Below are 288358 nucleotides of genomic sequence, written 5' to 3'. Positions count from 1 at the left end.
AGGCCTCTGGGAGCCCGGGACTCCACTCACGCGGCCTACTCTATGTTGTGGACACCTCTATTCTTATGTGCACCACAGTGGTCCAGGGGCCTTAGGTGACACTGGGCTCCTTTGGCTTCCACCAAACAGACTACTCACCCAGAGCATGTTAGCACAGTTACAGATGGCTTCAGAGGGGAGACAAGAGAGGTTCGTGTTGAGGCCACACAGTGTCATCACCTTTCTTAAAAGTCGTTTGCCCTTTCTTTCTTTTTTTTTTTTTAAGATTTTTATTTATTTATTCATGAGAGACACACAGAGAGAGAAGCAGGGACACAGGTAGAGGAAGAGGCAGGCTCCATGCAGGGATCCCAACATGGGACTCGATTCCGGGACTCTGGGATCACGCCCTGAGCCAAAGGCAGATGCCCAACCACTGAGCCACCCAGGCATCTCTCCTTTGCCCTTTCTTTTTTTTTTTTTTTTTCTTTCTTTTTTTTTCTTCTTTTCTTTCTTCTTTTCTTCTTTTTCTTTTTCTTTTTTTTTTTTTTCTTTTTTCTTCCTTTGCCCTTTCTTACTAGTCCTGGCTTCCCACCACCACCTCTCTGGCTCTTCATGTCTGCGCCGATGAGTCCCCTTGACTCTTCTCTGCCGACTAGTCCCCTCTCAGCAGGAGCCAAGGCAGGAGTTCCTCCCTCTGCTTCGTGCAGAACCGCATGCCCTCCTCTCACTGCCAACTCCCTTCCCACAGGTCACACCAACCCCCAGGAGATTCGGCAAAGGTTTTCACCTCAAAAGACACCTTCTTTCTTAAGAGGAATTCTAGCAACAACTGTTCAGGAGGGGAAAAAATTTTTTTTAACTTTTTACATTTTCAATCATCTGAGGCCAGCTTACCCAGAAAACAGTCTGAAACAGAGATCTGTGTGCAAAGGTTTCATGGGAATGCTCTTAAAACAACCCCTTCGGGAACGGGGGAAACAGGACTGGCTAGAGGAGAAGTTAAGCTTCCATGCAATTGCAATGAGTTGTTAGCTGGTCCCACAGAAAATTCTGGAGCTAGAATGGCCCCTTGGAGTTATGCCATTGAGGCAAGGGGGGCAGGCCTTCATCTTCTGCTTTCCACACAATTGACTGGCTATTCAATGTATGTCAGGCAGCCCACTCAGCTGAGGACTAGTCCAGGTGGGGACACAGCAGGCCAACTCCCAGCAGCTAGCGGTATGAGCACCTCCCTCCTAAAGGTGGGATGTGGATGGCACACCACAACAGCCACTGCAGTGATAGTAAGTTTTAAAAGTGTGAAACAGGGGCACCTGGGTGGCTCAGAGGTTGAGCATCTGCCTTTGGCCCAGACCATGATCCCAGCGTCTGCATTGGCCTCCCCGCAGGGAACCTGCTTCTCCCTCTGCCTGTGTCTCTGCCTCCCTCTCTGTGTGTCTCACGAATAAAAAAATACTTTCTGTAAGAAAGAATAAAATAAAATAAAAAGTGTGAAGCAATTTCAGTGCCTCTCTATTGGGGATTTGATAAATCAATAATAGTACATCCACACCAAAGAATACTATGCAGTTGTTAAAACTTTGTTTACGAACATAGAGTGGGGGGATCCTGGGGTGGCTCAGTGGTTTAGTGCCTGCCTTCCGCCCAGGGCCTGATCCTGGAGTCCACGGACCAAGTCCCACATCAGGCTCCTTGCATGGAGCCTACTTCTCACTCTGCCTGTGCCTCTGGCTCTCTCTCTCTCTCTGTCTCCCATGAATAAATAAATAACATCTTTAAAAAAAAATGAACGTAGAGTAGTATTCAGGATATATTCTTAAGTGAAAAAAGTGAGTTGCAAAACAGTACTGCCTCATGACTCCTTTTTTATGCTTAATAAATAGATAAGTAGTCTAAAAGTAGTCCAGACTTTTAATATTGACTACCTTTGGAGAAGTGCTTATGCCAAAAAATTAACAATAAACGTTTATTATTATAACCTTGAGAGTAAAACTTTTTAAAAAAGATTTTGGCTTTTTATATTGATTTGAGGGGGGAGGAGGGGCAGAGAGAGAGGGAGAGAGAACCCCAAGCAGATTCCCCACTGAGTGCAGATCCCACAACCCCGAGATCATGACTTGAGCCAAAATCAAGAGTCGGCTGCCCAACTAACAGCACCACCCGGGCACTCCGGAAAGATTTTCAAGTAATCTCCACACCCAGGGTAAGGCTCGAACTCACAACCCCAAGAGTCACATCCTCCACTACTGAGCCAGCCAGGCGCCCTGTAAAACTTTTCTGGAAAAAAAAAAATCCTAGCCAATTGAAACCAGGTAGCTGTTGATGAAATATAAGTCAAGGAAGTGACTTTTCTCGCTGCTGACTTGAATTTCTCTCCCCATCAGCGGTCTGTAAGAAATGGCATTTCTCCCCACTTCCTGCCTTAATTTGTGCTGCAGCCTGTGCAGCTGTGGAGCAGCTGTCATGTCCCCTTCTGACGCCGAGGTGGCTGCAAGCACCTAATGAGGAAGCTGCTGGTTTCACGTCCCATGTGGGAGGAACAGGAGCAGTGGGAGCTGCCCAAATTCCACAGAGCCATGCGAGAAATTCCCAGGCTGCAGCTGCTGCCAGTGTCCCTCGTAGCAGTGTCCCTCTTCACCCGTCACCCTCATCATCATCATCATCACAATAATGAAGAGCACTATCGTCATCGTCACAATAATGAAGAGCACTTTATTGAGACTTTCCCCTGTCCGGGCAGTGTGCTTTATATTCGTGATCTCATGCCTTCCTCATGACAATCTTATATATGATTATCTTGGTTTGCAAACAAGACACTGAAGTCTTTGCCCAAATCTGTGAGCATACGACAAACCACTGAACTGTGCAACTTAAGTGGGTGACTTTTATGGTATGTGAACACTACACCAATAAAACTTAAAAAAAAAAAAAAAGAGAGAGAGAGAGAGAGAAAACTGAGGGTGCCTGGGTGGCTCAGTCAGTGGAGCATCTGACTCTTGGTTTCAGCTCAGGTCATGAGCTCAGGGTTGCAGGATCGAGCCCCACATCAGGCTCCATGCTGGGCATGGAGTCTGCTTGAGATTCTCCCTCCCTCTCCCTCTGCCCCTTCCCCACTTGCCTCTCTAAAATAAATAATTAGAGAGAAGGCTAAAGTCCGTAGAGGTTAGATAACTTGCCCGAGGTATAAAGTGGTGGGACAGGGTTAGCGAGAAGAAAGCTGGCAATGGAATCTGTGCGGTGGCTGCTAGACCAGAGCCTCCTGCCTGCCTGAGGCCGACCGTGGGTGCTCAGTGTCACTACTTCCGTCCATGGGAAGATGGGCCTGCTGTAGGCAAGCCATCGGGGCAGTCCTTCCTGCCGTGAGCAGCAGCATGTCATCTCCTCAGAGTGGCTTTAACAGTGGGGGGGAGTGTTGGCATGGGAGAGAAAAATGAGTGACATCCATCACCCGATGCCCCATGCCAAAAATGCCCCAGCTCTGCATGAGGTGGAGCAGGGGCCCCACAAGCTGCTGGGGGTTCTGTCCTTAGTGTCCTGGGAACCCGGCGTTCAGCTAAGGGGATGGAGAATGGGATGCGGGAGGAGGCGGCTGCTGGAGGGGCTGCATCGGGCTGGGTCCCACACTGGAATCTGTCCTTCTGCCGCCCGCGTGCCTTTGGAGCAGTATCCAAGCCAGGGACGTGGGGATTGCTCGAACGACACATGCACGTGCATGTTCTGCTAAGTAGACCATCAGCATTATCTTGAAATAGTTGGTGTGAAAAAGTTGATGGGTTTGAAATCCTTTGCCTATCACAAGAAATTTCCATAAGAGCTGTTAAACTCTTTAAAGATAATTTCAACTGCTGTAAAAATTTGAAGGGTGATAAAAACACTTTAAATTTTTTATCTCCTACTTGGGCAAAATTTCTCATTGATGGTGATTACCAAAAACTTGAATAGATCATTATTTTAAAATCTCCACTGGCAATTATTTATTGCCATTGTGAGGCATATAAAAAAGGTTTAAAAGAATTATGCCTCTACTATATTTACTATCCTCATTACAGAGCAGCGCTGTGCAGTCAGGCAGCCACTGGCCAGTGGTCAGAACCGTGCCTGGTCCAAATGGAGACTTGTTGTGTTTCACTTATAAGTGAAAATACATACTAGACTTAGTAAGAAAACAAGAATGTAAAATATCTCATTATTAATGCAATTATTATTTAATAAAGTATCTCATTTAATTTTACATTGATGACATTTGAAATAATAATATTGGGGATATATTAAGTTAGAGGAATATAGTATAAAATTTTTTTAAAGTATGTTCATGGAAACAAGCTCAAGTTTCTCATTAAAAATTTGAAAATATTTTATTTGGAAAATTTTATACAAATTCAGTATTTAATATGTTCCCTAATGACTTTATATTTTATTTTTATGCTTCTTTAATATAAAGAAAACATAATTACTTTTTCCATCAAGCCCCACACAGATGTACCCAAATCCCCTCCAGTTCACTTGGGTGTGCCATAATAAGGTGGATGTTTCCTGCGAGTGTGATGACATGAAATTTTTTCAAAGAAGGTATTTTTGAGGATCTATATTGTTCAGAAAGATATTTTTTAGTATCTTTAAGGTTTGTAAAAGGCATTTTTGTGCATCTCTCCATGCCAGGCACCATGCTAGATTCTGGGGATACACAGCTGTACATATGGTACGATGTGTTGATATATATATATATATATATATATATATATATATATATATATATCTCAACACTGATGGGAGGGAATCTTTGCCACCCCACTAAGGAAAGAAACACCTGGCAGAAAACTCCTAGCAACCTGCTCTGTTGGTTGTAGAATTCGTGGACATCTTAGTGAGGCCCAGACCAGCCACAAAGCAGTGGGCCAGGAGGCCTCGGTCTGAACAGAGTAACAAGGAAGGGTAGGCCTTTTTACTTTTTTGAGCTTTACGTTTCAGTGGAGCTCCTGGCAGGGCTCCTTACGGCATGTTTCCACTGCATGGGGCTTTCTCTCTGTCTCTCCTGTCAACTCCAGAAGCCCTGCCTCACCTGCAGAGCATCTGTGTGCAGGTTTCCTAAAATTATCTGCCTGAGGCGAGGCATGTCCCGAAGTCAGAGGCCAGGCTACCCGGGTGCTTGTAAACTCAGTTATTTTTTACATGTGTGACTTTGGCAACCCATTTAGTTCTTGTTATGGGCTAGCCTAATGCCAGAGCTGACTTTCTGTTTCCAACTTCGCCCCCCTGGGTGGAATCCTGCATTTGCCATAAATGGCCTTTGCAAAGCAGGAAGCCACCCACATGCCCTCACTTGCATAATTTGAGATGCTAGCATTTTCTCAGTTCTTCCGAAGTGGAGGAGATTATCCATTTGAAAAATCATCAGAGAGCACTGAAGGTGACAGAAATCAACATTAGATCCCAGACTATGGAGTCACTTCCTGGAAATGCAAAGAAACAATATGGCATCTATTCAGATGAATATTACTTTTCAAATGCTGTGTGGCCTTTTGCCTGCTCTGTGATGTAACTTTGTCATGACTTTCTCCATCTGTGCCCTGAACACCTGTGTAACTGTGCCTAAAGCAATTGATATACAAGTGATTGATATAAAGATTGATATAAAAACTAGGCATATGTATGGATATACAGTGGCAGCAATGCGCTTTATTATAAGAAGTGTTGTATATTATCCATGTTTAAAAAGGAAGGAATTTGTTCAAAGGCAAGCCATCTAATGTAACTAACCAAGGACAAAGGTTTCAGGACTTTCAGACTTTTTTTATTTTTATTTTTTTATTTTTTATTTTAGCTTTCAGGACTTTCAAATGGTAACTGTTTCTCCTGTCTAGGAAACACCATAAAGGTCAAGTTAGTTAGGGATGACTTATACATTTTTTGTTTCTAACATCTAAGAGATGCTTTTCAGACATTTGTATTGCCATATTCTTTTATTTTTTTAGATTTTATTTTTAAGTAATGTCTATACCCAACATGAGGCTCAAACACATAGCTCTGAGATCAAGAGTCATATGCTCCTGGGATGCCTGCGTGGCTCAGTGGTTGAACATCTGCCTTTGGCTCAGGTCTTGATCTCAGGGTCTTGGGATTGAGTCTCACATCAGGGTCCTGGGTTTGAGTCTTGAATCGGGCTTTCCACAGGGAGCCTGCTTCTCCCTCTGCCTGTGTCTCTGCCTCTCTCTCTGTGTCTCTCATGAATACATAAATAAACTCTTTAAAAAAAAAAAAGTCACATGCTCCACTGACTGAGCCACTCAGGTGCCCCCATATTGCCATATTCTTCTTCCTTTTTTTTTTTTTTTGAGAGATTGAGAGAGAGAGAGAGAGAGAGAGAGAGAGTGAATGAGAGGAGGCAGAAGGAGAAGGACAAAGAATCTTTTTTTTTTTAAGATTTTATTTATTTATTCATGAGACACACACACACACACACACACACACAGAGAGAGGCAGAGACAGAGAAGCAGAGTCATAGATTAGAGAGAGAAGCAAGCTCCACACAGGGAACCCAACGTGGGACTCGATCCTGGGTCTCCAGGATCACACTCTGGGCCAAAGGCGGCACTAAACCTCTAAGCCACCAGGGCTGCCCAGGACAAAGAATCTTAAGCAGGCTCCATGCTCAGCATGGGGCCTGACGTGGAGCTCAATCTCTGACCCTGAGATCATGACCTGAGCTGAAATCAAGAGTCGGACACCTAACTGACTGAGCCATCCAGGTCCCCTGTCATATTCTTAATTGAATGCTTTGAATGACTACATCCAATTCTGCACCTATACCCTCTGATATCTTTTTAACCTTCCTGATATCATTTTCTAAAAAATAAAGACACATTCAGATCTGAAAAAAAGAAAAATGGGTTGTATTGAGATGACAGAGGTCATGGGTGTTACTCACTATTGGGTGGTTTAAATATATATATTTTTATATTTTCTCTTTTTAAGTAATCTGTACACCCAACGTGGGGCTCAAACTCACAACCCAGAGATCAAGACTCACGTGGTCTTCTGAGTGACCCAACTAGGCACCCCAGGTTTTTTAAAATATTAAACAAAGTTTTAAACTTTAAAGAACTGTCCAATTAAAGGAAAAAACCGATAGAGCCATTTGAAGAAAGCCTATTAAAAGAATTTCAGCCATTTAAATGTCCAACGATAGGGGAATGATTAAATCACGGTAATAATGTACACTTACTGTACACTTTATTCTATACCAGGTACTATATGCTAAGTGCTTTATATGAGTTATTTCATTTTTTAAAAATGCCCTAAATAACTCAGCAGGAGAGGACTATTATCATAATTTTCATTTTATCGATGAGAAAACTATAGTATAAAGACATTAAGCCACTCAGCAAAGACCACATGGCTAGTTATCAGCAGAGCTGGGATTTGAACACAAGACTGTGGGTCCTACAGCCAAGTGCCAAAACACACTATCACACAATCATGGGAAATTTTCACAGCCAAGCACAATCTTGGTGGAGCTATCATGGTTAGAACCTTCTAAAAGGAAGGCTATTTTGCAGCATCTCTCACAGTGTTAAGATGTACATACTGTTTGTCACACAATTGTATTTCTATGATACCATCCAAAGGAAATGTTCTCATATGTACATAAAGACTATTGTACAAGTGATTATACCATCATAGATGTTAGTCAACGGGAATGGCAAAGGAAATGATGACACTTCTATAAATGAGCTATTTGGGTAGCTTTCTTAAAATGCAGCAGATCCCTATTTACCAGTAAGGAAATGTCTCCAAGTTATGCTGTGACATGACAAAGCTAGTTGTGGGGCCACTAGTTTAAAAAGCTGTTTTGTATGAGTGTAGAGAAAAATCTGCAAGGATAAGAACTAAACTGTTAACAGTGGCTTACCTCTGAGGCATGGTGCAGAGAAAGGAGAAGGGAAGGGAAAATTTTACCTTTTCATTTATATATTTCTGAATTGTTTTAACTTTTTACAATGAATGTGTATTACTTCTGTAATTAAAAAAATAATATGGAAAAAATGTTAATGTTTTCAACCAAGTTTTAATGATATGGGAAAATATTGTAACAAGTGAAAAAAATCGGAGCATGAAATTATGTATACAAGTATGATCTCAGCTGCAGAAAAATGCATTTAAAATCTAGAAAGGAAATATATCAAAATGTTAATAGGCACTGCCTCTGGGTGGCAGGATTATAAGTGGATTTTTTTCTCTGCTTTACTTTTCTATACTTTCTAAATGTGCCTTATTATTTTTACAATTAGAAAAAAAAATTAAGCAGGTCTGCCAAAGGTCTGTGGCAGGCTGTAAAACACGAGCAGCCGCTGCCCATACGGTCAGGCTAGACGGTCCAAGATTCCTGACCACCAGAGGAAAATATCCTAATTGCAAGAGGACAGAGGAGGACCAAAGATGGGTTTTCTTCATGTTGATTTTCTGATTAAATTGCAGGAGGAGGGATGCCTGAGTGGCTCAGCGGTTGGGCGCCTGCCTTTGGCTCGGGGGTGATCCCGGAGTCCCGGGTTCGGGTCCGCATTGGGCTCCCCGCATGGGGCCTGCTTCTCCCTCTGCCTGGGTCTCTGCCTCTCTCTCTGTGTCTCTCATGAATAAATAAATAAAATATTTTTTAAAAAATTGCAGGAGGGAAAGGGAGAGTCTCCCGGCAGAGAGGGCGAGATTTCCGATCCCCAAGGTCAGTGATGGGCTTTGCGGGGCACCGGGAATCACCGGGGCTTGTGGAGCGTGTGCGTCCAGAGCCCAGGGACTGGGCGCTGAGGGCTGCTGTGGCCCGGCCACACGGCAGCGGTGGAGGGCAGGCGGGCACCACACCGAAAGGCCTTGTGTGGTTCCCGAAGGCCGCCCCAAGTGCTGCCAGGCCACAGCGTCGAGGGTGGGGTCACAGTGGTGTGGCTGCAAGGAAAGCAACTCTGTCACTTGACCTATATGACCCACTTCTTGAAATATCTGAGACTGCCTGGCGCCATCATGATGGTCTGGGACTTCTCGGAAAGTATCCTGGAAGAGTAACTCTTTTAAAAGTAATTCTCTCTCTCTCTTTTTTTTTTTTAAGATTTTATTTATTCATGATAGACATAGAGAGAGGCAGGTTCCATGTAGGGAGCCCGACGTGGGACTCGATCCCGGGTCTCCAGGATCGCGCCCTGGGCCAAAGGCAGGCGCCAAACCGCTGAGCCACCCAGGGATCCCCTTAAAAGTACTTCTTTTGGTAAAGAGCTCTCGGCCTGTGAGTACCAGTTCCGGGCCTGTCATGCCTTTCTTGCTCCGCTCCTCTCGCTCTGTGCTACAGAAGGGCTGCTTCCTGAAGGCTGTGTTTCCACGCCTCCCACGTCCGAATTCGAATTCTGCCTCCGTTTGGCCAATGGGAGACACTGTCAAGAGGTCTGGAAGACAGGAGAGGGGGAAGTTGAGGTATTTCTCCTCCTCCCTCCCTGCTTCGGGTGAGCCTCTGGCAGCAAATGAGCCTCCTCACATCAGCTTCCACTGAGTAATCTTGAGTTCCAGGTACCCGACCTCCTCTCTCTGTCCCCTCGAGGGTGGGGTGGGTGTCCTTCCTGTTCGCTGCTGACCTCCGCTTATTTGGCTTCCCACCAAGTCCCCTGTCACACTTATCAACAAGTCCTTGCATTAAATTCTCTCTCTTCGAAGTACTTTAGGTGGTTTCTGTTTCCCTGGCTAAATCCTGAACTAATACCTTCTTGGTCTAGGCCAGTCCCAGTGAAGAGAACCTCAAGATGGCAAATACCGGGGGATGCCCCGGGTGGCTCAGCGGTTTAGCACCTGCCTTTGGTGCAGGATGTGATCCTGGAGACCTGGGATCGAGTCCCACATTGGGCTTCCTGCATGCAGCCTGCTCCTCCCTCTGCCTGTGTCTGTGCCTCTGTGTGTGTGTGTGTGTGTGTGTGTGTGTGTGTGTGTGTGTGTCATGAATGAATAGGTAAAATCTAAGAAAGAAAGAAAGAAAGAAAGAAAGAAAGAAAGAAAGAAAGAAAGAAAGAAAGAAAGAAAGAGAAAGAAAGAAAGAAAGAAAGAAAGAAAGAAAGAAAGAAAGAAAGAAAGAAAGAAAGAAAGAAAGATGGCCCCACCCCCCAGGAGTGTGAGTGCTTCTCTGCCTTTACTTTATATGTATATAACCCGAGGATCTCATTCAAATGTAGATGTGAATTCAGCAATGGTGAGAATCTGTATTTCTAACATGCTCCCCCATCGTGCTGGTACTGTGGTGGAAGCCTGCGGGGGCAGCCAGGCACCAAGGCATCTAGACCTGGGTCGGGGAGGGAAACACCAGCGCCCTGGAATGGCTCAGTGGCCTCCTCTACAGCACTACCACTAGGGGACACAACACGCGGTGAAACGCTGCATCTCTTAGAAGCAGCAGAACCCCACAGTTGAATAGGCTGTCCTGACATATTTACTGAGTGGGAGGTGGAAGGTGGGAAGCCAGCTGCCCGAGAGCAGATTGACTATATTCGTGTAGCAGCAAGCATCTGACTCCTTTATTGTGACATCTAAGATATGTTTGTGCCTGGATATTTACTTATTTAAATAAATTTTACTTTTTGTAAGTTACTTATGTCCCCTATACTACGCAGTACAGGAGATTTTACCTCAGAATTTCATTTCCAGGGTAATCAAGGGGATGTTACAAAATATTTGTCTTACAGAGAGCCCTTGGGGTGGAAGAAGGTCATGAACTACTGGGTTAGAGGATCCAGAGGAGGGTGGCCACTACCCAGAAATCCTGGGCCAGAAGTGGAAGTAGGCACTGATAAGACTCTGGGTTGTTTCCCCTCCTGGGGGGGGGGGTGAGAATGGGGGGAGTGTTGCACACACTCTTGATTATACAAGTAGTGTCATGGTGTCATTGTGTCACAGGGCAGCATTTTCATTTTCAGTTTTCATTTTCAAAATACAAGAATGAGGAGAATTGCTTATATTGTTGCCAAGCAGCCAGAGACGTGGGCTCTGGTGGGCATCTATCATTCCTCTCAGCTGCCCAGCCTCTGAATACCCTTTCTCTGGGTGGGGGGGGGTTTCCTTGTTTTATGTGTCCTCGACAGCAGGCAAAGCCTGCCTCCCACTACAGAAGCTAAACAGACACTCCCTCTCTGGGGCTCCCCTGCAGTTGGGTGTGCACGTGTTCTAGGCACACATGGAGCAGGTACACCTGACCTAGACTTTGAATGAACACAGGATTGCTTTTCCCTGAGTAAGGAGGAAAGCATTACCATGGAGGTGAGGTTTAAACTACGTTTTGAGGAATAAGTAGAATTTCCACAGGTTGGGAGGAACGAGCAGTGGGCAGATCAGAGGGTTGGGTAAGCAGGTAGGCATTCCAGGTATGGCAAAGGTGTAAGCATGAAGATACTTTAAGATAAGTAAAATGCCATTAACCTTACTCATGCATGTTGGAGTCAAGGGCATTGAAAAGGGGCCAGAAGACCTAAATTCAAATATGGATCCTGCCTTGTATGACTTTGGACAAGTCCCCAGCCCTCTGGGCCCACTTCCCTTACTTGGAAAAAAGGTAGTACTACCACTACTGATTTACCATCCTCACATAGTTTTTGTAGGATACGTGAAGATGAACATAAACTGCTTTAAGTGGATAAGTCTAAATGGAAATTATTAATTATGAATAATGTGTGTAGGGAGTGGGATAGACAAAATGATGAGAGAGCACTGGTCCAGCCTGAGAGAGATCAGAAGAAAATCAAGTCTGGGGGGGGAGTGTCTGATCAAAGACCAACTCTTCCTCAAGCGTAGGGCTGGGGAGGTAGGTCCCCTGGATAGCTGGCAGGTGTCAGGAGGAGCGCAGATACTCAGCTAGAAAAGGGGCTTCTGGGGCAAGGCTAGTCCCGTGTCTCCCTGAGGTTCTGGTCTGACCACGTCACCTGTTTTGTGGCTGTTTCCAGTCTTTCAGCCACCCTGTTACAAATGCCTTGCTATTTGCTTTCTCTAGCTGGCCAATGTCTTGTCACATTTTGATTCTTAATTTTCACCCTAGAAAGTAATTCTAATTTCATTTTGGAGGAGCTTTGCCGACTCCCTCATGTTCCCTCATGTAGAGCATGAGGCATGGAAGTAAATAACCCGCCAGCCTTGTGCAGAAGAGCAGAGAGGCTATTGTACTAGAGGCTTCTTGTCAGTCCTGTCCACGTATCACGTGAGAGGTGCTCATAGCTGGCGAGGTCGAGCCTCTACCCTCCTAGCTACCTGGGCTGAAAATCAGCAGTAGATCGACACCACCTTCCAGTTTGCATCCCAGATCATCGGGAAATCTCGATACCACAGGAGGCCTTTGGGGATTCACAAATTAAGTCGTCAAGTGTGTGACTATTTGGGAGCAACTCCAACGTCCCTGACCCAGCCATTTGGTTCTAGGAGTTTCCTAGAAGGTTCTGCAAAGCCCCAGCAGGAGTTGAAACTACAGCAGTTAGCGGTGAGAGCAGGGAGCCTGCAGCCTGTCGCCCCCTCAGCCCAGTGAGTGATGCTTTTAAAACCAGGGATTCCCGAAGGTCTGCAAACGCAGACCCTTCTGTAACGTCCGCGGGGTTCCTCTCCTTTCACTGCCCCGCGGCGCCCCGGAGCCCATCTCCACCTACACCCGCCGCACCTCCCCGCCCGGGTTTCCTCCTCCCGCCTGGGTCCACGCCTCCAGCCAGGCCCCGCCCCGCAGAGGACGGTCGGACCCCCCAACCCCGCTCGCAAGCCCGCACCGCCTCCACCCAACCCTGTACCCCCACCCTCGCGCCGCCGCTCCCGCTCCAGCCAAAGTCCTCTGTGCGGCGCGGCCACCACTGAAAACCTGGCCCGCATCACGTGCTCGTCGGTTGGGTCGCGTGTTGGCGGCATCCTGGATGTGTGGTCAGGTTTAGTCTGACGTACATTCGGAACTGCAGGTGGTCAGCTCAGAGAAACGGACCAGAAGAGCCGACGGTCGGAGTGGCATAAACTAACTGTACAGGGGACAGGAAGGCAGGACACAGGACTGGTGCCCCAGGGGCTCTGGGTGGGAGGCTGCCCGCTGGTTCCTCAGGGCCTGGAGAGCTAGGGAGGAGCTCAGGAGCCTCGTGTTCCTGGGCCTCAGGCAAGTCATCCCCCAGTCCCCCTTCTGCACCACCCCCCCAGCCTCCCAAATACACAGCCTCAGGGAATTCAGCTTCACTGGAAGGAGTTTCACACCCTGTGGTTGGAAAAAGTTCTGGAGGCAAATGGGTTCTCCCCAGAGCCTTGGTAGATCCCAGCCAGGGCCTCAGTGAGGTCAAGGCCCTCCTGTCCTTGATCTGGTCCAAGCCTGGCCTCTGCCTGCACCCAGGCCTGGCCCTGGGCTTGGGGGTGGGGGTGGGGGTGGAAGAGGCAGGAACCAGAGGCAGGAGGTAGGAGGCTAAGCTCCGGATGCCTTCCTGCAAAGGAACCCAAGATTTTTGTTTCATTCAGGCCAACAGCTCAGGAGATGACTGCCACACCAAGAATACCCAGGGCCGGTCACCCAGCTCAGGGCTCCCGCAGCCTCGCCGGAGGGCATCGCTCCAGAGGGTCACGTCGCGCTCCTGACGAGGACAGCGCAGAGGACCAGGCTGCCGCGGCCGGGGTGGAGCAGAGGCTCTGACCGCCCGGGGAGGAGGCGGCTGCTCGCTTGGAGGTCAAGTCCGTGGATCCCCGGCCGGTGCTGGCAAAGTCCGGGGCGACTCCCAAGGCGGCCAAACAGGAGACAAAGAAGACAGGCTGACCAAGCAGTGGGGGCGGACAGCGCTTTGTCAACGTGGGGCCCACCTTTGGCAAGAAGTCCCCAGTGCCAACTCAAGTCCTTTGTTGTTCTGGCTTTCCCCCAAACAGTCAACAACAACAACAACTGAACACATTTGTTACTCACAGTTCCTAAGAGGAGGGCACAGTGCCACTCAGGCCTCACACAGGAACCACAGCGTCAGGAGGGGAAAGCAGCGGCTGCCGTTTAGTGGGGTTTTTGCTGGAAGGAATAGAGGAGGCAGGGTAGGCAAGCTGAGCAGGCTTAGGAGGGGATAGTCAGGGTAATAATCTCAGTGGGCTCTAGCTCCAGGGGCATCCCTAGTTGTCTTGCATCTGGCCCTGGGATGACTTAAGGTAAGGGGATAGAGTCCTGACTGTAGGAACCTGATAATAGGAGGTGAATGGGGGAGAGAGGGGCGGGTCAGTTGGTTTCCATATCAAAGCTAGGCTCAGGGGCAAATTGTTTGCTACTTCTAGAAAGCAGCTCACCATGGGAGGGGCAGTCCCTCTGCGCCTGCAACGCCTGGGGGACATCAAAACTCTCAAAATACAAATATAGAGCAGACTGTCAGAATGTGCATCAGGGAGTCTTCGAGAGGCTGCAACCTCGCTGTGAACCCCACGCAGTGAGGTAGAGCGTGAAAAATGAGCACCATGTGAAAGCAGGAGGCTCCCAGGTTCTGGCAACAGCTCCCTTGGACGATCAGCTGGTGTGGTGCAAACACGCTCTCACTCTCCCAGAGGGCGCAGCTTGGGGTGGACGCAAGCTTTGGCTTTGGAGTCAGACCTGGTTGGGTCCCGCCGTATGACCAGGGGTAAATAACTTCACCCTCTGAGCCCCAGAGGATCATTGGGAGAATTAAAGAAATTTGAGGACAGAGGCTTCTCCATGTAGGCTAGTCCGAGTCGCACAACTGCTTAAGAGACCTCTCTGGAACTGGTTTAAAATAATGCTGATTGCCTGGCTCCACCTAGACCTTCATGGGACTCAAGCCACACTCAGTAAATTGGGGATAGCAAGACCAAGAGAAGTGAGTATGTCCCCGCAACAGCAAGGAGACACCGGGACAGTGCTGAGTGGCTCCAGGTAGGCGGAGACCAAGGCCACCAACCTGGGAGAGCTGGCTAGGCTGGGTGGACTGTCACCAGGCTGGGTGGGCTGTCACCACCAAGGATATAGGTGACCAGGGTCCTAGGACATGAATACCAGCCCCAGGGCCTGGGGAGCTCCTTCTGGTGCCACACACAGAGGTCCACAGACTGTAGCTCCAATACCGAAGTTGGAGGTGTTCAACTTCACACGACAGAGACATGATTTTCAGCTCTGTGAGGCCCAGAGTGAGAATTAAATTCACATCCACAGGAGAGAATGGAAATGTCATCTCCTTTTCAAGTTCCTAGTAGTACCCATACATTCCAAACTGTGGAGAATGAACTGTTTGCTTCTTTATTTTGATATAAACTTTTTAAAAAAGATTTTATTTATTTATTCATGAGAGACACAGGGAGAGAGAGAGAGGCAGAGACACAGGCAGAGGGAGAAGCAGGCTCCATGCAGGGAGCCGGACGTGGGACTCGATCCCAGGTCTCCAGGATCACGCCCTGGGCTGAAGGTGGCGCTAAACCGCTGAGCCACCCGGGCTGCCCAAACTTTTTTTTTTTTTTTTTTTTAAAGCAAGTCGATTTTTTTCCCCTGGTTATCTCCAATCTGCAAATTCCACGAAGGCTCAAAATCATGAGTTCTCTTGTAACACTCGCTCCTTAATCCTGCCCACTCCTGACTCAGCCACATCTTTGTATGATCTCTGATGGAGCAACATTCTGCTGAGGTGATTTCACAGACTTCCGGAGCCGACACTTGTCACCCAGCTTCTGGCCGGCGCTGTGACCACGTGAGCCCCCATCTTGGACCCCAGGGCACCCCTGTTTTCTGAAATGCATGACTCATCCTACCCAGGCTTTCTTGAAGAAAGTGAAATTAAGCCCTCCCACACGCCTTTAAAAATGTATACTCTAAATTCCAGTTGTCGTAGTAACATCTTCATGCTGCCCGCTGCCTTTTATATATCTTGGTGCTGATGGACCATCAGTTACCATGAGAACGGCAACGTCTTTGAGCAGCGAGAATCTTGTGGAACTTAGTTTTGTGTCGTGTGCAAAACAAAACCCACGTCCACAGAAGCAGCCTTAACAGAGCGCCGATAGTTTAACAACGGCATGGGACCTGGAAGCCACCAGAATTTTACTTGGTTCCCTGAATTTTGTTTTGGAAAAAAGGTGTATTTTTTTTAAAGATTCAGTTTTATTAATTGTCACTCTTAAGTGATTGCATTAGTTTTAAATATTTATTTTTTATTTATTTTAGAGAGAGCAAGAGAGAGAGAGCATGGGGGAGGTGGTAGGAGGAGGAGGGTCAGAAGGAGAGGGAGAGAGAGAATCCTAAGCAGACTCCATTCTCCATAAGAGTCCCAAGCGGAGCTCGATCTCACGACCCCTGAGATCATGACCTGAGCTGAACCCAAGAGTTGGATTCTTTTTTTTTAATTATTTTTTTAAAGATTTTATTTATTTATTAATGAGAGACACAGACAGAGAGAGAGAGAGGCAGAGACACAGGCAGAGGGAGAAGCAGGCTCCATGCAGGGAGCCCGACATGGGACTCGATCCGGGGTCTCCAGGATCACGCCCCAGGCTGAATGCGGCGCTAAACCGCTGAGCCACCCGGGCTGCCCACAAGAGTCGGATTCTTTTTTTTTTTTTTTTTTAAGATTTATTTATGTATTCATCATAGACAGAGAGAGAGAGAGAGAGAGAGGCAGAGACACAGGCAGAGGGAGAAGCAGGCTCCATGCCGGGAGCCCGACGCGGGACTCGATCCCGGGACTCCAGGATCGCTCCCTGGGCCAAAGGCAGGCGCCAAACCGCTGAGCCACCCAGGGATCCCCCAAGAGTCGGATTCTTAACTGCCACCACCCAGGCCCCCCAGTACATTAGTTTTAAATACATATTCTTTCCTTCCGACTTGAAGATAGATTTGTTCACACCTGCCATACAACTGTAATCACTTCCTGAGCTATGCTTCGCTCCACTTCCCCAGCCCGGCCCACTGGTGACAGGGCAGTGCCAACTGATCAGGCGTTGCCTGCTATTGCAGAGCCAAGGTCTGTGCATTAATTCTTTCTTTCAAAAAGTGAATGTTTGAAAAATGTAAGCTCTTTGAGTTCAAGGACATAACACATGCTTCTTCAGAACTCTCTGCATAGTCCTTTTTGTTATTTGATTTGGCTTTAAGCTTTCCATTCCGATGTACAAAATGAGGTTTTGGCTGAGAATTTAAAATAGTCAATTTCAGAGGGTTTGTGTGTGGGAACAAACTTGAAGGTAGGAAGAAACCAGCCCCACAGTCTGAATAGCAGGCTGCGTCAAAGACACACTCTTTAATGAGTCCTGTTGACCTAACTACGTAGTGTGTATTGTGTGTCTACCATGTGCTGGGCACTGAGCTGCACATGTGACGTGTATTACCTCATTTCATGCTCACAATATAAGCCCTGTTTTAAGCTTTCATTTTACAAATGGGAAAACAGAGCTGTGGATATGGGGCAACTTGACCCAAAGTCACACACCTAATTACCCAGTGGGACTGGGATTTGATTACGAGCATCTTGTTCCACAACCCAAGCACTTGTAAAGCAAGTAAACCTACATTTTACAAAGACATCCTAAATCCAGGGCCAATGGGATGGGCTTTGTACATCTGTGCAAACTCTAGCAGCAGATGGCAATGTGGAGAGCGTGTTTTAACTGGTCACTCCCTGAGTTCTGTCCTTGAGCAGTAGCACTGTGCTGTGCCCTCTCCTGCAGATGCAAGCTAGATTCAAGGGCAGGGGTGAGAATCAAGTCTTTGCCAGTGTCCCCGTACATTGGTTCCTGGTCTTCCGGAAAACAGCATGCCCCATAAAAGAATTTCATTTTTTGACCCAGTAACCCCACTCATGGCAATTTGTTCTAAGAAAAGAATTCAAGTCTATACACAAAGAGGCATTTATCCAGCACTATACCTAACAGCAAAAATTGGCAGCAATATAAACTGATCCGCTCTAATGGATCCTCAGGTAAATTACAATTCATCAATCGAAAGGAATACTACACAGCTATTAACAGACAGCTGTGAAGGCAATGAAACTACACATTAAAAAGATTCTGATTCTGCAAACATTCAGTTCAGCATCTGAAAATTACCCTTCACTAAGACTATGACCACGCTTTTTTTTTTAAGTTTATAATAAGATGGCCAAAAGACACAAAAAAGATGCTCAACAGCACTCAACATCAAGAAATTCAATTCAAAACTACAATGAAGTATCACCTCACACCAGTTAGAATGGCTAATATCAGAATGGCAAGGAAAGAACAAGTGTTGGCCAGGATGTGGAGAAAAAGGAACCATCACGCCATGTTGGTAGAAAAGTAAATTGGTACAGCCACTGTAGAAAACAATATGGAAGTTCAACAAGAAATTAAAAATAGAAATTCCATATGATCTAATAATTTCACTAATGGGTACTTACCCAAAGAAAATGAAAATGCTAATTTGAAAAGATATATGCACTCTTATGGTTATGGCAGCATTACTTACAACAGCCAAAGTATGGAAGCAACCTAAGCATCAATCAGTAAACAAATGGATAAGGAAAATGTACACACACACACACACACATGCACGCACAGCCTAGCTGTCCTGCAGCAACCGGCTGCCACCCCTGGCAGATCCTTGGAGTGTGACCTCAGCAGTGTGGATGGTGCTCAGCAATCTCACAGAACAGAAGCTCATGGGCTGCACACACCTGGGCACAGAGTGCCAAAGAAGTCAAGGCTAAGGACACCTGGAGACAGAGAAGGGACCAAATGGCACTGGGCAATTCAACTCCCGTAGCCAACAGGTGGGCCCAGATGGGTGGACACTGCTGTTCATCGCTCTCCCACTGACTCTGTGTGGCAAATAGGACTATGGTCAGTATGATGGTGACAGGTGCCCCAGAAGCCAGGGACCAAGAGGGTCTGAGGGTCACCTGCTGGCCAGGGACCTGGAGCTGACGAGCGGGCAGGCGAGTCCACCCAGCCTCCAGATTCCTGCACGCTCTCCTTGTGCTGAGCCTGCCGTGAGCCTCACCTCTCACTCACAGCTTCTCTGCCTCATTTATCATTAATGCCTTTTACATCCTCACACAGGAGAGGAAACACGAGGTTGACATAACTGGGGGAGGCTGTTCACAGAGTAACAACAGATCCAAGGTGCAAATTAGCGCTAGGAAGTGCAGATTCGGAACCGGAGAGTGTCAAGCAAGGTGGGGATGAGGTGTTTTCTGTAGGAAGTAGGTTGAGGCAGGTGGAGGGTCAAGGTGTAGGTGCTCCAGTGGGCAGTGAAATGTGTTGTGGTTCAGGGGCTTGGAGTTGTATAGGGGGCCAGAAAGAGTACCCTGGTTTCTCTGAGTCACAAGGAAAAGAGGAGAAATGAGGCTTTGTGCAGAGCGGAGTGAAGGAGTCCTGCGCGCAATCACATCTGCCTCCCACCCCTCACCACTGCTCCGTTGCAGAGAGAAAGCCTCTTGTGGGAAGTCCGTGCTGCATAAGCTGTCCCTTCCCTCCCACCTCTGCGGGAGATCAAGAACAAAGAGCCTTGGTTGATTTGTTTCTGTATTGTGGTAAAATATATGGAACAAAAAATTTATCCATTTATACTTTAACTATTTGTAAGTAACTGGTTTAGTGGCATTAGGTACATTTACAATGTTGTATAACCATCACCACTGTTTGTTTGTTTGTTTATTTTTAGAGAGGTGGGTAGGGGCAGCTGGAGAGGGAGCATCCCAAGCAAGCTGCATGCCCAGCCAGACCGTGATGGAGGCTCAGTCTCAAGACCGTGAGATCCAGACCTGAGCTGAAACTGAGTCAGATACCCAATCAACTGAGCCACCCAGGCACCCCCATCACTGCCCATTTAAATTTTTTTCATCATCTCAAACAGAAACTTACTAAACAACAGCTTCCCATCTGCCCTCCCCTCAGCCCCTGGTAATGCTGTTCTATATTCCATTCCCATGAATTTACCTATTTGAGAGAACTCATATGAGGGAATCATACCATATTTGTCCCTTTGAATCTGGCTTAGTTCACATAGCATAACATTTTCAGGGTTCATCCATGTTGTAGCCTATATCAGAATCTCCTTCTTTTTTCAGGCTGAACACTATTCCATTGTCTGTATAGACCACATTTTGTTTATCCATTCACTTGTGATTGGACGCCTAGTTTGCTTCCACCTTTTGGCTGTTGTGAATAATGCTGCTATGAACGTTGGTGTACAAGTATCTTGTTTGGGTCCCTACCTTCATTTCTTTTGTGTATATACCTTAGTGGAATTGCTGGATTGTATGGTGACTCTTACATTTAACTCTTTGAGGAACCTTCAAACTATTTTCCACAATTGGCCACACTGAGCTAACTTATTTTTCTAATGATTTTATTTATCATTTATGAGAGACACAGAAAGAGAGAAGCAGAGACACAGGCAGGGAGAAGCAGGCTCCATGCAGGAAGCCTGATGCGGGACCCGATCCCGGACGCTCAACCACTGAGCTGCCCAGGTGTTCCTAACTTAAGCTATTTTAATGAAAAATGAATCTATTCCAAAAGCCTCATGTCAGCCTGGACTGGAAAGATTGGTCTAAAGGCCAGAGCCTCACTGGGATGTAAAATGTGGGTGCCCCATCGTAGCTACAGGAGAAATGACACACTGGATGCATCCAGAATAGGGTGACCAAGAGGAGTCACATTAAGTAAAAAGTGGTTGAATAGACTGGAGTGTTTGGCCTGGGGCAGAACAGGTGTCGTCTCCACATAGAATGGTCTCCAGGAGTGTGTAAGGCTGCCATGGGGCAGAGTGGATGGCTGTTTTTGTAGCCACGGAGGTAGAAGGGGAGAGCCGGGTGAAATTCTCCAGGAGACCCTCTTTGGTGAGATGCTGCTCTGAGAGCAGCAGTACCAACTGAGTCCCTAACAACCTCCTTCCCCCGGGGCAATGACAGCAGGCTGTGGAGAGGGTTCCTGTGATGGGTCATGTGATGGGTCATCACTAAGGCTCCACGACCCAGGGAGGTCACCAAGGAGACAGCACAGAGCAGGGACTCATGCTTCACGGGATGCTCTCATTGTTGTTCTGTCTTGAACAGATGGGAAGGTTGAGCTCAGATTTTTCTTTTTCTTTTTTTTTTTTTTTTTTTTTGGCAGTTGACAAAATCTTAGGTTTCCTTTTTTATGTGGGGAATCAGGAAGCATACAGTCTCAATACAAATAGTGTAATTGCTGGATTATGAGTTTCATTTTGATAAATTTAAACATCAATCACAGTGAAATATTTAAGAACAGTCATTTTAGGGGATCCCTGGGTGGCACAGCAGTTTAGCACCTGCCTGCCTTTGGCCCAGGGCGCAATCCTGGAGACCAGGGATCGAATCCCACGTCGGGCTCCCAGTGCATGGAGCCTGCTTCTCCCTCTGCTTGTGTCTCTGCCTCTCTCTCTCTCTCTCTCTGTGACTATCATAAATAAATAATTAAAAAAAATTTTTTTAAAGAACAGTCATTTTATTTGAATGGTTTCTCTAGAAGTTGGAAAAGAAAATGTGATCAGAGGTAAGAAGAGTTTTGAGACTTAAAACTCTGCTTTGCTCAGGTATCCTAACACCTTTGGGTTCCTCTATGGGGGGGGGGCTCAATAAACAGAACACAAGAGCATAGACGCAGCATCTGGAAGGTACGTTTCTTTTTTTTTTTAAGATTTTATTTATTCATAAGAGGCACAGAAAGAGGCAGAGGGAGAAGCAGGCTTCATGCAGGAAGCCTGATGCAGGACTCAATCCAGGAACCCCAGGACCATGCCCCAACCCGAAGGCAGATGCTCAGCCACCCAGGTATCCAAGCAGGGTGCATTTCTTCTTGAATCTGCCTCTCTGTACCGCTTATTTCTCAGCCTTTTTATTGTGTTTCCTTTTTGTTTTCTGAGTCTTGTTTATTACAAAAGCAATGCATGCTTCAGATAGGTATTGCACTGAGCAGCAAATATTTCTGGTTCCCTTGTGGGGCATGTGTGGCATTACATTTCTCTACTCCCTTAAAGTTAGGTGGGGCCATAAGACTTGTTTGGGCCAATAAAATGGGAAGTGATCTGTTACTTTCAGATGGAAACTTTAAGAACCTGTGTGCAATTAACATGTCTTTCTTTTCTTCTCTCTGCCTGGCAACCTACAACACCCCAAATGGTGGCTGTTCTGTAAGCCTGGGTCCCTGAGTGAGGATGACACCCGGCAGGCCCCAGCCCGCCCTCAATGGACATGGAGCCTGAAGGAGAAATAAACCTTTGGGTCAGCCTTCCATGAACTGTAGCTTTCATAAGAAATAAACGTTGTCGTTTTAAGCCGCTGAGATTTTGGGAGTGTCGCTATAGCAAATAGCTTGTCAGAAAAATCCTTCAACAAATATTTATAGGGCAGCCCCGGTGGCTCAGCGGTTTAGCGCCACCTTCAGTCCGGGCCTGAGCCTGGACACCCGGGATCGAGTCCCGCCTCGAGCTCCCTGCATGGAGCCTGCTTCTCCGTCTGCCTGTGTCGCTGCCTCTCTCTCTGTGTCTCTCATGACTAAATAAATAAAATCTTTAAAAATATATGTTTATATGCCAGGCTTCTGGCAATGTAACGGGGCACAAGAAAGCCTTCAACAAGCTGCCAAGCCCTACTATCAGAGAACTACATTCTAGCAGGGACGATAACCGCTATACAATTAGCCATTTAATCGTTAAAATATGGAGAAGTCCGGAGCCCTGCAGAGTGCATCGGGCCCATGACCTGCTATGGCCCCGGGTCAGGGAGACGTCTCCTGGAAGATATGAAGCTGGGATCCAAAGGACGGCTGGGAGTGGGCCGGGGGAAAGGGAGGATAGTGTCCCACGCAGAGGGAACAATAGGAGCAAAACATCTGAGGCAGAAGGGAGCGGGAGTGGCTGGAATGCCGAGAGCAGGGCACAGTCGTGCTGGGAGGCAGGGAGGACGCAGCGCCCTGGCCGCTCTGCGTGCGGACCTTGGTAGGACGTTTGGTCTCGTCCCGGGAGCAGTGGGTCACCATGTCTGGGTCAGAGGGGCCAGGAGACATTTTTTTAGAGGGAAACAAGCAACACAGGATTATCAAGGTAAGGAGTGTCAAGCGAGGGAAAAAAATCCATCTCGAGTTGGCTTTGGCCGCGACAGAACGTGATGCAGCCCCAAAGCCAACCGCAGGTGGCTCCGCCTGCACGTGCGGCCACCCCCGGCGAGCCGGGCCGCTGCGCTCAGACCCGGCGGGCGCGCGCTGCAGCCTCCCACCGCCAGGGGGAGACGGGCCGCCCCGGCCGGGCCTGGGGGCTCCGGGCCGCCCGGATTCCGGCCCGCAGGTTTGGGTCTGTGCACCCGCTGGAGCCGCGCGTTCCCCCCGCCCACGTCTACGCTCACGCCCCGCTCTAGAGGAGCAGACGCGGGGACCCGCCACCCACCAGGTCGTGAGTCCTGTTCCCACCCCTCCGCCCGCGGCCCCACAGACCCCCCCGTATCTCCAGGTTCCGTTCCTCTCCCTCCTCCTCTTCCTTCCGCCCCCGCGAGAGGAGACTGTCCGCAGGGCTCCTGCCCCAGCCGACCCGGCCTAGGTTCCAACCCCGAGCTCGCCCGGCGCCTGCGGGCCCTCTCCCTGGGCCTCCCGCGGCCCCCGCACGTCCCCGGGCCAAGGTCGGCCGCTGGCCGGCGCCCAGGCCGGTGCGGTCGCCCGGGGGGAGAGATGGGGTGCGGAGCGCGGCCGCCCCGCGCAGCGCCCTGGGCCGTCCGAGGCCGCTCGCTGTAGCCTCCCGGCGGCCCAGCAGGCTCCGGCCGCGGCCTCCGCTCTTCCTAGGCCTCCTTCCAGCGGCAGCGGCAGCGGCAGCGGCCCGCCCGCCTCGCTCTGCGGGTCTAACCACGGCGGAGACTGCGGGACCCACCCGGCCTCACAGCGGGCCGTCGCCGTCGCCGTCGCCGTCGCCAGCGGGTGAGCGGTCGGGCCTCAGGCGCCTCCCGCTGGTCCAACCAGCCGGCCCGAGGGACAGGACAGGCTGCTATTACCCGACAGGCAGTACTAAGCTTGACATCCTCCTGGGATAATTCTTCCTGGGACGGGAGTGCTTTCTTCCCCCTCGCTGTAATTCTTCCCCTTACAGACAAGATCCTGGAAAGAATTTGCTTCTGCTTTTTTTTTTTTTCTCACTTCCTCACCTTTCTGTCACACACTTTTTCTCTCTCATTTTTTTTAAACACCACTTTTCTGTTTTTTAAAAATCTCGAGCCTATAGAAAGGTTGAAAGAAAGTACAATGAACACACAGACCCTTTACCTAGACGGGGTTCTCACCCTCCACCCCATAACATTTGGGGCTGGGGAATTTGTCGTTGTGGGAGCCTGTCCAGTGCATTGTGGGATGTTAAGCAGCATTCCTGACCTCTACCCACTAGATGCTGGTGGTATCCCCTCAACTGAGACAACCGAAAATATTTCAGACATCACCAAATGTCCTTTGGGAGGCAAAATAGCCACCAGTTGAGAGCCACTGACCTAGATTCAGGAACTAACATTTTGTCATATTTACACCTGTACACACTGTGTATATGCATGTATCCATATGTAAACATGCACGTATGTATGTATATATTTCCTATAGACCTATAATCATAGTGAGCAAAAGTGGCAAAATGTTTATTTGTGGATCTCTATGATACATATGCATGTTATGAAAGTATTTGTTATATACGCATAGATGTGTATTTTACAGACATATAGAGTGCAAATGTGGCAACATGTTAAAAAATATATTTTATTTACACACACACACTTTTTTCCTGAAACATTTCAAAGTAAGTTGCATACATCATTCCCTTCTCTCTAAATACTTTAGCTCCTGAGGACAAAAATGTTCTGGTATATAACCACAACAAAATTACCATGGTCAAGAAATTTACATCAATACAATATTGTTTTGAAGGCTATATACATTTTCTCTTCACTTTCTCAATTATGTTCTTTGTGGATTTTGGTTCACCAAGTCCCTGTCATAACTGTGTCATGATAACACAGCAGACACACCATTGAAGGTGAAACAAAAATTAACTGCTGTCATGATGGGGCCTGCGCGTCAGCCTCCTTCGCTCAGTGTGAATGAACCGTTCCCGGGTTAGTACTTCCTCTATTCCAGTGCTTACTAGCCTTTCTGCTCTTCATTTAACCATCTCAAGAGGAGAAAGCATTTCTACTTCCAGATAATCTCCTTAGCCTTTAAAGGTCTGCGGGCCTGGCATGTGTCTATATCCCCTAACTGATGTCATATGTGCTGAGGACAACATCAGGAAGAAGCTTTGCAAATGCCACCTCCCCAACATTCCGATAAACCTTACTGCTAGGATTCAAGCTCCTGAACCAAGTGAGGCAGAGAAGGGCATTAGACATCCTACGAGTTGAAGGACTCAACAAGCCTGTAGCACCTGGTGAGGCAGCATTAGCTGGAGCAGCCCTTCTCCATGGGTGTGGTCCCACAGCTGCACATCTGGGCGGTTAGCTGGAATGCAAACTCCTGAACCCCACCCTTCTGTGTTGTGACACATCCTCCAGGTGGCCATGCTGCACGCTCAAGTTTGAGAAGGACTGACCTGGAGTTAGTGTGTTCACAAACAGAAGCCATCTGCATCCGTCCCAGCAGCATCTAGCAGAGTGGGAAAGGGTTTCCCTTCCAAAGCCTGTCAACAGATGACGGAGAGGGCCCCCCCTTCAGGTTAAGAGCAGCACCAACCTTCACCTGAGCGAGTGAGGGCTCCTCTGGCAACTAGTCAAGGTCTCACATGGAGTCTGCACAGATGGGACAGCTAGAGGAATGTCATTCCCAGCAAACCCACGTGCAGTGTGAGCACCCCACTTCTCTAGCACAAGGATTCATGTGATTTCCTTTTCTCTGTGAGATTTACGAAATCCGAGTCCTAGGTGGCAGCCTTCCTTAGCAGACTTCATGAATCTTTGAGATCCTCACGAGGTAACTGATGGCATCATCATAAGTAGTTCAGACAGAAGATATCATCCCTGAACAGGTGCTGCCTAGAGGAATCAGCTTCTGGCTCACAGCTGCGACTGGGGACCACAGTACAGGTGTCAGTGTTGGGAAGGAAAGTGGTGCGACATGCCAGGAAGACAGAGCAGAAGCTAAGTGATTCAGAGATGGTGTTTATACTTCAAAATGCCTTTCCTTCCAAGTTTCACATTTGGGGCTTCTAGGCCTTTTGGACTGAAGAGAAAGAACTGCAGTTTTCTCTTAAGTGTTCCGCACAGACTGGGGAGGTTGGGGAATAGCAGCAGAATGCCCATGGCGACTTTCTAGCACCAGTTCCATAACTCAGGGTCAGCCCAGTTTAACAGGAAGCCTGCAGAAGGTGGAAGGAAGATGGGAATGTGGAGGAAGAGTGTGGAGAAGAGTCCAGTGAGGTGGAAAGAAGGGAGACAAGTGTGCTGATCTGCTCTCTTCCCCTGCACAGGGACACGGTCCGCTGTCACTCCCAAGTCGTGTTTATATGCCCTAGCAAGGTCAGAGCAGGAATGACGATCTTAGCCTCCTCTGGCGTCCTGGCTAATTAAAATCAACCAAGAGTCAGACTGCTGAGAAGAAAATTATAGCAACAAAGTTTTCATTATTTTTCCTGAAAAAAAGATCAGAAAAGGAAACAGGGCCCAAGAGAAAGATGTTCATAGGCAAATCCAGTGCTTTTTGCTATTTTTTTTAAGTAGGCTACATGTTCTGCATGGAGCCCAACACAGGCTTGAGCTCACGACCCTGAGATCAAGACCTGAGCTGAAATGCAGAGTCGGGTGCTTAGCCGACTGAGCCACCCAGGTGCCCCAGCCATGCCTTTTCTATGTAACCCCTTTTTGCAAAAGAAAATCATCCATGCAGGCTAGAACTACCTTTTGAGAACAAAGTTTATTCTGACCCGGAATTATAATAATTTTTAAAGTCCTATCAATTACACCACGCAGGGTAGGAATTACTCAGACTTTTTCCCTCCTCGACTTCTTCTGAAAAACCAAATTGGCTAGCTATAGCTGAATTTAGCTGGGAAGTAACATGCATTTCTTTATCATTAACTACCATAGAAAAGCACACTTAGCTTGCATCTCAAATGGTCTCCAGTAAAGTCTATTTTGCTTGCAGTAGTTGGGTTATCCTGATTTCTCTTCCCCAAGTTCTGCTCGCTCTCTGGGGAATGCTATTAAGTCTTGTTTTTCCCCTTTTTTGATTTGGGGGCACCTGGCCAGCGGAAGCCTCGCAGGTGCAGGCAGTCGGCAACGTTGTGGGCAATGTAGTAGAGGTTCAGCATGGCCGCGGGGCTGAGGATGTCCACCTCCGGCTTCTTCTGCTTCTTCCCGCCAGACTTGCCTCGGCTTTTTCCTTGTTTCCCTTTACCTGGCTTTCAAAGACAAGTATGTATGGGGCATAAGTTAGTTTTTCTGACCTTGAAATAATTTTCAGCATTTCCTATTGAACATTAGAAACAAAAACTCTTGAAAAAATTGTAATGATAACAAAAATTTTTGCATGGAGTGGGAGCAGTCACGTGCAATCTAATTCAACAAATGTGTATTTTTTTTAATTTTTTTTTAATTTATGATAGTCACAGAGAGAGAGAGAGAGAGAGAGAGAAAGAGGCAGAGACACAGGCAGAGGGAGAAGCAGGCTCCATGCACTGGAAGCCTGACGTGGGATTCGATCCCGGGTCCCCAGGATCGTGCCCTGGGCCAAAGGCAGGCGCCAAACCGCTGCAGCACCCAGGGATCCCAACAAATGTGTATTAAACACCCAGATTAAAAGAGACCAAACCTGAGGGATCCCTGGGTGTCTCAGTGGTTTAGCATCTGCCTTCAGCCCAGGGTGTGATGCTGGGATCCTGGGATCGAGTCCCATGTCCGGCCCCCTGCATGGAGCCTGCTTTTCCCTCTGTGTGTCTCTCATGAATAAATAAATGAAAATCTTTAAAAAAAATTTTTTTTTAAATAAAAGAGAAACCTAATCTAATGATCATATGGACTTTGTTTGCATTGATTTGAATGAAATGAAAAAGATATTTTTAGCCAATCAGGGACATTTGGTAATATCAAGGAATTATTAATTCTGTTAGGTGTGGGCAGCCCTGGTGGCTCAGCGGTTTAGCGCCGCCTTCGGCCCAGGGCGTGATCCTGGAGACCCAGGATTGAGTCCCGTGTCGGGTTCCCTGCATGGAGCCTGCTTCTCCCTCTGTCTGTGTCTCTGCCTCTCTCTGTGTGTCTCTCATGAATAAATAAATAAAATGTTTTTTAAAAAAAATCTGTTAGGTGTGATAGTGGTATTGGGTCATGGAAGAAAATGTTTATGCATTTCAGAAATGCACATTATGATCTGTGGAAATGGAAATGAAAGAAGGCTGCTTTAAAATAGTGCAGCTCCCCCAAAAGACAGATGAAGAAAATGTGGCAAAATCCTGACAACTTCTGAGTCTGAGAAATGGATATATAAGAATTCATTTTACTATTCTATTTTTGTTATGTATAGAAACTTTCATAATAAAGATTAGTTAAAAACATTAGATAATCAGGATGCAAACACATATTTTGGCATTTGTTATGTTGTAGTCACTACCTCGTTAAGCAGTCATGAGGGTTGAGATGGATATAAGACACTTAGCATAGACTCTGACATGAAGGAAACAATAAATGGTTGTCCCCATCACTTTATCACTCCTCCAAGCTGTGTTTTGAGGCAGAGAGGCATTATTCCTGTCTTAAGAATGGAAAAATGGAGGCAGAGCAAGGTCACAGTGCAAACCAGTGTCCACTAGGCTCAGCGCCTGTGCTCTTGCCATGACCTTGCTGCCAGGCCAGGGCCTTTTAGGAAAAAGCATGGATATTATCCTAATGTGGTAATAAACTATCTGAAGTTTTGCTAGAGCCACACAAAGCTGAATTGACATCTCTATGTCCTGTGACCCACCCGTACATAAAATAACAGATGGGGATGTATTATATGGAAAGTGTCTCCAAGAAAGAAGAGGAATGTGTAAGTTATCAAGAATACCTGCTAGGGCTAAATATTTGTATAGAATAGACGCCATGTTGATAGCATCTCATTTTAAAAATGTCCCAGGCAAAAAAATAAAAATAAAAAATAAAAATGTCCAGGCTAAATAAAGAGAAATAGAGTCCATGTGTTAAAAACACTAAAACAAACAAACAAACAAACAAAAACACTAAAATACATTTTTGTTAAGTGAAATGGAATACACTTCTAGATACAAAACCCAGGAATGAAGTTGAGAATTATCTTGCAACACAGCGGCCTGGCTTTAATGTGGAAATTCAAATTAAAAAAAAAGAAAAAGAAAAAGAAAAAAAAAAAGGGCAGCCCAATTGGCTCAGCGGTTTAGCATCACCTTCAGCCCAGGGCGTGGTCCTGGAGACCTGGGATCGAGTCCCACATCGGGCTCCCTGCATGGAGCCTGCTTCTCCCTCTGCCTGTGTCTCTGCCTCTCTCTCTCTGTGTGTCTCTCATGAATGAGTAAATAAAATCTTAAAAAAAAAAAACAATATGAAAACTCATGTTAACTGTACCTCCTGAGAAAATATCCCCTTGGGGTGTAGGATGTACACTGCCATAGCTCTTAAAATTTGGGGGTCCTGGGATCCCTGGGTGGCGCAGCGGTTTGGCGCCTGCCTTTGGCCCAGGGCGCGATCCTGGAGACCTGGGATCGAATCCCACATCGGGCTCCCGGTGCTTGGAGCCTGCTTCTCCCTCTGCCTGTGTCTCTGCCTCTCTCTTTCTCTCCATGTGACTATCATGAATAAATAAATTTAAAAAGAAAAAAAAATTGGGGGTCCTTTATTTATGATTTTATACTTTTTTGCATGGCAACCATATGACTTACCTGGAGTAACTGCCCCCCCCCCCAAAAAAAGTGTTTTCATCTCTAAGACAGTTTGATAACTAACACTCACACAAAGATTTGATATTTTTATTCAAAGTTTTCATCTTTTTGTAGAAATTGGCAAAATGACTCTCTAAAATTCATATGGAAATGCAAAGGGCTTTGAAAAGGAACAAAGTTGAATGACTAATGCTACCTTATTTTAAGAATTATTATAAAACTACAGTATCTAGACAGTATGGTATTGGTGTCAAGATAGACAAATAGATCAATGGAAGAGAATAAAAGTCCAAGAATTGGTCCACCCGTATACAAACAACTGCTTTTCCACAAAATTGCAAAAGCAATTCAATAGAGCAATGATAACTGATGAGGGAGGAGCAGAGGCAGAAAAATGTTCTTTGGCCCAGAAGGCCAACCCGTAGCCTGCATAGTTCAGATGAGGATCAAATATGTGCTGGTTGCTACATCCTGAAAGGGTTTCGTGACCGTCTGCACTTCACACCAATAGTTAATACTGAGCTGAATAACAAGTGCCAGAGAAATCTTGCCAAAGTGTTTTCTGAGTAGAAATTCAAAGAAAACATGTATGATCTAATACTCTCTGCATGTCGCCTCCCCCTTGAGCACTAAGCATATAACCACCAGCTTCGTACAACAAACGTGCAGCTCTTTCTGCCCAAGGATCTCATCCTCATGCTACTTAAATAAACTTACTAAATTGCACCTAAAATGCCTCAGGAATTCTTTCCTGATCATCGTGCTCAACAATCGAGCAACTTTTTCAAAAAAAATGGGGCTAGAACAATGCATATCCATTTACAAAAAGACGAACCTCAATTCATGCTTGTATCATATACAAAGTTTAACTCAAAATGGCTCAGATACCTAAATATAAAACCAAAAAGTATAAAAGTCCTAGAAGAAAATAGAGGACCTTAGGCTTGGCAAAGATTTCTTGGATTTGACACCAAACAAAGCACAATCCATCAAAGAACAAATTAACAAATTCACCATCAAAACTAAAAACCTGTGTTCTTCCGGGACACCTGGGTGGCTCAGTTGGTCAAGCGTCTGTCTGCCTTTGGCTCAGGTCGTGATTCCGGGGTCCTGGGATCGAGCCCCATGTAGGGCTCCCTGCTCAACAGGAAGCCTGCCTCTCCCTCTGCCTGCTGCTCCCCCTGCTTGTGTGCTCTCTCTCGCTCTGTCAAATAAATAAATAAAATCTTTAAAAACAAACTTGTGTTCTTCAAAAGATATTGCTAAGAAAATGAAAAGCTCAGGCAGCCTGGGTGGCTCAGTGGTTTAGCGCCGCCTTCAGCCCAGAGCCTGATCCTGGAGACCCAGGATCAAGTCCCACGTCAGGCTCCCAGCATGGAGCCTGCTTCTCCCTCTGTCTGTGTCTCTGCCTCTTTTTCTCTCTGTTTCTCTCATGAATAAATAAATAAAATCTTAAAAAAGAAAATGAAAAAAGCTAAGCCACAGTCTGGGAGAAAATGTTTCCAAATTGTATATCTGATAAAGCCCTTATATTCAGAATGGATAAAGGACTCTCAAAACACAATAAAAAATAACCAAACAACAACAAACACCCAGGCGTCCTGAACAAATACTTTCTCAAAGAAGATATACAAATGGCCAAAAGGCACACGAAAAGATACTCAATATCAAATCATTAGGGAAATGCAATTAAAACCACAATGAGGGATGCCTGGGTGGCTTAGCGGTTGAGCGTCTGCCTTGGCTCAGGGTGTGATCCTGGGGTCCTGGGATCGAGTCCCACATCAGGCTTCCCGCATGGAGCCTGTTTCTCCCTCTGCCTGTGTCTCTGCTTCCCTCTCTGTGTGTCTCGTGAATAAATAAAATATATATATTTAAAAAACAGCAATGAGATACCAGCACACACTCATTAGAATGGCTCAGGTTACCAAGAGTGACCATACCAAGTGCTGATGAAGATGTAGAAGATCTGGAACTCTCTGCTGCTGAGAACCTAACATGAAAGAGGCACTCTGGAAAACAGTATGGCAGTTTCTTTAAAAGGTTAAACACATACCTACCATATGATCCGCCATTCCACTGCTAGGTATTTACCAAGAGAAATGAAAGTGTATATCCTTTCTAAGACTTGTACATGCAATGTTGGTAGTAACTTTGTGGTAGTCTAAAGCCTGGAAACAGCCCACAAGTCCATCAGTGAGTGAATGAATGAACAAACTGTGGTATAACCATACACTAGGATATCACTAAGCAATAAAAAGAACTAGTGATGCATGCTACAACTACAACATGGGTTTTTAAATATTTAAAAATAATTTTAAAATAATTTAAACATCTTATTTTTTTTAAAGATTTTATTTATTTATTCATAGAGACAGAGAGAGAGAGAGAGAGAGAGAGGCAGAGACACAGGCAGAGGGGGAAGCAGGCTCCATGCAGAGAGCCCGACGTGGGACTCAATCCAGGGTCTCCAGGATCACACCCTGGGCTGCAGGCGGTGCTAAACTGCTGCGCCACCGGATTAAACATCTTAAATATAATTTAAAAATAATTTAAAATTTAAAAAATAATTTTAAAGTAATTTAAAATAATTTAAAATTTAATTTAAAAATAATTCTACAAGTGAGGGACACCTGGCTGGCTCAGTCAGTGGAGTGTGCGAGTCTTGATCTCAGGGTTGTGGGTTCAAGCTCCATGTTGGGTGTAGAGATGACTTAAAAATAAAATCTTAAAAAATTATTATTATTATTATTATACAAGTGAAAGAAGCCAGACCAACCCCCCCCCCATTAATACTGTATAATTCCATATGTTAAAAATCCTACAAATTACAAACTGATCTATAGTCAGGGCAGATCAGCAGCTGCCTGGGGTGGGAGGTGGCGGGGGTGGTACACGGAGAAGCAAGAGAAAAGAGCTGATTACAAAGAAGCACATGAGACTCCCAGGGGTGATCCACATGTCTGTTATCTTAATTGCGGTGATGGCTTAATGGGAGCATACAGATGCCAAAGTTATCAAATTGTACATTAAAATACATGCAACTTATTGTACATCACTTATACCTCAATCAATCTGTGAAGACATTTTTGTGAGTGAAAACTTTCAGTGACTCGGCCGGTTGGGTTGGTTCAATACAACTCCATGGCCCTTGGCTGTTTCAGGTCCCAGAACACATAGCTCCTGCCTTAGACTCTCAAACTCCTTACTGAAGACCACACTGGCATTGCTTCTAGTTCCCAAACCTGCCCAGCTGCTCCCCACTCCCACTTCTTCCTGCTGACCCTCCCAGGGGAATATGTTACTTCTCTTTGGGCAGGGCTCCGCTCAAATATCACCTCTTTAGAAAACACCTCTCAGATACTGTGTCGATATTCTATCTATAACTAGAGAGACCATATAGTTTATTATCCAAACCAAGACACTTCAACAGACATAAACTGGACTGTCCCAGGCAAGGAGGGAGGCGGGTACGGATGGTTTCCCAACAACCCTCTCAGCCCTGTCATTTTCTAGCTCCTGACCCCAGGCACACTCCACTCTTTAATAGTGCTATTTTGTTCGTCTATTTAATAGTGCTGTTTTGTTCGTGTGTTTCCTAGCCAGAGATTTGTCTATGAAGTCACCACTGAATTCCTAGGGCCTAAACCAATGTCTGGCATGTTTGTATGAAGAGATATTTGCTGAATGAATACATTGCAACTCAAATGCCATGCAACCCCAGGATTTAGAAAGCAAATGTAGAGATCTGCTTTTCTGGATTTTAAGATGGCTTCTTCCTTCATTCAACAAATACTTAACAAATATCTACTGAGCACCAGAACCTGCAATTCAGGGCTACTGTCTTCATGAGGCTTACAGTTGGTGAAGGAGAATTTACAAATGCATTTAGTCACCAACATTAACTCACACTCCTGTGAGCAAGAACCCAGGGTGCCTGGCATTATGATGACACAGAATGGGCAGGGAGTGACCACAACTGGGACAGGAAGGAAGAAGGGTTTACTGAAGACCAGCCTGTGGGCCGAGGGGCAGGGAATTCCCAGGCAAACAGCTTGTGCAAAGGGTCTGAGGTGGAAGGGAATATGCCAAATTGAAGGGACCTCTCAAAAAAGGTCAGTGTGGCTGGCCTATAAGCAACTGTGGTGGGGGTGCAGAGTGAGGGGAGCTTAGGCTGGGAAGGTATGCAGTGTACATCTCTGGCTTACAGGGCTGGGAAGCTCAGGAGTTTGACTTTTATCCAAGGAGCAGTGGGAATCCATTAACTTCAATGGCTTTATTAAACTGTTTTGCTTCAGCTCCCTGGGCTCTGAAAGAAAATGACAGTACCAACCATGCACAGCACCCCGGGCAATGACACAATTTAAATCAAGAGACATCTATTCAGTGCTTTTGCAAGGAACAAAGTAGAAGGGACACAGATTTGCCAAACACATTTCTACACTAGAGTCAAATGGGGGTGAAGAGTGAGGCTTTCCAAGGTGAAATAGTTGAAGCTCTGTAAGTGAGGTGTAGAAGGTCATGGGGGCTGGGGGAGCAATGTGGCAGTGGGAGGTGCTTCGGAGCTGGGCCTATCTTGAAGAAAAGTAGATAAGTAGCTTCAGATGGGGCAGCTGCAGGAGGCTTGGAGAAGAATGTGGGTCTAGTGTGGTGTGTGTTTTTGTTTGTTTGTTCATTCTGTTTAAAGTAGAGAAGTTAATACGGTGAGACACCCGGGTGGCTTAGTGGTTGAGGGTCTGGCTTGGGCTCAGGTCATGATCCCCAGGTCCTGGGATCGAGTTGTGAATCAGACTCCTCTCAGGGAGCCCGCTTCTCCATCTGCCTATGTCTCTAGCCTCTTTCTGTGTCTCCCGTGATAAATAAAATCTTTAAAAAGAAGTTAATGTGGTAAATAAAGCTCAAGGTGAGGAATAGTAGTGCTTATGAGTTTGAGGCCAGGAGAATGAACATGCCATTGGAAAGTGCAGAGAAGGTAGTGGTGAAAAGACCTGGATTGTGAACACAGTTGGGAAATGCTCTGGGGTGGAGAGACCCAATGGAACGCTGCAGTGGTTTGGCTTCAGATGGAGTTCCGTGAGCCAACGACTTGGAGGTGGGATGGACGTTTAAGGATGTTGCAAGCCTTCCTGGGCATAAAATTCAAGAAGTCCCTGCGCAAAAGGTTTCCTCCAGAGCCCTTCCAAAAGCTAGGGTTGGAAGAGACCATCACCGCGAGGATCCCTCGCACCACGGCTCACTTTCTGCTTCTCAATCCGCAGAGGCGAGTCCTGCGCAGGACCCAGGACAGCGGCAGCAGGCGGCGGGCGCCGGGGCCAGGCGGGGCTGGGGCTGACCCGTCCCGGCTCCCCGGGCTCTCGCGCCCCTGTGCCGGCCTCTCTTTATTTCTCCCGCGTGTGGCTGTGAAGGTGGCGCGACGGGACCAAGGAGCGGACACTGACCGACCGCAGGAGAGGGCTCCGCCCGACTGTGCTCGCTGTGCCCTTGCGCCCCCCGCCCCCGTCTCCCCCGTCCTCCTTCTACCCCAAGCGTTCAGGTCTCTAGGCTGGACACCACCCACGACGGCAGCGGACGGAGGTGCCGACCTCGTGGCGTGGGTCACACGCCTTGGTAGGGCGTGCCTCGGCGAGGCGCGACGCTGTTAGACCCACTGAGCGGAAGCCGCGGATCTCAGGCCTAACTAAGGCTATTACCATGGTGATCCTCAGTCGAGCAGCCGAGCGCCGCTTGGGTCCCCAGTCCTGAAACCGACAGAGCGAGCCCAGTTCTCCGCCTCGCCTGCGGGCGGCGCCCCCGCGCCCATCCCTGCCGCCGACCCCGCTGCTCCGCACTCGCCAGCGACCCGCCGCCCCGGACGCTCAGGGGAGCCCGGCGGGGTGAGGGGGCGGCCGGACCCCCAGCCGCCGCCACGCGGAGCCTGGGCACCCGCCGCACGGAGGCCGCGCGCCCCGGGGACTGGGGGCTCCGGGGGCTCCGGGGGCTCCGGGGGCTCCGGGGCACGGGGGGCTCCGGGGCGCAGGGCTCGCGGGGGCGCGGGCGGGCCGCGCGCACAAGGCCGGGCGGCGCGCGCCGCGGGGGACGGGGCCGCGCGGTGTTTACCTGTTGCCGGGATACCGGGGCCGCGCGCGCAGCCGTTGGGCCCCGCGGGCGGCCGGTCCGCAGGCCCCGCCCGCCTCGCCGCGCAGGCTGGGCCGCTTCACCCGGCGCCGGGCGCGGGCGGCGGGGGCCCGGGGGCCGACGCGGAGGTGCGCTCCGGACCTCGCAGCGGGCGGCGTGCGCCGTGGCGCTCGGACCCCCACGGGCTGACCGTGCAGAAGTCATCGGAGACGCCGTGACCTTTTTTGGAAAATGACAAACGGCCTGTGAAGGTTGCAGTGAGAAAACCATGGGAAAAGGTTCATAAAGAGCCTGGTACACGCCCCAGAAGAGTCAACTCCTGCCAAAAAGGTTCTTAGGCCCCAAATGGGAGTAAGGGAGGCTGTAGGGCAGGAGCAGCTCCCTTCCGGCCTCGGGAGTCCGTCTCGGTGCCCGAGACTTGTGCTCTCCACGGGAGCAGCCTTTGTAGACTCGTGTTTTTGCGCGCGGCGGCAGTCGCAGAGGCTGGGCGAATTGCCGTGATCCAGGGAAGCCCCCCCCCCCCCCCCCCCCACCAAGCCCGGCGCTTCTTCGTTCTCACTGATGTCCGAGCCTCAGTTAACGTTGCTGCCTCTCCCGGGCCGCCTCCTCACCTGCTTCTGTTCTGTGCCTTAGCCCCTGGCTCACCGGTACCTCACTGGGTACCCACGTCTGTCTGCCTCCTGCTGCCCTCCCCAGGGTTGGCTGACCTCAAAGTCCGGTCCTGAGCCCTCTGCTGTTGTGTGTCAGTGTCTCCTCCCGTGGCGACTCGACTCATCTGATAACGTCAGTGACTACCTCTGTGGGGGTGACACAGCCCCCAGCCGAAAGAAGGGCCTCCGTCTGAGCTCCAGTCTTGAGGCCGCACTCTTCTCTGGCCTTAGGGCATCTCTCCTTCTGTTGGCCTCTCCGTTTCCGTTGTCACTGGCAACACTGCTCTTGCAGTCTCTTGCCCTCTGTTATCTCTAACTCCTCTCTCCAATGAGGAGTCCAGGCCTGAGCATCCTTTGTAAATTCTTTTATGGGTCCTCCCCTTGACATTTTCATCATTCTAAACTAGACCTTCATTTCGTATTGCAAATAATAGTTAACACTGAAGGAGCGCTAATGTCCAGCCCCTTGCTAAGGACTTTGCACACACCATGGCATCATGTCCCCGCAACTAGTGTGGTCGGTTCCATTATGTTCTCCAGTTTGCTTGAGGTCAGAGTAAGTTGCCCAAGTTCGCACAAGCGGAATCAAAGCCGGCTCTGTCCATCTGTCCAGCTGGTGCTGTTAAACGCTAGTATTATTCAGGAAGGCACACTGGGCTTGAGGCCAGAAGATGTGGGTTCAAAACTTGGCCTTACTACATACGAGTTTTGCAATTTTGAGCAATTCTCTGAGCTTCACTTTCTTGCTCTGGGTTGATGTGAAGGTAGTATGATGGGATGAATGTGAAAATGCTATATGAATTCAAAGTATCTTCAGTAAGCATTGCTTTTAAAAGATATATTTGTGAGTTAGGGAAAATGGAATGGGGAGAAGCTAGTAAAAAGTACAAACTTTCAATTATAAGACGAATGAGGTCTAATGTATCACATGGTGATTATAGTTGATAATACTGTATTGTATAAATTGAAAATCGCTGAGTGGGACATAAGTGTTCTCACACATAAAAAACTGTGAGGTGCTGAATGTGTTAATTGTGGTAATCCTTTCATAATGTGTGTATGTGTGTCAAACCATCAGGTGTACACTTTAAATATATTACAGTTTTGTCAGTTATACCCCAATAAAGCTGGGGGAAAAAAAGCTATAACGCATAAGAAAGAATGCTTTGGGGGCACCTGGGTGGCTCAGTTGGTTAGGCATCTGCCTTCAGCTCAGGTCATGATCTCAGGTTCGTGAGATCGAGCCCCCTGTCCAGCTCCCTGCTCAGCGGGCTTCTCCCTCTCCTCCTGCTTGTGTTTTCTGCCTGTCTCTCTCAAATAAAATATTTAAAAGAAAAATAGAGCATGCTTTGTCAGTAGACAGGTGGGACATAAAAATGATGATCTAGTGACAATCAGCACAACTTCAATGGCAGCACCATTTCCCACTGACCAAGTGGATCTTAAGCCTTGAGGGCTTTGCACTGACCTGCAGGGAGGGGAAGAGGGCTGCCGAGGTGTGTGGCTGAAAGACAGACTGTTAAATAACACAATGAGCGTTGCTATTAGAATTAAAAAAAAAAAAAGTCATTGACAACACACGCATTTTTCTTAAATACCAGTCCACTTAAGAATCATTTAATACTTAGGACTTAAGATAGATCTGTTTATTCTATAAGAACTGAACAAATCTTCCTGGGTAAACTGGAAGATGAGTTAATTTAGATAACTATTCAAATTCACATCAGAATTGCACTGGTAGAGGGGCAGCCCGGGTGGCTCAGTGGCTTAGTGCCTGCCTTCAACCCAGGGTGTGATCCTGGAGACCCGGGATCGAGTCCCATGTCGGGTTCCCTGCATGGAGCCTCTTCTCCCTCTGCCAGTGTCTCTGCCTCTCTCTGTGTCTCTCATGAATAAATAAATAAAATCTTAAAAAAAAAAAAAAAGAATAGCACTGGTAAGGATCCTGGCTGGCTCACTGGGAAGAGCATGTGACTGTTGATCTTGGGGTCATGAGTTCGAGCCCCACGTTGGCTATAGAGATTGCTAAAAATAAATAAATAGGGGATCCCTGGGTGGTGCAGCGGTTTGGCGCCTGCCTTTGGCCCAGGGCGCGATCCTGGAGACCCGGGATCGAATCCCACATCGGGCTCCCGGTGCGTGGAGCCTGCTTCTCCCTCTGCCTGTGTCTCTGCCTCTCTCTCTTTCTCTCTGTGTGACTATCATAAATAAATAAAAATAAATAAATAGTACTACTAATTTTATCTGTTTATGATTATACATCCTTATGTCTTCTTTATAAATAGTAATACAAACTGTGCTGTTCTTTTAAAAAAAATAACATTGCCAGAATTGAGGCATGCATTCTTAGAACATCCAAACTTAGAATATTCTATCATTATCTTTCTTAGAAGTTACATCTAAAAATTCCTATTTCCTCTTTTCTACTCTGGTCACTCCTTTTCCTCCTTTTCATCTCATTAAGTTCAACATCATAGCACTGCACTCACTTCATCCTTTATAGCTCTAATATTGTAAGGAAGTTACAGAAAAAAATAAAATGTTCTTTGTAGGTAATTTCCTCTGGCCAGCCACTAGGGTCCCAGCAGTGAGAACCATGGGGTACAGTAAAAACCAGCTGGAGTAGATAGGAGACAAAATTATCTAGAGCAGGGGTCGGCAAACTCAGTAACTCTTTTAGGTTTTACAGGACTTATGTCCTCTTTTACGACTACTCTGCTGATGTAGAATGAAAGCATTTATAGACAACCTGTAAACAAGTGAGCATGGCTGTGTTCTAATAAAACTATCATGGAAACTGAAATTTGAATTTTATAGAATTTTCATGTGTCATAAAATATTTTTCTTCCATGGATTTTTTTTTTCCCTAACCATTTAAATGGTTAAAACCATTCTTAGGTCATGGACTGTTATGTATAAAACCTGTCAGTGGGCTAGATTTGGCCCCTGGGCTATAGTTTGCTGATTCCTGGTCTAGAGTATTAAAATGCTATTAATTATTCATTATTCTTGCTGGGGTATTCTTTGACAGGGAGGGGAATGAAATGAGTAATCAGCAATTACTGAACACTCACGTTTAGCAAGAATTATTCTAAGCACTATATGCACATCGACTCATTTAATCCTTATAATTCTATAGGGTAGGTAATAAGTATTAACCCTATTTTACAGATGGGGAATCTGAGGCAGAGAGGAAAGAACTTGTCGTTCTTTACAGCTAAATAGATGCAGAGTCTGCATGTATCTCACCAAGTTGGGTTGAGCCTTTATGCTGTATAGCCTTTCTGGGTAAAATATCTTGCATCTTACCCTGAAGACATATTTTCACAGGCGTCCACATGGAGGTTCTTTGTCCTGCCAGCTCCATTAAGCATTTGAACAAAAAGTTACAGAATGTTCAAACTAATGTTTCCATTTGGAGGCAAGGGGACAGATGGTATTGTCATATTTAGTAAGGAAGTCACTGTCACCAAAGGTGTTTGAGCAGAGATGGAATGACTTTTGTATTCTTGTAGCTCCTTAGAAAGACTTTGGTTATTTTCTATAAAATATGTAAAAGAAAAACTTAAAGTCCTTGCTTTTTGAAAGTTAAATCTGGCCAATTACTAAAGGAACAGACAGCCTGAAAACCTCCCCTGGCCCACTCAGGCACAATCTCATTACATTTACAGGATCTGGGAGTCTGAATTGCCAGAACTGCTGGTAGGAAATTATATTTCAAATTGTTTGGCCTATTGCTATGAGAACTGAGTAAATCTCCCTTGACCTTGTCTCCACCACCACACTCACATATGTATGCATGTGTGTGTACACACACCATTCTTCCCATTTATACCCTTTCTTCTTACCTAGAATGATTGTTAAATATATTTAAGTTATACTTATTCAAGAAAATATTAACATGGAAAGATAGGTCTCTGGGATAAGTATGATAAAAACAAGTATAGGACAGACTATGTTGGGCTCTCATGTGTTAAGAAAAAATATTGGTGGGAAAGGGATGGGTATTATCACAGGAACTTTCTGAAAGGACATGAAATATTTAGTGATTACTTCTGGGGAATGAGATAAGGATCTGGGGTGAGAAGTTTTATTTGTCAGTGTGTGCTCTGAAAAATTACTTGAATTTTTTACATGTATCTTCTTATCAAAAACACCAATACCTAAATGTATTCTTCAGTTTTACACCACTTTCTTATGTCCTATCCTCTACCTAAGCCTGAAACTTTCTTAACCTGAATCTTCTTTGACTACATCAATAGCTGCAAGCATTTTTCAAATAAAAATAACTTGCTTCAGTTCTTGCCTTACACCTCAAATAATAGAAAGGAAGAGTAATTAATTAGTTTTGTTACTACGTGTCTGATGTAGTGGGACAGTGAGTTGAATGGTGGCCTCCCAAAAGATACGTCCCTGTCCTTATCCTTGAAAACTGTGACTACTACCTTATAGCAAAAGAGTGAATATTACTTTATATGGCAAAGATATAATAAAGGATCTTGAGAAAAGAAGCTTATCCTGGATTATCCTGATGGGCCTTAAATCCAATCAGAGGTATCCTTAGAAGAGAGAAGCGGAGGGACTCTTGAGAGAGAAGAGGAGGAAGCAATGTGACTACAGAGGCAGAAGCTGGAGTGACATGAAGCTAGAAGCTTCCAGAAGCTAGAAGAGGCAAGGTAATGATTAAGGACTTTAGGGAGTGAGTCCTACTGACACCTTGATTTCAGACTTCTGGACCCTGGAACTGCGAGAGAATAAACATTTGTTTTAAGCCGCTCAGTTTCTGGTAACTTGTTACAGCAGCCCTGGGAAACTAATAATGATGGGGAAGAAAGTACAATTAATAGCTAATATTAGTTATTTGGATTCCATAAATGTATTATTTCTTCTGGCTCAAATAACACCGTAAGTTGATTGTATTGAGGTAGTTAATACTTTTGTACTCATTTCAGTTACTACTACTGAAACTATGATGTAGTGAGATTCTTATCAGTGAAAGGATTAGAGGCTAAACACATAGGTGATACTAATTAAAGGAATTCTTGCATTGGATGGAGACAGTCCTAGATGATCTCTGATCCCTTCAACTCAAGAATACATTTCCGTGAAAAATCTTCCAAATACTGAGGTTTAACATTTTACAATTAACATTAGAATAGCCAAACATTTAGAAAATGCATTCATCTGGAAAAGGTGTTTGAAAGTGTAAGGTACTCAGGACTTATATTTTATGAACTTTCCATAGCAGGACTTCTGAAGGAATACCAGATGCTACTGAAAATTCATTAATGGAAAAAATAGGTAAAATATAATTCATGAACTCTCCCCCAAATCACCAATTAGGACTTACCCATGCCAATATTTCCAAAATCATTTGCATGTTGCTCCAAAAGCTCTAATATAGACAGAGCTTTGATCTCTCCCTTTGTTCTGCCCTATTTTAGAGATTACACATTTCCACCATGTAAATAGCTCATTGTTGAGTAGTGAGATTATATGGAAGGTAATTTTCTTCACTATCACGATACTCTTCTTTGTTTTATGGTTTAGAGAAAACAAGAAAGCAGGAGGCCCAGAGGCAGACAAGTTTTATTTAGTATAGTTGATAAAATCATGATGTAGACATTTTTACTCTAAAATGTATTTTATGTGTTTATGTATATATTTGATGTCTCATGTTGAAAAGCATCATATAAAATATCCATTGAAATATGTACTAGTATTAAATACATGTAAGAATAGCAGTAGGGGCTCTAAAAGCTACTGGGTGTTTTATAAAAGTTGTTTATAAATCCCATAACATTTTATTATCTACAGAAAACATTTTATTGTGCCATTACTGAAAAGTCTGTACTGGAATTATATATTATAGGTAGAGCAGATGTTAATAGGCCATGTCCAATATTTCTGAGATAGTGGCAAGACTCTCTGCCTCTGAAAAGCTAGACTTAGCATCTAGCTTTACAGAGTGCCAGAGAGTTGCAAAGTTCAAACCTGACCTTGCCTGGATATTAAGGTGGTGTTACTTAGCTCAACAATAGCATCGATGAGACCAACATCACAAGTCTGATTGTTGTATGAACCAATGTCATTTTTGTTTCAGAAGTACAGCTGCATTTTGAGCCTCAACTTGTTTTATTGTAAATATAGGTCATCTCAAGAAGCCCTAGAGGAAAGAATTCAAACTCATCACAACTACTTGTGGGAGAAAAAGAAATCATCAAAACACCTGTTCGTTTATAGAACTGTCTTTATATAATAAAGATTCTTGTTAGGTGGAAGTGCTAGGGGAACTATGGACACAAAAGGTCAAGAAAATCTCAACTGAAAATATCAGCATAAAGCACTGCAATGGGTGGTTTCAAATGCTCACTGGAAAGCTGTGGAAATTCTCAAGAATCTCTACGAAAGCCCTGCCACCAATCTTAAAAGCTCACTGAGAAGCTGCTGTGACTCACTGTCTACCCATATGTCTGGTTGCAACTGTCTTCCTGTAGGTAGAATATACTTCTCTGGCCCAATGTTAGGCTTGCCCCATGTGAACTGTTTTTTGCCAGTGGAACATGAGCAATTTGACTTATGATACATCCAAGCAGGAGCTTGAAGCACCCTCAGGTGCTTGCATGGTATGGTTTGGTGCTTGCTCCTGCCCTTTACCATGACAACAGTATGTCCCAGGCAGGAGCTATTCCATCAGCCTTGTGCCAGAATAAGATGATGTGTGAGCAGAGCTAAATCTAGCAAGTTAACCTGAGTAGAATAGAGCTGCAGCTCATCCCCAGAAACAAGAAATAAAGATATGTCATAAGCCACTGGGATTTTTGCAGCTGTTTGTATTAGTCTACCCCAGGGAATACTTTCTGTATCTGTTTTTTAAGATTCTTTTGTGTTGAAGAATTAAGTACTAAATTTCTAACTCCAGTTCAATTTCTTTTTATTAAAGTGCTTTCAGTAGATAAACAGTGTCATCAACAATCAACACAGATTTTACTGAAATATTCACAAATAAAATCCTCTATAAATCACTCAAATGATGTTCTTCTAAGTAGTAACAGTAAGTCTTTGGAGGTTGGTTAATCTGAATTTATTCCTAACCACGTGGGTTCTCAGATTGGAAGATTCAGATCAGTTGCTTTAACATATGGGGCTGGCTGTCATTACCTGAATACTATCCCAGCAAGTCAGCGAAAAAATGTTGTGATTTGAAACTAATCACTTTTCTTGGTATCTCAGTTTCTCCATCTGCACTGAGAATATTCCCTTAAACAAGATTTGTAAAAAAAGTATGAAATGTTAAAGCTTAGCATACGTCTTGCCTCTGAAAGCATTCATGTGCATATTTTTAAAAGGGCAACTTATTTGTTCTTGACACAAATTAAATACTATATGGTTTTAAGAGAAATAGATTGATGACTGCTCTTTCCTTGAAAATTGTCTTTTCAGTTAAACCACATTAAAATAAATTAATAGGATTTGCAGATGATATGCTCAGTGAATTACTTTGATTGCAGCGAGGACAGCTGTCCTACTCAGGTAAAATTTACCAATTATTTCAAGAAGTGTCATCCATTACATATATTCTTCATGACCTTTCCATAAAAATAGAAATCCTGCTACCCTAAAGCTCAAAGAGGTGAAATCCAAGCTTTAGTTAGAGTTCTGGTCTAGCTCCTTTGGATATGGTTAATAACTGTATCATGACTTCCAAATCAAACTGTAGTTGACAAAGTAAATAAGCCATTTTTTACTAGACTTCCTGTCACAAATTGACCTGATGCTATCATAAAAACAATGCAGTAGTGTCTCTGTCGGGGGGAGGGCATTTAAAATAAAAAAGCTTGAAAATATAGATGACATAACTGTGGGGACAGAAGAGAAATAAAATGATCCTGACTGAATCAGAAGCTTTTCTAAAAACTTTGTTTCTGTCAAGAAGTATGTGATTTTTTTTTAAAGACTTATTTATTTATATGAGAGAGAGTGCGTGGAGTGGGGGAGGGACAGAGGAAGAGAGAGAATCTCAGGCAGACTCCCTGCTGAGTGCTCCAGCACGATCTCACGATCTAGAGATCATGACCTGAGCCAAAATCAAGAGTCAGACACTTAACTGACTGAGCCACCCAGGTGCCCCAATAAATATGTGATTCTGCTGTAAAAGAAATTTAGAGGTTGGTACATCAATCCCTGTATTTTCAAATAAACGTGCAATATTTTTAGGTAGGAACAATATTGCTAAATCTCCACATGACACTTTGAAAGCACTTGCAGTAAAAAGGAAAAAAAATATCATTAATCGACATAGAAGAAAAATGGTAAGCTGTGATGCTCTTGCTACTCTATCCAATTAAAAAATAAATCGATCATGAGCAGAAATGGACATGCCATCCCAATAAATAAAACCTCCTGCAGTTACTTGTCATTTAAAAAATGAATTGGATGAAAAGGATGACTTTTTACAGTGTACTCAGTCATTTGAAGACTGAAGTAGATTAAGAAAAACATGAAACATCCTTAGAGGAGGCCTATTTCAGACTGCCTATGGCAGAGCACTCCATGCCCTATACAGAATACACAGAGAATTTCAGATTGAACATACATCTCTTCAGGAGTAGAGGAAAAAACACTTTACACAATATACCTTACTGTAACATGCAGTCTTTAGGTAAGAGTAAATCATCATCCTTTACAGAGAAGATGCAGGTGCTCTAAAATCATCTTTGAGGTAATATTTTTTTTGAACTAATAATTTTAGAAAGAGGTGTCAAAATTTTAAATGTAAAATCTAGACTTAATTTCAAACTTGAAAGTCCTAGGAATCCAGAGTGAGCAAGAAGGAAATGTTCTCCCTATTTTATGACTTGCCTCTCTCATTATCTATGACGAATATCATGGGTCAAATGCTGTAATAAACTTGTTCTCACTCTTCGGGCCAGCAAAGGCTAGCCTAGTTCTGGGTAAGACTAAAGCAGGGAGCAGTCCCACAAAAGAGCCTGCAGGACTGATCCAGCAGATTTTCAAGGCCAGCTGGGTACCCAACTGACTCCAGGGCAAGTTGACCAATTTGTTTTGACTCAGGATCCTAGCCTTGCTCTATCTCCAGGCCCAAAGTCCCCAGGATGGCCCTGCACCACACTGGATGTCCTTGGGCTAGGCCAGCTCTCCCCTGGACAAGCATTCTCAGAGCTGGAAACAGAGGCTAAAAGGGCAGGGTAGGCAGAGCACCATTTATTGGAACCAAACCCCTTCTATCAGATGCTTTGTTCTTAAGAGCTCAGTCAGTGATTCTGGAGCAGCTCCTCCCAACAGATGGGCTGTGAAAACACCTCTCTCTCCAGCCACAGCTCATATGAATAGTGGAAGTCCTCAGGCAGATCCAACCTCTGCCCCAGCACACTCTGCAAGCAGTTATCCACAGGTGAAAATTCAGAGTCCTGGGGTTTGTCATACCGGCGGCTGTTAAAAGCCTCAATATTGGCCCTCAAGGTACATTCTTCTGCTTGGAAGTCCCATGGCCTGGCATCGATGTCTGTATTGGGAAGAGAGGAAGAAGAACATGTATATAACTCAGGACTCTGCTCCTCTTATCATAAAGCATGGCCTATGGGATAAGAACAATGAAACGGGGGCACCTGGGTGGCTCAGTGGTTGAGTATCTGCCTTTGGCTCGGGTCGTGATCCCGGCATCTTGGGATTGAGTCCCACATCAGGCTCCTCGCAGGGAGCCTGCCTCTCTCTGTATCTCTCATGGATAAATAAAATCTTAAAAAAAAAAAAAAACAACAAAGAATGGACTGCTCAGAATTCCCTTTTTGTGGAGGGCAACATACAAAGTAAGTGCATAATATACTGCCACTCCAGGTTAAAAAATATACTTGTATATGCAGAGACTATCTGTTTGTTTTTTTTTTTAGATTTTATTTATTCATGAGAGACAAAGAGAGGGCAAAGGGAGAAGCAGGCTCCCTGTGGGGAGCCTGATGCAGTACTTGATCCCAGGATGTGGGGTCACGACTCAAGGCAGATGCTCAACCACTGAGCCACGCCGGTGCCCTAGAGACTATCTTTGGAAGGGCAGTCTAGACACTGCTAACAGTGATTACCACTGAGAAGGAAACAGGTCCCCTGAGAGAGATTGACTTTTTTTTTTTTTACTGTATTTTCATTATTTTTTTTTAAGATTTTATTTATTTATTCATGAGACACACACACAGAGAGAGAGAGAGAGAGAGAGAGAGAGAGGCAGAGACACAGGCAGCGGGAGAAGCAGGCTCCATGCAGGGAGCCTGACATGGGACTCGATCCGGGGTCTCCAGGATCACACCCTGGGCTGAAGGCGGTGCTAAGCCGCTGAGCCACCTGGGCTGCCCTTCATTATTTTACTTTCTTACTAGTTATATGTATTATATTTTCAAAAGTGGCAACTCAATTCCCTTTACTGAGCTTTCCTAGGGGACAGGAGTTACCCATTTGAATGGAATCATCAGCTCTCAAGGAATGGAAAGAGGCAGGAAGGGGTACAACCAGGAGAATCAGAATGGATCAATTCTGAAGACTTTACTGATTCCCTGTGACCTCTCCCAGCATGTGATAAGTGTATGTGTCGGCTTATGTTAAAATTATTAGGTGAAAGCTTCTAGGAAGGTAAAAAGAGAAAACAGATAATCTGCTTTATTCTATTTATCCCACTCAGACACTTATTTCAGGGCTAGAGATCTGTCTTTCCCCGATCTCTTATGTCTCACACTCAATGGTATATATATATATATTTTTTAAAATTTTTATTTTAAATAGTCTCTAAACCCAACATGGGGCTCAAACTCAAGACCCCAAGATCAAGGGTACATGCTCTACTGACTAAGCCAGCCAGGCCCCCATAATGGTTTATCTTAAGGAAGTACAGATTGGGTTTGGACTCATGATAGCAGCAACAACAGACATGCCATTTGCAGGATAAAACATTTTCATGTTTTAAAAACCTACAAGAATTTAAATAGTTAATTGGCTTTATGTCTCATAGAAGTTGCTCCTGGCTTGTTATCGGCCAATCATATACTTCCCTTAGTTTTGTGGGTTCTTTACTGCAGCATTCTCTAAAATTCAGGCAGGTTACAAATCCCAGCAAAGACAAGTCATTAGTCATTTTACCAAAAATTCTTAAATACAATTATGCAAATAATGGTCAAATCCTACTATAGCAAATGTCAATACAATGAAAAAGCTCTCCAAACTAAATTCTTCCAAACTTTGGTGAATCTATCATACGTCAACCAGATATTATAATGTCTCCTAATGTTAGACAATACGCAGTTCCCAATGGTACCTCAAATGTACTATAGCTGAAAAGTTTAAACTGAATCCATCGAACCTTCAGATCTAACTTTCAGTTTAGGGACACCTGGGTGGCTCAGTGGTTGAGCTTTTGCCTGCTGCGCAGGATGTGATCCTGAGTCCCGGGATCCAGTCCCACATTGGGCTCCCTGCGTGGAGCCTGCTTCTCCCTCTGCCTGTGTCTCTGCTCTCTCTGTCTCTCATGAATAAATAAATAAAATCTTTATTAAAAAAATAACTTTCAGTTTTTAGGTAATATGAGAGATAGAGAAAAAAGGTAAATGATGCCACAAAGAAGCTAGAGATAAATCCAGAAGGTGGATATTCTGCAGGGTGACTGACCTAGTTCTTCAATTAGCATTATGGAAAAAAATGAAAACAAAACACTGCTAGATTTAACAAATAAAAGGATAGAACAGCCAGATGAATTTGTGGCCCTGGGCTGGATGATGACTTGGAAAAAACAGCTTTAAAAAACATTTTGGGGGGGTGCCTGGCTGGCTCAATCGGAAGAGCATGCGACTCTTGATCTTGGGGTCATGAATCTGAGCCCCACATTGGGTGTAGAGATTACTTAAATAAACAAAACTTTTAAAAAAAGAATATTTGGGGGCAACTGGGGAATTCTGAATATGGACTTATGATGTAGATAATGTTAACTGAAAAAAGGTGATGAAAAGGTATGTATAATTTTCTTAAAGTAAAAAGTATACATATGTAAAGAAAAAGATCTAGAAGAATATACAGTAAGATTTAACAGTAACAATCTTCAGGTGGTACAAAGGCATAAATATGGTGATATAGTAAGTTTCTGACTTGTATTTTCTATTTTTTTTTTGAAGTTTATTCAGGTAATATCTATATCCAACTTGGGGCTTGAACTCACAACCTTGAGATCAAGAGTCATGTCCTCTTCCAACTGAGTCACCCAGGAAGGCTGCTTTTTTTGCTTTATCTAATTGCTTTTTAATAATAAAAGGTTATTTTAATTTTAGAAACCTCTTGGAGAAATCTGTCTTTTAAAGGAATGTTTTCAAAAGGAGGTAATTATCTCAATTTGCTTGTTTTATAAAATGGGAAAAAATTTTTAAAGCAAACTCTATCTACAATGTGGGGCTCAAACTCTCAATCCTGAGATCACTAGTTGCATGTTCTACTGACTGAACCAACCAGCCAGGTGCCCCTAAAATGGATTTTTATAGTTAATATAGGACCAGAGCACATGCTAGAATTTGGGGCAGTAACCTTAAAGTTTGTTATATCAGTACCTGCCTATAATCACATATTTTCTCATCCAAACTAAACTGTGTAACAATTCATACCAAAAGAGTAGAGATAAATGTTTATTTAGTTTGTTTAAATAACTGGGCAACTCCTGGAGGTCAAGAGCTCTGACAATACTCACCATTCCCATAAGCCCAGTCATCATTCATGCGGTGGCGTACTTTCTGATAGATGGCTGACATGGTTTTCATGTTGCTTTTCCTCCACTGGCGCCCCAGATACTTGGTCTGTATTTTTAGCAGCTTCAGAACATAAAGTTGCAGCATGGCCTGTTTGACCTTGAGGGCTCGCTTTAAGATTGGAGCAGATTTGAATACTACCAGCATCTACCCATTTGAAGAGAGGTGGGAGTGAATAAAGGCAGATAAGTTTCTTGCAACTTCCAACTCACAGAAAAATTAAGCCAAACTTAACTGGTCTCAATACCCTGGGGGAGCTTTTGGGAATCTATGGTCCAGGTTCTATTCATATTTAGTCTTCAAGAACATAGAGGAACCACTCCATTTATATGTCACAATTCAAAGTTTCTAATATTCAAAGTACATGATATAAAGGCAAAATAATTGTTCAGCCACACATTCCATTTCTACTGTTACCAGCTTCTTATGTATCTCCTGGATACATAATTCTATGTACACATATATTATTTTTATTAACAAAACCCACAGCCAACTACATATCCTGTCACATTGTTCTATACCTTGCTTTTTATTTAACAATGTATCTTGAAAGTTACTCTGCATCAGTATAGAACTGCCTCATTCTTTTTTCCTGCCTCATTCCTTTTAATGGTTGTATAATATTCTATTATAAGGATGTACCAATATTATTTAACCAGTTGGTCCTGTATTAATAGGCTTTAGGTTGTTTCCAATCTTTCATGATTTGTACTGCAATGAATAATCTTAGACTTGCATTTGGGATGTGCTTATAATCCAAATAACAATGCTAACTTTCCAACCAGAGCTGCCCTGGGGGATAGTCCATTTTCAGCTCCTTGTAAAGAAATGGACTATGAATAATTATTTCATATAGAATAAGTGCCCAGAATTAGGTGCTCACCTTATGTAGCATTCAGAGCTCTATAGAGCTCACAAAGCAGGAAGTCCATAAATATTTAAGATTAAAAAAATTTAGTCAGATGGACACTACCACTATCTGAAGCCCCACTCACCATTGTTCTGGAATGCTTCCATTTGGTCAGTTTATTGAGTAGCCTCAGAAGGTTGATGCAGGAAAAGAGGTTCCTCCAACAGAACTGGTTGTTGTCTCCAGCTTCCTGTAATAAGGCAGGCCCACCATTACCTCAATACCTATAAGGCTTTCATTCCCACAGAAGCCTGAAATGCTACCTCCTCACCATTCTGCTCTTCACACACTAAGGCCTCAAAGCATGCAATACTCTTCATCTGAAAGCACACAGCTGACAATCCTGGAAGGCTTAACCTAGAGCAAGTACTGATTAGAAAGAGGATACATGAACATAGGAACCTCACTCAAGCAAGCCTTCTTGTGTTACTTTCTGCTTTAAAATCAGAAAAGAGATGATAAGGCAGCCCCGGTGGCGCAGCGGTTTAGCGCCGCCTGCAGCCCAGGGCATGATCTGGAGACCCTGGATCGAGTCCCACGTCAGGCTCTCTGCATGGAGCCTGCTTCTCCCTCTGCCTGTGTCTCTGCCTCTCTCTCTGCATTTCTATGAATAAATAAATAAAATCTTAAAAAAAAAAAAGAAAAGAGATGATAGAATTTAACCCCCTTATACCTTGTACTTATATAAACTGTTTACAACTGCTAGGAGTTATTCTGGTAGATTCCTTCCTTCCTCCTTTTCTTTCTTCCTTTCTTCCTTTTTTTAAGTAGGCTGTATGCCCAATGTGGGGCTAGAACTCATGACTCCAAGATCGAGTCATGCTCAATATACTGATTGAGCCAGCCAGGTGGCCCTATTCTGGTAGATTTCAAACTATGTTAAGATAGATCTGATATTCATTATGACTTAATTTTTAAAATCATCTTCCATCCTCCTTTATCAAACTCTATTGCAGTGAATTGCTTAATTCTCTAGCATGGAAGCAAAAATGGTAGATGGTAAATTCTAACCAGGCGTTTCTCTTGTATGTTTATTGATAGCTTGTGAACACCCAACCAGAGATAACAGATGGATGTCAGATTAGAAACAGGTATCTACTCACAGAAAATCTTTCAAGGGCAAAAATAAAGAGTCCTTCTGGATTTGGGGGTCTGGAAATATACTGGAATCAAAAGCTATGTAAATCAATGAGCATGCATGGTAGCCAAACTAACATCTTGGAAATTCCTCATGCCTACAATTTGATTGGAGAATGTAAGAGTAGGAGACAATATGTAGAAGTGAACTGTTGTCTGAAGAATGGAAAATTACCCCCTCCTTTACCAAATTTATCCAAAGCAAGCAAGACAGACATACATCTAATGTGGAATGAACATCCAAGATTATTAGGCTCTACTAAGAAATAAATAGGACTACTAAGGGTCAAAAAGTTCCAGGAAAACTTTTTGAAATAATATTATTATTATTATTTTTAATTTTTATTTATTTATGATAGTCACACAGAGAGAGAGAGGCAGAGACACAGGCAGAGGGAGAAGCAGGCTCCATGCACCGGGAGCCTGACATGGGATTCGATCCTGGGTCTCCAGGATCGCACCCTGGGCCAAAGGCAGGCGCCAAACCGCTGCGCCACCCAGGGATCCCTTTTTGAAATATTATTTAGAAAAAAAATGTTCTCCTTCCTGTAGTAAATGTTCAATATTGTGTTTAGAACTAGTTCCTAGAGAACCATCTATTTCCTTCTAAGAGAAACTTCCATGGGAGTTTCCACTCTAGTGCATCAGCTAGTAGGCTTGCCCAAAACAGGTAGGTTCTATAGATGTTCCATCTTGCGTGTCTAACAGAGGAATGAACTCTTAAATGTCTATTATTTTTTTTAAGCAGGGGAAACAGAGAACATATGGGAGAAGCTATGTATATCTCCACTATGAGCTTCCTTTATCCTGATTTCTAATATGATAGCAGCATAAAGAGCCTTGCATTCCTTAGCACTTCAAAACATAATATGGAAGAGGTGCTTGGCTGGCTCCATTGGTAGAGCATGAGACTCTTAATCTTGGGGTCTGAGTTCAAGGCACATGTTGGGTGTAGAGCTCACCTTAAAACAAAACAAAACAAAACAAAACAAAACAAAAAAAGGGGTGTGGCTTGTAGAAGCAGCCCTGGAGTAGATAGTAGACACCTGGATAATGGCTTTGACCATGGCTGTATGATGGTAGATAAGTCATTTCCTTGTTTCTTGTAAGAGGTTGAATTACACCATATTTCAGATCCTTTCACCTCTGATCATTTAATTTAGTACTGTGATTTACCTCCACTTTCTCCATTTGGTTCAAAAGTGAAGTTTTAAGTGAAAGTAAGCTGATTGTGGCTACCTTTTCATCAAAGGTCAGTCTCAAGAGTCCCAGGAAAGACACTCTAGTTCCTTCATGAAGATGGTCTCATCTGCCCAGGGCCTTACTCTCTTTTCTTTCTGATAATGCTGCCCCACCGACTAAAACTAGTCCCATTTCTTGCTTCATCAGATGTTGCCTGAAGTGGTCACTGAAAGAACACAGGTGCCTGGGTGGCTCTGTTGATTAAGCATCTACCTTCAGCTCAGGTCATGATCTTTTTATGTTTCCAAAGATTGATTGATTGATTGCTTGATTGATTTATGAGAGATGGAGAGAGAGAGAGACAGAGGGAGAGAGAGGAGCAGGCTCCCTGCAGAGCAGAGAGCCTGATGCAGGACTCCATTTCAGGACCCCAGGATCACAACCTGAAAGCAGATGCCTAATCTACCGAGTCACCCAGACACTCTCTTTTTTAAAAGATTTTGGGATCCCTGGGTGGCTCAGTGGTTTAGCGCCCGCCTTTGGCCTGGGCCGTGATCCTGGAGTCCCCAGATCGAGTCCCATGTTGGGGTCCCGGCATGGAGCCTGCTTCTCCCTCTGCCTGTGTCTCTGCCCCTCTCTCTCTATGTCTATCATGAATAAATAAATAAAATCTTAAAAAAAATAAATAAAAGATTTTATTTATTTACTTGACAGAGAGCACGAGCACAAGCAGGGGGAGTGGCAGATAGAGGGAGAAGCAGGCTCCCCAAGGAGCAGGGAGCCTGATCCCAGGACCCCAGGATCATGACCTAAGCCAAAGGCAGATGCTTAACTGACTGGGCCATTCAGGCTCCCCAATAAATAAAATCTTAAAAAAAGAAAGTAGGAAAGAAAGAAAGAAAAAAAAACACATGCTAGTCAATGTTCTCTCAGGATAATGCATCCCCAGGTTGTTGTCTGTTTGTAGCAATAAGCTCTGCATGGAGCCCTACTTAAGCCTTCTGCCTTTTTTCCAAACCAACAGATAATCCATTTTTCAGCAGACCTCTAGCTCCATGGGATGCCTTTTCAGATTTGCCAGACTTGAGGGGTTTTTGTTTTCTTGTTTATGTTAATTTAATTTTTCTCTTTTTTTGGGAGGGCAGAACTCAGCATACTGAGTAAAATGTAAACTTCTGTGGAGAGATAGATTTTATGAGCAGCAGCACTTGGCCATATTCTCTTGTTTCTGTTACTTCACACTATCTTTTTTTTTTTTTTTTTAAGATTTTATTTATTTATTCATGAGAGACACAGAGAGAGAGAGGCAGAGGGAGAGGCAGGCTCCATGCAGGGAGCCTGATGTGGGACTTGATCCCGGGTCTCCAGGATAACACCCTGGGCCAAAGGCAGGCACTAAACTGCTGAGCCACCCAGGCTGCCCTACTTCACACTATCTAAAGCAAGACCTTTACTCACTTTCTACTGGTGAAAGTTGAAAAAAGAAAATATTTGCCCATGTTTCACTTGTATAAACACTTGTTTACAAAAGCAATCCCAGGGATCCCTGGGTGGCGCAGCGGTTTGGCGCCTGCCTTTGGCCCAGGGCGCGATCCTGGAGACCCGGGATCGAATCCCACGTCGGGCTCCCGGTGCATGGAGCCTGCTTCTCCCTCTGCCTGTGTCTCTGTGCCTCTCTCTCTCTCTGTGACTATCATAAATAAATAAAAATTAAAAAAAAAACAAAACAAAACAAAAGCAATCCCATTTACAACTGCACCAAAAATAATAAAATACCTTGGAATAAACTTAACCAAAGAGATAAAGATTTATACTCTGAAAACTATAAAACACTGATAAAAGAAATTAAAGAGGATACAAAGAAATGGAAAGGCATTCCATGCTCATGGATTGAAAGAATGAGTATTATTAAAATGTCTATACTACTCAAAACAATGTATAGAGTTAATGCAATCTCTATCAAAATACCAACAGCATTTTTCACAGAACTAGAACAAACAATACCAAAATTTGCATGAAACAACAAAAGACCCTGAATAGTAAAGAAATCTTGAAAAAGAAAAACAAAACCAGAGGTATCACAATTCCAGACTTCAAGTTATATTACAAAGCTGTAGTAAGCAAAACAGAATGGTACTGCCACAAAATAGACATACAGAGCAATACAACAGAATAGAAAACCCAGAAATAAACCCACAATTAGGGCAGCCCTGGCAGTTCAGCGGTTTAGCACCGCCTTCAGCCTAGGGCCTGGGCCTGGAGACCCGGGATCGAGTCCCACGTCAGGCTCACTGCATGGAGCCTGCTTCTCTCTCTCTTTCTCAGGAATACATAAAATACATTAAAAAAACACACCCACAATTATATGTTCAATTAATTTTTGACAAAGTAGGAATGAATATACATAGGGAAAAAGTTTCTTCAACAAATGATGTTGGGAAAACTGGATAGCTATGTGCTTAAGAATGAAAATGGAACACTTTCTTTCAGCATACAAAAATAAACTCAAAGTGGATAAAAGATCTATGTGTGAGACCTGAAACCATAAAAACCTTAGAAGAGAGCACAGGCAGTAATTTCTCTGACATCAAACCATAGCAACATATTTCTAGATATGTCTCCTGAGGCAAGAGAAATAAAAGCCAAAATAAATTATTGGGACTACATCAAAATAAAAAGCTGCACAGCAAAGGAAACAAAACTAAAAGGCAAACTATGGAATGAGAAGATATTTGCAAATGACATATCACACAAAGGGTCAGTATCCAAAATATATAAAGAACTGATACAACACCCAAAAAACCAAATAAACCAATTAAAAATGGGCAGAAGGCATGAGCAGATATTTCTCCAAAGAAGACATCCCGATGACCAACAGACACATGAAAAGATATTCAGCGTCACTCATCACCAGGGAAATGCATAGCACAACTACAATGAGATGTCACCTCATAGTGGCCAGAATGGCTAAAATCAAAAACACAAGAAACAAAAAATGTTGGTGAGGATGTGGAGAAAAAGGAACTCTCTTGCACCATTAGTGGGAATGTAGACTGGTTCCTCAAAAAGTTAAAAATAGAACTACTCTATGATCTAGTGATTGTACTACTCAGTATTTAATCAAAAAAATACAAAAACCTTAATTCAAAGGGATATATGCATCCCTATGTTTATTGCAGCACCATTTACAATAGCCAAGATATGGAAGCAGCCCAAGTGTGCATTGATAGATAAATGGATAGAGAAGATGTGGTATATAAATACAATGGAATATTTTTCAGTCATATAAAAGAATGAAATCCTGCCATTTGGAACAACATGGATGGAGCTAGAGTATAATACTAAGTGAAATAAATAGAAAGATAAATACCATATGGTTTCCCTCATGTGTAGAATTTAAGAAACAAAACAAATGGGTAAGGGAAAAAAAAGAGAGAAAGACAAACCAAGAGACTCTTAACTATAAAGAGTACACTTATCATGATTAGCACTGAGTAATGTATAGAATTGTTTTTTTTCTTTAATGTATAGAATTGTTGAATCATTAGATTGTATACCTGAAACAAGTATAACACAGCAATTAACTATACTGGAATTAAAATTAAAAACTTAAAAAATTTGTTTACATACACTTTGTGTCTAAAAATTCAGTTCAGGAAAAAAATAAAAAAAAAAAAATAAAAATAAAAATTCAGTTCAGGGATCACATCCTACCCTTTCATAGCATCTCTAAGGCATTATGCGGGTTCTGTTCTCAAGATCCATCCTAACCCAGCTGAGTGAGCCAAGCCAAATAAAAACAGAGGCTTACACCAGTTATGTGGATAATTGACTCAAATGACTGCTGAAAGAACAGAGTGTTTCTTCTTTTTGTACTGAGGAAATCAGACTGGTTAGAATCTGAGCACTAGAGGAGACTTAGCTTTCAGACTTGCTAAGTCTAGTTCAATTCTGTCATCCACAGAAGCAAAACCTGAGGTTGAGGGAAGGAAGGGCTTACTTAAGATCACCTAAGTGCCCCAACCAGGCCCTGAACCTCTAACTCCATTTTAACATTCTTTTTTTTTTTTTTTAAGATTTTATTTATTCATGAGAGACACAGAGAGAGGCAGAAACACAAGCAGAGGGAGAAGCAGGCTCCATGCAGGTAACTCAATGTAGAACTTGATCCCAGGACTCCAAGATCATGATCTGAGTCAAAGTGAGATGCTCAACCACTGAGCACCCAGGTGTCCTGACATTCTGTCTTTATTTACTGTTCATCTTCTGTTGCACTTTTGGAATCCTAACAGAGAAGATGATTTCTGAGAGGAAATTTGATTTGATCCCCTGCTTTCTCAGTTTCTTCAAGACCTAATGGTAAAGAAGCTCTTTCTTTTTTTTTTTTTTTAATTTTTATTTATTTATGATAGTCACACAGAGAGAGAAGCAGAGACACAGGCAGAGAGAGAGAAGCAGGCTCCATGCACCGGGAGCCCGACGTGGGATTCGATCCTGGGTCTCCAGGATCGCGCCCTGGGCCAAAGGCAGGCGCCAAACCGCTGCGCCACCCAGGGATCCCAGAGAAGCTCTTTCTTATGTCATATTTTAATGGTTATTTCAAACAAGCAGAAGATAACAGTTTCCAGAAACAACAAAAAATAGTGAGGTTTCTTGGTTTAAAGCGGCTCCGCTTTAAAACTCTTCTGACTGAGTTTGGTCAGCCTATGATCAGGCTGAGCCTTTAAAGAAGTGCTACTAAGGGCACTTGGCTGATTCAGTTGGGAAAAGTGTGCGACTCTTGATCTTAGGGTCGTAAGTTCCAGCCCCATGTTGGGGGTAGAGATACGTAAACAAACAAATAACTCAAAACAAAACAAAGTGTTATTCGCTGTGGGCTTTTCATATATGGCTTTTATGATATTGAGGTTATGTTCCCCCTATTCCTACACTGTGAAGAAGAGTTTTAATCAAGAAAGGATGCTGTACTCTGTCAAATGCATAAAAACAGAGCTTTTCCCCTAGAGTCAGGAATGTCTGCTATTACCACTGTTTTCAAGATAGTACTAGAAGTCCTAGCCTCAGCAATCAAACAACCAAAAGAGATAAAAGGCATCTGTGACAGCAATGAAGTCAAACTATCCCTCTTTGCAGATGACATGATACTCTATGGAAAAGCCAAAAGACTCCACCCAAAATTGCTAGAACTCATACAAGGATTCAGCAAAGTGGCAGGATATAAAATCAATGCACAGAAATCAGTTGCATTTCTATACACTGACAGTGAGACAGAAGAAAGAGAAATTAAGGAGTCAATCCCATTTATAATTGTACCAAAAACCATAAGGCCTTGGAATAAACCTAACCAAAGAGGCAAAGGATCTGTACTCAGAAAACTATACAACATTCATTAAAGAAATTGAGGAACACAAAGAAACATTCCATGCTCCTGCCACTTTGCTAAATCCTTGTAGGAATAGAATATCAAGTGTAGCTATTAAAAATCATGTTCTCTGGGACGCCAGGTGGCTCAGCGGTTTAGCGCCGCCTTCAGCCCAGGGCCTGATCCTGGAGACCCGGGATCGAGTCCCGCGTCAGGCTCCCTGCATGGAGCCTGCTTCTCCCTCTGCCTGTGTCTCTCTCTCTCTCTCTCTGTCTCTGTCTCTCATGAATAAATAAATAAATAAATAAATAAATAAATAAGTAAATAAATAAATAAAACCTTAAAAAATAAATAAAAATAAAAATCATGTTCTCAAATATGTCCAAAGTCATATTATAAACACTTAAATTTTATTATGTAAATTGAAACACAAAGTCCTTATTTTCTTAAAAAAGTGTGTTATATATATGAATTAGTATGTACCTATATATATATATAGTAACTGAAGGAAAATATTAACAGTAGTTACATATAGGTAGTATAATTTTTTATTTTATTTTATTTTTTAAAAAAGATTTTATTTATTTAACTAAGAGAGAGAGAGAGAGAGAGGAAGAGGGAAAAAGAGCATGAGTGGTGAGAGGGAGAGGGAGCTGAGCATGGAGCCTGACTCAGGGCTAGACAGACCTGAGCTGAAGGCAGATGCTTTAACCAACTGAGCCACCCAGTCACCTCAACAAGTAGGTAGTATAATTAAGGTATTTTTGTTTTCTTGCCCATATTTTTCTGTATTTATCCAATTTTCTGCAATAGTATGTACTGATTTTGTAACCAGGGGAAAAAATTGAAATATTATTTAAAGAAAATCCTCCGCATCTATAAAAGCCAGTATATTTTCTGTTTACAATTAATTCACTGAGCCTGGAAAAGAGATAAATCTTAATCATATAAACACTAGTATGTCTGAGTATTTTTTTAGAGAAACAAACCATTATATTGAGGACCTATGTGGAGTAACTTGCTAGTTAAGCCCGTGATTAGGCTCAGGGGAAACATTAATACCCTAAATTTGAGCAAAAAAACCCCAAAAATTTGTGGTTACCAAATGAAACCACCAGGTGCCACTGTTGCTTCATAGAAAGGAGAGGGGAATACCTAGCATGAATTGGTTTATTTAGAATAGGTATGTGCTTTCACCTGCTTGTGGATAACAATAAAATCTTCTCAGAGGCATAACAATTATTTCAGTAATTTTATGCTCATTTCCCAAGAGGCCAATCAGAAGAGATTTTACAGTATAATTCACATCAATTTCCTACATATGGGATTTGGAAAAGAGAACATATTGTATCAAGAAATAGATTTCAGCCATAAAAGTGACTTTATGTTTTGAAATACCTAATACTAGCATTTTAATGCTGTTTACCATTGTTTTATGTGAGGAAGTGTATTCTTCATTCTACCTCTGAATGGCAGGGATGTTAAGTCTCCACCTTGGCTCTACTGCTTTCAACTGTAAGGTTTTGGCAGTTAACTTCTCTATGTATAAAACAGTAATACCAAGCTAATACAGTTATTTTAAAGATTGAATAACGTGCATAAACAGGGTTATTACATAATTTAATGCTTCTCTCTATAGGGATAAGAAGCTCCCTAAGTGAGACAGAAAATCTCTGCCCTGATGCTATAAAGTGTGCTAAATGAGATGCCTGGGTGGCTCAGCAGTTGAGCATCTGCCTTTGGCCCAGAGTGTGGTCCTGGAGTCCCGGGATTGAGTCCCATATTGGGTTCCCTGCATGGAGCCTGCTTCTCTTTCTGCCTATGTCTCTGCCTCTCTCTCTCTGTTTTCTCATGAATAAATAAAATCTTTTTCTTTTTTTAATAAAATCTTTTAAACAAAAATAAAATAAAATAAAAAGGGTGCTAGACTTATTATCTTAGAACATGGGTCTTTCTTTAATTCTAGATGTATCATTTATGAGGAGACCATGACAAATCATTCATTCACTGAGCCTTCTGGTTTTTCATCTTTGAAATAGAGGATTGGGCTAAATGGATCTCCAGCCAAGAATTCTATGGTTCTGTAAAACCTGTACCACAGAAGGTATCATTCTATCTGTGCATAATACAGTTTCCTGATGCAACATTTTGCAGGTATTAAAGTTGGGGGACAAAGGGTTGTGGGACACATGGGTGCTACCATCCAATCATTCAGCAGTTGAGTTCCTTTCATGTACCAAACATAGTGCTAGATTCCCGGGATATAAAAATGAAGAGGATAACATCTCTTCCTTCAAGTTTTCAGTCAAATGGAGAAACAGATATAAACCAAGTAAATGCAACAGGGTGAGGGTATGGACTTAGTATATCTGAGGAGGTATATCTACACAAGGCAGACAGTTAATCTTCTTCAATATGCTGTTTATCAGTTGGTTTCGTGAAATTCAAACTCTGAGGGACTTTTCTGACTTGCCTAAAGTTGTTTCCAGGATGAAGACATTTCTGGGTCATTCTGCTGAGGCTTTACCAACTTTTGGCTTAGAGAGACCTAGGCAAGGTATTTTCTGAAGTACACATTCCTGTTTTTTTTTTTCTTTTTAAGATTTTATTTATTTATTCATGAGAGACACAGAGAGAGAGCAGAGACATAGGCAGAGGGAGAAGCAGGCTTCCTGCAGGGAGCCTGATGTGGGACTTAATCCCTAGACCCTGGGATCATGCCATGAGCTGAAGGCAGATGCTCAATCACTTAAGCCACTCAGGCATCCCACACTCCTGGGTTTTATAATCTATATGAAAAAGGAAAGTGAGGGACGCCTGGGTGGCTCAGTGGTTGAGCATCTGCCTTTGGCTCAGAGCATGATTCCAGGATCCGAGATCAAGTCCCACATCGGGCTCCTTGCATGAAGCCTGCTTCTCCCTCTCCCTGTGTCTCTCATGAATAAATAAACAAAATCTTAAAAAAAAAAAAGAAAGAAAAGAAAAAGGAAAGTGAATAGCCTATTGCATAGTGGAAAGGAGACAGATTATTGTTTGGAATAGACTAGCAGAGTTTCCCATGCCATTTAGCACAGATGTTCACATTCAATTTCAGTCCCATTATCTTTCTAAATTCTCTCTTCTCCTTAGTGTTTGTCACTGACCCTTTTCTCTTCTCTGCAAATTGCCATGCTCAGTTTTTCCAAATTTTTCTCAGCTGGGTCAGCAGCTCTAAACCCCCACTGCCTCTGTGCTCTTGCCAATATTCCTTTACTGATCTGAAACTCCCAAACCAGGGCATTATGGGGCTGGAGAAGAAATGGAAGCGCAAATACCAGCCTCTGCCACCTGGCAGTTTCAAAAGCTACCAAATGCCCCTCTGCTTACCAGACTCTCTGTAGTAAGCTCCGGCAAATCCTGGATGGTACAGCAAGGATAATCCAGGACCGAGATGCTGCAAAATGGAGAGAAAGGGACAGGCTTTAGGGAAATAGCAATGGCAGAAAATGGCAGTATCTGAAATGGTAGGAATTCCTTCTCTCTAGCAGGCCCCATCTATCTCCCAGATTGCTTAGTGACCTCAGCTGAAACTGAGGGTTGTGTGCCAGGCAACTCCAGCTCTAGTCTCCTCTCCTCACAGTCATGAGAAGAACCTATTGAGTTCCTCCAGGCTAGGCCCTATCTGGCAGATGCAAAGAAAGCAGCAAGAAAGCCTCTGGTATAGCCACCTTTCTCCTCTCTTCTTTAAAGAGTAGGGACATGTGTGCATTTCTGTTTTTGCATTTAAGTGTATGCTTGTGTATATGTGTGAACTGTGTTCCCAGAGATGCTGCCCAAACTTAACCCACTTAGTAACAATCTGTGGACATGAGGATGAAATGAAGACCTCTCCTATATTCTTGACCAGATGCTTCTGAAAGCCAGGAACTCTGGGAAGTGATCATGGAAGGCATTCTTTTTTTTTTTTTTTTTTTAAAGATTTTATTTATTTATTAGAGAGAGAGAGAGAGAGAGGCAGAGACACAGGCAGAGGGAGAAGCAGGCTCCATGCAGGGAGCCCAATGCGGGACTCGATCCTGGGTCCTCAGGATTATGCCCTGGGCTGAAGGCAGCGCTAAACCGCTGAGCCACCCAGGCTGCCCCATGGAAGGCATTCTTGAAGGAAGCTTAAAACAGGCAGCTTCCTGCGGCAGGGCCAATCTAGTAGCTCAAGAATGGTGATAGCATTAGGGCACCTGGGTGGTTCAGTCAGTTAAGCATCCAACTTGATCTTGCCTCAGATCATGATCTCAGGATCATGAGATCCAGCCCCATGTCAGGATCTGCACTGGGCATGGAATCTGCTTAAGATATTCTCTTTCTCTCTTTGTCCGCCCCCCTCAACAACTTGTACTCATGTACGGTCTCTCTCTCTCTCAAAAAAAAAAAAAAAGATTGGTAATAGCATTTGCCCCCAGAAGTGACAGTGCAGGACTACAAGGGAGCTAGAGGCTCTGCAGTGAGCCCAGGGAAGCCGCATGAGTAGGTAGGGGAAATGAGGCACTGCATTATGACAAGCACATAGTTACTTAAAATTATAGTTCTTCCTTTCCTTTTCTCTCTTCTTCATTGTACAATGCAGAATTTAGCTAATATCTAATGCTCCTTCTGGTTCTGACATTCCATAAGTTTTATAACCAATCTATCTGAACTAGTACAGTTGGAAATGGATAAAGGATGTTGGCAAAGCAGGGGCCATGAAGAGGAGTATGGGGTTTCTTGGACCTGTCTCTACATTTCGAAAGTCAAAACTCTATCCAAGCAAAAGGCAACAATTTGTTTACCTAGAAATGTTTACCTTTGTCCAAGAAATCCACAATGATGACCTAGGGGAACCAAGGTAGGAGAAGCAAGGGCATTGGATATACCTATAACATTGCTCATCATCTTAATTCACTCTACTAGATTCTCCCAGGGTTGCCAGTTCTATACTTAACTGCTCCATTATGATAAACATTCCTGGCTGGCTTATTCACTTATCTACCCACCACCCACAGACAAAGCCCATGGCAAAGTAGGTGCTGGCACCAGGAAATGGGGGTGGAAAATCAAAGATGGATTTGTTCCATCCTCCGTGAACTGAATTCTAGCCTAAGGGGGCAAAAAATAAAGTTACATGTTTCTAGAATATCTATCTAGATTGTAAGAACCATGAGGAAAAGGTGCAATAAGGGGTGATGGGTGTTTCAAGTTCTCAGGGATCATGCAACAGTAAAGCTTATAAGCGGTACAGAAGATGACTATCTTATCTAGGCCAAACTTAGTAAATGATGTAGTCTGGCACTACCACTCTTCTAATTCCAAATGGAACCAGATGGACACCTATCAGATTCTTTGCCCCTCCCCTTCCAGGACCAGGGTGGAGGGTGGGTATTTATTTCCTGAACCCCAGCCATACTTGATTGATCCAGGGTGGATCTCTAACTGGAAATGTGGAATAGGACTCACGTATGTTTATCTTAACTGATACATATATAAAAACTCTGATATAATCAGGGAATGTATTATTTTAATTTTAAGATGAAAATATGGGCAGCCCTGGTGGCTCAGCAGTTTGGCACCACCTTCAGCCCAGGGCATGATCCTGGAGACCCAGGATTGAGTCCCATGGCAGGCTCCCTGAATGGGGCCTGCTCCTTCCTCTGCCTCTGTCTCTACTCAATCTCTCTCTCTGTCTCTCATTAATAAATAAAATCTTAAAAAAACACAAACATGAAAATACTGTGGCTCAAAAAAACCAAAGTTTCCTTACTTAAGATTACGTAACTAACAAATGGCAGGTCTCATAACTTCAGGTTCCATATGTGTATGTCTATTTTATTTTTTTAAGATTTATTTATTTAGGGACACCTAGGTGGCTCAGTTGGGTAAGCATCTGCCTTCAGCTCAGGTCATGATCCCAGGGTGCTGGGATCGAGCCTGACATGGGGTTCCCTGCTCAGCTGGGACTAGCTTCTCTCTCCCCTCTGCCCCTCCACCCTGCTTGTGCTCTCTCTCTCTCAAATAAGTAAATAAATCTTTAGACTTATTTATGTCCCTGGGGGACAGGGAGAGAGAGGAAGAGAAAGAATCTCCATCAGACTCCCCATTCAGTGAGGAACCTGATGCAGGGCTCGATGCCATGACCCTGAGCTCATGACGTGAGCTGAAATCAAGAGTTGGATGCTCAACCGAGCCACCCAAATGCCTCTGTATATTTTATTTTATTTGTTTTTAAATTTATTTTCCCCCCAACCCCTTTGTATTTTACTCAATTTTTAAAAAAGATTTTATTTATTTATTCATGAGAGACAGAGAGAGAGGCAGAAACATAGGCAGAGGGAGAAGCAGACCCCTCACAGGGAGCCCGATGTGGGACTCAATCCTGGAACCCCGGGATCATGCCCTGAGCCAAAGATAGACACTCAACTGTGAAGCCACCCAGGCATCCCACCTCTGTGTATTTTAAACTACATATAAGTAGGCTACCTCTCCATGGTGACTTTCAGGCAGTACTGACAAGACTGGTGAGGCATTATCCCCTGAGCCCCTCCAGTCACCCCAAGTACTCAGATCAGCCTTCTTACTTCTACTATAGGAACTCTGCCCCTGGTAAACTCTAATTAACATGCTTCTAATTCTTGTGGAAATAGCAAACTAAAGAATAAGGATTTACTTTGTAACCCCCCAAGTCCCCACTTGGCTGGAGGAGTGGAAAGTAATTTGTATTTATAGCAATTGTGACCAGAAAACCATCTGTGTTTTGATCCTGACTCTGCTGCTTACTTAAGTGGTCTCACTAGCATGTTAGTCTTGAGCAAGTCAATTAATCTCCCTGGATTTGTTTCCTAATTGGTGAAATGAGAATAAAATTTGTTGTAATACCTCTTACCACTACTAAAGTGATTAAATAAAATACCATATATTTGCTTTATTACAAATTGATCTAAGTAAGGATCTATTATTTACCTTTAGTTACAAATTTGGTATAACACTAGTTTACAAAGTAACATAATTGATTCAACTTATGATTTATACTAAGATCAGGGCTGGTCAGATAAGAGGGCTGTTTCACAAAAAAAAACATCTTCTGGATCCTTCTGCCATAGGGTTAAAATTTCATTGTTGCAGTTTATTTATTTGAGTTGTGAATTTTTCAGTTTTCAAAACCATTAAAATATAAATACCTCTGTGAAGAGACCAAACCACACATCCCATCAACTAACACTTCAAGGAAATGAAGTTTGACAGTGACAGCTCTAAGATAGAAGGGCCTAGGGACACAAGGAGATCTGAAAGTCTCAGAGATGATTTATATTTCTCAACCCATCCCAAAACAGATCTCTGAAATAAACCTGTCCAGAGTCCATACCTGTTTTTGGCAGTGATGTAAGACAAGATATTTTGATTGAAGAACTTCAGGATCAATGGAATGCAGTTGGCAAATACCAAATGTTGTGATACATATTCAAACTGAGTTAAAAGATAAAAGCAAAAAGGGCTGCTTATGTGGGGGAGAATGGAAGGTACATATGAAAAAAAAAAAAAAGGCAAGTACAACTCTAACATCCATTCCTAAGAATATCCACTGTCCACTAGTGTTATCAGTCCTCCTGTCTGAGAAGCGGGGAGAAACATCATCAGCCAGTCCATCCTGCATAGAGGAGGACAATCTGCAGTGTGTGTTATGTTGCAAGCACCTTACCAAAAGCACAAAACATAAACAAGTCAGAAATAAAATCCCACTCCAAATAAACAGAAGGAATTGCTGTGATATTTGTTCCTAAGCTCAACAAGAAAGGAAGGCTCCCTGAGAGAGTTGTCTTCCATACCAAACCTCTGGCTCATAGTGTTTCAACAATGATTGACATAGCAGGAACAGGTGCAGCTTACTCCCAGCAACTGCTGGCATCACTCAGTCAGGATGGATATGGCACATAGTAACCAAGTGAACTACTGGAATGTGGGCTCCAGCATAAGTCTGTCTGGTTCACTATATTATCCCTATACTTACAATATCAGTATTTTAATGAATGAATCAACAAGAGCCCTTCGGCCAACAGACACTGCACTGAGAATAAGTCCAAGATCTCTTTGATGGGCTAAACACTAGAAATAGAGGCTCCATTTTGTTCTTTTGAATTTGGATGGGGTTTTGTATCTGGGAAGACCTAGTGGATAGTATCCTAGAGTGGTATCACCTGGAATTTGCCTGTGATGCACTGAGGAGCATCAGAGAGTTTGCCTCCAGATCTGGAACCCAGGCTGCTGGGACAGTACAGAAACTGGGCTGAAAAAAGCAGAAAACTGTGCTGTTTTAAATCCCTTAGCTTTTCCTGATCACCAAGAAGTAGCCATGGCAGCCAGCCAAGCTGCCCTCTACCCCTGGGTGTATGGTTAGAGGGAAGGAGTCCGCTTGTGCTGCTCATTTCTCTCTGCTACTCAAATATTTTCTCCCTAGTAGCTGACCTGGCGTATTTTCCAAAGCTCCAGATGGAGCAGCCAATACATACCCACTACGGAGTTATAGAAAATGTTTTTCAATTTGAGATTGTCTGTAGCCTTGCTGGGATTCACTGACACTGACACACATTGGCAAGGCCCATCAAACCACCCACCTGTCTGGCTGTTGATCCACATACTGCCCACCAAGAGAAGCAGACAGAAAAACATATCCACGATTCTCTGTTCTTTCTACTAGAAACACTATCTCCCACTCACCTCTACTCCTCCCAGCCATGCTGTTGCTCAGCAAACACTGGCAGAAGAAGTGCGAGCACCCAGGACACCCATAACACACCCAAAGATGTCTCTGAATGTACTCCAGTGGAGAAATATCCTGATTATATAGTAAACCTGCATGGACACAGACCCTGCAGGAGCTTCTGTGTATTCTGAGAACCTGCTGTTCTAGCAGGAGGCTTTTTAGGAGGAATATGGAGCAAAGACACTGAGCAATCATGAAGAGCCTCCTGTCCTCCTCATGTTCTCACCACAGAGACCATCTATCCCCTGCCCCCAGGTTCCCCGATATCTTGGCAAGGCCCACAGTACCAAGTCCAAACTCCTGAGTATGGCAAACAGTGCCTTCGTGGAGAAACAGCTTCTTAACCTTTTTTTAGGCTCTGTTTCCTCATCTATAAAACAGACATAAAATAAGACCTATCTCATAGGGTTAAGAGAATTAAATGAGATCCCACGTGAACTTAACAGTAACGGGCACATTATAAGTACTCAATAACTGTGTGCTATCATATGTATTATGATCTGCTCTCTGCCTTCCTCTCTAGCTCCATGTATCACCAGGCCTTCCCCATCTCCCCCACCGCCCCCCCCTCCCCAGGGAGAACTCCAGGAACATTTAATCAGTTTCCAAAGGTACTTTACTCTCTCTTCTCTGGACTTTCACAAATTAATATTTCTGCTTGAAATGCTTCCTATCTTCCTTCCCTGATGACTCCCATATTCTGACTAACATGTTTCTTTAGGACTCAGGTTAGAAGTCACCTCATCTCCACAGCAAGTAGGATAACCAGCCAGTGCTTATCTGTATCACGCACTTATCATTCCACAGTTACCTATTTATATATCCATGTCCTTTATAAGACTTCAAAGCCCTTAAGAGCCCAAACTGTGCCTTATTCAGGATTATACCTCAAATGTTAGAAAAATTCTCAACATACTTTTCCCCCACTTTTGTGTGTGTGTGTGTGTGTGTGTGTGTGTGTGTGTGTAATGCTTGAATCCTATCTTGTGCTGTTTCAAAGCTGGCTGGCCACATTCCCAAGAAGCCAAGGATTCTTACTCATAACCCTTGGATAATGTTCAAAGGACACAGACATCTGTACCTGTCTAGAACAGTTCCTTACATCCCACTCCATAACCCCACTCAAGCTTGTGCAACAGGTATATGAATTCCCTGAGAAGAACCAAGAAAAGGCTGAAAGATATTCAACTGGACTACAAAGGCCCCATCACCCCCTCTTTGTGAGACAGGGCCTAGAAAACACCTGAGACCTGTGAAGAAATGCTGCTGGCTGCTCACCTGGTAGATATGGTTCAGTTTGAAGTGTTTGAGGAGGAGCAGGAGAAGGGCAGAGATACTCTTTACAATGATCTCCTTGTGCCTGTTCACATCGATGCCCAACTTCATGCTCTGGAGAACAGTAATGCTATAATGGGGAAGAGGAGGAGTCAGTGCAGAGCAGCCTTAGAGAGAAGCCTACAAGGACCCAAGTATTTGGGTCAGAGACAACATATACAGGAGAGCCAGAGCTTGGGAGATCTGAACTTCTGCGCTAGGGAAACTCCCAGAGTCCCTACTTCGAGTCTGTTTAGAAAAAAGCTCCTTTCTCTCTCTGTTTTCCTTTCTCCTTTGGCAAGCTCATCCCTTGGCAATGTCCACCCACATACCTATGCAACCTGTCTCTGGCACTGATGTTGCTCTGCAGACCCTCAGTTTAGAGCTAAAAAGAACCTAGCAGAGAGCACTGCAGTGCAAAGGAGCTACTGATGGGGGAGAGAAGATCTCTTTGGATACAATCCCTATGAGTGTTATCAAGGTGGGGTAGGGACTAGAGAGACACTGTAGACAAAACAGTGCATTCAGCAGCCAACTCAGTTGAAGCACTCACGGCATCTCCTCAGGCAGGACATCTGCCAGGATATTGATAGAGTCTGTCTTTGCTTTGGAGGTGGGGGCTGCGGCCAGCAGAATCTTAAGCAGAGCAATCTAGGAAGTAGAAAATGAGGAGATCCATCTCTGTCCATCCCATTCAACAAGGCGATTTTTCCACACCTCAACAGCCCTATAAGAAGTGTTTTAATGCCTTCTTCTATATTCATTCTCAATAATCAAATCTCCCCAGCCTCCAGAAGGGTAAACAGGTGCCCAGTCCTGAGAGGCCTGCCTGTGAGGCTAAGGAGCCAGAAGGAAGCTTACAGGCTATTCTGCTTCAAGATTGTTCTTTCTAGGGATCCCTGGGTGGCGCAGCAGTTTGGCGCCTGCCTTTGGCCCAGGGCACGATCCTGGAGACCTGGGATCGAATCCCACATCGGGCTCCCAGTGCATGGAGCCTGCTTCTCCCTCTGCCTATGTCTCTGCCTCTCTCTCTCTCTGTGTGACTATTATAAAAAAATAAATAAATAAATAAATAAATAAATAAATAAATAAATAAATAAAAGATTGTTCTTTCTAAAGAAGATGATGCAAAGAATAGAGGGGCAATGCCTAGAAATAAGGTGAGAGATACAAGCATGAACTCACTTTCTCTATCCCTTAGGGGAAACTCTAACCCTGACGATCAGCATCTTCACCATGCAGCCTGAGGCTATCTAGGACACCACAGACCATGGTCTCAGAGGGACGAGGGTACTTACTTAGAAGGAGGGCCCCCAGTACATCCTGCATGGACCCAACCTTATTCTCTGCCCCTCCCAAAGAAGGACTTGGGAGTACAGCTAAATCTTCCTTCTTCTTGGAGAAGCCCTGAGGAGTGCTCAGAATTCTAACGTGTTAGAGAATATTTTGCCTCATGGGAACAAGCTCAAATAATGGAAAGCTCAGTTTGAAATGGCTCTCAGCTGTCTGTTCCTTGGAGCAGAGAAGGGCAGCTCTGGCCCAGCTATTTCCTTACCATGTACTGAGGGAGGCTGTAGAGCATGCCCTGGTAGAGGATTTCACATGGTGTCTCTGGTACCACCTCTTCCCCCTATGACAGGAAACACACAGTTTGCCCAGGCCATTTTCCAGCTCACCAAAGACTATGTTTTCTTGGTTGTAAAGGGTGGCATGAAAAGAGCACTAAGCTAGGTTCCTATCCAGCTGTGTTAATGATTCGTTTTATCACCTTGGGTAAATTACTTTCCCTCTCTGGGTCTTAAGTTTCCTCTTCTTTAGGATTACTAGGCTAGTCTGATGTCCTCTGAGGGCTATTCCAGCTCTGACAATCTATGATTCTGGTTTTCCCATTACCTGAAATCAATCCAGAATTCTTCTTGCCCCATCACATGTTGGATCAGGAGTTAGAACACCTATCTCGGTGTTGGCACAAAACACTGCTTTTCTGGCCATGCACGGGCTTAAGTCAGGGTGCATGTATGCCTGGGATACTAGAACAGACACCCCACACAGAAGTACTTTCTGTGGTGTCAGTCTGAGGCCATCCAAGAGCTCTGAAATGCTCTGAAGTAAAAGGTAGGTAACTCAGTAGAGAAAGTTGAAAGGGAGTTGGGTAACCCATGGCCAAGAGAGGCAGGATGGAGTATTAGCAGGGAAACTTTTAGGTAGAAACTATTTTCTTTCTTTCTTCAATAGCCCCTACTACATCCCTTCCTCCTTTATGACCAGCACCCTCATCCACAACTCTCTTTGTCCTCTGATGACCCCATCTAAGCCTTTTATCAGAGTGAGGGGACCAGGACGTCTGGTGCTCAAGGGGCTACTCAGGCCATTGTCATCTTTGGCCAATTCAGTTCTTCTTCCCACAAGGTACTTCTATCCCTGGGCAAGGTCATTGCCTGCAGATCCTGAGGCAGAGAGAAAGAATCTGGCCTCTGCCATCCCACATAACTCAGTTGCTGCTTAAATGGGCATTCAATAAACTCAGGCAGTAGATCTCTGGGGGAGCAGGAAGGCAACCTGCTTCCCCAAAGATCTATTTCATACCTTCTCTTCTCCCCTGTCCTCAAACCAATCCCCGTACTCTGTGACCCTTCAATAGTTGCTAACCCAGCTTCATACTTCATGGAGAAAACAGAGGCAATCAGACACTTCATCTTCTCAACACCAAATCTACCAGGGTCTCTACTTTCCTTCTTGACATGAAGTATGCACCGCCTGTGCTCTGTTAAAGGCCAACCCTCCACTTGTGTTGGGGATCTCTCACCGTTTTGTTTTGTTGAATGCATCAGTTCTGTAATTGTCTCCTCTCTCCCAGATCATCTCTTTTAGGACACAAACGTACTCTAATATCTATATACATAAACATACTCTTCTATCTATAAAATTTTCCTTTGATCCCACATCCTCCTTTAGCTACCATCCCATTTTTATCCTCTCTACAATAAAACTATATATTGTCTGTGTTGACCACCTATCTCCTTTCTTTATGTTCTTTACATTCTTTTTTCAACACATTCCAACTTGGATGTTACCTGACCCAATGGGCACCTCAGGTCTTATCCATTTATCAGCAGCATTTGACACAGCTGATCACTCCCTCCTTGAAAATTTTCTTAGCTTTTATATTATCACAATCTCCCACATTCCCTCCTACCTCACTGAGTTTCCCTTACTCTTCTTTTCTGGCTCCTTTCCTGACTCATTCCACCCTCAACACAACTGCTGTGTCCCAAGGCTTTGTCCAGGGTTCCATCCTCTATTCTCTCCCTGGGTTATCTCAGCCAATTCTATGGCTTTTAACACTGTCCATTAAGTCAACAGCTCCCAAATTTATTTCTCTAGGCCAGTCCTCTCTTAGAACTCTAGACTTATATATTTCAATTGCATGACTGCTCATGTGCATGGCTGCCTAATGGATATGTAAAACTGAGTATGACCAAAATAGAACCCTTGATAAAACAGAACTCCCCATGTTGGCATATGACTCTTATTTTTGATTCTCCTCTGTGCCTCTCTATCCAAATCCAATTGACTAGTAAGTTGTGTCAGCTACACCTCCAAAATATAACCCAAATTCATTCAATTTTCCCTATTTCCGTAATTACTACCCCAGTCCATGTCACCATCATCTGTCACCTTGACTATTTTAAGAGCTCCCTAACTGATCACTCTGCTTCTACTCTTTTCTGGTAAAGTCATTACACAGCAGCCAATGGTTTTTGAAAATATAAATCAGATCCTGTCACTCCCCTGCTTAAAATCTCTAAGGGCTTACTTCTGTATTGTGAAACAACTTCACACTCCCTATCTTTGCTTACAGGTCCCGTGTAAAGTGGCCCCAGGCCACCATCCTGACTCCATCTCATACAACCCTATCCCTTATCCCTGTGCTCCAGCCACAGGCCTTCATTCACTATCCCTAATACTCTGAGCTTGCTCTTACTCTTGTTAAAACTATTCCCTCTGCCTAGAATGCTCTTTCCCCTGATATCATGGCCAGCTCCTTCCCATACCTAACATTTTAGCTTAACTGTCACCTTCTCAGAGGTCTACCTACCCAGACTGCCTAATCAAAAGTAGTCTATTATATGATAGATGCCTCTATCATATCATCCTATTTAACTTTTCTTCATTGTATCTCCCATTCTCAATAGTCTTCTTGTTTCCTTAATTATTTATTTTCTTTTTTCTCTAACTTTAAAGTATCATGAAAGTAGGGACCTTGCCTTGCTTGGCATACAGTAAGAGCCCAGCAGCATGCGAACATGCTCTGTGACAGCACTGCAGACAGATTTCCTTTTGCCTTTCTCCTGTGCAGGAGCCCCTTGACTCACCAAAGACATGGGGCACTTTTCCAGATCCTCCTCATTCTTGATTTGAACATCTGCAATGGAGATGTACTTGTGCTAAGGAAGAAAAGACATCAATTAAGAGGCTGAAGTTACTAAAAATATATATATATATTTTTAATTATAAAAAGGGGGGTTTTGGCTGGCTCAGTCTGAAGAATGTGTGACTCTTGATCTTGGGGTTTTGAGTTTGAGCCTCATGTTGGGTGTAGAGATTACTTTAAAAAAAGAAAAAGATACTGAGGGCCCCAATCACATATGTACCAGCCTCTTGCTTAACTTCCTCAATGATAAGGAAATGTGTTGTTTAGGTTGTCACGCCAAATTGAACATGAACCTTTTGAAGGAAGGAGTCTTATTTATCTTTGCACCCTTAACATTGAGCCCAGACTTCATATACAGTGTTTCTGTTTATTCTATGTTCCCATATTTGTTGAAAAGCAGAAAATACTTGAGTATTTATCTTCAACCAAAGGGCAAGGGGAAGTGAAGAACAGGCCCATGCCCCTGTAACCACTACCCTGAGACTTTTGTTGCATATGAGTATGCTTGCGTGCATGTGTATGGAGTGATGATGGAATGAGGGAGAGTTCCAGGCCTGTGCAAGAGATGATTATTACTCTTTGTGCTTATATATACTTTGGATACAGAGCAGACTGCTACTAATCCTGAGCCTCTGGAAGTTAGTGGCCCTATAGGGACAAAGAAGTGAGAGGAAAGGAAGTGAGGAAGAAGAGAGAAAGCAGGGTGGGAGAAGGAAAAAGGCATGAGAGGAAGAAAGGACAACTTTTTCATCTATCTGAATGTAGGAAAATGGTTAAGTAGGAAGAGATGTAATTTATTCCTCTTTGGTCAAAATGCCTGAAGGTGCAATATAGAATAATTGGTTAAAATTGTGTCTGGTAGAAGAGCCAACACCCAGGACTTTGGTAATCTAACTTGCCTTGATGGCTCCCTACTCCTGAAGACTGAGAGCCCACCCTGGTCACCTGCTTTAGAGTCTTCACACTTTCATGGATGGGCCTGGGTAATCCAACCAAGGTATCTGTGTCCCTGTGAAATGCGAGATATAACAGATCATAAGCATCAAAACTATAGAAAACTACTGATGAATCACTGACCTCTACCCCTGAAACTAATAATACACTATATATTAATTAATTGAATTTAAATAAAAACAACAACAACTATACAGAACTACTGATATCCTCTGGAGTTATATGGACCATGCCATTTTTTTTTTAAAGATTTTATTTATTTATTAAAAACAGAGAGAGAGAGCGAGGCAGAGACACAGGCAGAGGGAGAAGCAGGCTCCATGCAGGGAGCCTGACATGGGACTCGATCCCGGGCCTCCAGGATCACCCTGGGCTGAAGGTGGCACCAAACCGCTAAGCCATCGGGCTGCCCCATGCCATTTTTAATATACAGTATTTTGGATCTTTCTCTGCAAGCTTCTAGCCCCCCCCCCCCCCCCATTATTGCTTCAGGACACAAAAAGAACAATGCCACATAGAAGTGTTAGGATTAGGATTTTGTATAGTCTTTTGGGGATTTACTTTGTCAGGAGTAGGTTCCTTAAAAGGGCATGTACCCCAACCACAGTGAAACACCAGTAACAAGTAACATCTCAGTTTGTTTGTTTGTTTTTCTTTCTCAGTTTTATAGAGGCCAACCAGGGTGAGAATTCATGAGGTAGGAGAAATGGTGGAAGACTGGATCTGTTCTAACCATGTTGCTTCTTCATGGAATTCTGGCCCATTAAAACAGGAAGGACCCCTAAGGATCCCTGGGTGACTCAGCGGTTTAGCGCCTGCCTTTGGCCCAGGGTGTGATCCTAAAGTCCTGGAACCAAGTCCCACATCGGGCTCCCTGCATGGAGCCTGCTTTTCCTTCTGCCTGTGTCTCTGCCTCTCTGTGTGTGTGTGTCTCTCATGAATAAATAAATAAAATCTTAAACAAAACAAAACAAAACAAAACAGGAAGGACCCCTAGGGACTATCTAATCCAACACTCTCATGAGTAAATTGAAGCCCAAGAGGGAATTAACTTGTCACTCAAGTCATTTACCTGGCTAAGAACATGAGTTCTTCCAGGAAACTGGAAGGAAAAAAATTCCATAGTACCAGCACAAAGTCACTAGGAGATGCCCATAGTGGCTCTGGATTAGACTATGACTATCAGGCAACATCTCTCATTCCAACCACCCACTCCCCTGGCCCCCTAAGAATCGCTCTATAGCCAGTTCTGACCATTTAGTCACTTACTGCCCCAGAGTGAATCCGATGAATTTGTTCCTGCTCATCTCCAAGAAGTGCTCGATGTCCTTCTGTCTGAAAGGGCAGTGGAGAGACAATTCCCAGAAAAGGAAAAAAAAAAGCAAACCTTGAGAGACCGAACCTTTCTGGGCTCTTAATCCAATTGGAGGATTAGAACAGTGGGGGAAGACAGCAGCTAACAGAGGAAACTTCAAACCCAGGAGTTCTGACTTCTAGTCCAGCTTATTGAGAATTGAACACTTAGACCACAGCACCATGGGTCTTCAGTGATTCTAATCCCAAAGCTCAGGGTCTCCCGAGTTATCAAACCTACCTGACCTTTGGAGCCCAAGGCAGGCCCTTGGGAAAGGCCACCCGCTCAGCAGAAAGGGGTGTCTGTGAGGGTGGAGGTGGCACCAAAGGGTCTTGCTCTAGCAGGTCTAATTCTCCATCCAAGGTTCGTTCTCCATCGCCAGCAGACTCCTCTTCCTCCTCTGTGGCTGGTTCCTCAGTCTTAAAGAGATCTCTTTCATTGTAGATGTCCAGGCTGTCCTGCTTAGTGAGGAGTTGCTAGGAGGGTGTTGGAAGGGTGGAGAGAAAGTGTACAGAGATCTCACTCTAAGCATCCTTCTCTGAGGTCACCCTCTACCCATAAGTTACTAGACTTCAGGATATGGTGTAACAACCCAGCTCTTATAAGAATATCCCCTTCCCCACCTTCACCCTAGTATCTCCAGGAGACCAAATTCCAAGACAAGTACCTCTCAGGCAACCAAGCCAATAGCTGAGGAACAAAGCATAGATAATCCCAAAGTCAGTTACTTAGCTTTCAGACAGCATGGATGCCTTTTTCTTTCTTTCTTTCTTTTTTTTTTTTTTTTGCCAGCACTTTCCTTCCTAATTATGCTCTGTTTAGGTGAACATTCAAATAGTTTGCCTTCTGTGAGCATACACCAGCTGGCTGACTGAGGAAGAGGAGGACAGAGGCTTGCTACTAGGCAAAGAGAAGCAAGTTTGGAATTTTAAATTTTATTGAAGAAAAAAACATTGGACAGAAATAGGTCAAAAAGTTAACAGTGACTGCCTCTGGTTTGTTAAGCTTGTGGGTGATTTTCTTTTTTCCTCCCTTCTTCACATTTTTATATTTGTTCCAAATTTTGTACAACGAGTAAGCATTACTTTATAAAACAAAAAATAAAGGTTAAAAAAAATCACATTACAGATTATGTAGACTAGATTACCGAACATGATTGTCTGGTCTTATCACCTGTAATTGGTGAACTCAGGTATTTCAGAGAGGGGAGTTCGTGGGTACATGGTCAAGTCTTAGGGTAGCTTGTCATTCTGACCTTTCCAGGGATGCGGATTATACCTAGAACACTAATCAATCATCTCCTAAATGAAAGCTTCTGGTTCCAGGGCCAGACAAGAGCATGGCTAGCTCAAAGTAAACCTTCTTGCTGTCAATAAAGTGATAAAGCCTTACCCCAGGTGAGTGGATATGCTGGGAACCCTGTTCAGGTGATCTGGATCCCTATCTTCAGGATTATACCCTAACTGTTGTCCAGGATGCTAGGGAACTCCAGGCATACCAAGTCTAGGCCAATGACCCTGTAGCAAGATATGGATCTATGATGTGATATCACAGTGTTACATCATGATAACCCAGGAATCTGCTGGAGACAGAGGCCAAAGTACAGACTTAAAGGTTTCAGGTTGGTCACAGGGCCAACCAGAGGCAGATGAGTTAAATCCATTTACTGCCCTTTCCTACCACATCCAGATTAGCTCAGAAACTTAATTTTTGGCCAGCTAGTATCAAAACACCACTGTCTGCTTTAGTTCATACCCTTCGAGAACCACGGCGGCCTCGCAGCTTAGAAGGTGGTGGTGCCAGCTGAGACTCCCCCAGGTCGAGGGTGTAAGAGGGCGGGGAGGCAGCACGCATGCTCTTCACCACCTGGATACTATCTTCAGCCAGTGGAGGCAGCCCCAATTCTGCCCGCTTCTGTACTTTGAGAACCTGAAGATGCTCAAATCCACCGAGGGTAAACTACGATATGAACAGGAAAGGGGCAGAGAAAAGTAAAAGAGGAAAGTCAGGGGGAACAAAGTCAGGGACATGTAGATGGAGAAGAGCCACAATCTCTGGTCCCCCTGAGTCCCGTTCTTAACTAGGAAGTAATAAAATAAGATGCAGTTACTATCCCCAGTCTTAGGAGCTCAGGCATCAGGATAAAGCATTATTTACTGACTCAGCACTGGAAACATCACCAGAAATTAGGAAAGGGACTCCTGGGAGCTTCCACTGAAAAACAAAAAGAAAAAAAAAAAAAGAAAAGAAAGAAAAAGAAAGGAAAGCTGTATCCCCCCTTTTAAGGAGCACATCCAGATGCTATAACGCCTCAGTCACTCAATTTGTTCTGCAGTCAAAAGGTAGTTCCCCCCCTATGAAGCTTGCTCTGGAGGGTATGTCATTTAGCCAGTCCTGTGGGGTGAGAGCCAGAGATGAAGGATCAGATTTAATAATTAGGAACAAAGTGGTACCATACACTTATAAGGACTTCAGTTTTTAAAAGATTTATTTATTTATTTTAGAGAGAGAATGTGAGCAGGGGGAGGGGCAGAAGGAGAGAGAAAGAGGAAGAGAAGCAGACACTCTACTGAGCACAGAGCCCAACACAAGGCTCAATCCCACGACCCTGAGCTCATGACCTGAGTTGAAATTAAGAGTTGGACGCTTGGGGATCCCTGGGTGGCGCAGCGGTTTGGAGCCTGCCTTTGGCCCAGGGCGCGATCCTGGAGACCCGGGATCGAATCCCACATCGGGCTCCCGGTGCATGGAGCCTGCTTCTCCCTCTGCCTGTGTCTCTGCCTCTCTCTCTCTCTCTCTGTGTGACTATCATAAATAAATAAAAATTAAAAAAAAAAAATTTAAGAGTTGGACGCTTAACTGACTGAGCCACCCAGGTGCCCCAAGGACTTCATTTTTTTTAAAGCAAATCCTCAGTTTATCTAGATGGAAGGCAGGCAGTAAGCCCTACATTTTATAGCTAGAAAAATTGAGGCACAGACAGTTGTCCAAGGTTCCTCAGTATCAGCAGAGGCTAGATCTCTCAACTCTCAACCAGTATTCTTTCCATGAAATGTCAGTTCTATCATGAGAAAGCACAATGACACCCCAACTCATAGAGTGACATCTCCTGTTAGTCCAACAGAAATAGGTAACCTACTCTGACAAAGAACATTTTATTTCCCTCCATTGGCTAACAGCTGTCCTATTCTTCAGTCTTAGCTCCAGCCTTCTGGAATCAGACTAGAAGAAACTGAGGTGGTGAGGAGTGGGATGATCTGATCTGATGGGATGAGAGTGGAGAGGAGGGTAGATCAGCCACTCACCATTACCACCTTCCAGAGCAAAAGCAGGACCTTCTTTATAGGGAAGTGGGGAGCCAAGCCACTGCAGAATTTGGTAACCATGGAGAAAAGCAGAAGGGCAAAAGGTTCCTCATTATGCACAGAGAAGCCTGGGGAAGAGGAGAAAAGAAGTGAGAAAGTGAGGATGAGCGCTGAAACCCTACCCCTTTAACCCTACTTCTGGACACAGTGAGGAAGGCTCTCATGTCACCCAAAAAATGTGAGTACTTGTACCTTAGAAGGAGCCTTAGAGAGTCCCCAGAGGGAAAGGATAGGAAGTGAGGCCATGGAGGTGAATTGGTTAGCTCCCAAGCTTGAGGGTGGATACCAAACTACAAGTAATAGTAATAAAGATGTTGCTTTCTGGCTGAAGGACTTAATGCATCTCATGGATCACAACTCACTTTGCCACATCAATGGATTTATTTTAAAAATCCCATAGGCCTTCATATCTTATCCCTGTCTAATGACAATATCAACTAATATTTTCAAGGTGGTTCAACTCATTTTTTCATGTGAGATTGATGATGAACTGGGAGATGGACAGCTATCCCCATTTTATAACCAAGGAAACCAAGGCATAGAAATGACACATGATGGTACTAACTCAGACACAAGGGCAGTCAAGCCAGGTCCTCATGCCTGCCACACAGTAGCTCTGCCCTAAAAGAATAGATGCTAATTCTGAAAGATGAAGGAAGGAAAGAAGGAAGAGAGGAGGGAGGGAGCGAGAAAGGAAAGAAGTAAAGCTGTCTGTCTCTATGTGGAAGCACAGCATCTCATCCCTACCCTTCCTCAGGTTGCCACTTCTTACTCAATTCAGTGCGGAAGGTCTCCCGCACTGTCCTCCACCGGCAGGAGTCCGTCTCTCTCTCCAGGCGGATATTTTCCACCAATAGGTACATGACACTCAGCAGCACCCTGGAGTTATGGAAGGGTTACAAGAGATTCCCAAAGCAGCTCCCAACCTGTAGCCAGAAACCTCAGGGATGATCTCTGTGGGAGCCCAACCCAGTGGAATTAGCAACTATTAGCAGTCCAGGTGTATCTGGTAACCCACTGCTAACTATCCCCTGTCCAATCCCAGGGCCAGCTCCACTTACCTGAGCTCTGTACTATCAGCAATGGAGATGGCTGGTTTCCGAAGAGCACTGCTACAGGCCTGGCTGTTGCTGCCATGGGGACGAGGGAGAGAATAGGAACTTATAAAACCTCTGCTATTCCCTGGCTATGTAGCTAAAAGAAATTGGTCTAAGGTAAAGGAGCCCACCGAATTCCTCTGCCATCTCTGTTAACCCTTATCTGTGGTGAAGGGCAAAGGCAGGGTCTGTGATGATGCCTCCTCTTATAATCCACACTGTGCCTAGTACCATGCTGAACACAAAATAGATGCTAAGCAACACTTGTAATCTGCCCTATTTGAACTTCTGGATAATAGGCATGAGATAAAATGAGGGATCTCTACAGTGGTAGCAACAGATAAGGCCACCTCTAGAGCTGTGACCTATGAGGGAAAGAATTGGGTACAGCAACAGAAATTGATCCTGTCCCTCTTGGGTCATGTTTCCAGGTAAAACAATTTCCTTCATGGATTCCAGAGTTAGGCTGAATTGAGGTGTTTAGATAAAAAGGGAACCCATCTAGGGTAGGGCCCTAAGACCCAGGACTGAAGCTGTAAGTGGGGGCAGAAGCTGTTGATGTTGTCCTCCCAACCTCAGGGAGGACAAAATATCAGAGAGGATGGCTGGATAAAGGGAAACCATCAATAAGCTTTGGACTGAGGTGTGAATAGACACTGCTCCCATAGAGGTCTCTATAGTGAGGGAATCAGTATAGGACATGAAACACCCTTCAAGGAAGGGGTTTATCTAGGCCAGCCCTCCCCTAAGGCTTCTCACTCAATTTCCATGTGGAGTAGCTCCAAGAAGGTAGAGAAGGTCCCCATCTGATAGAGCAGGAAGCAGTTGTATCTGGACCAGTGTAGCACATCAACCTCCGAATCACATTCCCCAAAAGTACCTAAAGAACCAGACAGTTGCCATGTGGGGTTGAGGGTAAGAGGGGTATCCAGTTCTTTCCACTCTGCCCCATGATCTTAAGACTATTTTCCAACACCCTGACCAACAATTAGGCTGACAAAGGTAGGACAAGGGCCCCCAGAACTTCCTTGAATGAGGCAGGAAAGAGGAGAAATAGTCTCCAGAGTCAGGTCCAATGTGCTTATCACTGGCCTGTCTTAAGTTTGAGTTCCCTGAAAAGCAGATCCAGAGAGGATTCAAATATAAGTAGTTTATTTGGAAGATGATCCCAGGAACCATTAGTAGAGAAGTGGGGAAGTTAAGCTAGGGAAGAAAAGGCAGCCAAGAGCTGAAATCCAGGATGGAGGAAGCTCTGGGAAACAGCAGGTTTTTCAACCCTCAGAATCATCCCACCCAAGAGTGAAATAGTTGGGCTATTTATCCAATAACTCCTGTCATTCATTGATCAGTGCTACTGCACTAGGGGAGCACATTAATTTCCTAGCACTTCCTGGCTACCCTATATGGACTGCAGAGAAAGCCTTCAGGTAAAAAGTTAAAGGTACTAGCAGTTGGAAGTTGGCCGAACACTAGACCCAAGAGATGCAGTTAGGGCACTGCCTCGTTTGCTATTGTCTTTTCACCACTCTCTTTCTTGTCCATTTATTGTTTTCTTATAAAACTGCTCCCAGCTAGTTAGTTCTGCCAAAAGTCCTCTTGTTATGACCTCAGGGCCTATTTTTACTATTCCAGTTAGGTTATCTCATTTCTCTTTCCAACAAATGGTTAATAGGTCTCTTCTGGGAAGGCTTCCTTAATTAATCTCATTGAATTCTGATCATCTCCCAATTACCCACTGCATCCACTCCTGCTGCTATGCTGGCTTGAACCCTCTAAATGCCAAAGAGAAATAATACAGAGGGTCCATGTGTGAATCTGCAGGACCCCACTGTCTCCTCTTAGTAGAAGTCAGTGCCATAGCTGAGGAAAGAAGCCTTCATGCTCAGCTGGTGGTATATCATCAACTCTAGCCACACAGACTCTCTTGCTAAGTATTCTCCACATATGATTATAGCCCACATGAAGGAAAAAAGTACCTTATAAGAAATCTTGCCATGCCTGGTAAGATAAAAGCCAATTCCAAGGGATCCAGAATAGTACCCACCACTATCTCCTTAACTTGCTTATAAGCATCAGGTTACTTCTAGCACTTGATAAGATCTGTCCTTGAGAGGTAGGGACCTTGCTTTCTTAGCATGGCTTGCCTCATCCTAGTCCTGATGGCAATATTTCTTTTTTTTTCTTTATTATTATTATTTTTTTATGGCAATATTTCTTTCCCCAGTGTTTACCCATCTGAAGCTGGCAAAGGTGGACACTTGCCTTGGGCCAGGTATAGAACAGCCCGGGCCACCTTCAGTCGCCGTTCCCTACTGACCACCTCCAGTCGGTCCAGGAGTCCCATCACATAGGCCTTCTGGGCATCTTCCTCCAACTCCAGCCACTCCTTGCCTTGCACTGGAGACAGAAGGCCATACAGATCCAGGGTCAGCTTCTGCCTCCCCTTCCTGGAAAGGCTCCTGGTAACATGTCTACTTCTAATCCCAGCCTCCAAATTCTTCTCTTCAAAAGCTTTCCTTATTTAGATGAGAAGGAATAAGAGATTAGAAAAGTAAAGGACCCCCAAAGTTCTGGCTGAACCCACTCTAAATGAAGCCTCTTCTTCCATATTCCCTTGTTCTCTACACAGAGCCTATTCTGGCTTCTCTCTCTGCCTTTTCAAGGGGTTCCCTCTCTCCCTACATATCTAATTCCTATTTATCATTACAGGTCCTATACTAAATTACCTCTTTCCCACTAATGCTCCAGCCAGAAGCTCTGTCCCCCAAGATACTCCTCTGCCTCCAAACCCCCAAAGATACCTTTTACTTCTCTTATGATACTTACCACTTTCCTCTTGGCGTCAGTTTTGTGATGTACACACCTCCCCTCTGCCACTGGACTATAATCTCTTTGAAGATACTGCAAACTCACTTTCACTATTTTGAGCACAAAATAGTACTCACCACACATCTGTTGAGTTGCAAACTGAATTCACTGACCAAGTAAGGAAGTGGAGGTCTGAGAGGATCAGTGTGGGCACATGAAATATTATTAGATGCTATTAGGAGTGACACAGAGTTGGAGGCAGGGATTGAATGTTAAAAGTCAAGGACTACACTAGGTACAGGGTTCAACCAGACAGCAGGGCACCAGCCCAGTCCTCATCCCTCTTCTCTCTAGGCCCTTTATATCAATGAAAAGGACCCAGCTCAGGCTTCTCCTGCTTCCATTCCATGGCCTCTCCACTTGAGATGTAGGAAACTCTGTGTCCCATATACAGGGAGGGATAGAGAAGTGGTTACAGAGAGGATAAAGAAGAATCATACTTTGTTTTGGGCTTTTTCTAGATTGGACTGGGATATCATGGAGGGAAAAGCAGGTCTCTATGTATAAGATTCTGGGATCACCTTGAGTCTTGAAATCTTCTTCAAAGCACCTTCTGTTAGTGGTGAATTCCAGGTTTTCAGTGTAGCTATATAATTCTGTGGCAGGAAAGATAGGACAGAGTTACAAACACTTAGCAGACACTTATAGAAGGGGCCTGGGGTAGAGAGAGTGGCATGAAAGAGCTAAAGCTTCCAACACATTCTTGTGTCCAATTCAATCCAGAGCCAGCTTCCTCCCTATCGGAGCAGTTAAAAATAGCCACTTGCGTCCCTGGGTGATTAAACCATCAAACCTGTCCTCCTCCTGCCAGCTGGCTGCTACAGCAGAGAAGGCAGTCTTCAACACTTGGTGAGGGCCAGAAGGGTTGGAGCAGAGAGGGCTTACTGTCATCACTCCTGTTTCTTAGGGCTGCAGCACTTTCTGATTGTCAACCCAGACTGAGACTATCCTGTCTCTAGGGAAGAGATGGGCAACACAATGCCTGAAACTTAGAGGCAAGATCCTTGTGCTATTCAAGGAACCAGAGTATGTGTTAGAGGGACCTTTGGGGTTGAAGCCAGTTCATTCTCTCCCTGCTGAGTTTCCTCGAAGGGTATAGAAGTTTAGGTTCTTGCCCAAAGCCATCCAGGTAGATACAGCATCAAACCACAAAGAGGCAGCCATTGTTGCCAAAGGGCTGCTTATGCTCAAGAAAATCTAACTTTGTTAACAATAGTCTCTGAATACAAAATGCAGAGAGCTTATGAGAAATGAAAATGCCCTTTCCTCCACACACACATATAGACACACACTCTAGAACATTGTATCAGTAAGTATTCTTATCTTACAGAGGATGAAGAATTGAATTGAGAAGTCAATAGGTGACAGAACAGATTTCCTCAAACCTCTGTTCCCTGAGACCCTTCCTGGAAATTTAACTAGGTCACAGATAATTCACAAAGGGAAATTCACTTATGTTCCAGCCAGCTGTCTGATGGTTGAGAAACACCTTGTCTGGTAGCCAGGGCTTTTGAGTCTTGAGTTCCAAAATCCTGGACTGACCAGAAGCAAATCCCATCTTTGACTCTGATATTCTTCAGTGCTCAGTGGGTGGTGTGCATATGTTTTTTAAAAGCACAGTCAGAAAATGGAGCAAGGCTGTTAGGTACTAAACTTTTGTTCTTATTTTTAAATTTTAGTTAATGAACTTTCACATATAGATAAATATAGCATACATAAGATACCTATGTATCTTCTACCCAGATTAAACAAATGTTTACACTTGTTATATTTGCTTCAGACATCTAAAGTCCTCTTTTCCTTCTTAGTCTATCTTATTCCCCACTCTAGAGTTAAACATTTTAATGAAATTGGTGTGTATGCTTCACATGTCTATTTTTCTACTTTTACTACATATGTATATACCTGTGAACAACATGACGTTGTGTTGGAAGGTTTTTACCCAAATAGGATATTATATATATTATTTTTTCTTAGGAACACTTCTTAGTATGTCTTTCAATAGTTTTTTACATGACAGTGTAATGAGCACATCCATTTACTTAACTGACACTGTTCTCAATCAAGTGTGCAACTAGACTTTCCAGAAACATCTTTTAGATTTTGTGTGTTTAAGCAGTTTTTGGGAGGCATGAATAAATTACCTTGTCACTGCTTTTTTCCCCTCTGAACACTAGGTTTTTAACATTTATTGATACTGAAACATATTGATATAAATCAATTATTCCAACAGCTATGTGGTAGCCTATTATATTGATATTCTAGTTTATCGATTTCCCTAAATTGTTTTAAATTTTTCACAATGACCACAATAAACATCTTTTTTTTTTTTAAATAAAAACATCTTTATACATGTTTTCTTGTGCCCAACTGTTCTTTAAAGTATACATCTAGAATCACTGGGTCATATAATATGTATGCATCTTCAACTCCGCTAGATATGGCCAAATTGCAGTTTTATACTCTGCTCCCACATGCCAAGCAGTGTATAAAAGTACTAATTTCTCAGCACCCTCACAAACTTCAGGCTTTTAAGTTTTGCAGTCTGATGAATGTGAAATAATTATCTCATTATTTTAATTTTCTTTTCCTCATTTGCTAATGTAGTTGAACATCTTTTCATATATTTATTGACCATATGGTTTTCTATTCTCTGAATTCTTATTCATATTCTCTATTTATCTATTGTACATCTCTCTTCTCTCTCTACATACATAAATATACACATGCATATACATATATATGAAATATATTTATATTATTTGGAATTCTAATCCTTTGTTGGTTATTAAACTCAGTTCTCTATTTGTCACTCATCACAAAATTTATTCCTTGTGGTTATTCACAAGAACTTCTTTAAAAGTCCTTGTCTCTTTTCCCTGAAAAAGCATGTCTCAAAGTGTCACTTCCATGTGACAGAATATTTAATTTTCACACCATCTCCACCCAAAGCTCGTTTATTAATAACTGGCATTCATAGCACGTGTAACATGGAGGCTCTTAATGTGAGGAGATCACACTTAGCCTAAGCTAAAATCCAGACAGAGGGAGGGAAAGGGTGGCAGAAAGAAGGGGGCATGCATGCAGATACGAGTGAATATGAGAAAAGAAACAGAAGGAATGGGAAAAAGAAGGAAAGAAAACAGATTTGAGAGTGCACCAACGAGAATTAAGAAGGATGAGCATAAAAGAGTGATAGAAAAAAAGTAGAGAATACTGGAGCCAAAGGAGAATTCACAGAAAGAAATGTAAAAGCAAACAAATATTAACTGCTGGAGGTTGGAGAGAAGAGGGAATGTGGAGAACAAGCAAGCTGCCAGGGGAGATCACAGACCCCTGCCCTCTCCTCCTGGCTATTCTTGCACTCTCCACAGACCCATCTCTGTCTCACCTGACAGCTCTGCTGCGTGCCCATCTGCATCTCCATACTCAAATTCCAGAGTGGGGCAGTCCACAGAGCCCTGTAATGGAGAAGTCTTTGCAGTAACTTGGGGAAAAGGGTGAAAAAGGAGATCATACTTTCATTTATCTTCTCTTGGAGGCCAATGTTAGGTCAGGGAGGCAGCTTAAAGAGTCTCATCTGGGCCTTTAATCCAAAAGGTACCCTCCTCCTAGCCAAAATTGGAGGCTCAGTGCAGGGCAGGGCTGAAAATTCCTATATAAAATCCGAAAGTCTGAGTAAAGGGCTATGATTGTGAAGATATGAACGCTACACAATCTGTGCCTGTATCTGACCTACATAAACACAGATCAGAAGAGCATGTATCTGATTTCTAGAACAATGAGATGGACTTAAAACAAAATAAGGTGAGCCGGATTCTAATTTCAGCTATGTCATTAACCCAATGTATGAATTTGGGCAAATCTCATTCTTTGGATCATAGTTCCTCATTTATAAAAAAAGTCCCTCAGCTCTAGTGTTCCACGACTTTAGGATTGTCAAATAAGGAGTAGTTCTATCCCAAATTGTTTTATTTTTATTTATTTATTTTAAAAGATTTTATTAATTTATTCATGAGGTACACAGAGAGAGAGGCAGAGACATAGGCAGAGGGAGAAGAGGGTTCCTCGCAGGGAGCTCAATGCGGAACTTGATTCCAGGACCCTGGGACCGTGCCCTGAGCTGAAGGCAGATGCTTAACCACTGAGCCATCCAGGGGTCCCTACTCCAAATTGTTTTAAGGCTAGATTTTTCTATGATGCTTTTATGTATAAATTTATAATCCTATATAAAAATATTTTAATGTGATCCCACCTCTAAGCATTTTGGAGTTATTTCCTACCATAAATTTAAAAAATTTTGAATCTCAGCCATCACATATTGAGATCCTGAACAAGTTATTTAACCTCTCTGTGCCTCACTGTGGTATAAAAACTGTATTTGGTCTTTGCCCCCTGTTCCAGGCACAGAGCTCCAAACACCTTTGAAATTTCCTGATAGAAGTGTAATCCATAAGCCCCTGTCAATAATACTTGAGTTTATGTTAATGAGATGAATCCAGGTTAGCCTTTAAGAGTTTCAAAGAAGGGTCTGGCTGCACCTCCAGAGGGGAGGAGGCTGAAGATTGAGTTTAATCAGAGGTCAATGGTTTAATCAACCATGCCTAGGTAATGAAACTCCATTAAAGCCCTAAAATAATGAGGTTTGGGTACACTAAAGTGCTAGGAGGGTGAAAGCTAGAGGATGTGGAAGCTCTACACCATCCCACCCCCATACCTTCTCCTTTGCCTCTCTTCATTTGGCTATCCTTGAGTTATATCCTATATATTAAAATTGTAATCATAGAGGCAGCCCGGGTGGCTCAGCGGTTTAGTGCCGCCTTCAGCCCAGAGCGTGATCCTGGAGACCTGGGATTGAGTCCCACGTCAGGCTTCCTGCATGGAGACTGCTTCTCCCTCTGCCTGTGTCTCTGCCTCTCTCTCTCCGTGTCTCTCATGAATAAAAAAATAAAATCTTTAAAAAATAATAAAATAAAAATAAAATTGTAATCATAAGCAGAGCAGTTTTTCAAATTCTGTGAGTTACTGGAATCAGGGTGGTAGGGATGGTCATGGAACCTCTAAATTTACAGCTGGCCAGGTGGAAGTGCATGTACCCTGGAGGTCCCAGGTGTGGCTGGCATCTGAAGTGGGGACAGTCTTGTGGGACTGAGCCCTTAACTTGTGGGGTCTGTGCTAACTACAGATAGTGTCAGAACTGAGTTGGTGACAGGGAATTATTGGAAAATGAAGTGCTGGGGATCCCTGGGTGGCGCAGGGGTTTGGCGCCTGCCTTTGGCCCAGGGCGCGATCCTGAAGACCCAGGATCGAATCCCACATTGGGCTTCCGGTGCATGGAGCCTGCTTCTTCCTCTGCCTGTGTCTCTGCCTCTCTTTCTCTCTCTGTGACTATCATAAATAAATAAACATTTAAAAAAAAAAAAAAAAAGAAAATGAAGTGCTCAGTTTTCTTATCTGTAAAATGAAGATAATTCATGGGGTCATTGTAAGGACGAGATGAGTTAATAGAGGAAAAGCATTTAGCATACTACCCAGCAATTGGTACTGCTATGTAAATGGTTATATTACTTTGAATTTTACTTATTGTATTTGCAATTTTAACATTATATGATAAAGGCATATTTCTCATATTGTTATGACTATCATTTTAAACAGCTAAGTGTGCAGCGAAATGGACAGATAACTGGTTACTTAACCAGTTCTCTAGTGTTGAACATTTAAATTGTTTTTGATCTTTTTTTACTATATGCATGAAGCTGTAATACACTTAGCAATCTTTTCATATTTAGGATCTTTCCTAAAGATAGATTTTTTTTTAAGGTTTTATTTATTCATGAGAGACGGGGGTGGGGGTGGGGGGCAGAGGGAGAAGCAGGCTCTATGCAGGGAGCCTGATGCAGCACTCGATCCTGGGACTCCAGGATCACGCCCCGGGCTGAAGGCTGGACCTAAACCGCTGAGCCACCCAGGGATCTCTCGATTTTTTTTTTTTTTTTTAATTTAAGGATAGATTCTTGCAAGAGAAATGAATGCATCAAACTTTATGAATACTTGTTGTATGGTTCTTTGTATATGACAAGTTTTTTTCCAAAACCACTTTACCAATTTACACTGCCAACAATGCAAATCATATTTAAATCCACTATAGCAAAGATTTCCAAATACTTCTGATACTTCTGGGTTACAGAAAAAAAAAAAAGGTGGAGGGTGCAAATGACATTAGGTAGTTGAGATTTTATTCTGTTAAGTAGAGACTTAAAAACTTTTTAAAAATATTTATTTCAAAAAAGGATAGTTTAATACTCCCCAAACGAGGATGCAATATTAGAATAAAAGAGCCATCAATAGTAATGTTGACATATTGGAGTGACATATACACACATATACACACAAAACTGGAACAAAAGTTTAACAGTCTCACTATCACTATATGTGATTAGATATTTTCTATTCTTCTATTTCTTTAAAAAAATGTTGGTATCAACTCACAGAGTACCCCCTACAGTTTTAAAAACACCATTTTAATTTGCATGCATCCTGCAGCAAGACCAAGAACCAGCATCCCAGTGACAAGATGTCACATGTCCCCTGCTGTGATGTGACCAGAAAGACGGTCACCTCTGTGGTCTTCTACCTGAAAGCCCAGAATCTGGCCTTACGTCAGAAAGACCCTGAATGAGGCTCACTGAGAAACTCTCACAGCCCAGAGCAGGCTCAAAATAACTGGGGCCTGAGAAGGATGCCTGAGGGACACAGCCTTGCAACAGTCAACAGACCAATGTTGCTTCCATGGTTTGGACAAAGGCACTGTGGAAACCTGAGCAGCTGGCATCAGGGGAAACTGAGCAAGGGGTAAGAGAACTCTCTGTACCATCTCTGCAATGTCTCTATAAACCTAAAATCACTCCAAGTAAAAAGTTTAATAAAAAAAACTGCATAATACTATTTACTTATTTATTTATTAAGTAAGTAAGCGCTACATCCAATGTGGGACTTGAGCTAATGATGCGGAGATCAAGAGTTGCATGCTCTACCAACTAAGCCAGCCAGGTGCCCCAAATTGTATATATCCTTTAAATTTATTGTATTGAACTATATTTTATGAAAAATCAATGTCAAAGCCCTGAATTTTCCTCATTTTGCCACAAACAAGTAAAACTTTGTCAAGGACTTTTGGAACCAATTAAACCAGGGGACCTGGCTAAAGAGGCCTGAGGTGAATCGTTTAGTTAAGAGTCTTCTTATTAAGGGTTACTTGAGCGGTTCAATTGGTTTCCGCTCAGGTCATGATCTGAGTCCTGGGATATAGCCCTGGGGTGGGGCCCTGAGTCAGGCTCCAAGCTCAGTGGGAAGTCTGCTTGTGGATTCTCTCTCCCTCTGCCCCCCAGCCCAAATCATGTGCACTCGTTGGCATGTTTTCTCCCTCTCTCTCTCTCTCAAATAAATAAATGAACCCTTTTTTAAAAAGGATTAAATCCTTTTAAATTCTTATTAAGCAAATAATTATTCTCTAGCTTCCTCTTTTTCTTGGGAGGTTCATACACTAAGCCTTTTGGGGAGGGTAGTTCAACTAGTGTCCCCTACAAACACAATGATGGATGAGGAGGCTCCCTTGAATTGTGCCAACAGTCATTCTCTTCCCATAATCCTCTAGAAGCACAAAAGAAGGGGGAAAAAAAAAACCCAAACCAACAAAATCAAAACCCACCTCCCTTGAGGACTGTCTTCCACAGGAAAGTGAAAGGAGGGAAGGAAGGAAAGGCAGATAGTTATCTGAGTCTGGCACCTGAGTGATATGCTGATAGGGAATGTACTGACAGGTAAAAAGCAGCTTTCCTGCTGCAGTAGAAGGTGGAGAAAAGCTAATCTTTCCAGTCAGCCTTTTGGCAGGCAATGAGCCCAGATGGAGAGGATCACTGCAGTTGTCCATTTCCAAGCATAAAAAGTGCAGCTGCAGACAACCAGGAGGCAAAACTGTGGGGCAGGTGGAAAGCTCTGGGTCTCTGGATACTGAACTTATTGGCAAAAGGAAAACACTATCAGAGCCCTTTCCTGAAGGAAGACTTGATCGCAGGGAAAGGCCTCCTACATCAGTTTTAATTCCCCCAAAGAACATATCTTTCTGAAACTATCTTATTTTCTTACATATTGTCTGTCTCTCCACCCCAACTAGAATGTTTGCTCCACAGACCAAAGACCTTGTTTTGTTCACCACTGTATCCCTACCACTTAAACAGCACTGGGCATGTAGAAAGGAATCAATAATTTTAGAATTAATGAATGACCTATCCACTCTCCAAAAATACATTTAAGCAAGAGCAATGTCTCTATGGGAGAATGAGCACAGGGTGCCCTAAAAGGCCAGATTCAGGGGCACCTGGGTTGAGCATCCAACTCTTGGTTTCCACTCCAGTGGTGATCTTTATGTGTTGTATAGAGCCCTACTTAGGGCTCCACACTCAGCAAGGAGTCCGCTTGGGGATTCTTCCTTTCCCTATCCCTTACTCATTCTCTCTCTCAAAAATAAATAATCTTTAAAAATACATGAATAAAATAAAAGGCCAGGTTCACAGTGAGGCAGGGAGGGAGATGATATGGATAGAACACTGATCTAGCTAGCAAGACAGTAGGGCTGAGCTCTGCCTCTGAAAGGTGGTATGACTTTGGGCAGTCTTTTCATCTGCGCCTCTCCTCTTTTTTTAGAAAATAGGATGGATTCCTACTTGTAGCAAAATGAAAACATATATGAAATCCCTTTGGAAACTGATATAGGGGCACCTGGGTGGCTCAGTGGTTGAGCATCTGCCTTTGGCTCAGGTTGTAATTCTGGGGTCCTGGGATCAAGTTCTGCATCAGGCACCCTGAAGGGAGCCTGCTTTTCCCTCTGCCTGTGTCTCTGCCTCTCTCTCTCTCTCTGTGTCTCTCATGAATAAATAAGTAAAATCTTAAAAAAAAAAAAAAAAAAGAAATTGTGATATACTATTCAAATGGTAAACCCTTGCTGGGATAAGTAAAATCTGGCTTCTAGTACCAGCTCTGGCCCTATGATCTACTATGTACTGACCAATTACATGCTCTGTGCCTGAACTGAATTAAACATTTAACATTCAGTTATCTCATTTGGCTTTATCACAACCTTCTGAGGTAGGTAGTATTAACCTCATTTTATAGATGAAGAAATTGGAGCGCAGAGAATTTTGTCAATTTGCCAAAAGTCACACAGGGTAAAATAGTAGGGCTAGGGTTCAAAACCTGGTCTAACTGACCCCAAAGCCTAGTGCTCCTGGCCACTATGCCAGATGTATGATCTTGGGCAAGTTACTTCTGTCTCTTGCTTCTGTAAAAGAAAAAGCTAAAATAGATGATCTCTACAGATCCTTCCACATCTGACATTTTGTGGTCTATCGTGTGTGTGTGTGTGTGTGTGTGTGTGTGGTCCCAATTCTACTCTTGATTAAATTGATGGAAATTGGCTGGATGAGGGGGTGGGGGACTAATAATTCACTCCTTTGATCCTCCTAGTTAGCATCTCTTTTCAGAAGAAGAGGAAGTGACCCAGACATCCATATTCCTATCTGTGGGTTTGTATCTTGGACAGCTCCATCCACTCCCTCCCGTACAGTCCCTGCCCGAATCCTGTCTTTGGGACTTTCACTGGTAAGGGGTCCTGATGTCCACGGAAGGCACGCCCGAAGGAGGCTGCCAGCACTCGGAGTAAGGGGAAGCGCAGAAGTCCCTGGGCACATCTGGATCGGCTCGCCTGCCCGGGCTGGGGCGGGGAGGCGGCTGCCGCACACGCCGGTCCCACTCCACCGCGGCGGCGCTCTGGCCCCCACCCCTCAGGCCAGTCACTCAACCTCTCCGCTCCCGTTTCCTCCGTAAATCTAGAACACGAATCCCCCCCACTTCAAGGGGCTGCAGAGATGAAGGGAGATCGACGTTTGAAAAGTATCAGGTGTGCTCGCTATTGCGCTCCATCTTCGCGCCAGAGGAGAGCCAGACGGCTAAGAAGCCCCCGACCCGCGCAGGCGACGGGCAGAGGGGCCAGGGACTGCGGAGCCCCGAGTCCGGGATGCGGCGGACCCCGCAGGCGCCCGCTCCGGGGGGCGGCCCCGAGCGCACCGGGAGCTCCGGAAGGGGAGGAGGACAGGGCCGAGTCACCTCGGCCACCGCTTCCCGCCCGCAGGCGTCTCCCGGCCCCAACTGAAGCTCTCCGGTTCTCACCTCCGACTCCCGCCGCTGGCTTCTGAACGCTTCCCGGCCCTTGGGCGCCGCCTGCTTCCCTTTGCCGCCGCCGTTGCCGTTGCCATTGGCGGACGAGCTCCCGGCCCCGGGCGCCGCGGGGTCCTCCATGCAGCCCCAGCCGGCGGCTCCCCTCGGTCGCTCGGCGCTCTGTGCCCGGGGCGACCCCGCCGCCGCGCGCCGCGAGCCAGGCCCCGCCCCCTCCACAGCTATTGGCTGCCGTCGCGCCCCGCAGCCCCGCCCCCTCCACAGCTATTGGCTGCCGTCGCGCCCCGCAGCCCCGCCCCGCAGCGCAATTGGTCGTCCGAGCGGGACTTGGAGGAGGTGGGGGGGGCTCATTCACGGGATTTCCCCTCCCCCTTCCTTTTTAAAAAAATCCTGGGGTGGCGTTGCTAGCCTCAGGCTCCCCTCCCGGCTCCACCTTCCGAATTCTGGGCCTCTGGGCTCTGGCGGGTTATCCCTTTTCTTCTCACTCAGCACTCCTCCCCTCTCCCCCAAATAGTGACCTTTTTGGGGAGCTTTAGTCTCCGCCTCCTGCTCCACTGCCGTCTGCGTTCCCCGGTACCGCAGACCTCTCTACCCAGGCTCCCGCATTACGCCCCAAGTCCCGTTTCAGTCGCCGGGGAGCACGGCACCGCCGGGTGGCCAGGGACACCGCAGGAAACCGGGGACTCGCTCGCCCTCGGATTTCTCGAGAACTCCTCCCGCCCGGAGGGAGGGCTTGGGCTGGGAGGTAGTGGGTTGAGGGGTGGGGTGGGGCATTTTCACTTCAAGAAATTGCCGGTGCCCTTCAGGGCTGCTCCTGGTCATCTGTCTTTCTCCGCTGAAGTGGGGCACCTTCCTCAGGTGCGAGCTAGGGAGAAGTGTTGAATGGAGAGCGTGCCCCCACCTGTTCCCTCTCCAGTCCTTTCCTTCATTTCTCTAAGATCCTTCCTAAGGATCACAAACGAGGCTGTGTGATCTGCAGCTCCTGAATTTATCTAAAAAGCTGTTTACAGTAAATATTTAGGCTGTTTGGGTTGGTAGTTAGAAGTCCCAAACAAGCAGCCTGAGGGGAATGGGTGGGATTGGGGGAGTTGTTGAGCTGCCCCCTTCGTTCCAGGCATTACGTTAGACACTTTCCAGGTATCACATGGTACTTTCGACAGGTTGTTTTCACTAATCCTGTATTATTGTTGAGAAAACCAGCACTCACGGAGATTCCTCCTTGCAGTTCCCAAGGTATCATATTCTATCTTTTCTCAATGTCTTTGCAGTTCTTTCTCTCTGGAAAAAAAAAAATCTTTTTGCTCTTCTTGGCTAACTTATATTGTTCTGTGAAGATTCCATTTCATTATAACCCCTTCTTCCAGAAAACTTTCCTTTCACCCTTCTCAACTCACTCAGGCTGTGTTGGTGTCATACCAAGTCGGCTTGGATTCCAAATTCTTATATTTTCTACTCTATCCCCAAGGTAAGAGGCTCAAAGGAATTACTCCCCCTTCCTTATCTTAGGGACAATTCTCCTTTTTATTTGTATTTATTTTTAAAGATTTTATTTATTTATTCATGAGAGACACACAGAGAGAGGCAGAGACATAAGCAGGGGGAGAAGGCCCCCTGCAGGGAGCCTAAGGCAGACTCATCCCAGGACACCAGGATCATGACCAAAGGCAGATAGATGCTCAACCACTGAGCCACCCAGGTGCCCTTCCTCTCTTTTTTAAATCAATAATTCTTTTTTAAAAAAAGATTTTTAATTTATTTGAGAGAGAGCGCGAGAGCTTAAGTACACGCAGAGGGAGAGGGCAAGAGAAGTAGACTCCCCGCTGAGCAGTGAGCCCCAATGTGGAGCTCAATCCCAAGACCCTGGGATCATGACCTGAGCTGAAGGCAGATGCTTAACAACTGAGCCACCCAGGTGCCCCAATAATTCTTTAAAAAAAATTTATTAAGTAATCTCTACACCCAACTTGGAGCTCAAACTTATAACCCTGAGATCAGGAGTTGCAAGTGCCACCTACTGAGCCAGTGAGTACCCCACTGTTTCTTTCTTAACTATTTCTCTCCTTCACTCTTTGCTCTGCTGGTCAGTAGGTGACAGATCAGAACAGAGTTGAGAGAGAACTCCTTGGAGCTTTCTCAGTTCCTTTCTCTCCTATCCCCCAACATCTCCTTACTGTATCCACCCAATCATTTTCCCTTTCCTCTCCTATTCCCCCCAACCTGAATGTAAGTTCATTCAAAATAGGGCCAAATTTTGTTCATTTTGCATATCTCACATATGTATGTTTAACAGGGCTTTTGTAATACTGACTGAAAAATCATTTGTAGGGAACTGTCCTATGCATCGTAGGATGTTTAGCAGAATCCCTGACCTCTCCATACTAGATGCCAGTAGTAGTCCTCTCCCCTAAATTGTGACAACCAAAAGTGTCTCCAGATATTGTGAAATGTTTCCTGAGGGGCAAAATCTTCTGTAGTTGAGAACTACTAGTTTAACAGAATTGAATTAGTGTGAATTTCCAAGGAAGTCCATGGCTCAAGGCCTCAACTATTTGATTTTGGAATTATTTTCAGGGTATAATTTGTTAAACTCTAATATTCACACTCTGCTTTAAAATTCACAACCCGGGCAGCCCGGGTGGCTCAGTGGTTTAGCGCCGCCTTCAGCCCAGGGCATGATCCTGGAGACCTAGGATCAAGTCCCACGTCAGGCTCCCTGCATGGAGCCTGCTTCTTTCTCTGCCTCTCTCTCTCTCTCTCTCTCTCTCTCTGTGTCTGTCTCTTATGAAAAAAAATAAAATAAAATTCACAACCCATGCCTAGCTCATCACTGCTGGAGTGTGGTAAACCTGCACAGCCCATTGGGGTTTCTTTTCTTTTCTTTTCTTTTCTTTTCTTTTCTTTTCTTTTCTTTTCTTTTTTTTCTTTTCCTTTTCTTTTCTTTTTTTTTTTTTTTGAGGGGTTTCTTAATAAAAGAATTAATTATTCTGTCTTCCTCTTCCCAATTCCTATCCTAAGCAGAGTTGTAGGTTTGACAGGCCCAGAACTTCTTATTTCTTTTGTGAACCTAGTCAATCAGCAGGATCCCCAAACAGTGGTGGCAGGAAGGAGTGGCCAGTTTTGAGGCTTTGTTCCTTTTCCAGTCTATCCCTTGGGCAAAGGAACAAAGCTTCAAACTGGTTTCAGTTGAGAGTAGGACTGAGGACAGCTTTCAAGTCCCCTCTGGCCTCTAGGCAAAGCCAGTTGCTGAGCCTGGAGCTCCATCTGGCTTCACTTTCAGAGAAGGGGTTTGAAAAACTGGTGTTAGGGAGACTGCAAGAATCAACACAAGAGACCTCAACCCATTATCTTTTCCACACTCCAGTGGAATGGGAAACAGTTAAAATCAGACATCTGTCTGCTCGTTATAGGCCCAGAGTTTCAGAGCTTGTCAAAAGGAAGAAGATATCTGGAAACAATTCCTGGAAGAAGTAACAAGAAATCACAGATTAACTGAGAACTTTACTAGAGGCCATAGACTTGGTACACACTGAACTTTTTTTTTTTAGATTTTATTTATTTATTCATGAGAGACACACACACACACACAGAGAGAGAGAGAGAGAGAGAGAGAGAGAGAGAGAGAGAGAGGCAGAGACACAGAGAAGCAGGCTCCATCCAGGAAGCCTGATGTGGGCCTCCATCCCGGGACTCCAGGACCACGCCCTGGGCCAAAGGCAGGTGCCAAACTGCTGAGCCACCCAGGGATCCCCTACCTGAACTTTTTAGCTTATTTGTCAACAAGGATTGATACCCATCAATACTATTGACTATAGAGGCATCCATATGGATAGCTGGGAGCTAATTAGTCAGGGACTAGTCTATAAGTGTTTCCACCTTGCAGAGATGGCTCCAGTGCTGAGTTATTTTTAAATCAACACTACCACTTTTTCCTTGTCCCCAAACTCAGGAATTTGGGGGTTGCTGGAAGAAGGCTGGAGGTATAAATAGGTAGTTACAAGGACGGAACGTATCCTTTTCCCCGTGGAAGCTCTCAACTTTAATCCATGGAGGTTAGATACCAGATTAGATAGATAGCACCTGTTACAGAGAGTGCTTCAAAACAAGACACAGAAAGTCTTACAATACTTAATTTTTGAGGACACTGGGCAGCCAGGATGACGTAGTAGAAAAAGGTTAGAATTATCTTCCTCTCCCATCAATGGCACATTTGGGTGTAATGAGGCAACAGAGTCTGTGGGATCCTAGACTGAGATGAGAAATTGATGTGTATGTAGCACACAATGTGTGCTAGTTGTTTTTTTTTTTAAAGATTTTATTTATTTATTCATGATAGTCACACAGAGAGAGAGAGAGGCAGAGACATAGGCAGAGGGAGAAGCAGGCTCCATGCAGGGAGCCCGACGTGGGATTCGATCCCGGGTCTCCAGGATCGTGCCCCGGGCCAAAGGCAGGTGCCAAACCGCTGCACCACCCAGGGATCCCGTGTGCTAGGTTTTAAAGCAGTATTTAAAAAATTAAATCAGGTCTTTAAATCCTTACCCTAGCAGATAAGCACTAACCATTTCACAGGCAAGAAAACCAAGGCTCCAAACAAAACAAAACAACAAAACAAAAACAAGGCTCCAATGGTTATATAATACAATCAAATCATGCAACTTATAAATGGAGGAGTTGGTCATATGACCCTGACTCAAAGTCCAGTTCTTTCCACACAGACCACAAGCTAGAGAAACTGCACAGCAGTGGGTAGTCTGGGCTTATCCTGTGAGTTTGAAACTAAGACTCAGGTACCCAAGCTCCTATCTTTCACAGAAGAGGACTCAAGCCCTGCTCTGGGATATGTGTGTGTGTGTGTGTGTGTGTGTGTGTGTGTGTGTGTGTGTGAACTTGCCAGCTGGCTCCCAGGCTTCATTGCTAACTGTTGCATTCTCCTTTTCCTCAACTGGAGTGGCACCAGCTTTTAGCCATTACCAACTGCCCAGACTATTAGCCCTTAGTTTAGATAAACACATGTCAAAGTAGCAGAAGATTCTTAAAGGGCAGAAAAGATCTTGCATACAGGAAGAACTAGTTTTAGGTTGTCAACTAAGAAAGGTGGCTATCAGAAAGCTACTAAAAATGGCCACTCGGGATCCCTGGGTGGCGTGGTGGTTTAGCGCCTGCCTTTGGCCCAGGGCGCGATCCTGGAGACTCGGGATCGAATCCCACGTCGGGCTCCCGGTGCATGGAGCCTGCTTCTCCCTCTGCCTGTGTCTCTGCCTCTCTCTCTGTGTGACTATCATAAATAAATTAAAAAATAAAATTGGCCACTCTATTGGTAGTTGAGATTGGATTTAATCTTCTAGTTACTGATTTATTGAGGCAAAAGCTGACTTGGGAGATAAATCTCTGCCAGATTAATTTATTTCTTCCTTTTGGTTGGGTTTAGTCAGATTCTGGATGCCAGGGCCCTTTAATCCCAAACCATGGATGCTGGCTTCCTGTGATCTCCAGCTAAGGGCAGCACACAGAGGACTTGGGGGACCTAGAACCAGACATTAGTTTCTCTGCCTTAGGCCTACACTTCTCAACTCCCTAGGGTGATGGTTGTGAGAAAGCAGGTTCTTTACACATGTAACCAGGGGGTGGGTTGGGGGGAAAGATATTAATGGAATGGCCCACTATGGAAAAAGGGACCCAAGGCTAAGGCCATTCAAACATGCCTCTTGGTAGCTGCTTCAACTTTTTACATGCTTGCCCTACAGCAGGCTCTCCAGCCAGTTGCCCAGAAACATCTCTTACCTCTGAATTCGTAGTTCACAGAAGCAAGGAATACTCTCAAGACAAGAATCCATTTTAAGAATATTTTATTTATCTTTTGAGATTACATAGTCATTATTGCTGATCTAATACAATCACTTAGACATAAAGATTTCCAAGAGCCTCTCAGAAACGGCGATCCTTAGAGGTTTTATTTCCTTTCAGTAAGATGACAATGAGAACTAGATGATTATATATATATAATATATATATATATATTATATATATAGTTTAGTTTATTGTCTACATATAATTTGCTGGTGTTGCCTATTTTCTTTCCATAATTTTCCTTTATTAAAAAAGCTTAATGCAACAATGCATTTGATTTCTTTTTTTTTAAAACCATGACAAAGTTAATTTTGAGAAAACCACAGGAGCAGCAATTTCAGATCTCTTCAGAGAAAAGCCAAGCAGCAAAAAAGCTTTGCAGGAGTATGTGGCCATGGGGAGCCGTGCTCATATGGGAGGATAGGATGAGGAGGTAGGAGGGCAGACAGAAGGTAGACCTGATACCTTTTTTCTTTTTTAATAAGAAAACAAAACAAAAAACAAACCCTGAATTTCCATTAAGAAGGCAAAAAAAGACCTCGAAAACTAGCACGAATTCATTGTAGAGAAAATGGTAAGTATCCCCACCTGCCAGGGCCATATACAAGCAGATTAGTCTTCTTTCCCATGCTTCCAGATACCTAGGATGCATCTAAGGTGAGAGCTTGAGGGAAGAAGACACATTTGTCCTGGTTCCAAGGGTAGCGGGAATAAATGACCAGATTCCAACATTAAGGTAGAACCCAAATACTCAGGAGGCCTGGGCCTCCTACTTCTTAATGGTTGCTGACATGGGGTCCTCAGAGAGAAAGGAAAAGGAGGTCATCTGAAACTCAGAGGTAAGTATCTCACCAGGGGCAGCAACACTGACAACCTAATCTAGAGGTCTAGGGTGCTCTTTTTTTATTTGGAATGGGCCCCTTCACTATAGCAAGGCAGGGTATGCTCTGTCAGGATCAGTACATAGTAATAACTGCTCCCCGGAGAGCCAGGCTTTACTGAGAAACAGCAGGTTATGATTTTTGGCTTAGGAACATAATAGGCTAGAGTCCAGGTATCTGCCTAATGGAATCTCCCCTTGATATAAGATGAATTACAAAGATCTGTATCCAATTAATTAATACAAAAGAGATTAAATTAATTAATACAAAACTCAGAACTGGGTAGGCAAAAGGAAGAACTTTGTGGCCTAGTGGAATTTTCAGCATTTACGATCTTCCTCATGAAAGAATATAGCCATGTATGTGGCATTTTTCCAGTATGTGCTAAGATATACAGCCTCTGAGGAACCAGATGCTATGGGCTGAGGCTGTATACTATTTAATGAGGCAAGTAGCCATTTACCCAAAGCCCACCTCCGTACCTCCAAAAGGAAGGTCACTTCCCGACTAGCGCTGAAAGTATATGTGAAAACCAGGGGAAGTTGAAGAAGGTGGAGATAGGAGAGGAGAATCGGGGTTGGTAAGGTTATAGTGATCCTGGATGGTCTGGTGGCATTTCCTTGAGTCATCTTGGTCTTGAGACTATGAGGCAGACCAGGTTAGGAAAAAAAAAATGGGAAAAGAAACAAACAAACAGGCAGACAGACAGACAGATCTGAGAATGTTAAAGAAGGTTGTCGGGGGGGAAAGGGACACACTTCATCCAAGATTTCTAGGGCCACTCTGGACTAACTCTTAAAACCGGTCTGGTCCCGATGAAACCCTTAAGACCAACAAGTTAATCTCCAAAAGGTATCCAACTCTTATGTGGGACATAAAATTTCAGGCTGCTCACATTACTAATTTTTTGATGTTGGAGTTACTCAAGAGGCCACCTCTGAAATATAGAATCCTAAGATGGAAGAGGCAAGAATATAAAAATATATCCCAGGAGAGAAGAAAAACCATGGACTAAATCATAGAGACATCAGATCTCAGTTTGATCAATGGCAAAGGCCAAAGAAATGAATGTATGAGAAGGTTCGAACTAGTCAAACTAGCTTTAATCATCTGAATACGGCTTACAGTGTCATCTCTGTATAGCTTGGCTTGTTAAGCTGCAAAGCCCTTCCCAGGAGACAAACACATACATTCTGCTTCTTCAGAGTATCAAACTGTGGGCCTGAATGGCCTATACCACTTCCAAAGCCCACCCTCAAATCCATTGGAAAGTACATCTTTCCCTGCTCAGTTTCAAAAGCAGTTTTAGGCAATAAGAGGAAATTTCAGGAAGCAGAGTTTCATAACAAACTCTCCTTTTCTGAGCCAGTGCCAGTCTAGAAGGAACTTCCTGGGAAACTGTTCAGTTAAATGACAAGTAAAACTATGGGCCCCAGTAAGGCTGGCCCCCACTTCCTGAGCAAAGTTTAGTTGGGTTAGAAAGACGGTAACACAAATATCTGACAAACACCAGGGCTGCTGAGGAAATAATGGAGGCACATTCCTCTTGGAACCAGAAAGTGTTAAAACAGAGGTGAATATTCAAGGAAGAAAGGGGTCCTGGGTAAGGAAGGAGACACCTGATAAGCACTGGCGTAGCTAAGTTCTTGATGTAGCTTGCCGAAGTCATAACATTCCTTCCTTCCTAGTCATTTTATAAAGAAGGCAGTGATAGTGATGGTCAAGGCTGGGAACCCAGGCCATGTTAATTCAGTGGCTTCCAAAAGGCCTCACCTGGGGAAAAGCCAAAGCTGAAAAAGGCAACTGCTGAAAATTTATTCCAGAAAACCCCAGGGAACAAGGAGTCTGGAATTCCTGGACTAATTCCTGAACCTGGACAAGAGACAAATGACCATTGCTGAGGATTCCAAGTCAGTGGGGAATGATGCAGAAGATAGAGTGGGAAGGATTACCCCATATCTTTCCTTCCTCAGCCTGTCTTTCATGGCTCTCACAGCCCTCGGGGCAGTAACCACACTCTGGGCCAAGGCAACAGGCACAGGATTCTAGATTTTAATAAATAAATAGCCTAACATATAGGGTGAGCACGGCGGGCAGCTGATTGGAGAAGCAGCTTGCTGGGTTCTTTTCTGTATAGGAGTGGAGAAAAGACTTGGAGTTCTATTCCTTAAAATTTCTTCTGGCTTGAATTACAGGAACTTAATACCTAGAGGGAGAAAGAAAGATGAGAGGGTGATGTTATCGGCTTGTGAGGATGCTGGGACATGAAGAGCCCACCTAAGGTATATAGCAGCAGGGATGCAGGGAGTGTATGATAAGGGTAGATACTTGTGGTGTTTTTTCACATCAGTGAAAAAGACCGGTATTTTTTCCATAAAGAGGTAAAGATCGTATCAAGAAGATGAAATGGTGGGACACCTGGTTGGCTCAGCGGTTGGGCATCTGCCTTCAGTTCAGGGTGTGATCCCAGGTCTGGTGATTGAGTCCCCACATCAGGCTCCCCAGAAGGAGCCTGCTTCTCCTTCTACCTATGTCTCTGCTTCTCTCTCTGTGTCTCTCATGAATAAATAAATAAAATCTTAAAAAAAAGGAGGCAAATTCAGAAAGGGAACATTAATACTTGGAGAAGGCCTCAAAGAGTCCTTTGGAGGTGGCAGTGACGGGGAGTGGGTTTATTTTTTCTGAGTTCACATAAATATGAAAGATGCAAGGACAGTGCAGAAAGTTTTTTCTACCCAGGCTTTCCTGTCTTCAGGGGTGGAGTGGGGGCAAGGCACCTGTAGTAATTAGGCTTGAAGGGCCCATTCTTGTTGAGTCCCAGATACTTGGCCTGTTCATCTGTCAACTCTGTCAGGTGGGCATCAAAGGTGGGCAGGTGTAGGCTTGCCACATACTCATCTGGAACAGATCACAAAAACCCTGGTATAAACATTCATGCCTCTTGTCTGGCTGTTCTTTCCAGGCTAGGCCTTAAAAAGTTGGAAGACATCTTCTAATTCCCAAGGCTGAAAGAAAAATGCTCAACTGGCTCACTGGCCCAGAATTCTAAGGAGTTGTTGCTTGAGCTTCAAGCTGAGTGTTGTTCAAAGCCATAACGCTTCTTTCTTACTAGCTGTCTTGTCCTTAAAGCTTTCTTTCTCCCCAGAAAGTTAAGGGAGATATGAAAGAAGCAATAATCTTTAGCATCTAAAAAAAAAAAAAAAAAAAAAAAAAGATGGGATAGCAGGAGACTAAAAAATGAGAAACTTGAATTTTTCTTCTGTCTTAGACTCTAGACTTTGCGTTACTCTGGAAAACTAACACCTGAGGATATTAGAAAGGAATTAGAAAGGAATCTAATAATAATACCATACTGTTTGCTTTGCTTTTAGGATCCTTAGTTCTTATGGGTTTATTTTACATTCTATTACCTGAATACATATAATTCAGAATTTTATGTCATTTTCTAAGTATTTGTTTGGTCTTCTTAACTTCATTATACATTCGGTCAAAATATAGGCTGTTCTGTTTCTTTTATATCCTTCCAAAGGATATAGTAAAGAGAAAATATGTCAATTTCTAACAGTTGCTATGCATTTAGGGCTAAAGCAAAACAAAACCAGAAGCTGATTTATTCCCTGATCTTTGCCTCCAGAGTTCATAACATACAGTATCAGGTGCTTGAGGCAGTTTCTTTAAAAATTCAAGACAGTTTAATGTTTCTCTTATATGAAACACCCACATAACTAGTCTTAACAGAAGTTATTCAGTTTTTCCTTTGGCCTGGACAATGAGGTCAGAGTTAGAAGATGTAGTATGAAGAAGTCTTCTTGGTCTGAGGAAAGCCTGAAAGGGGCTATGTAGCAGCCTAGAAATGTAATAAGTCAGATGTCACAAAGTAGAAGAAGAGTCTTCTTTCTTAGAGGAAGATTTTTGCCTCCTTTGAGATTCTTGCATATAAGATACTTTAAGACAGAAAATCCTTAAAATTCACAGGCAGGTAAACCAAGTCATAGCAAAATGTAATGATTTCACTAGGGCAACTCATGGGGAAAATGTGATAAGCCAACTAGGAATGGAACCTAGGAATCTAAACTCCTACTTTGCAAGATACAGATATCTTTTTTTTCCCCTATCCATAAGAGATTTAGTGCCCCAAACTTCATCTAGCCTCTAACTCTGAACTACATTGGTAAGGATGGGAATGGAAGAGTACATGCTTACCCATTTTCTTGGGCAACAGGTAGACATCCTGCTTATAACGACCCTCGGGAGCATTGTAAAGCTCTATCAAGGCAAGTGCCTAGAAAAGTAGAGAAATGGATGCTGATGCATCAAGTGAGACCTCGATGGTCTAATGACCCTCCCCAGCCCACTGCCTTCCCGCTCTGGTGGCCCTACCTGAGTAGTAGCGGTGATTGAGAGCACAAAGGTAGGCACTGTGGAGCAGCTTAGGTTCAGCAGACGGCCCTAGAGAGCAAGGGTTGAGACACAGATGGGTTAGGACAAAGTCTCTAGCCTTTGAGGAGTGAGGGACGAGCATGGCTGCCATTTTCCAAACACATCCCAAATACCATTGCTGGACAGAAAGTGGGTGTTCAATACATAGGAATGAATTGATTGACATTTAAGTGGAATTAAAAGGTTCTGAAAAATTTGATGAGGTAATAGATAAAAGATCTCTGGGATTATGTAAAAAGGAATAGAGATGGTCACATGATACTGGGTTTATGCCAAGGAAGAGTATATTTCTCCTGAATTTTCTACTTACTGCAACAGAATATCCTCCCTCTGAGGTATTGGCATTCCTTTAAAAGATTGTTGTAAAACAAGGATGTAGTCAAATCCAAGGGCAACCTCTCCAGGTTGTAAGGGGAGATACTTTTGAATTTAGGAAGCTGTGATAATTTCTGTGCTTCTTCCTTAGTTTGGTACTGAATTTAAGGATAGCCTTTTCTACTGGGTGACTCAGAGAATACAAGGACTAGAGAGAGACGACTGGAGAATGTTTCCAAGAAAGCCTGACCACCTTTCTCCCCCCTCAAACTTAGTAGTCAAAAATAACTGGTGCTTGCTTTTATAATCAAAATTACTAGATGGGACCTCCCAGGGCAACTGGAAATAAGTAACCAGACAGCTGGCTAATATCAAAGCAATTAATGAATATTTAACAACCTGCCCATCCCTTCCCTGTACTTGTGAAGAAATAATCCAGTCCCTTTACAGTTGCCCTAGAGTATTTGAGAAGGTGAGATAAGGTGAAAAAAGGTAAAGAGAACAGTAAAGATACTTGAACATAAATTTAAGGGTCCCTAGGGGAAGATGGTATTACCTTTATATTTTCATATTCAATTTCTTTAATTAAAAATAAGGAAAGAAAACTGACTGAAAACCAAAACTTGAGAAAAGTATTATTATCCTTATTATTTTGGTACTTTCTCTGAAGAAGAGAAACTGTCAAAGTCAGAACAGGGGTGTATCAATATTGCTGTCAGGAATCTAAGGCTAGGGAAGAGAAGATTTCAAGAAAGGAAAAGTGGCCAAACATTGACATAGAAGGCTAAGTGGAATGAAAGTGAAGAGTAAGTCTGAGACAGAAGAAGCCAGGGCAGGGAAATATTAATTACACAACCAATATATAGCTAGGTACCATACTATACATCTGGCTCAATTCAGAGGAACGATCACTCAAAAACATGGAATCTATCAGCAAAGATATGACTTTCTCAGAGCTTGCCCAAGACAGTTTAGTAACTGTCAAGAATATCTGCTTTGTGCTTACTGATTAAGCCATCCCACAAATGACATTATCTCTTTGTAATAAGCATCACTCAAAGTGGCATTGGTTCTATCCGTTAATTCTTCCACAGTAATAGTCATTATCTGACTCAACCTGTAGAGTGACATAGAGAGACAAGATAATTGGTGAAAAGTAAGGAACCAAAATAGTTTCTAATTGCTGAATGAAAAGACCTTTCACAATTAGATGTAAAATCCACTGGTAAAGTAGTTAAGCTTGTGCTAAAGAGGAGTTGAAAATTTAAGAGAACATGCGGAGGAGGGGACCTGGTATTGCAGTCTCTGCCATCGGGGGTGAATTTTGCTTACCAATCTCAGGTCTTACCTCTGCCAGCAGTACTATCCTCTTGCCATCAGGCCATATTACATGGTCAACTTGGGATCTCACTCGCTCCCAGGTCAGTTCTGGTGTCCGCAGACTTGCCTGCAACACAGGTAGCAAGCACATGATCAGCCATGACTTGTCCCACTTTGTGGATGGAAAGATGTTGAAGGAGCCATTTCAAATAGCAAGTTGAAAGGAGCAACCAACATGCCAGATGGAGAATACCTGTCCTGGGTTGGTTAGGACTGTTCCATTTCAGGGAATTTAATCTTAGGCCCAGCCAGGGAGGGATCACTCAGGATGTCATTCCACAACATATAGTGTACGCCCACTCTCTGCTGAGCACAGTAAAAGGTGCTATGGGAAATACAAAAGAAACCACAGACATGGTTTCTGCCTTCAAAAAGCTCATAGTTTAGCTGGGAATACAAAACAATGCATATGTGAAGAGGAAAAAGCCTTTACAATACTAATAAAGCAACATGCAAACAAGTGCAAATTAATACAGAGCAAACGGAATACATAAGTGCTGAAGAGAAACAGAAAAAAAGAGTATCAAAGCTAAGAGGAATTTGTTAGAGAAGGCTGATTGTCCTAAATATAGCATGCTGGGGCCCAAAGGTTCTGCCTTCATGTCCTCATGTCCCAGGTTCCACCTTCTCAATGATGGTGGTTCACCCTAAAGTTACAGAAGCTTTGTGACCTAAGTGCAAATGTGAGGTAGCCTTTAGAGAAATGCTTAATGGTAAAGCTCCCAACAGCTCACCCTCCTTCCATTTCTGTATATTGTATATTCCGAGAACAAGAGAAGAAATGTTAAGTTTATTAACAGCAGCAATCAAGTAATGGTCACAGGGTTTAGATTTAAGATAACAACTTCCTTTTTCCAATAGGCTATGCCTAAAATAGAAAGGGAATCCATATTCTGAAACCATCCATTGGCTTAGTTGGTAAAATTGAGAAGTTCTGCCAAACAGTAGTTTTCAGACAAATAGAGAAACACCTTAGTTATACAATAATCATTTGCTGAATACATATGATCTTCTAGGCAATATAGTAAAGGACACTATTTTTTTTAAAAGATTTTACTTATTTATTTGACACACAGAGAGAGAGAGAGAAAGTACAAGTAAGCAGAGAGGAAGGCAGAGGGAGAGGGAGAAGCAGGCTCCCCGCTGAGCAGAGAGCCTGACACAGGGCTCAGTCCCAGGACCACACAATCATGACCCAAGCTGAAGACAGATACTTAACTGACTGAGACACATAGGTGCCCCAAAGGACGCTATTATAGATGAGACTGTGGACCATCCCTGTCCATAAATGGTAACACTGTGAGCTATTTACGGACAGGGATGGTATCATTTTTTCATTACCAATTTAGTGGAAAAGGCAGACATAATTATATTTCAGTATATTCAGGACTGTATTAATGATCTAGACCATTTTTTAGACCATTTATTAGGTAGATGGGAAATATAAAATGTTTTGAGATGTCAAGTTTCATAATTTAGTTCAACCTTACCTAAAGAGCAATTTGGTAGTAGCTAACAAAATTTTACATGTACCTAAACTCTGACCAATCAGTTTCACCTTTAGGGCTTCATCCTATAAGAACACTTGCTCAAGTTCAGAAATATAAGTGCCCCAAAATGTTCAATCCAGTGTTATTTATAACAGCAAAAAATGTAATTTAATAAGGGAATGGCTAAGTAAGTCTAGATAATCTCATACAATGGAATATTATGCAATTCTTTTTTTTTGTTTTTGTTTTTTTAATTTTTTATTTATTTATGATAGACACAGAGAGAGAGAGAGAGAGGCAGAGACATAGGCAGAGGGAGAAGCAGGCTCCATGCACCGGGAGCCTGATGTGGGATTCGATCCCGGGTCTCCAGGACCGCGCCCTGGGCCAAAGGCAGGCACCAAACTGCTGCACCACCCAGGGATCCCTTATGCAATTCTTATATTAAAAAAAAACGTAGATTGGGGACGCCTGGATGGCTCAGCAGTTTAGCTCTGCTTTTGGCTCAGGGCATGATCCTGGAGTTCAGGGATCAAGTCCCACATCCGGCTCCCCGAGGGGAGCCTGCTTCTCCCTTTGCCTATGTCTCTGCCATTCTCTCTGTGTGTCTCTCATGAATAAATAAATAAAATCTTAAAAAAAAAGAAAAGTAGATTGTGTTAACATGAAAACTATTCATTATTGTTAAGTGAAAAAATAAAGTTGCAGAATAATATACTATAATATCAATTTTGTAAATGTTTTACACTTCCTACTTTAAATATATTTATGTTGCTTGAATTTTTACACTAAGCAACTATTACCTTAAAATTAGAATTAAATTTTTAAAAATAAACAAACACTGTAAATAAAGTTAAAAAAGAATTTAAGCAAATAGACCACTTTGGGAAGTTAAGGATATAAGGTAAATCCCTTAGCCTTTAGAAATAACAACACAGGGATCCCTGGGTGGCGCAGCGGTTTGGCGCCTGCCTTTGGCCCAGGGTGCGATCCCGGAAACCCGGGATCGAATCCCACATCGGGCTCCTGGTGCATGGAGCCTGCTTCTCCCTCTGCCTGTGTCTCTGCCTCTCTCTCTCTCTGTAACTATCATAAATAAATAAAAATTAAAAAAAAAAAGAAATAACAACACAGAGGGCAATAACCATGTAGAGCCAAAAGATATTCCTTGGTGACACTGGTATTTTTTTATTGAGATGATAGAACTTTAAAGTAGTTCAAGTTCTCAGTATCTCACACTCTTAATCTTCCAGAGGACAAGCAATCTTGGTGATTGGAAGTAAAAACCATGATAAAAGGAGTCTCCTATCTTAGGAGGTCTTCCCTGGGAGAAAAAGATATGGTGGAATCAAGGAAGGGACACTTCTTATGAACATCACGAGTGTGCTAGAGCACTGCAATGGCTATGGTGCAAGTAAAAGACCTGAGGGCAGTTAAAACAAGGTTTCAAGAGAAACTAAGTTAAATTATCTCTGGCACTGTTCATGGAGCTCCCATAACCTAGTAAGTTTAAGGGACAGTTACACTCTTTGAGAGAAGGAGAAGGATTTCCCATGATCTGCACAGTTTTATAAGGGGGTGTCTCCTGGATGGCTCAGTCAATTAAGTGTGTGACACTTGATTTTGGCTCAGGTCATGATCTCAGGATCATGAGATCAAGCCCTGCAACTGGCTCCTTGCACAGTCTGCTTGAGATTCTTTCTCTTCCTCTCCCTTTGCCCCTCCCCTTGCATGCATATTCTCTCTCTCAAATAAATAAATATTTTAAAAATTTCTCTTAAAAGCATCCCAATGTCTTTTCTGTTGATTTATAATCACTAAGCAATCTATCAGGAAAAAGGTTCCTTACTAGGTTGCCAAACAAGTTGTATATCTCACTGTAAATTATTATGCTTGCACAAATTGATTTTGGACAGTGCGTATCAATTTTTTTCAGGGAGAACAACTGTGGTTCTAGTCCTGCGAAATGCAGAGTTAATAGCAAATCTCAGGTTCTAATTCTTTTGCTGGCATAAACTTTTAAAGTATGTATACATAATGGTTTAGCCACTTGAATTGTGAAGCTTACAATCACACAGGCCATCTATGTGATGCGTATGAGTAAGTAGGTCTGTTTTCAAGAGAAAAGGAAACAACCAAAGAGAGACATGGCCAAAATGCAGGTAAAAGCACAATCCCTATCACAGGTTCTCTAAGTATTCACAGCATTAATATCTGTCAGAAAAAAATGCAGTTTTCTAAGTGACCAACTATTTTGATGAGCTATTCCTTCCTAGAAAGGTAGCAGTCAACATCTCAAGGTTAGGTAAAATTCCTACAACACTCCCCCCCCCAAAAAAAAAACCTAAAAACCTTACATTTTTTATTGCTAAAAATATCTTGAAAAAAATAAAAAAAAAATCTGGAAAAATTTACTAGATCATTCTCCTTCACTGTTTCACTCAGATAACTTACAGAGACTTTCCTCTTTTTTCACTCCCTGCATCCAAGCCATTTAGCAAATCCCAATTGACCTACCTTCACAATACATCACCTCCACTGCTTACTCATGTCATCTATCACTGGAAATACTGAAAGAGCCTCCTATTGTCCCTATCACTACTCAAGCTCCAGAAGTGTTTTCTTTATACTTTCTTTCTTACACAGCCAGAGTAATCTGTTAAAACAAATCAGATTTTGTCAGTCACCTTGTCAAAACTTCCCCATTGGAATGGCTTCCTTTAAAAAAAAAAAAAAAGAAGAAGTAATCTCTATATATGCCCAACACGGGGCTTGAACTCATGACTCCAAGATCAAGAGTCGCATGCCCCACTGATTGAGCCAGCCAGGCACCCCTGGAATGGCTTCTAACAGCTTCCCTTGTACCTAGAATAAAATCTGAAGTCCTTATTGGGGCCCACAAAGACCTACATAACCCACTATCCTCCTTCAGCTGCCTTATTCTCATTCTCTTGCCCACCCTGTTCCTGCCTCAATAACCTCTTTTCTTTTCCTCCAACTTCAAGCCTATTTCTACCTCAGCGTCTTTTACCCACCATTCTCTCTGAATAGAATGCTCAGATGGTTTATTCCTTCAACTTATTCATGTTTTTGTTCAAATGTAATCTCCTCAAAGAGACCTTCCTTAATCACCTTAACTAAAATATCATCTTCAATGTCCCCACCTTGCTGTTTTTCTTCAATACTAGGCACTAACTGATGAAACTATCTATTTGTTTATTGTCTGTGTCCTGCACTAGAATATAAATACCACAAGAACAGGAATGCTTTTCGCTATTTCTTTAGCCCATAAATACTCAGCACAAAGCAGAGGAATTATTCAATACAGATTAAATAGTGAATGAACATTCTGGTTTAAGTTACTAGTAGAGTTTGCTATTTCCTTAAATTTCATTTTCTATGCCCTGTGACACTATCATCAAAGGTTGAGTAACTTAACTTTCCTGAAGCCCTTCTGAGTGAGCTTCTGCCTTTCTGGACCATTTAGTTTAGTCATATACCTTTTCCTAAGAAGAGCACAAAGAGAATTGAGACACAGCCCTCGGCTATCAGTGCCGGATACTGGGAGCTACCCAGCAATTCCTGCAAAACTAGGTCTAGTACCCACAGCAGTCAGATCCTTTTCCTTTTAAAATAAAAGTCATCCTTTTTTTTTTTTTTTAAAGTCATCTTTTTATAACAGAAGTCAGATTATTAGGAATCTGACAATTGCATCCTATTTCTCTCAGAATATAATCAGGAATTTATAATATATTATGAGACCGCATAAAATCTGGCCCATTCCTTCTCTAACCCCATCTTCCACTTTTTCCTGCCCCATGCTCATTCTGCTCCAACCACACTGGCCTCATTGTTGATCCTCAAACAGATTAGGCACACTCCTGCCTCAGGATATCTACTCTGGCTGTTCATGAAATGTTTTATTAATTAATTAATTAATTAATTTAAAAGGTTTTATTTATTCATGAGAGACACAGAGCCGAGAGACGCAGAGGCACAGGTAGAGGGAGAGGCAGACTCCATGCAGGGAGCCCAACATGGGACTTGATCCTGGGTCTCTAGAATCAGGCCCTGGGCTGAAGGCAGTGCTAAACCACTGAGCCACCCGGGCTGCCCTCATGAAATGTTCTTTACCTAAAAATCCATCCATGGCTAATTCCTTCAAGTCTGTTCAAACATCACCTTCTCAATGAGATTTATACCTTGATCCCACTACTTAAAATTATAACCTGACACTCTTGATTCCCCTTATCATGGTCTACTTTTTCTTTTTCCCATGTGCTTTTGCCTTCTAGCATACTATAAATTTTATTTATTATGTTTATTGTCTTTTTTCTCCTCAAAAATGTAAACTCTAGGACGGCAGGAATCTGTGCCTGTTTTGTTCACTGACTCCAAGCATCTAGAACAGCATTGGCATATGCAATCACACAATAAATATTTATGATTGAAGGTAGTCTCCTCGCCTTTATCCTAAGAGATTACTTATGTCTGGATTGCCATTAGAGGAGATTACCATCACAATTTGAAGCTTACCTAGAAATCATGAAGAGGTAATAGTACAATGTACAGGAAAACAAAACAAAACAAAAACTGGACTAGAAGTAAAAAAATCCTGATTTTTGTGGTCCAGTTTCATTTTTGGATCACTGTACACGACTGAACAATGGACTTTAAGTCTTTGTTTTCCAATTGAAAATCGAGAATAAGAATAATGCCTTGTGGGATACTCAAGAGGATGAAATGAGATAAAGTAAAAATATAAAAATTACATGATTACATTTGGAATTGTTTTATTTAAGAGCTGGAGGATTTAGCAGAGAAAATTCCTTCCCTCTTTCCTTACTGAGAAAATTTCTCTTTAGAGCTCAGAGATGACTACTTCCCTTAAGCTTTTCCCATTTGGGGGCTCTCTAAGCAGATTAATTCAGAAAAGGACAATCATGTGCTAGATAGTTTTAAAAATATTAATATCTTTGACTAGTAAAAAGGCAGTATGGCACATAAGTGAAACTTAATAAAAAAAAGGGGGAACCATTCAATATTTAAATTTCAGTATTGAAAAGATAAATTAATTATTATGAGCAAAATAACCTGATAAAACAGAATAATGGAGCCATGCCACTCAGAAACCTCAAGAGTAGAAATAGGCTTTGCTCAGTTGTTTTTCCAGCTATTTTTAATAACAGAAGAATATAGCAGAGTTAAAAAGAGAAACCATTTAAAATAGATATTATCCAAAAGACTCTCAATATATCAACTGATCCTTACCTGGCAATGCTGAAGCTCAATCAGAGCAGCCCTCAGGGCAGATGAAAGCATGCTTTGCTTGAGCCATATACCCAGAGAGAAATACAGTTGTGCCAGAAAAATGCCATAAAAATTTAAAACCAGAGTGAGAGTCACACTGAGAGATACTTTGGTAAGTCTGAAAAGAAATAAATAACACTTCTATTAACTATTACTTGGGCAACGTAGTAGGACCAAGTGTTATGTTGGATTGGATAATTTTAGGGTGAATATAATCAAATTAGAGAACCAAAGTGATAGATAAAATGGCTTACAGTGTAAGTAGATATCAAGCATGGGTGGAAGAAAAGACTCGTTTGAAATGACTGAGATGAAGAAGTTTTATGGTATCCACAAGCACAGGTCATAAGGGCTAGTAAGTGAATAGACTATGGACAGCTCTGCTAGGACAGTCATATTTAGGATGGCTTGATGACTCTTCTCTTTCCTTTTCCAGTTTATATTTCTTGGGAAGGAGAGAAAAAAGCCCCCAACAATGAATTACTTAATCTTACCACGTCAATCTCCGTGTTGGAATGTCCCATGTTACAAACGATGCAGCTATTCTTCATACGGTCCAAGTGCTCTCTGGTTACCACATTCTTGTTACCTTAAAAATAGAAGAGATATCCACATGAAAAGAAATGAAGTTGGACCCCTACCTCACATCATATGTGAAATTTAACTTGACCTAAATATAAGAGCTAAAACTATAAAACTCTTAGTAGAACACAGGAATAAATCTTTGTGGTCTTCTGTTAGGCAATGGTTTTTTAGATATAACACCTAAAGCGCAAGCAACCAAAGAAAAAACAGACTTGTGCTACAAATGATACCACCAAGAAAGTGAGAAGACAACCACGAATGGGACAAAATATTTGCAAATCATATAACTGATAAAGGATTTGAATCCAACATTTATAAAGAAGTCTTAGGGATCCTTGGGTGGCGCAGCGGTTTGGCGCCTGCCTTTGGCCCAGGGCGCGATCCTGGAGACCGGGATCGAATCCCACGTCAGGCTCCCGGTGCATGGAGCCTGCTTCTCCCTCTGCCTGTGTCTCTGCCTCTCTCTCTCTCTCACTGTGTGCCTATCATGAATAAATAAAAATTAAAATAAATAAATAAATAAATAAAAATAATAAAACCACCAACTTCCTTTCTAAAAGTCATGGGTGTTTTTTTTTTTTTTTTTAAAAAAAAAAGAAGTCTTATAACTCAATAATAAAAGGACAAATTACCCAATTTAAAAATGAGCAAAGGATCTGAAAAGACATTTCTCAAAAGAAGTACAAAAGATGTGTCAACGTGCACATGAGAAGATATTCAACATTATTAATCATTAGGGAAATGCAAATCAAAACTACAATGAGGGGTGCACTGGCTCAGTTGGTGGAGTGTGTGACTCTCCATCTTGGAGTTATGAGTTTGAGCCCCACATTGGGTGTAGAGATTATTTGACAATAAAATCTTAAAAAACAAAATCACAATGAAACACCATTTCACACCCCCTAGGACGGCTATAATAAAAACAACAGACAATAACAAGTGTTGGCAAGGATGTGGAGAAATTGTAACATCCATGCATTCTTGGTGGAATTGTAAAATGGTGCCGTCTATTTGGAAAAACTTGGCAATTCCTAAAAATATTAAAAGAGTTATCATCATATGATCCAGCAATTCTAAGGCATATATAGGCAGGTATATATTCACAAGGGTGGGAAACATGTTTGTAGAAAAACACTGTACACAATGTTTATAGCAACATTATTCAAAATAGCCAAGAAGTGAAAACAACTCAAGTGACCATCAACTAATGAATTGATAAACAAAATGTGGTATATCCTTAAAATGAAATATAATTCAGCAATAAGAAGGAATGAAATATCAACACATACTACCATATAGATGAACTATGAAAATACTATGCTAAGTAAAAAAAGCCAGTCACAAAAGACCACATACTGTGATTTCATTGGTAAGAAATAGGCAAACCTATAAAAACACAGAAATTTGTGGTTGCATAGGGCTGGAGAAAGGTAGAGTGAAAGAATGAGGACTGACTTCTAATGGTATGGGGTTTCTGGAGTGATGAAGTCTCTGAAATTAGACATTGTATGACTTCACTAAAAACCAATGAACTATATATTTAAAAGGGTAAATTTTATGATATGTGAATTATATCTCAATAAAAAAATTAGGTGATGGTGATGATTGTATGACCCTGTGAATTGGCTAGAAAATATTGAACTGTGCACTTAAAATGAATGAAATGTATAGTTTGTGAATCACATTCCAATAAAGCTATAAAAAAAAAAGACATGAAGGGAATGATGGGAAGCAAGAATAGCTTCTTATGGTCCTTCTTCTCTGCCCTCATCTCAGCCCGAAGCTACAAATATATTTTTATTCTCAAATATTCTGATTTTCCTCCTCTAAAATATAATTTTACAAATAAAAACTAGTGTTCTAGCAGTTTGTGGTCCCATCATCATAAAGACAAAGTATCTCAGTCCAAGGAAACTAGCCATTTCTGCATATTTCTCTCTAAAACTCCAATCTACTTCTTTGGGAATTAAAACAACTACCTTTCCCACTTTTGCTAACTATGAATTTTGCTCTAGGCCTGCTTTAATTGCAGAGACTAAGAAGAAATAGACATTATTTTTGGAGGCAAAATAAAAAAATCAAATGTACAAATATAAGATCTGGCTTCCCAAATAAAACTTATCTCTAGTCATCTCCTTGGTAGATGGATGGAAATATAGAACAGTTAAAGAGAAACTTTCCTCTAGGGATGACCTAGATGGTATACTTTTGGTCAGAGTTCTAAAGAGGTAGGAAGAATGTGAAAGATTGACTGGTTTTGTAGACATCTGTATGTGGCTTTTTTTTTTTTTAATTTTTATTTATTTATGATAGTCAGAGAGAGAGAGAGAGAGAGGCAGAGACACAGGCAGAGGGAGAAGCAGGCTCCATGCACCGGGAGCCCGATGTGGGATTCGATCCGGGGTCTCCAGGATCGCGCCCTGGGCCAAAGGCAGGCGCCGAACCGCTGCGCCACCCAGGGATCCCTGTATGTGGCTTTTCAAATTTGGTTTTATTCAGAATGTTTCCAGTAATTTTTCACTTGTTTCATGAAAGTATTCCCAAGTACCACCCCACTGTACAGGTCAAAATCATACCTGTACAGGTGATAACAATATCCACTTGCCGGATGACCTCATTTAATTTCACCAGTCGAAATCCATCCATACTGTAAAAAGAAAGCATCATGAATTAACCTGAAAATAGGCATTTGGAAGCCTTTTGCCACAGAACCTCAAAAGCTATAACCAAGTTCCTTCGATACCTACACTGTCACTGTCACTTCTTGATATAGCTATATTATTCTTAGCAGTGAAAAATTCAAACCATCCCTTAGTTCATACAGGACAGAAATAAAGGTTCCTTTGCATCACTGCAACTTAAATCTTCCTAAAAATAGGGAGCCAGAGGTTACCATTAGATTCCCAAACTGAGTTTCTAGAAAGTACAATTTAGCCACTGAATCTTATCCCATTGAAACTATTCTCCCCAAGATCATCAACAATCTCTTGGATACCAAGAACAAAGAACAAAGTCCATGACACTGTTCTCTCCTGGTTTTCCTCTTACTTTTCTGATTGTTCCTTTCAATCTTTCAAGACTGGGTGGGTTTTGGAGGCTACAGACATTGCAGCTCTGCAATAGTTTTTAGAAACTGGTATTTCCATTCTGCTGAGGATGGCAAGAAGCAATTTTAATAATATCTACCATTTAGTGAGCATTTATTATGTGACAGCAGTTCTATACTTTATGGAATTATATATTTATTATATTATATATAATCATATGTAACAATTATATAATTACTGAACTTTTGCAACTCTTTAAGGTAGGCATCATTAACTACATTTTATGGATGAGACAGGAACTATTTTTTAACCTTCTTTTTTTTTTAAAGATGTATTTATTCATGACGGAAAGAGAGAAAGAGAGAGAGGCAGAGACACAGGCAGAGGGAGAAGCAGGCTCCATGCAGGGAGCACGGTGTGGGACTTGATCCCGGGTCTCCAGGATCACACCCTGGGCTGAAGGCAGCGCTAAACCGCTGGGCCACTGGGGCTGCCCCTATTTTTAAACCTTTAATTTTGAAATAATTTCAAACTTAGGAATTACAAAAAATAGTACAAACTACCATATACCTTTCACTCAGAGACAGCAGATCTTATTTGGATATGCCTGATGTTTCCTCCTGATGCAAATCAGGTTATACATTTAGGGGAAGAATACCACAGAAGTGTTCTTTTTAGTGCATCACATCAGAAAGGATCTGATGCCAACTTATTTCTTTTTTGATCATTGTTTTCAAAGGGAGAAGGGTTGGGGTGCCTGGCTGGCTCAGATGGTGGAGCATGCAATTCTAGATCTTGGAGTCTGTGAGTTCAAGTCTCATACTGGGCATAGAGCATACTTCAAAAAAAAGGAGGATTATACATGGAGAAGATAAGGAGTTACTTGTTCTTTGGCTCAAGGCATCTCCTCTTATTATTTCCACAGGAATTCAAAATTTTAGCTTCTCTGATAGTTTCTGTTTCCTCAGAGCAAAGCTACTTGATCTTTAAAAGAGAGAAGCTTATAGTTAATAGCAGCATCTCTCAGGACCTGGGATCCCCAAGATAAAATGTGGCATTAACCAGGCCATTCTTTGGCGACAATTACAAGATCTCAGTAATGATGGCATAGAGGAAAAAGCAAGTCTCTTTTGCGTGCTTACCAGGCTTGAAGAGCACAGATGGGATCGATCTCCGTTACATACACAATAGAGCCCATGGCTTTTAGAGCAGCACAGCACCCTTTCCCCACCTGAAGAGGAGAGAAAGTACACATAATAAGGAAAGTCAGTGAGAAAACAACATCTCAAAGCTTCTGGTAAACGGTACCCCATTTTCCACCCCCAAAAGGAATTCCACTGAATAGATTTATGCTTGGGGAAAAACAAGAAAAAACAAATAAATGAATGCAGTTCATAAACAAACTCCTAGCCCCTGTTTAGCACATGCATGTACATAAGAACACCCACATTCACAGTTTATAATCAAAACACAAGCTAAGAGAACAACACTAACAGTGCACTGGAACAAGCCAGAAAATCAACTTAAGAAAAAATGGCAAAAATGCAAAGGGAAAAAGAAAGATTGTACTTTAACCAGAGGGCCTCTAAAGTTACCCTTTTCCCCACCTAGAGAGTGGTGAGTGAATGTATTCTCACATTCATTAAATTAAAAAGTCAAATATTAAAATATTTTACCAAAATAACATTTTATACACCTAGGAAGTGACAAAATTAAGCTTTACCTCTCCATAGCCACAGACCACCACCTGCTTTCCACCAAACATCATGTCTGTTGTCCTTTTAAGTCTAGGGGAAGAAAAACCATTAAGTCAGAAAAATCTTCTCGTTTCTCCTTTAAGGTTAGATTGGGTCCCTTTGTTTTTATGTATGTTTGCTCCATTTTGAAAGGAAGCCTGGTTTCTATGTTATCTAATAACTAGAAAGAAAGGTTGAATAAAATATGTATTTTCTCACTTCATGCTATCCAATCATTTCCATCTATATGGGAGGGCTCTTTCTCTTTTTTCCTCTTGTCTTGGGAGTGGTACAGAAGGGAAGAAGCTGTAGACTACAAAGTAACTTTTAAGTAAAAAGCAATATATATATACATTTGTTATATAGTTTTTGGAAATAATAGAAGAAAAAAACATTTTTTTTACTTAGGAGGCAAATCTCTAGCTTAATGGAAACATTATTCTACCTTATTGAATGAGACAGGAACATAAAAGAAAACCCTGATAAACGAGTGCTACATTTAGTAGTGTCAGAAGGGCCAACAGCTCCCTCATTAATTCCACACAGAAGGTAATGGGCAGCTAGATGGAGAAGAGCTCTGAAACCCACCAGTACTGACTACATGAGATAGTGAGCTTGCTGGGGCTGATTCTTTCTCAAACATGCTCTGCTTCTTTGTCTCTGATGCTCTATGAAGCTGGAAAAAAATGTCCTTACTGTTTTTAGAGTCTCTTGGAAGAACTTGTAGGAATAGGTTCTGGTTTCAGGAATAGGTTCTGGTTTCTCCTTGGGTTTAGCCAGTGTCCTTTCTCTAGGAATCATTCCTCATTAGGCAGAAGAAAGTTTTCAACTAAAACTAGCCTATTCTGAGATAGACAGTTCCTACAAATATTTGTGACTCTTTCTATTCACTTACCCTTACCTCTGCTGTTGAAAACATTCTATAAATGCCCCAAAGGCAAAGTAGGAATCCAGTCTTTTTAATGGTTTGACAACTCCTCGAAAGGAACTAGTACAATTCTATGAGCCCCAGTGCAACTAAAAAAATGTCAAACATTATTCAGCCAGAAAAAAAGAATGAAATCTTGCCATTTTCAATGACGTGGATGGAGCTGAAGAGCACATGCTTAGTGAAATAAGCCAGTCGGGAAAAGACAAATACCATATGCTTTCACTCATAAATGGTATTGAAAAAACAAAACAAATGAGTACAGGAAAAAGAGAAAGAGAGAGAGAGAGAGAGAGAGAGAAGAGAGAGAGAGAGAGAGAGAGAGAGAGAGAGAGAAGCCAAGAAACAGGCTTTTTTTTTTCTTTAAAGAAACAGACTCTTAACTATAAACAAATTGATAGTTGCCAGAGGGAAGGTAGGTGGGAAGATGGGTGAAACAGGTGATGGGAATTAAGGAGTGTACTTGTGATGAGCATCAAGTGATGGACAGAATTGCTGAATCACTATATTGTACACCTGAAACTAATGTAACAGTGGATCTTAACATAAATAAATATAAATAAACAAATTTTTAAAAATATATCAATTAAGGGCAGAAGCATTTCTTGTTGAGTGAAGAGAGTAAGTCTGGCTGGGCTATCATACTCAAAAGTCATGGTTTAGAATGGTCCTGGAATGGCTATTATAGCAAAGAAAACCAATAGATTATATTTATGAGCCTCCTTTGCTTTACTCTTGGGCTCTTCTGCCTCTCTTTCCAAAGGGATATCAGGTGCAAAGCTATTCATCAAAGCTATTCACGTAAGCTATAACTCTTTTATGTAGCCAGAACGAGGGACAGTCTATAAACACACTGATGGATTGAGAATTCACTTAAATGTCCAATCTATCTGATAATACTATTGGCTCTATAGAAGGATTCTAGAAAGAAGGGCAAGGGAACTAATGTTAAACACCAGGTTCTTACCTTATCTCATTTTAATTCTCACAATAACTCTATGATGTAGGTCTTATTGTCATCATTTTATAGATGAGGGAATAGGTGCAGAGAGGTTAAATAACTATTCCAAGACCTAAATGATACAGCCAACAGTTGAACAAAGCGAGGCCTTCTGGCTCTAACGCCTGTGGTGTTGCAAACTGCCTCGGGTCCAGACTGGTTAATAATGTGGCCCACAGGCCTTTTCTTAGCTTTTCCATTAACCTAAACATGATGGAAACCATTTGGCTTGGCAATATTCTAAACCAACTTAATGGTTTCACATAGGGTATTACTGAGTCTTCTGAACAAGGATGAAGGAATATCGAGACACAAGTGTAGAAACTGAAACTGGGCACTAGAAGAACACAGTATTTGGTATATACCTAAGTAGATTTTGTCAGATTTATAATCCCTACAGATTTGAAAAACTGGCTATGCCTCTGGGATTGACCCTTTGCTCACCTCAACTTTCCAGATGGCCAGAGAATTAAATGCTGGTTGGAATTTTAAAAGTGGTAACATGATCTAGAATAGGAATACCAGGAGCCCTTTCCCAAATCATCAAAAATACTTAGCTGTTTATGACTTTAAGTTACCGACTTGCAGTAACAAAGTAAAAACTTGGCCACCAATAGATAGAGGCTAGTCTGATTTTTTAAGTAAAATAGATGTGCTTGTCATAGGGATAGCAACAGCAGATCTGGGTTACAAAATATTGAGTTATGTTATTTTATTCATTCATTCATTCATTCATTCATTCATTCATTTTTGAGTTATGTTATAGTGGTAGATCCAGAGGTGCTACATGAATCATTTCCAGAAATAACCAAAACCCAAACTCAGAACCTCAATTCAATAACTCAAGTTCATTCCAAAGATAATAAAACATTACCCATCTAGAATTGATTCACGGCAACAATAGAGGTTGTCAAATTTCTGTTTAGTGACTGAGTCATTGACGTTCATGGCAGGAACACATAGCTTCCCAGCCTTGGATAGCTGGTACAACCTGAGGATGAGGGAAATCAAGAACACAAAACAGCGAGATACTGTAATCTACTGTCAGTTTCAGAACAAATTACAGAAATATGTTGAATGGGTAGGCATGAGAGCATGAGACATGCTAGTTTCATCCCATTAGGTGTATATAGAGAAATAAAAGCTGTCTACAGCTTAGAAATGAAGATCTTGGGGTGGCCCGGGTGGCTCAGCGGTTTAGCGCCACCTTCAGCCCAGGGTCTGGTCCTGGAGACCCGGAATCGAGTCCCACATCAAGCTCCCTGCATGGAGCCTGCTTCTCCTTCTGCCTGTGTCTCTGCCTTTGTCTCTCATTAATAAATAAATAAAGTCTTAAAAAAAAAAAAGAAATGAAGATCTTAGTTACAAGATATTTGGGGAAAATCTTCAAATCACCTTTAAATTTTAAGGATTAAAATGTAAAATTTTAAATTGCTTATTAATTTTATTCCCCTTTAAAATTATATAAAGAGTAATTTTATTTATTTATTATTATTTTTAAAGATTTTATTTATTCATGAGAGACACAGAAACAGAGAGAGGCAGAGACACAGGCAGAGGGAGAAGCAGGCTCCATGCAGGAAGCCCGATGTGGGACTCGATCCTTGGTCTCCAAGATCAGGCCCTGGGTATTTTAAGTGCTATTTTAATCCCATGACTAACAATTTTAACTTTCAAATAGTCTCAATTTTATAATCTCAATACATATACATCCTATAAATATGTATGTCTACATACAGGAGTTTCTTTTTTTTTTTTTAATTTTTATTTATTTATGATAGTCACAGAGAGAGAGAGAGAGGCGCAGAGACACAGGCAGAGGGAGAAGCAGGCTCCATGCACCAGGAGCCCGACGTGGGATTCGATCCTGGGTCTCCAGGATCGCACCCTGGGCCAAAGGCAGGCGCCAAACCGCTGCGCCACCCAGGGATCCCTACATACAGGAGTTTCATTTTAAGTTTAATCAATTGAAAATTAGGACCAAGTGTTTTATTCAAAATTCATCTCTTTCTAGAGTCTGAAGGTACAGTATATTAAAAAAGATCACGGGGCAGCCCAGGTGGCTTAGCGGTTTAGCGCTGCCTTCAGCCCAGGGCATGATCCTGGAGACCCGGGATCGAGTCCCACATCGGGCTCCCTGCATGGAGCCTGCTTCTCCCTCTGCCTGTGTCTCTGCCTCTCTCTCGCTCTCTGTCTCTCATGAATAAATAAATAAAATTAAAAAAAAAAAGATCACAATATATTGAAGCAGTGATGGTGGCTTATTCAGAATTTACTTCCCTAAAACTTCTATTTCATACTTTCAGTTCTTGATGAGAGAATAAAAATAATCAGAAATTATTTCAATTTTATCAAGGGAATTATTGCTCACCTGAGAAATAGAACCCTAAATTCTTGTTCTGTAAGTAAAAATATAAGCTCTACGAGGATCCAAGTTTTTGCTGTTTTGACCACTGCTAGAACCCTAGCACAGTTCCTAGAAGTTCCTGGCTCACTGTAGAAGTTAAATTAAGTTAAATTTATCTATGGAATAGATAAGTTAAATTTATCTATGGAATGAATGAATTCATCTAAAAAGGACAAGCAGTCATTTCATTACAATGGCTAGAAAACATGAGGACCACACTTCCGTACCTGTCCCCACTCTCAATTTTTGGTTTGTTATTTGCATTGTTAATTTATAAAAACTAAGTGTGCAGGGATGCCTGGGTGGCTTAGTAGTTGGGTGTCTGCCTTCAACTCAGGTTGTGATCCCGAAGGCCAGGGTGGAGTCCCACATCTGGCTCCTTGCAGGGAGTCTGCTTCTCCCTCTGCCTATGTCTCTCTCTCTCTTTCTGTGTCTCTCGTGAATAAATAAATAAAATCTTTAAAAAAACAAAAATAAGTGTGCAGACTCAAATCTCATCACCTCATGGCAGGTTCAATTTTTAACATAATGTATTCTATAGGAATGTGATTATCAGAATAAATATCTAGGCTGCATAAAACCAGGTGTGCACATGTCAAATCTTACCTATGGACTCCAGTAACACTCTCCTCTACTATGCCTTTGATTTTCTTGAACATATTAGGATACTTCTTATAAATCCAGTGAGTAAGATCCCCTCCATCATCCAATATCTGCAATAATAAGCATCAATAATATTGATTTTACTGAAGTCTCAGGGATTCCAGTGTTGCTCTGGGTCTTTTAACCCAATTTCTAACTGCCAATTTACAGATACTTCAACTTTCCCATATGGTTATGCAAAGTTACTGAAAGCCAATATAATGACCAGTCATTACTCTAAGTAAAAGACAATGGAGGGTGAAAAGCCAATTGTAATGCTTATTATAGCCAAATCACCTTCCCACATAACACACTTACTGTATCAAAATACATAGCAATGAAATGAGGATTTTTCTTATGAACTAATGGCTTCAGTGGTTATCTAGACAACCAGTTCTTGAATGCGCTATAGATATTCAGAAAGCCTGGCCTTGATATTAGCATATTTCTAACAGTTACATTCAGGACTTCAAATATATTCAGTCAAGGCTTAGTTTAAATAAAGCCAGATAATTAGTTTCCCTCCCAGAACAATGGGTTATAAAACTGTATTCGTTAATCCTTCTCCCAAAGCATAGGCACTCTCATACCAAAAATATCAGGCAGCACTGAAGGGTTTTGCCTAGCAAAATCTCACACTCTCTATAAACCAAATTAAAAATAACTGGGGAACTGTGCAGCATGTAGGTGTGCAAGCATGCCTCTGAACAGCTCATCACTATTTCAGGTTAGGATTAAAGATAAATACAATGCTGTGCCCACTGGAGCTTTCATCAGCAGAGGAAAGTTTCTGAATTATATATAAGCTAAAGACAGATCAGCTTAGAAAGCTCTTAGGCACTAGGCTGTGGCATTTTAACCTTTCACTTAGCTGTCATTTATGCTTAGCAGGATTTTCCAAATTATTATACCTGGGAAATTCCCATAGAACTGAGTTGTTCCCTACTGGCATGCGCCCATTTTGCAGTCTCATCAAATACCAACTCTACTCCAGGTGCCCAAAATGCTATTCTGGACCCCTGGGTACACAAAATCCCTCACCTCATGTCTACCACCTAATCTCTCTTTTGCTTCTACTCTTGCTCTTGATCTCTTCTCTGGTTCAACTACAGTTTATTTGAGAGCAAGGATCCAAGGCAAGACTCTCATTAAAATACATATGCTCCATTCTCTAAGTTAATGCTCCATTTTCTCCCAGTAGAGACTCTCAGAACAGATGCCCTGAGAAATGAAAAATCTTTCTGAGTTTCTCCCTCCCATTCTGTATGTATGGAGTCCTCATAGAGTTCTCTCTTGTAGCCTCTGATTCCTAGCCACACACAAAAAAATCAGAGATGAAAAAGCCTGAGCAATTGGAATTTCTCTTCTTAAGACCCACTATTCTTGTCCACTTTTCTCCTTTAACAGAGGCATCTAATACAGGCAGTATTAGTTGCTATCCCTAATATTTATTTAATGAATGTAAAACCCATAATTCTCACCATGTTATTCTATTACAGAAATTCTTGCTCTCAGGGAATCTTCCTGAAGTTGGAAAGCAAGTAAAAGTACTAGATCTTGACACGATCCCAAGACGAATTAGCTCTATTTTCTGGGATGACAATGTTTTTTTTTCCTCATCTTATTTTCTTCATCGGCTTTTCCAGCAGTTTCTGCTGACCCTATAGTCTGTAACTGCAATCCCATGTCTGCCCCATGTTCTCAACTCTAAAACTAAGGTTTTATTCCTCGTAGAAACTCCCTGGCATATCATCTCTTTAGGTCTATCAGTCATACTTTTTCTGGTCACTGTCAAACTCTGTGGGAACAGGCAACTCATCTCACAGCTGACTCCTCCCTCCCTTTCAGGTTATTAACCCTTCTTCCTCAAACAAGCACATGGTGCAATGTCACCTGAATCACACAATCCAAAAAGAGGCTTCTTCTTTCTTTCTATACCAAGTGAGGCCTACACTGCAAATTGTAGCAGCAAGCAATAGTTGGAATAGAGCTTCAAGGATTCTTTTTTCAGTTGACTCCCAAACTTCTCTCCTTCATAAGCAAAATGTTTGTAACATAGGGGTGCTTCACACTTTGTGCGGTGTTTTGCTTCTTTGTGAATCTAATGTGCTATCAGCCTTCAAAAATTTGATCTTTTCAAAAATCAAACAAATAAAATGAAGCAAAATAAAAAACCCCAAACTTGGGATGCCTGAGTGGCTAACAGTTGAGCGCCTGCCTTTGGCTCAGGGCATGATCCTGGATTCCTGGGTTCGAGTCCCACATTGGGCTCCTTGCGTGGAGCCTGCTTCTCCCTCTGCCTGTGGCTCTGCCTCTCTCTCACTCTCATGAATAAAGAAATAAAATCTTTAAAACAAAACGAAACTTTTTGCCTAGTCATCTTTTACAAAGTGCCTAGTCATCTTTTACAAAGAGAAGAAATTTGAACTCACAATCTTTTTAGGTTTACTGTAAATTTAGCATGTGATTCTAGAGAAAAGCTAAGTACCACAGGAACTGTGTGTGTGTGTGTGTGTGTGTGTGTGCACGTGTGCGTGTGTGCATCTTCATTATTGTGGTTGGAGGGGAAGGTCGTTAGGGGATGGACACTCATTAACCATGCTTTGAACCAACCATGCGTGAACTCTGAGCAGTATTTTAATGATGCTGATGAATATAAATGTTTCTTAAGATCAGCACCAACAATTTTAGCACTTTGAGGCTAAGTTCAATGTTCCTGGGGGTACACTAAACATAAGCATCCAGCTCCGTTGGAAGCCCAGATACATCAGATAGAAAAGGAAGCATTTTCCTGCCTTCCTGTTGGGACACTCTCTCCCAGGCCATAGCCCCCTACTCTGTCCCGAACAGATTCCTCCAGAATTGTGCTAGCAGAAATCTAACCCACCATGTTTGGCTGCCAGCCCTCCACATTCACACATCTATCAATGCACCACCAAAAGTCATCTTCTGACTCTCCTTTCCAGGCAAATACAGGAAATCCTGAGAAAAGGGAACAAAGAGCAACCATTAAAACCTGAAAGAAGGGCTGCCCCTAAATTTTGACAAGATACCGGTTTTTCCCCAATTCTGAATTTTCTCATTCTGCTCTACTTCTTGGATTGACTTTCTTCACTGATTAACACTGTCTTCAGACCTCTTGTCCACTCCTTTGTCTTTAGTGGTTGTTTTGCTTTTGATATACCAAAAAGGACAAACAAAAGGCCAAAGAGTATGATGGATGCTACAGATAGAACTGAAGGGAAAAAAGAGGAAATGAGAAATAAGTACTTCTTGATCCAGTCAAACTGTAAGTCTCATCATTTCCCAACTACACTTTGATCTTTGCTGGGTCTATACTTTGGTCATTCCACCTTCATCAGGAGAACCTGATATTAATCAACCCAAATATTAATCTGCCAGGCCAAGTCCTTTTTACTGCTGAAGTAGAAACACCAGACATTAAATCAGGGCAAATTGCTGAAAAATCAGGAGGACTACAAAATTATGCCTGAAGCACTTTCTTTTTTAATCCATATTACCTTAGACAATGAACAGTATTCACTGGTGCTCTAATATTAGCAAGACAAGGCAAAGCATTAACTAATAAGGGAATTTTAGACATGAGAAGATATTTGCTAACTGTAAAACAAAGTTACCTACATCATATTTAACAAGAGAAGCCCAGAAGGAGAGCAAACTCACAAGAATAGGGATCCATTTCCCCCAAGATGGCTCCTTTAATGTCAATTTCTCTTAAAGATTTATATTGAATCCATGGAACTTTTCAGAGACTTACTTTAGCCAAAGACACAGAAGACAATTAAAAGACCTTACCACTTTCTGCTAGAGCAGCAGCCACTTCATTGAGAGTGGAATAGATGTTGCAAGCTGCCCATCGGCACTGTGCCCCCAGTGCACCCAGAGTTTCCATAAGCACCTATATTAAACAGAAAACAGGAGATCAACAAGGCTGGCCAAACAATTGGTCAAGGAGATTAAGTCTATACATTTGACAATGAATAAGTTTATCAGGAATAACTGAGGCCAGTGACTTTCTTTCTTTCTTTTTTTTTTTTTAAAGATTTTATTTATTCATGAGAGACACCGGGAGAGAGAGAGAGAGAGAAAGAAAGAGAGAGAAAGAGAGAGGCAGAGATATAGGCAGAGGGAGAAGCAGGCTCCATGCAGGGAGCCCAACGTGGGACTCGATGCCAGGACTCCAGGATCACGCACTGGGCTGAAGGCAGGGGCTAAACCACTGAGCCACCCAGGGATCCCCAGCCAGTGACTTTCAAATTGTATAGAAATTTTGAACAGAGGGCAATGGTAGGGGTAGGCATGGGGAAAGCTCCAGCTGAGCTCTTTGCTTTTTTACCTATTTCATATATTTGGGCTTCCTTATAAGATTTAATTAAGCCAAGAATTTTATAGCCAGAACATTTTTGAAAAACCACCAATTTATAGTTCTGCTTCTTCTGAAGATGTAGAAGACTGCAAGAGAAGCTCCTATCCTAACAACAAAAGCCAGATAAGCTACAAAACCATAACTTTTCTTGAGCCCATCAAAAAGCTGAGGTTGTAAAGCAACCAAGTGAACTGAACTCCAAAGTGACAAAACTCTTTAAGGAGTGAGGGAACACTGCTTCACCTCTGACAGAGCACAGGAAGATGTGGGTGCCACATAAAGGAATAGGAAAAAATTAGCTAGAATTTCAATGAACTAGTAAAGGCTGAGTGGGGGAAAGTATATCAGTTTGGAATTTCTGTTAGCCCTTGGCAAAAGGAGATTGCACACTCACGTGCAATCTCTTTTCCAGGGGGCTTCCACCCAGTGCTCACAAGAAAGACTGGGGGCAAAGACCTGAACCAGCTGTGCTCAAAGACAGGCATGAAACCTGGACACTTTTGCCACACTCTTCTCTCATAAGAAGCAAAAGCCTTAAGCTATAGGAAGACAAGCAAAAATTACGCCTGCCACCTGCCACCAGGGACCAAGCAAAGATCCATTGCTTCTCGAGAAGAGTGGAAGGAAAAACTCCCTGCTCCTCGTAGAGAAGCAGGAAACCTCCTTGGGCTCAGGACCCTGCACTGATACAAAGTACAGGCACACACATCAGAGATACTGCAGGTTTGGTTGCAGACCACCACAATAAAATGAATATCACAATAAAGCAAGTCAAATGAGAGACACCTGGGAGGCTCAGCCATTGGGACTCTGCCTTTGGCTCAGGGTGTGATCCTGGTCTCAGGACTGAGTCCTGCATCAGGCTTCCTTTGGGGAGCCTGAATCTCCCTCTGCCTGTGTCTCTGGCTCTCTCTATGTGTCTCTCATGAATAAATAAATAAAATAAAATCTTTTAAAAAAAGCAAGTAAAATGAATTTTTTGGTTTCCCAGTACATATAAAAAGTTATGTTTACACTATACTGTAGTCTATTAAGTATACAATAGCATTATATCTAAACAAAAATGTGCATACCTTAATTTAAAAACTACTTTGTTGGGATCCCTGGGTGGCGCAGCGGTTTGGCGCCTGCCTTTGGCCCAGGGCGCGATCCTGGAGACCCAGGATCGAATCCCACATCGGGCTCCCGGTGCATGGAGCCTGCTTCTCCCTCTGCCTATGTCTCTGCCTCTCTCTCTCTCTCTCTCTGTGACTATCATAAATAAATAAAAATTGAAAAAAAAAAAAAAAACAAATATGGTTTATTCCACTGGTTTTAAAAAAAAATAAAAATAAAAAAAAAAAAATAAAAACTACTTTGTTGCTAAAAAATGCTATCACCTGAGCTTTTGCCAAGTAATAATCACTGATCTACAGATCACCATAACAAATAATAATGAAAAAGTCTGAAATATTTGTGAGAATTACCAAAATCGTGACACAGACCCATGAAATGAGCAAATGCTATTAGAACAATGGCGCTGATTGATGTACTTGATCCAGGGTTGCCACAAACCTTCAATTTGTTTAAAAAAAAAAAAAAGGCAATTATCTGTAAAGTGCACTAAAACAAGGTATGACTGAAAGATTTGCTACCTTTCTAGGAGAAGCAGGGAAAGGGAAATATCTCCTGCACAAGACCTATCCTATCACAGACAAAGCAAATTTGGCTGCTACAGAGAGAAGAGACAGGAATAAAGAAGAGGCCCTATCCTCACAGAGCTCTGCCTAAGACTGAGGCAGGATCAGGAGATCCAAGAACCTCACTTGCCCTCACCATGAGCCTAGCTCTAGGAAACAAAGAGTAACAGCCTAATGTAGCAGGTAAAGAGTGCATTTGAAGAGAGAGATGACACTCTGAACTCCTGTGGCAAGCATGTGTAGAAGCAACTAAAAGCTGAGCATGAAGCCAAAACGCCGAAGAGAGCCTTCTGGTAATCTCAAATCACAATGTAACAGCTGCCCACTACTGGAGGAATCTGAAGCCTATGGTGCAGAATAACAGAATTGAAATACAGCCCAATTTATGGCAATAATGAAAACTAACAAATCATCCATAATAAAATTTCAAGACACACAAAAAAGTGGAATAGGGATCCCTGGGTGGCGCAGCGGTTTGGCGCCTGCCTTTGGCCCAGGGCGCGATCCTGGAGACCTAGGATCGAATCCCACATCAGGCTCCCGGTGCATGGAGCCTGCTTCTCCCTCTGCCTGTGTCTCTGCCTCTCTCTCTCTCTCTGTGACTATCATAAAAAAAAAAAAAAAAAAAAAAAAAAAAAAAAAGTGGAATAAACCACCCTTTCCCCACACCATTGTTCAAGAAATCAAGTATTCAAGAGAACAAGGCTCTAAGATGAACTAGATGCTTGATCAGACAGGAACTTTAAATTAGCTACAATGAACAGGTTTACATTAAGGGGTCTAGTGAAAAGATGGACAACATCCATGAACAGATAGAGAATTTCAGCCGAGAATTGGAAACAATAAGTCAAACAGAAATGTCAGAAAAAAATTTCAAAGGTATTAAAGATTATGAATTCTTTCATCAGACTCACCATCAGATTAGGCATATTTGAAGATAGAATCAGTAAACTTGAAGACAGATCAATAAAAATCACCAAATTGAAATAAAGAAAAAAGAGTGTGGAATAGGAATCAGAACAGAGCATCCAAGATCTATGGAACATTATCAAATGGTTTAACACTCATGTAATTGGAGCCCTAGAAGGAGGAGGGCTCCAATACAAAGAGTTAGCAGGCAATTATTTTCCAAAATATGAAATTAAAGAGGACCCAGGAACAATGATATTCCAATAGCAAAGAACACAGTAGTGTCCAGATACATTAAAAGGAACCAGGCTCCTTGAGAAATGGCTAATTCCTGGGCTAGGGTAGAGAATGTACAACATAAGCTTAGATAATCATATACCAGAAGCAAAGAAGTGCTCAAAGAATGAGAAGGATATGTAAAAACAAAGAAGTCACAGAAGCCAGATTGAAGGGGCTCCCCCTGGACAAGTCTGGAACAATTTGAGCATCATAATAAATAATGATAGTAGTGGATTATACTCTATTAAATAAAATAGGAAACAATGATTCATACAAATAAAAATAAGTAAATAAATGAATAAATTGGAGGCTTGATGAAGAATGGGATGTTTGCATAGTTTCATATTACTCACAAAATACTTTTTAATTACAAAGACTTCTACTTTTCTAGTGGAAAAGTCTAGCAGACACTACTTCAAGCAAAGGATCAAAATGAACATCATTTTGGCAAATTATAAATCAAATCTGAATCAATGTGTCACCTGATAAGATTCAGTGAAAAAAATGTAGCATCATTTCCTACCAAAACTGCATGGCCTGAATTTAATAATAAGGCATCAGGAAAACCAGAATTAAGCACATTCTACAGAATAATTCATCTATAATTTTTAAAAGTGTCAAGGTCATGAAAGTCATAGAAAGACTAATGAACTGTTCCAGACTAAAGAAGACTAAAAGATGATGATTAATGAGGTATGTAACTATGGACTGGATCCTTTTGTTATAAAAAATATTATTGGGACAACTAGTAAAATACACATGAGGTCGGAGGATTAGATGGTAATATAAGTCAATGTTAATTTCCTAATTTTGAATAGTTGTACTGGTTGAATGAGAGAATGTCACTGTTTGTAGAAAATACACACTAAAGTATTTGTGGGTGAAGGAGCATCAGGTTGGCAACTTACTCTCAAATAGCTAAGAAAAAAGTGATCCGTACTTGCAACTTATCTATAAATCCACATTTATTTCAAATTTTAAAAATGTTTTATTATTTAATTTTTTTCTGTTTTTAAAGATCTTTTTATTTATTTGAGAGAGAGAGAGAGCATGGGGGAGGAAGGGGAGTGAGTGGGAGAGGGAGAAGAGAGCTGCCTGCTGAGCAGACAGCCCAATGTGGGGCTCCATCCCAGGATCCTGGGATCATGACCTGAGCCTAAGGTAGATGCTTAACTGACTGAACCACCCAGGTGCCCCTTAAAAACATATTTTAAAAAATTATTTTAAAAAATTTATTCCATCGATTTGATCCTGACTTACTTTTATTTTCAGTATATAAGATAGAGGTAGAGTTCTTTTAAAGAAGGTAGTATACCACCTACTGCTTTTCTTTTTTTAAAAAAGAATTTATTTATTTGAGAGAGAGCATGGGCAAGGGGAGGAGCAAAGGGACAAGTAGACTCCCTGCTGAGCAGAGAGCCCAACACAGGGCTTGATCATGACCTTAAGCCAAAGACAGAAGCTTAACAGACTGAGCCACCCAGATAGGTGCCCTTCATCTACTGCTTTGATTACAAACTATTTTAACAAGAATAAAGCTTTGATTAAAAAACTTGTTTTAAAATTTCCTGATTGTAGTTAACTCTGAGTACTGGTACTTTTCATGTTGTAAAACTCTTATTTTCTAATATTTCTATGCTAAAAGAATTCTAATTTTGCTCTAATTAAAAAAAAATTGCAAACAACTCCACTAATTTAGGCTGACCTCCTAAAGTAATTTGTCCAAGGTCACATAGTAAATTAATAGCAGAACTACTCATATGTCTTCATTTGTAGTCCATACTATGTTTCGATATTTGATCCCATTTTTTTCCCTTTCATTTTATTTTTCACCTTAAAGAATTTCTGAATTCCTATAGCTAGGATTCTTGAATTTGTTAAACAAAAGAGGGATACTGAGACTTACCAAAGTGATTAATCAAGGCCAAGAATATAAGAACTGTTCAAAGAATTCTAAATCAAGACTGCTGGCTGTTAGGGCTTAAGCAGGAATGAAGGCAGGCAGGAGTGGAAGGAGGACAGAGCTTAGAAGCTGTTTTTATTTTTTTAAGTTTTTTTTTTTATTCATAAGAGACGCAGAGAGAGAGAAGCAGAGACACAGGCAAAGGGAGAAGCAGGCTCCATGCAGGGAGCCCGATGCGGGACTCGATCCCAGGACTCCAGGATCATGCCCTGGACCAAAGGCAGGTGCTAAACTGCTGAGCCACCCAAGGAACCCCTAGAAGAAGCTGCTTTAACCAACTTTCAATCATGACTATAGACAGAGTAGCAAAGGAATCTGGTTATTAGAAGGAACTATGGAAACATGCCTAAAAAAATATAGATACAAGTCATTTAGAAACACGGATAGGAAACCACTAACTATGATGGTTATGTCTGGAACATGGGATTATAGGAGATTGCCTTTTACACTAACCATTGTGGTAATGATTGAGTATTATAAAATGAATATGAACTACTTTTGTAATTAGAAAAATAAAAATAGAGATTAAAAATAAAACAAAGTCCTTTGTAATTATTTTTTTTTAAAGATAAAAAATGTGTGTGTGTGTATGTGTGTGTGTGTAACAATGAAATAATATTAAAATTGGTAAACTAATTTTGATTACTCCATTCAAGGGAAAGTAAAAGAGAACATAGAATGGTGGTAATGTTTGGTAAACCAGGGGGTAAAAAAGAAACTAGATATAATTTAGCAACATGAGACAGTACAGAAGCACTTACTATTTTAAGACACCACACTGAAGTCTCATGTCCCTGACTGGGGAAGCCCAAAAAAGATTTCAAAAGAGTTTCTGCCTTGATTCATTAGTCTGTAGCTCCAAAAAGAGACAGCTTTTTAATTTATTATATTAATTTTGGACAGCCAAGGTTTTTTTTCCCTTAGAGAACATGTAATCCAGAAGAGTCTTATGGTAAAGATGTTAACAGTAGTTGTCTGGTTTTAAGGACTCTGCTGTACTTAATTAGGAAGTGGCCATATAAATAAGTGTTATGCTTCAGGAGATAATCTTTTGAAAGTTGATCTAACCATACAGATGACCGGAGTCTTATAAATCATACAAAAGATTTCAGACCATTTCTCAATATATCAGTTTCCTGTAATGGTCTCATTATGGTTGGCAATTCAATATCTCTTACATCTTTGATGATGGCTCTGAGTCAGTAGTTCTTAATAGAGGAGCTCTGGAAAACTGTGGGGGCATTTTTGATTGTCACAATAACTGGGAGGGGAATGATTCTGGCATCAGAGGATCAGGATCAGAGGTTCCGATACTTTGAAAGTGCAGGCCAGTCTCTTACAACAAAAACCACACCACATTTTGTAGTTTTCAAATGTTCCAATGAAAGTTCACATGGGTGAGAAACCTATTTATAATGATCTAAGTTTAGAACCTTATTAAACTTACACATAAACAAAAAATATTTTTGTAGTTTTAATACAAAATAATAACTTTTCCAGAATGCAACAAGTGTATAAATTAAGAGAAAACACACTTTTTGTTGTTCAAAAATTTAAAAAGTTGTTTATAGTTTATTATGATCAGAAAATCAAATAATTTGATTATGCCACTCTGATGTTCTAGAACCAGTAACACATTTCAATCTCCCTTGGTGGTATTCTCATTCAAATAATGCTATGAGGAAGTATAAATATCGGAGTATTCCACTATACTTGTGCCAAGCAGTTACTACAGAAATACACATTTCATTATAAATTACTTTTTTTATTCCTCCTTCATATTTAAGATTTTATATTAATTTCTTAAAAAATTAAATGTATCTAAGTATGTTATATTTGAATTTCATTCTAAGATAATACAGGGACATTGCAAAAATAACTTTTATAAAAAGGAGACACTGAATCTGATAGTGGTGAGAATAACTGGTCTAAATCAATCATGGTAATCCCAGTTCCTTTGCCAGGACTGGTGGGCCATGGGCATGTGATCCAATTCTGCTCAATGACACATAATAGAATATCCTGGAAGACTCCTGGGAAAGGTTTTCTTGCTCTTGGGGGAGAGGAAGAAATGGTCCTTACTCTTCATGTCTATTTGTAATCATCTTGCTATGAGCCTGAGGATGAAGTAAGCAAGTGACAAGGCAGCTCCAAGAAAATCATAGACAGATGAAACTGGAGCCCTGAGATCCCACATCTGAAGTCTACCTTACCTCCGGACTACAAGCCATGTACTATAATAAATTCCTTGTCATATGAGCCAGGTTGAATCAAGTTTTTCTTATGTGCAGCAGAAAGCAGCCAAGGAGAGCTGCCTTATAGAAATGACACTGGAAGGGAAGATAAAGGGAAGCAGTGTATCACACAGAAAGCATAAACTTGGGACTCAGATATACTGAAGTTCAAATCTGAATTCTATGATTTACTAGTTGTATAACTTTGGACAAATTACTTAAAGACTCTGGGCCTCAGCTTCCTTGTTTGTAAAATAGAAATAGGAATACCTGCTTTACCTGGCCATTAGGAGGATTAATGAAATAATACTTGTTAAGCTCTTAACTTGCTACTTGGCATGTTGCAAGCACTCAAGAGTGGGTGGCTATTATCAACTATTATTATGTAGAGAAAGAAAAAGGACTCACAGCAGTCTGAGCAGTGATGTGTGTGCAACCCACAATTTTCGCTCCAGCCAAAGGTTTTTCTCCTTGAGCTCTCTTCCTCAAAGCCATCAGTGCAGGCATTTCTGAAAAAGCACAATATATACACAGTATCATTAGAGAGGAAGGAATGAGAGAGAAAGAATAAACAGAAGAACTTATTCTCTTAAGGTAAGATTTCTCTCCCTATCAGGTTCTTTGTTAGACCGGATTTCTCATGGGGTCAAGACATTGAACCTGATTTTCTTTTATAAAAGACTCTCAGAGGCAAATGTTCCAGAATTCTGATTCCCTATACCCTAGTCCTCCTTATTTACTCTTTCCCTTTTTCGTTGTGTAGGAGTTCCTTCTATACCCACTAGAGTTCACTCCCTCCCCATAGTGTTTCCTAAGTTCAGATCTCTTTTGCAATAAGTATTCCTTAAAAGTACACTTAAAGGATGCCTGAGTGGTTCAGTGGTTGAGCGTCTGCCTTTGGCTCAGCATGTGATCCTGGGGTCCTGGAGTCAGTATCGCTTTGGGTTCCTCACAGGGAGTCTGCTTCTCCCTCTGCCTGTGTCTCCTCTGCCTCTCTCTCTTTATGTCTCTCATGAATAAATAAAATATTTTTAAAAGTAAAAAAAAAAATATAAGCATACTTAAATTCCACAAGCTACTAGACCCCAGGACACAAAAATGGATTAACATGGACAAAAAGATATAGGCAGAAGAAGTGCTTGCTTTTTTTTACCTTGTTCAGCAATTTCAATTTCTCTTCGTCCAAACTCTGCCTGCTTGATGTTCTTGACACAGAAGTCGCTGCTTCCCTTAGAGTTCTTTTGCTGCTTATCCCTGGGAGATGTCTCATCATCAGAGCTATCTGTATAGGAGGCCGCTGAAATGACAGAATAAGAAACCCTCAGGGAAAAAATTGGCTTCCTTGGAAATTCCAAACCATGGAGTGAACTGCGGCTTCTCTAATCATCCAACACCACACAGATGTACACCTAAATAAAAGGCACCAAAAATGACACTGTGGAGCTGGCTCAATCACCTCCTGCGGAAAGTGCTATCCACAGGTCAGAAAGAGGCAGCTGAGAGAGGTTGCCAAAGACATGCCCTCTGGATGGCATTAGCTTGGAATCTATGGCTAAGAATCTTCAGAACATGAGAGGTCCTTGAATATGCAAAGAGAGAGAGGTTACATCATGGTGGCATTATGTTAAAGTTCTTAGTTCAAGATCATGGTCATTAACCTATGGGTTTCTGGAATCCATGCTTCCCCTCTTTGTCTGCTGCTTAGATGCCCAACGTAATTTGTGTTAGTACAATAACTGAACAGATAAGACCCAGAGAACAAGAAACCCATGGGAAAATAATTAAGAACCACACAAAAAGTGTTTGTCTGACATAACAGAGCTTTCTTTTTAAAACTGGCTCTGATGAGGCTGAACTATGCCTGCAGACCCAATTAGATATTGACAATGAAGTATTCACAGTGTGCTCTCCCTTCTTGCTGGCCTCAGGGGGTCCAGCAGTGGGCATTTTAGGTTCTCAAAGAAGAGAATAAATCCTCCTTTGGCATACTAAAATGTTCTGATGATTAATCCATGTAGCAATATATGCTAGAGGATAGAAGGTCTCAGACTTCTGATTGTGGCTAGCAGGCAGCTGCTGCTACTCATAGGTTTAGCTGAGGTATTTTCGGTCTTCATACAATTCTGTAATTGCTAATTATTTGCTGGAGAATTTAATTTCCTTCCATGATTTATGTTTAAGTTTCTGAGGATAAGGCAGCCCCGGTGGCGCAGCAGTTTAGCGCCGCCTGCAGCCCAGGGCGTGATCCTGGAGACACTGGATCGAGTCCCACGTCAGGCTCTCTGTATGATGCCTGCTTCTCCCTCTACCTGTGTCTCTGCCTCTCTCTCCCTCTGTCTCTATGAATAAATAAATAAATAATCTTTAAAAAAAAAGTTTTTGAGGATAGTTTCTTTCTGAGTAGTTCTCAAGGTTTGCTGCAGGATTTTTTGTGGGTTTTTTTGAGGAAGAGGGGAGTTTGGAGGATATAAAGCTCTGTTTATAAGGCATTACATGTCTCTCAATGGGATAAGAAGGACTTCTATCACCTTCAAGGGGAGAAAACTGCAAATGCTCAGAACTCCTAAAGCATATGGCACTTTGATCTACTTACATCCAGAGAATTAAGGCATTTCTGGGATTTCTTAGTAAAGGATCTGTATCTGGGAGGGCTGTAAAAGGCAAGTCTGACCTTGCCCAGTTAATCGGGCATGGCACTACAAAATGTTTGGGCAGCAGGGGCCCGAGTGTCTCTCATGGAGCTGGAAAACTGCCTGAGAACAAAGTCCTAACACGAGGCAACAAGAATGAACACGGGCACCAAGGGAGGTGAGGGAATTAGTAAATCCCCAAAAGGACTTTTGTTCTTGAAAGGAACTAATCTGTATAAAAAGTCTGTGGTTCTCCCTCCTAGGGTGAGCAAGAGTTCAAAGTACCTTTGGCACCAGAGACCAGAAATAGCTTCCTGGGCAGTCATTTGTTTCATTAATCAATACTCAGAAATAGCTTATGCATTGGAGGCATAGGGGAACCATGCTTCTACCACCTGAGGGAAGAAAGATAATGGCTATCCCTAATCTTGATCATAGTTTATAGCATAATTGCTTTTGAAGAAAGTGTTTACATTCAGAATATCCTGAAATTTCAAATCCTTTTCTAGAGGCATGATGATTTCTATGTTTCCCAATGGCCATTTAAATATAACTGTTATGTATATGTTCTGGAGTCAGACAGACTTTGACGTCTCAGTCTCTGTTTCTGGGTATATATAAAGTAAAGGTGTTCCAGAACCTGATTAATAGAATTGTTAATTAATTCATGAATCCACTCATTCACACATTCAGTTGTTTATTCAACAATTTTTTATTTTGTGTCTACTAATGTACCAGACAGAGTCTAAGTGCTGGGTATACAAGAACAAATATGGATTGTCTTTAGCTAGGTGGAGTTTTCAGTCTACTAGGTTAAGTCAGACATGAAATAACTAATTACAAAATTAATTGGGAGTTTTTCTTTTCCTATGGTTGTAATATGCACTATGAAGCAGACTGTATAATAGGAAGACGTGACTTTCAGAGTCAAGTTGTTGAGAAGATAAGATAGTTTATTTTTTTATTTTTTTTATTTTATTTTTTATTTTATTTATGATAGTCACACACACACACACACACAGAGAGAGAGAGGCAGAGACACAGGCAGAGGGAGAATCAGGCTCCATGCACCAGGAGCCCTACGTGGGACTTGATCCCGGGTCTCCAGGATTGTGCCCTGGGCCAAAGGCAGGCGCTAAACCGCTGCGCCACCCAGGGATCCCGATAAGATAGTTTAAATAATGTACTTAGTGCAATGCTTGGCATAAAGTAATTACTCTATAAATGACACCTCATATTATTGTTGGCTTTTGCGAATATTTTTAATTCAGTATCAGATATAACATTAAAGGCTCTTTCTCAGCTTCAGGACTTTGAATGGGAAAGGAATGACATGCATACAATATTATTTAGCAGTTCCTTTTTTTTCTACCTCTGTCATCTACCAATCTAACCAAGCAGCAGGTGGTTGGTTGGCAGTGATGATAAAGGTTGAGACTGGAGTCCTAACTCTACCCAGAATAGCATTCCTCTCCTATGTCTCTCTAGCTTCTAAGGATGAGTCAGGGGTAAAAAAACTCACAAACAATAACAAAAATAACCCCCCAAATTTCCTCTTAGGAGAAGCACTCCAATTTTTGACTTGAGTTGTTTTCTTCTATTCCAAGAAGAAATTATTATACCATCTCCCTATTCTGAAAAAACTCCCCAAATACAGTATTTTATTTTCTTCATAGTAATCAACTGGTTATAGTTAGTTCAATCAATATTTTTTTTTTTTTAAATTTTTTTTAATTTTATTTATTTATGATAGTCACATAGAGAGAGAGAGAGAGAGAGGCAGAGACATAGGCAGAGGGAGAAGCAGGCTCCATGCACCGGGAGCCTGACGTGGGATTCGATCCGGGGTCTCCAGGATCGCACCCTGGGCCAAAGGCAGGCGCCAAACCGCTGCGCCACCCAGGGATCCCTCAATCAATATTTTTATTTGAGTCACAGTGATTTGTTTTCAAAGAGTCCTTCGTGCAGACCTGTTATCATGTGAGAAACAAAACCATCAGTTCTCTAGAGTGTACGAATATGTGAATGCAAAATGGCTGACAGACCCAGATCAACAGAGAATGTTATTTTTGTAAACACAGTGAACAGATTATTCCTGAACTAGCATGACATTTGTTTTTTGAATCTATATTTATTTCTGTCACTATATTTAAAGTAGCACATTCATGAAAATATTTGAGAAAGGTTTTTTTCTAAGAAAATTTAGAGAAACCTAACACATATGTATACACGTGCTTCCATAGTTTCTAAACTGTTTACAACTGTCACACTCTGAAGCCCAGAGCCATAATTCAATAAAAAATGGACAACTTATAATCAAAGCAATAACCAACTGAAGTATAGCTGAGACCTTAGCTCTAGCTTTACCTCTAATTGGTTGTAACCAATTTTCAATTTATCCGACTGTAAAATAGGGAGCATAACAGATCTCTCAATTCTCTTTCCCCTAACTACCACCAGAAAAATCTCATGAATAAATGAGAGTAAAAAAAGACTCAATTTCTAGGTAGAAAAGTAACATAAAGTATAATATAACTTTACTATGGGGCGTTCTCTTGTTTCATGATAATCCAAAATCAAAACAGAACTTGATGAATCACTAATCCATAATCTATCCCATAGAACATGCATACATACGTTCTATGGCTCAAGCCTGATTAAGCCTTACCTCCTAGCAGCTATGATATTGTGGGTTATTGCTAGGAGAAACAGCAGTCAGACACCCGGTTGAGTTAGTCCTATCAGACTATTTTAAGTCAACAATTCCTCTTAGGCCTAATCTATCCATTTGACAATGGAAATAACAGTAGGGACCTGTGTCAATGTGCAGCAGATTTCATTGATGAATAACATTCTAGAAATATGTGAAAAGCTATGTTAGCAACCAAAATACAAACAAACATGGTTATTTGGAAAAATCAGAAAATACTTTGTAAGTTTTATAAGAACCAATTATGAACTAAGGGATGTCAGCCTTTCTCTCTTATCTTTAACCAATTAACTCACTGCAAAAATAGCATTTTTTTTTTTTTTTTTAATTCATGACAGACAGAGAGAGGGGCAGAGAGCAGAGACACAGGCAGAGGGAGATAAGCAGGCTCCATGCAGGTAGTCCGACGTGGGACTCGATCCTGGGTCTCCAGGATCACATCCTGGGCCAAAGGCGGCACCAAACTGCTGAGCCACCGGGGCTGCCCAAAAATAGCTTTTTCAGAAATATATCACTGGGAATTATTTGGCTTTGAAGAAGTCTCTTTTGTTCCTGTGTTTTTATGAGGTTTTGTATTTAGGGAAAGAGCTTTCAGAAGTTTGTTTCTTATAAACAATTTCAGGAACAATGCAGGAATTTTAGGAATTAATGCAACCCTTTTCAACCTGGGTTCCACTAGAATTAAGCCCTAATGCCCTGAAGCATCCATAGAATATATCAATTAACTTCTCTCTTATCCATCTGGAAGAGTACTAGTTATGAACCATCTTTGGAGAACTAATAAAAAGAGTGTCTCTAATTCTTTTCTGTGTTCTGTGATTCTGATGAGGAACCCAGGTTGAGAAAGGCTGGTAGAGGCTCCTAAATGAAAGCATAGCAAAACTTAGCACTAGGATCTTTAGGCAGGGAGAGTAGGCCATAGACTACCCAAACCTCCATGTAACTTCAGCAAAACAAACACTGGATAGGGAGGTATCTTTTTTTGAAACGTCATAAACCTTCTTCTAGCTGTTCACATACATAGAAAATCAGAGACCTCAACAAGAACATAAAGTACAGGTCTCTGAACATCTTTCACCAATATTTATTTATAAAGCACCTCTTATGTGTCAAACACTTCTAAATGCTGGGAATAGAACAGTACAAAACAGACACATCTCTACTCTCATGGATCTCATATTCAAATAAGGGGAGAAACAATAATAAAATTAGTAAAATACATAGTATGTTATATGATAATAAGTGCTGTGTAGAAAAATAATGGAGGAAACTTTGATAGGGAATGTTGGGTAGGGTATTTGTACAATTTTAAGAATAGCCTCAATGAGAATGTAATTTTTTTTTTTTCTGAGAATGTAATCTTTAGTTAAAAACTGAAGGAAGTAGGATACCCAGCTAGGTATCTCAAAGCATCCCAGGCAAAGGAAATAGCAAGTGCAAAGAACTTAAAGCAGGAGAGTGCCTGGCATGTTTTAAAATAACAAAACAATAGTAAGGAGGCTAGTATGACTGGAGTGAAATGTCTAGCTGGAAGAGAGGGTAGGTTTGGGAATGTAGTGATGTGATTAGAAACAAAATAGGGTGATACAGAGTTGTGTAGGTCACTGTAAGAACTTTAGCTTTTGGTCAGAATGAGATTGGGAAGCAGTGGAGGGTTTGGAGGGGAGAATTATGACCTGACTTATTTCAAGAGAATGAATCTGGCTGTAGTGCTGTGAATAAACTTCAGTTTATTGAAGAGGGGCAAGCTTAGAACCCAGGAGCTCAGTTTTTAAGACATGGAGATGCCTACAAAACATCCAAGTGAAAGGACTTAGCAGGCAGTTGGATATATGGATCTAGTGTGTAGGAGAGAGATTTGAGGTGGAGATAAATCTGAGAATCAAATGTCAATACATAACAGTATTTAAAACTATGAGGCTGCATAAACTCATGTGGGGAAGAGTATAAAGAGAGGAGGTCCAAGGATCAGTCTTGGGGATCTCCAATGTTACTTTTCTGTAGTCACTTAAATGATAATGTACGCTAAAAATGGGTTCCAAGTTTATTGACATGCATTTGCATATCTTCCTATATTTAGAGAACTATGAGTCGATTCCATTATTCCTAGCTTTTCATTTGATAGATATGGAGCTTTTTCTGTATCACCTCATGTGACTTCTCATTGCCTCTGTTACGAACATCACAGGCTGCAAGAGTTTTCTAGGATCACACAAACAAATCACACATGGATCAAAGCCTAGAAAGTAGGTCTCTCCTAAATCCTACTCCAGGGCTTGCCAATTGTTCATGTGAAAAAAACAAAACAAAATGAGGTAACACTGTGTATGATATAGCTGCAAAAGGAGCAAACATTGGGGCACCTCAGTAGCTGGGTTGGATAAGTATCTGACTCTTGATTTTGGCTCAGGTCATGATCTTGGGGTCATGGGGATCCGGCTCTGTGCTCAGTGGGGAGTCTACTTGAGATTCTCTCTCTCTGCCTCTTCCCCATTGCCACTCTCTTTCTCTACTTCTCTAAAATAAATAAATCTTTAAAAAAAAAGCAAACCTCATCTTAGATTTCATTTTAAAAGCACTGAGTTTATGGAAATAATACTTCCTATAGATTATTTCAGACCATAAATGGAATACTATAGACATGTTTTTATTTTTAAAGATTTTTATTTATTTATTCATGAGAGACACAGAAGGAGAGAGAGGCAGAGACACAGGCAGAGGGAGAAGCAGGCTCCATGCAGGGAGCCCGACGTGGGATTCGATCCTGGAGGATCACGCTCTGGGCTGAAGGCGGCGCTAAACCGCTAAGCCACCAGGGCTGCCCTAGACAGATTTTTAAAAGGACGTTTATCTGGAATATATCCAGACGACAATAACCAGAGCAGTGAGATGCCCCGAAAATGGTGATTTTTTTATTTCTATGCAAAATCATTAAATTCATTAAATTCATTAAATTCCAGGGATTACATGAGAGCCTATCAGAGCTAAATAACTAGATAAATCAAGAATCATCCTAACATCTAGAATGCTCCCAAAGAAGCCAGGTGGCCATTTGCAAGGGATGCCATCAAGGTAATTCTAGCATCCAGTAGGAAGCTGAATAACTGGTCTTAAGTTTTTCTATTTTCAGAATGATTTGACTCCATGCTCCTGAACTTTATATCCTTAAATGGATATATATGGTTGATAATTTTTTACTATAAAAATGGCAACTTCATGTAGTTCAACCTAAAAAGTCCAAGTTTTCCAGGGTGACATCAGTTAATACCATTCACCAATGAACTACAGTGGGCAAATATGTGTTCACTTAAAACCAAGGCATAGGTCACACTTTCTAGGTAAATAGATATTTTGTAAGTACCTTCCTTACATATAAGGTCTCAGTAGGAGGGCAGGCATTAGTTTTCTCTACAGGAATACAATTGGAAATGTGGATCTAGTGCGTAGGGAAAAGATTGAGCTGGCATTAAAACTTTTTTTTTTTCTTTTTCTTTACGATAGTCACACACACACAGAGAGAGAGAGAGGCAGAGACACAGGCAGAGGGAGAAGCAGGCTCCATGCACTGGGAGCCCGACGTGGGACTCGATCCCGGGTCTCCAGGACCGCGCCCTGGGCCAAAGGCAGGTGCCAAACCACTACGCCACCCAGGGATCCCGGCATTAAAACTTAATGTAGTTATTGTTTAGTATCAATCTTTTTTTTTTTTTTTAAAGGATTTTATTTATTTATTCATGAGAGATACAGAGAGAGAGAGAGGCAGAGACCCAGGTAGAGAGAGAAGCAGGCTCCATGCAGGGAGCCTGACGCGGGACTCGATCCCAGGTCTCCAGGATCACACCCTGGGCCGCAGGCTGTGCTAAACCGCTGAGCCACCAGGGCTGCCCTTTAGTATCAACCTTTAAATAATATGTACAAACTCACAGTCTAAAATGTTACACATCATTTTATAAATCATATTTTCACAATTATTATGGTTTCTAGAGTTATATTAACTGGTTCATGAATTCTCAACGCTGGCTATTTCAGCAGAATAAGATAGGTACACAACTTTTACACATATCTTTACACAAAAATTCAGAGGGATTTACATCATTTTGTTATGGGGGTGGGGGGAGTAAAAAGAGAAATGTAACAAGTGTAAATAATAATCCACCCAACCTAAGTTATAGCTTCCCAAACAAGCTTTCTTCAATTTTATATAACAAATACTACTTCAATTTTATATAACAAATAAATACTATGTGTGAAAAACAAACAAAATTTCAGGTCACGCTGAAAGTTTCTAAAGAATATTTATAATATTTATAATGTGAAGAGATAACTAGGGCAAACATTCAGCTTTCTATTATATTCCAACAAAGAACAAAATAAAATAGCTCCATATTAGATCAGATACATAGTAGGCATTGTTGAACAAATGGATAATGCCTTTAAAGGGTCCAATGTGGTAATAAGCTCATCTGTCATTAAGTGATAGCTCCAGAGTCCATATATTTGAACTAATGCCACTGCAAAGGAAGGGAAGAATGACAAGCAATACAATGTCACAGTTTAGGAGAGAAGGCAAAGGGCTCACTGGAGCTAGGACCTACTTGAATGTTTTCATTGTTTCTTGGTGCAATTAAGGTTTCTCCATTAATTTGCAAGTTCTGGATGGAGGGATGGAGAACTCCTCTTTTATTTTCAAAGAATGGAAAAAAATACAAGTCTTTGTACATTCTGCTCAATGAAGTTCATCAATGAATTACATACACCCACCCTCTGAATAAATTAGAAATCAAATTTGTTAATCACTCTCCTCTGCCTTTATTGGAAGAAGAGATCTGTATTAGGCTCCACTCTGAAACCTCAAAGGATCCAAAGATTCCATCCAGAATTTTGGTCTAAATTTCAACTGAGAGTCAAAGTATCTATTCTAAAGCACAGGTTTGATGGCGCTTCAATAGACAGGTGGGTCCATAGCAGCTCAGTACTCACCTGAGCTGTAGCTGTCAGTAGATGACTGAGAAATAGAACGAGACAGAGAGCGACGTCCAATTTTAGTGGGACGTTTGTTGAATTCTTGCTTCTGGTCAGCAAATTGGATCTGCTAAGAAAAAAGAACTCTAGTTATATAAAGGACAACAATCTTCATTTTGAGACAGCAGTTGAAGGCTTGCATTAGAGGATCTTAGTTGATCTGTTTGTACCAACCCATACTTGGAGAGAATGATTTTTCATTCTTTACCTATTGTATTTCTATCAAATTTAAATCTTTGATTAACTCTCTGGCTATATACCTTTTATAATAAAACTGTGGACAAAAAAAGGGGAGAATGGGATGTTCTGGTTAAAATAAATTTTTAGAAAGCCTAGTCATATTCCTTTCTATAGTTTTGTTGAAAATTAAGACTGGAATCTTTGAAACTATTTATTCTAATATTCATATATCTAGATGAGAAAGCTATAAGGTACAGAAAAGTAAAGTGACTTGTCTTCAGATTTTAAGATTCTCAGGAAATGGGATGGTATAATAAAAAGGGGGGGGGGCTTTCCTTCCTGAAATGCATTCAAATCCTGACTATGGGGAGGCCTGGGTGGCTCAGTGGTTGAGTGTCTGCCTTTGGCTCAGGGCCTGATCCCAGGGTCCTGGGATTGAGTCTTGCATTGGGCTCCCAAGGAGGAGCCTGCTTCTCTCTCCACCCGTGTCTCTGCCTCTCTCTCTCTCTGTGTCTTGCATGAATAATAAAATCTTAAAAAAAAAAAAGTCCTTACTGTGCCATTAATTAGCTATGTGATGTTGGTCAAGATGTTTTTGTGATCCTCGTTTTCTCATAAATACAGCAAAGACAAAAGTATTTTTTACTTCACAAGTTTTAGAGAGGGTTAAATGAAACAACACATGTAAACTGTGAACATAGCAGTAGATTCAATTAAATCTGCCCCCCCCGACTCCTACTCCTACAGTTCACTGTTGTTATAATTCTTGCAGGTAGTCATTCTAGCCTTTTAAAGGCTTTGTAGAAATGTATTAATTAGCTTTTCAATACTAATAAGTAAACCTTAACTTATTTTTATGTATATATATTTTAAAAATTTTATTTATTCATTCATGAGAGACATAGAGAGAGGCAGAGACACAAGCAGAGGGAGAAGCAGGCTCCCCGTGGAGAGCCCGATGTGGGACTCCATCCCAGGACCCTGGGATCACACCCTGAGCCAGAGGCAGATGCTCAACTGCTGAGCTACCCAGGCGTCCCAACTTACTATTTTTAATGTTTGATATCATAAAATACCTAAAAGCCACAAGATAGATCATCTGTTAACTATAACACGACAGATGTAGAAGGAGTAGATAAAGGACTGGACTGACTACATATAGATAGCAATAGAGGTCACATTTTGGACCAATATCTGAGGAGTTTCTTACAATTTTATCTCTTTCTCCTATCATTAGAGGTTCTAGCTGACAATTCCTAACACTTTACAAATCAAAGCTCATATAATTTATTCAACAAATAACATTTTTTTCTTTCTCCCTAATTGAAGATTTGTATAATTGCTTCAATTATTCTGGATCCAAGGTGGCATGGAGGCAGGAAGGATCAAAGATCTGACAACTACCTTTCATGATAAAAAGATGGTTCCTTGGTGGGCAGAACACAGACACAACCTAATCAGAATGAAATCACCAACCAATGGCTGTATTTCCTGCAATTAGAGGCAACTACTGAGTCTTTTGAATATTGAGACAAGGGAGACTAATACCAAACTGGATGAGGTTAGCATCTCTTCTAGGGAATTCATAGCATATTCATAGCTATAATAACAGATTAAGCCTGTATACCTTAATGTACCTTAGAGTTTGCAAATTGTTTTCAGTAATAAGAAAATTCTTTGGACCAAAAGCTCTTTGCAAAGTGAAAAATTGGCAAAATTGACTATTTTGCTAAAGTAGTGATTTATTCCAAAAGGATACAGTGCTCTTTCCACACACTCCCATGGGATATACGAAACTTCCATGTACTCCTAGCACAACATTTACCACACTGAATGTAAGTATCTACCTGTATCCTCTATAAAGGCAGGAACTGTGCATCTTACTCACCCTTATGTCCTCAGGCACAAATGCCTGACACATGGTAGGCAATCACATGCTGAAACAATGAATCTGAAGTAGCTTATTCTAGCTTCACTGTCTGTATTTGGTCAAATATTAAGAAAATATGGTAAGCATAAGCCAAATTTAAAGTTAAAAGAATTTTCAGGGCCAAAAAAGCTAGATAGGGGAAGGTAGGTGAGAAGATGGGGAGGGAGACAGAGGTCAAGCTGAAAACGCTTTCATACCACCTTTCTTGTTCAAAGACAATGATGTCTTTTTTTTTTTTTAAGACGCCCATCTAGGAAAAGGAGTAGTAACTGACTTCCCAAAGGCTAGGATGAGTCACTAACTTCAGCAGTGCCTACTTTGGGAAAAAAAAAGTAACATAAATCCTGCCTCAGATATATAACCCCCCCTCCCATCCACACACCACTAGAGGGGGCCAGCCACTCTGCTTCTTAGATTTGTAGACTAAGGGGTGGGTGGGCGCACACCACTTACCCCAATAACACTAAACCATGTAGCTATCTGGCTATTCCTCTTCTCAATCCAGTTTCCATAGGCTGAGCTCTCTTTTCTATAGTCTCCTCCATTTACAGTAATTCCTCCCACCGGGTCTTTTGGCACTAAAGACTAGGCTACGCTAGCTTCCTCCACTCAGAGACAAGGTTTAAATCTTGTTTACTCATTAGACACTGACCTCATAATTAAGACGAATATTACAAAGAGACTACCACTTATATAGAATTATATACACTTTTCCCAAGAAATAAATGTTTCTATCCTATCTTTTCGATCTTGTCCAAAACCAGAGTCCTTCAAGGTAACCCTCCTTTTCCATTTTAGAGAGAACTGCCTAATTCCAACAGGCAAGATAGGGAAAGAGACTATTGAGAGGGGCAGCTCACCTTATGCCAGAAGCAGGGATGAAAGCAGCAAAGGAGTGAAAAAGCAGCTGGCCTATTACAGTAATGGCTACCGCAGCAGCAAGCCTGGTAAGTAAGAGCTTAGCCTCACCTGGGCTCTAATCCCAGAGTTCCCATTGACAATGTATTTCTTCTTGTTGCCCAGCATAGTGACATGACCAGCCCCACTGCCACCTCTCCAGTCCAGGGACCCTTGTGGCTAGGCCTTTAAACTTTCCTCATCAGCAATTCTGTTGGCTCTGTTTCCAGCTAGCTTTTTTTTTTTTTCTTTTTGGTGTGGGGGTGCTGCCCTTCCCTGGAATCCCTGAAGCGGCTCCAACAACCCCTCCAGCAGTAGAGCCCAATTTAATAAGGCATTTCTGTTAGTGGCTCATCAACCATTCCTAATTCTGGTAGCTGTTTTGCTTTATTTTTTTTTCCTAAACACCTAATTACACGGATCCTCTGACCTCTAAACCTTAACAAGTCCCTTGACAAGGCCCAACTTGCATGCGCATAACAATAGCTTATTTATATAACCCGTGCACTTTTTTGCCTGCTATAATTAACTTGCTAATTAGGTTCCTTTTTAACCTTACCTCCTCCTTTTCCATGTCAGATGATTTTAGTTAACCTAGTCTCATTAGAAAAAAATTAACTACAGAGTCACTAAAACAATGAGGGAATTTATTAAGAAGGTAAGAAAAAAATGGTGCCAAATGCGAGGCAGCCTCTACACCCTGTGTCCTTGGGTTTGTCAGGTTGAGGACACTGGTTTCAGCTATCACCATGGAATCAACTTTCTCAGACCGTTGCTTTACTCTTAATTGTGCATCTTTTATACAGGTTTTTTTTTTTTTTTAGTCTTTTATACAGGTTTTGACGTATGGTTTCTAGTCTCATCTCAAGATTGTTGCTGATTAAATGGTGAGTGACTCTGTTTTTTCCAAAGTTTTTCAAAAACTGTGTGTTTTGTGGGAAGTATGACTACAAAGGAGAATTTCCTATTTCCTAGAGTCCCCAGAATCACAATGACCTTGTTACATATCAGATAAAGAGTCAAATGAAAGGGCAAAGAATCACATTATTTGTTGATTTCTAGAAGGCAGTGAAATCTACATTCAACTGTATGTTACAAGACAGGGATGGAAATGTGATTTGAATTCTTCCTTAAAAAAAGAGATTGCTTGTTGAGCAGAAGAAAGAACATAAAGTGGTAGATTCTTTTTTTTTTAAGGATAATCTTTACTTTGAGAGAAAAGATCTCTGGAAGAATGGAATAAAGGGAGGAGAGCTAATATTTATTAAGTTCCTACTATGTATGCATAGCCCTGCATATATGTTACTTCTATTAATCATTGTAAAAATCTTACAAAGTAGTCCTCATTATTCCCTTTTGACAAGTTAGGAAAGGGCAGTCCTAAGAGAATGAATGATTTGGTGGACATCTCACTGCAAGTCAGTGATGGCACTGAAACAGGAGTCTGTGTTTATGACAGAGCCAAAGTTCTTTCTACTATACCACACCTTATGATATTAATCAGAAGATGAAAAACTCCCCTGGTCCTAATTCTGGGTATACTAGTCCCACCTCATTTCTCTTAATTTATCTTCAAACTTAATTGATTTAAAATTACTCTTTAAGTTTAGTTTTATTTATCAGATTGGGTCTCCAAAATGGTATCAGCCCAGATGATCTTGGGGCTCTGATCACACAATTCTGAAATGGCTAATCATAGAATCTGAAATCTAATAGCTCTTTAACTAGCAACTTTACCCAATGTCACTACCAAATATTATGACAAATTAACTGAACTCAAATATGATTCACTATGACCCATGACAATCCTCATCTCTTATTCATAATTTCACAAAATAAGACAGTCTTTTTCTTTTTTTTTTTTTAAGACAGTCTTTTTCTGGGATCCCTGGGTGGCGCAGCGGTTTAGCACCTGCCTTTGGCCCAGGGCGCGATCCTGGAGACCCAGGATCGAATCCCACATCGGGCTCCCGGTGCATGGAGCCTGCTTTTCCCTCTGCCTATGTCTCTGCCTCTCTCTCGCTGTGACTATCATAAAACAACAACAACAACAACAACAAAAAACAGTCTTTTTCTGTTTGCATGATGACTCTCTAAACTTCTGCTCTTAGGACACCCTCAGCTGGTTCTGCATTTTCCTTGCTTAGGTGAAAAGGAACTCATTAGTCCAAGGGTTAACTGACTAGACCTGAGCCAGGAGCTGCAAATCTATACTAAATCCAACTAGAAGACACTATTTCTGACAGGAAAAGCCTTACTACTCAAGTTTATCTAACAAAGTAGTTCTCAAACTTTAGGTCCATCAAAATAACCCACAGGGCTTATTAAAAAGCATTGCTAAGCCCCATCCCCAGAGCTTCTGATTTAATAAATCTGGGTGGGGCCAAAGATTTTTGCATTTCCAACAAGTTCCCAGGTGATTTAAGGATGCTGGTCTGGGGACTACACTTCAAGAACCACTGTTCTAACACTTTCTCCAAGCATGAATAAAGCAGCCCTAATGCTCCTGACTCTCTCCTTAGCCAACCATTTTATCCTATCTGTGACCACACCATAGAGGCATATTCACAGGCAGAAAAGAAAAGATTATTTGGAAGGTCAGAGAACAGAATGAAGTGATCCTTTCTTTATACCCAACACAGGATATAAAGAGAACTGGGTCTAATTCTGATCTTTTCACAATTTAAGGCTGTTAAGAACAGATGGTTAATACATTGAGAAAACTAGGACTCATGGGGAGGACGGAAGATCTATTTACCCTAAAAAGGATCAGGCCAAGAGAAAACAATTTCTTTTCAAGTACATAAAGTCATACTACAAAGGATGATTACCAGCGCTTTCTCTCTCTCCTTCTCTGCATTTCTTAACATTTCAGCACTTAACGCTGGTAATTCTCATTTGTAAAATGGGAATAATAATAGCTCCTTTTCCTATCTCAGATGTGCACTGGACAAATTTTAAAAATGATGTAAGTAAAAGGGTTTTGGAGACTACATAATGATACATACATATAACCTATTAACACTTCTATTCTTTTAGGTCAAAAGTTTTTCACCTAGAGTCCATGGATGTCTAGACCAACCCCTTAACACAGAATGCAAAATTTTGTGTATGTGTTTATTTTCCTGGGTAGAGGGCCCATAGTTTTTCATCAGTTTCTCAAATGGGTCTCTGCCTTTAAGTGTCAATCCAGATCCAGAGTTGTAGTCAAACTACCTCCTACCACCATTTACCAGATACCTTAGAGATTTTTCTTTTACTTCCAAGTAGACATGGTTCAAGCATTCTTAGACACATCTCTCTCTTCTAAGCTAAATGAGCTGCCTGAGCAGATTCTTCACCTATAAAAGAGATTATTTCTAGCCAAAAGAAAATTGGGTAACCAGCTGGCTGGGTACTCAAGAAAGTCAATCAGATTTCCTATGGAAAAGTACCAAGTACTACTATAGACAGCTTGGATTGGAGGAGGAAACATCAAAATATAAAAACTTTTTAAAAAGGTTACTGCTGATCTCTATGAACACAAGAGGAGGTATTTTACCTACCAGTAGAGACCAAAGATTTCTCAAGGGAAATAAAAACATTATAAGGACAGACTTTAAAAGGGTATGTTCCACAACCTTTTAGCAGTAAAATTCCTGAACAAGGTTAAAAAATCCTTGACATGAAAACAGCTTAGGAGCAGAGGCTCCAGAAGTTTTACAGTGACTGAAGGAATGTTAACTTGAAGGTCTACCTTATCAATTCTCACTTAAAAAAAAAAAAAAAAAAAAAAAAAAAAGATTTTATTTATTTATCCATGAGAGACAGAGAGCGAGAGAGAGACAGAGACATAGACATAAGCAGGCTCCCCACAAGGAGTCTGATGCAGGACACGATCTCGAACCCCAGGATTAGGACCTGAGCTGAAGGCAGATGCTCAACCGCTGAGCCATCGAGGCATCCCTACCTTATCAATTCTCAAGATGGAGATTCTTCAAACTTTGTTCTGGCTTATTTCCCTGCTGAGAATCAGAGATGTGAGTACTGTCAGCTGCTGTGTGTGGTCTGAGTCCTATTCTTGGAGGGGTGTGCAAGTCCCTTACTGCTGCTGATCATTAACAAAGAGGGACATGTTATAATGTGCCTCCTCTGCTAAACTGTCCTCCTGAAAGAAGGTCTGAAAGTCTTGTAATGTTTCCTTTGGTGGCAAGGATAGTCTCAGTGGAAACTAAGTTACGTTAATGTATAAACTGGAACATGAATCAGACATTTGGTTAAAGCCTTCTTAAATTGAAATTCTGGCCCCCAACATGGGAGGTGGCTTCAGGGTTTTCTCCTGGGGGATTAAAAGGCATTCTAATATTTCATAGGTAAGATCTACAGGCAATATACACTATAGGGTGCTTGATGGCTCACTTTACTGGCTATGTGGCTATCAGTGGCAGCCTAATGAAGCACTTCCAGCCAGGTCAGAAAGTAATGATTTATGTGCTGAAAGAAAGCATCAAGAGGTAAATCTTTGGCAAGGAAAAGATAGACGAAAAAGCTAAGTTATTGAAGACAAGCCCCTTACTACTCTTTCTTGCTGTTGTTAAAAAATTTTTGCTGGTCAAAGGTGTTTTTCTGGCTTTTGAGAAGGGCCAAGAAATCTCTGAGAATGCCATATTGAAAAAAAAAAAGCAGAGCTGTGCTTTATTAAAGAATGTTTTCTAAAAGTTGGGAAGTCCTAGATCACATCCTTAAGCAATAGTCACTAACTCTTGCAGGAGTTTTCTTGTTCCTGTAAATAAAAAGAAGTAAGTAAAGGTTCAGTAGGAGCTCCTCTGGAGAGCACGTGCTGAAGAGATAAGAGGACTATTATGAGAATAAGAGTTACTATAAAACTTTTATTGACTCTGAGTTGACACTCTAATGTTCTGTGGAATTCTTCTGTAATATTCCTTTATCAAAATACCAAAGTTTAATATCTTAAAGTGGTCCCTCCCCTAAGACAACCAAAATTCTTGCTCCTCCTTCTTGTTTATTAGTGAGTGGCTGGAGATTCAAAAACAAATTTAAAATCCAACCAGAATTATTATGTGAATCCTTTCCATCAATTTTAAAACACTATGTTATTTGAAATAAGCCTGTTACAGTTTAGCGCCTGCCTTTGGCCCAGGGCGCGATCCTGGAGACCCGGGATCGAATCCCACGTCAGGCTCCCGGAATGGAGCCTGCTTCTCCCTCTGCCTGTGTCTCTGCTTCTCTCTCTCTCTCTGTCTATCATAAATAAATAAATAAATCTTTAAAAAAAAAAAAAAAGAAAAGAAATAAGCCTGTTAATGGATAGGATTTATTTCCATTGAACACTTTAAAACTGAGTACAAGGTTCTGAAACAAGAACAACAATAGCAATAACCCCAACAAAAATAATAAACAATAGTTGTGACAGTGAGAGTTGAAATGTGGTTTCTTTAGTTAGGCCTTTGTCGGGCCTACTATATAATCAATCTCGTTACTGATGGTTATGTAAGTCCATAATTCCATAAACACTGAAAAGAGCCTGAAATATGTTGTATATAATAATCTAGCCAGTTTTCCATAGGGAAACATACATATATATATAAAAACATAAGGCTGGTATAGACTCTAAGAAATCAGGCTAAATCTAGAAAAAAAACAGACAGTGGTTGCTGTTTTTAAATCAAGTTAAATAAACTTTAAACAAAGTTGAAACTGGATCTGAAATACTAGGTTTTATGCGTTAGTTCTTATCGACAAATAAGTCCTTATATTTAAATTATATTAAAAATATCTAACAGGCAAATATGACATTTTGAAGAACGGTACCTAGAAAGCTATAGTTCCTGCCCTTTAGAAATACAGATATAAAAAAGATCTGGGGAAAAGTGGGGCAGGTAAGGGAGAAATCCTTACATCTTTTCAGAGACTTGAGAGACCACTGTTTCCCTAAATTCTGTCCCCCCCACCCCCGCCCTCACTATTCTTTTTCTTTACCCCCATGAGAAATAAACTAAGTATCAGCTTGCAAACAGTGAGAAGCAATCACAGGATAACACAATCCATGCAATACACCAGCAGTAGAGGAACTCCAGCCCAGCATAGACAACCAGGCAATAAGCTGACTCTGGCCATGGAACTCTCAAACCTTTCCCAGGTTCACTTGCAATTAAGAAACAGGCATGATCCAGGACACAAGAACTAATTAGAAATTAGAGGAATAGCTGTTCTTTCAACCACAGGTCTTGGTAGGGACTTGTCACAGGTGATCCCTGTCACCTGTCAGACATGGTTGCCTCATTACCAAGAAACAGAAGGAAAAGCAAAGCGTCCAAAGAACTCACCATCCACTCAGGCACGTGAAAAGCTGAGGTGCCCTCATTACTGTCCCACTTCTCCATAGTTCAGGCTTGGGTAATATATGTCCTGAAGCAAAAGGGAAAACGGGTTTGGAAATGCCAGGGTTTTTTGAGTGCCCAAAAGCAGAACCAAACCTAGTGATTCACAAGTTCACAATATCTAGCTGAATCTGCATCCCCTTTCAAAGTGACTTTCTATTCAAATTAAGATCATTAGTCAACCGCCTGACAAGTCCCTTACTGGTCGGCTTCAAACCTTCTCCTTTTCACTCAAAATCAGAGCTGATGTAAGGTTCTGCACCCAGGCACTGAACTTCCCACAGGACACTCACTGTTTAATGCTACCCAAACACACAACCCCCGCCTCCCCAGTAGGGACTTTCTGCAGCAACAGTCAGGCTTTCTCTCTTTCCCTGTTGTAAGGAAGGCACTTGTTAATTTTCTCCCGCCCCTCAGGACACGTCACTGGAGGTGCTGATACCAAGATCAATAAGGATCGAGGTCAAGAAGGCACTCCCATTTCTCAAGAGTTGCTTGATTTGGATCAGCTCAGTAAACAGGCGTTTCCTTGAAATCAAAAGTTCCTTATGGTTTTCAAGTTTAAACAACTATGCAGAACTTCCCCATCTGCTCACACCGGGGATCTGGCACCAAACTCAGGCATATCTCAAGCTAAATTCTTATTTACAAGGGAGATTTGATTCGGATGGTGCCAGGGAAGATCTCTTGCAAAATCAGAAATTAGAAGCTCTGGAGAATGTTCTGGGACCACAGCTCCCTCTGCTGGCCCTCTGTGCTATATACACAAAGGCCCCAGAGCCTTGGGCTGGGGAAGCAATGTAGGTGCCAACTATAAACCAGCTGGTTCCCTGAGGCTAGTCAGGAGCTACCAGTGTGTTCAGAGGCAGCCAAGGTTTCAATCAAGTCCCTATCCAAAGTGGGGTTTGGGTTTGGGGAAGAAACAGGATGCCAACACAGTAGCCCAAACACTATCACCTTTAAGGGACCTCAGGAGCTCTTCCCTCCTTAGGTTCCTATGGCAGCTGCCTCCTCCATACTTCAGAAGTTTGGAAACAAGACAAAACTAAAAGTAGCCTAACCTCTTTTACCTGCTCTGCTCATTCCTAGAGTATATTATCCAGTAAGAATACCATAGATTTCAGGCACAAAGTAAGCCCAATGAGATATGCCTGCTTTGGTCCCTTTCAAGGACCAGAGACTCTTTCAGTGTTAAGTCCATTTGCAGAGGATAATTTTCTAGAGCTGATGGTTATGATATTAAAATTAGGATTATTGGTTCATTGCCCCTTAGTGCCTTCACTGGTTAAGAGAATGATCCTTTGGATGTGGAATGAAGAGGAAGGTAATGTCGAGGGAAAGAGGTATCGTTAAGATGCCAGAGAAGGCAGAATTCAAATATCTGACCTGGATGTTTAGACTAGAAAGAAAGGCAGGTGAAAACAGAAGGGGACTGACTGTTGGACCCTGTGAATGCAGAAGGATCAAAGGATGAGAGATCACAGGGCAGGTAGATATCAGATGCAGTAAGAAGAGAGAATAGCAGGGGTGCCCAGTGGCTCAGTCAGTTAAGCCTTTGACTCCTGATTTTGGCTCAGGTCATGATCTCAGGGTCATGAGTTCAAGCCCCGAGTTGGGTGTGGAGTCTGCTTAAGATTTTCTCTCTCCAAAACAAAAAAAAAAAAAGATTTTTCTCTCTCCCTCTCCTGCTGCCGTGCCCACCCCCCTCTAAAAAAATTTAAAAAAGAAAAACGAAAAAAGAAAGAAAAACAAACATCAGAGGTAGAAGTAAAGGAAGCTATCATCACAGAGGGGCTATGGAGTGATGCCAAGATATAGGTTGATGAGATGTAGGAGCAACAGGCCCTCTGGGGTCAGAGTGTCGATTCTGATAAATCCTTAGTTGAGCCACCTCCAGTTATTGTCCTCTTGTCTTCCTCTTAATCCAAACTTCTTAACAGAATGAGAAATTAACCTTTGCTGCCTAAATTTCCAATGGTATCTTTCATCTGTACTTTAAATGCAATGTATTCCAAATCAAAGTGATTGCTCCATCCTTCCTCCCCTCCCCAACCCTCCAAACAAGTTTCTTCTCACTTTTCTACCTCTGTTCCCTCAGTTAGCCAAATACAAACCTCAGTCATCTTTTATTTCTTTCCTTTCCCTAGTCCCTAGAACAATCCGTTGCCAGTTATTTTTTTTTTAAGATTTATTTATTTATTCATTCAGAGAGAGCGAGAGAGAGGCAGCGACACAGGCAGAGGGAGAAGCAGGCTCCATGCAGGAAGCCCAATGTGGGACTTGATCCCAGGTCTCCAGGATCACACCCCTGGCTGCAGGCGGCGCTAAACCGCTGCGCCACCGGGGCTGCCCGCCAGTTATTTTTTTTTTTAAGATTTTATTTATTTATACATGAGAGACAGAGAGGGAGAGGGAGAGGAAGAGAGGCGGGGGGCAGGCTCCATGCAGGGAGCCCGATGTGGGATTCGATCCCAGAACTCCAGGATCATGCCCTGGGCTGAAGGCAGGCGCTAAACTGCCACCCAGGGATTCCCCCGTTGCCAGTTATTTTTGAACCCTCTTCCAAGCCTGTTATCTGTCCCTCTCTATCCATTTTCATTACCTTCTAAAAACCCTCTATAAAGCCTTTCCAGGATGGTCTTCCTCTCCATATCCCAGTACATACTCCATCCCTAGGAAAGCTGTTTTGCCCACTATTTCCTGAATGTGAAGACCACATAGCACAGCAGCTAAGACCTTGGTTTGGGAATTAAACAGACCCGGGGAGAATAAGGACTCTGCCCTTTACTTAACCTCCCACTCCTCCAGTTTTCCAATCTGTATAGTGGAATAATAATAATAGCCACCTCACACAACTGAAGCAAGGATTTAAAAAGTGTGTATACACTAAGGGCTTACTAAATGATAGCTCTTACTTATGTCATTATTATGTTGTGTCCTTTCCCACTTCATGCCTTTGCTCATGCCATTTTCCCAAATTAAAATGCATCCATTCTGCTTCACTTCTGTTAACTTGACTTATGCAAATTCCTCAAGTTCAACTCAAATGATAGTACTGCCATGGAACCTAACCTAGAAAAAACAACCTCCCTTTCCTCTAGTATTGGTCTTTGGTCACATCACTGTTTTCACCCTTTCTCATGTTAAAGTTAATGCATCTGTGTGTTGTCTCTCATCAGATTACAGGCTTTTTCTTTTTTTTTAGATTACAGGCTTTTTCAAGTGCTTAGTCAGTTTGATTTGCCCACAGTGTCTGGTACACAGTAAGGGCTTAAGAAATTATCATATTTTGTATGCTGTATGTACACCTTACAGTACTTTGGGGGTAACTTGCATAATCAGTGTGTTCAATATATTTATGTCCATTTTATTGAACCTGGAATGTTATTTTACATATGCAGGGATTTAGTTATACTATTGCCTACAGTTATGACTTATTTGTGGTGAGTCCTTAATAGGGTTTTAATCCTTAATTATATTATCTCTGCAGGAATATATAATCCACTTTCCATTGCTTGATCTGCATCAATTGTAATCCATTATGATCTGCATCATAATAAAGCTTTTAGGAACAAATCAAGGCCAAAAGAGTGGAGTCCAACCCTAAAAATATTTCAGTGATCAGCAAATTACTAGATTACTAGTGGTCTTGTAGATGTTTTCTACATAATAGGTTATTTAAGTAATAGAAGATGATTGATTGCACTCATGGTAAATGTCAAAACATGGAAGAAAATGACTTAAAGAAGATGGGTGGGAATATAAGAATAAGCACAAATAAAATATATCACTTTTGCAGGCTAAACTATCATACTAGTTGTGACTTTTTAAAAAAATTTTATTTATTTAAGAGAAAGTGAGAGTGCAGGAGTGTAGGGAAATGGTGGGGGGGGGAGGGTAGTGAGAAGAGAAAGTCTCAAGCAATTCTGCGCTGAGCACACTAAGCACAGAGTCAATGTGGGGATCATCTCACAACCCTGAGATCAGGACCTGAGCTAAAACCAAGAGTCCAACTGACTGGGTCACCGAGGCGCCCCTGTTTGGGTTTTTTTACTGTAAGTTTTAACTAAAGTAGATTTCCTTTACAAACTGTAGCTTTACTACACCATTCTGCCATGACTGTGAAACAAAAACACAACAGGAGCTGTTATTACATTTGGGAACTGAAAGTCTAGTAACTGAGTGGGGCTGTATGCAGCAGGAGGCATGGGTGTAAGAACTAATTATATAGCTGTTTTCGATCTAATTTCATTTTACTATACTGTGCCTTAGAAGATACACCAACAGCAGGAGAAGGAGTAAGAGAACTGCACATGGTTATCTATAATAAGCACTCTTCCCATTTAGGTGAGAAGTTTGCAACCTTAGAAGAAAAAAAGTTACTCAAACTACATTTGTATCTATGGCCTTCAAACTTTACAAAAATTGACCAAGTTTGCAAAAGAATCTCATTTGCACTCCAAAAAGAACAACTTGGAGCTGTCTGTGCCAGTTGTGCTTCTGCCAGTGGTGATTTGATAGCAGTATTGTTAATGAAAGTAAGCCAGGTGACTTGCCAGAGTTGAGTATATGTTTGGCCAGAAGAGAAAAAAACAAGTCAATATTTCCAGGGGGTCAAAGTCAAAAAGAACCACACAGTGGTAAAGAAGTAACTGCAATGGCAGAACAGGTTTAAATAAGAGGTGATAAATCTGGAACCTAGAAAGTCACAGGGCACAGGGCAAAGAATACATGAATGTGACCCAATTCTCTATTCCTGGCTTGTTTCTAATGGTTTTATTAGACGTTGGCAAGTCACCTAATTACTTTCTTCCTCAACTTCCTCATTATAAACCAAGGGGGAGGTGGTGTATAGTGGACTGTGGGAAGGAACCAGTTCTGACATTCAGTATTTCTAAGCCGTCTGGTTTCTCTGAGGCTATAAGAAAAAAAAAATAACTAGGTCCTTAGTCACCTAAGTTACAGCTTATTGTAAAGGCTTGGATTCTTAATCTCCTGAGTTCAAAGTTCCATCTGGTCAGTTATGAGGCTGGCTGTGGAAATGCCTTAGGTCTCCTTTGCCCCTGCAAACCTGAAGTGCTAATGCTATCATAGCAAATGGAATTGTTGAATTCTCCCCCTACCCACAACCTAAATGTTAGGCATCCTCTCAATACCTTAAGACTCACATCCCACAGGTATTTTAGACTCCACACAGAGGCACCATCATTACTGCTAAAACTACAGGTTTTGGAGCTAGACAGGCATGGGTTTAAAGGCTAGCTCCACCACCTACTATCTGTGTGTATCTTTACATAAAGATATAACTATATAAGCTATATAACTTTTTGAACCCTTGCTTCCTTAACTGTAAAACAGGATAATAATGCCTTCCTCACACTAATGTTATCAAAATTAAATAATACACAGAAATATACAAAAAGGGCGAGGAAGTTATTTTGTCCAAAACCATAGTAGAGTCATATCAGACTGAATCTTGACTCACACTTACTAATTGTAACTTTAGGCAAATTACTTATCCTTTCAGTGCCTCAGTTTTCTCATCTGTAAGATGAGGATATTGAAAGTATCTACCTTATTGAGAGGATCAAATAAATTTATATATAAATTATTTTATAATAATAAAATAAATTTATATACACATACACATATATATATCACTTAGAACAGTGCCTGGAACTTGTCAGTGCTATTTAAAAATCACTATTATTATGAATATAACATGTTTATTCCTTTTTTTTTTTAAAGATTTATTTATTTATGATAGAGAGAGAGAGAGGCAGAGACACAGGAAGAGGGAGAAGCAGGCTCCATGCCGGGAGCCTGACGTGGGACTCGATCCCGGGACTCCAGGATCGCGCCCTGGGCCAAAGGCAGGAGCCAAACCGCTGAGCCACCCAGGGATCCCCAACATGTTTATTCCTGAACACACTCAAATCCATCTTCTACATGATGAATTCATTCAATCAAACCATAGATATTTATTGGGTGCCTATTATGTGTCAGCCAGCATAGAAAGACAGTCCCTGCTCTCATGGTGCTTACCATCAGGCAATTAAATAATTACAGTAAAAATATGAAAAATTACCAGGTAAATACAGGGTACTATGCAATATATGGCAAAGGTGCTAATCACACATATTGGGAATGAGGAGTTCCATTTAAGCTAAAAGGTAAAGAATGATTAGGGGGTGTCTGGTGTGTATTTGGCAAGAAGAGTATAATATCTCTTGCACTCTGTCCTTTCTTCTTCATACCAGCTGTCTAAAGCCTGACTATCAACACATCCATCTAAATCAGTGCTTCATAAGCTTGAATGTGCCTATGAATTATTTGGAGATCTTGTTAAAATGCTGATTTAGGTCCCAATATTCTACATTTTTTTTAAAGATCTAGTTGAGAGAGAGAAAGAGAGAAAGAGGAAAGGGCAGAGGGAGAGAGAGAATCCTGAAGCAGACTCTCCACTAAGTGAGAAGCAGGACATGGGGCTTGATCCCAGTACCCTGGGATCATGACCCAGACATACTCAACCACTGAGCCACCCAGGCGTCCCCATAGTGGGCCAGTTAACCAACTGAGCCAATCAGGTACCCCCCAAGATTCTACATCTTTCACAGCTCTCACATGATGCCAATAATGCTGGGACTACACTTTGACAAGGGCCTAGATAATTCCATCCCTATACAGCCTACTTCAATTTGTTAAATCAACTTATATATGATTATCATCAGCCCAATCATTTAAAAATCTGATCACATCACTTCCTTGTTCATAATGCCTCAAAAGCTCCACACTGTCTTCAAAATAAAATCCAAATTTCTTAGCATGACATACAAGACCCTGCAGGACTCAGCTTGTGCATACCTCCTATGCCTCAGCTCTCTGAATTTCCCCATATCCCAACTATGAACATACACATCCCTTTCAAAATTTAGCTTAGCTGTAATTTCTTTCAGTACACATTTCCAGCTTCTGGTCTAGGTTAAGAACCAATTCTGAGTTACTGAGTAATTTCCCAGACTGATCATTTGTTTCCAACTAGAGCTGCAAGCAATTTGAGGGCAGAGATTATATGTCTTATTCCTTCATTCCAAGTGCCTAGCATATAGTAATCAACTAATGAATACGTGCTTAATGAAAAAAAATGACTTAAAGAATAGTTAGATCAGAGTAAAGCCTCAATTGAATAAAATACAGGATAGGCACGTAAAGGGTAAATAGAAAAGGGACTCAAGTATGACTAAGAACTGACAAAACCATAAATAGAAATGTCACTATAACAAAATTCTGTACCTCCCTGCCACTGACTAATCCAATCACTGTTTCTCAGATAAATAATTAAGCAATACAGAGACTACAGTACACTAAAGCAGGCACCACGCCACCTTTTCCACTCCCTGTTAAGCCGTCTAGATTCTGGGGGTGGAGTGTGGAATGTAAATCTTCAATCTCCCTGACACAGCGAATAGAGCTCCATTCAGGTCAAAGTTCAGTTTGCTGCAGTTAGCACCTCTAGCTCAAACTGTCCTCAAAGAGAGGTCAAGCTAAAACTTGAGAACATCTTAAACTTGAAGACAATCAGAATAAGAGTGGGAAGAAATTTATCACAGACTGGAGGGTCATGGGGTACAGGATAGTGGGAAGGGAGTAGGGTAAAATACTGAAACATAATGCCATTAAATAAACATAGAATGTGGACTTATTATATCTTTCAATTTTTAAGTAAATTTTTATGGAAGTGTAATTAACCTCCAAAAAAATACACCAATAAAAATATTATAGTTCAATAAAATTTCAAAGGTCAACACATCTATGTAACCACTACCCAGATAAAGAAATACTGGGTTACTAGCATAGGAGATCTTTCCTCATATCCCCTCTCAGGCATTACCCTCACTTCTCCCTATAGGTCACGCCTACCCTGATTCCTATCACCACTGATCAGTTGTGCCTACTTTTGAACCTGATATAAATATCATTTTCTGCTCAATACATTTCTAAGAGTTATCCAACTCAGCTGCATTTAGTAGTTCATTTATTTTTATTACCAGAAAGTATCTCATCACATGAATATTCATAATTTATTGACTTCATTCTCCTGTTGAAGACTTTTCAGTTTGAGGGCCATAACAAACTGATGTTGCTATGAGCATTCTTGTATTTGTTGTATGGTGCCCATGTGAAGCTACTTCCGGTTGGTTATTTATCGAGGTGTGTAAATTGCTGGGCTATAGGGTATGCATATGTTCAAGCTATGTAGGTAATGCTAAGCAATTTTCCAAAGTACTTATACTAATTTCTACTCCTACCAGCAGGGTATCAGTGTTCTAGTTGCTTCATATTCCTGCCAGTGCTTACTTTTGTTGGCCTGTTTACAGTTTAGGCATTCTAGGTAATGATACTACATTGTGATTTTACTCTGCATCTCATAGCCACCATTATTATCACCACTGAGCACAATTTTGTTTTTGTGTTTTTTGGGCCTTTATTAGGTTGAGGTATAATTCCTCTATATCCATTTTGTTGAGAGCTTTTATCATGAATGGATGTTTAATTTTGTCAAATTCTCTTTCTGCATCTACTGAGATGATCATATGGTTTTTAATCCTTCATTTTGTTAATATGGTGTATCACAATGATTGAGTTGTGGATGTTGCACCATCCTTGCACCTCTGGAATATATTCCATTTAATCATGATGTATGATTGTTTTAATGTATTACTGAATTTGACTTGCTAATATTTTGTTGAGGATTTCTGAATCTATGTTCGCCATGAATATTGGTGTATAACTTTTTTTTTGTATGTGTGATAAAATATACATAAGATTTGCCATTTTAACCATTAAAGAAAAAAATTTTTTTTAAGTAGACTCCATGCCCAACATGGGGCTCAAACTCACAGCCCTGAGATCAAGAGATGCATGCTCTACTGACTGAGCCAGGCAGGAGGCCCAACCATTTTAAAGTGTACAATTCAGTGGCATTAAATACATTCACACTGTTGGGCAACCAGAACCACCATCCATCTCCAGAACTTTTTCATTATCCCAAACTGAAACTCTACACTCATTAAAGAATAACTTCTCATTTTCCCCTTTCCCCAGCCCCTGGTAACCACTATTCTACTTTCTATATCTTTGAATTTGACTACTCTACGTACCTCATACAAGTAGAATCATACAATATTTGTCTTTTGTATTTGGCTTATTTCACTTGGTATAATGTTTTTAAGGTCCATCTGTATTGTAGCATGTCTCAGAATTTCACTCCTTTTTTATGGCCAAATGATAATATTCCATTGTATGTATATACCATATTTTGTTTATCCACCTTCCATCCACTGGTGGACATTTGAGTTGTTTCCAACCTTTTGGCTATTTTTTTAAAGACTTTATTTATTTATTCATGAGAAACACAGAGAGAGGCAGAGGCATAGGCAGAGGGAGAAGCAGGCTCCTCACAGGGAGCCTGATGTGAGACTCAATCCTGACCCAGAATCATGACCTGAGCAAAAGGCAGATGCTCAACCACTTAGCCACCCAGACGCCCCCATTTTGGCTATTTTAAATAGTGCTGCTATGAACATAAGTGTGCAAATACCTGTTCACAGCCCTACTTTCAATTCTTTGGGGTACATACCCAGAAGTGGAATTTCTGGATCATATTGTAATTTCTGTTTATCTTTTTGAGGAACTAAAACCCATATTGTGCTTTCCATAGAAGCTGCACCATTTTACATTCCCATCAGCAAAGCACAAAGACACTTCAAAGTAACTTGAAGAAACTTGGTATACTGGCACACTTTTATCTGCTTATTGGCCATTTGGATATTCTTTTATGTGGAGTCACTTTTCAAATCTTTTGCCTGTTTTTCTATTGGATTGTCAGCCTTTTCCTTATTGATTTATATGAGCTATTTATATATTCTGGTTATGAGTCTTTTCCAAACATTTCTGACTCTGTGGCTTGCTTTTCCTTTCTTACTATTGTCTTTTTTTTAAACTTTTGATTTTGAAATAAGTTTAGACTTAGAACAATTAGCAAAAACAGTATGGAGAGTTCCCATATACACTTTGCCCAAGTTCCACTGATTTAACATCTTGTAAAACCAGGTCAATTACAAAAATTAAGAAATTAACATTGGTACAATACTATTAACTAAACCACAGACTTTATTTGGATTTCTCAAGTTCTTCCATGAATGTCCTTTTTCAGTTGCAAGATCCAGTCCAGGATCCCTCACTGCATTTAGTTGTCATGTCTCCTTAGTCCCCTCCAATCTATGATAAATCCTCAGTTCTTCCTTGTTTTTCATGACCCTGACAACAGTAGTTGACTGAATCCTGGAATAAAACTATGCAGTGACCAGATTAAAAAAAAAAAAATTAAAAACTCAATGTATATTACCTACTCATCTCTTTGATTAATTTTTAGTCCCCCCTTAGACTTATTGACATATATTGTATTAACATAATGATTTGACATATGTATATATTGCAAAATGACTGTCACAGTAAGTTTAGTTAACATCTATGTGGTAACCACATCCTTATGTGGTTACAAATATTTTTTCTTGTGGTATTATCTATTTATCTCTCTTGGTTATTTTTTTAGTAGAGACACCAACTCTATTAATTAGTAAAATGATTTTATTTGGTAGGTAGTTTTCTTGTTTGTGACTTTTTTTTAATTTTTAAAAATTTATTTAAATTCAGTTAATTGACAGTGTATAGAATTGACAGTTTTATAGGTAGAGTTCAGTGATTCATCAGTCTTATAAAACCCAGTGCTCATTACATCACATGCCCTCCTTAATGTCCACCACCCAGTCACCCTATCCCCCCATCCCTCTAGCAACCTTCAGTTTGTTTCCTATGATTAAGAATCTCTTATGGTTTGTCTCTCTCTCTGATTGCATCTTGTTTTATTTTTTCCTCTTCCCCTATGCTCCTGTTTTGTTTCTTAAATTCCACATATGAATGAAACTATATGATAATTGTCTTTCTCTGATTGACTTATTTTGTTTAACATAATACCTTCTAGGTCCATCCACTTTGTTGCAAATGGCAAGATTTCATTTTTTGATGGCTGAGTAGTATTCCACGTGTATATATACCACATTTATCCATTCATCTGTCGATGGGCATCTGGGCTCTTTTCTGAGCAGGAAGCCAGATGTAGAGCTCAATCCCAAGACCCGGAGACCATGAACTGAGCTGAAGGCAGATGCTTAACCGACTGAGCCACCCAGGCTCCCCTTGGTTGTGACTTTTAATAAACTTTTCTAGTGCTTCAAATACCCTAAGTGCTCAGAGACTATCTCTTTTTAATCAACATGAACTAAGTGTCTCTCTTTCCACTAAAAGATCAATAGAGCCTAAACTTCCATTTATAAAATAAATAAGCCATGGGGATGAAAAGTATAGCATAGGTAATATAGTCAATAATACTGTAATAACTTTGTATTGTGTCAGATCGTTAACTACACTATAGTGGTGAGCATTGCAGAATGTAGAAAATTGTCCAATCATTATGTTGTACACTTAAAACTAATAACATTGTATGTCAACATACTTCAATTAAAAAGGAAAAAAAAAAAAAAGAGATATCAACAGGGCCTGAATAGTTCCTGAATTCCTGGTCTGTTTTCTAATTTTTTGGGAATAAGAATGTATTGCCCTTATAAAAAGAGAAAAAAAAATTTAATGTGTCATAGACAGAATAATGGCCCCTCCAAAGATGTCCACGTTCCAATTTCCAGAGCCTGTAAATATACAGGATAGGTAAGGCTACAGATGGAATTAAGTTTGCTAGTTGGCTGACCCTGAGATGGAGAGATTATCCTGAATTAGCCAAGTGGACCCAATATAATCAAAAGGTTCCTCATAACTAGAAGAGGGAGGTGGCAAAAGAGTAAGACCCAGAGACAGATTTGAAGATGCTATGCTGCTGGCTTTGAGGATGGGGGAAGGGGCCACATGCCAAGGAATGCTGGGTACTTCAGAACCTGGCAAAGGCAAGAAAATGGATTCTCCTCTAGGCCTCCAGAAGGAATATAGCCCTACTGATACCTTTAAAAAAAAACTATTGAAGTATGATTGACATGCAGTACCTTTTTAGTTTAAGGTGTACTTCACAGTGATTCAATATTTTTATATATTACTAAATGATCCCATCATAAGTCTAGTTACCATCTGTCACCATGCAAAGTTATTACAGTATTATTGACTATATTCTCTATTGTGTACATTATATTCCCATGACTTATTTATTTACAACTAAAATTTGTACCTCTTAATTTCTTTTTTTTTTTTTTTTTTTAAATTTATTTATTTATGATAGTTACACAGAGAGAGAGAGAGAGAGAGAGAGAGAGGCAGAGACACAGGCAGAGGGAGAAGCAGGCTCCATGCACCGGGAGCCCGACGTGGGATTCGATCCCGGGTCTCCAGGATTGCGCCCTGGGCCAAAGGCAGGCGCCAAACCGCTGCGCCACCTAGGGATCCCCTGTACCTCTTAATTTCTTTCATCTATTTCATCTGCCCAAATCCCTTCCCCCTCTGGTAACCAGCAGTTCATTTCCTGTGCCTGAGTCTGTTTCTGTTTTGTTTGTTCATTTGTTTTGTTTTTCAGATTTCACATATAAGTGAAATCATACAAAATTTGTCTTTCTCTGTCTATTTCACTTAGCATAAAACCCTAGGTCACAAATGGCAGGATTTCATTCATTTTTATAGCTAGTAAAATTTCTAACATATTGATTTTAGTCCACTGAGACCCATTTTGGGCTTCTACTCTCTAGAACTGTAAGTTAATACAATGGTATTGTTTGGGTTTTTTAAAAAGATTTTACTTATTTATTTGAGAGAGAGAGAGAGAAGGAGTAAGCCCAAGTAGACAAAGAAGAGGGAGAAGCAGACTCCCCACTGAACAGGGAGCCCAACACAGGGCTTTCTCTGAGGACTCCAAGATTATGACCTGAGCTGAAGGCAGGCGCTTAACCGACCGAGCCACCCAGGTGCCCTGTACAATGGTATTGTTTTAAGCCATAGAAAATTAAACAAGGCTCCAAGATTTTAAAGAGTGGGGGAGGTTTGATCTTAAATATTTCAATTGTTTTCAGATAACTACTCATGCATGTTCAGGTTTGGTTGACAATGTTTTCATAAATTTTTAAAATTCTGCATATTACAGATATTTAATCTGTATTATTTAATAATTTTAAAACTGCTTGAAATAAGATTCCTTTTTTTTTTTTTTTACCAAATCCTAACTTTGTATGATTAGAGCACTGTCAACGAGAGTGGTGGGAGATAAGACAGGAGAGGTAGGCAGAGGCTGATCATGTAGGGTTTGCAGGCCACAGAAAAGTTTTAATTTCATTGTCAGAATAATAGGAAGTGGGATGCTTGGCTGGCTCAGTTGGTGGAGCATTCAGCTCTTGATCTTGGGATTGCAAGTTTGAGCCCTATGTGGGTATAGAGATTGCTTAAAAATAAAGTCTTAAAAAAAAAAAAAAACGAGAGAGAGAGAGAGAGAGAGAGAGAGAGAGAGAGAGAGAGAGAGAAAGGGAGCTACTAGGTGATCAAAAGATCACCATGACTATAAGGAGAAGAAACTAAATGAATATGAATGGAAATGAGATTAGTTGGGCAGCCCAGGTGGCTCAGCGGTTTAGTGCCACCTTTAGCCCAGGGCCTGATCCTGGGGACCCAGGATCAAATCCCGCGTCGGGCTCCCTGCATGGAGCCTGCTTCTCCCTCTTGTCTCTGTGTCTCTGCCTCTCTCTCTCTCTCTCTGTCCCTCATGAATAAATAAATAAAATCTTAAAAAAAAAAAGAAAGAAAGAAACGAGCCTAATTAGAAAGTCATTAAAATATGAGAGATGATGGTAGCTTGGATTGCAATGATAGTAGTGAATGGATTTAAGACAGATGTTGGTAGCTGACTCCATAAGACTTGATAACAAACTGAATGTAAAAGATAAGAAAGATATCAAGAATGATCATTAGGTTTCTGGTTCAAGTAACTAATTAAATAGGGATGCTACTGATTAAAGTGGAGAAGGACAGGGGGAAAACAGGTATGAGAAGAATACCAGGGCTTAACTTTGATCATGTTAAGTTTGAGATGTCTATGAGACAGATAAGTGGAATTGAAATAGCAATTGAATAGAATCTGGAGCTCAGAGGAAAGTCTGGGCTGGAAGCATAAAATTGGGAGTTACTGATTTCTTATTATTTCTGTAATTTAAATCCCATGTGTACACAAATATATAAAACCATGAGAATGGATAAATTTCCCTAGAGAGGGGAAACAAGCAAATAAAACAGGATCCACATCTGAGCCTTGATCCACCATATAGGGTAGAATAAGAAAAGCTAGCAGCTGAAATTTGAAAAGCAGTAGTCGGAAAAAGGGAAAAAGAGAATGGTGTCACTGAAATTAAGTAAAGAGATTATTTCAAAAAGGAAAGCGTGATCAGCTATTTCAAATACTCTGGGAACTTTGGTATGATGATAGCTGAAAATAGTTTTTAGAATTAGGCAGCATGGAGGTTTCTGGTGACTTGGGGGAGTGATGGGGGTAGGGGAAGGGGTATGAAAGCAGGATTAGGGAAAACTGAAGAATGACCAGGAGGTTAAGTAGGAGAGGCAGTTTAAACAGATAACGCCTTTGAAAAACTGGGCTGTGAAGCAGAGTAAAGAGATGTGGAAATAACTAAAGGATTATGTCAAAAAGAAGTGATTGATGTGTGTGTGTGGTGGGGGCATGTGTGCTTTTGTTTAACAAGATGGTTACTAGAGCTTGAGTAAACTCTGAAAGAAATGATCCAACAGAGAGGGAGGATGAAAATGTATTTATGTGTGTGTGTGTGTGTGTGTGTGTGTGTTTAGAAGTGTAAAAAAAGGAAAGAAAGAGCTAAATAAGGTTGCCAGGTAAAATTCAATATGCCAGTTATATTTGAAGTTTAGATAAACAACAAATAATTTTTAACATAAATGTGTCCCAAATATTGCATAGTACATGCTTATACTAAAATAATTTGTTAACCTTAATTTAAAATTTAACTATGTATTTTGTGTTGCTATTGCCAAGTCTGACAACCTTAGGAGTAAATCAAGAAGAAAAATCTCTGAGAAGAGAGAATGGGATCCAGGGCACAAGTGGAGAAACTGTTCTTAGGATTAGAAATAATTTCTTTCTTTGTTACAGAAAGAAAAAGAAGAAATAGATGCAGGCAGCGTTATAGATAATGGTAATAAGATGAGGGAATTCACATCTAAGTGCCCCCTCCAACAATGAATTATGACAAATAACATCAATCAAGGGATTGAGGAAGAAGAGCTATAGGAGAATTGTGAAGCTTTAAGAGATAACTGGCTTATAGTAATTTAAAAATAGACAACTAACAGCCACAGAAAGTTTCTAAGTAGGGCAGTAATATCTCTGCAGAATAGTATGATAAAAATATGCTTAGAAAAGATGCATTCAAGAGAGAATGTGGCTGAAAGAAATGAGGACAACCTTGAAGACGGTTAAAGTCTGGATTTCCAGATTACAAATATATGAAAAAAACCACAACAAATTTGAGAAATTATATAAAGGAAGAACTAGCAGGATCTAGGCAAAGATCTGGACACAGAGTTGAAGGGAGCAAAGTTCCTATTTTACACACACACACACACACACACACACACACAGTCATTGCCAACATAGTGCATTCAAGTTCCATGCATCAACAACTTACATCATTACTGCTTTACGTCTGTAAAAATAACCAACCATGATTATTTTCCTACCTGGCACTTTTCTGCCAAAAAGTTCTAATTGCTTTATAAAACTTTTTGCCTTTTTTACCTTTCATGAAAGTCAAATAAGGAATATTCTAATGAGTTCCAAAGCAAATCAATCAAACATAACCATGATTAGAAAGCAGATCTTTTTAGATCCCAGGGCAGGATATTATATATTTAAGAGATTCCTAATAAGAGGCTTCTGAACATTAAAGAAAATCTACTAAGTGGATTGCCCACTGCCATCTTCCATATAACAACCCACTGTCTAGCAGCCAATTTTTTTAAGTTGTATCAATGAATGAGTTAATGTGTATAAGGTACGTATACAGGGTTAGGCTCCTGTGAGCCTATGGTTATAACATTTTCATCAAATGATTAATAGATAACCCTGTTTTATGTGGGTTTTTGTTTCAAGAAGCTTTATTTAATGTATACTCTTGATTCATTAACATTGAGCTCACAGCCAACAGCACTACAACTCATGGCTGAATGAAACTTACCTAACACACATTTTTTCTCTATAAAGCACATCACAGGGATCCCTGGGTGGCGCAGCGGTTTGGCGCCTGCCTTTGGCCCAGGGCGCGATCCTGGAGACCCGGGATCGAATCCCATATCGGGCTCCTGGTGCATGGAGCCTGCTTCTCCCTCTGCCTGTGTCTCTGCCTCTCTCTCTCTCTGTGACTATCATAAGTAAATAAATTAAAAAAAAATTATAAAGCACATCACAGCCTTTATGTAGTACAAATACTAGACAGCACTTCAGGACTACATTTGGTGGACATTTTAAACAGTGAAATCCCAAGAAAGAGCACAGAAATGTAAAAAATACAGCATTAAATAGACCATGAAAAGGACACTTAGATGAGAGTATGAGAATTTGAACAAGAAGGCAGAACACTGTCTTATTTGACCTCAACTGGGAGCATACATGTCAGGTGACTCACATTTTTTGCTACTCTACACATGTCCATGGATGACCACTGAAAGGACAGGCGGTATTGATTTTGGGGCTACAAATAAACTTTAGTGGGAGGCAAATTTGCAAATACAGAATCTGAGAATAATGGGGATCACCTGAGCTGTTGCATTCACTTGCTTCAAATGATTCCAAGGCAAATTTGCTCTGATTTTATAACTTATGAGCCAGTTTTTACCTGTAGATGCTGTGAGTACCTCCTGAGGTCCAAAATGACCTTGATTTCACTTCTTCTTTTCTTTTTAAACCTCAATTTTGCTTCTCACTTCAGTTCTCTATGAGTTAAAGATGTCCTAGTCAAAAATCTTCTGCCAAGTCTGAGAGTGACCAAAAAAATAGAATTCAATCTTCTTAAAGCAGTGCTGACATTGTAGTGTTAACAGGATGTTAACCAGTGTTAACATCTGGTTGCAAGAGAAGATCTTACACAATGAAGACTTACAAGGGGCCAAATTCAGACATGTAAGACTCCTGCTACCGATTAGTTATGCCTTTGCTTGGGCTGTTCTGCTGCTAAAAACCACTCCAGCCTACAGGTCAATAAAACCTAGTAATTCTGCCATGTTCCCCTACTCAGTCCTTTCTTCCTATCTCCATACTTGCTGTCAAATATTCTCTATTTTTCTCAAATGTCCAACTATAACATCTATCACTTACTCTGAGAACATTATTTATCATCTATTTCACAGGGAAAACTAAAACCATTAAATGGAAAAAAATTGTTCAACTTCTTGACACCAAAGCCTACAACCTCACCCACATCTATCTTTTCTTGCCTCCTTCTTGTCTTAATGGAAGAAGATTAATGGAAGAGGATTCTCTCTTCCCATCTGTTATAGACTAAATTATATCCCCCAAATTCACATGCTGAAGCCCTAATTCCCAATGTGGGGAATATGCAATGGAAATAGGGCCTTTACAGAAGTAATTAAAGTTAAATGAAGCCATTAAGGGTGGGGTCTGAATCTCATGGAATTATTGTCCTTATAGTAAGAGGAAAAGACACCAGACAGCACTCTACTCTGCAGCATACATAGGAAAGAGAACGTGAGAACACAGAGAGAAGGCAGCTCTCTATAAGCCAGGAAGAGGACTCACCACAAACCAATCCTGATAGCCTCTTAATCTTAGACTTCTAGGCCCCAGAATCATAAGAAAATACATTTGTGTTGTTTAAGCCACCAAGTCTGTGGTATTTTTTTATGGCAGCCTAGTAGACTGAGAAATCATTTAAGATTAGTCCTTCCAACCAGTACTCTGGATCAAATCCTCTCTCACCTTCTCAGGGACTGTTCTCTATTAGTTATCTCCTTTCACTCATATTTCTTCAATTTTTCACCCTCTAATGACTTCTTCCCATCAGACAAAATATGCTTAGGTTTCTCCCATCCCCAAAATAAATAAATCTCACCTTCTAACTTTCAACTAGCTACTGCTCTCTTACTTACCTTCAAACTTCAAAACTCCTTGGCTTTCTAAGCTTACTATATCTCTAATTCCTTACTTTCTGTTCACTCCTCTATGTACTATAGTCTGGCTCCTGCCAACCCACTGAAACTATTTGTGTCAAAGTCACCATGTCCTTGTTGCTAAATTTAATGGGGATTTCTCAGCTTACTTTACCTCTTGACACTGCTAATAGCTTTTCCTTGAAAGACTCTCTTCCTTTGGCTTTCATAACATTACACCCATTTTTTTCTTTGATCTCCAAGATATCTTACTCCTTTCCTCTGTAGCTTTTTTTCACTTTGGGTCCCTAAAATGTAGGAATTCTTAAAGATACTAATCTGTTTCCTCTTCACTCAAAATATTGTCTTACCCATATCCGTGGTTTCATTTACAATTAATGTGCAGATAACTTCCAAAATTTTGTATCTAGCATCTCTCTGACCTTCAGTTCAAAATGGACAATGACCTACCAGATGGCTTTACTCTGTGATGTTTACATAGGCACAACATATCTACACTTACAGACTTTTTCTAGTAAGGGAGATAGAAAAAATAGATGAAATGGTTAATTTTCTGGTAAATACTATAAAGGAAATGGCCAAGAGGCTAAAGTATAAAACTACCTTTGATAAAATAGTCCAGGAAAGTTTTTTTTTTTAAGATTTTATTTATTTATTCATGAGAGACACATAGAGGCAGAGACATAGGCAGAGGGAGAAGCAGGCTCCACGCAGGAAGCCCGATGTGGGACTCTATCCTAGGACTCCGGGATCATGCCCTGAGCCGAAGGCAAACGCTCAACCGCTGAGCCACCCAGGCATCCCAAGGAAGGTTTGTTTTTTTTTTTTTTTTTTTTTAAGATTCAGTTAGGGGCAGCCCTGGTGGCTCAGCGGTTTAGCGCCACCTTTAGCCCAAGGCCTGATCCTGGGGACCCAGGATCGAGTCCCGTGTCAGGCTCCCTGCATGGAGCCTGCTTCTCCCTCTGCCTGTGTCTCTGTCTCTCTCTCTGTCTCTCGTGAATAAATAAATAAAATCTTTAAAAAAAAAAAAAAGTGTTGAAATAATTAGTAGACAAAAAAAAGTAAAAATAGTAAGAATCTCTTTAATTCTGATTCAGATAGGTAACTGACAAGGAAAGAAAGAAAAAATTCCTTGTAACCCTTCTCTCCTTATGACTTCCAAACCTATGCAGGAACAATGCAGCCACTGCAAACTGAAAGCCCAGAGATCCAGTGGTTGAGACCTGATTCTGAGATTTTGTTTTTCTTTTCTTTTTTCTTCCCTTCCTTTACTATTGAGAAAAACAATAGAAGGCATGGACAATTCAGAAAGAGGTCACTGCTATGGGATTTAGGCAACACAGTAATCTTGGGAGAAAACCGGCTCTTAATTCTGATAATCAACAACTCAACCCAACTCCTTATCTACTTGTTTCACACCTCAATGTGGAATCCAAGGAACTTAGTCACTTTACAGAAAAGTACACTTTGACATACCCCTCCATTGAAGTCCTTCAATTTAAGAAACTGAGTCCTACCTCTCTAAGTGTAACAGAGGGCCATTTCCTTAAAGCAGTCCCTAAAATTATCAAGTATATTCTGGTTGTGGGATAGCAGAAGAGATTAATTCTCAAAAAAAAAAAAAAGAGTAATTTGAAAGTCACCATTGTGTCACCAAGCATGTGGCAAAAAGATAGTGTGACAGTTACCAGGTACAACTTAGCTTTGGAAGCACCAGATTCTCTTCAGCAAAAGTTTTGTCAATAATAGTTAGGAAATCTCTGAAATGACTAGAATTTATAGATCATCTACTATGGCAACTAACAAATCCCTAGTGCTTCCAATGAAGCTTGCTTCAAACTTACTACTCACTGAGACAGTATAATAAAGAAGTGAACAGGAATGCCTAGGTGGCTCAGCGGTTGAGCATCTGCGTTCAACTCAGGGTGTGATCCCAGGTCCGGGGATCAAGTCCCATATCAGGCTCTCTGCAAGGAGCCCGTTTCTCCCTCTATGTCTCTCTCTGCCTCTCTCCCTGTGTCTCTCATGAATAAATAAATACGATCTTTAAAAAAGAAAGAAAGAACGGACAGCACATATACCCAAGAGGAATGTCTAGGGATGATAGTACTCTGTTAATAAAACCCTGTGTATCAAATTAAAACATGGACAGATAAAGAGTAACAGTCTACCTAGATTAAAAAGTCAGCCCAAGAGCTCACTCTTGTGGAGAGAGGGAGGAAAAGAAGAGCTAAAGCTGGACACAAATAAATACGGAATGTGTGTACAAACTAAAGTGAACAATTATCATTCTAAAGTAACCTGAAGGAAAAGAACACAATCCAGACTGTAAGCGGGTGGAGCTGAGGTATAAAAAGTGTTATAGTGCCAGGAGTTCATTTTTCACCTCGCAGCTAGAATGTCACCTCTTCAAGGACTTCCCTGATTATCCTATTGGGCCCTGCTCCATCACTTTGGACCTATTATTACCTTATTTTATTTTCTTCAGTTACTTACCACTAGCTGAAATTATTTATTTTCTTTGTTTTCACCTTCTAGGACTTAAGCTTCAAGAAGGCAGGGGCCTTCTCTGTATTATTCACCTAGCATAATGTCTGATACAAACAGATACTCAGTATATATTGAAAGTATACAGCTTTGGGGATCCCTGGGTGGCTCAGTGGTTTAGTGCCTGCCTTCCCCCCAGGGCCTGATCCTGGAGCCCCGGGATCGAGTCCCACATCAGGCTCCCCGCATGGAGCCTGCTTCTCCCTCTGCCTGTCTCTGCCTCTCTCACCCTCTGTGTACCTCATGAATAAATAAAATCTTAAAAAAAAAAAAAAAAAAAAAAAGAAAGAAAGTATACAGCTTTTACCATGCAAGGTTAGCAAGAGATTACAGTAACAATCAAAGAGCTGCAGGAACACAGCTCAACTCGTGTGGAATAAGGCTTCCCTGAGGAAATTATACTAGATTTGGGTCTTGAAGAAATAATAAAATATACCTAACTCTGTAAGTCTCCAAAACTGTCATGGTGCTTCACATCTTCACGCCTTCAATAACAAACGGGAAGGAAAAAGAGACTACATTTACTGAATGCTTTTTATATTCCAAATCCTATGTAGTTTTGGCATGTGTTAACTCACTGAATCCTTACAAAAACTTACGAGGTAGGTGCTTTTATTATCATCACTACTTTACAACTGAGAAAACTGAAGTATAAACGGGCTAAATAACTGAAGTAACACTATTATTATATTTGTTACGGTGATCTACAATCAGTGAACTTTGACGTTACCATTATAATTGTTTTGGGGCACCAAGAACTACACCCGGTATGAGGCGATGAATTGAATTGATACAAATGTGTGTGTCCTGACTGATACTGGCTGGCTGTTCTTCCTCCATCTCTCTCCCTCTCCTCAGGCCTCCCTGTTCCCTGAGACACAACAATATTGAAACTAGGCCAATTAATAGCCCTACAAGGGCCTCTCAGTGTTCAAATGAAAGGGAGAGTCACATGTCTCTCACTTTAAATCAAAAGTTAGAAATGATTAAGCTTAGTGAGGAAGGCAGCTCCAAGGCTGAGACAGGCTGAATGGAAAGCTAGTCCTCTTGTACCAGTTAGCCAAGCTGTTACTACAAAAGAAAAGTTCTAAAAGGAAATTAAAAGTGCTACTCCAGTGAACACACAAATGATAAGAAAGTGAAACAGCCTATTGCTGGCATGGAGAAAGTTTTAGTGGTCTGGATAGATCAAACCAGTCACAACATTCCCTTAAACCAAAGCCTAATCCAAAGCAAGACCCTGACTCTACAATTCTGTGAAGGCTGAGAGGTGAGGAAGCTGCAAAAGAAAAGCTTGAAGCTGGCAGAGGTTGGGTCCTGAGGTTTAGGGAAAGAAGCTGTCTTGATAACATCAAGTGCTGATGTAGAAGCTACAGAAATTTATTCAGAAGATCTAGCTAAAATAATGAAGGTGGCTGTACTACACAACAGATTTTCAATGTAGATGAAACAACCTTATACTGGGAAAAGATGCCATTGAGGACTTTCATAGCTAGGGAGAAGTCAATGCCTGGCTTCAAAGGTTCAAAAGACAGGTTGACTCTCTTGTTAGGGAGTAATGCAGCTGGTGACTTTAAGTTGAAGCCAATGCTTATTTACTATTCTGAAAATCCTTAGGCCCTTAATAATGATGTTAAATCTACTCTGCCTGAGCTCTGTAAATGGAACAAAGCCTGGATGGCAGCACATCTGTTTATAATGTGTTGTACTGAACATTTTAAGCCCACTGTTGAGATCTCCTGCTTAGGAAAAACAGATTCATTTCAAAATACTACTACTCATTGACAATGTACCTGGGTACCCAAGACCTCTGATGGAGATGTACAATAAGATTATTTTCATGCCTGCTAACACAATGTCCATTCTGCAGTCCATGGATTAAAGAGTAATTTTGACTTCCAAGTATTATTAAAGATTTTATTTATTTGAGGATGGGGAGCAGCAGAGGGAGAAGGACAAGCAGACAGTGCGCTGAGTGCAGGGCCTGAAATGAGGCCCAATCCCACAACCCCAAGATCATGAGCTGAGCCAAAATCAAGAGCTGGACGTTTAATCAACTGAACCATCCAGGAACCCCAAGTATTATTATTTAAGAAATATATTTCATAAGGCTAAAGCTGCCAGAGACACTGTTTTCTCCAATGGATCTGGATAAAGTAAATTTTAAAGCCTTCTAAAAATAATTCACCATTCTAGATACCATGAAGAGCATCCAGATTCGTGGGAAGAGGACAAAATACTAACATGAACAGGAGTCTGGAAGAAGTTGATTCCAACCCTCATGAATGACTTAGAAGGGTTCAAGACTCAGGTGGACGAAGTAACTGTAGATGTGGTAGAAAGAGCAAGAGAACCAAAATTAGAAGCGGAGCTTGAAGATGTGACTGCATTGTTGCAATCTCATGATAAAATGGTTTCTTTCCTTTTTTTAAAATATTTTATTTATTTATTCATGAGAGACACAGAGAGGCACAGACACAGGCAAAGGGAGAAGGAGGCTCCATGCAGGGAGCCCAACGTGGGATTCGATCCTGGGTCTCCAGGATCAGGCCCTCGGCTGAAGGCAGCGCTAAACCACTGGGCCACCCGGGCTGCCCTGTTAAAATGGTTTCTAGAGATGGAGGCTACTCCTAGTGGAGATGCTGTGAAGACTGTTCAATTGACAACAAAGGATTTAGAATATTATATAAGCTAGTTATTAAAGCAATGGTAGAGTTTATAGGATTGGCTCTAATTCTGAAAGAAGTTCTACTGTGGGTAAAATGCTATCAAATAGCATTGCATACTAGAGAAATCATTTGTGAAAGGGAGTCAATCAATGCAGCAACTTCACTGTGTTATTTTAAGAAACTGCCACAGCCACTCCAATCAACAACCAGCATCCCATCAGTGAGCAGCCATCAACATCAAGGCAAGACCCTCCACCAGCAAAAAGATTATGACTTGCTGAAAGCTCAGAGGATGGTTAGCATTTTTTAAATAAATGAATTATTTTAAAATTAAGGTATGTGACACCTGGGTAGCTCACCAGTTGAACACCTGCCTTTGGCTCAGGGCGTGATCCTGGGTCCAGGGATCGAGTCCCACATCAGGCTCCCTGTGAGGAGCCTGCCTCTCTCGCTCTCTCTCTCATGAATAAATAAATAAATCTTTTAAAAAATAAGCAAAAAATAAAGGTTATGTGTATCTTTTTAGACATAGTGCTACTGTACACTTTATAAATCACAGTAAAATAAGCGTAACTTTTATATGCACTAGGAAACCAAAAAATTAATTTGACTCACTGTATTGTGGTATTTGCTTTATTGTGGTGGTCTGGAACCAAATTCACAGTATCTCTGAAATATATCTTTAGTACCATTTGAAAGACTTTCAAGTACTTAGGTGTAAAAGCAAACAAGGTAGGAATACAACAGGAGATTCAAATATTCCATAGCTTAATGAAATAAATTTCTTTTAATTATTGGGTTTGGGTGTTTTCCTTTATCATTTCTCCCCCTGGTAATATAAAAATCTAGACAGTTATATTTATACATTCATTAGGCTACAATTATATCTTTCCAAGGATTGTAATTATTCATTATCACTGTGAAAAAACAAAAACAAAGACAAAACTTGAGGTGATGAAGGTGAAGAAGGGAAGCAAAACCTTCCCATTAAACATCAGGAAACTACTGAAAATAAAGACCTATGAATCTTAAGAATATTAGCTCAGTGATTTCAAGTTTAGGTGAGTAGTCCTGAGTTATTTAACCTGTCTCCATGTAGTTTCTTATTACAACCTTTTAAAAACATTTAATTTTTTAGAGTAGTTTTAACTTCACAGCAAAATTAAGTAGAGAGTTCATGTATATCCCGTCCCCAACACACACAGCCTCCCCCACTATCAATATCCCGTACCAGAGTGGTACAGTTTTATAAAATGGACATACCTACATTGACACATCATTATCACCCAACGTCCAGTCTGCATTAGGGTTCATTCTTGGGCTTATGTAGTCTATGGATTTGACAAATGTATAACTACATGTATCCACCACTATTATACCAGCATACAGAATAGTTTCACTCCCCTGAAAATCCTCTGTGCACTGCCTATTCACCTCTTCTGTTCCTCCAGCCCTGGCAACAACTGATCTTTCTACTGTCTCCATAGCTTTGCCTTTTACAGAACGTCATATATTTGGAATTATACAGTATGTAGCCTTTTCAGATTGACTCTTTTCACTTAGTAATATGCATTTGAGGTTTTTCCATGTCTTGATAACTCATTTCTTCTTAATGCTGAGTAATATTCCGTTGCCTAGATGTACCATAATTTATCCATTTACTTACTAGTTAGTTCCAAGTTTTGGCAAGTATGAGTAAAGCTGCTATAAACATCCATGTGTGGAAGTTTCAACTAATTTGGGTAAATACCAAGGAGTGCAATTGCTGGATTATGTAGCAAAAGTATGCTTAGGTTTATAATAAACTGTGAAATTGTCTTTTAAAGTGGTTGTACCATTTTGAATTCCCACCAGCAGTGAATGAGGGTTTCTGTTGCTCCACATTCTCACCAGCATTTGATGTTGTCAGTGTTCTGGATTTTGTCCATTTTAATAGGCATGTAGTAGTGTCTGGTTGTTTCAGTCTGCATTTCCATGATGACATATAATGTGGAACATCTTTTTTTTTTTTTTTTTTTTAAGATTTTATTTATTTGACAGAGAGAGAGAACACAAGCAGGGGAAGCGGAAGAGGGAGAAGCAGGCTCCCCATTAACAGACAAGCTGATGCAGGACTCAATCCCAGAATCCTGGGATCATGACATGAGCCAAAGGCAGATGCTTAACCAACTGAGCCACCCAGGTACCCATCTTTTATATGCTTATTTGCCATCTGTGTATCTTCTTTGGTGAGGTGTCTGTTAAGGTCTTTGCCTATTTTTCAATCACATTGTTCACTTCCTTATTGTTGAGCTTTAAAGTGCTTTGTAGATTTTGAATAATAGTCCTTTATTAGATATGTCTTTTGCAAATATTTTCTCCCAGTTTGTGGCTTGTCTTCCCATTCTCTTGATACAGCTATTTTTAACAGATGAGAAAATTGAGGTTCAAAAATTTACCTGCTTGAGGCATACAGTAGGAAGGCAAAGCCAGGACTTAATCTCTGTTCTTACCACCATTCCATGCTGTACTCCTAGAATTTATTTGGAAAAGCTGACAGAATACTGCAGGGAAAAAAAACAAAGCAAAACACCACAAACCACCACAACCACTCTGATCCTGGACAGAGGAAACCACACAGCCTCCCCTTCTCTTATCCCACAAATTCCCTCTAGTAATCTCCTACTGATTGTCTTGTTTCAATTTTCATTTCTGTGCTGATAACTCCTATATCTCTATTTATAGCCTAGGCCTCTTCGATCTGTACATTCAAATGCTATTGGACATCTCTAGTTATATATCCCATGGGTTCCTCAAACACAGCCTATTAAAACTGAACTCCTCCTATTACCCTCAAACTCGCTCCTGAATTCTCTATCTCAATAAATGCACCTCCATTTCAGAAACCTTGAACTTCCCCTAAGACCATGCTCCTTCCTATCCTATCATTTCTTTCCTTTCTAAGATTTATTTGAGAGAGAGAGAACACGCATATGCATGAGTGGGGAGAAGGGCAGAGGGAAAGAGGAATAAAGAAGCAGGCTCCCTGCTGAGTGTGGAACTGACATGGGGCCTGATCTCACACCTGATATCATGACTGAGCCAAAATCAAGAGTCAGATGCTTAATCAACTGAGCTACCCAGGCACCCATATCCTACCCATTTTATTTGCAAAAGTAGCCCCAATTCGAAAAATTCTGTGTACTCTGTGCACTGACTTCATCATTTTCTCACAATTCATCAACCTCTTCCTAGTTTTACTTCCCTCCTTTTCTAGCCTAGATTTCCAGGTCATCTTAAAAATGACTTATAAATAACCTCATTCCCACTCTCCCTTCATCATTTTGCCAGGCAAAACTTCAATCCTGATGGCCCTATCATCTATCTATTCCAGCTAAATTTTGCAAAAGAAAAAACCATGCAACCAAGCTGACTGATTTCACTTTAAATTCATATTCCCAAACCTCAAATGAGCATCAAAAGTGCCTCAGTTACCTTATGCAAAAAAGGTACATATTCCCTCCTGTCCCCTCCCAGGAAGAATATTTCATGTTTGTCCCCTCAAACTTCTATCTTCACTTTCAAGTGACAGCCTTACCTTATAGAGGAAAAAAATAATTTTAAGAGAACAGGAAAATATCTGAAACAAATTCTCCCATTCCAACCATAAGGCCAACCTCATCTGCCCTAGTCTCTCCTTCTGCCTTTTCACTGAAGTAAGAGTCTCACCTTGTGCTCTACAGTACATTCTCTCTCAAGTTCTTAAGGACTCAACTCCACACGATCTGGCTCTTATCTCTCCAAACCTCATCTCTCCCCATTTACCCTATTGTTCACAATACTCCACTAAAAACCAATCTTTTCTAATTTAGGGTCTTTGTATATGCTATCTATGCCTTCTTTCAGAATTTGAAATTTTTGGTTAACTCAGTTGTCTATTTCTCTATAGTTGACTCTCTACCACTACCACAGTGGCCCTAGGAAACAACTGATCTGCTATCACTGCAGATAAATTTGCCTTTCATAGAATCTTATATAATGAAATCATAAAACATTTATTTTTTTGCACCCAGCTCCTTTCACTTAAGCATATTTTTGAGACTGATCTATATTGTTCCACATGTAGTTCATTCTTTTTTATTGCTAAGTAGTATTCCTTTTCATGGATGTACCATAATTTAGCCATTACTTGTTAATGAATATTTGGTGTTTTTTCCAGCTTGAGGCCATTATGAATTAAACTGCCATGAACATCAGCATACAAGTCTTTGTGTGAAAACAAGATTTCATTTTCTTGGGTAAAGCCATAGGGTAGGACTGGAAACTGCTATGTCATTTGGAAAGTATATATTAAATTTATAACAAACTAGAAAACTGTTACCCACTGATAATGTATGAGCATTCCAATTGATCCATATCCACATCAATACTATGTACTGTAAACTCTTTTACATTTTAGCCATGCTAGTGAGTGTGCAGTATCTCATTGTGGTTTTATTTTTGTTGTTGTTGTTAAGATTTTATTTATCTGAGAGAGAACATGCACACACAAGCAAGGGGAAGGGCAGGCAGAGGGAGAGGGAGAAGCAGATTTCCTACTGAGCAAGGAACCTGACATGGGGCTCAATCCCAAAACCCTGGGATTATGACCTGAGCCAAAGGCAGATGCTTAACCAACTAAGTCAGTCAGCTGCCCCTCATTGTGGTTTTAATTTGCATTTCTCTAATGATTCATGATGTTGAGTAACTTATATGTGCTTATTGGCATTCATATAGCCATCTATTGAGATATGTCTGTTCAAATAATTTGCCCATTTTATTTCTTAAAAAAAAATTTATCCATTTATTCATGAGACACACACAGAGAGAGGCAGAGACATAGGCAGAGAGAGAAGCAGACTCCGTGTGGGGAGCCTGATGTGGGACTCCATCCCAGGATCAGCCAAAGGCACTCAACTACTGAGCCACCCAGGTGTCTTTCATTTGTCCATTTTAAAAATCAGAGTGCGGGATCCCTGGGTGGCACAGTGGTTTGGCGCCTGCCTTTGGCCCGGGGCGCGATCCTGGAGACCCAGGATCGAATCCCACGTCGGGCTCCCTGCATGGAGCCTGCTTCTCCCTCTGCCTGTGTCTCTGCCTCTCTGTCTCTCTCTGTGTGGCTATCATGAATAAATAAATAAAATCTTTAAAAAAAAAAATCATTGGGATCCCTGGGTGGCGCAGCGGTTTGGCGCCTGCCTTTGGCCCAGGGCACGATCCTGGAGACCCGGGATCGAATCCCACGTCGGGCTCCCGGTGCATGGAGCCTGCTTCTCCCTCTGCCTGTGTCTCTGCCTCTCTCTCTCTCTCTCTCTCTCTGTGACTATCATAAATAAATAAAAAAAAATTTTTTTTAAATAAAAAATAAAAAAAAAATCAGAGTGCGTATCTTATGAAGTTGTAAAGGTGCTCCATATATTCTAGATACCAGTCCTTTTTCTGATACATGTATTGTGAACACTCTTCTCCCATTCTGTGGCTTGCCTTTTTATTTATTAACTATGACTTTTTTTAAAAAGATTTTATTCATTTATTCATTTATTCATGAGAGACACAGAGAGGCAGAGTGAGAAAGAGAAGCAGGCTCCCTGCAGGGAGCCCGTTGTAGGACCCATCCCAGGACCCAGGATCATGTCCTGGGCCGAAGGCAGACGCTCAACCATTGAGCCACCCAAGCATTCCTTTAACTATATCTTTTGAAAATAACTTCATTTTGGAGAACTCTATCAAGATTTTTTTCTTTGGCAATTTTTGTTTTGTTGTATACCGAGAAACTTTTGCTTACTCCAAGGTTATGAAGATTTTCTCCTTTGTTTTCTCCGATTGTCCATGATTCATTTTGAGCTGTTACATATGAAATAAGATAAAGGTAAAAATTTCACTTTTCCCCCAAATTAATACCTAATTGTCCCAGCACCATTTATTTAAAAAAAGAATATCCTTTCCCCACTGAATCACTTTGGCTCTTTTGTCAATTCATTGTATACATGTAGGTCTATTTCTGGACTATATTTTGTTCCAGTGACCTACATATGCCTACCCTTCTCCTTTTAGGGTCAGAATCTCCTGTGGAGTGAGCAGAAGGTGATAACTGGGGTCCAAAAAATTTCAAATATTTTTCTCCCTTCTCTAACCCTCTTTCTCCTTTTCTTCTTTAAAGCATTTAGCACAAAATAGACCTCAAAATCAAAATTTTGAGCACAGAAATTGCTAGCACAGAAGGTACTATAATTGTCTATATATGCCAACCACAGAGTGCTCTCAGGATGAGGATTTTATTCATATTACAATAGAGGACAAGTAAGAAAAATATGAAAGTTTTATTTCTAAATTCACCATAAACAGTCCATTAAAAACAGTATTTGGGACACATAGGTGGCTCAGTCAGTTGAGTGCCTGCCTGCCTTCAACTGAGGTCATGATACCACGGTTCTGGGATTGAGCCCTGGGTCTGGCTCCCTGCTCAGCAGGGAGTCTGCTTCTCTCTCTTCCTCTGCTGCTCCCCCTGCTTGTGCTCTCTCTGTCAAATAAATAGTATTTAAAAGAAGCAAAAACAAAAACTAATATCTTAGTGCCCTCTAGTGGGGAGAAATTGTGGCGATATGCCAAACAAGAAAAAGATGGCTAACCCTATTCAGATGAATTCTGAATACCAACAAATGTGATTAATATTTTCACTTATTCTCCCCACTTTTTAAAACAAAAAAAAAATGTTTAAAACGGAAAATACTTTGCTATTTTGCTAATATTTTATGTTATTTTAATCCAATGTGAAAGCAGTGAAATACAAATCTGGTGTTTGAGGGGGTACCTGGGTGGCACAGTCAGTTAAACATATGACTCTTGGTTCTGGCTCAGGTGGTGATCTCAGGATCATGAGGTTGAGCCCTACCTGGGCTCCACACTCAGCAGGGAGTCTGCTTAAGATTCTCTCTCTCCCCTCACTCTCTGCCCCTCTCCCCTAAAATAAATAAATAAATCTTAAAAAAAAAAAAAAAAGAGAGAGCAAAAGAAAACAAGTGCTTGGAATTCATCTTCCCATAATATATTTCCATATTCAAAGGAAATGGGAACCACAGGCCAAAGGAAAAGGGAAAGGATTTTACATGATGAATTGAGCAAGGATGTAAATGAAATGGTTGTAAAGATAGATATATTTTTTAAAGATTTTATTTATTCATGAGAGAAACAGAGAGACAGAGACATAGGCAGAGGGAGAAGCAGACTCCATGCAAGGAGCCTGATGTGGGACTCGAACCCAGACTCCAGGATCATGCCCTGATCCAAAGGCAGATGCTTAACCACTGAGCCACCCAGGTGTCCCAAGATAGGTAGTTTAAACACATTGTCAAAATATATATGTTAATATTTAATATAATGCAATACATAATAATGTATAACATATTTAGACACGTAGAACAAATTTTTCTGGAATGGAGAACAAGAGGCTGTCAACAACGATTGTGGGTAGGTGAGTAGGGAAGAAGGGAAGACTTAATACATCTACATATTTTAAATATCTGTAATAAGCACTCTTAAAATGTATGTCAATAATTTTGAAACGGTGAAATGGAATTTTATATGCTTACACATGAACTCCCAAATAGGTGGCAAATGAATAATACTTTGTTCAGAACAGTCTGTTCCAGCAGTTGATTATAATTAACTCTTATTATGTCCCACAGGGTACCTAGCTACATTAACCTCTAGCATTCTTAAACACTGCAGAAGGAGAGAAACAATGAATTAAGAGTACTTTTCAATATCAATTTTGCTCAACATCACTGGGTGATAGGCTATATGTTGGCAAATTGAACTCCAATAAAAAAAAAATTTGCTCAACAATTTAATCTTTTAGATATTTCCGTATCTCCACAAAGCTTCTGGAATCTGAAGGAGGAAATTCAAAATGTCTACTCTCTGCATAACCCATTCTTTTTTTTTAATTTTTTAATTTATTTATGATAGTCACAGAGAGAGAGAGAGAGGCAGAGACACAGGCAGAGGGAGAAGCAGGCTCCATGCACCAGGAGCCCGACGTGGGATTCGATCCTGGGTCTCCAGGATTGTGCCCTGGGCCAAAGGCAGGCGCCAAACCGCTGCACCACCAGGGATCCCTGCATAACCCATTCTTGAATAGGTTCTTGTTCTGTTCTTAGCTATAAAGTCATTTTTCCAAATGCCATATCATAATTTTCCAGTAAATCTTGAACACTTTCCTGCAGAGTCTCAAAGTCTTTTGCTAATTCTACATATACCTCCACCTCCGAGTTATCTTAGCCTCACTTAGCCAATGAGCTTTCTTTCTACTTTTGATCCCGGGACCCTGAGATCCCATCCTGAGCTGAAATCAAGTCAGCTGCATAACCAACTGAGCCAACCAGGTGCCCTCCTTGATCTTTTAATAAAAATATCTTGGTATATTCACCTACCTTTTCCTTCTTTTTTCCTATTTTAAAGGAAGAGGTCTCTTGCCTCATCTTTTCTTTCAAAATACCTCCTAATCTTCATTTTGTATTTTTAATCTATTAATTAAAAAAAAAAAAAAACAATTTAGGGCAGCCCGGGTGGCTCAGCGGTTTAGTGCTGTCTTGGCCCCAGGGCCTGATCCTGGAGACCCGGAATCGAGTCAGGCTCCCTGCATGGAGCCTGCTTCTCCTTCTGCCTGTGTCTCTGCCTCTCTGTCTGTCTGTCTCTCTCTCTGTCTCTCATGAATAAATAAGTAAAATCTTTAAAAAATAAAAAAAATAATTAAAAAAAAATTTAAATCTCACTGTTGTCCCTCTCATCATAGGTTCAAAACTGGAGTCATTATCACTCTTCCTCTCCTTCTAAAATGTCTTTTGTTTCTTCTTGATCTTACCTTTCATTTAATACAACAGGGAGGATTCTAAAGACTCCCAGGTTTCTGCCACACTGCTACCAGCTGATAGTGAATGACAGTACTGCCAAGGGCCAGGAACACCTCTAAGGCCCTCACTGTACTTTGCAAGTTCCTCAGTCTATCTGAAGCTTTACCTTTATATTCTTGGAGATAATCCATCCCTCTGAATTTCTGCTTTAATTACTGCCTATACCACTCTCTGGCTTATAGCCCAGGCTCCTTTACATTGACATTCTTTTCTTTAAGCCCTTGCTTAATCTTCCCAACTGTTAGTAAATTCTTAAAATTATGGACAGATTTTGGGCAGCCCCGTGGCCCAGCGGTTTAGCGCCACCTTCAGCCTGTGGTGTGATCTTGGAGACCCTGGATCGAGTCCCCTGTCAGGCTCCCTGCATGGAGCCTGCTTCTCCCTCTGCCTGTGTCTCTGCCTCTCTCTCTCTCTCTGTCATGAGTAAATAAATAAAATTAAAAAAAAAAATTATGGACAGATTTTTTTATTTTTTTATTTCCACTATCTTATCCAAAATACATTTTACATGATAATCGTGTATGTTATTCCCACCCTAGATATTCATAGACTTCTATAAAGAGCCCTTTGAGGACAACAGTCACTTTTACTATCAATGACTTAACTTGTACTCAATCTTTCATTTCTATCCTGCTGCTCCCCCGCCTACCCCCAGTACTGCTATCACTGCCACCTTCCTTCCCTCCTATGTATCTTCTTTTCCTTCTCTCTCTCTGGTAAATAGTACTAAAGAATTATATGCTATGCTTTTAGTTACTTCTACTTATAAGGGTAACTTGTAAATATGACTTGTATTTCCAACAGTATAAAGTATTAAATACACTGATTATCCTCCCACTGCAAACTAAACATGTAGTATAAACACCTGCTTAAAATTTACTAACTGTAATAGTTATTTCACAGTAGTGGACAAGTTCTCTATACTATCTGAAGTCAATATTTTTCTTCTTGTCTTAGAATTTCAGAGATTTTTTTTTTTTTTAATTCCAAACCTCTCATTTCATAGGTGTAGAAACTTAGGCCCAGAGAAGTGAAATCACAGAACAAATCACAGACCAAATTAGTAACAGAAAATGGATCAGCTGAGTGAAGTAAGTCAGTCAGAGAGCTGAGTGAAGTCAGTCAGTCGGAGAAGGACAAACATTATATGTTCTCATTCATGTGGGAATATAAATAATAGTGAAAGGGAATATAAGGGAAGGGAGAAGAAATGTGTGGGAAATATCAGAAAGGGAGACAGAACGTAAAGACTGCTAACTCTGGGAAACAAACTAGGGGTGGTAGAAGGGGAGGAGGGCGGGGGGTGGGAGTGAATGGGTGACGGGCACTGGGGGTTATTCTGTATGTTGGTAAATTGAACACCAATAAAAAATAAATTAAAAAAAAAAAAAGAAAATAGATCAAAACCCTTGCTTCTAGATCCTCAATGTAGTGCTTTTTTCCCCAAAACCAAAACTTATCTTTTCCTCCCCTCCCTTTTAAAAGATTTTTAAAAAATATTTTATTTATTCATGAGAGACAGAGAGAGAGAGAGAGAGACAGAGAAGGAGAGAGAGAGAGAGGCAGAGACACAGGTAGAGGGAGAAGTAGGCTCCATGCAGGGAGCCTGACGTGGGACTGGATCCCGGGTCTCCAGGATCACCCCTGGGCTGAAGGCAGCACTAAAACATTGAGCCACTGGGGCTGATTTTATTTTTAATTAATCTCTATAACCAATATTTGGCTTGAACTTACAACCCTGAGATCAAGAGTTGTGTGCTGTACTGAGTCAACCAGGTGCCCCTTCTCCTTCCTTTCTTTATTCCATTCTTTTTCCTTGTGGCAGAAGTGCAGCCAAAATAATGTCAATTATCCTTTTATTCTTCCCCCAAAGAGCCTATACTTATTTATAGCTTTAGGATTTATTTTATTTTATTTTTTGTTTTTGTTTTTGTTTTTTTTTAGCTTTAGGATTTAAAGAGCATTTGCCAGTCTTGCTTGTCTCTACTCCTGCTGAGCCTCTAGCGATGTATGGTGCCACCCACCTGAGGCAATTGATAAGCTGTGTATGGATTATTACCAATAGAATGCAAATTTACCTTGGTAACATGCAAACAATGACAGTAGAAGAGCATTATGTGAGTAATAAGACTTAAAAAGCTTCCAGCAAGGAAGACAGCAGGAATCTCAGCCTCACCTGGACCAAAAACTACAATCCTTTGGTAACTATAAAATGCAAAGGTCTTCTACAAGTCTAATTACTTCCTAGCAAAGGTCTAACCAGTAGTTAGGGAGGCCTCTAAGAAAAGAAAAGAAAGAAACCAAGAAAAGACAACAAATAAATCAAAGGGCACCAGGGAAACTAATAACGATGCTAATAAAGAAAGAAAAACAAAATAGAGGGAGGTTGCAGGGCACCTGGGTGGCTCAGTGGTTGAGCATATGCCTTTGGCTCAGGTCATGATCCCAGCCAGAGTCCTGGGATTGAGTCCTGCATCAGGTTCCCTGAGGGAAGCCTGCTTCTCCCTCTGTCTATGTCTCTGCCTCTCTTCTCTGTGTCTCTCATGAATAAATAAATATTTTTAAAAATATATATAGTGGGAGGTTGCATGAGAGTAGCATAACTATGAAATTCTGTAGTCATCTTTCCCATAGCCCAGAGTAGAACTACAGCTGTGGTCATAGTTTTTCATTTATATTCAACTAGTTTCTGCCTATTAACTTCTGTAGCCTGGCCTCAAAGTGAGATTGCTAATAAGAGACTTAAAGTCGCTAAAATTCCAGCTTAAAACATTTTGAAAACACTCAAATGTCCATTAACAGGGTTTTGATTAGAACAATGAAATATTATACATCTGTAAAAAGAGAAGCTTTTTTATGTGACCCTTCTATGTAAGAAAGGATAAAATACATGCATATTTGCATAAAGAAGCAATAAGAAATGAAGAACAGGCCATGAAAAAGAATGTTTTGGGCTATTTATGTGTAAATTCACTATCAACTTTACTACCCAGGAACAATTTAAGGTTGTTACATTGGTACTTATTTAACTTTTGCTCTTTCTAGCTTAATGAACTGGACAATCTGGATGAAAATGTTAATTTAGCACTGATGGCACAAAAGAGTCTGAGCATCAAATATATGATGGTGATTGATTTCCAGTCTCCCTCGTATCAGAAATGACTTTTTCTCCATGCTTGGACAAGGTAAGTGCCACCCTTACTCTTTCTCTTTCCACAATGATGTATCACCCTATGCTTACCTCCACTAACCTTTAATCAATATTTACAATTTAAATAAATACCTCACTCTCTGATTCCAAGTACTTAACCAGTTTCTGTGCTATGTATTTTAGGCTTTAGCTGTTATTCTCCCTCCAGTTTTTTTTTTTTTTAATTTAAATTCCAGTTAGTTAACTAGTTTCAGGTATAGAATTTAGTAATTCATCACTTATATACAACACCCAGTGCTCATCACAACAAGGGCCCTCCTTAATACCCATCCGGTTAAAACTGTAAATGCTTATAAATTACTCATCAGCTAGCTATATGTAGTCTTTGTGTAGTGCCTCACATGCATTTAATTAGATACCCTGGCACCACTTATTTATGCCAGTCACCAGAGTGTAATCCTTTATAAGCAAAAATCACAAATTCTATACCATGCCCTACAACCTTTCATTTTCCTAGGTTTTCCAGTCCTGAACGACAGTTCAGAATCTATTAATTTCACTCACAAATATCAACAGTTCCCAACATGCAAATAAATATACAAGAAGTATTAGCTATATCTCTTAGCTGCTGGAAAAAAATGACTAAAAACCAATACAAATCATTCTAGGTAACATACTCAAATCTCATACTTAAAGAGAGTGAGATTCAAGACCAGGAATGTAAACACAATACTATTTCCCTCAGTTTCTATCTTTTCTTCTAGTCTTTCCCAATTACCTCGCCACTCCTTCCCTTCCTCTAGGGAGGGAGGCTGCAGGCAGCAGCTGGTTTACTCACAGCTAGCTTTATTTGGTTTACATGGCAACAGAAGTGCACAAAAAGGCACAAAAGAGAGCTGTTTGTTTACGATTGGTTCAAATTCTTTTCAACCGGGTTAAAAAAAAAAATCCCGGGATCCCAGGGTGGCACAGCGGTTTGGCGCCTGCCTTTGGCCCAGGGCGCAATCCTGGAGACCCGGGATCGAATCCCACGTCGGGCTCCCGGTGCATGGAGCCTGCTTCTCCCTCTGCCTATGTCTCTACCTCTCTCTCTCTCTCACTGTGTGCCTATCATAAATAAATAAATAATTAAAAAAAAAAAATCCCTTAAGCTAAAAAAAAAAAAAAAAAAAAAAAAGATTTGGGAAAAAGGAAAGGTGAAAGAGGATTTTAGAGTGAAAAGCTAAAAGAGATGGGCCTGGGGAGCTGCTAACTGTAAATTTCTAGGTACTGTGCTTCTGGTTTCTGAGTCCTGTTACTAGTGGCCATGGCCCCAGATCCAGGGAACAAGCTGAAAAATGTTATTATTTAAAGATCTTTTACACATCTTTGGATCTCAGAATAACACTGTTGTTTCAACTTTCCAGTTTTTATAAACTAGTGCCAAAAAGAAATTATAGGTAACATCACCAGTGGATACACCCAAACTCAGAAATATATCTTTTTTTAGCAATAGAGGGAAAGGGGAATGATTATTTTTTAATCCACCCCACCCTTTATTATGAAATGAGTACCTTTTAAAAAACTTTAATTATAAAAGTCATTCCTGTTCACTATGAACAAACAAGAGGAGACAAAAATCAACCATAATACCAACCCTCAACTATTATCATTATTGACACTTTCGTACATATCCTCCTGGTAAAAAAAATGAGAGGTTATAACTTTTTTTTATGTAACATATTACATATTTGACTCTATAAAATCAAAAGGCTAGGGGTGACTGGGTGGCTCTTATTAGAAAATAAGAGTTTTACAACATGAAAAGTACCAGTACTCAGAGTTAACTACTATCAGGAAATTTTAAAACAAATTTTTTAACCAAAGCTTATTCTTGTTAAAATAGTTTGTAATCAAAGCAGTAGATAAAGGGCACCTATCTGGGTGGCTCAGTTGGTTAAGCGTCTGCCTTTGGCTCAGGTCATGATCCTAGGGTCTGGGATCAAGCCCACATTGGGCTCCCTGCTCAGCGGAGAGTCTGCCTCTCACTCTCCTCCAGCTCATGCTCTCTCTTGCTCTCTCTCTGTCAAATAAATAAAATCTTAAAAATAAATAAATAAACAAGCAAATATATAAATTCAAAATACAATAGCTGAGAGCATGGATTTTGAAGTTGGACAGATATAACTGTCCCAGTGATTTAGGCAAGTTATCTAATGTCTCTTAATGCCTGAGTTTCCTTATGTATAAGTGAAATAGTTCCAAATTCACAGGCTTATTCTAAGGATTAAATAATGATGATAGAACAAATCTAGTATACTGTACTCAATAACATAACATATACTGCATAAATTTTGTACTTTTTTATAACATTTTATTAAGTGGCTACTATTCCACTGGAAAAATGTATCCTAGTTTATTAAAAATCCCTATTGTCAAAATAAGTTGCTTCTAAATTTAAAATATTATACATAGCAATGCAACAAACACCACATCTAAATCTGTACATGTTTGTGATTGTTTTTCCTTAAACAAAATTTCTGGAGTAGAATTCTAAGTCAAAAGGAATAACATGATCTCTCCCTCTATTGCCAAATTGCCCTCCAGAAAAGTTGTACCAATTTATACTCCCATATGTATATATAAAAATGTTCATTTCCTCACCTGTTCATTCACACCAAATTTTTAAAAGTATTTTAAAAAATCATGCATATCTTTTTATAGTCAGTGTTTCAAAATGGTAAAAATACAGGATTCTAACAGAAAATTCCATAATTTTAGTACTCTTAGAAGTGAAAGTTTCCCTTGGTTCAATTTTTTCCCTTTTTGGAGGTTAATTATATAATTTGAGAAAGAGAGCACTAGAGAGGAAGAGCAAGCACGAATGAAGGGCAGAAGGAGAGAGAGAAGCAGACTCCCCAGCTGAGCAGGAAGCCCAATGTGGGACTCAATCCCAGGACCCTGAGATCATAACCTGAGCTGAAAGCAGACACTAATCAACCGAGCCACCCAGACACCCCTGGAGGTTAATATTTATATAGTCAAATGTATCACTCTTATGAATTCTGGGTTTTATGTCATATTTAGAAAATAATCACTGATGGCTTCTTTCAGTACTTTTATAGTCTCACAAACATGGATGTCTTTCCATTCGTTTGTGTTTTCTCCACTTTCTTTCAATAAAGTCTTGAACACTGTTGGTGGGAATGTAACTTGCTCCAGCAGCTATGGAAAACAAGATGGAGGGTCCTCAAAAAATTAAAAATAGAAATGCCATATGATCCGGCAATCCTACTTTTAGGTATATATCCAAAGGAAATGAAAAAAGGATATTAAAGAGATATAAGCACTCCCATGTCTATTGCATCATTATTCACAATAACCAAGATATGGAAACAACCTAAGCACCCATCAGTGGATGAATGGGTAATGAAGATAATGAAGATGTCTCTCTCTCTCTCTCTCTCTCTCTCTCTCACACACACACACACACACACACACACACACAGTGGAATATTATTCACTCATGAGAAAGAAAAAATCCTGCCATTTGCAACAACATGGATGGACTTTGAGACATTTACAGAGTAAATGGTGATTACCAGAGGCTGGGTGTAGGATGATGGGGCAATATGAGAAAGACTGTTTAAAGGTACAGGCTTGCAACCAGTAGATAACTAAGACCTGGCTATGTGATGTGAAGTACGGTAATTATAGATAACATTACTGCATTATAAACATCATACTTGCTAAAAGACTAGATCCTAATTATTTCCACCACAAAAAAGAAATAATTTTGTGACAGGACAGACATCCTAGCTATGCTATAATGACAATCATACCACAATACATAAATATTAAATCAACATGTTATATACCTTAAACTTACTAATGCCATATGTCAAATATATTTCAATAGAAAACCAATCACATGTAATAAAGATGTTTATAATGAAAAAGTTTATAGTCTATTTAATTAAAACAAGTATATAAATAAAAAGGTATCATGGGGATCCCTGGGTGGTGCAGCGGTTTGGCGCCTGCCTTTGGCCCGGGGCACAATCCTGGAGACCCGGGATCGAATCCCACGTCGGGCTCCCGGTGCATGGAGACTGCTTCTCCCTCTGCCTGTGTCTCTGCCTCTCTCTCTCTCTCTCTCTGTGACTATCATAAATAAATAAAAAAAAATTAAAAAAAAAAAAAGGTATCATGGAGTTATTTTTTTTTTAAAGACTTTATTTATCTATTCATGAGAGACACACAGAGAGAGAGGCAGAGACACAGGCAGAGGGAGAAGCAGGCTCCATGCAGGGAGCCAGACATGGGACTCAATCCTGGGTCTCCAGGATCACGCCCTGGGCCGAAGGCAGCACTAAACTGCTGAGCCACCCGGGCTGCCCGGTATCATGGAGTTATATACAGAAATAATAATACAAAGGGGAGGGAAGAAGTAGAAGTATGCTATTATAAGACTGACATATCATATGTACTATATACATAAACTACCATATGATATAAACAGTCTCTGATAAATTAAAGATGTACAATATAAACCCTAAAACAACCACTAAAAAAAGACAAGAGCTATAGCTAATAAGCCAATTGGGAGATAAAACTAAATGATTAAAATATACTTAACTAATACAAAAGAAACAAGAAAGGAGGAACAAAGGACAAATGAGAAAAAGAGAAAACAAATTGCAACATGGCAGATTTACAACTATCCATATGAATAATCACATCAAATGTTGATGGTCTAACACCCCAATTAAAAGGCAGATATTGGGGATGCCTGGGTGGCTCAGGTTGGTTAAGCATCTGCCTTTGTTCAGGTCATGATCCCGGAGTCCCAGGACCAAGCCCCACGAGGGGTCCTCGTTCAGAGGGGAGCCTGCTTCTCCCTCTGCTCTTCATCCTACTCATGTTCTCTCTCGCACACGCATGCTCTCTCTCAAATAAATAAATAAAATCTTAAAAAAAAAAGAAAAAGGCAGAGATTGTCAGATTGCATAAAAGCAAGACCCACCTATGTGCTGCCTACAAGAAATATAGAAATACAAAAGAAGGGCAGCCTGAGTGGCTTAGCGGTTTAGTGCCGCCTTCGGCTCAGGTCGTGATCCTGGAGTCCCAAGATCGAGTCCCACATCAGGCTCCCTGCATTGGCGCCTGCTTCTCCCTCTGCCTGTGTCTCTGCCTCTTTCTCTGTCTCTCATGAATAAATAAATAAAATATTAAAAAAAAAAAAAGAAATACAAAAGAAAAGGGAGAGAAAAATACCCTTTGCTAATAATAATCAAAAGAAAGCTGAAATGGCTAACTTTCATACACATCCTCAGGTGATTTCAAATATGATGTGATGATGAGATTACTCAATATTCACCAGCTTCCATCTTAATTATGATAGTTCATTTCTGAAGATGAAAGGCCTAAGTCATTAAAAATAATATGCCCCATGTAAGAAGGTTTTCTGCATACTATAAATTCCTTTTGTGAACCTGTGTATTTTAACCTCTTTTCACAATATACAGAAAACAAAACACCCCTTCCTCAGTAAATTTAACCAAATGATTGTTTCAGAATACTCTCTATTTCACTGCTTTTTTTTTAAAAAAAAGTGTGCCTATTTTTAAAATTTAAATTATTTCTGTTTTTAAAAAGTTGAGGGATGGCTCAGTTGGTTAAGCATCCAACTTGTGATTTTGGCTCAGGTCATGATCTCAGAGTCCTGAGATCCAGCCCTATGTCAGGTTCCATGCTCAGTGGGGAGTCTGCTTGAGAATCTCTCTCTCTCCTTTTCCCTCTGCCCCTCCCTCCCTTTTTTCTCTCTTTCTCTCAATCTCTAAAATAAATAAATAAATCTGAAAAAAAAGTTGAAATGGCTATATTAATACCAAGTAAAGTTTATTTCAGAGCAAAGAATATTACCAGAAATAAAGGGTATTGTTTCTCAATCATAAAGGGGTCAATTCATCAAGAGAATATAATCTTGAGTGGTTCTGTATCTGATAACTAAGCTTTAAAATACATGAAACAAACACTGATAGAACAGCCAAGAGAAACAGATAAATCCACAATTCTAGCCAAGATTTCAAAACCCCTCTTATTAACTGATAGCTCAAATAGATCAGAAAGGATTACAAAAGACTTGAGTAACACTACCAACCACTTTGACCTAAATAATATTTATTGAACATTCAATCCAACAAAAGCAAAAAAATATATTCTTTTCAAGTGAACACAGAACATTTAACAAGATAAAGCATATTTTGGGCCATAAAACAAGTTTAAGCAAATCTTAAAAAATTCAAGTCCTACAAAGTACATTTTCTGACACACTGAAATTAAACTAGAAAATAATAACAGAAAGATGTCTGGAAAATCCCCTGAACATTTGGAAGTTAGAACACATTTTAAACAGACTGAAAACACAACATATCAAAATTTTCAAGATGCAACTAAATGAGCACTTAGAAATTTGTAACAGTAAACACTTGTATCACAAAAAAAGAAAGGTCTCAAGTCAAAACCTCAGCTTCTTGGGATGCCTAGGTGGCACAATTGGTTAAGTGACTGACTTGGTTATGGCTCAGGTCGTGATCTCAGGGTCTGCACTCATCATGGAGTCTGCTTGAGATTCTCTCTCCCTCTCCCTTTGCCCCTCCTGATCAGGCTCCCTCTCTCTAAAACAAACTAAAAAACAAAACAACAAAAAAACACCTCAGCTTCTTCCTTAAGAAACTAGAAAAGGAAGAGCTCATAAAACCCATAGCAAATAGAAGAAAGGAATACTCTAAAGATCAGAGCAGAAATCAATAAAATGGAAACTAGAAAAGTGGTTTCAGTGAAACCAAAAGCTGATACTTTGAAATATGAATGAAAGAGACAAGCCTTTAGTCAGACTGATAAGGAATAAAAAAGATAGATCCAAATTAACAATATCAAGAATGAGAAAGATGACATCATTTCAATTCTACAGATATTAAAAGGAAAACAAGAAAATATTAACAATTTTTTTCTAATAAATTCAACAAATTCCTTGAAAGACACAAAGCTCACTCAGAAAGAACAAGTAAGTGTGAATTACAAAAAATGAATTTGTGGTTAAAAACCTTCCCACACAAAAGACACCATGCCCAGATGGCTTAACTGGTAAACACCACCAAATACTTAAGAAATAATAAAAATTCTACACAAACGCTACAAAGGTACAGTAAGAGAAGAAAACTACAAATGTTTCTAACACAGATCCAAAAATTCTTAGCACATTTTTAGAAAATCAATTCTAACAATGTATAAAAAGAATAATGGATCACAACTAAGGGGGGGGTTTATCCTATAATGGAAGTTTGGTGTAGTATATGAAAATCAATGCACTTTACCATATTAATAAACTAAAAAAGAAAAATCATATCATCTCAATGGCTGCAGAAAAAGCATTTACATATAAGTCTTTATGCATACGTTTTCATTTTTCTTAAGTGGATTTCTGGGAGGGTAATTCTGCCCCATATAGGATTACCCTACCAGGCAGCGTTTGCTTGGGGATTCCACCTCTTCCTGGTTGAGATTTTTCTCAATTGTACTGTGGTCTCAAACTCTTCCTACCCCATCCCTCCTTCCCTGTCTTCCTTCACAGGTGTTAGGTTTGCATCACATTCTGAAAGCTTTCCCTGCCTACTCTTGTCTCTTTTCCATTTATAGTTCACAGGTGCTTTCCTCCAAGAAAGCTTGTACTCTAAACTTATCTTGACATTTGCCACTTGGAGGATCCATATTGGCATAGGGAGCATAAGATAATTTAGTCAATTATGGAAAAAATCAGCTACTTTTTAAAATGGGACTTGACTCCACATTCTTCATACCCAGCGGTATGTTTAAGCTATATAATGGTTGGCTTCTCTAGACAAGCAGTTGGAAGCCATGGAGCCAAACATGAGGGAAGAGATACAAATTGTGTTTTCTTTTATCTCAGTATACTGTGGGCTCTTTTAGCTATTTCACATGAATACTCAATTACTTTGCCTCAGGAGAGGGCTCTTCCGTTAGAGCAGTCTCTAAGGTAATCACCTTAATTTTTCCTTGTCCTGTCTTGAACTGAGAGATCTGGCCAGCAAGGCAGGCAGGAGCACCATTCTCTGGCATTTAAAATATCCTGAAGGACAAACATGTTATCAGCCCAAATCTTCTTCATCCCTATCACCAAGGAAAATCTCAATCCAAGAATAGGTGATATGCCATTTTGTGATAGACAACATTCATTTAAGTAAGATTTCACTTGTATTTCTTTTGAAGTTTACATTTGGCTTACTTTTACCATCATTCTGTTCTAAAAGGATAGTCTTAAGAATTTGCCAAAATTTTTAAATTATTCAAACAAACTGAGAATGTATATAAAGCCTATAATAACCAATGGTTTTACATTAGAACCTCAAGAATCATGTTGCTTTATTGCTATAGTGCTCCTTATACTGTGGATGGCTAATAAATACTAAACCAATCCTCCATAACCTGCCTTCTAGGGCAAAAACTTCCTTTATTCCTAAGACCAAAATATTCCTCAGAAATTTTTCAAAGGAGACCTTCTTAAATCTTTTTTTTAAAGATTTTATTTGTTCATGAGAGACACACAGAGAGAGGCAGAGACACAGGCAGAGGGAGAAGCAGGCTCCCTGAGGGGAGCCTGATGTGGGCCTCAAACCCAGGACCCCAGGATCACGCCCTGAGCCGAAGGCAGACACTCAACCACTGATCCACCCAGGAGTCCCTTAAATCTTACATTTTTGCCTTATAGCTTTCTACTATAAAAGTGCTGAGGCATAAAGGTACACCATTACCCAAAGACTACCTCAGGACATTCTTCTTAAAAAGGTATAAATTTTCCTGCCCTTAGTTTCGCCTTCTTACAAAGTTCTCTAGTCCAGGCTAAATAATTCCTTTCTTGCTCAAATGTTAACACCCTTCAGATATTTGGGAGTGTCTCTCTCTCCTGGATTTTATAGTTGCCAGAATTCAGTTAACCCTCTATGCTTAAAATCTTTAACTGATCTTCAAAAATTTATCTATTTATTCTTTTCAGCACTCAGAGCTCACCACCTTCTGTTCCTATCATGCTGACACTGTGCTAAATGTAATACTCCCAGTGGGCTCTTGCCAACTCCCTATGCCGTGGCACAATTCTTCTTTGTTCACTGCCTAGAATAGCACTGGCTCTCCTTTGACTGCCAGATCGTATTTCAAGCCAAACCAAGTTTGTTATCTGCCATTACTGTCAAGTCTCTCTTGCCCTTGAGTTGCAGTATTGCTTTTTTTTTTTCCCCCGTCAGATCTCTTCTATCTCTGCAGCCTCAGACACAAGAGTGGAATTGTGCCCTAATGCTAATCTCCCAGATGAATGTTACTCATATTTTGGCCAGATATTAATAGTAGAAATTGCATATTGATAATTTTCATAACTGAGTTTTTTTCCTTCTGTTGAATTCCTAAGATCTTTTGTTGTTAAAATTTCACTTAAACTCAAATCCTCCTAGTAACTTTTAGTTAAAACAAAATAGGTTGTATACTTTCCATAGTTCCTTTAGTTCAATAAACTTTGACTAGGCACCTACTATATGAAAGTGTTGTGATAAACATGAATGTATTGCTTTTGCCTTCAAGCAGCTGACAATCTTGTTTGAAAGAAAAAACATGTAAATATATGTATTTATAATATAGTATAATAATGTAATAATGAAAAATCACACAGTCTACAAAGGTCAGTAAAGCTGATAACTCTAAGAATGAATAAGAATCTATCAGATCCGGAAGGAGAAGGAAGACATTCCAGTCAGAGAGAAATTCCAGAACAAGGAATAGTGTGGAATACTTGGGAAACAAGAGGCATGATGTTGCTGGAGCATAAAGAGCAGACAGGGGAGAAATGGCAGGAAATGAAAATAGATAATTAGAAAAAAACCAAAGTACTACACCCCAAAGTATCTTGAATCCCAAGTTAAGGATATTGGACTTAATCATAAAAGCAATGAGCAAAAGTCAAAGAAATATAAAAAAGAAAGATATGGGCCCTGGGTGGCTCAGTTGAGCATCTGACTCCATCTAACTCTTGATTTTAGCTCAGGTCATGATCTTGAGATTGTGAGATCAAGCCCCAGGTGGGCCTCTGTGCTCAGCTCAGAGTCTGCTTGTCCCTTTCCCTCTACTCCTCCTGCTACTCTCTCTCAAATAACTAAATAATTCCCAAAAAAAAAAAAAAAAAAAAAAAAGGATACATGATCAATGTGTTAGAAAAATCACTCAATATGAGTAGAGAAGAGAAAATGGAAGGGGGACAGCAGAGGCAAGAAAATCAGTTAGGTGGGGTTCCTGGCTGGCCCAGTGGGTAGAGCACACGACTCCTAATCTTGAGGTTGTAAGTTTGAGCCCCATGTTGAGGATTGAAATTACTTAAAATCTAAGACAGAAGAGGGAAAGAAGGAAGGGAGGGAGGAAGGAGAGAGAAGGGGGAAGGGGTGAGGGGAGGGGAAGAAAGGAAAAGAACATCAGTCAGATGTCAGCTGCAATAGTCCAGGGGAGATGTAAGGGGTTTAAGTTTGAAACTTTTCAGAAGGAAAAAAATCAAGATGACTATTTTCAGCCTGTCACTTACTGAGCATTGACTATGTAGAAAATGCTGTATTTTGTGTTTTCCATATTTTACCTCATTTAATGATTAGCCTTTCAGGTAGATACTAGTACCTTTTTTTTTTTTTTTTTTAGATTTTATTTATTTATTCATGACAGACAGAGAGACACATGACAGACACAGAGAGACATAGGCATAGGGAGAAGTAGTCTCCCTAGGGGGATCCAGGGGAAGTAGTCTCCCTGGATCCCAGGACCCAGGGATCATGACTTCCAAAGGCAGCCGCTCAACCACTGAGACACCCAGGCATCCCTAGATACTAGTATCTTAATTTAACATAACAAGAACCTAAGTTTCAGAGAAAACAAAGCTTGAAATGCAACAAATAACTACCAAAAAGAATCAAATTTAGCAAAATGTTCTCAATACTGTCACTGTGGCTTCTAGAACATTACTGCAGAGTATACTCTTAGTCACAGACAGCCTCATTGTCTCTTTTTCAATTCATTTATTTAGCAAATACAAACCAGTACCTAGAATATGCTAGGACTATACATAATAACTAGTCAATGAGGGATGCCTGGCTGGCTCAGTCACAAGAGCATGTAACTTGATCTTGGGGTCGTGAGTTCAAGCCCCATGCTGGGTGTAAAGATTACTTAAAAACAACAACAACAACAACAACAAACAAACAAAAAACTTTAAAAACTATAGTCAGGGGATCCCTGGGTGGCTCAACGGTTTGGTGCCTGCCTTTGGCTCAGGGTGCAATCCTGGAGTCCCGGGATCGAGTCCCACTTTGGGCTCCTGGCATGGAGCCTGCTTCTCTTCCTCCTGTGTCTCTGCCTGCCTCTCTCTCTCTCTCTCTCAATCTGTCTATCATAAGTAAATAAATAAATAAACCTTTTTTTTTTAAACTATAGTCAATGAGTTTACAATCAAATGGGAAAAAAGCGGGATCCCTGGGTGGCGCAGCGGTTTGGCTCCTGCCTTTGGCCCAGGGCGCAATCCTGGAGACCCGGGATCGAATCCCACGTCGGGCTCCCGGTGCTTGGAGCCTGCTTCTCCCTCTGCCTATGTCTCTGCCTCTCTCTCTCTCTCTGTGACTATCATAAAAAATTAAAAATTAAAAAAAAAATGGAAAAGAAGCACAACATAATCCCACAATAAAATCTATAATTAGAATAAAGAATCATAAAAGAGAAAGTACAGGGTATTATGAGACTGTAGACAGTGTAAGAGGAAAACTTAATTTAGTATTCAGGGAAGGGGATAAAATGGAAGATCTCCTGAGAAACTGGCATTTGAAACATGTAAGAAGGATGAGTAAAAAAGAAAGACCTAAAGGTAAAACTGGTCTTATCTACCTCACTTTGTGCTTCACCTGTTAGTTATTTCCAGGCATCTCATTGGCTGAAAACTCTCCCAACTAGCTTGTGTCTCAGTCTTCAAAGTTCTTGAGCAAATATCTAATCAGATGCTTGACCTGAATTCCTTTTATACTTTCTCCAATGGCCATACCCTAGTAACCTTGTCAGTACCTGTAACTGCCTATACTTTTGGAATCTACAATTTAAATATTTTATTTCATCAAATCTAAGATGTCATCAATTGGAAGACTCACCATTATTTCACATATCAGTAAGAAAAAAAATATATTACCAAGTAAACCGACATCTCAACTTCAGAGATGTCAAAATGGAAAAAACTCAACAACTCCTAAAATCAATGAACTATGATATCTTAACTCTGATGACAACTGCTAATCTCTTTATCAGTCACTCACTGTATTTTTTTCCATTATATTTACCTCATCTTACCTTCTGTTATCTTTGACTTCAACTGTACTTCTGGAAACTTGACTTCTTTATACTATCCTAATCTGTTAACTCTTGCCTGTTAGCAAAAAACGAGGTTAGAGTTTAGAGACATGAGTTTAGAGAGGCAATTCTGTAACTTCATAGCACTCAGTCCCATAGAAAGAGAGAAGGTAGACTATAGGAGTAATGCAGGAATTTGGGAACTGGTAGAGGATAAGAGCTAAGAGGCTTTGGGGTATTTACAGGTGACTAACTGAAATGACTGTTTTTAATAATTAGTATTTGTAACTCAATGTTTTAAAATACTTATCTCCCAAAATGTAACAGACTGAGAACCATCACATGATAATAGAACATCACTGAAACTGTCTGTAATGATCCACCCCAGCCTACCCATATCATGCAACCCATATGCCACATGCCTCTCATTACAGTACATTATTCTTATTATAATAATGGTCTATTTTTTTGAAGTAACTTTAGAATAATTCTATTAATCTGAATGTTGCTGGCTTTCAAACTCACATAAAGAATCTTCTCCTGTATATACAATCATGTGCTAAAACATCCTTTATAAAAGTCATTCCAATGTTTTGGATTTAAGTTATCTAAACTGTAGGGGTGCCTGGGTGGCTCAGTGGTTGAGCTTTTGGTTCAGGTCGTGATCCCGCGGTCTTGGGATTGAGCCTTGCATTAGGCTCCCAATAGGGGAGCCTTCTTCTCCCTCTGCCTATGTCTCTGCCTTTCTCTTTCTGTGTCTGTCATGAATAAATAAATAGAAATCTTTAAAAGAAAATTATCTAAACTGTAGAAATACAACAAAATCAGAACAGAGTAGATTCATATGAGTGGATAAAAGAATCATGTTCTATATAAACAAAGTTGTGTACTTCAACCACCATGTGGTTGGTGACAATGGTGAACAGATCCAACGCTCTCCTGACAAGTCATAAAAGCATGAAATTACCCCCTAAAAAGTTGGGAAATTCTCTTCTAGACTATCACTTCCATGGGATATGAGAACTTATCAGTGGATTTTTAAAAATTGTTTCTGAACATAAAGCACAGGTTAGCAAACTATGGCCCACAGACCAAATTTGGCACATTGCCTATTTTGGTAGAGTTCAGGAACTAAGAATCGTTTCTACATTTTAAAATGTTTTTCAAAGGTGCCTGGATGGCACAATTGGTTGAATGTACAACTCTTGGTTTCAGTTCAGGTCTTGATCTCAAGGTCGTGAATCAAGCCCTAGGTGGGCATGAATCCATGCCCAGCATGGATCTACTTAAAAAAAATTTTTTTTAAGTACCATTACAATGGTACATAGAAATTATATAAGATGCAAATTTTAGTTTCCATAAATAGAATTTTATTTAGTGGGGAAAAAAAACCCAAATATTCATTTGTTTCTGTATTGTCTATGGCTACTTTTTTGCTACAACAGGAGAACTAAGTAGTTACAAGAAGACTGTGTGGTGGGCAAAGCCTTTAAACACTCTTTGACACTTTACAAAATAAGTTTGCCAACTCCTGACACCCAAAAAGTCTTATTTTATTGTGTGATTCAGTAATGACATTGACAATTATTTCCAAATGGACACAAGTGTATGAACAGCAACTTAGAAAATGAGCTTACTCAATTAGAATTAACAAAGCTTAAAGTTTTATAAGTAAATCAGTCTTAATTAAATTGGCAGAGTGGCAGATACCAAACACACTATTGCAAATGTGACACTTACAAGAGTTCATCTCTTTAATTCGGTTCTTGTAAGTCTTTACCCTGCTTCTCTCAATTGTCCCCCAAGCAACCTTTAATAAGAATTCTACAAAATTCATCTAGGAGTTTTAGGAAAAGCTAACTAAAGGTATTTAGTTACAGCAACCCTACTTAAGTACGTTCCATAGCCATCACATATCCAAGTTTCGGGGGGAAAAAACAAAAAGCAAGTGTTCTCATGAATTGGCTAGTGAATCGTGGCCAGTAGGTGGAGACAGTTTCTAACCAAAACTATAACAGCAAAATTTGATTGTGTTGTATGGAAATTTAAACTATCTTCATGTCTTTACCTTGAACTATTTAGTTAACTTAGATAGGACAAAGTGATCTTTTTCTCCTCTATTTCAACAGTAATAACCAGGCTACCTCATATTTCCTAAATAAGGTTTCACTAAGAGATCAGAAATAGGAAGGCTAGTTGTTAGATACTCCATTCCCTATAGAATATGAACCTACTTCATTGGCTAGAGTAAAGCAAGGTCTCTCTTCTCTTGCCAATAGAACAGGAATATTTTTCCAATAATTTAATCTCAATGAGATTAGCATCCTTCCTCTCAAATCAAATCTCAGGCCTTCTCTACTACTCTCTAGCTACCTGATTATATAAATAGAATAACTATTCAGCAGGTAATGTTTTGCTGACCGCTCCAAATCACCTTATCAAATACTGTTAACCTTCACTCACAAAAAATATCCTTTTCAAAGATTTTTTTCTCATTTTATAAACAAGAAAAAGTTTCTTTTGTGTACTGAAAACTGTAGAAACAGAATGGTGGGTCTAATTTCTAGGCCACTAGTCCAGAGATACAAGGCAGTTTCTAGCAGTATGCAGGACAAAGAAGTCTATTTCCATTAGGCTTCAGGCAAAGGCATTCTAAACTTCCTATCTCAACTCCTGATGCTTCTGCCACCCAAGCACTCAGTGTCCAGCACTCACTAGCTTTCCAAAGCTTCCCACAGAAGTGTCTCTTTGGGGTTGCTGTGTCCTACACTTTTTCAGTACCTCTAATTTCAGTAGTATACACAACTCTGCCAGGTTTTAAGATGAATCCTACTTAAAAAAAAATATTTTATTTATTCATTTTAGAGAGAGAGTGAGAGTAAGTGTGAGCAGGAAGGGGCAGAGGGAGAGGGAGAGGGAAAAAGAATCTGAAGCAGACTCTGCACTGAGCACAGAGACTGATGTGGCGCTTTTCCACAACCATGAGATCATGACCTGAGCTGAAACCAAGAGTCAGATACTCAAGTGACTAAGCCACCCCAGGGCCCCAGATGAAACTTATTTTCAAAGTAAAGCATACTAAGTGCAAAGGACTCACAAGCAACTCCTTCCACCAACACTTCCCAGACTATATTTTCAGTAAAAAAAATTTCTAGATGGAATAAATGTCTCTTTGATATAGACACCTCTACTATCCTTTCCTGTCATGTCCCAACCACCTTCCTTATAGTCACACATTGTGCTAGGCACACAATACACACACAGTCTTGACAAGATGGCTACCTATTTCAACAAGGCTGACTTATCTTACATTAAGTTTTAGAAAGGAAAGCATAAATAAAGCCTCTAAAAACTAACCTACTAGGAAAGAGAAAGACTCTAACTTAGCAAGTTTAATTTAATATGAAAATACACACTTATCTTTACAAGGCTCTTTTCGGAAACCAATTCTCTTAAGTATTTAAACCACCTAGTATCAGAAGGTCCTGAAATTTTTATTTTACTTTTCAGATCATGTAAAATATAGATATAAACATCTCCATCTTGGGGCACCTGGGTGGCTCTGTCGGTTAAGCTAAGCATCTGCCTTCAGCTCAGGTCATCTTAGGGTCCTGGGATAGAGCCCCATAGCAGGCTCCCTGCTCAGTGGGGAGTCTGCTCCTCCCTCTCCCACTAACCCTCCCCTGGCTTGTGCTCTCTCCTCTCTTGCTCACTCTATCAAATAAATAAAATCTTAAAAAAAAAAAGGTATTTCAACCTTTCCATTTTAATAAAACCCAGTTATTCACTCTCTATCAATTGTGTGTCACCCTAGAAAACCAAAATATTTAAATCCAATGAAAGCCAACATGGCACCAAAAGTAATTTTATCTTTTTTCCCTAGATGTTTCTTTTCTTTAAAAAAAAAAAAAGATTTTATTTATTTATTCATGAGAGACACACAAAGAGAGAGAGGCAGAGACACAGCCAGAGGGAGAGGGAGAAGCAGGCTCCCCCATGCAGGAAGCCTGAAGTGGGACTCGATTCCAGGTCTCCAGGATCAGGCTGAAGGAGGCGCTAAACCGCGGAGCCACCTGGGCTGCCCTCCCTAGATGTTTCTGATCTCCTGAGAAAGTACTTACTTGGAAGGAAAGTCTGTGGCTGATGGTATATTAATGGGTACAGTGGTTCTTCATTGGCTCCCTTTATGTAGCCTCTCCTCTACTCTTCCTATTATTTCCTGGACTTTTACTTTCATCAAGTATCTGTTTTGAATAACACTGAACAATTCCCCAAAAACAGGACTCTTGGAACCACATTTCCAAGTCTCCAACCAGATTAAGTAACACATACTAGAAAAGGTAAGATTGAAGCAGCAGAACCAAGAGGCTGGCTTAAGATACTAAGTTTCCAGGATCTTAAATCAGCTATATATTTGTCCAAAATCAATTTAGTAAATAAAGATAACAGTATGAATGTAGGAAGCCTTTTTTAGAAAAACTGACTGATCTATTTTTGTCCTGACGTTGGCCTAATTACTTTAACCAGTGGCTCTAACTCTGCATATATACATACAAACCCCAGCAAGGCCAGCAACTGTTGGGAAAAAGGAGTGAGCAAGATATTCCTAGTTGGTGGCAATTTGGGTTCTACCAGGACATGTGGTAACCCTCCAGGGATGCCTATAGTTACAGAAATTCAGGTCTCTGGCCATTCATTGCCTTTATCTTAAAGACATAATTGGCATAATTCTATAGTTGTTTTTGTTAAAATATCCATATATTTATCATGTGTTTATTGTGTGTTGAGTGTTCTGTTTTAATTTTCTTTCTCTATATAATGGAAAAAGTCCACAAGTCTGCCCACTAAGAAAGTCTGGAGAAATACCAAATAATGCCTAGATGAGGACTCAATTCTACAGTCCATACAACTTGTCCCCTAGTGCCTCTTTTTCTGCTTTCAGAATCAGTTTCTTTTCAAGATGCTATAGAATTGCTGAGGACTATTTTCTGAGCTTAAACTAGTTATAGTTTTCTGTTCTCAACCTAGAGATAGAGACTGGCTCATATGTAACATTTTTAAAGCTGCTGCTCTGCAATGTACATCCCTCATAAAACCTTAATCACAATAAATTTAGTTAAATCCTTTAAAACCGGATTGCTCTAGCTTCACAAAACAAGTCTGGCTGCTCAGCTTCAATTCCCTGGAGAGAAGAGAGAAGCTCTACTCTATTATGAAACCAGCTTGCCTAATCAAATTCCCTTTCAGAGAAAGAGGTCAAGGAGAATAACTGCTGTGCATTTTTCAATTCTTCCTTCCAAGAAATGACTGTGACTGACAGATACTATTTCTTTGAGTTCCAGTGGCCAAGATTGACTAATTGTTCCTTAGTTAAAAGAATGATACCAATCTGCCAAGCTACAGGACTCTCTATAATCATAATACAAAATTCTTTACATTTGTCAAATTTCATGATTTTTGAAGTTTATACCCACACATACACACGTCTCTCCTCCCCCCTCTCTTAACACCTCATTGAGAGGTAGAATAAATATTATCCTTATTTTACACACAAGGAAACTGCAACAAAGGCAATATATCACTTGCCCAAGATACACATGTTATGTGGTAGATCTACAACTCTAATTTATGTTATCTTACTGTCTTATGATTTCCTACACATCATGTATCTTTGCAATCTCCTTAGTATGTCTACTGATCTCATTGTCTGCCCCAATTTACTGAAATATTTACTAACAGAAAACAGTATGTTCAGATGACATGGTGGTGTAGTAGACATAGATTTGTATGATGTAGCAGAAACAGATATTTGGAGACTGCGATGGGTTCAAATCATTTTTCTACTTAAGGAGTATGACTTAGGGTAAATTGATAACTAGCCTCCATACCTTTACCTGTAAAATGGGTATACCATCTACCTCATAGAATTCTAAGAATTAAATGAGTTAACACATTTTAATCACCTGATACATAAAAGATACTCAATGTTAATCCCCTCCCCGCCCCCAACCCAGCTCCAAAATAGTCCTAAACAGATTACCAGCCTCTTGAGAGTCCAACTCATTTGATTTCAGTGACTCCTAAAAACTAAGGGATGAGGATTAGGAAAATTGGAGCATTAACACTTTCCTGGCACTTCCCTCAGATATGTGGGGGCTTTTTGGCTGTCTGTCTAATGAGCAGATTTTAGAAATGCAGACTAACCAATTAAGAAAAAAAAATAGGAAAAGGCAAATGTCTCCAAATAACATTTATCATGGGCACATGAAGTAATTAGTTGTTCTATCAACTAAACATATATTGGAATGCCAGTTAGAATATACCAGTCACAATAAAGAAGAGCTGAATTAATGTTACTTGCCCTACAGAATAATTGATTAGATCTATACAAAGAAATATGAACATTAATCTAAACAATCCTTCTCCACTACTCCTGAATAAGCCAAATGGGATAAAGCACTTTTCATAACCAATAAATGAATGATCATGTTGACTACGAAACAAGTTTCTAAAAGCAAATTTACAGTCTCTAAAATGAACTCCTTAGTTTAGAACAAATCATATCTGGGGTGCCAGTCTGTTGAGTGTGTGACTCTTGATCTTGGGGTTGTGAGTTCGAGCCCCACATTGGGTGCAGAGACTACTTAAAATTTTAAAAAAAGTTTTTAAAAAGAATAAATCAGGGATCCCTGGGTGGCGCAGCGGTTTGGCGCCTGCCTTTGGCCCAGGGCGCGATCCTGGAGACCCGGGATCGAATCCCACGTCGGGCTCCCAGTGCATGGAGCCTGCTTCTCCCTCTGCCTGTGTCTCTGCCTCATTCTCTCTCTCTCTCTGTGACTATCACAAATAAATAAAAAAATTAAAAAAAAAGAATAAATCATATCTGAGTCTTATTCTCAATACCACACATAAATTCATACTAAGCCACCTCTTTCCTGGGATTATACTAAATTTCCTTTTTTTCTTCTTTAAAGATTTTATTTGTTTGAGAGAAAAAGAGCACATGTGTGCAAGCATGAGTGGGGGAGAGGTAGAGGGGAAGGGACAAGCAGACTCCCAAAGAGTGGGGAGTCCCATGTGTTCTCAAATCCAGAACCCTGAGATCATGACCTGAGCTGAAGGCAGACCCTTAACCCACTGAGCCACCCAGGCACCTCAATACTACATTTCAATAGTTAAAGGACAACTGCTACAAATATTTGAATAACTGCAACATGCTAACCCTTGACCCGTAAGAATTTAATTTGTTGTTGCTGCTTTTATTGTTTAAATTTTTTTGTGTTAGATTCCCTCAGATGGGATCCCTGGGTGGCACAGCGGTTTGGCGCCTGCCTTTGGCCCAGGGCGCGATCCCGGAGACCTGGGATCGAATCCCACATCGGGCTCCCAGTGCATGGAGCCTGCTTCTCCCTCTGCCTGTGTCTCTGCCTCTCTCTCTCTCTCTCTCTCTCTGTGACTATCATAAATAAAAAAAATAAATAAAATAAAATAAAATAAATTAAAAAATTAAAAAAAAAGATTCCCTCAGATAAGTCTTATTCTGTGGTTATAATCAATTCACAGCTTCTACTAGAACATTTTCTTTTTTTATTTTTTTATTTTTATTTATTTATGATAGTCAGAGAGAGAGAGAGAGAGAGAGAGGCAGAGACACAGGCAGAGGGAGAAGCAGGCTCCATGCACCGGGAGCCCGATGTGGGATTCGATCCTGGGTCTCCAGGATCGCGCCCTGGGCCAAAGGCAGGCGCTAAACCGCTGCGCCACCCAGGGATCCCCTACTAGAACATTTTCAAAGCCATATCCAGATAGTGAGATTAGCTGAAGAAACATACATTTATTTATATGCAACTTTTATGTATTGTAAGAATACATTTTCTCTCTTAGTCTTGGGAAATCAGCACAATATTACTTATAATAAATGTACTATTGTCATTTCTTGGTTTCCTTGATTTCCTCTTTTAAAAATTCCCTTACCGGGCAGCCCCGGTGGCGCAGCGGTTTAGCGCTGCCTGCAGCCCGGGGTGTGATCCTGGAGATCCGGGATCAAGTCCCACGTCAGGCTCCCTGCATGGAGCCTGCTTCTTCCGCTGCCTGTGTCTCTGCCTCTCTCTCGCTCTCTCTGAATAAATAAATAAATACATCTTTTTTTTTTTTAATTTTTATTTATTTATGATAGTCACACAGAGAGAGAGAGAGAGGCAGAGACACAGGCAGAGGGAGAAGCAGGCTCCATGCACCGGGAGCCTGACGTGGGATTCGATCCTTGGTCTCCAGGATGGCGCCCTGGGCCAAAGGCAGGCGCCAAACGGCTGCGCCACCCAGGGATCCCAAATAAATACATCTTAAAAAAATAAATAAATAAAAAATAAAAATAAAAATTCCCTTACCTCAACCATTAAAACCGAGCTTCCCAAAAATAAAGTTTCAAAGATAGAAGAAAAAAAAAAAAAAAGCTACTAGCTGTCTTTGCTATATCAATTTGAAAAGTGGCTAAGCAATATGCTTTAAGAGTAATGTTTCTCAATCTGGAAGCCAAGTTGTAACACTGTGTCCTAAATACACTTATTTCTAAAAATACTTAAGAACTTTTTAATAGGGGCAGCCCCGGTGGCACAGCAGTTTGGCGCCGCCTGCAGCCTGGGTTGTGATCCTGGGGATCTGGGATCGAGTCCCACATCAGGCTCCCTGTGTGGAGCCTGCTTCTCCCTCTGCCTGTGTGTCTCTCTCTCTCTCTCTCTGTGTGTCTATGACTAAATAAATAAAATCTTAAAAAAAAAGTCATTAAAAAAAAGAACTTTTTAATAAAGAAATTAAATTAGATGCAAAGTTTTCCCTACTCATGTCACTTTCATTCTCATATTACATTCAATCTTATTGAGTGGGAGAGAAAGAGTGACATACAGCAGTCAGCAGGAAATTTTGCACAACCAGTAAACTCTATTATATATGCTACAGCCTCAGCTGTTACAATTACAGATTATTATAGTGCTTTTGAGTTATTTTTTATTATGCATAAATTCATGATAATGAAGGAAGCAAGGAGAGTGAAGAAACTAGAACAAGTGCCTCTTCGGGGCTCACGTATGAGAATGCTATGAATGCTTAGTACCCACACAAAACAAGTTATAATCATCTTATCACAGGGAAAGTGATGGCAAACAAGTTATATTACAAGTACTGTTCCTACTAAAAATGTTTAAGATTTGCAAATTCTGTGAATTCTAATTTTTTCATGGAGGATAAGAACTTATTCTTTAACAATTCATATTTATCTGCTTAATATTACCTATAAAATGATGGGGCAGGGAAAAATAGGATTCATTTTTCTGGAAATAAAGCTTCATTTAAAAAAAAAAAAAAACTGGCTTTGGCAGCACGGCTGGCTCAGAGGTTTAGCACTGCCTGGGATCTAGTCCCACATCAGGCTCCCTGCATGGAGCCTGCTTCTCCCTCTGCTGTGTCTCTGCCTCTGTGTGTGTGTGTGTGTGTGTGTGTGTGTGTGTGTGTGTGTGTGTGTGTCTCTCACGAAAAAAAAAACTGGCTTAGCCATAATTATTTATTGTTATGACAGATTTTGTGACACTACATGAGTAATTTTATTATATGACCATAAAATGCTTTTATGAACACCATCTCATCCTACAAAAGAGTCTGTGATAAAGTCACTTAAGGCAATTTAACAGCAAAGGCTGTGGAGAAAGAATACATAATTTGAATCCTGGCTTTAACATTCACTAGTTGTGTGACCAACTGGGCAAGTTACTTAATGTCTGTGCCTCAATTACTTCACCTATTAAACGGGAGGATAATAATAATCTTACCTACTTAATAAGATTGTGGTAAGAATAAATGATATAAATAGCATATTGTGAGTACTTCAAGTTAGTTCTGCTTTACTTTCTTGTAATTTGCGGGGAGTTGTAAAATAAATGGATAAATTCATGGGAAACATGTTTGTGATGATGTGAATGTTCTTTGCCATTTATATTAAGGGAAACAAGAATGAGATGGAGAGATGATGCTTTTAAATGTTACTTAGAGAAGTAAAAACAAAGATTCTTATTTATTCCTTTGAATAAAAATACAATGAAAAAATTCACCGTCAGGGCGCTTGGGTGGCTCAGCAGTTTAGTGCCTGCCTTTGGCCCAGGGCATAATGCCCTGGGTCGTGCCCTGGGCCAAGATCCTGAAGTCCTGGGATTGAGTTCCACTTGGGCTCCCAGCATGGAGCCTACTCCTCCCCCTGCCTATGTCTCTGCCTCTCTCTCTCTCTCTCTGTGTCTCTCATGAATAAATAAAATCTTAAAAAAAAAAAAAATTCACTGGAAACAACAGATTAAATAACTCCATATCTGCTAACAAGTAGCAATTAAGTAACATCCCCCCCCCCTTTTTTTTTTCAAGATTTTATTTACCGGAGACCCTTGGGTGGCTCAGCGGTTGAGCGCATGCATCTGCCTTAGGCTCAGGGCATGATCCTGAGGTACTGGGATCAAGTCCCACATCAGGCTCCCCACAGGGAGCCTGCTTCTCCCCCAGCCTATGTCTTTGCCTCTCTCTTTCTGTGTCTCTAAAGAATAAATAAATAAAATCTTTTAAAAAAAGAGATTTATTTATTTATTTATTTATTTGACAAGAGTGAGAGAGCTGCAGAGGTAGAAAGAGAAGCAGGCTCCTCACTGAGCAGGGAGCCCCATGCAGGGCTCAATCGCAGGACACTGAGATCATGACCTGAGCCCAAGGCAGATGCTTAACCGACTGAGCAACCCAGGAGCTCCTAACATTCACTTTTTAAAACCATCTTTTTCTTTCACATTCACCCAAAATATTTTTCAGTTATATTACCCTTTTTTCAGATCAAACAGAGACATTATACTTGAACACTGTTCCTCTGTCATGCTGATAAAATGAACTCATATTTTTTAATCCTGCACAGAACATTCAATCATTCATTTGACAAATATTTATTGCAAGCCATGCACTAGGCATCAGGGACACAAAGATGACTAAGACATGTCCTCATCTCCAGTCTTGGTTTTTTAAGAAGAAACAAATATGTAAAATCACAAGAGAATAATGTGGAATAACAGCAGCAATGGATTGAAATATATTTTTAAAATATTAAGGATGCCTGGCTGGCTCAGTCAGTAGAGCATGTGGACTCTTAATCTCAGGGTTTTAAATTTGAACCCCATGTGTGGAATAGTTTACTTAAAATTAAAAAATATACATATACAGATTATATATATACACACACACACACTCATACATATAAAAAATCAAGGAGTTCATAATGATACCAAAAACAAAAAAGACCATTCTGTCACCATTGGATAATGCTAGTTGAACTAATTGATTATTTTGAAAAATGATAAATAAAAAGAATCAGCATTCATCCTGACTTTCCCAAATGAACTACAGGGTAATCAAATAGTACAAAGGATAAGTTTCTTTTTATAGAAGTATTACATGTAATAAGTAAATAATAATAGGTTGGAATATCATCATTTTGTAGCTCTTAATGATTTAATGGATCTAAGTAAAAATCATCAATAGCTACTGACATCACAAAAAGAGAGACATTATGCATGTCCTGATGAAAGTACTTACCACTCTGAAGAAGTCTGAACAACCTTCTAAATCTAAATATCAATTTACAGGAAATGCAGAGGACAAAGCAACATGTTAAAAGACATCACAGAGATACAATCAGCAAAATTCAGACTCAAGGAAACCTGACAAATGACCCAGTTTCTACAACAAAAAATTAGAAAAAGTGACAAATTAGAGAGTAAAGAAAAAGTGACAAATCAACCAACTGCACTGCACAAAATTTATCTGCATCCCAAATACACTGAGGAAAAAAACCATATATATATATATGAATGACACAATCAAGGAAATGCAAACGATGGGTTTTTGATACTATTAAAGAATTACTGGCAATTTTTTTAGTGTGATCATGGAACAAACAGAAATGTATATAAAAAACTATAAAATGTAAAACCATAAAATGTCTAGAATTTGTATCCAGTAATCTAGGGGAGAAGGTGGAGTAGGTAGAGGTATACATGAAACATTTGGCAATGAATTAACAATTGTTAAAGGTGGGTGATGGGGTATATGTTTGACATTTTCTATTACAGAAGACATTAAAAAGAAACAGGAAAGTTCAAAATGATGAGAAAGAGAGACTATAATGTACTTAGCCTATACATCACAAGTACTTATAATTATTCAAAAGCTTAAGGATTGGATTACATAACTTCTCAGGTACTTTTCAAATCTGAAAGCCTAAAATTCTATGACTAGATTATCTTTAAAGGTCATTTTTAATCTCTAAAATTCTTTGGTTCAATTTTCCTCTCCCACTGGTTAACAATAGCCTGCAAAAACACTAAACAACTACTTTTTAAAAGCACATGAACTGGGATTGACTCCTAGTTCAGTGCTTGGAGGTTTTGACTATAACACCCACTTCAATTCTGGAGTCTGAATGTTATACTGTTTAATTACTAGGTTAAACAGTCAGTGCTGATTAAACACATGGAAAACTTGGTTTTACCCAATGGAGAAACCTTTTTTTTTTTTTTTTTTAAGATTTTATTTATTTGAGAGAGAGGGGAGAGAGAGAGAGCATGACCTGAGGGGAGGAGGGAGGTAGAGGGAGAAGGAAAGGAGACTCCTCACTGAGCAAGGAGCCCAATGCAGGGCTCAATCCAGGACCCTGAGATCATGACCTGAGCTGAAGGCAGATTCTTAACCAATTGAGCCACCCAAGTGCCCATCAATGGAGAAAACTCTTGTGTTTCTTTTTCCCTACACATAAATAGTTTGGGAACAGTGTTTCAAAAGCTCCTGAACATACTGACACTTTCTGGGGGTGCTTGAGATCACCAGTATTTTTGTGATAATACTAAGAAGGTATTTGCCTTTTTTATTCTCATTATCTTATAAGTATACAGAGGAGTTTTCCACAGGATACATGATGTATGGCAGTGCACCAGACTGACTGCAAAAGCAGATATGAAATTCAAGCTGTTTTTAATAAAGCCAGACAGTAAAGAGATTTGCAAAAGAAAAGAAAAAAAATCAATGCTGTTCATCCCACTAAATGTTTTGAAAAAAACTTTTTTTCATATAATTATTTATGTTGACATGTAATGGGCTTATTATTTTCAAATAAAATATATATTTTTAAATTGCTCGCTTTCAAAGAAATAGTAACATATGATGTTTGTTGTTGTAAATAAATTTAAGTTCTCAGTTTTAATTCCTAATATAGTAAATATTGATAACTATAACTCACATACACAAAACTTTTTGGGATCTTCAGAGAGGTAAGCATGTAAAGGGGTCCTAAGACCAAAAAGTTTGAGAACTATTGCTCTAGAAGACACACAACTCCATCTAATTATGTCTTGTCACTACATCACCTCACATTACTACTATGTTTTATGTTATGAAGACTCAATTCCTTAATTTTCACCCTACAAAGGGTATTTGCTCTAAAACTAGTTGCTCTGATATGCCTAAAATTTATTGGGGGGCTGTCCTGGTTTAAAGAGAGATTACTGCTCACAATTGTAAAAAAAATTTAAAGAATTTTAATTATATGTATTCTACAAGGTTAAGAAGAACATTTCTCTTTGGAGGGAAGCCGGCACTAAGTCTAAGGACCTAAGTTCTTTTTTGAGTGTGACCTTTTTTTCCTTTCATTAAGACTTGTCAAGGCTAGAAGTTAGAGTCCTCAATTCCAGTTCCCTGACACCACAGGAAGACTGGGAAAATAATCCTTCCTGGTCAGGGTAGGAAAGCTTGTCATCTTAGACTACACAGAGCTCATCACTTTCTCACCTTACAGATTCTCCATTAGGAATCTCTATGCAGTGATCTCTGACCAATTCTTCCAAAAACTTGGAAGCTTAAGTCAGCTCAACAAATTTGGGTACGCTTGAAAGAATGACTCATGGAGGCCACCAAAGATAGGAGAAAAAGAAAAGAATATAGCGGATGCTAGCAGTAAATAAATACAATACATACATCAGGGAACAACAGATGGGAGAGAAAGAGAACACTAGCTTTAAACAGTTGATGCTAGCTATAAATACATATTTACAAACATACATACAAATGCAAACACCAGGCATCTGGGTTCTCGCGCTCTCTCTCTCTCTCTCTCATGCTTTCTCAAATAAACAAAATCTTTTTTAAAAAGTAAATGCAGGGCAGCCCAAGTGGCTCAGCGGTTTAGTGCCGCCTTCAGTCAGGGGCGTGATCCTGGGGACCCAGGATTGAGTCCCATGTCAGGCTCCCTGCATGGAGCCTGCTTCTCCCTCTGTCTCTGTCTCTGCCTCAATCTCTCTGTGTCTCTCATGAATAAATAAAATAAATATTAAAAAAAAAAAAAAGTAAATGCAAACAAACACCTAGATTTGACTACCCCATCCTCATGAACTCCTGAGCAGCCCTGGATCCTTCTGTATCATGTCTTCTAATCTTTTATTATAATATATATATAATAAAAATATCTTTATTGAGAGAGTACAAGCAGGGTGAGGGGCAGAGGAAGAAGCAGGCTCCCCACTGAGCATGGAGCCCAGTGCAGGACTCAATCCCAGGACTCTAGGATCATGACCTGAGCTGAAGGCAGATGCTCAACTGAGCCACCCAGGTGCCCCCTGTCTTTTAATCTTTCATACTCCAAGGCATTTTAACTAGAATGCACTTTTATAAAAATATTATAAAAGAAATCTAAAATTTGTCCACCTTCCTGAGTTATAAATTGATACAATAAAGGCTGTACTATTCCAGTTGGCCAAAACTAAAGCTCAAGAAATTAATGATTTGAAGTTTATTTCTTGATACACTTTCCTTTGAAAAAAATTCTTTTTTTTTTTTTTTTAAGATTTTATTTATTTATTCATGAGAGACACAGCAAGAAAGAGAGGGAGAGACACAGGCAGAGGGAGAAGCAGGCTCCATGCTGGGAGCCTGACGTGGGACTCGATCCTGGGTCTCCAGGATCACACCCTAGGCTGATGGCGGCACTAAACCACCGAGCCACCCGGGCTGCCCTGAAAAAAATTCTTTAAAAAAAAATTCATTCCTCCCCAAAATAAAAATAAATTAAAAAATTCATTCCCACTTTTTAATTAATCAACAATTACACACTGAACGTAGAAAAGAGAAAGCAAGAGTAAAAGTAACAAGCCACAATCCTACAAGAGAATTCCTCATCTTTATCCCCAGAAATATGAAAAAATCACATTGACTTAAGACGCCCCCCCCAACAGCTACTCCAACCTTTTTCTGTCCTTCCTATTCCTCACTCTTATCGGACAACCCTACTTCTTCTTTGAGAAGACTAACAAACTCTCTTAACTGCAGAATCACTCTATTAAAAATCAAGCCCAATCCCTTAACTTTCTTTCCTTTATTTCTCCTTGTAGCAGAATTCACATTTTTATCACTTCCCTTAAACTAAGCTAGAACACAGTGTTCCAACTTCAGAAAATCTTGGAAATCGATTATTTATAATAAAATAGTATCCAAATTAAATAATTCATTAACTAGGCTAGAGGACAGTGCTTCCTTTTCTTTGTTAAATGACTCCATTGTAGAAAGGTGCAAAGATATTAAAATGATTTTAATATCTGGATCTTCATTTTGTTTTTTAAAGCCTCAGATGTAATGTGTTTCTTCATTCTATTCCTAGGAGGGTTCTTCCCTGAGGTCATAAGATCAAATCAGACCAGATTAGTAGATTGGTTTTAAAGTAAAAAATGACCACCTGATGCTATTTGGAAGCTAATATGAAACAAGATAGCAATACTGAGTTCAAGCCTCAGGGCCTGTAATACAAGAAGTATTGCCTATTCATACAATAATAGAACATAATAAGTCTCTTTGTTTTAAAAAAGAGACTTATCACTGGCCAGATCATTTGCTTATTTGGAAGAGCATGAAACTCCTGATCTCTGGGTCATGTGTAGAGATTACAAAAAAAAAAAAACCAAACTTAAAAATAAAAAATAAATTTAAAAAAATGATAATCACTGAACTCTACTAGAATCAAAGCAAAATGAACTACTGAAAAAAATACCTAAAATGTAAACCTTTAGTCTCTCAAATGTTTGAGGAAAATAAGGTGAAGTCTGGGAAATTCTAATCACTACTTTAACTTTGACAAATATACTTGTTTGGTTTATGTATTTATCACAATACATTTTAAGTACATAATAAGTATAGAAAATAGGGGACTTCCATTTGCAGCCAATAAGGAGTAACAGGTACAACAGTCACCTACCTGCCTGAATCAAACAGAAACAAACAAAATATATGAAACAATAGTTTCGAAGACTGAACTGCCTGAACTAAAAAACAGTGATCCCTGAGAAACAAGTGAAATGAGTTTTATGAATGGCTCAGCTTATTACCCTGAGACCAGGGCACAGCTCAGGGAGGAGGAACCCAGGTAGAGCCCTGCAGACTATCTTAGTTGAGGAGATGGAGCTGAGAGTTGGAGGAGACCAAGGCAGACAGAGTTTGCAGGACAAAGTGCTGGCAGATAGAGTTTGCAGGACAAAGTGCTGGAGAAGAGAAGGCTGCAGAGAGAGCATTCTGGAAATATGTGGTGGGTGCCCCTCAAGTATTCAGCAGAGTACTGATCAATGATTGCATATAAGTGACCATTCACAGGATTAGAGAGAACACTGTCACTCAAATAGAATAGGAATAGTGCCTATTCTTGAATTACATTCAGGAATACCAATCAGAATGGAAGAGCCCCCAATTTACAGAGCCCTGGGTAGAGTAATTAGAAGGGTCCTGTGATGGGCGCCTGGGTGGCCCAGTAGGTTAAGTGTCTGCCTTTGGCTCGGGTCATGATCCAAGAGTCCTGGGATGGGGCCCCCCACATCGGGATCCCTGCTTAGCAGACAGCATGCTTCTCCCTCTATCTCTGCCTGCCACTCCCCCTGCTTGCGTTCTCTGTCAAACAAGTAAATAAAAACTTTAGAAAGAAGGGTCTTGGAGAAATAATTACCTTAGATGGAAAACGGGCCCAATCTAACAAATCCTAAATGGGAGACTAAGAAGGGTCAAAGTGTAATGATAACTCAGCTGTGATAGAGAACAAAGAAGAAGAAAAAGATCCAGTACCCACAAGGTAAAATTCACAATACTTAGAACCAAACAACTTTAATGGACACACAAAGAAACAGGTAAATAAGACCTATAAAGAGAAGAATCAGCTGAAACTTCTACAAAATTGACACATATGTCAGAATTAGCAGACATGGGCATTAAAAGTTATTATACCTGTATTCCATTTTCAAAAAAAATTAAATAGAAACAAGGGAGATATAATATTCCATTTTCAAAAAAAATTAAATAGAAACAAGAGAGATATTAAAAGAATCTAAATCAAACTTCTAGAGATTAAATGTACAATGTCTTAGATGAAAAATACACTGGATAGGATTAACAGCAAACTAGACAAAACCAAGTAAGAGATGAGTGAACTTGGAAGATACAACAAAAGAAACTATCCAAAGTGAACCAGAAGCAAAAAGAGGGAAAAAGACCATCCGTGAGTTGTGGGAACACTTTAGGCTGCCTAATATATTTGTAGTTTGAGTTTCTCAAAGGAGAGGGAACAGAGACAGAAAATATTTTTAAAAACAAATTTTTCCAAATTTGATTAAAAAAATAATAAACCCTTAAGTTCAAGATCTTCAATGAACCCCAAGAAGAACACAAGAAAAACTATACCAAAGCATAATAGTCAAATTGTTCAAACCACTGATAAACAGTATTAAAAGCAGCCAGAAAAAAAAGATACATTACATAGACAGGAATAAAGACAAGGATGACAGCAGATTTCTCATCAGAAACAATGCAGTCAACATGATGCAACAGCTTTAAGGGAATGCAAAAGCAAAAATGGTCAACGTATAATTCTATATTCAGGAAAAAAATATCTTTCAAAAACAACGTTCAAATAAAGATATTTTCAGATACACTAAATAATTAATTACTAGCACACCTGCACTAGAAGAAATATTTGAAATAAACCTTAAAAAAAAATGAAATAAACCTTTTGAGGAGGATAATACCAGATGAAAATCTGAATCTGCACAAAGGAATGAAGAGCATTAGAAAGAATAACTACATGGATATTTGTATGAGATTTTTTCTTATTATGTAAATCTCTTTCTTTTTTTTTTTTTTTTGTAAATCTCTTTCTAATATAGTTTACTATTGATATAAAAATATAATAACAAAATGGTATGGGGTTCATAGTAAAAGGAGAAAATGTATGACAAAATAGGACAAAATCTGAGAGGAAAGAGAAGGGAATATTTCTTCTATTATCTAAGAACTATTGTAAACTTTTTTTTTTAGTTTATTACAAATTTTTTATACTATAGGTAAAGTGGCATAACATCATTTAAAGGCAAACTATGACAAGCTGAAATATGTATTACAAGTCCTAAAGCAACCATTAAAACAAAACAAATAAGCCAACAAAGAAATATGAGTAAACGATAAAAAAATAACCCAAAAGAAGACAAAGGAAAAATAAAACTAGATGGGATAAACAGAAAAATAGCAAGACAGTAGATTTAAACCTAACCATACCAATAATCACTTTAAGCATAAATGGTCAATCAAGAGATAGAGATTGTCATTTGCATTAATAAAGCAAAACTCAACTATATGCTGTATAGCACCATACACTTACTAGAATGGTTAAAAATAAAGATTGCTCATACCAGATATTGACAAGGATGTGGAAGAACTCAAAATCTCCTAGGCTTCTGGTAGGATGTAAAATAGCAAAACCATTTTAGAAAACAGTTTGGAAAAAAAAAAAGAAAAAAGAAAAGAAAACAGTTTGGCAGTTTCTTAGAAGTTAAACATACTTATATGATCTAAATATTACACTCCTAGATATCTTAACAAAGAAATGAAGCATATATCTACAAAACTTGTATATTAATGTTCACAGTGGCTAAGAGCCCCAAACCTGAAATAACCCAAATATATGTCAGCAGATAAAAAAACAAAGTGTGGTCTAGCCAAAAAACAAAGCGTGTAATACTACTAAGAAGTAAAAGTAATGAGCCTTTGACCACCCAACAGCAAGGATGAAATCTCAAAATAATGATGCTCGGTGAAAGAAATATAAACCCCCACCACAAAAAGACTATGTACTACATAATTCCATTTATATAAAAATATTTTAAAATGCTAATTCATCTATTGTAACATAAAGCATTCAGTAGTTGCCTAGGGATGAGGTTAGGTGGAAAGGAGCAGAAGATTTTAGAGGTGATAGTTACATTTTTTTTATCTTAACTGTGATGACAGTTTCACAGTTGTATACTTATGCCGAAACTTTTTAATCTGTACACCTTAAATACATTTTTATTTACTGATTCAATATATGTAATGATTATAGGCCTATTCAAGTTTTTATTTCTTCTTGAGTCAGTTTTAATAAGTTAGCTTTATTTCTGATTTCTATTATTTCTTCTTTGACCTATGAGTTTACTTAGAAATACACTTCTAAATTTCCAAATATATAGTTATTTTGATCATCTTTTCATTTAATTTCGATCTTTAAATTGAGAATGAGAATACAGTCTGCTTAAATATACATTCATTGATTTTGTTGAGACTTGTTTTATGAATTCAGTATTTGTACAATTTTTTAAAAACTGCTTAAAAAGAAAGTATATTCTCATCTCTTATGTACAGGACTGTAGAGGCCCACCAAATCAAGCTTGTTGGTCATTTGTTCAAATCTCAAATTTTTTGTCTGTTTGACCTGCAATCACTGGGAAGAACAAGTTAAAATTTCCTGCTTTGTAGACCTACCAATTTTCCTATAGTTGTATATGTATTCTTTCCTCCTATAGTCTGTATATTTTGAGGACACAGTACTGGATCCATATGATTTGGAATCATATTATTATATGCTTCCATATAATATAATATAATCAATTATTATAGCTTCCTGGTTAATTATCCTTTTATAATTTTTTGTGATTTTAAAAATTCTTAATAGTGGGGCAGCCCCAGTGACCCAGTGGTTTAGCACCACCTTCAGCCCAGGGTATGATCCTGGAGACCCAGGATTAAGTCCCACATCGGGCTCCCTGCATGGAGCCTGCTTCTCCCTCTGCCTGTGTCTCTGCCTCTCTCTCTCTCTCTGTGTCTCTCATAAATAAATAAATAAAATCTTTAAAAAAATTCTAATAATGAATTTTGCCTTCAAGTCAATTTTGCCTACTAATGCCCTGCCCTACCACCTTTATTTTAGAATATGATTTTCCATACCTTACTTTCAATCTGATTCTCTTATAAACTGCATAGAGCTGGATTTTTAAATATTCAATCTGATGATGTTAGTTATCTATTACCACATAAAAAACTACCCCAAAACTTAGTGGTAAACAACAATCATTTTATTATTCTCATGATACTGTGGGCCACAAATTCTATCAGGGCGTAGGAGAGATAGCAGGTCTCTGATCCACAATGTCTGGGACCTCAGATGGGATGACTTGAATAGATGAAGATGGCTAGGATGTCAACAGGAGCTATTTGTCTGAGACCCCAGTTCTTCTCCAGGTGCTGTTTGCTAGGGCTGGACTGTCCAACATGCTTCCTTCACTCACTCACATGGCTGACAGTTAGTTGAGGCTATTTGTTGGTAGCTCACTGGGGCTATCAACCAGTGCCTACATGTGTCCTCTCCATCTGGCTTGGGCTTCTTACAGCATGGTAGCTGGGTTCTGAGTGTGAATACTCCAAAAGGCTTAGGCAGAAGCTGCAAGGCTTCTTATAACCTTGCCTCAGAAGTCTTAGAAAGTGGCATTCAATTGGTCAAGCAAGTCACTAAAGCCAGTCTAGATTCAAGGGGAGGAGAGCAATACACTCCACCTCTGAATGGCAAATAAGAAATTAACAATGGCCACTTTGGAGAAAAGCTACCACATACCACCCTCTGACCCCAAGTTCCTCCCACATGCAAAACACACTCACCCTCTTCTAAGCCTTCAAAAGTCTCATCTCATAATGGCATCAGCTTGATGTCCAGAATCTTGATTATCTAATTCAGGTCCAGGTGAGATTGAGGCTCCTCAGAAGTAGTTCCTCAGGTACAGCTACTGGAGAATAGTTCCTCTTGATCTGAATAAAGAAACAAATTATCTGCTCCCACACACCCAACACACAAATGTATAACACTGAGACTGACTCAGGATAACCACAATTACATTCTCATTCAAAATATGAGGAAGAAGGGAAAGGAACAAGAAACACATAGCAGTTACCGGTCCATAGCAATTATGAAATTTAATCAGACATATGTCACTGGTTCCTTGATTTCAGCCCAATCCTACTCTTTGAGAGTGATTCTCCAAAACTCTCGGCTCCACCTCTGAGTCATCCTTCCTCTCACATAAGAGATGGTTAATGTTTGCAATAGAGTAGCCTTCTCAGCCTGCTTCCTGCTTGTAGAGGATTAGAAGTCCAAAGGTTTCAGTTTTGACTGTCTCTGTTCCTTTTTAATCCAAGCTGAAGCTGCTTGTTAGAACAATTTGTTTAAAAACTTTGTAGAGGGCAGCCCGGGTGGCTCAAGCGGTTTGCGCTGCCTTCGGCCCAGGGCCTGATCCTGGAGACCTGGGATCGAGTCCCACAATGGGCTCCTTGCATGGCGCCTGCTTCTCCCTCTGCCTGTCTCTGCTTCTCTCTCTCCTCTCTGTGTATTCTCAGAAATAAATAAATAAAATATTAAAAAAAAAAAAAAACCTTTGTAGATTTCCTATGACTCTTATAGGGTTCACTCCAGGAGACATAGCCATACCAACCTTCTTTATCTTAAGTTTTGTGTTCTGAGACTACCATAAGAAAACACCCTTAGGAACCTGAAAAGCCCTATTTATTTAACAGAGAAGGTGTAAGAGGTATTCCTTTAAGATCTTTGGACTTTTTTTTGTCTAGCTAAAATATTCTATGAGGCACTGCCTTATATCTTTCTGAAATCTTAAAAGGACTTCTATTTCAGATCTTAACTCTGAGGCCATGTTTTATTGGCAGAATCTTTAATTTTACCTTTGCTCTGAAGCCATTTCTTTGTCACTGGCCATCTAGAGCAACTGGAGATGAGAAAAAGTTTTACTTTATAACATAAAAGATCCTGAGTTTAAAACATTTCCCTTGCAAGTTCTGCTTAAAAACTGAACATAGTTCATTTTTTACCTATTCATCTATATATCATCACAGGGAGTTAGAAGAAGCTAAGTAACACTTTGCCAACATTCTGCCTAGAAATCTCTTTGGATAAATCCAATTCATTGGATATACTTTCTATCTTCCATGTTACCACACTTGACAGTGCTAACAAACCTTGTATCATTATATAACAAAGATTCTGTTATCCAGCCTCCAATAATACTTTTCTTACTATTTCAAAACTTGACTAACAGTCTCCTCAAGGTCCCTTCAGCTTCTACTCACAACTAAGTTCCAAAGCCAATCTAAATTTTAGGTTATAGATGCACCTCACTTCCAGGTACCAAATTCTTTTTCAACTATCCATTGCTACAAACAAAATACTCCAGAGCTTAATGTCATAAAACTACAATCATCCTATTATGCATATAATTCTGAGGGTCAAGAATTCAGATAGGGTATAGGGGATAGTTTGTGTCTGCTCCATGACATCTAGGCCTTCAGGTAGGATGCTCTAATGGCTGAAAATGGCTAGATTGGGTCCATATGCCTGGTGCCTGGGTTTTTCTCCATATGATGACTGCAGGCCTGGAATGTCCAAGATGACTTCTTTACTTATTCACATGGCTGGCAGTTGATGCTGGCTGTTGACTAGGAGCTCAGCTGCACTTCTCCATCTGGCTTGGGCTTCTCACAGCATGGCAGCTGGGTTCCCAGACTGCATTCCATGGGAGAGCATTCCAAAAAAAACAAGATAGATGGAAGCTGCAAAAACTCCTCATGACCTAGCCTTGAAAGTCGCCAAATGTCATTTCTGGTAACTTCTATTAGTCAAACAAGTCACATGCCAGCCCAGATTCAAGAGGAGTAAAAGAATAAACTTGACTTCTAGGGGGGAGGATAGCATACATGTAAAGGAAATGAACTAATATCAGCCATCTTGGAAACATGCTACATGTTTAAAAGGCAATCTACCTTTTATTTATTTATTTATTTATTTATTTATTTATTTATTTATTCTTTAAAGATTTTATTTATTTATTCATGATAGTCACAGAGAGAGAGAGAGAGGCAGAGACATAGGCAGAGGGAGAAGCAGGCTCCATGCAGGGAGCTCGACGTGGGATTTGATCCCGGGTCTCCAGGATCGCACCCTGGGCCAAAGGCAGGTGCTAAACCGCTGCGCTACCCAGGGATCCTGGCAATCTGCCTTTTAAATGGAAAGTGTAATTCACTTTAGTATGATTATCAACACATTTGAATTAATTTCTACCATCTTTTACTATGCTTTCTACTTATCCTTTATTTTATATGATATTACATTTTCCTATCCTGCTTTCTATTAGATTGAACAAGTACACAAATCATAAACTCAATGAATTATCACAAAGTGAAACAACCATGTAACTACCACCAGGCCAATAAATCCAGCACCCTATAAGCCTCTTTCATCCTCCCTCCCAATCACTGTCCTTTCCCTCACTATAATGATTTTTAACTGTGTACGTTAGGGTTTTTAGCTTTATATAAATGAAATCACACAATACATATTCTTTTGTGTCTGGCCTCCTTCATTCAGCATTATCTTTTTTTGATCATGATCTTGTGCATAGCAACAATTTATTCATTTCCATTGCTTCATAGTCCATTGTGAATATGCCATAATTTATCCATTCTATCATTAATGCTGTTCACTGAGTTTTAAGTTTCGATGACTGTATTTTTTAAAGTTCTATTAAAAAAGAAAATCTTCAGGGCACTTTTGGTTGTGGGAATCCTGTATGGCCTATATTAAAGATATTCCTATAGAGAAGTTTTGCATTTGCTTCAGCTTGATGCCATGCAACTGTTACGGACTCAGGACTACTTTATGTTAATTTCTCAGCTTTGGGTTTCCTAAACTGCAGAAAAAGAGGGACATTCTATTATTTTTTAAAAAGATTTTTTAATTTATGTATTCATGAGAGACAGAGGCGGGGGGCAGAGACACAGGCAGAGGAAGAAGCAGGCTCCATGCAGGGAGCCCAATGTGGGACTCAATCCGGGTCTCCAGGATCACGCCCTGGGCTGAAGGCGGCGCTAAACCGCTGAGCCATCCAGGCTGCCCAAAGAGGGCCATTCTAAACCAAAACTATAAGAGAATAAGCACATAAAACAAATTCTCAGAAGAAACTTTTTCACTTAGAACTCATATACTGTACATAAACTCATGTAAGTGTGTGACATCGCATCACTACACAGATGTTTTTCTAGATCATCTTTTCAATGGTTAGACAACCTTTTGAGGAGCCCAGCTTTATGGAGGGAAGGCATGAAAGTCTCCTGTTCTGTATGGCTATTAAAACAGAAGCCTCTTCATTACCAGGGCCAGCCATAGTTTTAACTTATGTACTTACCAGTTTTGCTTGTTTATTTATTTATTTATTTATTTAGTTAGTTAGTTAGTTAGTTAATTTGACAGATCCTGCCGCAGGTTTATTTGTACAAATAGCACAGGAGGACACCAGGCCCATGCAGACAGAAGCCCAAGGGTCATACCAGTCCTTCCGTCCTCACATGGCAGGCAGAAGCCTCTACACTGGAGCCTTTGTGGGGGCCTGGGCACCTTTGGGAGCCTGTGCTGCAGGAGTAGGAGCAGGAGCCAGAGCCGGGGTTGCAGCTGCAGCCTGGGCCTTGGTTTGAGCCTTGGCCTTGGCCTTTGGCCTGCAGAGCCTGAGACCTTTGGCAATGCGGACATGAGCATGTTTCCCGAGCTTGGGGTAAGTGATGTAGGCAAGTTGATTGAGCTTGCGGCTGCCCCCTGTTAGGATCTTGGGCTTAACCTCCTAGGGCTTGACAAGGGCCTTGATAGCCTCAGCACGTGCAGTCATGGCCTTGGCATTGTTGGCCTGCATCTTCTTCAGGCCCTTCTTGTTGTGCTTCTTGACAAAGCACATGTTCCTCAGGAACTTGGGGTCTACCCCCTTAAGAGATTTGTATCTTTGTGACTGGGGTTTCTTGATGCCATTTCTGTGCTATTTTCGTGACTGGTTGTGCGTGGTGTGGTTCTTGGACTTTACCATGTCTGCACCAAAGCCCATGGCTCCCCCAGCATCTCAGACCGGAAGAGCACCACTTTAGTTTTTAATTTCCCCTTCATTTTTTGCTCTTGAGGATTTTCCTTACATTTTTTTTTTTTACAAACTCAGTTTGAAATTTAGAATAATGTTTGTTATATTTCATCTGGCATTTGCAAGAATCTCAAGTGCGCTTCTTACCTTTTGTCAATGTAAAGGAAAAAAAAATCCAAAAACAGCCACAGGCAGCAAAACAAAAAGAGGAGGAAAGAAAGAAAGAAAAATCTTCTGCCTTTTATCACACATAGGCAAGAGCACTCCTAGATCCAAGGTTATTCCCTCTAAGAAGATTCTAACTAAGGAATGTGTATATACTCTACCATTCTTTCTGAATCTCTTTGTGCTCTGGGGAGGAAGAAAACAATGGAAAAGAACACCAATCAAGCAGTTATATCAAGGCAATTCTAAACACAACTGATGTTACATTAGGAAGACAGAATCCTTCAATCAGGGCGACCCAGATTATACAATGAGGAAAGATCTAAAGGAACTGAGAAATGAAGTATTAAGATAAACCTAACAGTTTGGGGTGCCTGGCTTGCCCAGTTGGTAGAGCATGCAACCCCTTATCTCTGGTTTGTGAGTTGGAGCCCCATGTTTGGGTGTAGAGATTACTTAAATATAAAAAAGATTTTTTAAAAAAGATAAACCTAACAATTTCCTAATGGGCTTCATTTTCTTTTCAGTAATTTTCTGTCCTCTCTCCTACCAAGTACTATGTAACTACATAAATCTGTAGGAGTAAAACACTTTCCATCAGGAGTGCAAGTATAAACACTATTCGGCTAAAAAGTAGTTAGGGGAGAAAATGGAAATAAGAAACAGTAAATGAAATTCAGACACTGGGACAATATCAACAAAGCATTTTTTTTTCAAAGATTTTATTTATTTATTCATGAGAGACAGAGAGAGAGAGGCAGAGACACAGGCAGAGGGAGAAGTAGGCTCCCCACAGGATACGGGATACGGAACTCGGGGATCACGCCCCAAGCCAAAGGCAGACGCTCAAACTCTGAGCCACCCAGGCATCCCAATAAAGCATATCTTTTAATGTCCATTTAAAAAAAACATGAAGGGATCCCTGGGTGGAGCAGCAGTTTGGCACCTGCCTTTGGCCCAGGGCGCGATCCTGGAGACCCGGGACCGAATCCCACGTCGGGCTCCCAGTGCATGGAGCCTGCTTCTCCCTCTGCCTATGTCTCTGCCTCTCTCTCTCTCTCTCTCTATCATAAATAAATAAAAAAAATTTTAAAAACATGAAATATTAAAATTATTTATTTGATATATATTATGTACAAAGTATTATATTAAATAGACACAAATATGAAGAATCAAGCAAATTTATCAGGCAAGAGAGAGCTATAAATACTATAAACTTTCAAGTGACCTTTAAAAAAGTCAAGAGGTATATAAGAATTTTAAGATCCCCCCCCCAAAACAAAACAAAACAAAAAAAAGATCCCATTTATAGGAAATGTCCAGAACAGGCATATCTATAGAGACAGAAAAGAGATTAGTGGTTGCCTAGAGGTGGTAAGGGTGGAATGAAGTGGGAGGAGTAGGGGAATGATTGCTACAGGTTTTTTTTTTTTTTTTTTATAGATTTTATTTATTTATTCATGAGAGACACAGAGAGAAAGAAAGGCAAAGACTAGGCAGAGGGAGAAGCAGGCCATGCAAGGAGCCTGATGTGGGACCCAATCCCGGCACTCCAGGATCATGCCCTAAGCTAAAGGCAGACGCTCAACCGCTGAGCCACCCAGGTGTCCCACTACAGGTTTCTTTTGGAAATGCTGAAAATGTCCTAATATAAGATTAGATTATGATAATGTTCACACAACTCTATAAACAAAAGAAACACTGAATTGTATAGCTTAAATGAGTGAACTGTACAGTATGAAATTACATCCCAATAAAGCTATTTTAAAAATGAAAGTCTAAAAAAAAATAATAATAAAAATAAAAAAAATAAAAAATAAAAAATAAAAATGAAAGTCTACTTATTTTCAAAAAGCTGGAACGTGGGATCCCTGGGTGGCGCAGCAGTTTGGCGCCTGCCTTTGACCCAGGGCGCGATCCTGGAGACCCGGGATCAAATCCCACGTCGGGCTCCCGGTGCATGGAGCCTGCTTCTCCCTCTGCCTGTCTCTGCCTCTCTCTCTCTCTCTCTGTGTGACTATCATAAAAAAAAAAAAAAAAAAAAAAAGCTGGAACGTTATATCAAAAGAGAAATTCAGCCAACCAAGCAATCTTCAAGATCTTGTTTGTTTCAGCAAAGGAAAGATCCTGCCCAAAAAAGTTGATGCTGTCTCCAAAAAAGCATAAACCCTGCTAAAACTCACTAATGCCTCCATAAAAGATAGCTTTTTAATACTTATATCTTTCTACCTCGTTATATCACAATACTCTGTCAAACTGAACTTCTTTAGGGTTCACAATAAAAATAAGCTTGGGGTTTATAAAAAAGTGAATGATAAAAACAAGATTCTAAAGATAGCACAAGGATTTTTTTTTAATTTTTATTTATTTATGATAGTCACACAGAGAGAGAGAGGCAAAGACATAGGCAGAGGGAGAAGCAGGCTCCATGCAGGGAGCCCGACATGGGACTCGATCCCAGGTCTCCAGGATTGCGTCCTGGGCCAAAGGCAGGCGCCAAACCGCTGTGCCACCCAGGGATCCCAGCACAAGGATTTAAAAGTTATCACACAAACACTAAAATTCAGCCTTGGAAATTGCTAGTTTAAATTAGAACTAAGAGTAAAAGGGGAAGTAGATCAAAATACCAAGTTTGTCTTAAAACTCTTCAAAAGAAATTATTTCTTACTTTCATCTCTCTCTAGATATCTCTCCTCAATTTTTTTCTTAGAACAGATAATTTGACATTTTCAATGCTTTTATACTTTCATGTTACAGAGACTCTGAAATAAACATAGAACTACCATTCATTCAACCATAAAGGCTAGAAACTCATCCTCTCTCTTATTACACAGAGCATCCACACTCCAACACACAAATGTCACCAAATTCCATCAATTCTACCATCTTAATATCTCTCTTATTAGATTTCCTCTATTTCCTGTCATAGGAAAGGCCTTTATCCTTACTTAGATAACTACAACAGCCTGTTTCTCTGACTTCAATACTACCCTCACCCTCACCTCTAATATATTATCCACACTAATATCCAAATCTAATAAGGCTAATGTAAACTCAATAAACTGGAAAGAATGCGTGTACACACACACACATCCTTTCTTAAATTGGTATTTTCTGCTCATCTTATTTTACAATCCATTTTTAAATTTTCACTTAAAACAGAATGGTCATTTAAAAAAAACCCTAATGGGAAACCTGGGTGGCTCAGTTGTTGAGCCTCTGCCTTTGGCTCAGGGTGTGACCCCAGGGTCCTGGGATGGAGTCCACATCACGATCCCCACAGGGAGCCTGCTTCTCCCTCTGCCTATGTCTCTGCCTCTCTCTCTCTCTCATAAATAAATAAAATCTTTTTTAAAAATAAAAATAAATAAAAACTATTTATATGTAAAATTATAACTATACAGACACCTGTGTGGCACAGTTGGTTACAGTTGGTTAACTGTCTGACTCTTGGTTTCAAGTCAAGTCATGATCTCGGGGTCGTGAGATCAAGCTCTGTGTTAGGTGCCATGTTTGGCGTGGAGTCTGCTTAAGATTCTCTCTCCCCTCTCCCTCTGGTCCTCCCCACTGCATACTCTAAAATAAATAAATCTTTAAAAAATTAAAGCTATGTTATCTTTGTTAATATAAAATCATCTTTGTTTCATCTTTTATGGTATTTATTACGTTCTTATTTGAATAAGTTACTATATAATTTATTAATTCTATTTCTATCTAAAACCTTCTGAGTATATTCTGTTTTTTTTTTTAAGATTTTTTATTTATTTATTCATGAGAGATACAGAGAGAGAGAGGCAAAGACATAGGCAGAGGGAGAAGCAGGCTCCATGCAGGAAGCCCAATGCAGGACTTGATCCTGGGATTCCGGGTACACGCCCTGAGCCAAAGGCAGATGCTCAACCATTGAACCACCCAGGCATCCCTATTTATTCTATTTTATTCAAGCTTTGGATGCCTCCTCCACCACTATTCCTACCCTCAGTATCTAGCTCAGTATCATTATTAAATAAGATATTCAATGATATGAGTGATTTATCCAGATAAGGTTACCTTGATAAAAATATGTCCATTATGCTCTACCTAAACCTCTCTGAGATGACACTTTAGTTCAGGGCTCTTCCCAAGTGTGATTCTTCAGCATATCCTTTGATTCTATGAATGACTCTTATTATCCTTATAATAAGGATATTATATTATTAAGGTCCTCCCCCTACCCACCCTTTCTTTTTTTAAGTTAACTTGTGACCAAAGAATACCTAACTAATAAAGGCTAGAACACTTTGTAATTGCTCAACAGACATTTGTTGTGCAAAATTGTGAAAGGAATGTACTGAGAAGGAAGAAATGGATATAGACAAGAAATAGGAATATACTGAAATAGGAAAATACTGACTATACCGACAGTAGATCACTATACCAAAACAATTATCTTCATTTTGGACAAACTTTCGCCTATTACTCTCATCCCAACAACTGTTCTGGCCAAAGGCTTTGAAGTCATCTTTAACTCTTCTCTTTCTTTCAAACACTAGTCAAAGCTATTAGCATATCTGGTTTGCTCTACTTTTGAAATACATGCAGAATCTAACCATTTCTCCCATCTTCACTGCTATTATCAGATCCAAACTATCATTGTCTCTCATCTGGTCATTGCAGTAACCTCCTAACTGGTCTTCGTACTACCACTCCTGATCCCCTTCAGTCTGTTCTCAACCTTGCAGCCATAATGATCTTGTTAAAACTTAGGTCAGGGACACATGGGTAGTGTGTATCTACCCACACTACCACAGACGTCAGTGATTGAGCATCTGCCTTCAGCTCAGGGCATGATTCTGGGGTCCTGGGATTGAGTCCCACATCGGTCTTCCCACAGGGAGCCTGCTTCTCCATGTCTCTGCCTCTCTGTGTGTATCTCATGAGTAAATAAATAAAGTCTTTGAAAAGCAACAACAACAAAACAAAAACCAAACAAACTTAGGTCAGATCATGCCACCTTACTTGAAACTTCCCAATGGTTTTAACTATCTCATTTAGAACAAAAGCCAAAGCCTAAAATCCTTAATATAACTAGTTAAGACAGTGTATGAAATATCTCCGTTATCTTCTGGCCTCATCTATACAATCTCTCCATCTTTGACTCTACTCCAGCTACACCGGGCTCCTTGCTATTCCTTAAAATCACTGGTATACCTGCCCCTCAGAACCTCTGCACTTGCTGTACTCTCTGCCAGAATACTATTTCCTTCTCTCTTATAAAAAGCAATTCTGTTAAGGTCATGTCATTCAATATGTCATTTCTTCCTCTCCTAGCTACTGCCGTTTATTAAATTCATCTCTCTCAGATTCTAGCCATCCTAAATTCCACCATTAACCTGGGCTTGGCAGAGGAAAGGTAAGTGGAAATTGTTGGGTGGGGCTTCTGGGAGGGTCCCCTCCTTTTTTTTTTTTTTTCCCCTTCCTCTTTCTTGACAGTGACAATACAGAAACAATGCCTTGAGCTCCAGCAGTTATCTTGAACCATGAAAGGATGGAAGCAACATACTAAGAATGATGGAGCAAAATGACAGGAGTCTGGGTCCCTAATCTTTGCAGTTACCATACCAACCTTGTAATGCTTATTATCCCTATATTTCTTTGTAAATACAATATGTACATTTTGAGGGTTACAGGTGGGCAGAATTAATAAATCACGCATATAACTTACTCAGAATGTAATAAATACCATAAATACTATAAAAGATGTGAAACAATGATGACTTTACATGAACAAAGATAGCATATTTTATGAGAAAATAAACCCATGTGCATATAAACCATGGTTATTGATGGTTATTGTCAAATGCAGCTAAATCTAATTTCAAGTTTTTCCAGGGTTCCATTAATAAGAAAGCAGTAGAAACTGGATATTAAGTAGACAACTAGAAGTTCTGCAACACTGGGTGATTTTAACAATGTATGTGGGTGGCCCATGAAGATCTGACCTTCAAGTTCTTTCATTTTATCTCTAATGATATTCTCCTTCATTCTATCTCAGCTAACCATTACCAAGGTCATACCTCAGCTGTTATCATCACCAGAAATTATTCCATCTCCAAAAGAGCTTATTTGGGTAATTTGCTCTCTGGCCTCTCCTTTTAGCTTGCTTGTTCAATTACTCCTACTATCTCACATTGACTTTAGCTCACTGATCCTTTCACTATCAATTTGTTGGCCATCTTTTTTATTCCTTTTCCTCCTTATCCATGATTTCTTACCTTACATCCCATGAATCACTACTGTAATAACTCTTTACATCCTCTGAGCCCCATAACAGTATATCCAATTTGTCTACTAGTTATCCTCATTCAGATGTTCCACAGACATCTTAAACTCAACATGTCTAAAATTAATGTACCTTCTCCCACCACTATTTTTTACCTCCTATGTTGGTTAATGGCACCATCATCCACCCAGATGTCCTAACTGGCCATAACTCACTTCCCTCTTTTACTCTTCCCTATAATAACCAGAGCCTCATTCTACCTATGAGGTAACTCTAAAAAAAAAAAAAAAAAAAAAAATTCCATCTTCATCTTTCCAGTCCCATCATTAGGGCTCTAGTTTGTGCTTCCAAATCTGAAACAGATTACTAACCAATCTTTCTGCATATAGTACTAACTGCTTCTACTCTAATGCATTTTCCCCATTCTCCATACTGCATCCAAGGTAATCTAAAATACAAATCAAATCATGGCACTCTCCTATTAGCTCATAAATACCAAGGAACATTTCAGGCACCTGAGCAGCCCCCCAAGGAGTGCAGAGACTAAAGCTGCCAGGACATTTCACTCCCTCAGGTTAAGTCATGGGGAACATGGCTATCAGCAGCTCCAAAGTAATCACAGAAAGTAAAAAAATTTCAATTTGATGCATGTAAATAGATACCATTATTATTCAATATATTCATTTCCCCTCCCTGGTAGAGGATTCTCCCACCTAGCTGTTGTCAGGCTTGGCCAAATGACTTGCTGTAGCCAAAGAAATACAAGGAAATTACACATTTTACTTTCTGAACAGAAGCTTTCAGAGTAATTCTCATTTCCCTCTACCACAAGGTTAATGTCTCAGACAAGAGCTGCAACTCTTGCCTGGGTCCTGGAAATGGGCAAATGGGCCATATGGTAAATTTGCAGCATTAGCAAAAAATTAATCCTTGTTATTATAGCCATTAAAATTGGAGGATTGTTTGCTACCACAACATAACCTAGCCTAAACTGACTTATATATCATAAAAAAGGATCTCAACTACCCTGGTCTTGATCACATCTCTTGCTAAAACCCTTAAGTGACACTCATGCGTTACTATCATAATATAAAGGCTCCTTCTGACACAGTCCTGCCCATCTCTCCAGTCTCATTTCCTGGGACTCCCCTTTATATTCCATATTGTAATACTGGATTATTTTAAGATTTCTCAATCATATTGGTCCTTCTGTCCATTTATTTACAGATGCCCATCCCAAACCACCCAAAATGTCTATACTTTCACTTAAACAGGGCTTCCGCTGTGGAGGTTCATATAAATCTGCCCCCCTTAAACACAACTCCACCACAGGATTTTAAACATTGTCTATTAGCCATTATCTTGCCATATATATAGCATGGAGAGTGCCATGATTGGATTTATATATATTATATATATATTATATATAACTTCAACTATATTGTGGCTTCCTTAAGAGAAAAGACCACGTCCTTCTCATCTTTGGAATCTAAGAATCTAATGCAGTGCTTGGCACATAATAGAGGATCGATATAAGCTTATACAGTACTAATACAGTCTTTTTCCAGCAAAGTTGGATACAAAGATGAGATAGGCCCTTCTATCATGTTAATAGATAATACAGAAAATCTAACCTATCCCACTCTTATTTTGCTTCTATTTTTCTTTGTCAAGAATAATCTTCCAGATTGGAAAGAGCAGAACACATATGACTAAGAGAAAACTGAAGCCTGAGACAAAAGAAAAGATAATAAAAGAGCATTAAGTAGCTTTTTAGTACATTCTAGAATCAAATAAATTACAGCCTAAAATATTGAGATCTCCATGGTATCTCATGGAAAACAGAAGTTAGAAGACTAGAAACGAGAAAATTTTATTTCAATTTTCTCAAAGGAAAAAAAGAGAGATATGGGGTAGCCCAGGTGGCTCAGCAGTTTAGCACCGCCTTCAGCCCAGGGCCTGATCCTGGAGACCCGGGATCGAGTGCCATGTCAGGCTCCCTGTGAGGAGCCTGCTTCTCCCTCTGCCTGTGTCTCTGCCTCTCTCTCTCTCTGTGTCTCTCATGAATAAATAAATAAAATCTTAAGAAAGAAGAAAGAAAGAAAGAAAGAAAGAAAGAAAGAAAGAAAGAAAGAAAGAAAGAAAGAAAGAAAAGAAAGAAAGAGGAAAAGAAAGATTAAATTCTAGGGAATAAAAAATAAAAAAATAAAATAATAAAATAAAATAAATTCTAGGAACTATAGAGTAAGAGTTTAACAAGGATTCCCTGCAAAATTCTATGTCAGCCTATGGCAAAGTAAGGAAAGGGTATAGAGAGCATCAAAAGCTAGAATGGATTCAATAAGAAAAAAAATCATGCTGACCTAATTTTACTTTTGGTAAAATTTGAGATCAGACAAGTAACAGAGTAGGCCAAATACATCATACCAAAATCAAAATAAGATTTCTTATATTAGTCAGGTAAAGATTTAGAATTGGTGGGCAGCCCCGGTGGTGCAGCGGTTTGGCGCTGCCTGCAGCCCAGGGTGTGATCCTGGAGACCCGGGATCGAGTCCCACTTCGGGCTCCATGCATGGAGTCTGCTTCTCCCTCTGCCTGTGTCTCTGCCTCTCTCTCTGTGTGTGTCTCTCATGAATAAATAAATAAAATCTTAAAAAAAAAAAAAGAAGAAGATTTAAAATTGGTTAAACAACCATCCTTGGATTTAATCAATAGCTTAATCTCAATCCAGATGGAAGGCTCTAATGTTATCATAGAACTCTGTATTTGGCCTTACTTTGGTAGATGTTTATCAACACCCAAAATTTAAAAGGCAGCTTGCACATTTTCCTGGTGGTTTTTTTTTTTTTTTTTTTAAGATTTTATTTATTTAGGGATGCCGGGGTGGCTTAGGGGTTTGGCACCTGCCTTCGGCCCAGGGCGTGATCCTGGAGTCCCGGGATGGAGTCCCACATTGGGCTCCCTGCATGGAGCCTGCTTCTCCCTCTGCCTGTGTCTCTGCCTCTCTCTCTCTCTCTTTGTGTCTTTCATGAATAAATAAATAAAATATTAAAAAAAAAAAGATTTTATTTATTTATTCATGACAGACACACAGAGAGAGAGGCAGAGACACAGGCAGAGGGAGAAGCAGGCTCCTCACAGGGAGCCTGACATGGCACTCGATCCCGGGTCTCCAGGATCAGGCCCTGGGCTGAAGGCAGCGCTAAACCTCTGAGCCACCGGGCTGCCCTTTCTAGTGTTTAAACCTGGGAAGATTAGATAAGGCCATGAAAGATATAATTAAAAAATAAAAAATATCTGAACAGGCAGAAACAATTGACTGAAAATTAAAAATGAAATTTATCAAGGATGAATATAAATGCAGTTATCTAAAAAGAATATTCTACTGGTAAGAAATCAGTTTTAACAGTTGATGATTAGTTAAGAATTTAGTTGTGTTAAATAACAAAAATTCAACTGAATAAATTTAAAGATCAAATTGGGCTTTATTTAATGATTTATGAATTGAGTATCATCCCATCTAGCAAACAGAAAGAAGCTCCAAAGAGCTACAGAAAAGGAAAGGTTTGGGGGGACCTGAGTGGCTCAGTCAGTCAGTAAAGAATTAGGCTCTTAGTTTTGGCTTGGGTCGTGGGATTGAGCCCAGAGTCGGGTTCCATACTCAGCATGCAGTCTGCTCATCCCTCTCTCTCTGTTCCCCCCACACCCTGCTCGTGCTTACACACATTTTTTCTTTCTCAAATAGATAAATAAAATATTTTAAAAAGAAAAGAAAAAGGGTTTTAAAGGCAGAAAGGGAATGAGAAAAGGAAGTCATTAATAAAAAAAAATTTATTATTTCTGACAAGGTCACTTTCCTTTGGGAGAAGATCAGGGTCTATTAGGCAGGATAACTACACTGGTGCTGACTAGGAAATTCCAGACTGACCATTAAGACTACATTCCTGAGGAAGGTCAAAACTGCAATTAGGTTAAGTATTAAATCTCAGTTTGGTGACATGGGCTTAGTACAAGTGACTCCATTTTTTAGCTGTTGTTTCTTTTTAACAATTGAGTGTAAGTTCAAGATAAGCCCTCATTATGAGGTATCAGCTTAAGAAGCCTAAACAAACTCAGTTAACAAAATAACACTACAGTGACCTGAAAAAAGAAGAAAACTGCTACAGGCCACGCAACAACCTAAAGCCATAATTTGGTATATGACCTCTTACAGGCTACACTGATCACATATAATAAATCCAGAAAAGGATAGCCAGGAAGGTGGTAACAGTACTGGCAAACTAAATCATATGAAGAGCAACTAAGACAATCAGGAACAATTTCCACAAAGATCTGAGGCTGGAAAAGGAACATTAGAACTGCTTCCAAGTATTGAAATGACTGTTAGATCAAAGGGCAGGAATTATGCTTTTACATATTTTTTTAGAGATTTTATTTATTTATTAGAGACACAGAATGAGAGAGAGAGAGAGAGAGAGAGAGAGAGGGAGAGGCAGAGATAGGCAGAGGGGGCTGCCCTGCTTTTACATATTTTAAACATTCTCCATGCACACAGTTCCAAGTTTTTCATATAATAAATGCTCAAATATTTGAAGTTCAAGATCAACTTACTTGTTGATGGCTAAGCCAACAAAGATGGTAGTTATGAGTATCTGAGGTGATCTGAATGACAATTCAACAAAAGGGTACAGTTGGAGGAAGATGGCTGAAAAATCAAAGTAACAGTATTTAAAAGCCTTAACTGAAGTGAGCTACAGAGGATATGTAAGGCATATTACCCTAAAATTTAGAATTTGATGACATTCTCGATCACACCACTTGTTATATTTCAGTCCCTTTTCCAAATGAAAGGGATATTTCAGTCCCTTTTCCAAATATTTCCCACAATGGAAAGTCATTGTTTTTTTTTTGGGGGGGGGGGGGTCATTGTTTTCACTCTTTACAAAGTGAAACCTGAGGCTGACAGAAGCTATTTGCTTTGCACCAACAGTATAACAATGATTAACCTTGAATAAGAACCCCAAGCTTTTCACTCACAAACTTCTTGTTAAAACCACTGGACTCATTAGGGAGGCAGTAAACAAGTACAGTACTTAATTTAGTAACTCAACCCCAGTTTGGTAATAATTTTGGTTTCACTTTTGTTACTTTGTCATCCAATCTTGAAATCCACAAAGAGTAATAAGCCTGCATTAAAACTTCAAAACATGTAAGAAATTTTATTTCTTAAAGCCTAAAGGCAAAAACAAAACAAAACAAAAAATAAGATGTGAAACAAAAGATCTGTCTCTCTCAAAGAGGGAGACTGCTTAAGTTGTAGCCTTGGCACTATCAGATCTATCATAAGCCAAAACTTGGCCAACAGGGTTTATACACCACATCGTTTCTCCGGAAACCTAAGTGGCTTCCCCTTTGTGCATCAGAGATTTGGTGCAGAGCTGTAGCAAGTTAATGCCAGAAGGCAATGAGAAAAAGGTAATGTTGGTAAAGGAAAAAGAGGTTTTCGTGTATATGAAGAAGTACATTGTTTTACAATTCATTTTTTTATATATGTACTAAAACATGTTATTAGCTTCTCAGAAAACTGAAAAAAGTCCAGAGCGGCACAGGACTTGATGGTGTATTAGGAACAGCTACACCAGGATTTCAAAATAGCAAAATGCTAGTCAGTTCTAGTTGAAAAGCTATAAAGGAATGTCCTAACAAGTGCCCACGCTCACAACTTCCTTCCCAAGGAGGCTCATTTACATTATAATGGTTGCCAAGGTTACTTTAATTCCATCACCCCTCCTTTCTCCAGTTGCTAATCTGGAGCACCAGACTGGGTGGTACACATTAACAACCAAAACCTCAATTAAGACTAACTCAAAATTCAGGCTACTCAAAAGTTCATGACCTTCAAAAGGAAGAGTAGTTTTAGCAACAAAAATTGCAGAAAGGTAGGGGCCATTTGTTTCCTGTTTCCTATAATATATACCTACTGCTACCTCTGTGAACTCTCTAGGAGTCACTACTTTTACCTGCTCCACAAACAGAGATTCTTAGGAAAAGGATGATAAATAACAATTTTTTTAAAAATTTTATTTATTTATTCATGAGAGACACAGAGAGAGAGGCAGAGACACAGGCAGAGGGAGAAGCAGGCTCCATGCAGGGAGCCCGACGTGGGACTCGATCCCGGGGTCTCCAGGATCACGCCCTGGGCCGAAGGCAGGCGCTAAACTGCTGTGCCATCCCGGCTGCCCAAATAACATAAATTTTATATAGGGTAACGGATCAAAATAGTGAGTGCTTTATTACAAGTATTTATTTCCTTCCTTTAATCAAAAAAGGCCATTATCAAAGAGATACTGAATAGTTTCTCATATACTCATCACTAAGTATCAGTATCGTCTTCTAAGAATGACAACATACAGTACTGGCTATACAAGAAGTATCTAAATGAGATAAAAACAATTAGGCTAGTATATTCTGTATGAAAGCAACAACCAAACAGAACATACAGTAACAGGAAAAGTAAAGAAGAAATGAAGGCCAAAAAGAGGAAGATTTCAGAAACCTAAACCTCAAGCATTAAGCACAGTTAGATTAACAATAAAATATGTTCAAATGGTAATCTGTCATCAGAAGCAATACTCCCAAACGTAGTTAACAATGGGAGACACAGGGTAGTGGTCTGTAGACATCCTCCTAGTCAACCAACAGATGCTTCAAAAGGTCACTTCACTGGAGAGGAGTTTTACATTTACATATTTTTATTCTATTTATTCTCTTTTATCCCACTCCCATTAGTACTCAGTTTAGGCAATCACTGTAATATATTTAATGCGTTTATACGTTTTCTTACAAACATGTTTTACATGTTTCTTACAATGTGTTTTACTTACATATATTTTAAAATTTATCTTTTTTTAAAATTTATATAAATAAATGCTATTGTGTTATATATATCCAGTTTGTTTCTTTCTAGTTTTCTTTCTGGTTTTTCAGAACCATGTTTTTAAGATACATCATGTTGCCATGTGCACATCTAGTCCACTGCCATGTGCACATCTAGTCCACTGCTTCAAACTGATAGTTCTTAGTGGTATAAATCTACCATAATTTACCCATCACTAGGGAAAGAGTAGGACAAATTCGTTTTCCATAAACAAATAAAACCATAATAAACAACCAGGTGCATTGTATTATGTGTGTATTTCTTTCAGATATATATTTAGAGAAAGAGCTTCTGGATTATGAGGTATTCATAATATATAATCTGATTGAGTACTTCCTTCCAAAATAGTTTGACTAATCTATACTTCCACGAACAGGGAACTAGCATCACTAGCAGCTACTATGGACAAGGCACTGGACTAGACACTCTAGATCTTTTTACTCCTGTATCGCCTCATCCTCCTCAGCTAGCCTTTGCCCCTTTGCTTTTCTTTCTTTTTTTTTCCCCCTTTTGCTTTTCAGATCAACTGTCACCACATCAGAAATATGAAGGCAAGAACTTCCTCCCTCATCCTTTCCCTGACCATCAAATTCCCTATTCTACTCCAATGCCATTGAGCTGCCAATGTCTCTAACCGTGAATCTTGTGAAAACAGAATCAAATTACAAATGTTATTTTTTTTAAAGAATTTATTTATTCATGAAAGATACAGAAAGAGGCAGAAACATAGGCAGAGGGAGAAGCAGACTCCCTGCGGGGAACCTGATGCAGGACTCAATCCCATGACCCCAGGACCACAACCTGAGCCAAAGACACGCTCAACCACTGAGCCAGGTGCCCTGCAAATGTTATTTTTAAAAGGTATGATTCTCAAAAAAGTCATTGAGGTTTATCTGTTACAGAGAACACTAAGAAATTCCTTTCATACACATTTCAGAGCCATTCCTATTTTTTTTTGCTTTTGAGAGTTCTTGAAGGAATAGCTCCATCTCTTTGGAACCCTTCATACATAAAATAAAAGGAGCTGGACAGTGTTTTCAATCTGTACACTGGAACCCAAAGGTTCCAACTGTGAGGCGGTTCAAGAGGATTATCTCAGGACAAAAGGGGGCTACCTATGCCTCTTCTTCTTCTTCTTCTTTTTTTTTTTTTTTTTTTTTTTTTAAGATTTATGTATTTTAGAGTGAGAACATGAACCGGACGAGGAGAGGAAGAGAGATAATCCCAAGCAGACTCCTTGCTGAGCATGGAGACCAATGTGGGCCTCAATCTCATGACCCTGAGATGACGACCTGAGCTGAAACCACGAGTCAAATGCTTAACTGACTGAGCCACCCAGGGGACCCTACTTATGCCTCTTCTATTAGAACAGCACAATAAAATTTTTCAAATCTATAAATTTTAAGAATCCATTCTATTTAAGAAAAGTTTATTCACTATTAATTGAAAGTGTTAACTGGTCTAATTTCTATTGCATCTGGCAATATTTATTTAAAAAAATATACCTATCTTTTGAACAAGAAATTCCACTTGTAAGAATTTATTCTACAGATATTCATCAACACATATACACAAAGATATTCATTTTGGTATTCTCTGTAAGGGCAAAATATTGAAAACAACCATAAATAGCAAACTGGTTACAGAAATTATGGTACATCCATACAATGGAATATAGACTTTAAGAACAAAGCAGCTTCGAGATATATTAAGCAAGCAAAAAACAAGATGTAGACCATTGTTATGTAGTATACTACCTTTTCTGTTATTTTTAAGGGATATATACACTGTACATAGCTGAAGGGTAACAAGAAGCCAGCTTTCATTTGGCAAGGTGGACATGTCTACATAGGATGATGGTATTAAATTTAGTATTAGCACTGCCTCCTCCTATAGAATGAACATCCTTCTAACAAGATCTCACCCTTCATTTTTTTAAAATGTATCAACTTCCCTTGAGTTCATCAAGCCAGGTCTATCAAATGAACTGTCTTGGGGTACCTAGGTGGCTCAGGTCATGATCTCAGGATCCTGGGACTGAGTTGTGCATCCAGTTCTCTGCTCAGCAGGGAGCCTGTTTCTCCCTCTCCCTCTGCCTGCTGCTCCTCCCCCTGCTTGTGCTCTCTCTCACTGTCAAAGAAATAAATAAAATCTTAAAAAAAAAAAAAAAAGTTAATTACTTTTTAAAAATGTGACTCCAAGAAAGGTCCATTCCGTGCACCCCCCACCCATGCCCCGGCTCCTCGCCACTGGCTCAGTCAGTAGAGCATGTGACTCTTGATCTCAGGGTCATGAGTTTGAGCCCCAAGTTGCGTGTGGAGCTTACTTAAAAATTAATTAATTAATTGAAATGTGACTAGAAAATTTAATTCTACACTTTCTGATTAATTCTGAAACCCTGCTATATTTTTAGTTAATTCACTTGCTCATACTCCACCAAAAAAAAAAACTACTTCAAATTTTCACCATTTTATTCAACCTTCTGAACCTTTATTCTCTTCCCCCCTTAGCTGATGACCTAGCTCAGAGAAAATAGAAGAGTAGCTGTAATATTGCCTTCAAGTCTCTTTACAAAATTAGATCTTTGAAATAAAGCCTGTAGATAACACTGTTTTTGGCTTAGTGAACACTGATAGTTTTATAGTAATATGGTACAACAAAGAGACCTAGATAGAAAATTTTAAAAGACATGGGCTCAAGTTTCAACAAAATTGCTATTTCCTTGAAAAATATTAACAATGTACCAATCATGTACAATAAAATGAAATATAAAGTATCTGGTTTTTTAAATCATAGGTAAAAATAACAGTCAAGCCTCCCTGAAACTAACACTAGTTAGTATATTTAGTTAAGAGAGTTATATTAATAAAGAATTAGTTAGTATAATGTTAGTATATTTCAAATTCTATTTCAGTTATCAAATAAAATGGTAGATTTAACTGGATTAAGGTATAAAGAACTATACAAAGGTAAAATTATGTTATAGGATAGCAATGTAGTTTTGCCAATATTTTTTCTTCTTCCTATTAATGGTGCTTTGTGCCCAAGCTTATCTTGACAGCCCCCAATGCTTTACAATGCTTCTAAATATAGCTACCATTATAATTAGGACCTTCCTAACAATCTCCAAAACTATATCTTGACTCCTTCCTTCAATTTCCACTTGGACATCAGTTCTATCTGTAAAACATCTTCATTTAGATGTTATACTAACATTTCTAACACAAGGTAAAAAAAAAAAATTAAACTTGAGTTCTTATTCTATAACACTTTAACCAAGTGTTTATATTATGATTCAGGCAAATAAGCATTTGGTTGAAGTATTTATAGAACAAGAACAAGTTCAGTTTTTACCCTGTGTTTGATTTGACTAAATCATATTACCTTAGCAAAAAAGATACAACTATAAACTAGGTTTTCTAATGCTTTTATGTTTCATTAAACATAAAAATATAAATAAGTATATTTTAAAATACCTACATTCTTATCTCTGTTTAAAAGTATATTTCTGGGGCGCCTGGGTGGCTCAGTCAGTTAAGCGTCCAACTCCTGTTTTTTTTTTTTTTTTTAAAGATTTTATTTATTTATTCATGAGGGACACAGAGAGAAGGAGAGGCAGAGAGACACAGGCAGAGAGAGAAGCAGGCTCCATGCAGGGAGCCCGATGTGGGACTCGATCCCGGGTCTCCAGGATCAGGCCCCGGGCTGAAGGCGGCGCTAAACCGCTGAGCCACCCGGGCTGCCCCAACTCCTGGTTTTGACTCAGGTCATGATCTCAGGGTCAGGCTCTGTGCTCAGTGCATAGTCTGATTGAGAGTCTCTCCCGTCCCTCAGCCTCCATCTCTCCCCTGACTTGCCAGCACATGCACTATCTCTCCCTAAAATAAATAAAAATTTTAAAAAAAATTTTAAATATAGGTATATGCATATATATTTCTGTAGTACAATCTTATAATTTGGAAATTATTTATATTTACAGATATTTTTTTAAAGATCTTATTTATTTATTCATGATAGACACAGAGAGAGAGAGAGAGGCAGAGACACAGGCAGAGGGAGGAGCAGGCTCCATGCGGGGAGCCCGACGTGGGACTCGATCCTGGGACTCCAGGATCACGCCCTGGGTGGAAGACAGGCGCTTAAACCACTGCCACCCACGCTGCCCTATATTTACAGATATTGAGACTAAGATGCTGTCTTGGCAAAATGCAGCATTTGGACTTTACATTTACAGCTGTCTGCTCTGGAGCTATGGACTAACACTAAGTAGAGTGCTTACTAGTATTTAACAAACATTAATTGAATTTCATTTTACTTAGCCTTTCCATTAGTAAACTATAACTGCTTACCACAGTGCTATTATAAGCACTAATTTATATTTATAAGTACTCTGAAGAGAGCATTCTTTGATACTGTGCTACATCTTGGCAAGGTCCCAACCTTTCTAGGGTGCCCTTCCTTTTTTTCCCCAAGATTGGGACAGAGGCTTCAAGAGTCTGTGAACCCAAAATACCCATCATCCTTGCTCCCTTTAAGCCAATAGCCCTCTTGCTAAGTATCTGTCTTCAAGTACAGATCCATATCCACCATGATCTCTGCTACATATTTAAGGAACAACTCTGAAGAAAAAAAAAAAAGAGAGAGAGAGTAAATAAAATTATAAAATCTACAAAGTAGGTTTTCAACCAAAGGAGTCCTAACTGGTTTAACCTGATGCTCTTGAATAAAACTAATACTGCTTTAGAATTGCCAAATATCATCACGTCAGTATATACTACACAATGTTCTTGTTGCTATTGTCTGGTCAGAGTCTAAAAACCCTTGGGCTCTTTCCAAAGGCTTACTTACCAGTGACATCTGACAGAGAATCTAACCAAGAATATTGTATACAAAAGCTGAAAATACTAAAGTTTTCATGTGTGTGACTGCATCAGGAGTCACATTCATCTAAGGAACAGAGGTACTTTAGCTGGTAAGGGAAGAGATGCATGTTACAAATCAATGGTTTATGATGGGGCTCAGTTCTATTACCACAAACATTTACCATCTATTATGTGCTAGCATTAAATTGTAAAAATCTACCAAAAGCAAGCCAAATACCATTAAGCCAAATACCTTAATGAACAAAAAGTGGGTCCACTAAACCAATGGAAGAAATTTAAAGACATTACCCCAAGGGAAGGAGTTTAAAAAAAAAAAAAACAATGATTTCTGTAATACCCAAAAGATCCTTTTTAAAGACCATAAAATTAGGGATGACTGGGTGGCTCAGCAGTTGAGCATCTGCCTTTGGCCCAGATGCTAGAAATTAAAAAAAAAAAAAAAAAAGTGTGATATTGGTAAAGAAATCAACAGAGAGAAATGAAACATAATACACAACCCCAAAACAGAATGGATGATACAAAGGATGTGACAGAAAAGTGGCATTACATATGAGGATAGGGAAAAGCTTCTAAAACAAGAATCAAAAAGGACATGGAGGAAAAACATATTTTAATTTCTGTATAAAAGTGATAATAAGTAAAAAAGACAAGCCATAGACCAAGAGGATATTTGCAACACAAATATATTGATAAAGCATTAGAACAATTATAAAGAACTCTTACAAATCAATAAGGAAACCAATGAGATCCCAATAGAAAAATGGGAAAGGATATGCATATATACATTTTATAAATAAGGAAATCCAGATGAACCACAAACATATTAAGACATGCTCAATCTCACTAATATCCAAGGAAATGCAAATTAAAAGAGATACCATTTCACAACCACTAAACTAAGAAAAATTAAATATCTGACAATACCACATATTAAGGATTCAAAAAACAAAGGGTTAATAAAATTTATAGAGGGCGCCTGGATGGCTCAGTCAGTTAAGTGTCTATCTTCAGTTCAGATCATGATCCCAGGATCCTGGGATGGAGTCCTGCATCGGGCTCCCTTCTCAGTCTGCTTCTCCCCCTCTCACCGCCCCTCTCTCCCCCACTTGTGCTCTCTCTCTGAAATAAATAAAATCTTAAAAAAAAAAAAAAAAAAAAACACACTCTAAAAAGCAATTTGAGAGTATCTGATAAAGTTGGTATACCTTAAGCAATTTTGCTTATGGGGTATACCCTAGAGAATCTATCATATACATGATAAGGAAACATGATTTTTTTTTATTTATTTTATTTTATTTTATTTTTATTCATGGGAGACACAGACTGAGAGAGAGAGAGGCAGAAACACAGGCAGAGGGAGAAGCAGACTCCTTGCAGGGAGCCCCATGCAGGACTCAATCCCAGATCCCAGGATCACGACCTGAGCCGAAGGCAGGTGCCCAACAGCTGAGCTACCCAGGCATCCTAGGAAACATCATTTAAAGATGTTCACTCCAGCTCAAAAAAAAAAAAAAAATAAGAGGAAACATTAATAGGGTATGAGTAAACTGTGGTAGAGTCACACAATGAAGCACTACACAACAGTTAACATGACTCAACTAGAAAATCTACATGTAGTAGACTGGTTAAAACACAAAGCTGAGTGAAAAAAGTAGGTTGCAGAATAGTATCTGCTCTATTGTACCATTTATGTTAAGTTTATAAACACACAAAACAATGATATACGTTGCTTATCAATTTACAATTGATATTGATAATATATAACAAAGGTGCTAAAAGATGAAGGGGAATAATAAACTGAAAAGTGTGGACAGCAGTTACCTCTGTGATGGAGGGAGAGAAAAGAAGAAAGGAAATAAACAGACAAAGGGTACAAAGGGCTCTTCAATTTTATCTACAATGTTTTATATCTTTAAAAGTAGCTACAGAAATGTTTGCAAAATGCCAACATTTGTTAAATTGGGCAGCATGTACAATTTTCTCAGAACTCTTCCATATGTTTGAAAAAAATTTTAACAGGCTTTTGGTCAAATGGAAACATATACATGTACCAGACAGCAAGAGAAAAATATTTATCTCTTTGGAACCTATATTTGTAAAAATCTTCTAGCAATGTCTCTCTGTGCCTAATTCCCTTAGTGTGATACAAACTTTCAAGTATTTAGGCACAAACATGCTATATGTGTCAGTCTCCTTTTCCTTAACAGGTACTTCTCAAAAAATGCTGCCCAAGGGACTAAAAAAAATCTGGTTTTGTTGATACCAGTGATCTCTTTATCAACCAACAATCAATGTGCTATCCTTAAGCCAAAATCAGCAGAATTTAAAAATCTTTTAATTCACAAGTAAATTACTCCCCTGAATCATCCTTAAGTTTCATCACAGGTCTTGCACAAACCTATACTATGAGTGACCCAAGAGGTAAAAAGACCAAAATTACACCTCTTTCTAGTTTAGCATAATATTCCCTCTCTGCCCTACATTTTTCAGTCCTACACATCCACAAAGGACTCAGTATGAGTCCTCCACAAAGGAGCAGTATTTCTGGATTTTCCATTCCTGGGCAGATTTATGTGACTCAGAGGGCATCGAGGAGTGTGTTCATTAGTACCAAGGGGAACTGAACATGGAACCTCTGCTTAACTGGCAATCTAGAATGCAAGCTCCTGAGAGAAAATAAGAGGAGAATGACTTTTCCAACCAAGCATGATGAGTACATCAAACTGAAAATGATGCGCAGGAACAAGCAGCTCCAGAAACAGGAATTCAAATAAAACTGGATTTGTAACATTCACTGTTCTGCAGACCCAATGGTAATCCGTCTGTTTTTGCTTCATTTTCTGGCTCAGTTAAAAGTACCATAAAGAGGGATCCCTGGGTGGCGCAGCGGTCTGGCGCCTGCCTTTGGCCCAGGGCGTGATCCCGGAGATCCGGGATCGAATCCCACATCGGGCTCCCGGTGCATGGAGCCTGCTTCTCCCTCTGCCTGTGTCTCTGCCTCCCTCTCTCTCTCTCTCTAACTATCATAAATAAATAAAAAAATAAAAAAATAAAAAAAAAAGTACCATAAAGAGTATACTTGTCCCTTCTCCTCAAATATATGGAAAAAACTACTCAAGTCTTAGGAAAATTCTGAGTTTTTAACATTACTTTTTGGCTGTCAGTGTGTATGTATGTAATTCTGTTGGGGGATGGGATCCAGGGTGTATGTAGCCCTATGTGGGCTATCCCTGTGAGTACCTGTAGGGAATTCTCTATGGAGACACATGAGGTCTCTCTTTGGGTGCGAGTATGAGTCCATAGGTATAAAGGGTCCAAGGTGAGAGTTTTAAGGGGTTCTGTTTTATGTGAGGGATCTTTGTATGTCTGTCTTTGTGTATCTGTGCCTGTCTGTGGTTCTATGTCTCTACCAAGTATTTTATTACAGGTCTTTTAATAATAAGCTTTATTATACATTTCCACTCTTCCAAAAACTTCCTAAAATGATTTTCTTGCCTCTCTACTCTGAGGTTTCATAAAAGAAGCATGAATAAGACAACTGCTAGGCCAGTATTCCTCAACAATGAATAAAAAACTAAGGTTCTGGTGGGTATACACAAGTACACAACCAGAGTTGCCCAAGATTGTACATTCCTAACGAGCTCCCAGGAGATGCCAATGCTTCTGGTCACAGACCAGCTTGAGTAGCAAGGATCTAAAGGATTCCAAACTTAATAAACTGCCCCTAACTATACTTCCCATGTAGATTTTCCACAGTACCCTCTGACTGACATGTATATCAGATCTGCTTGAGTGTTCTACATCTGCCTATAAGCTGGAAGTTACCATTTTGTTTTATATACAAGTTTGCTTTGTATGAGCCAGTCCTAAGAGGTGAATGACTAAATGTACTAAAAATGTGAATTTCAGAACTTGTAAAGCTGGAACATGGAAATTTCATAAAGGTCCTGCTACACTGTGAAATCCCTTGGGTAGGCAACTATTTTTCCTAAGGTGATACACCTCAATTTCAGTACCGACCTCTCCAAACTGCAACAATTACTGCTTCCAGTATTGCTCATATCAAACCAGACTGTATTTATTTATTGTCATATCTGCATTCCCCACCCTCTCCTGGAGAACAAGAATATTTCACCAATTTAATAGTCCTACCACCTAGCAGTGTTTAGCACACAGTACATAAAAGGTTTTTGCACTAAAGAAGTCCACAATACATTAGAGGAGATTATTAAAGAAGTATCCAGAAATAGTAAATTGTTTCCTTATTTCTAGAATACAGTCCAGCAAAGGCCCTAAAAAGGAAATAGCATTAGACCATCTTTTCTCCCTTACAGAAACAATAGACATGAACGTAATAAAAATTCCTATTCCATTTCTGTCTCCCAAAGCAGAGTCACCCAACTTTCTGCCTTTCTCTCTCATGAATTAAATAAATAAAATCTTTTTTTTTAATAAATAAAATCTTTAAAAAAAATTTTCTACAATAGCAAGTACTTCTATGAATAACTCATTTTTTAAAAATTTTTATTTATTTATTCATGAGAGACACAGAGAAAAAGAGAGAGAGAGAGAGAGAGAGAGGCAGAGACACAGGCAGAGGGAGAAGCAGGCTCCATGCAGGGAGCCCGATGTGGGACTCGATCCAGGAACTCTAGGATCATGCCCTGGGGCAAAGTCAGATGCTTAACCACTGAACCACCCAGGCATCCTGAGGATGGCAATTTTAAGTGTCATTCTTGAATTAAATAGTCTTCAATCAAAAATTATATCTAGCTAAAAGAAATAAGAAACAGTGAAGAAGGACAGATTAAAGAAAAAGAAATAGAAAACAACCTGAAAAAGTAAAAATTAAATTTTATTTAGGGACAAATAGAGCTATCTTTTTTTTTTTTTTTTAAGATTTTATTTATTCATGAGAGACAGAGAGAGAGAGGCAGAAACACAGGCAGAGGGAGAAGCAGGCTCCATGCAGGGAGCCTGACATGGGACTCGATCCCGGGTCTCCAGGATCCCACCCTGGGCTGAAGGCGGCACCAAACCACTGAGCCACCTGGGCTTCCCGATATAGAGCTACCTTATATCATAAATAGTCCGTACCTCACATTATGAACAAAAATGAATTCCAGTCCATTCCAAATGGACTGAGGAAGCAAAATATAACAAACACAACCAAAAACAGCTGAAGAAATATAAAGGGGTGCCTGGGTGAGTCAGTCAGTTAAGCAGCTGCCTTCAGCTTGGGTTGTGATCTCAGGATCCTAGGATTGAGCCCCGCCATCAGGCTCCCTGCTCGTTGGAGAGTCTGCTTCTCCCTTTCCCTTTGCCTCTCCCTCTGGCTTGTGCTCTCTCTTTCAAATAAATAAAAATCCTTAAAACATATATATATGTATATATATATATATTATTATTATTATACATAATAATTTGTTTATAAACCTGGGGGAGAAAAGGCCATTCTAAGACACAAAATGTTCAGGTCATGAAGGAAAACATTGCCCAATCTGACTACCTAAAAACTTTTAAAATCATAAAGTCACAAGTCAATAAAAAATAAAATAGAAAAATATTTGCAACATATACACAAAAAATTAACATCCAGAATAGTAAAGAATTCCTACAAGCTAACACAAAAAAACATAAGTCAGTAGGAGGGCATAGATCTTCATCTATTTTGTTCACTGCTGTATCCCTAGCACTTGGCACACAGTCGTCACTCAATAAATATTGTTAAGTAGGAAAAACACTAATAAAAACAGCAATAAATGATTTTCCTCATAAAGGACGTAAAAACATCTTGTGGTTGGTAAAGGTGTGGTGAAAAGGGTAGTTTTGTTTATAGTTAGTTAATGTGTAAAATGGTACTACATTTTTGATGGCAACATGTATTATGTATTAAGTTTAAAAAGTGAATATCTTTCAACTCCAGAATTCTGCTTTTAGGTTATCTATCCTAGAGAAACACTTATACATGCATGAACACACACACACACACACACACACACACACACAAATATGCATACAGGTAGTTACTACAGCATTGTCTATAAAGTGCTGTAGAAAAAAATTAAATATGCATCAACAGAAGAATAATAAATAATAGTATGGACTTTGAAAATCAATTCAGTGTCAAAAAGACTTAAGATCTACACATATTGATATGGAAGGAGCTCCAAGTGAGAAAAAAAATCTGCAAATATATAGTATGGTTTTATTAATGTAGAAGTTATTATAAAACTACTAATTTCTCCATGTGCAAGTATGAATATAAAGTCAGGAAAAAAAATAAAAAAGAAAAAAAAAAAATAAAAAAATAAAAAAAAAAAAAAAAAGAAAAAAGAAAGATAAATTGAGGGACGCCTGGGTGGCTCAGCGGTTGAGCCTTCAGCTCAAAAGCCTTGATCCCAAGTTGGGGGATCGGGTCTCACATCAGGCTCCCTGTGAGGAATCTGCTTCTCCCTCTGTCTATGTCTCTGCCTCTCTCTCTGTGTCTCTCATGAATAAATAAATAAAATCTTAAAAAAAAAAAAAAAATGATGGATGGCATAAGTCACCTGTGGGGTTGGGGGGGAAGAAGTCACCTGTAGAGAGGGCAATGACACTGGCTGAGGACCAAGGAAGGACTTCTGCTTTATTAAACTGAATTATTTTATAAGAAAATATTCAGGTATTTCTTAGGCAATTAAAAACAATTTTGGGGGGGCAGCCCGGGTGGCTCAGTGGTTTAGCGCCACCTTCAGCCCAAGGCCTGATCATGGAGTCCCAGGATCGAGTCCCACATCAGGGTCCCTGCATGGAGCCTGCTACTCCCTCTATCCCAGGATCCTTCTCCCTCTGAATAAATAAATAAATAAAATCTATAAATTTTTTATTTTTTTTAGGAGTGCCTGGGTGGTGCAGTCAGTTAAGCCTCCAACTCTTGATTTCGGTTTAGGCCCTGCTCTCAGGGTCATGGGATCAAGCCCAGCATTGGATTCTGGGCTCAGCAGGGAGTCTGCTGGAGATTCTCTCTCTCTCCTCCTCTGCCCTTCCTGCCACTTGTGCTCTCTCTAAATAAATAAATAAAATATTTTTTTTTTCAAGGAAAGAAATAATGTAAACACCATTTAACTGATACAAAGAAAACAAGAATATATTTTGAGGATTAGACAGAATATCCATTTTGGACATGTTAATTTTGAAGTCCAACTGCAAGTAAGTAGTTGGGTACACGTATAGGATTGGCATTTGGAAGAGTGGTCTTAGCTAAAGAAAAATCTGGGGAGTTGCTGGGATGTAGATGACACTTAAAGGCACAGGAATGGTGTGGATGACTTAGGGAGAGCACACAATGGAAACAGCAGACAGCTCAGGATCAAGGAGAAAGAGCCAACAAAAGAAACTGAGAAGGATAAGCCAGAAAAATAAGAGGAAAACTAGTGAAGAGCAGTGTCATGGAAGAAAGAGAGGGAAGTGTCTGGGTAAGAAGCTGTTGTCAAATGCTACCAAGGGGGTCTTGATGAGGGCTGAAAAAACAGACCACTGTGCTTCCCAAACTGATGGGACATTAGCAACGTTAGCAAGAGGATTTTGTTCTGGTCAGAGCATTAAGGTGGGAGTGGGTTAGAGTTTGTAGGAAGAAGAAATGTAAATAGTGTGTGTTGAAAACTCCTTTAAAGTTTAGCTGTTAAAGGGAGTGGAAAGACAGGACAGAAACAGAGAGGAAAGATATGGGGGTTAGAGGATAGGGTTTTCAAAATGGGAGCGATTACAAGTTGGGATACTATAGGAAAGGCTTTAGTAGAAAGAGGAAACAATCAAAGGAAGAAGTTCTTTTAAGAAGACAGGAGAATGTGATTAGAGCACCTATAGAGAGACAGGTCTCTGGTAGAATGAAGGATGTTTCCTCTATCTTAACAGGAGAGAAGGAGAAAAAGATGAGCCCCCGATGCAGGTATGTTTGTTGATTTGGTAAGTATAGAGATGAAGGAATTCCCTTTTGGTGGCTTCTGTTTTTATACTAAAATATAAGGCATATCACTGGTTCAAAAAGAACATATGAGAGATTAGAAATAGTATGAAACAATCATTTGCAGTGAGTAGGAAAGTGAACTTAGTAGAGAAATGTATAATATTGTTAGGCGATGCTAATTATGCACATAAGGTTGACAATTATGAATTCAGTGACATCATTCTGCCTGGTTTTCTGATTTTCTCTAGTAAATCTCAGTTCCATGGTTCAGCTCTCAGAGTGGAAAACTTGCTTCAGGGCCACAGAGCTAAAAAACAGCACCAAAATCATACACAGAATGGGGTTGGCAAAGATGTGTTTGCTAATGTTAAGGAGATGCTGGGGCTTGGGTTACACCATTATAGTTCTGAATACCAGGTGATACACTAACAGCTCCCCAACTGTTGCTCCTGTAACTTGATCTTGCTGCTTGAGGCTGATGCTACATGGGGATTTACTGAGAATGAAGGGGGAAGTTGTAGAGGACATGGTAAAAAAAAAAATGAGGGAACTGGATCAGCTGAGAGGATGAGGAGACTGGTAAAGTAACCAGCATTAGAAGATAATGGATAACTGGACGTCAGATAGTAAATGAGGTAAACAGAGATATGAGGCATGGTGGCTTAGGCCTTCTCTCTGAGGAGGGTAGATTCTGAAATCCAAAAGGTTGCAGAGTGGTCTTCACAGTAGCCTAGGTGCAGGAGCTTAAGCCGATTTTACGGGGACTGGCAGTGTGGCAAAGCCTCCCACTGTTGCTATGGACAGTGTTTCATCTCACTAACCCCAAAGGCATCACAGACTGGCAAAGCCTTGAGCAAGTTAATTATTCTCTTTGTGCCTATATTTTCTCATCTGTAAAATAAAAAGAATAATATTCATCTGATAAAGTCATTATGAGGATGAAATGAGATGAGATAACTGTCTGGCAGAGAGTCAGTGTTCAGTAAATGGCAGCCGTAAGTGAGGAGTTGTAACTGAAGCCAAGAGAAGAGTTTCAAAGAAAAGGTAGTCAACAGTACCAAAGCTGGTAGAGTGATCAAAAGGGTTCACATTGAGCACTGCAAGAGATAAAGAAGATGAAGTCAGTTTTAGCCTCAATATCCAGTATTCCTTTTTGCAGTATCCAGGCTTTAAAGGAAAACCCTGATTTATAGTCAGAGAAATTCCATCAGCTCTGTTTATAATAATAAAACAGGCTCTGAGCTTAGAAAAACCAGGTGCCCCAAATAAATACATTTCTACTGATAGAACCTTAAAGAAAAGAATAGGAAATCACTAGTTGCTTTTGGCTTTAGGTTCGGAGGAGGCAAAGGTGCAACTGTCTTCGGTCGTCCCAAATCCGGGTTCATCTGACACCAGCTGCCTCCACCATGCCGCCTAAGTTCGACCCCAACGAGATCAAAGTCATGTACCTGAGGTGCACCGGTGGTGAGGTCGGTGCCACGTCTGCCCTGGCCCCGAAGATCGGCTCACTGGGTCTGTCTCCAAAAAAGGTTAGTGATGACATCGCCAAGGCAACCGGTGATTGGAAGGGTCTAAGGATTACAGTGAAACTGACCATTTAGAACAGAGGAGCCCAGATTGAAGTGGTACCTTCTGCCTCTGCCCTGATTATCAAAGCCCTCAAAGAACCACCAAGAGACAGAAAGAAGCAGAAAAAACATTAAGCAAAAAAAAAAAAAAAAAAAAAAATTAAGCACAGTGGAAATATCACTTTTGATGAGATTGTCAATATTGCCCGACAGATGCGACACCGATCTTTACCCAGAGAACTTTCTGGAACCATTAAAGAGATCCTGGGGACTGCCCAGTCTGTGGGCTGCAATGTTGATGGCCGTCACCCTCATGACATCATGGATGACATCAATGGTGGTGCAGTGGAATGCCCAGCGAGTTAACTACAAAGGAAAATATTTCAATAAAGGATCATTTGACAACCAGTGGAAAAAAAAAAAGGAAATCACTAGCTATTATTAATGCTGTCCAAGTGTCCAGTGTCCAAGAAAAATGGCTAACTGAATTGTTGTAGAACACAGTTGGGGAAGAGGAGACTGAAAATCATACAAATCATGTGTCTTAATCAATAGTTTTATTTATGTATTTTTTTTTTAATTTTTATTTATTTACGATAGTCACAGAGAGAGAGAGAGAGAGAGAGAGAGAGGCAGAGACACAGGCAGAGGGAAAAGCAGGCTCCATGCACCGGGAGCCCAATGTGGGATTCGATCCCGGGTCTCCAGGATCGGCCCTGAGCCAAAGGCAGGCGCTAAACCGCTGCGCCACCCAGGGATCCCAATCAATAGTTTTAAACTCAGAACTGCAACAGAAGAAATTTCAATCTACCACTTTCTCCTCTGCTCTGCTCTGCTCTCACTCCAGGGCCAGAGGTCAGACTAAAAAAAGTTCCTACAAATTCCACAGAAACCTGATCAAGCTTACTTACCCTTTCTTTGGTAAATGGAATTTCAGCTCCTCTAATTGTGCATACCACCTGAACATGCTGGCTGGGTGATGGATCGGGGCAACTGTCAGGATTGTTCTCCCATCTACCTCAGTTATACTTCTCTCTCAATTATTTAAACAAAAGCTACCATGAGAGAAACTACATATTCTTTATAAACTCAACTCGACAAGGAGTCTGAATAAAGTTGTCAATAAATCTTTCCGCGCCACCCCCCCTTCACTGTAGGATAGAGAAACACTTTCTATAATAAAGAAACTCATTCTCCCTTCACAGATTATCCATTTCTTCCATTACTGGACAAGACATCAAATACACAACTGCAAATTCAGCTCTGAGCAACCTCCCAAAACACCTCCTAATGTTCACTCTTTCCCAGGCCCAAGGAGAATAGAATTCACAAATTATACTAATACAAAATAAGGGCTACTTTCTCAGAAAACTCATATATGTTCAATATATGGTAAGACTATTAAACAAACTCAATAAATAAAAAGAAGTTGCCGGTTAGTGAAATAACAAAAATATCTACAAAATATGTCCAAATTAAGTAAGATTTAAAAGGTTCAATCTGAGGGGCATCTGGGTGGTTCAGTGGTTGAGCATCTGCCTTTGGCTCAGGTCATAATCCTGGGGTCCTGGGATCGAGTTCCGTGTTGGGCTCCCCATGGAAGCCTACTTCTCCCTCTCTGCCTGTGTCTCTGCCTCTCTCTGTGTGTCTCTCATGAATAAATAAGTAAATCCTTTAAAAAAAAAAGTTCAATCTGAGCTTTGGAACAGAGAAATGAAACTTCAACTAAAAAGAGAGGCTCGGCTTTGGAGTCAAACAGATTATAGAGTTCTGTTAGCTTCATCACATTACTGAATGAATGTATAACCTTGAGGCAAATTCCTTAATCTCTTCAACTCTGTCTCCTCAATAAAACAAAGATAATACTACCTTATCTCTGAGAGCTTGTACAAGGATTAAATAAAACAGTATATTTAAGGCTCTAATACAGTGCCTGGTATGTAGTTGGAACACATAATAGTATGCTTCTCCTTATAATTTTCAAAAAGCTTAATTAGAGACTCATTCATTAAGAATGTGGGACTTAAAAAACTGGTAGCTGGACAGAAAGGAAGAGCATATTCTTATGTACTGAAGATTTATTTACAACTTTAAAAATAAGGATATATGGTCACCTGGGTGACTAAGCAGTTGAGCCTTCTGCTCAGGGAGTAATCCCGGGGTCCTGGGATCAAGTTCCCACATCGGGCTCCTTACAGGGAGCCTGCTTCTCTCTCTGCCTATGTCTGTCTCTTTCTCTGTTTCTCTCATGAATAAATAAAATCTTTTTGAAAAATAATAATGAAAAAACAAAAATAAGGATATATTTGAGGGAAAAAAGGATAAATTTATCAATAAATTATTAACATGAAAATGCATCATTGATCACAGAACACTTTTTTATATATAAGATACTCTTCTTCCTTATAATTTTACAATTTTTTGAGGTTCTACATTTGTACTTTTTTTTCCTGTCCTATTCCTAGAACCCTGACTTTGGCTTTGGAGCAACCTAAACCTTAGGCCAGACAGGAATGCCTTAGAGTTCACTAAGTATTCTTTGTTTTTAGGGTTTTTTAAAGATTTTATTTATTTATTTATTTATTTATTTATTTATTTGAGACATACAGAGAGAGGCAGAGACACAGACAGAGGGAGAAGCAGGCTCCTCACAGGGAGCCCCATGTCAAACTCAATCTCTGGACCTGGGATCTCGTCCCTAGCCAAAGGCAGACGCTCAACCGCTGAGCCACCCAGGTGTCTCGTTCACTAGGTATTCTGAAAGACTTCTGGGAGAAGACCAGAATCCAACATCTAAAAATTTAAAAAGAATCAGTGTGGTATAATAAAAAGGACATGGGCTTTGGAAACAGGCAAAGGTTTAAAACAGATTTGAGTCCTACCCCTACAACTTGCTAGATGTACAACCTTGAGCAAGGCACTTTATCTCTCGAGGACTTCCTTGCTTTATCTGTAAAATGGAGATACTGTCACCTATATTTCCCTGTGTTGTCAGGATTAGAAAAATGCCTATAATAATTCCTGGAATATAAAAGGCCAATGAATGGTAAATCATATTTGGATCAATCTGCCAACTGCCTTACTGAACATTTTGTAAGGCTGTACTTTCCTAACTAGCAAAAGGAGTCATACTGTTCCCACATTCCCATGCGTATAACCAAAAGGTTCCATTTTAGTAATCTATAATTAACCAAATCAAGAGCTTAAAGAATTCAGGACAAGAAAGAACTAACATGGCTCAACTCATTCTCTGCTGACAGAAACAAATCCAGTGTAAAGTGGATACGTTTGCCAAAAAGAAAAAAAAAAAAAAAAAGACTGCTTGATCATGGTCATTACCAATCGTGATGTAGGCACACACAAGCTACAGCTCTTGGGCTTGCAGCCTTACCATCGAAAAGTTTTCATTTTCCTAAAATAAATACTCTCCTGCTTTGTTTTCCCTGCTGGGCTATGATACTCTTATTGCCCCATTTTTAAGAACACAAGGAAGAAATCCTCTCAACTATTAGTACTCCATTCACTTGGAATTTATCTTCCTATTCCACAAATCACTTCTTACAGAGATTTTTGGTTCATTGGGTTCACCTGACATGAGCTTATGAAGAAAGACATTAATACAAATATATGATAGCCACAATGACAGGACCTGATCCCCACAGCACCACAAGTTACATGATGGAGGCAGGAGCCAAAGATAAGATGTGACTAAGTAACCTGCGTACCTTATATTCATTCTTATTAACTACTGCACTTGGGAATTCTGGCTCTTATAGAAAGTTTATTTCCCTTGTGTGGCTAAGCAGAGTAATAAAACCAAGAAAACTGATGACAAATACATGAATAGAGTAAGGGAAACCATCAACAAAAAATGTGACAAGATAAGTAAGCTTGCAGGTGAGAGTTACAGAATAAAAGCAAGCAGTCACCAATTACATAGCCAAAGGTAGCTATTTCAAGTCCTGATACCCCCCGTCCCTCCCTACAGTAAAAGCAGAAGGGCATCGAGGTCGTAATGATTATTTACATAAACAATCTAAGAATCAAGAAAGACTCAACAAATCAAAATGTCACACTATCACACTTGGTGAGGTGACTTTCAACTTGCAGAAAGAACAGCAGTCCCCTGCACTTATTTTAATTCAGTCAATTCAATATTGAGAAAGTTAAAAAATCTGTCCCCAAAAAGGAGCTCAGCAATGTCTTTTAGTTGTGTCATACAGCTGTATCCTCGCCTGGAGGTTCATTTGCTTAACTTCCAGCAAAAGTTGTTTTTTGGTTGCAATTAACATTGTAAGACAAGCTCAGCCCTGTCTTCCATAGCCTTGAGGCTGCTGAGTAAATCTAGAATCATGGAACCTACATTTTGATGCTGGAAAAACAGGAAGAAGGTGGTTCAACAAGGAAAATGGTCAAAAAGCATGTCTAGATTTAGGAAAAACAGACTGATATGCTGGCCTGTGATTTTTCAACTTCTCTATAAAGAATCTATTGAGTTGGGCATGCCTTTCAGGGGAGATTATGAGGACATGCACTTAAAACATGATGGGAGGAGGAATAAAATAAAATCCTTAATAATAATAGCTATCATCCCCTAAGTCCCTAGTATATGTGCCAAGTTCAATGCTAAAGCCCTTTACAAATATTTCTAATCCTCAATCATATTAGTATTCTCATTTTATACAAGAGGAAATGAAAATTCAGGGAATTTAGAAATTACCCAAAAGCTAGTTAGTAAGCATACTAGTATTGAAACCCAGTCTGCCTGATTATAAACCAATACCCTAAAAGTAATTTGTTAAACGTCATTACCCTCAAGAGATCTCATCAAATTACAGATTTACACAAAAAGATCCCTAATCACACAAAAAAGATTTGGCCAAAGTTATAAAGCAACTCAACCATTCAGAAATGTTTCAGATTTCAGGACACATATCTAGGTACTATCAACCCGAGGACCTGGGCTGCCTCCTGTATTATAATTCCCTCCCAGAGGAGTTTCATACTGCATACAAAATGGACAGTATTCTAAAGCAATTTATAATTAAACAAATTCCTTCAGTCTTGCGTCTGACATCATCTATCCCCTACATCTAGGGAATTAGAATGAAAGGGTTATCTGCTTTCCACCTTAATCATGAGACTATTACAACAAAAGTTGGGCTGGATCCGGGGTTCCAACTCAGCAGAGTCTTACACAGGGAAACCATTGCAGGCTTCACATCACTTTACTGCTGTTCAGACAAAGCAATGAAAAATCATTCACAACATAAAAAACAAAAACCACAAATCACTGTGTTCATACTACGCCTTGGAAATTAGAGCCATAAATCCCTTTTTATATGACCCATATCTCTTTTTCAATAGTTGCCCCCCCCCCTTTTTTTCCCCAGTGTGAGAGGAGAGAAACACCGCGGACGGCCACTGTAAGGGGAACACTGGAGTATCATACATCCAGGCTTCCTTCTCCGTGTTGAGACTACCTGCTCTTCAAAACTACGTCTGAAAGAAGCTGTCGGCTGAGACAGACAGCCTCGCAATGACTGCCTTTCCCCAGAGCAGAAGCACTTCTTCCTAACTAACACTTCCAGATCATAAAGGAACCAGTGAAACAATCATTCTCTTCACACACAGTCTAATAATCCTGGTGGCCAACTACTAGGCAGAAGAAAAGAGCGAAGAGACTCTCTCCATTACCCTTCCACATTCAGAGGAGATGCAAGGATACTGCAGTATCTGGAATGAAGGGCACGGCATCAGTACTGCTCTATGGAAGCGGCTGGCCACAGAAAGGCAGAAAGTCATCATCATCTGTACAGAAACCAGAGGACTGAGTATTTCAACGCGAGGTTAACTACTGCTTACTCGTCCTCCAAAAGGAAAGATGTTTCCACCCTCATTGCTGGGTGAACTCTCATAAGCGATAAGGATTTTCTAGACCATCGCGGGGTCTCTCCCTTAACAGTCTGGAATGTAACACGGGGAAGTGTGCTGGATGTGGGGGCGAACGGTAGTATGAGGCGCCTCTCCTCCCCAGCCTATTCCAAGTAGTAGCGAGAGCGCTACCTCCATGTTATTCATAGCGAAGTACGGCCGTGCCACCTGGAGTCTTCGCTCCCCAGCGCGGCGGGCAGGTGGGGGCATCTCTGAGAGAGTGGATTTGAAGGGGAAAGGGCTCTCCAGGCGAGTGCGACCGGGAGAGAGGGCGTGGAGGCTGGTGCTGCCCTGCCGCGAGGATCTGCGGGTCCCCCCCTCCTCCCTCTCTCCGCCAGAGGCACGCCGGCCCCAATACCTTCTTGACTGTGCGCGGCGCCTCGGTGACGGTGCCGTCGGGGCTAACCAGGGCCTCGCCGCCGTCGCGGTGCCGCTGGTGCTGGTGATGAGGGTCGCTCCGCTTCATGGCCGACGCCTGAGGCACTTTCCCGGCGGCAGGGCTGAGAGCGGCGGCGGGCCCAGAGCCCGGGCCAGGGGCCGGGGGCCGCTCCGCGGCGGGAGCTGGAGCCTCAGGGTCCCCGCCGCCTGCCGGGGGGGCCATGGCGCTCACAGCCGCCGTGCTCAGTCCCAGTTGCGGCTCCGCCTCGGAGGGGCACAGGTCCTTCAGCTCCACCTCAGGCACCTTCGCGGCAGCCGCTGCTGACACGACCTGCACCGACATCACCGCCTCCGCTGCAACCGCCGGCTCAGACTCCGGCTCCGGCTCCAGCTCGGCCCCGCCTCCCGCCTCCCTTCCCCTTCCCTCCCCCATTCCCCCACTCCTCCCCTCCATCGCCTCCGCTCCCACCCCCTTCCTCCTCCCGCCCGCCCGCCGGCCGGCCAGCCAGCCCCGGCCTCTCCCGCCCCACCCCGCCCGGCCCCGCCCCGCCCCGGCCTGGCCCGGCTCTACTCGCGCGCAAGGCGCCACGGAACCTGTAGTGCGCTTGCTCCGGGCAGCACGCGGCCAGAAGACTGTGGGACCTCAGCCCCCAACCTGCACAGCGAGCCGCCGGGGGCGGGGCCCGCGATGCCCCCTGGGAGTGGTAGTCCCCGCCACCCTGCCTCGGCTAGTGGGATTCTGTAAGAGATGGAGCTCTATCTAGCACCTGCGACTAACGGAAAGGAAAGGAGGGAGAGTCGGTGACCCGACGTAGCGGATGAAGAAGAACGTCTCCCGAGGAGTTGCAGCTTCTGGGAAGGGAAAGCCAGGAACCCTCGGGTGGGAACGGTGGGGGAGGAACGACTCTACCCTGACAGCGTGAATTTCCTCCGTCGGTGTGCGTCTGTAATCACGTGACCAGGCATTTAAAGGAAAAGCGGAGGCGTCACGTGAGAAGGCTGCCGGCCTAAGGCTTGAAGTAGTTTGCTATTTCCATTTTTACGAAGTCGGTACCCCAACACTTTTACGAACCTTAGTGGCTATGTTTGTAGAAGGAATAAAAATAGGACTTTACCTGCTGTGGCAATTCCTGGAACGTTTAGCGTTTGGAATTTTAAAATCAGTCTAAAAAAGAAGTTAGGTATCACTAGTTGAAATTTCAAAACTAAGGAATAACACGTAGCCTTAAGCAAGGCCAAGTCTTCTGACCTATTAATTGCACTCGGGAAATAATATGAAATTCAGATAAATACATAAGCAGAGAGGCATATTAACAAAAAACATGAACAATGACTTCCTAAGTGATTTTTCCACAAGTTAAGAAATGAGACTTTTTAAACTTTCTTTGTAGTTTTATTTTTCTCAAGGGTTTAGATTGTTTATTGATGCCAAAGTAGGTTTTCCAGATAAAACTTCTGTGTTTTGTTTTATTTTAAGATTTTATTTATTTATTCATGGGAGACAGAGAAAGGCAGAGACACAGGCAGAGGGAGAAGCAGGCTCCATGCAGGGAGCCCGACGTGGGACTCGATCCCGTGGTTCCGGGATCACGCCCTGGGCTGAAGGCGGCGCTAAACCGCTGAGCCACCCAGGCGTCCCTGTGTTTTGTTTTAAAAGAGGCAAGCACAAAGACGTATAGCGTTTTATTTTTAGTAACAGAAAGGTTTTGAAACTACCCAAATGTCCAGCAATAGGGAAATGGTTATAGCCTTTAAAATTAAGTTTGCCAAGAATTTTTTTTAATGACGAAGAGAAATAAATGCATATAAGATATATGCTAAAAAGCAGAATACAAAATTTCACGTTCCGTAAGATTTTACTGTGCGTATAATATTTGAAAAAAAACACACTAAAATGCAATTGACTGGGCAGCCCTGGTGGCGCAGCGGTTTGGCGCCGCCTGCAGCCTGGGATGTGATCCTGGAGACCCTGGATCGAGTCCCGCATCGGGCTCCCTGCATGGAGCCTGCTTCTCCCTCTCCCTGTGTCTCTGCCTCTCTCCCTCTGTGTCTATGAATAAATAAATAAAAATCTTTAAAAAATAAAATAAAATGCAATTGACAGATTATGGTCTAGGTTAGATTGTTTCTTCTCTGTTCTCAGGGAAACTGAGGCAAAGGTGATCTTACAGTTTATGGTTGTTCAGAGTAAGCAAGAGCTCTGATAATCCCAGAAGACCTCTGGACATCTAATCTTTAGAGTAAATTTTCCCTGGCAAAGAGAGGGAGAAATTATCTGCCTTGATCTCCTATTTCCCTGTGCTACAGCTGTCTTGGGAAATCTGTTCATTTGTGGAGTTGTTTTACCCTGGATGGAGTCTTTTGTATCCTGGTCTTCAATTTATGCCTAATACTATGTATGAGGCATGTGAGCGTTGCTATTTCCACAAAGCCCACAAGTCTACCAGAACCAAGAGCTTCTTAAGATTTCTTTTCACACTCTAGCTTTGAGAATTTCCTTCCTGTTATAAAGAACCAGCACAGAGCTTCATCCTCCAGCTGTCGGAGCAGAGATTAGCAGAGCTATAACTGATTTCTTTCTTCCCCCTAATACACAAGGGACCTGTGGTACAGCCACCTGGCATGTGTCGGAGTTCATAGACAGCAGCTGCCTACCTGGACTGCCACTAGTATTGATTACGATAGGGAAGAATTAATTCCTCAGTGGGATGTGGTTACAAAACCAAAGAAGTTAGAATGCTGAAAAGAAACTGATATTCATCCTTTATTTATTCAGGCACCCTCCACTGGTTAGGACCAAACATCAGGGCACACTCCTCAACCATTCTCAGCTCCATCCTACGCACCTCCTACTTCTGCCATCTTTGTTACTGAGGGACACCAAGCACAGAAGAGGGAAATACTATGCTGGAAACAGGATGATTAAGCACAAGTATATGAAATAGTTTTTGTTTATGTTTCAAGGTTCAAAAGATACAAGAGTATTTTGGAAAAGTAAAGCATCTTCAGTTCCTCTCCCTGCATGCGACCGGTTAAGTTTCATCTCCATCATTCTGGAAATATTCTATGTATTAATGTGTATATTCTCCTTCTTACAAATAGTAGCCATGAGCCTTGGTTCTTTCACTCAACGATGGAAATAGCAAACTCAGAGAAGTACATATAATCGGAAGGGTCCTGTCTCTAATCCTCACATTGCAAAAATAATGAGATTAATAATTTAAGTTAAAATTATTTGCCCAGAGTCAAGTCACTTCAGATTTAGCAGCAGACTTCTTAGCTGACTTCTGGTCTTCAGGACCAGAAGTCAGAGTTCTTTCCACTGCAAGATTACCTGTCCAATAAAAAGTATGGGATTGGGCAGTCACTGAGTACATGTGGTTCACAACTTCCCACTGGGTATGAAAGGCCTTGTGTTTCTATATGCCACTCTTCTTCCTCTGGGTTAGGATCTTATTAGAACTTCACCCAAATGTCCAAACAATGCTCCATCTATGTATCCTTTTGCATTTGCAAGCTGCATGTTCAGATAACCATCTACAGATACCAGGTAGCCTTTGTACTCCATTCCTCACTGAAGTTTCACCGTACTGACTTTCCTGTTAATCCATTCAGGAAAGGCTTGGGATTGAGGGATAAACTCAGAGCAACTACCAGAAAATGCTAAAGGCCACTCGCTGCCAACTGAGCAGTCGTCCAATCCTTGTGACTGAAGTAGCTACAGCCAGCAGTTTATGAAATATTTAGATTACAGTTCCTCCCTAGTTGGCGTATTCAGCTGCCACACCCTGGCAAGCGGGAATGTATGTTCCATGTGGAAAATTGGAAGAACTTTTGAGGTATCTGACCAATCCGAGAGAAAACTTGAAGATATCAACGTTGAGAGTTCTCCCAATGAAATGGGCCAGCCAGATCACTCCATGTTCACAGAGTTTCCAGAGAACCATTTAGTGTCACACTCTTAAATATGAGCAAATAGTCATCAAATATGAAGAAAACCTTTAATAAAAAAGACAGAGACCAACAGGAGAGAAAATAAATAAATAACTTAGAGGAAGGAAAGGCTGTGCATCAAGAAGAAATCAAGACCAAAAAAAATCATTAATATCCTCAGAGATTTAAGATATTGTATTTGTGAAAGAACATGCTATTTTAAAAGGTGAACATTCAGAAAACAAACAAGACTTTTAAAATGAAAGCATGTAGCAGAAATTTTTAAAACTCAATAAATAAGGGACTCCTGGGTGGCTCAGCAGTTGGGTGCCTGCCTTCGGCCCAGGTCGTGATCCCAGGATCTGGGATCAAGTCCCACATTGGGCTCCCTGCAAGGAGCCTGCTTTTCCCTCTGCCTATGTCTCTGCCCCTCTCTCTCTGTGTCTCTCATGAATAAATAAATTAATGTTTAAAAAAACTCAATAAATAAGAGAAAGAAATTAAAAATGGGAAAGATGCATTTTCTCTTTGCTCAGATTTTTTTTTTTAATTTATGATAGCCACACACACAGAGAGAGAGAGAGAGAGAGAGGCAGAGACATAGGCAGAGGGAGAAGCAGGCTCCATGCACCGGGAGCCTGACGTGGGATTCAATCCCGGGTCTCCAGGATCACGCCCTGGGCCAAAGGCAGGCGCCAAACCACTGAGCCACCCAGGGATCCCCTTTCTTTGCTCAGATTGTTGACGAATGGTGGCTTGTTTTGTGTTTTTTAAATCTGTGTCTCATGCATGTTTTAACATGATAGATGGAATGCATTGTGTAGCTACAGTTTTCTGGAAAGGTTGGTCTTTTAGGAATTAATTTTCAGATATTCAATAGGTTTTTTTTCTTTTTGAAAGAAAAGATTTTATTTATTTATTTATTTATTTATTTATTTATTTATTTATTTATCTATTTAAAGCAGAGCAAGAGTAAGAGAATGGCTGAGGGAGAGGGAGAAGCAGGCTCCCTATGGAGGAAGGAGCCCCATTAAAGGCTGAATCCCAAGGCTTTGAGATCATAACTTGAGCTGAAGGCAGATGCTTAACCAACTAAGCCACCCAGGTGCCCCCACCCCATGTTTGTTTTTTTTTTTTTTAATTAAAAAGGGGGGGGGGAGAAGGGGAGAAGGGGCTCCTGGTTGGCTCAGTTAGAAGATCATGAGACTCTATCTCAGGGCCATGAGTTTGAGCTTCACCTTGAGTGTAGAGATTACTAAAAAACAAACAAATAAAATGAATTACAGGGCCAGTGGAAGAAGTCTAACTTCTGAATAATAGGAGTGCTAAAATGAGGTAAAGAAAATGGGGTGTGTCGGGGAGAGGGATGCAAATCAAAGAAGTTTTTTAATTTCCCAAAATTGAAAGATGAGAATTTCCACAATGAAAGGCGTCATTAGGTACCCAGTCCAACAGATGAAAACAGACTTACATTAATATACATCATTGTAAAATTTCAAAATCTGGGGACAAAGAGATAATCCTTGAAATGTCTGGAGTGGGTCAAGGAATAAAAATTTTACAAAAGCTGAAGAATTAGAAAGACACTGAACCTGTTAAAATTAGTTCTGGAAGCCAGAAGATAATTCCTTCAAATACCACAGACCCTCTATTTGCCTTCCCTAGGGAATGAACTGAAAATCAGCCAGGTGTGAGAAGAGCAGTCATCTGATTGCTCAGAGTTAGATAGGGGATCAAGGACCAGTCCCCCTGTTTTCATTTCTACCTTCCAAAGTTCCTGCTGCCTCCAATTCAGAGCCTTCTGGGGGGCTGCAATATGAGTTTTTCCTACTGTTGGCTAAGACTTTGCCTTTTCAAATCTGCTAAACTACCACTCATCCTTTGCTTAACAGCTTTTGAAACTGTTTCTGTTGGTTCCTTCTCCTCCACCTCTTTTTTTCCGATTATAGGCAAAGATTGATAACATCTAAATTGAGATGCCTGGGTAGCTCAGTGGTTGAGCATCTACCTTTGGCTCAGGTTGTGATCCCAGGGTCCTGTGATCAAGGCTCACAAGGTCCCACATCAGGCTCCTCGTGAGGCACCTGCTTCTCCTCTGCCTGTATCTCTGCCTCTCTCTGTGTGTCTCTCATGAATAAATAAATAAAAATTAAAAAAGTAAAACAGCTAACTCCTGATCTTCTGTATTGGAAAGTCAAATGATAATGCTTCAAATGAACATTCAAGAAGTAGTATTATCATGTTTTTTAGACATATGGGAGGAAATATAAGAATAGTCTAAAATAAATTGGTTGACTCCCAAGAGCAGGAAATGATGGAGTATCTGGTAGGAATCAGTCCCAAGACAGCTATGTTAATCAACAAGACCCGTAGAATAATTTGACTTCTCACACTGTATCATGTACACTGTATCATGTGTAGATGAAAAGAAAAGGTTTTTTCTTTTGTTTTTTTTTTTAAGATTTTATTTATTTATTTGACGGAGAGACGGAGCACAGGCAGGGGGAACAGCAGAGGGAGAGGGAGAAGCAGGCTCTCTGCTGAGCAGGGAGCCCGATATGAGGCCTAATGTCGGGCCTGATGTGGGGTTTGATGTGGGGCTCCATCCCAGCATCTGGGATAGGCCAAAGACAGACATTTCACTGACTGAGCCACCCAGGCATCCCAAAAAGAAAAAGTTTAAAAGCAGGCAAAAGCAATACATAAACAGTGTATAGAAACCCAGCACTATATGCATATATGAAAGCATAATAATGGACTAGAAGGCAACCCACAAAACTCAAAGAGTTGTTTTTCTGTCAAAGAAAGGGAAATTAGGAGGAGAAATGGACCAGGGATGTTGGTCAAAGGGGACTTCAGCTAAATCTGTTACATTTTCTTTCTTTAAAAATATAAGCTGGAGGGAATCCGTGGGTGGCTTAGTGGTTTAGCGCCTGCCTTTGGCCCAGGGCATGATCCTGGATTCCCGGATAGAGTCCCACATCAGGCTCCCTGTATGGAGCCTGCTTCTTCCTCTGCCTGTGTCTCTGCCTCTTTCTCTCCTCTGTCTTTCATGAATAAATAAATAAAATCTTTAATAAAAACACACACATATATATATATATAAAAGCTGGAAGTAAATATGGTAAAATGATTAAAAAAAAAGAGTTAATTCTGTGTAGTGGGAATATGGGTGTTTATTAGGTTGTTCCTTGTGTGTTTCTGCATCTTTCCAATTTCTTAGGTTAAAAAAACAAAAAACGAGGGGATCCCTGGGTGGCTCAGTGGTTTAGTGCCTGCCTTCAGCCTAGGGCGTGACCCTGGGATCCTGGGATGGAGTCCCCAGTTGGGCTCCCTGCACGGGGCCTGCTCCCTCTGCTTGTGTCTCTGCCTCTCTCTCTCTCTCTGTGTCTCTCATGAATAAATAAATAAAATCTTTTAAAAAAGAAAGAGAAAAAGAAAGAAAGAAGAAAAGAAAGAAAGAAAGAAAGAAAGAAAGAAAGAAAGAAAGAAAGAAGAAAGAAAGAAAGAGAAAGAAAGAAGAAAGAAAGAAAGAAAGAAAGAAAGAAAGAAAGAAAGAAAGAAAGAAAGAAAGAAAGAAAGAAAGAAAGAAAGAAAAGAAAAGAAAAGAAAACTCCATCAGGCAGAGGAAAGGTTGGGGCAGTAGCTTGACTACTTAAAAGAAGCTTGGACCAACAGAGGCAGGCCTCCCAACCTACGAAGAGGGACAACTAAGTTAAGAGTGGCAGATTGAGGGAGGAACTGCCCCAGCATTGAATGCCTGGAGCCCTCTGTTCTCAGGGTAACCGCTCAGCCATAGGGAGTCCCCAGGCTCCTTTAGGACCCAGGAGTATCTCTTCCAGGGATCTAGTTCAGAAGCTTTGGTAGAAAAGTGACCACAGTGACTCAGTCCTGAGAGCTGGTGCTCCTATAAAAACACTGCAAGATTTCTTGGTTGTAGGAACGTCATGGTCCTAGACCTCTCCCTGCCACCTAACAGAAGCATCCCCTAAACGTGGGCTCACAGTGCCCTCTCGTGGTTACAGACTCTCTGTCAGCCTCCACCACCAGAGGCAGAAAGGTAACATTTCTGAGCTTTTAAAGCCCACAGTCAACTCCCTCTACATCCCATTTCTCATTCTTTACCTGAATATTCCCATTAAATAAAGCAGGGATGGAGGGAATGTCCACACAGATGAAAAGAAAGAAAATCGTTGACATTTTCCCTTATTTCCGAAAAGATCATTAGACAACACTGATACATTTTACTGTTTTGAATACTCTTGTTGAGCTCTCGGTCGTCTCCGCTCTGGGAGCAGCTCTCCTGCTACAGCCCCTCATCCCCTGAAAATGTAGGCCTGTGCAAAGTTCGTCTCCACCCCCTTCTTGGTCCGGAGCACCTCTCAGCTGTTGAGCCGATCACTGTCTGCAGTGGTGCTAAAACCACCAGAGACACTGACAGATCAGAGCCTCAGCAGCTTGACAGCCCCACATCCCCTGACCTCACTTATTCCTAGCCGCAGCTTCCAAACCAGCGCCATTTCAAGGGACATTGACACGGCAGCCAAGTTCATTGGGGCTGGGGCTGCCACTGTAGGGGTGGCTGGCTCTGGGGCTGGAATTGGGACTGTGTTTGGGAGCCTCATCATTGGTTATGCCAGGAATCCCTCTCTGAAGCAACAGCTCTTCTCCTACGCCATTCTGGGCTTTGCCCTCTCGGAGGCCATGGGGCTTTTTTGCCTGATGGTGGCCTTTCTCATCCTCTTCGCCATGTGAAGGAGTCGTCTCCACCTCCCATAGGTCTTTCTCCCATGTCTTGTCTGCCCTGTATGCCCTGTATGTTCCTTTTCCTATACCTCCCCAGGCAGCCTGGGGAAAGTGGTTGGCTCAGGGTTTGACAGAGGAAAGACAAATAAATACTGTATTAATAAGAAAAAAAAAAAGAATACTCTTGTTGATAAAGGTTAAGAAGTAGCTACATTCCTACTGAGCGAAGCACTAAGGGCAAGAATGAATGAGGGAAGCAAGCACTAAGGGGTACAGGGAGGCCAGAGAGAACACAGCATGGGAAATCTGGATGAGAAGAAAAATCCAGAGTCAGAGCTGAGACTTGGTAGTTAGGATGACCCTGGGTCCAGGCTCTGTCACTTATGAGCTGTGAGGTTGTGCATAAGTCATTTTGCTTTGCTGAACGTATTTCTTCAAAAAACTTCTGATGCCTCTGCATTAAGCAAGAAGCAGTCAAATATGGTGGCCAAGAGCATGCTCTGGAGCCAGATGCCCTGACGGAATCCCAGCATTACCACTTACTGTGTGGCCTTGGCTGAACGATCAAACCTCTCTGTGCTTCACAGATCCGTGGTGAGATTCAGTGAATCAATGCATGTGAAGTGCTTAGAGAAGAGCCTAACGAGCATTCGATGAGTTAGCTATAATCATTTGTGTCTAAAGTACCATATGACCAGATCAGTATGTAAGCACCCTCTCCCCTTCCCCTGGAATCTGACTCTAGGCAAAATGCTTATGCCTCTGTCACATAAACAAGCCTGGCCAGTACTCCACAATACCTTCCCAGTCTGGGGGCATCACCCTCTTTCCTCCACAGAGCCTTTCCACGTGATCCTGAGTCCTTGGAACCCACTTCCTAATCTCCTACTGATACTGGAGGAAGTGGAGCTAACAGGCTTCCCTCCGAGGAGTCTGAATTCCTTCCATCACCCAGGGGAGGAAGCTGTGGATCAGAAAGCATTGGTCCTACCGACATCCCTTTTAGGAGGAAGAGCACCGGAGGTGGGGCTCAAGGATTGCCACAGGAGCCATGCTCATCTATCCTAGCAGGGTGTAGTGACACTTCCGATGGTCACTCCAGGGGCAAGCTGCATGTTCTTGCTCAGTCAGCTTATAGTCAGTGCACAGAGAGGCAGCTGTGGCCACAGAAGAATTTTTGTCCATATGGAGCCTACTGGCTGGGAAGGACAGCCAGTGCACTAAGCTGACGTCAGCCTAAGATCTGTCAGTCCTGACCTCAATAGCACCAAGCTGTTGGCCTTTCAGAATAGCCTGAGGAGGAAGTGGGAGACGAATGAGATAAGGACCAAGCAAACAGGTCAAGGCCAGGGCCTATGGATATTACTTTATTTTTTTAAGTAATCTCTATGCCCAACATGGGACTTAAACTCTTGGCCCCCCAATGAAGGGTCGCATGCTCTACTGCCTGAGCCAGGCAGGTGCCCCTCCCAAGGGCCTGTGGAAAAGAAGCACACCGAGAGTTTATACAAAAACCTTTTATTTACTGTTTGTATTTCTTCTCCCCAATCTGGAACCCAGCTAGCTCCTAAGGCTTCCTGCTGCCTGGTTCTTGAAATTGGGGCCTGGGGGAGATAGTTAGGGGTTATGAGAGGTGGGGATCTCCTCACCCACCAGTTGCAGAAGTTGAAGGAAGCTTTCCTGCCTGGCTGAAGCTCCAGCAGCCTCCCAGGGCAGCCCCTCAAGTCAGAGGATCCATTCCCCCACAGGAAGGATGAGAGGAAGAGAGAACACGTGTCTCTCAGGGGCCCAAACGCTCCCTATCACTTGCTGCTTCTACACCAGGCCAGGCTCCATAGCTGAACCAATCTCTCACCTGGAGATGGAGCCCAGCACCAAGGGGAGGGGTAGGGGTGGGATGGAACATGCCTCTGTTTTGGGTTCTACTCAACAAACAGGAAACAGGAAGAGGTTGGCCTGGAGTGGGAAAGGGGAAAGAGGGCACAGGAGCACACAGGAGGGGTTACTGGCCTGGGGTCGGGCCAACTGGACACCTGTGGAGAGAGGTTAGAGCCCCTATGGGAACTGGCACTTCCAGCTCCACAACCACTGGGAAGAGAGAGAAGGGAGCCCTGTACCCATCTAGACAAAGGGCTAATGACACAATAAACACATTTGGTCTGAAAGTGCCAGGAAAGGGCAGCCAGTGCTATCTGCCAGGCCTGGGCCTGGCTGCCTCATTGGCTACCACAGCTCACTCTGGGTACTGTCACCCTTGCCTCCACCATCACTGCCCCCGCTCAAGCTCTGCATAGCCCGTGACTCTGCTGCAGGTGGATACTGCCAGCCAGACTCCAGCTGGCGGGGCAGAAACAAGGACCCCGAGCTCCAGGGCCCTTCCCTGGATGAGGCCTACCCGTGGAGATGTCAGGCCCTTTCCCACAGTCCCGCTGCCATGAGCCAGACAGAGAGAGCTCTCCTGGGAGGGCACTGCACACTCAGGTTCTCCGGAAGACAGGGGAAGCACTCTCAGGGAGGATGAAGAACCTCAGAATGGTATTTGCTCCTCTTTCCTATCCCAGGTCCCGTTGTCCAGGCTCAGAAGTCTGAATCTGCATCCATGAGCTCTGCCTCCATCAGGTTGGTGCGGGAGTGAATGGGCCCCAGCCCCTGCCGGCAGCCCTGAGTCCAGGCCGTGGGAACTGGGGCGCTGGGCAGAAATGGATCCTGCAGGGGACTGGGCTCTGGGCAGAAAGGGTTGGAGACCAGGGTCCAAGCTCTCTGTCGGCAGGATTCCCCAGCTCCCCAGGCACCTGCGGCAACCAAGCACTTCTGCCGCGGCAGCTGAGGCAGTCGAGGAACAGCGCTGGCTGCAGGGGCAGGGGCAGGGTGGTGAAGTTCAGGGGGTGGTGCCAGTGGGCACACCTCCTTCTTCCTCTTCCTCCGCTTCTTCTTCCGGCCCAGACGCTTCTCCAGTTCTGGGGAGATCTCTGCCTCAACCAGCCACAGGTTGGCTTTTTCCTCTGGGGGCACTGATGGCAGGAGAGAGAACTTGAGTTTGGGATGCTGGCTCTGTCCACGCCACCCGTTCTCTCCTCGCACCCCTACTTTTGAGCTCTGGGACACAACTGTAGGTCTCTAGTGCTTCAGCCCCACACTCTAGACCCCCCAAGGCCTTTCCTTCCTCCTCCTGTCCCAAGAACCCCCAGCCTCCATGCCCCCCACCTTTCTACAGAAGCCTGACCCCCTTGTACCTGGAGTTGCCACAGGGGTGACAGACACATCCTGAGGCAGTATGGCTCCTCTCCGAGCCACCATCTTGGTGACATGTTGGGCCCAGGCAGAAGACACATCAGCAGAGGGCTCGTTGAGGTCAAAGGCCAAACCCGCTGTGGGGATGAAAAGAAAGGCTAAGGAATCATGACTGCCCAATTCTTGGATGACGGCTCCTCCCTCACTTAGCACATCTACCTTCCCCAGCAGCTCCCTCACCGTCCCCTGAGCCCAGAAGGCCCACCCAGGGTAATCATAGTGAGCTACCCAGTCCTGGTCTGAAGAGTAGGGCCTTGCTAGAGGTCTGAAAGCCAGTTCCTGGAACTGGAGAGGACAGAAGGAGGGAGAGGGAGATGAGTCCTTTTGAGACCAAAGTATCAGCAAGCAGACCCAGGGACAGAAACAATGCAGAGGAGCCAGGGATGGAAGGGGTCTGGAGAGAGTTGAGTGTGTGAGGAGAGGCCGGGGGCGAGGGTGGGGGTTATTCCTCCCAGCCTTCCAGACAGTCCACGTGTCCACACCAGCCTAGTGAGATGGGGCCCAGGTACTGTGGGTGCTGAGTGGCTCCCGTGGAGGAAAGGGGCCTGAAGCTCACCCACAGGCCCATCGTGGGAGACAGTGTGCATGCTAAAGGACAGTTCCTGGCCTGGGTTCTGCAGCAGCTCACGCCGCTTGGAGAAGGCCTTGGCGATCATTTTGCTCTTCTTGATGCGTTTGGGCTCATCATCACTCTGCCCAGTCAACCTGAGAGCAGAAGAGGTGGGGGAGGGGAGTGAAGGAGCAGCCACTTCCATCCAATCTTGTGAAAGACCAGTGACGACGCCATTCCCTCCACGACTTTGAGGAGTAGAGACCTCTGCAAAGAAGTGGGCCTAGAATTTGGGGCTCCTGTATGCTCAGTACTCAAATCACTCAAATCAGTCTACTCTTCTAAGAGACGCTGGCAGCAGCTGGCTCAGCACTTGATTGGTCCTCCCAAGGGCAGGAGGTGTCACCAGGGGGCAGTGGTGAGCCACAGAGGAGGCAGCTTTAGGCATCTCAGCGCAGACTCTTAGAAAACTAGCCTACCCAAGAGTGCTGGGAGATCGTGGAGCCCACAACACCTATTGGTTGGGACATCAAGCTTGAGAAATGAAGGGCATAAGGTCAGATCCAGCTGGCTGCTGATCCCACCTGCACCAGGTGCGCCTCCAGATGAGCAGCGTGGCCTTAGTCCAGACCCAGGTGCTCATGGCAATGCCGGTTCCAAACATGGCAAACAGGTTGATCTTCTCCACCAGGAGGCTAGGGCGATTCTTGATTTCACAGTCAGGGATGGGCTTCTTGGTGGGCAGCCCGATGGTCACATTGGCCTGGCACCTATGGCGGGGGGCGGGTAGCAGACAGGTGAGGCTTTCTGGGTCTCTTGGGTGGGGACCCAAATAATCAACCCAAAGACTTTAGAAAGCGCTAAGCCCCCACAGCAATGATTCACAACCCCGGGTGCTCAGTAGAGTCATTTGGGACATTAGAGTTACTTTTAATAACTACTAATGTCTAGGTCACACCCCAGACAATGAAATCAAATCTCTGTGGGAGGACCAGGCATTAGTGTGGTTTAAAGCTTCCTAGACTGGAAGCTGAAGCCATTAAGGAAGAGCCTGAGGCAGTCAGGACATGGACTGGTGTCCATTTTAATGAGCACTGTAACTGCTATTCCTGCCATCAGCAAGTGTGGCTCTTCTTTCAGCGGGTGAGCTGCCTTACTCTCAGATTCATCCTCGTGGTGACACAAAAAAGCACAGACAAAGCTAGCAAGTATTAACAGGTTGTTAATCTATCATAGAGAGGTAACTGCTTCTGTGCAGGGCTCTATAATAAGCTCTGTAAAGAGTACGTTGAGAATTAGAGTGACTTCTATGGCCAACACAGAGTCGTCAGAGAAGCCCAAACACGAGAGAGCTTACCAGTTACAAACACACCAGCCCGACAGTGGCTCATGCAGAGAGGAGGGCAGAGTGGAGCTAGGGTAGGAGAGCTGCTTGCCGTGTTTGCAAATTACAGAGCAAAGGACATCTCAGGCACCCAGAGCACGATGGGCAGTTTCACCTGCCATCGGAGGAGGACACCTGGCAGAGCCTTGCTGAACGGTAAAAGGGCTATCTCTGCAGTCCTGGCTCCAGCTCCTATGGCTGCTGCCCCCAAGCCCCAGGCCCTGTACTCACAGCACATAGTCCCGGAAGCTACGCTCCCACTCAGCCTGGTTGAAGAAGTCGTAGAAATGGCAGCTGAAGGTGATGAGCACAAAGCCAAAGGCCAGGAAGCCAAAAATGCCTGTGGAGGGCCAGGGTGGGACAGAGCATTACCAATCCCAGGTGTGGAAGCAGCAGTAGGGACAAGGTATTTGCCCCAGTTAGGCCTGAAACATAGCTGAGTCTGGAGTAAATCCATGCTAGGCTCAGTTTGCTGTATTCTCCAAAATAAGGCCCGAAGGGCACTTGAGACAACTGTGGCACAGTGGGCATGGGAAAGTAGTCTTGGCATGAATTTGAATTTTTCTCCAAGAAGGTGCCCTTTTGAGCTGGTACCACCATCACCACACACACACACACACACACAAAGCCTTGTCCTGACCCCATGGCTGCTAACTTGTGCCACTGACACTACTCTTCTAAGACCCTATCCTGCAGGTCCCATGGCCCCAGGAGGGTACAGTGGTGGGCTGGCCAGTACCTCAGGCCAAAGGCCTTGCGATCCACTCACCCAGGCGCAGCATGGTCTCATTGATCTTGCTGGCAGCCTTCTCACTCAGCAACCCAGGATGGTTGCTCTTGATGGAAAACAGAGTCATGACTCCTGAACAGAAGAGAGACCTCAGACATTAGTAGGGTGAGGCCACCCTCCCGGGAGGGATGGGTATGACAGGGAGTCCCCAGTCTGATTACTCCTATGCTTTAAAGCTTGAGGAACTGGAGACACTTGAGAAATGGAGCATAGTTGGTGGCAGATGTGCTGTGTACTGGAAAGACTGGGGCAGAGCCCAGACAGAAGGCGCCTTGGTCCTGGCCCCAGCTACCCCTAAATGAGGCAGCCAGGTCAAAGCTGTGCTGATGGAAAAGGCATAAAGAGATGCAAGAACAGTGCTATCCAATAGATATTATCATTTCAACATGTACTCCATATAACAAACTATTAATGAGGTAGTTTACTTTCTTTGGGCTCTGTATTGCAATACAATTTTATACTGATGACACATCTCAGTCTGGAGTCGTTTCAACACATGTGGCTAGAGGCTACCGTACAGGACAGCAAAGATACAAAACATAAATCAGAGGCCCGGAGACTCTGCCAAAAAGAGGTGGGCTGAACAGAAGGCTGACGGCACAGGGGGAGGAAACTGAAGTTTACAAAGAGAATGCAACAAAAATGAGCTAAGAAGACACGGAGGCTTACTGTGGAGGTGGTGGCTCCAGACGGGAAATCAGGGAACAACGAATCTGTGCGTGTTGTGGAAACTTGTGGGTGGAAAGCAGATGAGGAGCCAAGTTCCAAGAGATGGGGGGCATATATAAATTCAGGGTGCACACACACACAACTGAAGGCCCGAGCTGGCTGCTGTGGACAGGCCAGTTTATTCACCGTATGAGTGCAGCTGGCCAAGGGCTGAGCCGGGGCTCGGGCTCTGCTCAACAGGCTGTGAGCTGTGGCTCAAGGCTCTGGAGAAAGGGCCTGCATTTCTCTGGCCGGCACAGAGGTGCTGCCCCACACCAGGTGCCATGACACTGTTTCTGCTGAAAGTAGGCACCTTCCACTTACCAGCAAGACCCTGTGGGAGCTGACTGAGGTCCTGCTGCAAAGGCAGCAGAAGCTGGCAGCTTCTAGCTCCCACTTACACAGAGCAGGCGCATGGCGCATTTTGTGGCCCAACTGGTGCTGGCCTGGTGCTCACTCACCTCGGATGAGGAAGTAACCTCCCACAATGAGCACCAGGCCAATGGGGGCCAGCACGAAGCCAGCACGGTATCGGTAGTTCTTGTAGCCAACAAAACAAATGCCGCTCACGGAGTCCCCATCCACCTGCGGTGGGAAGAAGGTGGGAGGGAGGGACAGAGTTGGTCACTGGCCCCCTTACCCAAGCCCGCTCCAGTCCCCAGGCCCCCACCAGTCACCATACCTGGGCCACAGCAAGAATTGCCACAGTAAGGACAAAGGGGAGTGACCACGTTAGCAGGTGGAAGTAGGAGGTCTTGCCAGAGAGAGGCTGGTAGGTGGTGCCCAGGGCTTTGAAGGAGGTGTGCCAGGCATAGGTGAGGACCACAAACCAGACGACACCAGCCATCAGGGCGTAGTACACGATGACAAAGATGATGACGCAGGACAGGGTCTCATTGGAGCTGTGCAGACATGTGAAGGGTCACCTGGGGAGGTCATTCTGTACTCCCTTTATCAGCTCTCTCCACCTTGTCCCCAGACCCTTGGCTTCTAAGGTCTGGAGGTTCCCTAGGAGTCAGGGCTTAGGTACAAGACTCAGGTCAGATTTGAAGAGTGTGTGAAGGATGCCCCTTGGAGTAAATGCAAACATTCACGGCCCTAATGCTGCAAACTTTGGGCACGACAGGCAGAGCTGAATCCTACGCTCAAATGTCGGTTTCAATCCCCACCTGTATCTTTTGTGGGAAACACACATTTCAACTTTCTACCCCTCCCCTCATTTCGGGGTCCCCAAGACACCTACGTGGGCTCCCCAAGTCTCATGGTGCCATCTGCACGGCAGACAATCTCCCGGCGAGCGCCGTCCATAAACTGGGCCAACCAGCCAATGCTCCCCACAAAAAAACACGCGTTGACGTAGAAGAGAATGACAGCAGGGTAGCGATTTGAATTCCGCCAGTCGGCCACAAATGTGGCCTAGAAAAGAGAAGTGGGGTCCATTCTATGAGGTTTGGGTGATTCTGCTGCCATAGATACCCTAGTCTGAACCCTAAACCCCTCTTATCCAGACCCTGTCCCAGGGACCCCACCAGGTCTTCCCCTCCTCACCTCCCTCTGCCCCAATAGCTGGGCCAAGTGACAATCTACTTCCTTCCCACTTTCTAGGCTGCACGTTCTAGGCCCCCTTTCCCCTGACCCTTCCGCCCGCAGGCCTGCCATCGGCTGACCAGGGTGAAGAGTGTGCAGAGGCCTGTGACTGCCCCGAAGGCCGCGATGTAGCTGTGCATGTCCTGGTGCTCGGCTTCCGTGAACAGCGGGTTCTGGCACTGGATCCCACATCCCTCCACGTCCTCATACCAACTCTTGGGGTTGTCGGTCCGGACCAAGGGAGCCTCGCACTGGCCCGAACTGTTAAACTTGATGTTCTGCACCTCATTCTGGCACAAGGGAAGGGAAGAGGGCAGTGCAAAAGGGAGCAGGAGGCCCAGGGGCACCCTTGGTTTAATACGAGGCAGAGGGGTAGCATGGCAGAGTGCCAAGAGCCCAGGCTGGAGACAACCTTCCAGCGTTTGAATCCCAGCCCTACCACTCAATGACAAATTATATCAATAGCCTGGGGTGAATTATTCGACCTCTCTGTTATCTCACTTTCCCCAACACTAGGATAGCAGCTCCTACTTCACTGTGTGGTTTAAAGGTTACATGAATAAATAGATGTAAACTGTTCCTATAGCATTTGGCAGGTAGTAAATAGTAATAACTAGCATGATTACTAATATTATTGCTGTTATTATTATTATTACTACTTGTGAGCTCTCCTTTACCACCAGAATGAGATCACACCTGTCTTGGTATCTCTAGTTGTTTTATGTGTGTGTGCCTTGATTCTCTAAATACACCATAAACTGCTTGGCCAATGAGTTCCTGTCGTCCATGACTCCCGAAACTCCCCAACACCTGGTAGAGTAGATGCTCAAAAAATATTTGTTGAACAGCTGCCTTTTATAAATAAACAGATAATCCCCAATAGACTGGCCCAGTCAGTGAGTGTCAGTTTGGTTTTGTGGCTCATTGACCCCATGGCTGCAGATTTAGGTCTCCTAGGAGAGAAGCCTGTGGGGCTGCCCTGCTCCTGCCTCCTGTTGGACCCTGCCCTATGCCCAGGGCTTGCCCCTCAAAGCACTCACCGGGCAGCCCTCGGGGAAGTGGTCAGGGGTGCAGCGCAGGAAGTCAGGCCAGCCGCGCTCCCTCTCCACGATGGCGCAGGGGCCTCGGGTAGCCTGGCAGAGGGTGCGGCTAGGCAGCTCCACCCGGTCATTCTCGCACTTGGGCATGTACACAGCACAGAGCAGGGGCTGGATCACTGCCCAGCAGCGGGGGGCATTCCGGAGGCCTGGGGGGAGGCAACAGTGTGGGCACATTGCAGTGAAACCCCTCCTCATGCTGACTCAGTCACAGTCATTCCCAGGCCTAAGGCAAGTCTCTGCCACAATGCCAGGGCTGTCAGGCGCAGGGTTTCTCAACAGGGCATTTGGGCAGGATGAGTCTTCTCTAGGACTGTCCGCTAGAGTGTAGGGCTTTTAGCATCCCTAGACTCTTTCCACTAAGTGCCAAGAGAACCCCTAAATGCTCCCCTTTGCCCTACTCCAGAGTTGGTGACTGGAAGAGGGTCTGAAGGGGAGCTTCTGGGATGCTGGTAATGCTCTAATTCTTGATCTGGCTGCAGTTACATGTATGTGTTCACCTTGTGAAAAGCAAGCCTGTGATCCATACACTTTTCTGTATGTATTTGTGATTCCAGTTTTTTAAAAAAAACAGCCCCCATTTCCAAATGCCCTGCTGAGAACCCCAGGTCGACTTGCCTTTTACCTTGTCGGGGCATTCTTAAAACCTTTCAGAGGTCTCTTCTAGGGTAAAGGGAGGTTGTGGGACACCACCCCGCCCCCATCACAAAGCCCATGCACCAGAACCAGATGTTGCCCTTTGCCCAGACCCAGGATCCTTGACCCTCTTACCAAGCTGAAGTGAAACAGAGTACAGGGAGGAGCTTTAGAAGAAGTAGTCAGGGGAGCCAGGTACTCCAAAGCCAGAGGAGGAAACAGGAAATCAGATGGAGAGAAACAGAGGAGGTTCTGTCCAGTGCAGAAGGAGGAAACATGTTGTCAGCAAGACAGAAAGAGATGGAGATCTCCCAGCACCCCTGCCCCAACCCAGGGCCTCTACCCTGCTGCCCCAGTGGCTGGGCCCCCATTGTCACTCCCGAGTCATCCCTGCTTCGGAACACTTGTTCACCCAAGAAGTTGTCTTAGGAGAAGCTTCTGAGGGATGGCCTGGGTGGCTCAGTGGTTGAGCGTCTGCCTTTGGCTCAGGGCATGATCCCGGGGTCCTGGGATCGAGTCCCACATTAGGCTCCCTGTGGGGAGCCTGCATCTCCCTCTGCCTGTGTCTCTGCCTCTGTGTGTGTGTGGTGTGTATGTCTCTCATGAATAAATAAATAAAATCTTAAAAAAAAAAAAAAAAAGGAGAAGGTTCTGAGGATGTGAGACCAAACTGGGTGACTGCCACATTACCAAGCTACAGTGGTAGGGGCAGATACTTGTTCTTTTTTTGGGAAAGAGGCAATACAGTAGAATGATATGGGTCATGGGCATTACAATTAACCTCCCCGGGTTCAAACCTAGGCTCTACCATTTCCTGGCTGTTTGATCTCGGGCAGATTACCTTATGGCTAGCCTCAGTTTCTTCATCTGTGAAATTCGGATAATAGATTTACCCCGTGGAAATGTTGTGAAGAGTTAGATAATGCATTGAATGTGGTTAGCATGGTATCTGTCAGACAACAGGCACTCGGGAAATATTAGGTGTTATTACTCATCTGAAATCTCTGACCACTCACAGCTCCCATACCACAAAGCCTATTCCGGGGCACAGAGCAAGTTCCTGTCAAGAAGCAATGTTCTCGGGCAACTGTCCCCAGACCTGACCAAATCAAAATCATCTGGGGACCTCTATCATTCTAGATGGAGAAAACCCCTCTTAAGAGTTCTGACCAAGTGGGTCCAGGTGGAGAACACAGCAGTGGTTGCCAGGGGGCAGGTAGGAGGATAATTTGCACACAAGGGAACAGCATGAGAGAATATTTGGGTCTGAAGGGATTGTCACTATCTTGAGTGTAGCGGCTGGTTACATAACTATGTGTTTGTCTAAATTCATAGAATTGGGGCAGCCCCAGTGGCGCAGCGGTTTAGCGCCACCTGCAGCCCAGGCGTGATCCTGGAGACCCAGGATCGAGTCCCACGTCAGGCTCTCTGCATAGAGCCTGCTTCTCCCTCTGCCTGTGTCTCTGACTCTCTCTCTCTCTGTCTCTATGAATAAATAAATAAATAATATTTTAAAAAATAAACTCATAGAATTGTACAACAAAGAATAAAGTGAATGTTACTGGATGTTTACTGAACAATATATTTAAAATGGAGGAAGCTTACTAGAGTAAAATTTATTCCAAAGGAGCAGCAAGCAGTTGATTAATAAAAATATTAGTTTTCTGGATTTTGTGATATTTGCAATAATCAACTTCTAAAGATGTGGAATTTTGTTTTTTCTTTTCTCAATTTATTTTTTATATTATTTATTTATTTATTTGACAGAGAGAGAGAGCAGAAGCAGGCAGAGGGAGAAGGAGAAGCAGACTCCCTGCAGCACTCTATCCCAGGACCCCAGGATCATGATCTGAGCCAAAGGCAGAGACTTAACCAACTAAGCCACCCAGGTGCTTTTTTCTCATTTTAAATATTGTTTTGTACCTTAAAAATAAACTCCCCAAGGAAAAGACAGATTATTAAAGAAATCTTAAAAGACAACTGAGGAACTATCTAGGGAAAAAAATGGATTCTTACTCCATTTCTTACATAAAAATAAATTCCAGAGGAATCAAAATAACTACATGAGTTTTAAAAATTAAGGTACCAGAAGAAAAGATGGGAAATGGTTTTTAAAATCTTGAAGTAGAGATGGCTTTTTGAAGTATGACACAAAACTCAGAAGCTACAAAATAAAAGATTTTAAAAGACTTCAGGAAAATAGATAAGTAGAGTAAAATACAAGATCATAAGAAAAGCAATACACTTAAGAAAAAAATATATATATATTTTAAAGATTTTATTTACTCATGAGAGACTCATAAGAGAGAGAGAAAGAGAGGCAGAGACACAGGCAGACACAGGGTCATGCCCTAGGCTGAAACCAGCGCTAAACCGCTGAGCCACCCCAGCTGCCCGAGAAAATATATTTCTGATACATATCACAGGTAAGGAGCTAATTTCCTTATGTACATGAATCTCTTCCACATCAATAAGAAATTCATAATCCAATAGAAAAATGGGCAAAAGACAAAGTTCAAATACAAATGACCTTTAAACACATAAAGAGACATTCAATCTCATTCTTTTTTTTAAAGATTTTATTTATTCATTTTAGAGAGAGAGAGTGCAAGTTGGAGGAGGGGCAGAGGGGGAGAGAGAGAGAGTGTGTGTGTATGTGTGTGTGGGCGGGCATCCCACAACCCTGATATCACGACCTGAGTTGAAACCAAGAGTCAGACCATGAGTCCAAAGCTCAACCAACTCAGCTACCCCAGGTACCCGTTAACATCACTCTTAATAAACTAAATGTGAAATAAAACTATAATGAGATAAATTTTTCAACTTTCAAAGTGATAAAGATCAAAATAATTGAAAACGCTGTGTTGACAAGAATGTGGGTGAAACTGGCACTTATATATAATTTTAGTAAGAACCGACATTAGTAAACACTTGTGGAAACTGGCATTATCAAAATTTTATACTAGCGATCCCACTTCACATGTTTACAAAGATAATACATAAAATTATTCATTGCAGAACTGTAACAGCAAAAGAGGAGAAACTGCAGAATGCATAGCCATCAATAGGAGACCAGCCACATAAGTAAGATACCATATATCAATATAATACAACACTACGCAAGGTTGAACCACTTGCATTGAAATTGAACTACCTCCAGTGCATCTTGTTAAATGGATAGTTGAGTGAGAACAGCCCGAAGAGCAGACTACTACTTGTTGTAGGAGGAAAAAGACTAAGGATGCATCTACATTTATACATATGTTGGCTATCTCTAAAAGGACACACAAAAACCAGTACTAGTGGTTGCCTCTAGGAAGGGGAAATGGGTGGCTGGAAGCAGAAGTGGAGGGGTTTAACTTTTGTTACTTTTGAATTTTGTACAGCTCGTATATACTACCTATTTTTTAGAAGTAATTAAGCTTAAAAATATAAATATGTCAACCATAGAGTTGGGGGAAGCTCTCTAGAGAAGAGAAGGGGACAGAACTGTAGACAGGAAGAAAGGGGGACAGCCTGGATGGCTCAGCGGTTTAGCGCCTGCCTTTGGCCCAGGGCCTGATCCTGGAGACCCAGGATTGAGTCGAGTCCCACATCGGGCTCCCTGTATGGAGCCCGCTTCTTCCTCTGCCTGTGTCTCTGCCTCTGTCTCTCACAAACAAATAAAATTTTAAAAAATAAAAATAAAATAAAATTTTTAAAAAAGGAAGAAAGGGACATCAATTTTATCCATTGTTTTATTTCTTTCATTTTATTAAAAACATGAAACAGAAAAAATAAAGACACAGATGTTCTATTAATCTTGGCATTTTTTTATATTCATAGACTTCTTAAATATTTGCCACAATTTAAGCTTTAAAAATGACTTTTTGTGTGGTTCTGATGATCAGATGGTTGAAAACCATTGTTCTGAGATTGGCTTAACATTAGGAAATTCAATCAATGCAATTTACCACGCTAACAGATTAAAGAAGAAAAAAGATCATATGATCATATCAGTAGATGCAGAAGTAGTCTATAGAGTCCAACATGATAAAGAATAGGCAAATTAGGAATAAAAGAACACTTTTTTTTAAAGATTTTATTTATTCATGAGAGACACAAAGAGAGAGGCAGAGATATAGACAGAGGGAGAAGCAGGCTCCCTACAGTGAGCCCGGTGTGGGACTGGATCCCAGGACCCCGGGATCACACCCTGGGCTGAAGGCAGATGTTCAATGACTGAGCCACCCAGGTGCCCCAAAAGAACACTTTCTTAATCTGATAAAAGAAACCTATGCCAAACATCATAGTAATGGTGAAAGATGGGAACATTTTATTTATTTAGTTAGTTTTGTAAAGATTTTATTTATTTATTTATTCATGAGAGACAGAGAGAGAGGCAGAGGGAGAAGCAGGCTCTATGCAGGGAGCCCGATGCGGGACTTGATCCCGACCCCAGGATCACGCCCTGGGCTGAAGGCAGACACTCAATGGCTGAGCCACCCAGGCATCACAGATGGGAAAACTTTAGAATACAGATATGAAGTCAGAGATAAGGAATGCTGCTACTTTTATCACTTGTATTAAACAATGAGCTGGACATCTTAAGTAGTGCATTAAGCCAATAAAGATTAAAAGGCACGCGGCTTGAAAAGAGAGACACAAAACTCATTATTTACAAATGAGATGGCTATGTGTATAGGATAAATTTAGCTAGTTTACTGGGTTCAAAATCAATTGTATTTCTATATGCCAGCAACAAACAAAATGAAATATTAAAGGAACTATTTAGAATAGTATTTTAAAAACCAAGTACCTAGGGGAATCCCTGGGTGGCTCAGCGGTTGAGGGCCTGCCCCGTACATACTACCTATTTTTTAGAAGTAATTAAGCTTAAAAATATAAATATGTCAACCATAGAGTTGGGGGAAGCTCTCTAGAGAAGAGAAGGGGACAGAACTGTAGACAGGAAGAAAGGGGGACAGCCTGGATGGCTCAGCGGTTGAGGGCCTGCCTTCGGCCCAGGGCATGATCCTGGAGACCCAGGATCAAGTCCCACATCGGGCTCCCTGCATGGAGCCTGGTTCTCCTTCTGCCTGTGTCTCTGCCTCTCTCTGTGTCTCTCATGAATAAAAAAATAAAAATCTTAGAAAAAAAAAAAAGGGAAACTTCTGGCCTTCTAATGATGAAGAGTCACAATTTATTTTTATTTTTTTTTAAGAGTCACAATTTAAAAAAAAAATGAAAAAAGATCTAAATAGAAATATATAATGAAATGATTGGAAGACTAAGTATTGTAAAGATGTCTTTTGTCCAAATTAGTCTGTATACTCAATGTAACCCCCATCAAAATTACCAATAATTATTTTTTAAATTAATTTATTTATTTATTCATGAGAGACAGAGAAAGGCAGAGACATATGCAGAAGGAGAAGCAGGCTTCCCACAGGGAGCCTGGTGTGGGACTCAATCCCAGAATCTCGGGATCATGCCCTGAGCCAAAGGCAGATGCTCAACCACTGAGCCACCCCGGTGCTCCCAAATATTTTTATATTAAAACACAAAGGGTCAAGAATAGTCCAGACTCTATTAAATACTGCTGTACCATAAATACTATAAGCATTATAAGAATGGTAGAGGGGATGCCTGGGTGGCTCAGCGGTTGACCACCTGCCTTCGGCTCAGGGCCTGACCCTGGAGACCCAGGATCGAGTCCCGCGTCGGGCTTCCTGCTTGGAGCTTCTCCCTCTGCCTGTGTTTCTGCCTCTCTCTCTCCCTCATGAATAAATAAATAAAATCTTTGGAAAAAAAAAAAAAGAATGGTAGAGGTTCTTGGCTTGGAACTCAAAAAGGATTCTTAGAATTTAGGAGCCCGTGAACTTGAATGAGAAAAAAATTACATCAAATAGAAATTTAGCCCTTCCTTCAATTATGGGTGTAAGCCACATACTATGTTATCAGTATTGTGTTTTTGTCATGAATGGAAATTAGATATTTTTATTATAGATATCTCAAAATATTGTTACTGTTCATCTCCACCTTGATATTATGGTGGTTATTAAACACATAGTACATCTTACTCAGTTTATTAGTAAAGAAGCACATATATGTTAGATCACAAAATTGTTTTAATATGTTTGATAATTATATTTCAATAGAAATCATTTCCTTTGTAATCCTATATGCTCCTTTTTAATCCTATGTGTTTTACCTTATAAATTTAAAAATATGATACTGAGAAAGGGCACAGAGGTTTTATCAGACTGCCAAAGAGGTTCATAGCTCAAAGAAGGTGAAGAACCATGCCATAAAGATATGATAATTAAGATGGCACATATTGGCAAAGGATAGACAAAATAGAACTATGGAACAGAATAAAGATCCCAGAAACAAATAGATATTTGAACATTTGATTTATGGCAGAAGACTGGAGAAGGGATATTCTTTTTAACAAATAATGTTGAGGGCGCCTGGGAGGCTCAGTGGTTGAGCATCTGCCTTTGGCTCAGGGCATGATCCTGGGGTCCTGGGACCGAGTCCCCAGGCTTCCTGCAGGGAGCCTGCTTCTCTCTCTGCCTATGTCTCTGCCTCTCTCTCTATGTCTCTGCCCGCCCCCCTCTGTCGCTCAAGAATAAATAAATAAAACCTAAAAAAAACAAAAACAAAAAACAAATTATGTTGAAACTAAATGAAATATAAATGAAACTAGTAAATTGTATGTCTAAATTGAAAGGAAAATCTAAAAAAGTTTTGAGAAGATAACATGAGAATAAGTTCATGACTTTATGTTATGAAAGGACATTTTAAAAAGATTTATTTATTTATTTGCAAGACAGAGTGTGAGCAAGAGTGGGGGTGGGGAGAGGAAGAGGGAGAGAGAGAGAAGGAAAGCATACTCTCTGCTGAGCAGGGAGCCCCCTGCAAGGAGATCTCAGGATCCTGAGATCATGACCTGAGCCAAAACCAAGACTAGGATGCTTAACTGACTGAGGCACCCAGGTACTCCATGAAAGGACGTTTTTTTTTTTTTAAAGGTTTTATTTGTTTATTCATGAGAGACATAGAGAGAGAGAGAGAGAGTCAGAGACACAGGCAGAGGGAGAAGCAGGCTCCATGCAGGGAGCCTGACGTGGGACTCAATCCCAGGTCTCCAGGATCACGCCCTGGGCTGAAGGCAGTGCTAAACCGCTGAGCCACCCGGGCTACCCAATGAAAGGACTTTTTAAAAGAAGACAATAAGTACTAATCAGAAAAAGCTTTATCAATGACTATCTTTTTTTTTTTTAATCAATGACTATCTTAAAGCTCAGAACTTCTGTTAACAGATGACACAAAGAAAATTAAAAGGCAAGGCACAGAAAATATTTTCAACTCATACAACCAATGAAGAATTCCTGTCCAGCATAAAGAAAGAACTCTTAGAAATCTTAGGAGAATGACAGCCCTATAGAAAAATGGGCCAAAGATGCGAACAGACACTTCATAAAAGAAATCCAAATAGCCAATAAACATTTGAAATGGTACTTAACCCCATTAGTTATCAGGGAAATGCAAATTAAAACCACAAATAAAAAGGGAAAAGGCTGACACCACCAATAATCAAGAATCATGTGGAGTGATGGTGACTCTTCTACAAGATAAGTGGGGAATCTAAGGTGGTATAACCACTTTGGAAAACTGTTTCGTATTACCCAGTAAAGCTGAAGGCAGAGACGGCTGAGTGTCTCAGTGGTTGAGTGTCTGCCTTTGGCTCAGGTTGTGATCCTGGGGTCCTGGGATTGAGTCCCACATCAGGCTCCCTGTGGGGAGCCTACTTCTCCCTCTGCCTAGGTCTCTGCTTCTCTCTGTGTATCTCTCATGAATAAATAAATAAAATCTTAAAAAAAAAAAAAAAAAGCTGGGGTTTCCTGGGTGGCTCAGGGGTTTAGCGCCTGCCTTTGGCCCAGGGCGTGATCCTGGAGTCCTAGGATCAAGTCCCACATCTGGCTTCCTGCATGGAGCCTGCTTCTCCCTCTGCCTGTGTCTCTGCCTCACTCTCTCTCTCTGTGTCTCTCATGAATAAATAAAATCTTAAAAAAAAAAAAAAAGAAGCTGAACATATGCATAACATACTGTTTGGTGATCCCATTCCTCTAAGTAGGTACCTAGGGAAATTTGACCCAGGTGCACCAGGATATACATAGAAGAATACTCACAGCAATGGTATTCACAGTGGCCAAAAACTGAGGACAGCTTAAATGTTTAACAACAACAAGACAGATTAGTAAATTGTGATATATTCTACAATGGAATACTGTGTGACAATAAAAAAAAAAAAAGAGCTGCAATAACATGGATGAATCTTACAAAAGAAATAACAAAAGAAGCCAGACACAAAAGACATAAAAGAATACACATATCGTGATTTGTATAAAGCTCAAAAACATTCAAAACCTAAATATCCTGATTAGGGATTCCAAAACTAGATGATAAAGCTATAGAAGAAAAAGGAAATGATAATCAAAAATATTAGGGTAGTGGGTACTTCTAGAAGAGAAGGGAGGGAAATATGATTGAAAAAGACAAAGGAGGGATCCCATGATCTAGTTCTTGACTCAGGTGTCACTTTATAATTATTTGGTTTTGTTTTTGTTTTAAGATTTTATTTATTTATTCATGAAAGACAGAGAGAGAGAGAGAGAGAGGCAGAGACACAGGCAGAG

At 41.1% G+C, this 288358-nt stretch overlaps 4 protein-coding genes, 4 long non-coding RNA genes and 3 pseudogenes across 24 annotated transcripts in view; 5 read left to right on the top strand and 6 right to left on the bottom strand.

Annotated features, from left to right (window-relative positions):
* The first annotated feature begins 12791 nt into the window (after positions 1-12791).
* Positions 12792-22249, top strand: LOC140609247 (uncharacterized). Of its 2 annotated transcripts, XR_012011159.1 has the most exons (3): positions 12800-13114; positions 13465-16937; positions 19613-22249. It is a non-coding gene; the product is annotated as an uncharacterized lncRNA (long non-coding RNA). The 2 variants fall into 2 exon arrangements; XR_012011158.1 differs by having other exon boundaries at positions 12792-13114; positions 13465-22249.
* A 4573-nt stretch (positions 22250-26822) lies between these two features.
* On the bottom strand, positions 26823-35640 carry SMKR1 (small lysine rich protein 1). The gene is made up of 2 exons (XM_072784538.1): positions 35506-35640; positions 26823-27328 (listed from the first exon to the last, which is right to left on the bottom strand). Exons 1-2 carry the CDS (start codon positions 35506-35508, stop codon positions 27131-27133), a joined length of 201 nt encoding a protein of 66 aa, XP_072640639.1. The 5' UTR covers positions 35509-35640; the 3' UTR covers positions 26823-27130.
* LOC140609249 (uncharacterized) lies at positions 28715-35312 on the bottom strand. Its single transcript, XR_012011165.1, has 2 exons — positions 32449-35312; positions 28715-32344 (listed from the first exon to the last, which is right to left on the bottom strand). It is a non-coding gene; the product is annotated as an uncharacterized lncRNA (long non-coding RNA).
* LOC140609248 (uncharacterized) lies at positions 32718-43981 on the top strand. 5 transcript variants are annotated; one of them, XR_012011162.1, is made up of 4 exons: positions 35977-36259; positions 36563-41255; positions 41825-41880; positions 42683-43837. It is a non-coding gene; the product is annotated as an uncharacterized lncRNA (long non-coding RNA). The 5 variants fall into 5 exon arrangements; XR_012011161.1 differs by lacking the exon at positions 41825-41880 and having other exon boundaries at positions 42730-43837; XR_012011160.1 differs by lacking the exon at positions 41825-41880.
* On the bottom strand, positions 42150-92516 carry STRIP2 (striatin interacting protein 2). Of its 2 annotated transcripts, XM_072784536.1 has the most exons (21): positions 92337-92516; positions 85504-85573; positions 82634-82708; positions 81507-81641; positions 80004-80124; positions 79209-79277; positions 78920-79026; positions 78088-78215; positions 76538-76741; positions 75023-75258; positions 74698-74763; positions 73420-73483; positions 72416-72487; positions 69595-69669; positions 68593-68690; positions 68004-68130; positions 65331-65431; positions 61328-61394; positions 50366-50470; positions 49313-49517; positions 42150-46105 (listed from the first exon to the last, which is right to left on the bottom strand). In XM_072784536.1, exons 1-21 carry the CDS (start codon positions 92463-92465, stop codon positions 45855-45857), a joined length of 2505 nt encoding a protein of 834 aa, XP_072640637.1. In that variant the 5' UTR covers positions 92466-92516; the 3' UTR covers positions 42150-45854. The 2 variants fall into 2 exon arrangements, with proteins under 2 accessions (XP_072640637.1, XP_072640638.1); XM_072784537.1 differs by lacking the exon at positions 76538-76741.
* Positions 92517-98171: 5655 nt separating this feature from the next.
* AHCYL2 (adenosylhomocysteinase like 2) lies at positions 98172-261364 on the bottom strand. 10 transcript variants are annotated; one of them, XM_072784530.1, is made up of 18 exons: positions 153844-153916; positions 153497-153578; positions 144122-144230; positions 134955-135098; positions 134210-134310; positions 126167-126269; positions 125238-125332; positions 122315-122421; positions 120176-120292; positions 117361-117424; positions 116780-116868; positions 115167-115237; positions 112500-112594; positions 105174-105272; positions 103451-103519; positions 103274-103352; positions 101848-101968; positions 98172-101276 (listed from the first exon to the last, which is right to left on the bottom strand). In XM_072784530.1, exons 2-18 carry the CDS (start codon positions 153551-153553, stop codon positions 101270-101272), a joined length of 1527 nt encoding a protein of 508 aa, XP_072640631.1. In that variant the 5' UTR covers positions 153554-153578; positions 153844-153916; the 3' UTR covers positions 98172-101269. The 10 variants fall into 10 exon arrangements, with proteins under 10 accessions (XP_072640631.1, XP_072640628.1, XP_072640629.1 ...); XM_072784527.1 differs by having other exon boundaries at positions 144122-144233; positions 153844-153913; XM_072784528.1 differs by having other exon boundaries at positions 144122-144233; positions 153753-153873.
* On the bottom strand, positions 199747-227664 carry LOC140609243 (large ribosomal subunit protein eL29 pseudogene; annotated as a pseudogene).
* On the top strand, positions 239070-241637 carry LOC140609244 (uncharacterized). The gene is made up of 2 exons (XR_012011157.1): positions 239070-239237; positions 241406-241637. It is a non-coding gene; the product is annotated as an uncharacterized lncRNA (long non-coding RNA).
* LOC140609242 (large ribosomal subunit protein uL11-like) lies at positions 254383-255048 on the top strand (annotated as a pseudogene).
* A 7850-nt stretch (positions 261365-269214) lies between the features above and the next one.
* On the top strand, positions 269215-269807 carry LOC140609239 (ATP synthase F(0) complex subunit C2, mitochondrial pseudogene; annotated as a pseudogene).
* Positions 269808-271133: 1326 nt separating this feature from the next.
* The window catches only part of SMO (smoothened, frizzled class receptor), a 23225-nt gene continuing 6000 nt past the window's right edge, over positions 271134-288358 (bottom strand). The window contains exons 2-13 of one of the 2 annotated variants that reach the window (XM_072784524.1): positions 279810-279926; positions 278982-279187; positions 278022-278231; positions 277598-277770; positions 277037-277256; positions 276816-276939; positions 275626-275718; positions 275088-275196; positions 274057-274242; positions 273479-273627; positions 272865-272999; positions 271134-272642 (exon numbers count right to left, since the gene is read on the bottom strand). In XM_072784524.1, the coding sequence (XP_072640625.1) occupies positions 272209-272642; positions 272865-272999; positions 273479-273627; positions 274057-274242; positions 275088-275196; positions 275626-275718; positions 276816-276939; positions 277037-277256; positions 277598-277770; positions 278022-278231; positions 278982-279128 (1980 nt within the window). In that variant the 5' untranslated portion in view covers positions 279129-279187; positions 279810-279926 and the 3' untranslated portion in view covers positions 271134-272208. The remainder of the gene's footprint in view (positions 272643-272864; positions 273000-273478; positions 273628-274056; positions 274243-275087; positions 275197-275625; positions 275719-276815; positions 276940-277036; positions 277257-277597; positions 277771-278021; positions 278232-278981; positions 279188-279809; positions 279927-288358) is intronic. The other variant, XM_072784523.1, reaches the window with a different exon arrangement.

The sequence above is a fragment of the Canis lupus genome, chromosome 18, assembly GCF_048164855.1.
Source record: "Canis lupus baileyi chromosome 18, mCanLup2.hap1, whole genome shotgun sequence".
Taxonomy (NCBI): domain Eukaryota; kingdom Metazoa; phylum Chordata; class Mammalia; order Carnivora; family Canidae; genus Canis; species Canis lupus.
This window is presented reverse-complemented; position numbering and strand designations above follow the sequence as displayed.

Bases quoted from the DNA above. Each gene is read 5' to 3' on its own strand.
- STRIP2 (XM_072784536.1), bottom strand. From the start codon at position 92,465: ATGGAGGACCCCGCGGCGCCCGGGGCCGGGAGCTCGTCCGCCAATGGC. The intron at 73,484-74,697 runs GTAAGTGACTAA...CGCATTTCACAG, and splicing joins ATCGGATTCACTCTGGGGCA to GGACACAGATACCTTGGTTG. The intron at 49,518-50,365 runs GTGAGTGGGGCT...TCAAATGGGTAG, and splicing joins GGAAGCATTCCAGAACAATG to ATGCTGGTAGTATTCAAATC.
- AHCYL2 (XM_072784525.1), bottom strand. From the start codon at position 261,295: ATGTCGGTGCAGGTCGTGTCAGCAGCGGCTGCCGCGAAGGTGCCTGAG. The intron at 120,293-122,314 runs GTAAGATTTGAC...CCTCATCCTCAG, and splicing joins AGTGTTACTGGAGTCCATAG to GTTGTACCAGCTATCCAAGG. The intron at 105,273-112,499 runs GTAAGATTAAGT...CCTGTGTTGCAG, and splicing joins CCAACACGGAGATTGACGTG to GCAAGTCTGCGGACACCAGA.